General features: G+C 35.0%; 1 protein-coding gene and 1 pseudogene across 2 annotated transcripts; one reads left to right on the top strand and one right to left on the bottom strand.

The window, feature by feature from the left end:
* The first annotated feature begins 6,733 nt into the window (after window positions 1–6,733).
* LOC117707687 (selenoprotein K pseudogene) lies at window positions 6,734–7,020 on the top strand (annotated as a pseudogene).
* A 61,753-nt stretch (window positions 7,021–68,773) lies between these two features.
* On the bottom strand, window positions 68,774–244,309 carry Col11a1 (collagen type XI alpha 1 chain). 2 transcript variants are annotated; one of them, XM_076933160.1, is made up of 67 exons: window positions 243,864–244,309; window positions 221,249–221,416; window positions 216,456–216,669; window positions 210,988–211,150; window positions 187,092–187,217; window positions 181,765–181,917; window positions 181,482–181,574; window positions 179,566–179,820; window positions 178,894–178,956; window positions 177,428–177,469; window positions 176,681–176,743; window positions 174,576–174,650; window positions 173,735–173,818; window positions 171,690–171,746; window positions 168,849–168,902; window positions 165,174–165,227; window positions 165,006–165,059; window positions 164,793–164,846; window positions 163,664–163,717; window positions 163,504–163,548; window positions 162,345–162,398; window positions 161,828–161,872; window positions 161,654–161,707; window positions 161,001–161,045; window positions 155,880–155,933; window positions 153,496–153,540; window positions 153,068–153,121; window positions 152,943–152,987; window positions 147,113–147,166; window positions 144,939–145,046; window positions 142,207–142,260; window positions 137,476–137,529; window positions 137,306–137,350; window positions 137,140–137,193; window positions 136,971–137,015; window positions 132,505–132,558; window positions 129,700–129,753; window positions 125,115–125,168; window positions 123,821–123,928; window positions 123,347–123,436; window positions 123,026–123,079; window positions 116,706–116,813; window positions 111,992–112,099; window positions 111,146–111,199; window positions 109,304–109,357; window positions 108,740–108,847; window positions 103,628–103,681; window positions 101,696–101,749; window positions 100,404–100,457; window positions 98,328–98,381; window positions 97,605–97,712; window positions 97,277–97,330; window positions 96,649–96,702; window positions 95,467–95,520; window positions 91,523–91,576; window positions 91,291–91,398; window positions 90,713–90,766; window positions 82,579–82,632; window positions 81,604–81,711; window positions 81,052–81,105; window positions 80,916–80,951; window positions 80,769–80,822; window positions 79,092–79,341; window positions 75,035–75,147; window positions 73,905–73,973; window positions 71,882–72,115; window positions 68,774–70,432 (listed from the first exon to the last, which is right to left on the bottom strand). In XM_076933160.1, exons 1-67 carry the CDS (start codon window positions 243,964–243,966, stop codon window positions 70,286–70,288), a joined length of 5,451 nt encoding a protein of 1,816 aa, XP_076789275.1. In that variant the 5' UTR covers window positions 243,967–244,309; the 3' UTR covers window positions 68,774–70,285. The 2 variants fall into 2 exon arrangements, with proteins under 2 accessions (XP_076789275.1, XP_034355800.1); XM_034499909.2 differs by lacking the exon at window positions 181,765–181,917 and adding an exon at window positions 182,148–182,264 and having other exon boundaries at window positions 243,864–244,308.
* Window positions 244,310–288,358: the final 44,049 nt, after the last annotated feature.

The following is a 288,358-nucleotide window of genomic DNA, read 5'->3' as shown; positions in this document are numbered from 1 at the left end:
ACCAAAATTTTCCATGACAAATCCAAATTCACACAGTATCTCAACAGAAATCCAGGACTTCAAAGAATAATTGGTGGAAAAATCCAACACAAGGAGGGAAACTACAACCTAGAAAAAACAAGAAGGTAATCTTCCAAAAGCCTTAAAAAGAAGGTAGCTACACCAACATATCTCCACGGCCAATAACAAAAATAACAGGAAAAAACATTCATTTCTCCTTAATATCTCTTAATATCAATGGACTCAATTCTCCAATAAAAAGACATAGACTATCAGACTGGATACGTAAGCAGGACCCAACATTTTGCTGCATTCAGGAAACTCACCTTTGTGAAAAAGACAGGCACTACCTCAGAGTAAAAGGTTGGAAAACAATCTTCCAAGCAAATGGTCCCAAGAAACAAGCTGGAGTAGCAATTCTAATATCAAATAAAATCATTTTTCAACCAGAAGTAATCAAAAAAGATAAAGAAGGACACTTCATATTCATCAAAGGAAAAATGTACCAAGAGGAAGTAGCAATTCTGAACATCTATGCCCCAAATGCAAGGGCACCCACATACATAAAAGAAACTTTACTAAAGCTTAAAGAATACATTGCACCCTACACAATAATAGTGGGAGATTTCAACACCCCACTCTCAGCTATGGACAGATCATGGAAACAGAAAGTAAACCGAGACACAACAAAACTAACAGAAGTTATGAACCAATTGGACTTAACTGACATCTATAGAACATTTCATCCTAAAACAAAAGAATATACTTTCTTCTCAGCACCCCATGGTACCTTCTCGAAAATAGACCATATAATTGGTCACAAAACAGGCCTCAACAGATACAAAAAGATTGAAATAATCCCTAGTACTTTATCAGACCACCATGGACTAAGACTCATCTTTGACATGGACAAAAACAACAGAAAGCCCACATATACTTGGAAACTGAACAATGCTCTACTCAATGATAACTTGGTCAAGGAAGAAATAAAGAAAGAAATAAAAGACTTCTTAGATTTAAATGAAAATGAGGACACATCATATCAAAACTTGTGGGACTCACTGAAAGCAGTACTAAGAGGAAAAATCATAGCTCTAAGTGCTCACAAAAAGAAATTGTAAAGAGCATACATTAACAACTTGACAGCACACCTGACAGAGTTAGAACAAAAAGAAGCTAATATACCCAAGAGGAGTAGAAGGCAGGAAATAATCAAACTCAGGGTTGAAATCAACCAAGCTGAAACAAAAAGAACTATACAAAATATCAACAAAACCAGGAGCTGGTTCTTTGAGAAAATCAACAAGATAGACAAACCCTTAGCCAGACTAACCAAAGGTCGCAGAGACAGTATTCAAATTAATAGAATCAGGACTGAAAAGGGAGACATAACAACAGAAACAGAGGAAATTAAAAATATCATCAGATCATACTACAAAGGCCTATACTCAACAAAATTGGAAAATCTGGATGAAATGGACAATTTTCTAGATAGATACCAGGTACCAAAGTTAAACGAGGAGCAGATAAATCATCTAAACAGTCGCATAACCCCTAAAGAAATAGAAGCAGTCATTAAAAACCTCCCCACCAAAAAAAGTCCGGGACCAGATGGTTTTAGTGCAGAATTCTACCAGACCTTCCAGGAAGAACTAATACCAATTCTCTTCAAACTATTCCACAGAATAGAAACAGAAGGAAAAATACCCAATTCGTTCTATGAAGCTACAATTACGCTCATACCTAAACCTCACAAAGACCCAACAAAGAAGGAGAACTACAGACCAATCTCTCTTATGAATATCGATGCAAAAATACTCAATAAAATTCTTGCAAACCGAATCCAACAACACATCAAAGCAATCATCCATCATGATCAAGTAGGCTTTATCCCAGGAATGCAGGGATGGTTCAATATTCGGAAATCCATCAATGTAATCCACTACATAAATAAACTCAAAGAAAAAAACCACATGATCATCTCACTAGATGCTGAGAAATCATTTGACAAAATACAACATCCCTTCATGTTAAAAGTCTTGGAAAGATTAGGAATTCAAGGTCCATACCTAAACATAGTAAAAGCAATATACAGCAAGCCAGTAGCCAACATTAAACTAAATGGAGAGAAACTTGAAGCAATCCCACTAAGATCAGGGACCAGACAAGGCTGCCCACTCTCACCCTACCTATTCAATATAGTACTGGGAGTCCTAGCTAGAGCAATTAGACCACAAAAGGAAGTCAAAGAGATACAAATAGGAAAGGAAGAAGTCAAAATTTCACTATTTGCAGATGATATGATAGTATACTTAAGCGACCCTAAAACTTCCACCAGAGAACTCCTAAACCTGATAAACAACTTCAGTAAAGTGGCTGGATATAAAATCAACTCAAACAAATCAGTAGCCTTCCTATACTCAAAAGATAAACAGGCTGAGAAAGAAATTAGGGAAATGACACCCTTCACAATAGCCACAAATAATATAAAATATCTTGGAGTGAATCTAACTAAGCAAGTGAAAGATCTGTATGACAAGAACTTCAAGTCTCTGAAGAAAGAAATTGAAGAAGATCTCAGAAGATGGAAAGACCTCCCATGCTCCTGGATTGGCAGGATTAATATAGTAAAAATGGCCATCTTGCCAAAAGCAATCTATAGATTCAATGCAATCCCCATCAAAATTCCAAATCAATTCTTCATAGAGATAGAAAGAGCAATTTGCAAATTTATTTGGAACAACAAAAAACCCAGGATAGCGAGAACTATTCTCAACAACAAAAGAACTTCTGGGGGAATCACCATCCCTGACCTCAAACTATACTACAGGGCAATAGTAATAAAAACTGCATGGTATTGGTAGAGAGACAGACATGAAGATCAATGGAATAGAACTGAGGATCCAGAAATGAGCCCACATACCTATGGTCACTTGATCTTTGACAAAGGAGCTAAAACCATCCAGTGGAAAACGTACAGCATTTTCAGCAAATGGTGTTGGTTCATCTGGAGGTCAACATGTAAAAGGATGCAAATTGATCCATTCATATCTCCTTGTACAAAGCTCAAATCCAAGTGGATAAAAGACCTTCACTTAAAACCAGATACACTGAAACTAATAGAAGAGAAGGTGGGAAAGACCCTTGAGTACCTAGGCACAGGGGAAAAGTTCCTGAACAGAACACCAATGGCTTATGCTCTAAGATCAAGAATTGACAAATGGGACCTCATCAAATTGCAAAGCTTCTGTAGGGCAAAGGACATTGTCAATAAGACAAATCGGCAACCAACAGATTGGGAAAAGATCCTAACCAATCCTACATCCGATAGAGGACTAATATCCAAGATATACAAAGAACTCAAGAAATTATACTCCAGACAACCATATAACCCTATTAAAAATGGGGTATAGATCTAAACAAAGAATTCTCAACAGAGGAAACTCGAATGGCTGAGAAACACCTTAAGAAATGCTCCACATCCTTAGTCATCAGGGAAATGCAAATCAAAACAACCCCAAGATACCACCTCACACCAATCAGAATGGATAAGATCAAAAACTCAGGTGATAGTAGATGCTGGCGAGGATGCGGAGAAAGAGGAACACTCCTCCATTGTTGGTGGGATTGCAAACTGGTACAACCACTCTGGAAATCAGTCTGGCGGTTCCTCAGAAAGCTGGACATAGCATTACCTGAGGATCCAGCTATAGCACTCCTGGGCATATACCCAGAAGATGCTCCAACATGTAATAAAGACACATACTCCACTATGTTCATAGCAGCCTTATTTATAATAGCCAGAAGCTTGAAAGAACCAAGATGTCCCTCAACAGAGGAATGGATACAAAAAATGTGGTACATCTACACAATGGAGTATTACTCAGCTATTAAAAATAACGAATTCGAGAAATTTTTAGGTAAATGGATGGATCTAGAAATTATCATCTTGAGTGAGTTAACCCAATCCCAAAAGAACACACAGGGTATTAACTCACTGTTAAGCGGATGTTAGCCCCAAAGCTAGGATTAGCGAAGACCCAACCAGCAGACCACATGAATCTCATGAAGAAGGAAGACCAAGAGGGGATGCCTCAGTACTACTTAGAACGAGAACAAAAATGCTCAAGGGAGCAAATACGGAAACAAAACATGAGACAGAAACTGAAGGAGGGGCTATCAGGAGACCACTCCACCTCGGTATTCATCCCATGTACAGCCACCTAAGCTAAACACTGTTGTGGATGGCTGGAAGTGCATAATCTGAGGAACATGATATAGCTGTCTCCTTAGAGGTCTGCCAAAGACTAACACACTCAGAGGACGATGCTCACAGTTAACCACTGATATGATCAGGGGTTTCCCAATAGAGAACTTAGAGAGAGGACTGAAGGAGCGGAAAGTGTTCGAGACCCCAGGAGGAAAGCAACAATACCAAAAACCAGAGCCCCCCAGGGTCTAAACCACCTGCCAGGGAACACATAGGGAGGGACCCAAGACTCCAGAGGTATATGTAGGGGAGGATGGCCTTGTCGGGCATAGGTGGAAGAGGAGTTTCTTGGTCCCATTAAAAAAATAAACACAGAGTGAGGGGGAATGTGAGGGTGGGGAGGGGATAATTGGGGGGGTAGGTGTGGTCACTGCCTCATAGAAACATGAGGAGGGGGATGGGATGGGGGTTTCTGGGTGGTGGGAGGAAGGGGGGTTAGGGGATAAAACCTGAAATGTAAATATTACAACCAATTTTAAAAAGGAGGGGGGGAAGAAAAGTTGTTAGAACCAACATCTTTAAAAAAAATGTCAGCCCCGGGGGGGGGGATTTTTTTTTCTTTTTTTTCCCTGACACTAAAACTTGTTCTGAGAATTGTATATTGCAGAATACACAGCCTTGGTGTATCTACTCATCAAGTATACAGAGCAGACCTGTCCAAACCTCCGATGTCCTGCAATTCCATCTGGATTCAGTGAAGACACAGCATCAGAGGATTATCAACTTACTCTTCCCCCAACCCCTCTTCTAATATCTCAACGCCCGTAATCAGCCTGAAGAAGTTACAGAAGAGTCAGCGCCCCTATTCCCTGGGCTTGGAGACTAATGTGGTTAATAATGGTCTGTCTATCTAGGGAAAAGTAGTGGTTTTGTTGGAACAGGGAGGATTAGTTAGGACTTATTGCACAGCCATAACCTATTGGTAGAAATCTGTATAATTATTATCAAGATGAAGTTATAATTTCTTAAATGGTACAAAATTTACTTTGATTTCAAATGTAAGGTTTTCATTGGTACGAGCTCCTTATTAATATAAAAGTGAGATGAATATTGATACTCTCATGGGCAATGTGCTTGTATAACACATTTAGGAATACAAGCCCTAGACCCAGTCCTTCCTTAACTTTTTAACTGATTTGGGATGGTTAACCTATGAGTTAAGGGACTATAGCAAATTTATGGCTTTGAGTTAATTGTTAGGAGGTTAACCATATTTTATTTAGAAATAGCCAAGAGGAGTGAACAGACAACAGTCCAGGTGACCTTACATGGATAGTTGGTTTTCAAAACGTCAGAAGTCCATAGAATTGACGCAACAAAAATTTATATAAATGTCCATTCTGATTAGAGACCTGTCTGCTCCTGACAGCTTCCTGTTGTGGATTCTAAGAAGAAAGTGAGCATCCTTGGAGTTATGCCAGTTGTGTGGTGACAGCCACTAGGCAAGAATTGCCTCTTTCCATCTACAGACTAACTACTGTCCTGAAGAGGACACACATGCAGAATAGTCGACTGATTATATCTGCCCAGACAGAGTAATCAGCCCTTAATAATCCTGCATCACTAAGGTCTGTCAGATGACTCTGGGCCAGAAGGCTGAAGATTTGATGCTCGAACATTCGGTAGTATAGGGGCTTCTCAGGTATTCAGAGGTCTCTATAAATTGGCTAAGTTTTAGAAGCTATGTTTAGTGCTTCCTATAACTTCAGTTAACTCAGTCATTCTGGATTTCTGACGGGGTTGAAGACCCATAGTCTCATAGCCAATCCTGGCTATTTACTTTGAGAGAAAAGATCTGAGTAGATAGTTTTCAGCTGACATTCATTATAAAGCCAAAAAAAAAAAAAAAAAAAAAAAAGCCAGGATCAAAAGTAAATGTTTTAGTTAGAAGAGATGACAGAGGTTCTGGTTAGTCAATAAAATGATGTACTGGGTATTAGAACTATCTTATACCTCACTGGTACAATTAGGAATAAGTATGCTCTAACTGTATTTTGAGAGAAAAGTTTTACTTTAACAGGAAGAGTGATATGTAGGAGGAGCTAAGTGGGAAGGAGTACTGAGAGGAAGAGATGGAGTAAGGAGAGAAGATGAAGGAGAGGAGAAGCTAGGTGATGAGAGAGAGAAAGAGACAGGGGCCATGGAGGCAGATGTTCACAGGTCTCCACCAGTCAAAGATAGTCTTTATATCTAGGTTGGGTATTGGATTACCCTTCTGATTGAGCATTACCAAACTTATAAATCCTTTGATTAACATTTAAAAAAATTGTATAAAAGCAAAAAGGAAAGGGGGGCATGGGACAGGGGTTTTCTAGGGAAGGGAAATGGGGAAAAGGGATGGCATCTTAAATGTAAATAAAATAAAATGAAAAAAAAAAAGAGGGTACAGGTGGGAAGCTAGGTACAGCAACAACAGGGTGTCCGGTCTTCTCTGTCGCTAGGAAGTGGGCAACCAAAGGGAAGATGGTTTATATCTCGAATGGTCAACTGTTGGATAGCTGGAATCAGTCCCCATGGAGATTGTCTTTCATAATAGATTTCTTCTGGGGAATAGCAGAATTTGTGTTTTTTTTTTTTTTTCCCTAAATCTCTGCTTCAGCAAGATGTGAAGAAAAGAAGAGGTTACAGGAGCTCCTCTGATTCCAGATACGATGATGGAAGAAGGCCACCAGGAAACCCTCCACGAAGAATGGGTTGGATCAATCAATCACCTTTGTGGCTCCAGCCCTCCTCCAATGGCTGGTGGATGAGGAAATTAAATGTCTGTTCTGCGAAGCAGACAACCAGACATACACACTCTTAGAAGGAAGTCATCAGGATGTGAAGAGCGGCTCATGCAAGAGAAGATGGTGTACGTCCAAACCATGAATGAGGTCATGTGCCGGGAGCCAACCCCCTCGCCCCCGGCTTGGGGGTGAGAGAAGGGGAGAGAGAGAGATGCAGCTGGTTCTTCTTTCTTCTCCTCCTCCCACCGTCTGGTTCTTCTCCGAGGCAGCCCCTATGCTACTGTAGCTGACCTGCAGTCAGCATCCTGGCCCTAAGACCAGCAAGGTGTTAAGTAAATAGCCCTGTGCTATCCTAAAAACTTCTTCTGAGGGTAAATGGACTGCAGGCTAGGGTGATTAACACCTGTAGCCTAAGAGCAGAGGATTAGGCAACGTGGTCTTTGTTCTATCTCAGCAGGAACTTACAAGAAGAAAAGACACTTTAGAAAAGTTACTATAGAGTTTATTTAGTGTAAAAAGTATCCTATGAAAGCTATCTGAGGGGAAACGTGGAAAGGTCCTGAGTGGGGAAGAAGAAAAGATTCTAACAAAGTAAAATTCTAAGGGAGAAAAATTCTAAGCAGGGGGAAAGGAAAGGGCGATGGGGTCTAACTAACTGACTAGTCTAACTCACCATTCTAACTAACTCCTTCATCTCTTTGTCCTCAGAACTTATACATCTTTCAGAGTACATGGTCACATGTTACAAGGTTCATCACAAGTTCACACCAAATTTCAAGTCATAAATTGAAATAGAAGTTTACAACACAGAATGTTTACATGAATATCCATTAGGAGTAATTATCTAACTAGACATTCATCACCTGTCTAGCTCCACAGGTTCACAGAAAGTTTGAAACTATAACTTAAGAAATTAGTGAAGTTTTGTATAGATAAACCCAGGCAATATTTTCTCTTCTGTCCTGGTACCTATAATAAATTGTGGATTCCCTCTAGTAACCTAGGCTAATGGTTTTATGACCTCTTGGAATGTGCTCTGGGCAGGAGAAGGTCCAGTTACTATCTCTCTTGGGGCAATTAACTGATAACACTCAGGAGACTGGCAGAGTTCTCATTGTAGTTTGACTATGCCTAAGAGACTTGATAGCAGTCCCGATATAAAAGAGCTCAGTAATCACTGATATAATTTTAGGAATTCTTATAGGATCATCATTAAGACTTAAGAAGTCATCTATTTGTCTATATAGTATCACTACAAGACAGTACATCTTCGTGGATCTGCAGAGATCTGCTACAAAGGGGTGTGCTATTGCTTGGTGATAGTAGCATATGTCTAATAATAGTAATAATGGGGAAAGCATATTAATAGCAGGAATCTTTCCTAAAATCACGTCCACCACAGCCTTGCTAATGGGGCACACTCGTCGCAGATTATATAATAATCCGAGGCAAGCATTTCAGGATGATCATCTGCTCATTATTAGCTTGTCCCATTATGGCTCCTGACAGTCATGCTGGGAATTTCCTCTGCAGGATCTGGCCTGACTGATATGCAGTTCTGTAAATGTACATGTTTGTCTACTTTTCTTTTTTGTACAGTTTACTAAAGCATTAATATACTTTTAAGAAGTAAATATTTTTAGGTTGCAAAACTTGATTGTTCATCTTTATATGATTATACCCAAAATCTTTAATCTGGAAGAAAAAAAGGCATGTATTCTTAAAAAAAGGGGGGGGTATAGAGTATATACTAAATAACAAATTTGCTACTGATAGTATTTTTAATATCAAATTTTATATTTTATATTTTAATAAGAATATAATTTTAAATTTGTTAAGTGGATAGAATATTAAACATTTAACTTTACTAGTCATCCTGTGTTTTTCCTTACTAACAAATAGTCCTTTTAAAATATACAAATATACAAATCTCTATTTTAAATTATTTATTTATTTATTATTATTTATTAATTTATATATATATATATTTTACACTCCAGATATTATCCCCCCACCTTCCAACTGTTCCACATCCCATGCCACCAAACCACCCCTGTCTCCATGACTCTGTTCAATCCTCCACTCCAGCACTCTACCTGACCTCTAAACACCCTAGGGCCTCCAGTCTCTTGAGGGTTAGGTACATTATCTCTGATTGAACAAAGACCAGGCAGTCCTCTGCTGTATGTGTTAGGGGTCTAATATCAGCTGGTGTACGCTGCCTTTTTGGTGGTATAGTGTTTGAGATATCTCAGGGTTTCAGATTAATTGAGACTGCTGGTCCTCCTACAGGGTTGCCCTCCTCCTCAGCTTCTTTCAGCCTTTTCCTAATTGAACCACAGGGGTCAGCAGCTCTGTCCATTGGTTGGGTACAAATATCTGCATCTGACTCTTTCAGATGCTTGTTGCGTCTTCCAGAGGGCAGTCATGATAGGTCGCTTTTTGTGAGTGCTCCATAGCCTCAGTAATAGTGTCAGGCCTTGGGACCTCCCCTTGAGCTGGATCCCACTTTGGGCCTGTCACTGGACCTTCTTTTTCTCAGGCACCTCTCCATTTTCATCCCTGTAGTTCTTTCTAAAATATACAAATCTTTAAAATAAAAATAATATTGGATTATTTGGAAATTTTGGATATTAGCCCTCTGTCAGATGTAGGGTTGGTGAAGATCCTTCCCCAATCTAAAGGCTGCCAATTTGTCCTATTGACAGAGTTCTTTCCCTTACAGAAGCTTTGCAGTTTCCCGAGGTCTCACTTATCAATTGTTGATCATAGTCTTTGTTGTTCTGGTCAGGAAATTGTCTTCTGAACCAATGAATTCAAGGGTATTTCCCACTTTTTCTTCTATGAGGTTCAGTGTATCTGATTTTGTGTTGAGGATTTGACCCACTTGGACTTAAGTTTTGTGCAGGCTGATTAATATGGATCTATTTTCATTCTTTTACACATAGACATGAAGTTAGTTCAGCACCATTTGTTGAAGATGTTGTCATTTTTCCATTGTATGGCATTAGCTTCTTTAACAAAAATCACATGACCATAGTGTGTGGTTTATTTCTGGGTCTTCAATTTTATCATTATATTCCATTGATCAACATATCTGTTTCTGTACCAATAAATACTATGCAGTTTTTATCACTATTGCTCTGTGGTACAGCTTGAAGTCAGGGATCGTGATTCTTTCCAAAGTTCTTTTATTGTTCAAAATTGTTTTTGATATCCTGGTACCAACAACCCAAATAATCTAATTTAAAACTAGGGTACAGAACTAAACAGAATTCTCAACAGAGGAATCTCAATGGTAGAGAAACACTTAAAGAAATGTTCAAAGTCCTTAGTTATCAGCAAAATGCAAATCAAAATGACTCTGAGATTCCATTTTACACTCATGAGAATGGCTAAGATAAAAATTGTGAAGGCACAATGCCCCAGTGTAGGGAAATGCCAGGGCAGGGAGGCAGGAGTGGGTAGGTGGGTGAGGAAGCACCTTCATAGAGGGCAGGGGGACCAGGGATGGGATAGAGGGTTTCTGGAGGGGAAACTGGAAAAAAAGGATAACATTTGAAATGTAAATAAAGAAAATATACAATAAAAGAAGAAAAAAAAACTCTCAAGTGATAGCCCATTCTGGCAAGGATGTGGAGCAAAGGGAAGACATTTATTGCTGGAGGGAGTGCAAAATTATACAACCACTTTAGAAAACAATTTGGCAGTTTCACAGAAACTGGGAATAGTTCTACCTCAAGACCCAGCTATACCATGCCTTGGCATTTTCTCAAAAGATGCTCCAAGACCCCACAAAGACACTTGTTTAGCAATGTTCATAGCAGCTTTATTTGTAATAGTTAGAAACTTGAAATCAACTGAAGAATGGATAAAGAAAATGTGTTACATCTACACAGTGGATTACTACTCAGCTATTAAAAACCAAGACATCACAAATTTTGCAGACAAATGGATAGAACTTGAGAATATCATCCACAGTGAAATAACATAGTCCCTAAAGAACATGCATGATATGTACTCAGTTACAAGTGGATATTAGCCATAAATACAGATACAATACTATACTCCAAAGAGCCAAAGAAGCTAAACAAGAAGGAAGTCCCAAAAGAGGAACCCTGAATCTCATTTAGAAAGGGAAATAAAATAGTCATAAGAGGCATATGGAGGGAGGGAACTGGAAGAGAGGGGGAAGGTAGGGGAAAGAATGGGTGTGTTCTGTAACAGGTGTGGGGGCCTACAAGTGAGATGTCTTGATGACCATGAAAATGAATGGAAATCTGCAGCTGACAGGGGTGAGGAGTTGGGGGGGGTGGTATCTCCAGGACAAGACAGAGACCTAAGATAAGGCAGGCACCCAAGAATCAGTGAGAGTGATTTTAGCTGTGAAATCTAAAGTGTCCACTTCCTATAGCCAGGCAGGAAACCCAGTGGAGCAATTCAGACACTAATACACCCAAAAATCTTTCAACCTAAACTTTATCTTGTCTACAAGAAATGAAAGCATGATGGTTGGAGCAGAGACTGAGGGAATGACCAACCAATAACTGGCTCAACTTGAGATTTATCCCATGAGCAAGTACCAATCCCTAACACTGTTAATGATACTCTGTTTTGCTTGTAGACAGGAGCATGTTGTCCTCTGGGAGACTTCCTCAAGAGTTGAATCAGATAGGTACAGACACCCACAGCCAAGTAGTAGATGAAAGAGTAGGAGGAAGAATTGCAACCTAAGAAGATAGGAACTCCACAGGAAGTCCAACGGAGTCAAATAAAACTAGACTGTTGGGGATCTCAGAGTCTGCACAACCAATCAAAAAACCTAGGCCTCCCTGAACATACGTACCAGATAAGCAGCTTGGTCTTCATGTGGGTCAAGAACAATTGTAATGGGGACTATCCTGAAAGCTGTTGCCTGTATGTGAGATATGTTCTACTAGCTGGGCTGCCTTGTCTGGCCTCTGTGGTAGAGGAAGCACCTAGCCTAGCAGAGACTTGAAATGCCAAGATGGGGGGATATCCAGATGGGTCCTAGCCACTGAGACGAAAAAGAGATGTGGCTACTGGGAGGAGGGCAGTGAGTGAGATGTACAGTGAATAGGTAAAATAATAATAATAATAATAATAATAATAATAATAATAATAATAATAAAAAATTAAATTTAAAAAATCATATAGGAAAGTGGCAAAATTCAGATAAATCAGATTAAGATTTAAGAATAAATTTCTAAGCAAAATTTTCTTGTAACTTTATTTAAAATTATATCATGCAAAGGTTTCTTTGTTTGTTTCAATTTATAGTCTCTTTTTTTAGAAGCCTGCGGGCAAATACCTGTCTTTCTCTGTGCATAAAAAGATTTCACAACACTGCAGTGCCCCCTAGTTGCTGTATCACCTACTTTTGGGTAGCAGCTGAAGGATTGTGTGATCCTGTCTTCAGCAATTAGAATTACTCTCAATCCTGCATATCAAAGATACTTCCTGAACTCAAACAGTCTCCACTGGGTAATAAAAAGAGAGATGTTATAAATGTCTTTTTTTTAAAAAAAAAAAAAAAAAAGTATTTAATCTTTTTTTTTACACCCCAGATTTTATTCCCCTCTTGTTCTACTCTTTGACTCTTCCATATCCCATAGTTCCTCCTTCCCTCCATCCCTGCTGCTGTCTCCACAAGGATGTCCCCACCTCCCTTTGCCCCACCTCACCAGACTTCCCACTCCCTGGGGCCTCTGGTCTCTTGAGGGTTAGGTGCATATTCTCTGACTGAACTCAGTCCTCTCTTGTATATGTGTTAGGGGCCTCATATCAGCTGGTGTATGCTGCTTGGTTGGTGGTCCAGAGTCTGAGTGATCTTAGGGTCCAGGTTAATTGAGACTACTGGTCCCCCTACAGATTGGAATGACATAGATGAAGAGCTTAATGAGATTATATTTCAGGATATCTTCTTCTCCTATAATAGCTATTCCTTGTCTGTCTCTGTGTCTGATCTAACATACTGTGACTATCACATTAAATGGTTACTCATATTTGACTAGAGAATAAGACATGTCTCAACCCTGTAAGAGGTGATGTTATACCAACATTGAGTGTCCCTTAACACAGAATTGTTACCTTCTAGTCAAAAGAAAGTACTTCTACCAGGAGATGGAAATATAGCTTAACTCTGTTCCTTAAGAGTTAACTCAGCTGCCCAGCAGCAGATCTCTAGCACCTGTTTAAGGGACAGCCCCCCAAAATGTACGCTAATTTGCCTATAAATTTCATAAAGTTATTGTTTTTAATAGCTGAGTAGTACTCCATTGTATAAATGTACCACATTTTCTGTATCCATTCCTCTGTTAAATGACATCTGGGTTCTTTCCAGTTTCTGGCTATTAACAATAAGGCTGCTATGAACATGATGGAGCATGTGTCCTTGTTATATGTTGGAGCATCTTTTGGGTATATGCCCAGGAGTGGTATAATTGGGTCTTCAGGTAATAGTATTTCCAACTTTCTGAGGGACTGCCAGACTGCTTTCCAGAGTGGTTGTACCAACTTTCAATCCCACCAAAAATGGAGGAGTAGTCTTTCTCCCCATCCTCACCAGCATCTGCTGTCATCTGAGCTTTTGGTCTTAGCTATTCTGACTGGTGTGAGATGGAATCTCAGGGTTATTTTGATTTGCATTTTCCTGATGATTAAGGATATTGAGTATTTCATTAGGTGCTTCTCAGTCATTCAATACTCCTCATTGAAAATTTTTTGTTTAGCTCTTTATTCCAATTTTTAATATTGTTCTTTGGTTCTCTGGAGTATAACTTCTTAAGTCCTTTGTATAGATTGGATATTAGCCCTCTATCAGATGTAAGATTGGTAAAGATCTTTTTCCAATCTGAGGGTTGCCATGAGTGAGATAACCCAGTCACAAAAGAACAAACATGGTATGTACTCACTGATAAGTGGCTATTAGTCAGAAAGCTTGTAATACCCACGATACAACTTACAGACCTTATGAAGCTCAAGAAGAAGCAAGACCAAAGTGTGGATGTTTCATTTCTGCCTAGAAAGGGGAGCAAAATAATTACAGAAGGTAGAGGAAGGAAGAGACATGGGAGAGAGAGTGGGGAAGGAGAATGAAGGGCTGGATCAGGTGTGGGAGGAGATGGAGAAGTAGAGAGGGTCAGGAAATTGAAAAGAGGTTGTGTAGCAGTGGGGGATGGGGAACTGAAAGTAGCCACTAGAAAGTCCCAGATGCCAGGAAAGCAAGAGGTTCCAAGGACTCAATGGGGATGACATTAGCTGAAATACCCAACAAAGGGGAGAGAGAATCTCTAAAGACCATATCCAGCAGTTAGTCAACGCACCAGGTTGAGGAATGGGGTCACCCACTCATCTCCTAAATTTTAACCCAGATTTGCTCCTGTTTAAAGGAAATATAGAGACAAAGAGTGGGGCTGAGTCTGAAGGAAAGGCCATCCAGAGACTGCCTCACCTAAGAATCTATCCCATATACCGACACCTAACTCAGACACTATTACTGATGCAAGGAGTGCTCACTCAAAGGAGCCTGACACAGTTGTCTCCTGAGAGACCTGCCAGAGCCTTGCCAATACAGATGCAGATGTTTGCAGCCAACCATTATACTGAGCACGGGAACCTCAATGGAGGAGTGAGGGCAAGAACTTGAGGAGCTGAAGGTGTTTGCAACTCCATAGGAAGAACAATATCGACCAACCAGAACCCCCATAATTCCCAGGGACTAAACCACCAACCAAAGAGGGCCCATGGCTCCAGCTGCATATGTAGCAGAGGATGGCCTTATCTGGCATCAATGGGAGGGGAGGCCTTGGTCCTGTGAAAGCTTGATGCCCCAATGTCGGATAATGCTAGGGTAGTGTGGTGGGAGTGGATAGGTGCATGGGAGAGCACCTTCATAGAAGCAGGAGGAAGGGAAAACCAGGAAGTAGAAATGAGATAACAACTGAAATGTAAATAAATAAAATATCCAATAAAAATTTTAAAAAATGAATGCACATTAACCTATTGCTAAGCTAAGCAGATGGGAGGAAGATCTATTTCTGTTCCTGATATCAGGCACTTTTTTCTCCAACATTTTTGAGTGCTATGCAGTTGCTTATAGACCTACAACCTGGAAATGTGTTATAGCTGACAGCTTTCTCAATTCCTCAGAAAAACATAACTTTACCTTTTCTCTTTTTGGTTTATTCATCATCATCTTCCTCATATTTGGCTTCTTTACTCTCACTGAATCTCTCAGTTTTTGCCATGTGGCTACTTAACTACCAATTAACTGACCTGACTTCCACCATTGAAAATACTGGCTTAACTCTAATGGCATCACATGTCATAGTCTTATCTTTCTTCATCTTCTCCTCCACTTTCCGATTCTGGGAAATCGTTTTCATTTTAAACCATAATTAAATTTTCTACATGTATTATTCTTAATTTTTGTTTGTTAATAAGACTTTATTTCATGTGTATGTGTGTGTGTGTGTGTATGTACTAGAGTTGTGAAGACTGAATAAAAACCTTATTTAACATACTGCTCATGGAGGATTAATAACTTTTATATTAGTTATAAAATAAATTATACAAGTATATCATTGCTAACAATACCATATTTTAGTCAAAGAAGCAATTCAAAATCTCAGACTATGAGCTATATTCGAATAAAAACTTTTATAGTAGCAAAGTTTGTAAATATTTTAAGCCAAAACTTACCCTAGTTAGATTGATTGGAAATATTAATTTTAATAGCAAACACATAAAAACAGTCATTCATGTTTCTAGCAAACACCAAAGTAAAAGCTTTAAAATAAAAGCTTGAATTAAAAAAAAAAAAACTCATGAAGTTCTCAGACATAAAATGTCTGACTTGGAGATAATTTTGGTTATTTTTATAATTTTTTCAATTTTAAAAACATTTTTACTTTTGAAATATGGTGTATTTATATGATTTCTTCTTTCTCTTGCTTTTCTCCCAAACTTTGTGTATAACCCACCTTGTTCTTTTTCAAATTCATGTATCTTTTTCTTTTAATGTTTTTCATAAAATTTTACAAGTTTTACAAATATAAGTAATTTGAATGTGTGTGTGTCCCTAACTTCACAAATATAACCTGCTCAGACAGTACAATATTGATTTTTATAAACAAATTTCACTGTACACATTTAGTATATTAAGAAGGAAAATTGAAAACTTTAGGCATCTATTAATTAATATGCAAACCCTGTTCCTGAATGATATTATTTCCTCCAGGGTTTCCTTAGGATGAAAAGGCAGTTGTGCAAAGAACACTAACAACATGTTATGATAAATCCATCTGCAAGAATTTTTCCGTTGCTACTACAGGAACAATTAGAACAGCTCACGTGAGCAGCTCTGCATCATTTCTTGGCTTCAATGAGCATCAGTGCACGCAGCTTTTCAACAGTATCCTCAGAGGGACTCATTTCAGAAACCAGTGGGAAATGCTCAACAAAGATGAAAGTCTGGCAAGAAACTCTGCCAACTTAAGAACTTGAGCCTTTGGACCTTGAGGTATGGAACAGCTTTATGACTAGTTTAATAGCACAGCATCAATAAGCTCTGAAAAAAAATGAAAAAAGAAAAAATGCAAGTGGAAGAGTGCCTTCACTGTGTCAGTCCTTGTCAGTAATTAACATGGCAGTTTAAAGTCATAAATAATTTACTCAAAATGTGTATATAAATTTATATACACAGAATAAAATTTATATATAGAATAAGAGAAGAGATAGAGTTAGTTTTTCCTAAATGTCAAACATTACTCATACAATATAAATGCATTCTGATGCATTAATATGTGGATTAATTTTAAATATATTAAGGGGTATGAAATAAACAATATCCCAAACTTTTCGGTTTCACTCATTTGAATTAGTTATAGAAGCAAATCTGTAAAGAAACAAGGTTGTTACCCAGAATAGATGGAGCTGCTATTGGATGGGTACAGAGAGTGCCAAGTTTGTAAGAAGAAAAGTTCTGGAGATGGCTGTGAAATAATCTTTATACTGTTGGGTAAGAAATGTTTAACTTGTTAGAGTCATTAAAGTTTTGATTAATTAATTAAATACCCTTTGTTAAAATTACTGCACTTAATCATAACGTTCCTTTTTAATTGTTGAGATGTAGACAATGAAAGATTGTATGTTGCATTTTAACGTGAGCTTGAGCTTCTGCTTGTTTTAGTTAATAGTATCCAATATTTTTCCCTGTTGTTTCTGTCATAGTTACTTTTCTATTTTTTATTAAAATAATATGAACAAGCAACTCATCAAAGAAAATATTTACTTTGCATCTTATGGCTCCAGTAGGCAAGTGTTCATGATTATTATGGCAAAGAGAATGGTAGCTGGATAGCAGACACAGCATTGCACTAGCTGAGAGTGTGTATGTGGATATTCTGGCATAGGCACAGAGACACTGAGAATATGATGGGATTTTGACACCTCAAAGCCTGACCTCAGGGACACATCTACAACAAGGTCAAATGTCTTAATTCTTACCAGGAATTTCTACCAACAGGCAATCGAGCATTCAAACATATGGATATATGGGGCATATTTTACCACAGGTTCCAATAAAAATGTCATCAAGGATTACTCATATTTTAATAAGTGTCAGAACATCTTTCCTTGCAAGACTAAATAATATTCCATTGTGTGCACTGGGCATTTCTGTTTATCTACCACAGGAAGTTGAAAGTAAATGTCCTCCATGGCCATCTCAAGAAAAACAGGCTATATGTTTGAATACTGACTAACATATTAATAACAGTCATACCTAATATAGTGCTTCATTCATATTAATCACTCTTTGGTTGAATATATACATAAAAAGGACAATATAAAAATAGAACTCAATTTTGAAACATTGCAAATGGTAGTTGTAGTTAGGACAGTGAACAATAAAAGTGGAATGAAATAAATTTTGCCCTATCAATATAAATGAGGAAAATTCCATTGGACTCTACTCCTAACAAAAAAGAATAAGCATTTAACATTTTAAGAGATGGAGAATTAGCCATCCCCAGGGATGAGTCCTTTGATTTCTTATGCAATGCCAAATACGTGTGTGTGTGTGTGTGTGTGTGTGCGTGTGTGTGTGTGTGTGTGTGTGTGTGTGTATATATATATGTTCTAATATGTTCTAGGGAACATACACAGGCAAGCAACACTGAATGAACTCAGCAGTTATATTTATATATTTGTTCTTTAATAAATAAATCTAACAATAATATTCAAAGAAGAGAAGGTTTGAATTTGGGAAGGGAGCTGCATATGGGAGAGCTAGAGAAAGAAGAGAGAGTGAAGTAATGATGAAATTAGTTTAAAAAAATAAATGAACCAACGTGTGTGTGTTAATGTGGTCATGTATGTGTGTGCATCTACAATGTGTGACTTGATGCAATGTACTTTTGTGCTTAAATGTGAGTACATGCAAGCCATGACACATATGTGGAAAACAGGAGACAATTTCTGGTGTTAGCACCATATTTTGCCTTGATTGAAGCAGGATCTTTTCAATATTCTTCCTTGCTTATGCCAGGACAACTAGCCCTTAAACTTCCTGGAAGTCTCTTATCTTCACCTTCCTCTGCCCCCTCAACCCAGGTAAGCAATGAAATTGCAAACCCTAACCTTAACCATCCATTGTTGTTTGTTTTAATTTAAATTCTAAAGATTCAAACTTGAATCCTCATTAAAATCAATATTTGATTACTGTACCCCAAACCCTTTCACAAATATCCCTACCATGAAATTTACCACTAATATAGTATCAAAAATAGCACCAGAATTACAATATAAAAATATAATTCTATGCAATATTCTGTAATAATGTTTTTTATAGAGGATGGAGAACAAGGCTTTTTTGTTGTCCTATTTTAAAATCTGAAATTCATAGACATAGACTTTTTAGGCTGAAGGTCAAACTAAAGTTAATGAGTAATACACAGGAGATGCTAAAATGGTCTAGATAACTAAGAATATTTTACTTGCCAATTTTTTCTATCTGTTTATTGAAAAACAACCTGAAAATAAATCAGCCTGTCATAAATAGCAAACATACTTCAAGCTTACTTAGCAAATATGTTTATTTCACCCTAACTATTGGGGACAAGGTCATTCTACTTTCTCTTGATGTCTCAGAACTTGCAGTCAATAGTCCTTGTTACAGATAAGGAAATAGAAAATTTTAAATATTATTTACCTGTCTGTGGCAATTCTTGTATGGCTAACTCCCTGAAATGTTCTGTTTGAAATTGTGAGTTTGCCTCTCCTTTCAAAGTTCATTTGTCAGGTTGTATCTATTGCTTGCATGTTTAATTTCCACAAGAGCCTCTTCTGTGTTTATGCATTTTCTCCTCATCCTCATTACCATTTCCCCTGGATGTCTCCTGACAGTGGATTAAGATAGCCTCTATTCTCGTTAGCAGCAATAAGTGCTAAAGGCTCTTGAGTGAAGCTTTCAATGAAGATAGATCACCTGCAACAAATGCAGTATCTTGAAAACTCTGCAAAAGAAAAGGCTGTGCTGGAGCCTCAAATTGATCACAGAGAGAGACAGGTACAGACTCTACATAACAAACTAGGAGGCACTGACCATCTCACTCTTGTATTTTTGTTTGTTTGTTTGTGTATTTTTGAGGTTATAATTATGACATTTTCCCCTTCCCTTTCTCCCTCCAAACCTTCACATGTATTCTTTGCTGTGCTTCTTCAAATTTGTGGCCTCTTTTCTTAACTAATTGTTATTGCATGCATAAATACAGGTATCTGTTCAGTATTTAACATGTTACTTGTACGTATGCTTTCAGGGCAGACCGTTTGGCATCAGGCAACCTGTTGATATGCTCTTCTCTGAGGAAGATAACCTCCTAATCCCAGTGTCCCTCTGTTACCTCTGCTTCTTTGTGTAGGGATGAGTCCTTATGAGCTTTCCCTTCCATTTTGGCATGTCCATTGATGGGGTTCTTTTTCAACTCAAGTTTCAGCAGTTATGTTGGTAAAATTTTATGGAATCTGTTTACTAAGAGATATGTCTCTTGTGCTTTATGAAAGAGTTTATCAATATTGTTCTGCTTAAGGTGGCACTCTTAAATATTCCCTGAATCCATTATCTATAAATGGAACTCATGGCCATACCACATAAGTTTATCTCAGTATAAAACCTGAGTTCAAAAGGGCAATTATTAGCCTTCATTTCTTCTTTCTCGTCACCTTTTATGGGACTGTGTTAGTAGTAGTTTATAAATGTTTATTGCAGATTTCCTTGTAACCCAACTCCCAAATAGTTGGGACTATTTTATTTACTTAAGAAGCTTTAAAATCACAACTGAGCAGTATTACTCTATTTTAATCTCTGGCTATACACCAGTCAAAATCCTAATGATTATGCATTTTAGTACTGCTCTGGTTCTCTGAGCTCCAGGTAGTTTCTCAAGGTATCACCTGAACACTATTTCCAGGATATAGGAGATAGGTCCTGATACTCTTTTTCTAACTCTATTTGTTGTTTCAGAACAGATATTTTTTCCTGTAACTCCCTTATGGAATCTATATAACCACCATCTCCATCGGGGGAGCACTTGGAGGTGGAGGCACATAGGGAGGGGGTCTTTGGGAAGAGGGCCATTCAGGGTCATAATGTTCAGCTGCCTCTTCCACTAGGTCAGCACAATCTGGCTCTGACAAATCATCATCAACCTTTGGTTGTATTGTAGATTCTAATTTTGTATAAATATGTTTCCTTTTATTTTGAACATGAAAGATAGCATTCAAACAATAAAACGAAAGCAGACAATTAACACACGTGAGCAGCAAACAACAAAAGAAAAACAGAGAGTTGAGTTCAGGCTGACTTATTTCTTACCGCATATTCATTAACATGACTTACCTTTCTCAACGCAGCAGATTCCTGCGGTGATCACCTTTATTTCACATCTGAATTTTTGACAGATCCTTCTTTCAGTAAGGTCCTTCACTGGGTCTCTCGTTCTTGCTGCCCCACGTTGGGCACCAAAAATGTTGTGGCCCAAGCTGCCCCATGCTTGAGGGCCAAAATGTCATGGACCACTCTGTCAATGTTGAAACCCGCACTGCCAAAAGCCTTTGGGGCTAAATTGTTAGAGCTTGCACTGCCCCAAGCTGCTCCAGTCCTCGGGTCGGTGTTCAGCAAGAGAGTGAGGATGGACACGAGGATTGGAGACTAGACAGAGTGTGATTCAATCCCGTTTATTCTTCATACTCTCTTCCTAGTCCAAGTCCCAAGTCTTGAGTTCCTAGTACCTAGTTCCTAGTCCCTAGTGCCTACAAGTTTCAAGTTTCAAGTTCCAAGTTCTAGTCTCGAGTCTCAAGTGCCTACTCTAAGTGCCTAATACTTAATAATAATTTCTTCTGTGTGCCTCTCACCTTTTATATGTCTCACTTCTGAGCCACACCTCTAAGTCACACCCTTAAGTCACGCCCTTAGGTCTTATCTCTAAATCATACCTTTAAGTCTCACACACCCAAGGGAAGATCCTGGGTATCTAAAACAAGATGTTATCAGAGTATGCTAAGCTGTTGTAGGCTATTGTAATCAAGTCTCTTGTCAGGGTATATGGCTCAATATGGCTGCAAGGATGATAGCCGCCTTCTGTCAGCTCCCCATATTACAGAACTGGGTATTGAAAAACTATTTCTGTGGATGTCAAAGCAGAGGACTATAGACTTGAATGTAATACATAAAATAAAAACCAGCATATCAATGTAGGGGTCTATACATTTGGATATATACATAATATATAAGAAATGAAAGATTGTTTTACCTCATCCCTCAGTCTTATCACAGCATCTGCAAAACTCATTAATATTTCAGAGGCATCAAGGGTGAAAGTGAAGAAGCATCAGGTAAGTGTCTGCTAGATATTAGTTTGGGAAATAATAATGAACAAACTCAGCTGTCAGCCAGGATGCTAGGATGACCTAGGAGCAAATTATTCCTGTAACCTTTCCCATCAAATGGAGCTACCTATCTGTTCTGCATATTTTCTCTCACAGAGTGAAAGATGTTTGTAAAGGTCCTCAAAGAAGACTGGTAAATAGCAATATTTAGAAGCTTATGTGTGACCCATCTGGTTATGGGACCCTACTCATTAAACATCAAAATTGCACCTAAGCAAATAGAACATTAATTAGAACCATGTGTGGATCTTAATTACTGCCAAGCTCTGAAGCTGCTGAGATTCACATAGTTTGAACCCAATGAGTACATTAAACATTTTCTATCTTGGAGATGTCATTTCATCAGACTATTCAGCCCAAATATGAATTTCCACAACTTCTGTAAAGCCGAAGATGTGATCCTATGGCTTAAAAATTGGCAGTGGCTACAGACTGTTTTTCTGAAACTGACGGATAGATTGAACGATGGCTGAGTTTCAGTACTTTCAAGGCTTTGTAGACGCATTCAGTGGTGGAGATGATCAGGTATACATACCCAAGTACAGCACAAAAGAGACTCTGCAAAAGAATGCAGAGCTCTGCCCAATATAGCACTAATAATATCCCTACCTTTGTACCAACCCCCTTAAAGCAGAAACCTTTGCTCCAAGATATGCCTACTGGAAGTCATCACAAATCAGCAATCAGAAGAATTTCTCCATGGGCCTATTTGACCACTTCAAGTTCATATTACTTATTGTTCCCTATGTGTTTTCTTTTCCATTCAGACATGCCCATTTTAATAGCTGAAATCTATATTGAAAACCTATATGTATTATAAATAATTTATATGTAATGCTTATGTATGGAATCACTTGGCCATGTTTCTTGCCTGCCTACTACACTGTATGTTCAAGTTGCATGCAAGGAAATGCATATGTGCCTCCAAACTACCTGAGAACATACTGTATTTATTTTGAGCCACTACCAACCTATTCAAGTCTATTCTGTTCCAATATTCATTCACCAATCTATCTCCAAATGAACAGGAATCATAGAAGGTATTTTTGTAAGTTGTCACTTTGAGCCCATTATCTGTGAAAGTAAAGCAAAATTATTTTGTATCTTCTAAAATTACCGTGTTTTCCCCTTCTTTTATGTTTTCTTGTTGCCAAATTCAGTCATAGACTCAGATTCTCTACCTTCTTCTGATAAAGTGTGCAAAGGCTGTTATTTACTAACTGTCAACTTTGAAAGATCTAGAAACAACTAAGAGAAGTATCTTTGACCATGAAAGTGGACATTTTCTTGATTAGTTGAATTGAAGTAGTAAGACTATTTATTGTTGGTGACATCTTTCTCTGGGATGAGATTCTGCACTTTATATGAAAGGGAAGAGTGAGCTAATCATAATCATTCATCTCTCTGCTTCCTAGCTATGAACACAGTATGACCAGTTGCCTCAAACTCCCACCTCCACGTAACAGGAGGTATTAAAAATGAATGACCAGCAAGCTTCCTGCCTCTGTCACCAACCAAGTTCCTGTTCTAAGTCTGGCACAGGCTGGCCATTTTAGCCCTTCCTGCCCCAAGACATTGACATGGTCCCTGCCTGCCAACTTGAAGGCCTCCATAGTGCTAAGCCTAGCCCCATGCAGTAACCTCCAACCTCAAGGTTAGATATCACAATACCCAGTAACCCAGTAAAACAAAACATTAAGAGCTTATAGTTAACCAGTCAGATTTATATATCAATAAAATCTCAGTACACAAGATGCCCACAAAATTTAGACAAGTTATCCCAATTATCCTAACCCTTTGATATCCAGAACTACCTGAGGCTACTTAAAGCCATGCTGGTTTATAACCATTGCCTCTATTTTCCCTTCTTTTCTTTCCTCCTGCATCAGTCCTCCTCCCTCAGCAACTCTGAGCTCCACCCCCAATTTTCTCTGTCCAAGCACAGGCCTCCTGGTTAGAATAGATTGGACAGGGAAATTCCTGCCACACCTTCCATGACTTTCCTACCCTGATTTGCTATCCTTTAAATGTTGAACCATAATGAGCCTTTCTCCCTTAACTGACTTTAGTCACTTTATTTTATCACAGCAATGAAAAAGTACAACTCAAAAAGAAACATTTAAAGTTTGATAAAGTGATTTGTTGTGCCTGTTCAGCATTCACAAACCAAAATGACCACCCAAGAACAATCTCACTAGAGTCCTTTATTTACAAGCCCCAGCCAGGGCCATACCATCATCACTGACACAGCAAGAGAGAGGGTGAAGCCTTAAGCTCTCAGCAGGACAAGGCTTTATAGGAAGTATCTATCTAGGAAGTGAGGGGATTTCAGCCTGGCAAGCAACTAATTGTATGATTATTGTAACCAACAGGAGGGTGCTCTGACATAAGACCATGAACTATCACAAAGGGTCAGATGAAAGTACATCAGAAATAATCAGACTAATCTTTGATTGACTGCAGCTAGGAAGTAGCTAGGAAGTAACTCTGGGTTATGGCCGAAGAACAAGCAAGCCATGGGGTCCTTCCTAGTACTTGGGTGGAACTTTGATTCAGTTGTAGGTCAATTTCTCTGTTTTTGTTTGTTTGTTTGTTTTTGTTTTGTTTTTTAAAGATGGTGTCAGGTTCCCAAGATGGAGTGGGTTTGGACTTTAAGATTCTCCCAATTTTCCCTTGTTATGTTTCACCTGTGCAATTTATTAATAGAGGAGTAATGTGGGTCATTTTCTTAGAAATCCATTAGCACTTAGCACATTCATGCCCTTGTCCATAAACATGATTCAAAACACACATCGATGTGTAACGTGACACTTTGTTTACTTGTGTGTGACAATGGGGATACTTAGTGTATAATTAATATCACTCTAATCAAACATTCTTCTACTAAGAGCATACCAGATTCAAGATAGCATCAATATTTCTTTAAGATTCAATTCTCCTACTAAGCTTAAAGGCACTGAAAAGTTTTGACAGTACAAGGTTATATCCAGTTACAGCAATGGGGATGTAGCTGTTGATGCTGAAGGCATTTTCACTTTTTGAAAATTTAAAAACTAATGCCACTCACTGACCTGAAAACAGGGTTCAGTTTGCAAAAATATAATTTATTAAAATGTTTATATCTCAAGATATGAAACATATGTGTGTCTAGGAGCTAATAGAAAGAAGATGAATGTGCTTAAGAAAATTGTAAGCCCACCAAAAATATATCCAGGAAATGACATAAGTAAAATTAGGATAAAGAATAGTTATTTCTTGAATTGCGTAACAATATGTTCTTGTTTTCCTTGTAAATATAAGATAACATAGCACAGTTTATTCTTGGTTAAACTTTGCATACAAATATGCACAATGCCAACTGGATTCAATTTATTCTGTCTTAATTTGAATTAACTTGACGAGTCTTCTGACACATGCTGAACAGACTAATTGTTGCTTATTTGGGCTCACTGAATCAGCAAACATGGCAATCAGAATCCAGGCAGATGTTCATAGCTTCTTTGATTGCACAGAGCCTGAGGTTGGAAAATAAGAGAAAGTCATTCTCCTGATTTACTGTGGTTACTGCCTGTCTCAGTTCAGACTGCACTACCAATACAACTTTTAAAATAAGCAGATGCTGCAGAAGAATTGACAAGATCAGGTAAAAATCCTAATGATTATTATTTGTAACACATTTGGCTTGTATAGTTTCTATAAGCAGGATTGGAAATGATAAGGTTGTAGGAGCACAATTTTCCCCTTATTCTCTTATTTTTATATTACCATTACTACTATTGTTACAATAAATTCATTGTGACAAGTTTTTTAAAAAGATGACTATCAAGTATAAAATTAAAGGGGTACCTTTCAGGACAGGGAATTTGGCCAGCATCTACAGAGCTCTAAGTTTGATCTCTAGCAACACATATACCAAGTATGGTGGCAGATACCTGTAATTCCAACCCATATGAGGTGAAGGAGGGAGAATTAGGAGTTTGAGTTTATCCTTAACTAAACAGTGAGCTCAACTTTATGGATATGTGAGAACCATTCTCCAAAAAAAGTGATTTATTGGCTACTTTGCTAATTCATGTTTTAGGCATTTATAATTTTTTTTTAAGATCTAGGGTGTTATGCAACCCATTGAATTTGAAATGGAATCACTACTATGGGGAAATAAGAGAGATGAATGTAGGAGTTGGTATGATTGATCCTTTTAATTTCCTGTCATATTCCTCAAATGAAAGCTTTAATAATTTTAATAACATATTATGAACAAGTTTATGGTAATATTTTAAAATTAAAATGAAACAAATAGATTTCTTTTTTTTTTATTAGATCTTTCATTTACACTTCAGATACCATCCCGTTTCCCCATTCCCCCCCTTAGAAAACCCCTATCCCATACCCCCTTTTCCTTTTTGCATTTATACATTTTTTTAAGAAATGTTAATCATAGGCTTTATAAGCTTGGTATTGTTCAATCAGAGGTGTAACCCACTACCCAACCTAGATATATCAACTATCTTTGACTGGTGGAGATACATGAACATCTGCTTCCCTGTCTCCCCCCTCTATCTCTCTTTCATCACCTAGCTTCTCCTCTCCTTCTTCTTCTCCTCTTCTTACTCCTTTTCTTCCTCTCAGTACTCCTCCCACCTTAGCTCCTCCTACACATCACCCTTCCTGTTAAAAGGAAACTTTTCTCTCAAAATACAATTAGAGCATAATTATGCCTATTTGTACCAGTGAGGTACAAGATAGTCCTAATACCCAGTCCATCCTTTTGTTGACTAACCAGCACCTCTGTCATCTATCCTAACTAAAACACTTAGTTCTGAACCTGGCTTTTTCCTTGGCTTTAGGATGAATGTCAGCTGATGACCATACACTCAGATCTTTTCTCTCAAAGTAAATAGCTATAAGTTTTCAACCCCATCAGAAATCCAGAATGACTGAGTTGACTATAATTGTGGGAAGCACAAAGCATAGCTTCTAAAACTTAGCCAATTTATAGAGACCTCTGAACACCTGGACACTCGCTCTACTTCAAAACGTTGGAGCATCTGTTCTTCTGCCTTCTGGCCCAGGATCATCTGACAGACCTTAGTGCTGCAGAATTATTAAGGGCTGATTACTCTGTCTAGGCAGATATAATCAGTCGACTATTCTGCAAGTGTGTCCTTTTCTGGACAGTAATTTGTCTGTAGAAGGAAAGTGGCAATTCTTGCCTAGTGGCTGTCTCACCACAACTGGAGTAACTCCAAGGATGCTCAATTTCTTCTTAGAATTTAACATAGGAAGCTGTCCGGAGCAGACAGGTCTCTAATGAAAATGAACATTAATACTGAAATGTTTGTCATGTCAATTCTAAGGATTTCTGATGTTTTGAAAACCAGCTATCCATGTAAGGTAATCTGGACTGTTGCCTGTTAACTCCACTCAGCTATTTCTAAATAAAACATAGAGAACACCCTTATAATAAACTCCAAGTCATGAATTTGCTATAGTCCCTTAACTCACAGGCTGACCATCTCAAATCAGTTAAAAAAGTTAAAGAAGGACTGCGTCTAAGCTTTGTATTCCTAAGTGTGTTATACTGGTACAATGCCTATGAGAGTAACAATATTCATCTCACTCTTATATCACTAAGAAGCTCATGCCAATGAAAACCTTAAAATTTGTAAACAAAGTAAATTGGTGCCATTTAAGAATTCATATCTTCATCTTGATATTAATTATACAGATTTCTACTAATAGGTTATGGCTATGCAATAAACCCTAGCTAATCCTCTCTATTCCGACAAAACCACTACTTTTCCCTAGGGAGATAGCTCAACATTTACCACCTTAGTCCCCATGCCCAGGGAATAGGGGCGCTGACTCATCATTAGCTTCTTCAAGCTGATTATGGGCGTTGAGATATTAGAAGAGGAGTGGGGGGGGGGAGAGCAAGTTGACAATCCTCTGATGCTGTGTCTTCGCTGCCTCCAGATGGAATTCATGGACCTCAGAGGTTTGAGCAGGTCTGCCCAGCTTGCTTGTTGAGTAGATACACCAAGGCTGATCATTCTGCAATATACAATTCTCAAAACAAATTTTAGTATCAAGATAGTTTTTTTTTTTTAAAGAGGGCTGACATTTTATTAAGAATGTTGGTTCTAACCGCTTTTCTATTTTTCCCCTCTTTTATTGGATATAATATTTACATTTCAAATTTTATCCCCTTACCATATTTCCCCCACCACCCAGTAACCCCTTATCCCATCCCCCCTCCTCCTGCCTCTATGAAGGTGTTTACCCACCTACCCCCAGCCTCCCTCCCCACCCTCAGATTCCCCCCCCCTCAGTGCTCAGCCTTCAGGGTACCAATGATCTTGTCTCCCACCTATGCCCAACAGGGCCATCCTCCCCTACATATACAGCTGGAGTCATGTGTCTCTCCCTATGTGCTCCTGGGCTGGTGGTTTAGACCCTGGGGAGCTCTGGCTGGTCGGTATTCTTGCCCTCCTCACAGGGCCACCAGCCCTTATGGTTCACGGTTCCTTCAATTTACTCTCTAACTCCTCCATTGGGAACTTTGATCAGATTAATGGATAGCTGTGGGTATCTGTCTCTGGGTATGTCCGACTCTGAGAGACCTCTAAGGAGACAGCCTTATCAGGCTGCTGTCAGCTTTCCCATCCTGACATCCCTATCAGCATCTATTTTTGGTGACTGCCTATGGAATGAATACCCAGACACAATGGTCTCCCTACAACCCCCCCTTCAGATTCTGACCCACACTTTGTCTCCATATTTGCTCCCTTGGTTATTTAGTTACTCCTTCTAAGAAAGACCTAGGCATCCTCACTTGTTCTTTCTTCTTCATGAGCTTCGTGTCGTCTGGTAGTTGAATCTTTGTTGTTTCAAACTTTTGGGATAATCTCCGCTTATCAGTGAGTAAATACCATGTGTGTTCTTTTGTGATTGGGTTACCTCACTCAGGATGATATTTTCTAGATCCATCCATTTACCTAAGAATTTCTCGAATTCATTATTTTTAATAGCTGAGTAATATTCCATTGTGTAAATGTACCACATTTTTTGTATCCATTCCTCTGTTGAAGGGCATCTGGGTTCTTTCCAGCTTCTGGCTATTATAAATAAGGCTGCTATGAACATAGTGGAGCATATGACTTTGTTATTTGTTGAGGCATTTTCTGGGTATATACCCAGAAGTGGTATAGCTGGGTCCTCAGGTAGTGCTATGTCCAATTTTCTGAGGAACCGCCAGACTGACTTCCAAAGTGGTTGTACCAGCTTGCAACCCCACCAACAATGCAGGAGTGTTCCTCTTTCTTCACATCCTCGCCAGCATCTACTATCACCTGAGTTTTTGATCTTAGCCATTCTGACTGGTGTGAGGTGGTATCTCAGTGTTGTTTTGATTTGCATTTCCCTGATGACTAAGGATGTTGAGCATTTCTTAAGGTGCTTCTCGGCCATTCGAGTTTCCTCAGTTGAGAATTCTTTGTTTAGCTCTGTACCCCATTTTTTAATGGGGTTATTTTGTTGTTTGGCGTCTAATTTCTTGAGCTCTTTGTAAATATTAGATATTAGCCCCCTATCAGATGTAGGATTGGTAATGATCTTTTCCCAATCTGTTGGTTGCCGTTTTGTCTTGTTGACAGTGTCCTTTGCCTTACAGAAGCTTTGCAATTTGATGAGGTCCCATTTGTCGATTCTTGATCTTAGAGCATAAGCCATTGGTGTTCTGTTCAGGAACTTTTCCCCTGTGCCTAGGTATTCGAGGGTCTTCCCCAACTTCTCTTCTAATATTTTCAGTGTACCTGGCTTTATGTGAAGGTCCTTTATCCACTTGGAGTTGAGCTTTGTGCAAGGAGATAAGAATGGATTAATTTGCATTCTTCTACATGTTGACCTCCAGTTGAGCCAGCACCACTTGTTGAAAATGCTGTCCTTTTTCCACTGGATGAATTTAGCTCCCTTGTCAAATATCAAGTGACCATAGGTATGCAGGTTCATTTCTGGGTCTTCAATTCTGTTCCATTGATCGTCCTTTCTGTCTCTGTACCAATACCAAGCAGTTTTTATCACTACTGCTCTGTAGTACAGTTTGAGGTCCGGAATGGTGATTCCCCCAGAGGTTCTTTTATTGTTGAGAATAGTTCTCGCTATCCTAGGTTTTTTGTTATTCCAAATGAATTTGTAAATTGCTCTTTCTATCTCTATGAAGAATTGATTTGGAATTTTGATGGGTATTGCATTGAATCTGTAGATTGCTTTTGGCAGGATAGCCATTTTTACTAAATTAATCCTGCCAATCCAGGAGCATGGGAGATCTTTCCATCTTCTGAGATCTTCTTCAATTTCTTTCTTCAGAGACTTGAAGTTCTTGTCATACAGATCTTTCACTTGCTTTGTTAGATTCACTCCAAGATAATTTATTTTATTCGTGGCTATTGTGAAGGGTGTCATTTCCCTGATTTCTTTCTCTGCCTGTTTATCCTTTGAGTGGAGGAAGGCTACTGATTTGTTTGAGTTGATTTTATATCCAGCCACATTGCTAAAGTTGTTTATCAGGTTTAGGAGTTCTCTGGTGGAAGTTTTAGGTTCACTTAAGTATACTATCATATCATCTGCAAATAGTGAAATTTTGACTTCTTCCTTTCCTATCTGTATCCCTTTGACTTCCTTTTGTTGTCTAATTGCTCTAGCTAAGACTTCCAGTACTATATTGAATAGGTAAGGTGAGAGTGGGCAGCCTTGCCTAGTCCCTGATCTTAGTGGGATTGCTTCAAGTTTCTCTCCATTTAGTTTGATGTTGGCTACTGGCTTGCTGTATATTGCTTTTACTATGTTTAGATATGGGCCTTGTATTCCTGATCTTTCCAAGACTTTTAACATGAAGGGATGTTGAATTTTGTCAAATGCTTTCTCAGCATCTAGTGATATGACCATGTGTTTTTTCTCTTTGAGTTTATTTATGTAGTGGATTACATTGATGGATTTCCGAATACTGAACCATCCCTGCATTCCTGGGATAAAGCCTACTTGATCTTGATGGATAATTGTTTTGATGTGTTGTTGGATTCGGTTTGCGAGAATTTTATTGAGTATTTTTGCATCAATATTCATAAGAGAGATTGGTCTGTAGTTCTCTTTCTTTGTTGGGTCTTTCTATGGTTTAGGTATGAGTGTAATGGTAGCTTCATAGAATGAATTGGGTAGTGTTCCTTCTGTTTCTATTCGATGGAATAACTTGAAGAGGATTGGTATTAGGTCTTCCTTGAAGGTCTGAAAGAATTCTGCACTGAAACCATCTGGCCCTGGACATTTTTTGGTGGGAAGATTTTTAATGACTGTGTCTATTTCTTTAGGCGTTATGGGACTGTTTAGGTGGTTTATCTGCTCCTCGTTTAACTTTGGTACCTGGTATCTATCTAGAAAATTGTCCATTTCCTCCAGATTTTCCAATTTTGTTGAGTATAGGCCTTTGTAGTAGGATCTGATAATTTTTTTAATTTCCTCTGTTTCTGTTGTTATGTCTCCCTTTTCAGTTCTGATTTTATTAATTTGAATGCTGTCTCTGCGCCCTTTGGTTAGTCTGGCTAAGGGTTTGTCTATCTTGTTGATTTTCTCAAAGAACCAGCTCCTGGTTTTGTTGATATTTTGTATAGTTCTTTTTGTTTCGACTTGGTTGATTTCAGCTCTGAGTTTGACTATTTCCTGCTGTCTACTCCTCTTGGGTATACTAGCTTCTTTTTGTTCTAATGCTTTCAGGTTTGCTGTCAAGTTGTTGATGTATGCTCTTTCCACTTTCTTTTTGTGAGCACTTAGAGCTATGATTTTTCCTCTTAGTACTGCTTTCAATGAGTCCCACATGTTTTGATATGATGTGTCCTCATTTTCATTTAAATCTAAAAAGTCTTTAATTTCTTTCTTAATTTCTTCCTTGACCAAGTTATCATTGAGTAGAGCATTGTTCAGTTGCCAAGTGTATGTCGGTTTTCTGATGTTTTTGTCCATGTCAAAGACAAGTCTTAATCCATGGTGGTCTGATAAGGTGCTGGGGATTATTTGAATCTTTTTGTATCTGTTGAGGCCTGTTTTGTGACCAATTATATGGTCTATTTTCGAGAAGGTACCATGAGGTGCTGAGAAGAAGGTGTATTCTTTTGTTTTAGGATGAAATGTTCTATAGATGTCAGTTAAGTCCAATTGGTTCATAACTTCTGTTAGTTTCATTGTGTCTCGATTTAGTTTCTGTTTCCATGATCTGTCCATAGCTGAGAGTGGGGTGTTGAAATCTCCCACTATTATTGTGTAGGGTGCAATGTATGCTTTACGTTTTAGTAAAGTGTCTTTTATGTATGTGGGTGCCCTTACATTTGGGGCATAGATGTTGAGAATTGCAAGTTCCTCTTGGTACATTTTTCCTTTCATGAATATGAAGTGTCCTTCTTTATCTTTTTTGAGTTCTTCTGGTTGAAAACTGATTTTATTTGATATTAGAATCGCTACTCCAGCTTGTTTCTTGGGACCATTTGCTTGGTAGATTGTTTTCCAACCTTTTACTCTGAGGTAGTGTCTGTCCTTTCCACAGAGGTGTGTTTCCTGAATGCAGCAAAATGTTGGGTCCTGTTTACGTATCCAGTCTGATAGTCTATGTCTTTTTATTGGCGAATTGAGTCCATTGATATTAAGAGATATTAAGGAAAAATGAGTGTTGTTTCCTGTTATTTTTGTTATTGGAAGTGGAGATATGTTTGTGTAGCTACCTTCTTTTACGGTTTTTGGAAGATTACTTTCCTGCTTTTTCCAGGTTGTAGTTTCCCTCCTTGTGATGGAGTTTTCCACCAATTATCCTTTGAAGTGCTGGGTTTGTGTTGAGATACTGTGTAAATTTGGATTTGTCATGGAATATTTTGGTTTCTCCATCAATAATGATTGACAGTTTTGCTGGGTATAGTAGTCTGGGCTGACATTTATGTTCTTTTAGGGTCTGTATGATATCAGTCCAGGATCTTCTGGCTTTTATGGTCTCTGGTGAGAAGTCTGGTGTAATTCTTATAGGTCTGCCTTTATATGTTACTTTGCCTTTTTCCCTTACTGCTTTTAGTATTTTTTCTTTGTTTTGTACATTTGATGTTTTGACTATTATGTGGTGGGAAGTATTTCTTTTCTGGTCTAAACTATTTGGAGTTCTGTAGGCTTCTTGTATATTTATGGACATCTCTTTCTTTAGGTTAGGGAAGTTTTCCTCTATAATTTTGTTGAGAATATTTACTGGTCCTTTAAGTTGGGAGTCTTCCCCCTCATCTATTCCTATTATCCTTAGTTTTGGCCTTCTCATTGTGTCTTGGATTTCTTGTATATTTTGGGTTAGTAGCTTTTTGTATTTTGCATTTTCTTTGACAGTTGTGTCAATGTTTTCCATGGTATCTTCTGCACATGAGATTCTCTCTTCCATCTCTTGTATTCTGTTGGTAATACTTGTATCTATGACTCCTGATCGTTTTTTTAAGTTTTCTATCTCCAGGGTGTTCTCCCTTTGTGATTTCTTTATTGTTTCTACTTCCGTTTTTAGATCCTGCATGGTTTTGTTTAATTCCTTCTCCCGTTTGGTTGCATTTTCTTGTAATTCCTTAAGGGATTTTTGTGTTTCCTCTCTAAGGGTTTCTATCTGTTCTTTGAGAGTGTTATTTATGTCTTTCTTAAAGTCCTCTATCATCATCATGAGAAGTGATTTTAATTCTGAATCCTGCTTTTCTGGTGTGATGGGGTGTTCAGGGCTTGCTATGATGGGGGAACTGGGTTCTGATGATGCCATGTAACTTTGGTTTCTGTTGCTTACGTTCTTGCGCCTGCCTTTTGCCATCTGGTTAATTCTAGTGCTACCTGTACTTCTGTCTCTGATTGAAGCCTGTCTTTCCAGTTGTCTCGCTTTTGTTTGGTCTTCTAGGAGTCCAGATGTCTTTGTGATTTTTTCCAGCTGCCCTGATTACAGTGGTATCTCTAGGATGCCTCAGGATATGGTGCCTCCAAGGTAGCAGTCCAGCTAGATGTCTGCTGTTCTGGGTGCAGTGTCTCCTCTTGGATATCTCAGGGTATGTTGTCTGACACTCTGAGTTCAGTTGTTCCTCTGTGGCTCTGGGTTGAGTGGACCTTCCAGTATGTCTCAGGTGGAATCCGGGGTCCACACAACTGCAGACCTGGTAGAGGTCTGGTCTGGGACTCAGACCCTGCAGGCCTCAGACCGGAGGGGGGGGCGAGCAGCAGAAGGAGCGTGCTAGCACCGGCTATGGGTTCTATGGATCCCCCAGAATGTGTCTGGGGGACTCCTGGGTGCACTCACTCGCAGGCCTCAGACTGCAGGAGGGGCGAGCGGCGGAAGGGGCGTGCTAGCGCTACAAATAGATTTCTTAATAAATGTTTACTGACAAACTCACTTAAGAGGACCAAAATCTCAATAGTCATATTATTTATTTTCTTTCTTTCTTTCTTTCTTTCTTTCTTTCTTTCTTTCTTTCTTTCTTCCTTCCTCCCTCCCTCCCTCCCTCCCTCCCTTCCTTCCTTCCTTCCTTCCTTTCTTCCTTTTTTTCTATCTGAGGCAGGGTTTGTCTGTGTAGCCTTGGTTGTCCTGGAACTCACTCTGTACACCTATCTGGACTTGAACTCAGATATCTGCCTGCCTCTTCCTGCCAAGGGTATTCATACTATATTCAAGAAAACAAAAATTAAATTATATTACTTCCAAAAAAAAAGATTTTTGCTTAAATGGCTCAGGTAGACAATTGAGACTTTGGAATACCATTCCCAGCACTAAGATTGTCCTCATATGCAAATACTTTTAATTGAGTTTAATTTTTAAATTAGGCACTGAACAAAATTAATAAAAGTATCTCAAAATCTTATTGCATTGTACACATATGTTCTCTGTGAAGACAGAAGATGAAGCCTTGCAAGAAGACACAAAGTAGAATGAATAATCGCGGCTTTTTACTGTAGCTGTAGACTATTATGCAAGAGTATCATGCAAAGCACTCCAATTTTGTAGCTGTCAATTTAAGAATGCAGATGGCTGAACATTTCTTTAGATACTTTTTGGCCATTCAAGTTTCCTCAGTTGAGAATTCTTTGTTTAGCTCTGCACCCCATTTTTATACGGTTATTTGGTTGTCTAGAGTCTAATTTCTTGAGTTCTTTGTATATATTGGATATCAGCTCTCTATTGGATGTGGGATTGGTAAAGATCTTTTCCAAATCTGCTGGTTGCCATTTTGTCGTATTGACAGTGTCCTTTGCCTTACAGAAACTTTGTAATTTTATGAGGTCCCGTTTGTCAATTCTTGATCTTAGAGCAAAAGCCACTGGTGTTTTGTTCAGAAACTTTTCCCCTGTGCCTAAGTATTCAAGGTTCTTCCCCACCTTCTCTTCTATTAGTTTTAGTGTATCCGGTTTTTATCCACTTGGACTTGAGCTTTGTACAAGGAGGTAAGAATGGATCGATTTGCATTCTTCTACATGTTGTCCTCCAGTTGAACCAGCACCAATTGTTGAAAATACTGTTGTTAATACACTGGACAGTTTTAGCACCTTTGTCAAAGATCAAGTGACCATAGTTGTGTTGGGTTCATTTCTGGGTCTTCAATTCTATTCCATTGATCTTCCTGCCTGTCTCTGTATCAATGCCATGCAGTTTTTATAACTATTGCTCTGTAGTACAACTTGAGGTCAGGGATAATGATTCCTCCAGAAGTTCTTTTATTGTTGAGAATAGTTTTTGTTATACTGGTTTTTTTGTTATTCCAAATGAATTTGAGAATTTCTCTTTCTAACTCTGTGAAGATTTGAGTTGGGATTGTAATGGGGATTGTATTGAATCTGTAGATTGCTTTTGGCAAGATGGTCATTTTTACTATATTAATCCTGCCAATCCATGAGCATGGGAGACCTTTCCATCTTCTGAGATCTTCTTTGATTTCTTTCTTCAGAAAACACCAAGGAATTTTATATTATTTGTGACTATTGTGAAGGGTGTCATTTCCCTAATTTCTTTCTCAGCCTGTTTATCTTTAATCAGTAGAAGAAGGCTACTGATTTGTTTGAGTTGATTTTAAAACCAGCCACTTTGCTGAAGTTGTTTATCAGGTTTAGGAGTTCTCTAGTGGAATTTTTTGGGTCACTTAAGTATACTATCATATCATCTGCAAATAGTGGTATTAGTTATCAGGTAAATGCAAATCAAAACAACCCTGAGATTCCACCTCACACCAGTCAAAATGGCTAAGATCAAAAACTCAGGTGATAGTAGATGCTGGAGAGGATATGGAGAAAGAGGAACACTCCTCCATTGTTGGTGAGATTGCAAGATGGTGGGACCACTCTGGAAATCAGTCTGGTAATTCCTCAGAAAATTAGATATAGCATTATTTAAGTAACCAGCTATACCAGTCCTGGGCATATACCAGAATATGCTCCAACATATAACAAGGACACATGCTCCACTATGTTCACAGCAGCCTTATTTATAACAGCCAGAATCTGGAAAGAACCAAGATGTCCTTCAACAGAAGAATGGATACAAATAATGTGATACATTTACACAATGGAGTATTATTCAACTATTAAAAACAATGAATTCAAGAAATTCTAAGGTAAATGAATGGAACTAGAAAATATCATCCTGAGTGAGGTAACCCAATCACAAAAGAACACACGTGGTATTTACTCACTGATAAGTGGATATTAGCCCAGAAGCCTGCAATATCGAAGATTCAACTCACAGACCACATGAACCTCATGAAGAAGGAAGACCAAGTGTGGGTGCTTTGGTACTTTTTAGAAGGAGTAACAAAATACTCAAGGGAGAAAATATGGGGACAAAGTGTGGGACAGAAACTAAAGGAGGGGCTGTCTGGAGACCATTCCATCTGGGTATCCATCCCATGTGCAGTCACCAAAGGTAGATGCTGATGTTGATGTCAGGAATTACATGCTGACAGGAGCCTGATATAGCTGTCTCCTTAGAGGTCTGCCAGAGTTTGACATATTCAGAGGCAGATGCTCACAGCTAACCATTGAACTGATCAAGGGGTTCCCAATGGAGTAGTTAGAGAGAAGACTGAAGGAGCTCAAAGAGTTTGTGGTCCCATGAGGAGAGCAACAATACCAACCAACCAGAGCTCCCAGGGTCTAAACCAGTGGTCTGGGAGCACATAGGGAGGGACCCATGGCTCCAGTTGTATATGTAGGGGAGGATGGCCTTGTTGGGCATAGGTGGGAGAGGAGATCCTTGGTCTCATGAAGGTTGGACACCAGTGGTGGGGGGATTCGAGAGTGGGGAGGTTGGAGTGGGGGGGTAAGTGGGGGCACATCCTCATAGAAGCAGTAGGAGGGAGGATGGGATAGGGTGCTTCTGGGGGGGGGGTGAAATGGGGTAAGGGAATAACAACTTAAATGTAAGTAAAATATCCAATAAAAAAAAAAGAATGAAGATGGCTTTTAAATGAATTATAGGCCAGTAATATATATAGCATGGATATGCTGGAGAAAGGGATAATCCAGGATTTAAATAGTTTCTCATTGCTGTTCAGAACGGTGCTGAGTCAGGGCAAATAAGGTCAGGATTACCTTAAACACAACTTTGTTAAATTATCATGAAAAACTCTTTGGGGAAAAAATTCCAAAATCTGAAGACACTGGCACATGTGGAATGACACTTCAGTGTGTCAGAGTGACCTGTGTCTCATTATAATAAAAAATGCACAACCTTGGTGTAGAATAAAATGCTAATTGCTAATTGTAATATACATTATAATGTCAACTTGTCACATGCTACCTTTGGTCCTTGAGAAGCTAGTTTAGCACACCAGGGAGAAAACTTGCTTTATTGTACAAAATTTAAAGTGCCAGTGTTTTTTAAACTGTTGGACTACCTCCCAAATAATTGAGACAGAGACTATTAGATTTAGTCAACAAATTTTAAAGCATAATAACTGAGCAGATGTTAATCTATTCTAATCCTCTAAACTAATTTAAACTAGTCTAATCTAATCTAGTCACAGCCAAATATCCAAAGTACTTGCATTTTAGTATTGTTTTAGCTATCTCTATTCAATGTGTAGTCCCATGGTGTCTTTTGTTCCCTCATCTCTTGACAAATCCTTCTCCTCCTTGTTCTCTTCTTCCTCCTCCTCCTCCTCCTCCTCATCTTCCTTGTCCTCCTCTTCCTCCTCCTCCTCCTCCTCATCTTCCTTGTCCTCCTCTTCCTCTTCCTCTTCCTCTTCTTCCTCCTCCTCCTCCTCATCTTCCTTGTCCTCCTCTTCCTCTTCCTCTTCCTCTTCCTCTTCCTCCTCCTCCTCATCTTCCTTGTCCTCCTCTTCCTCTTCCTCTTCCTCCTCTTCCTTGTCCTCCTCTTCCTCTTCCTCTTCTTCCTCCTCCTCCTCATCTTTCTTGTCCTCTTCTTCCTCCTCCTCCTCCTCCTCCTCATCTTCCTTGTCCTCTTCTTCCTCTTCCTCTTCTTCCTCCTCCTCCTCCTCATCTTCCTTGTCCTCCTCTTCCTCTTCCTCTTCCTCCTCCTCCTCCTCCTCCTCCTCCTCCTACTCCTACTCCTATTCCATCCCCTCTTTTGGCTCAGATCAACCTACTATCACCTCTGCCCAGTCATTGGCTAATGAGCTTTTTATTGACCAATCCAAGATAATTGGGGAGCAATGTTTACACAAAATTGAGATAGGAGATTCTTAGAATAAGCAATACAATGCTGTGTCAAGATTGCAACTGGATATGGGGCAGAGAAAACAGCATTTGAATAATACAAGGATAATCTTTACACAGTACTGCAATAACATTATGTTGGCCTTTATGCAGGTGATTGACAGGCTCATCTGGATTAATTTTTATGTTTTGGATAGTTTGGAATGGTAGGACTATGCTTAGATCATACTTCATTTTTTTTTTTACTCCAAAATAAATAACTTTTATTAAGCTCATCAAATGCTGCTTAACAGTGTGAACTATACTGAAGGAGTAACTCATTAAACATATGCTTTAATCTTTAATTAGTAATCATTAATGAATTAATTAATAAGGAAAAGACATATGCATCTATGACTCTTCTTATAACTTATTTTGTCATAATTATTACAGTTAATTTGTAATTGTACTAGCTCTATCTAGATAGTCTACTTGTGTAGACAGTAATTATAGATTATACCAAACATGTTATGTGAGCACATAAAAAATTTACTCTGTACTTAATTTTAGTAATTCCACTTAGACATTTTTCTAAAAGTAAGGAATATCTGTTGCTAAGAAAAATCACTTAAACTAAAATACCCAGTAATACTTCCAATAAGAAGAATTTTCATTTGAGATAACCTAACAATTAAAAAATAATATGAAATAATTTATTCCTATGTTCTTTTATCCTGCATGTACAGGATATATCCAATTTTGTTCAATATATTTGCTTCATTTCTATCACATTGAAAATAAGAGATTATCCAGGCAGTGGTGGCACACGCCTTTAATCTCAGCACCTTGGAGGCGGAGGCAGGTGGATTTCTGAGTTCGAGGCCAGCCTGGTCTACAGAGTGAGTTCCAGGATAGCCAGGGCTATACAGAGAAAGCCTATCTCGAAAAACAAAAAACAAAACAAAACAAAAAAAGAAAGAAAGAAAATAAGAGATTATGCATTTATCATCTCATCAAGCTAGATTATAGTCCTTTAAAAGTTAATTATGTGTCAAAGTTGAACCCCCATGACTGCCATTGCTTAGACATAATGTTAGTGTTAAAGTCATTGTTAAGGACCTAATTATATTCCTCCAAAATTTATATGTTGGCTACTAAAGTACTTAAACCTCAAAATGTGAATGCACTTAAAAATATATTCTTAAAAGAGATTCAATTAAAATGAGGCCATAAGAATATGTACTGCTCCATTTACTCTACACTCCTTAAAAGAGAAAGCTTAAGTACATAAAGAGAAACCAAGATTCCTTTGAATGGAGGAAAAATCAAGTTATCCATCTACAAGTCATGATGAGAAGTCTCAGAAAAAATGAAAACTCCTGACGTATTTTTTCATATATATACTCATCATAACTAAGAAAAGAGAGATTTCTTTTGTTTAAACTATCTGTGTTGGTACTGTTTATCCTAATAAATTATACATAATAAGTAATTGATTGCCACAAATTCAAGGAAACAGAAGACATAGTGAAGAGTATCTTACATGAAAAGGATCCCACTACAAATAAAAACAGACAGAATATTTGAAAAAGAAAAAATGAGCTTTTTTAAAAAGAAAAGAGTATTTTACTTACATAGTTCACAAATATATAACCAGTTTATTATATGGTCTAGATTAGTGGTTTTCAACGTTCCTAATGCTGCAACCTTTTAATACTGTTCATCATGTTATGATGACCCCAAAACAAAAAATTTGTTTTTGTTGCTATTTCCTAATTGTAATTTTACTACTGTTATAAATTATAATGTAAATATCTGATCTTCAGATGGTTTTAGATGACTCCTGTGAAATGTTCCTTTGACCTGCAAAAAGATTGAGACCCACATGCTGAGAAACACCAGTCTAGACCATTGGGATGTAACCAAATTCGAAGTAACACAAGCCATTGATTCATATGCAGCTCACAACTTACAAGAATAGCATCTGTAAATAAATTTTTATAATATTTGTTCCTAGACATTAAAATATTGAATAAAACAAAAAAGTACATAATGTAGAAAATTAATAATTTATCCTGAACCATGTTGTTTTTAAAAAAAATTGCTTCATAACTTTAAATAATTTATTATTTATAATTTAAAAAAATACTAATATTTAAATAATAAGATTTAAAGTAAATATTTGAATTTACGAACATAGATCACTGTTAGAAATCAAATGAATTAAATGAATAATATAATATATAATATTATATCTTATGTTATAATATTATAAATTAGGTAATATTTGAAGAATAAATTGTAGTTTCCTAGGAAAACCGAGATATGACAAAAGTATGAGAAGAGCAAATATACTATATTGGTATATATTTATATTGGTCTATATATTTATATTGGTCTATATATATTTATTGGCTTTTAATATATCAATCATATTTTAACATTTTAATTGCAATAATATTATATCACTTCCCCCTTCCTTGTCTCCCTCCAACCCTTCCCATCTACATCCCTCAATAATCTCCCTTCCCCCAATTTGATATTCTCTTTTTCTTTCATTATATTTCTAAAATATATAATATACATGCTATTCATACATAAGTATATACTAAAATATTAATAAATACAATTTGCCAAGCTCATTTTTATTGTTCTTGTGTGTATGTTCTCAAGGCTAAGCATTCTGCTTTGTACAACCATTAAGTGGCCTCATCCCTGGGAACAGTCAATTCTCCTCCCAATATTTTATAGTACTTTTACTTCCTCATCAAGGGCAGGACCCCACAAAACATTTCCTCTTCCATGTTAAGATGTTCACTGATATTGCCATAGTTGTGGTCTTGCTTATGTACCCATCTCTAGTAAAGTCTATTTCAAAGAAGCTTAGATTGATTTTTAGCTCTTACAAACTTTCTGTCTTCTCTCTCATAATGTCTCATAGACACAGGGAGTGTGATGTCCAATGGGACTTATTTTCTTGGTTTTAATGTTTTCTTTCAAACAATATATTTTAATCATATTTATCCTCTTCCAATCAGTTCTTTCTCATATCTTTGTTACCTCCATATCTACCAAACTTCATGTTGTTCTCTCTCTAAATTTCTATCTCAACAACAAAACAAACAAAAACCAAATCAAAGCAAATGAATAATCAAAGAGACAACACATCAGAGTAATGATTTTTTTTAAAGCTTGGAATCTATTTTTTATTGGTCAACTACCTTTAAACTTTCATTCATCTGCCCTAAGTGTGGTTGATATACACAGTGTCACTCCTTGGGACAAACTGATTTTTCATCTCCCAGCATATATCAATTGCAAATAGTCTTTTGGTTAGAAATGGTACTTTGTGCTTACTTTCCCGTGTCTATGATGTAATTTTGTCTTGTTTGCTCTTGTGCAGGAATTGTGTATGTTCTCACAATAGCTGCTAGTTCATATTTATCGCAGCTCTGTTGTGTGTGAAGACGTCATTTACCAGGAGTCATCAGTTACTTCTGCTCTGGCTCTCTCAACCTTCCTCACTCCTCTTCCCCAAAGATCCCTATGTTCAGAGTTTTGATAAAGATAGCTCATTTAGAACTGAGTATTCCAAACTCTCTCACTTTCTGCACATTCTCCAATTGTGGACCTTATCCATTGTCTGTTGTAAGAACAGGTGTCTGTTCTTACACTGACCTATGAGTATGGAACTGTCATTCACAGTCATTTTTATCAGGGTGTTCCTTTAGTGGAACAATAGTAATAGGTCTTTCTCTAAGTCCTTGACCTATATAGTCTCATATTATTGGTCACTTCAGCAGTGTCAACTATAGATTGCATCTACTGAGTGAACCTCAAATGCAACCAGATCATCACTTGGCTACTCCTATATTATTTGTGCCACTATTGCACCAATATATCTAACAGGCAGGTCAGTATTGTCTGCCACAGAGTAGACAGGTGGGTGATATGAATGATTACTTTTCTATAGCAGCTATATAACATCTTCCAGTACCAAGAACACTAGTCATTAGAGGAGAAACTTTTACTTGTGCAGCAGCCCAATATCTCTATAGCACAAAATATTAAACAGAACAAAGTGAGCAAGATGTGTAGCTGAGTGTAAGTTATATAAAAAAAGTTGCAGGTTTCATTATGTCAATATCTTGTTTGTTTTTCTATTTATCAACAATTGGGATTCTTTGAAATATTGCATATGTTTGAAAGAAACAATGTTGTATTGAACTCTGAAACCCAGATCTAGAAAAATATTTTTGCTCTTTTTTGTTTGTTGTATGATGCAAATATACTAGGAAATTTAAAAGGAGGAACCCCCTCCCCAAAGTGTTTACCTTATACAATCCAGGTTTTTAAATATGACATGGAACCAAACTAAATTCAGCTCATTTCCAGGAAGTGCTTAGTTAAGCTCCAGAGGGCTATAAGAACTAATGACCCATGAGTATCCAGCGGACTGTCCTTACCCAATCCAGTTAGAGTCAGAATAAAGCATATGTTCCTGTGCTTTTCACTCCACACCTTAATTATTTCAGTTACAGTATCATTGCAGGTAGTTTCTACTTCAACATGTTCTAATGCCCTTTCATTATTTTCATCACTTGGGCAATGATAATGGTCTCCCTGTTATTTCTCTGTTGAATTCGTATATGGATATAATCCTCAGTGCTAGCCAGAAGAAGATCATTACTTTTAGTTCTATCAGCAAAATGGCAAATTAGTAAGAATACTTTGATGTACTCACTTTGATGAAGCAAAAAAGAGGAAGCCTCCACAGAGCTTTGGGAAGCAGGTGGAAACTTACTCATGTTTGGAGCTTGGTGATTGGGTAGAATAATAGGACAATAGTTGAACTGTTTGAAGAAGACTAGTTGGATTACTTCAGTAATTCAAGTAAAATAACATAAGACTATAAATAGGTCAATGTCAGTAGAAGTAAACAAAAGCAGGTAGATACCATTTGAAGGGTGACACATGGGGAGATTGGTGAGAGATACAGTGTGGCTCTCTCATAGGAATGGTATAAGTTTTGCTTTGGTTCTTTCCTGTTGTGAGTGCTGCTTATATGTACAGTGACACATAATCATATCTAATTTCCATTCTCTCCCTTCCAAATTTCCTCATTTTTTCCTCAATGTGTTCCCCATCCAACTTAGTGCCTTACCTAGAAAAAGATGTTATAACTAAGTTAAGTTATTCCTGTCTAGATGATCATGGGTTTATGACCATCTACTAGAACACGAAAATTTTACCTGTGGCCACATCTACCAAAAGAATGATCCTCCCTCACCAAATTTGCAGATTGTATCTCTTTATCTATGCAGGAATTTTGCCTGGCTTGATCTTGAATATTTACAGCTGTAAATATTCATGAATAAGATCAGCAAGTCTTGACTAGAATACTGCATTTTACAGTATGCTGCTTCAGCTTCTGCCTCATACACTCTGCTTCCTCAGCCATGATATTTCCTGAGTCACAGAAAGAAAATATTGTTATATTTGTCTGTCTCTCTTAGTGAACTATCTTGGTTTAATTTAAATCAATTGTGTAAAATGCTAATAAGTTCTGTATACTAGGATTTATATTCGCTATTTGAGCTAGACAAGAAACATCAATATGTTACAATCAATGATTTCAGAAACAAATAACCCAGTGTTATACATATAAAATTATGTATATTATTGGGCTCCAAGAATAATGCTAGCTACATGTCACTGAAATAAAAAAAATAGATGCTGGTTCAGAGACATTTGTAATAAGCAACTGAGAATGAACTTTCAGGGTAAATAATCTTTTCCTTAAGGGAAGTGGATGACAATATTTGCTGATAGACCATGTGTAAGGACACAAAGGCCATTTGTGTCCTCTCACCCAGCCTATCTCATCACAGTGGTTCTAGGCAACAGATCACACTTCTTTAAGAGACGGTAAATTTTTGGCACAAAGATAAAGCTTTTACAAGTATCTCAGGCCTAGCAGCTTAAGTATTACCAACTACTAAGTGGTCAGAGATAGTCCTGTTTGAATGTCTTTGCTCTAAAAAAAACAATGCTGTCATGGGTAAAATCTTATGCTCCAGGAAGAGAATAAGCAAATCAACATAGGTAAAATGCAAATCAGAATTTCTCTCTTTCTCTCTCTCTCTCTCTCTCTCTCTCTCTCTCTCTCTCTCTCTCTCTCTCTCTGTCTCTTTCTCTCTCTCTCTCTCTCTCTCTCTCTCTCTTTCTCTCTCTCTGTGTGTGTTTGCACGCTCGTGCCTGCATGTGTGTATCTTTTTTTTTTTTTTTCTGCAACAGAAACCCACCAGTAAATCTGTTTAGTGTGAGTCTTTCACCATCTTTTTCTTTAGGCTCCTTCCTCAATAGAACGCCAATTTTATCTTTCTGCCACTTGTTGATATGGAGTAACCATTACCTAATATGCTTTCTGTAGAAGATGGGAGCAGTTAGACACCAGCAGTACTTTTCAGTGAACCTTAGTGCATATACCAGTTCCTCCAGTCAATTTAGATTGTCCCATCCTCTCTGCTAAGTGTTTCTTTTCTTTTCAGTTTTGGAAGCATTTTGTGGTGGATACTTATATTCAGTGTCATGATTTTTACTCTAGCTGTCTTTTCCCTGTGCTAGACTGATTTTCTGTTACACATCTTATAACACTATACTCTGATATTAAATTCTACTTGTGTTTTAAAAGTCAAAAATAATATTCTTCATTTATTTATATTACTTTGGTGGGAAAAATTAAAAGGTCTATTTGTATAAGCCATGGATTCATATTAATTAATATACTGTCTTCATTCAAACTATTTTTTTAATCCTCTTTTAATATACATATGTAAAAACCAAAATTTGGTCAATAGATGACTACTTTTTCCTCAAGATTTTGAAACTGTTCCTTTATTAGAATGCACATCATCAGCCTTGCAATTGGCCACAGGGAGAGGCAGAGCATGATGTTATCCTAATACCTTAGAAATTAAAGGAAAATAAAACATGACTCTTTACTCAACAAGATTGTTTTTCTTAGTAATCAGAACATCTGTTGTACTAGAGTGCTAACGTACTCAATAAACTACACTCTCTTATTTTCATTCAGTTCTATTTTCTACATTTTATTTCCTTGGGGAACTTGGGTGATTTTGGAATACTTTGCACTACATAGTTTAATTATTTGACTGCCATTTCCTCATTCTCTAAGCCTATTCAAAATTATCTGGAAACATAAAACATTAAAATAGATGGTGATTGATGTTAATCCATCCATTATAACTACACTAACTCAAAAAGTTTGCATCACAACATTTATGGGACCAATATTACCCATGAACCCTGTCCTATGGCATCATACTCATGTAAGCATAAAAGCCTAAAAATGAGCACAATAACCGCTAAAATTCTAACATGATTGACTCTTGTCAAATTTTTAGATATTTGATTGAAATGGCAGTTTTAGCAACTTGATCATCCATGAGACAAAATCTGCATTTACTCATAAAACATTAGATATTAGAAAATGATTTTACATACTCAATTATTTTTCCATTACATTTTAGAACATATCTAAGTACTATGACTTTTGGTTATGCAATATATCTCCATTGTTTATTATTAAAACATTTTAAGAAAATTTTTTTCAATCAAAAACATGGCTAATTTCATTGTACATCTATAAAATATCTTTTTATTAGAAAAAGTACAAAATGATCTATCAGAACATGTTAATAAACCAGAAGGTTCAATAACTGAGATAAGGTGCTTAATGGAAAAAAAAGAAAAAACTTTTTCAGTTACTTCAGCTGTAGCTCAGTGTCAGAGCACATTTGCCTATAGTGTTGTGACTGCAGTACTTAACAAACAAACAAACAACAAGAAAATAAGTGTACTGTAGGACTCAGTAAGAACAACCAGTAATCACTGCTGGCATTCTATTGACATATCAATATTCTACACTCCTATAGTTTATTGGAATTCTACTCTTTTTCGAAAAAAAAAAATCATTAGACACTATTGATCTTAGGCTGAAAAGGAAATCAGTGATTTAACCCATTTTATAATTCCATGATTCAATTTTATTAAGACAGGTAGTTAAAGAGGTCTAATAAGCTTTTTTGTTGCTATAAATGCATAGTTTTATCAGGAATTTTGAATTTGAATTCTCAACAAGTATGGGTAATCCTAGAGACATATAATAACATACCTTTCTTGCAAAAAGGAAAAGGGGGTATGGTATAGGGGGTTTCCTAAGGGGGGGAATGGGGAAAGAGGATGGCATCTGAAGTGTAAATAAAATATCCAATAAAAAATGGAAAAAAAACATACCTTTCTTACAGCAAAATAACTAACTAAAATAATACACATATTTTGTTACATATATTTAGTGATGCAACAATCTAAGCATAGCCTGCGAAAACCTCAGCTCATATCATGCTCATGCCAAGATGGTGACTACCCTGCCTTCTCATCTGAAAGTTTTGGGAGAAAATCTATTTCCCACTTATTTTAACTCATAAGAATCAATTTCCTCACAATGTATCATTCAATGTGTTGGAATCAGGTCAGGGAGAGACTACTGTCATCCTCCTTTGTAGACTGGCCATCTCCATAAGCACTTCATTAAGTACTTCACAACCTTAATATTAAAGTTATAACTGAGCAGTCTACAGATTCATTGCAATCCCAATCAAAATTCCACCTCAATTTTTAATAGAGTTAGAAAGAGCAATTCTCAAATTCATTTGCAATAATCAAAGACCCAGGATAGGAAAAACTATTCTCAATAATAAAGGAACTTCTGGGGGAATCACCACCCCTGACCTAAAGCTGTATTACAGGGCAATATTGATTTAATAAAAATGCATGGTATTGTTACAGAGACAGATAAGTAGACCAATGGAATAGAATTGAAGACACAGAAATGGACCCATACACCTATGGTCACTTGATCTTTGGCAAAGAAGTTAAAACCATTCAGTAGAAAAAATACAGCATTTTCAACAAATGGTGCTGGCTCAACTAACAATCTGAATGTAGAAGAATGCAAATTGATCCATTCTTATCTCCTACAAAGCTCAAGTTCAAGTGTATCAAGGACATCCACATAAAATCATATACACTAAAAATAGAAGAGAAAGTGGAAAAGAGCCTCAAACACATTGGCACAGGGAAAATTTTCTTCAACAGAACACCACTGGCTTATGCGCTAAGATCAACTACTGAGAAATGGGACCTCATAAGCTTGAAAAGCTTCTGTAAGGCAAAGGACACTGTCTCTATGATAAAATGGCAACCAACAGACTGAAAAAAGATCTTTACCTCAATTCTACATCTTATAGAGGGCTTATATTCATTATATACAAAGATCTAAAGAAGTTAGACTCCAGAGGATCAAGTAACCGTATTAAAATGGGGTACAGGGCTAAACAAAGAATTCTCAAATGAAAATTTTCAAATGGCCAAAAAGCGCCTAAAGAAATGTTCAGCATCCTTAGTCATCAGAGAAATGCAAATCAAAACAACCCTGAGATTCCACCTCACACCAGTCAGAATGGCTAAGATCAAAAACTCAGGTGACAGCAGATGCTGGTGAGGATGTGGAGAAAGAGGAACACTCCTCCATTGTTCATGTGATTGTAAGCTGGTACAACTGCAGTGGAAGTCAGTCTGGTGATTCCTCAGAAAATTGGGCATAGCATTACCTGAGAACCCAGCTATACCACTCCTAGGCATATACCTAGAAGGTGTTCTAATATATAACAAGGACACATGCTCCACTATGTTCATAGCAGCTTTATTTATAATAGCCAGAAGCTGGAAAGAACCCAGATGTCATTCCACAGAGGAATAGATACAGAAAATGTAGTATATTTACAACATGGAGTACAACTCAGGTATTTAAAAAAAATGACTTTCTGAAATTCACAGGCAAATGGGTGGAACTAGAAAATATTATCCTGACTGAGGTACCCCAGTCACAAAAGAACACACATGGTATGTAGTCATTGATAAGTGGATATTAGGCAAAAAGCTCAGAATACCCAAGATACAACTCACAGATCATGTGAAGCTCAAGAAGGAAGACTTAAGTATGGGTGCTTCAGTCTTACTTAGAAGGGGGAACAAAGTAATCAAGGGAGATAGAGGATAAAAGAGACTTGGGTGGAAAGAGGAGGGAAGAAGGAAAAGGATGCCAGGGTCAGATATGGGAGAAGAAAGAAAAGAAGTACAGAGGGTCAGGAAATTGAACAGAGGTATGTGGCAATAAGGGATGGGAAACTGAGATAGCCATCATAAAGTCCCAAAAGCCAAGAAAGCAAGAGGTTTTCAGGATCAAATGGGGGTGACATTAGGTGAAAAACCCAACAAAGGGGAGAGAGAATTTGTAACGATTATATCCAGAGTTTAGGGACAGTTTCTAGATTGAGAGATGAGTCCACACACCCATCTTCAAAATTTTAACACAGAATTCTCTTTCCTAAAGGAAATACAGTGACAAAGAGTGGAACAGAGACTGAAAGAAAAGCCATCCAGAGATTGCCCCACCTGGGGATCCATTCTGTATGCAGCCACCAAACCCAGACAGTATTGCTGATTCCAAGGAGTGCTTGCTGACAAGAGTTTGATACAGCCATTTCCGGAGAGGCTTTTCCAGAGCCTGACCAATACCGATGTGGATGTTTGCAGCCATCCTTCCTACTGAGCACACAGACCACAATGGAGGAGTTAGAAGAAGAGCTGTAGGAGCTGTAGGGATTTGCAAAACCATATGAAGAACAACAATACTAACAAACCAGGCCCCTCCCCCAGAGTTCCCAGAGACTAAACCACCAACCAAAGAATATACATAGAGGAACTCAAAGCTCCAGCTGTATTTGTAGCAGAGGATGAACTTGTCAGGCATCAATGGGAGGGGAAGCCCTTGGTCCTATGATGGCTTGATGCCCCAGTGTAGGGGAATGCTAGAGCAGTGAGGTGGGAGTGGGTGTGTGGGTGGGGGAGCTCCCTCCTAGAACAGGGAAAAGGGGGTGTGATAGGGCATTTGTGGAGGGGACACCTGGAAAGGAGATGACATTTGAAATGTAAATAAAAAATCCAATTAAAAATACATAAATACATAAAAATAAAATGAAAATGAAAAAAGTTCAAAAAAGCACCAAGTGCACAAAACAAAGAAAGAATATGAAATGCAGTAAGGGAGAAAGGCCAAGTAACATATAAAGCCAGACCTATAAAAATTATACCAGACTTCTCATCAGATACTATAAAAGCTAGAAGATGCTGAACAGATGTCATACAGACCCTAAGAGAACACAAATGCCAGCCCAGGCTACTATACCCAGCAAAACTCTCAATTACCATAGATGGAGAAATAAGATATTCCATGACAAAACCAAATTTACACAATATCTTTCCACAAACCCAACATTACAAAGGATAATAGCAGGAAAGCTCCAGTACAAGGAGGGAAATTATACCCTAGAAAGAGCAAGAAAGTAACCCTCTTCCAACAAATCCAAAAGAAGATAGCCACACAAAGATAACTTCACCTCTAATAACAAAAATAACAGGAGACAACAATCACTGTTCCTTAATATCTCTTAACATCAATGGACTCAGTTCCCCAATTAAAAGACATAGGCTAATGGACTGGATACATAAACGGAACCCAGCATTTTGCTGCATACAGGAAACCCACCTCAAAAAGTTTTAACAGATAGTGCACATGATTAATCTCAGCACTGGAGAAGCAGAGGTCAGGCAGATCTTTTAATTCAAGGTCATCCTGGTCTATAGAGCAAGTTCCAGGACAGCCAAGGCTACACAGAGAAACCCTGTCTCAAAAAACAAATAAACAAGCATAGAGTTTTAATTATACAGAGAAATATGTTTACCATTGGAAAAGTGAAAACTCACAATATGAAATTTTAAGATACTAGGATACAGATTTCTTCTCCTTGCCTCTTGAAGCACACAGTCTCCATTACTAGAATACAGTCTTATCGTATTATGGAAGACTTATCTGACTAGCTTCCTGGCATAGAATATTGTAATAGATGCAGTAATCCTATTACTTTCATCATATTGCAACCTTTACAGGTAAGACAAATATTCTACCTATACTGTTGTTTGGGAATTTCAAGGCTTTATAAGTATGCCAGCAATTATGAAACAAATTAATATTCACACTGTCATGCTTATCAAAGAATATATCAATTTCCCCTAAATTGGTGAGATGCTTCTTTCTATTTAAAGGTGAAATGCTTTCATTGATTCTTTCTCTCATTTTTAAAATTTATTTTTTTAAGACAGGGTCTAGGTGTGTAACATGGTCTGGCTTTGCTGTAATTCTACTTCAGTATCTTGATATGGGCATTGCAAACATACATGATTATACTGAGCCACTGAAGATGAACTTTTGACTTGTATTTGATTGTAATTGTAGCAGTAAAATCCTAGATGACCACTTGAACCAAACTCTGAAGCTTAAGAAATAGTTTGATCCATCTTTTTGGATAGACCTATGAGTAATAAAAATGAAAGATCAGAGCCTCCCAGCAAGGACCCAGGGTATGTAGCCAAGGCTGTGTTACACAAACAACAGCCGGAAAACCTAAACATAAGGCAAGTGATGACTAACTCTTGCTTGAATAACTTACATGCTTGCATTTACCCAACTCTCCGTGCTTTGTGGTTAGAAAGGTAAGAGTTTCCAGTGGTTTCTTCAATTCAGACTGGCATAGCTATTTGCAGATATCCCACCTCCTTCTTATTTCCCCCTGTTATATATATATATATATATATATATATATATATATATATATATATATTATGTTATATATTATATATATTATATTATTATATATTATATTGTAATTATATTATACATATACATTATATTATACATATGTATAATATACATTTTATTATATATATTATATATGTGTATATATAATATACATATATGTATATATATAATATACATATATATGTGTACATATATATGTGTATATATATATATATATTATATATAATATATATATGTTTCATAAGATATCTGACCTGCTGCCATTTAATGTTTCTAATGTTGCCTCACCATTCATGTTACCATTCAGATTTCTTCATTGATTCTTTACAAACACTTATCTTTCCTCTGTTTCTATACTTTTTTGCTATTCAGTGCCATTATACAAATGGAAACATATATTATATGGTCTCCTCTGACTCCTTTCTATGGAATTTGATTCTCTGAAGATTCCTCCATGCTGTTCTGTGTATCAGTTATTTCCTTCCTTATGCTGTTGAACAGCATGCCACTATAAGGCTTTACCATATTCTTAAATCCTGTAGACTGAGGGGTGCCAGGGCTGTTGACAGTTCTAACCTGCTATGGAAACATCTGTTCAAACTTTAGTTTGCTGGATTTGTGTAAACACCTCTTAATTTCCATGTAATAAACATGTCAGGTAGGTAATAAAGACTTTTATTGAAGTTCAACATTTAATTTTGTTTGAAAATTGTCTTGTATTTTACAGAGATGCTGTGAAATGTCATAATCATATCTGCAGTGTGTGAGATTAGTTTGAATTTGTGCTGGTATGCAGTGTGGTATTACTTCCAATTTTTATTCCTTTTACAAGGTGAGTCATACTAACTCATTGTGGCTTATTTTGTATTACACCTAGGAGTAGAGAGATCAAACACAATTCAAATGCTGATTTCTACATGCATGTCTTCTGATGAAATACCTGTTTCTGCCTTTTGGTCCATTTTTTAATTGGATTATTTATTTAAAAATTGTTCACTTGGTGAGGACATACAATATTTCTGGCTCTGGTCTCCTGTTAAACATGCCCTGAATTATGGTTTCTTCTACTTTGTGGCTTGTGTTTTCTTTCTTTTGGGACTTACAGAGAACAAAATTATTTCATTTTATCAAGTTGCCCAAGTTCGTTTTGGATGCTGTTTTCTATATGATGATTAAGAGTCAGAACTTTGATGATTAAGTTGCCATGTTGTTTAAATATTTGGTATTTTAACTTGTCATTCATTTTGAGTTAATTTCATAGGAAATATGAGAAGTTAAGAAGGTCTTTAATTGTTTCAGTTTAATCCATCTGTATTTTCTTCACTGAATTCCTTTCCATGGACATCATTTATCATTTTAAGGTCTTTTTTCTTTCACCTTGCTCTATTTATGTCTTCTGCCATGGCACACATTATTTTTGTGAAAATATCTTTATAATAAGTCAAAATTGTTTTTGCTATTTTTGTGCTCAGGTTTTTAGTATACATTATAAAACAATGCCACACATTTTAATCTTCCTGATTTGGTGTGCATATCAGATATCCTGCATATCAGAATTTTACATTACTATTCATAAGGGTAACAAAATTACAGTTGTGAAGTGGCAACAAAATAATTGTGTGCTTGGTGGTTACCACCACTTGAGGAACTCTAGTAAAAGATTGCAGCATTAGAAGATTGAGGACTATTGGATTAGAATTTATCTGAATCCAGAATGAAGTCATTTATGATATTTGTGAAATTAACATTTAAAATAAGTGCACATTTTAAGGTTTAAAGTGGTCTTGCATTTTTGAGTCATTATTCAATCCATTGTTTTTTCCTACCACGCATTTCTCAGGTTTGAAGAAACTGGAAATCCAATAGTGTTAGCAAAGCCTCAAAGAAAGCTTGCTCTCTTTATTCAAAGGGTCAAGGCAGGAATATCCCAGCACAGCCAAAAGCTTAGTAAATAATTTCTCCACTCTTAACCCACTGACACCACTGAGACCAGGGAAAGCTCAGGAAGAATAAACCGCAAACTTGTGAAGTTTTAAAGAGCATTTCAACATTCATGCTGAAGTGTCAAAAAGTCCTACTGCTCTTGCACAGTAATTAGCTCTTCCTTCTGTTGCCTTCCTTCCTTGTTGCAACAAGGAACCTGAAGCATATCCCTAGTTGATGGGGAAGTAATAAAGGGCTTGCCTCTCTCTACTGGAGTGACATCAGAGGTGCAGTAAAGAAGTCAGGACTTTCACACTTGTTCAGCAGTAATGGAGTCACCCAAGCGAGTACCAGCAAAGACTTAAAGGTGGAAGCAGAATCTTCTATATTCACAACCAGAATTTGCTGCTTTTCTCTGATTGATCATTCAGAAATACTTCGTTGTTTGTTTCAAAACTGCAGGATTTTTTTTTTTTTTTTACTTAAATGAAGTAGAAGGTGTGGGGAAGATATATTATTGTTTCATCTTAATATAGTAACTAGAATTACTCTAAGTTTATTTATAATAGCTTAGAGAACTTTCTTAACTTCCTTCTCAAAAACCTCAAGAAAATTTTAAAGGGAAACAAATAAATAATTAAGCAAACAAACACATATACAAATATATATATATAGTGAAACCATAGCACATTGTTTCCATCTTTAATACAGGTAGTAAAGTGGATCATGGTTCCTATCTGGGGTCATAATCTTTCTGCAACAGTCAATTAAGTTCTCTGACTCTAGAAATTGTAATAGTATGCACTGTGGTTTTCTTTATTTTTTTTCTCTCAAAGAGATCAGCCATTGACGGTAATGGCCAGGCAAAACTTTCTCTCTAGATTACTTCAGTTTTGGCACAGAAACTGAGAGGACCTAACACATTATATTTTATTCTTTAAAACAGAAAACCAAGTTAGGCTGTACGTTTCACTTTCCCAAAGAAGCACCCAGGGCTCTGCGACAGAACCACAGACAATGGGTCTTTTTTTCCCCCATTTTCATTCCTTAACCCTTTTTTTTTTCAATCCAGGCTCTTCATTCACTTCCGGGTCTGCACCCCCCCCCCGACTCCTCCCCTTCCTATACTTTCCACTCCATACAACTTCTCCAAGAGGGTGTCCCCCTCACGTCTCTAAAAGGCTGTCCACACCCCTCCAGCCCCATCCCACCAGGCCACCACACTCCCTGCAGCCTCAAGTCTCTCCAGGGTTAGGTGCATCTTCTCTCACTGAGGCCAAACAAGGCAGCCCTCTGCTGTGTATGTGTCGGGGGAACTCATATCAGCTGGTGTATGCTGCCTGGCTGGTGGCTCAGTGTCTGAGAGATATCGGGAGTCCAGAGCATTGAGACTGCGGGTTTTCCCATGAGTCCCTCTCCTCCTCAGCTTCTTCCAGTTTTCCCCCAATTCAACCACAGGGGTGCTACTGTCAATTGGTTTGGTACTAGTATCTACATCTGACCTCCCAGGTCTCTAGTACATTCTAGAAGGTACCCACCTCCTACATTTCGAAGTTGCCTGTTTTCTTTCTGCTGGCCCTCGGGGTTTCAGTCCTGTGCCCCCTCAATACTTGATTATGTTCCCTCCTTCCCTCCCTATCCCCTATTTCACTCGGGTCCCTTTCTCACTCTGCCACATGTGACTGTTTTCTCCTCTCTCCCAAGTGGGATTGAGGCATCCTAACTTTAGTCCTGTGGGTTGTGTCCTGGGTATTCTGTATTTTTTGACTAATATCCACATATTATTGAGTGTATACCATACATAATTTTTTGGTCTGGTTTACCTCATTCAGGGTGATATGTTCTAGTTCCATTCATTTGCCTGCAAAACTCACGATGTCCTCCTTCTTAATAGCTGACTAGTAAGTATTTCATTGTGTAAGTGAACGGCATTTTCTGTATCCATTCTTCTGTTGGGAAACATCTGACTTATTTCCAGCATCTGGCTATCACAAATAAGGCCACTATGAACATAGTGGAGCACATGCCCCTGTGGCATGGTAGGCCATCTTCTGGGTATGTGCCTAAGAGTGGTGTGGCTGGGTCTCCAGATAGATCTATTTCCAATTTTCTGAGTAACGTCCAGTTTGATTTCCAGAGTCGTTGTTCCAGTTTCCAATCCCACCAGCAATAGAGTTTTCCTCTTTCTTCACATCTTCACCAGCATGTGCTGTCACCTGAGTTTTTTATCTTAGCCATTCTGATTGACATAAGGTGAAAGCTGTGGGGCCTTTTAATTTTCTTTTCCCTGAACACTAAAGACTTTGAACATTATTTTAAGTGCTTCTCAGCTGTTCGAGAATCCTCTGTTGTGGATTCTCTGTTTAGTTCTATACCCAATTTTTTGGTTGTGTTATTTGGGTTTTTGGGAGGTTAGCTTATATATATATATATATATATATATATATATATATATATCCTCTATCGGATGTGGGGTTAGTGATTATTATTTTTTTTCCAATCTGTAGGTTGCTGATTTGTCTTATTAACTATGCCCTTTGCTTTACAGAAGCTTTAAGCCCAGGGCCAGATGGCTTTACTGTAGAATTGTACCAAACCTTTAAAGAAGAGCTAATACCAACATTCCTTAAACTATTCCATAATATAGAAACAGAAGAAATACTACCGAATTCATTCTATGAAGCCACAATTACTTTGATACCTAAACCACACAATGACCCAACCAAAAAAAAAGAGAACTTCAGACCACAATCACTTATGAATATTGAAGCAAAAATACTCAATAAAATTTCCACAAAACAAATCCAAGAACACATCAAAATTTTCATCCACCATAATCAAGTAAGCTTCATCCTAGGGATGCAAGTTAGGTTCAGTACACAAAAATCCTTTAACAAAATCCACTATATAAACAAAATTAAAGAAAAAAATTACATGATCATCTCATTAGATGTTGAAAAAGCATTTGACAAAATACAACACCCCTTAATGTTAAAAGTTGTGGAGAGATCAGTAATTCAAGTCCCATACCTAACATAAAAACAATATACAGCAAACCAACAGCCAATATCAAATTAAATGGAGAGATACTTGAAGCAATCCCACTAAAATCAGGAAAAAGACAAGGATGTCTACTCTCCTCATATCTATTCAATATAGCACTTGAAGTTCTAGCTAGAACAATAAGACAACAAAAGGAGATCAACAGGATACAAATTGTCAAAGAAGAAATAAAGGTATCACTATTTGCTGATGATATGATAGTATACATAAGCAACCCAAAAATTCTACCAGAGAACTTCTCCAGCTGATAAACAATTTCAGCAAAGTGGTGGGATATAAAATTAACTTAAATAAATTATATAAATTTATATAATACTTTATATAAGTACTTTATATAAATGATAACATAAAAACTTTATATAAATGATAACATAAATAAATACTTTATATAAATGATAACAGGCTGAAAAAAATAGAGAAATGACACCCTTGATAATGGTCACAAATAATACAAAATATCTGGGGTAACTCTAACCAAACAAGTGAAAGATCTGTATGACAAGAACTTCAAGTCTCTCAAGAAAGAAATTTTTTAAAAATCTCAGAAAATGGAGAGATCTCCTATGCTCATGGGTTGCTAGTATTAACATAGTAAAAATGGCCATCCTATCAAAAGCAATCTACAGATTCAAAGCAATCTCCATCAAAATCCCAACACAATTCTCAGTGATTCCACAATTCTCTGTAAAAACAAAAATCCAGAATAGCAAAAACAATTTTTAACAATAAAAGAAGCTCTGGAGGAATCACCATCTCTGACCTCAAGTTGTACTGCAGACCAATAGTAATAAATAATGGCATGATATTGGTACAGAGACAGACATGTTCGTCAATAGAATAAAATTGAAGACCCAGAAATAAAACCACATACTTACAGACACTTGATCTTTGACAAAGAATCCAAAAATATGCAATGAAAAAAGGAAAGCATCTTTAATAAATGGTACTGGTCTAACTGGCAGTCTGTTTGCAGAAAAATGAAAATAAATACATATTTGTCACCTTGCACAAAGTTCAAGTCCAAATGGATCAAGAGCCTCAATATAAAGCCCAATACACTGACTCTAATAGAAGAGAAAGTGGGAAAGAGCCTCAAACTCATTGTCACGGGGGAAATTTCCTAAACAGAACTCCAATGGCTCAGGCTCTAAGATCAAGAATTGATAAATAGGACCTCATGAAACTGGAAAGCTTCTGTAAGACAATGGGTCTTTAATTAATAGCAGCCCTGACATTTGGCAGAAAGTGAGGTAGAGTTGAGTCAGTTCTTAGAACATCTGGCCCTGAGAGATAAAAAACTGTGGTTGGGGACAGTTCCTAAAATTTCTCTGAGGCCTGACCAAATATGGTAAAATTAATATATCAACTAATCTGAAATGGTATTAATGAATCTGTTGCATACCTAGCCAACCATGTTAGTGTCAGGAACCATAATGGGACAAGCTAATAATTAGCAGGTGATCATCCTGAAATGGCTTGCCTTGGATTATTATATAATCTGTGACAAGTGAACCCTTATCGGCAAGGCTGTAAGGGACTTATTTTAGGAAAGATTCCTGCTATTAATATGCTTTTTCCATTATTATTATTATTATTATTATTATTATTATTATTATTAAACATATGTAACAATCACTAAGCAATAGCACACTCCTTTGGAGCAGATCTCTGAAGATTGACTAAGATGTACTGTCTTGTGGTGATGCTATATAGACAAATAGATGACTTCTTAAGTTTTAATGATGATCCTATAAGAATTCCTAAAATTATATCAATGATTATTAAGCTCTTTTATAGTGGAACTGCTATTAGGTCCTTTTCTGATAGTCAAAACTGCAATGAGAACTCTGCCAGTCTCCCAAATGTCATCAGTTAATTACTCTTAGTCACCAGACTTTCTCCTACTCAGAGCACATTCCAAGAGGTTGTAACACAATTAACCACAGGTCATTAAAAGGGAATTCACGATTTATTATAGTTGCTGGGACAGAAGATAAAATATTGCCTGGGTTTATCTATACAAAACTTCACAAATTTCTTAGTTATAGTTTTAAACCTTCAGTGAACCTGTGGAGCTAGACAAGTGATAGATGTTTAGCCAGATGATCCTAATGGATGTGCATGTAAACATTTTCTGTTGTAAACTTCTATTTCAATTTATGATTTGATTTTTGGTGTGAACTTGTGATAAACTTTGTAACATGTGATCATGTACTCTGAAAGATGTATAAATACTAAGGACAAAGAGATGAGAGGGAGATAGAATAGAGAAAGAATAGATTATTTTTTTTTACCTTTCCCGATTTAAAGTAGTATATAGAATAGAATTTTTCCCTTTTCCCAGATAGAAGTTTTCCTTTTCCCCACTTATGACCTTTTCACTTTTCCCCTTAGATAGCTTTCATAGAAAACTTTTTACACTTAGTAATAAACTCTATAATAACTTCTCTAAGTGTTTTTTTTCCTGAGAACTCAGACTAGCAGGCATAAATTAGAGCCCATCAGTTCCTACTGAAATAGCACAAAGGCTATTTACTTAATCCTTTGCTGTTTTTAGGATCAAGTGCTAAGTGCTTCAGTTTCAGGATCACAGAAGGCAGGTTAACTACGATAGCATATTAACATAGATAAGTAAACTTTTATTATACAGCAACCCTAAATATTTTGGAAGACTAAAGTCTTGCCCTCCACCAACTAATTTCCCCCTCCGCTGCCTCAAGAAGAAGGGAGGAGAAAAAGACTTCCCCACCATGCAGCCCCCAGCCCTGGCATGTTAAAAATTACCTAGTCCTTGTAGATAATTTCTCATACCCTGAATAAAAAGGACCTGACTGGCTCCTCTTCTGATCATCATTTTGATGAATGGTTGACCCTGACATACTGGTTGTTTCTGAAGAATAAACACTCTTTGACTTTGCATATTATTTGAGTCTGGAGTCTTCCTTTAGAAATTCTCAGACCCTAACAGAACCCAAGAGGTGAATACTGTACCTTTACTTTAGGTGGGAATTTCAGATTCATCAGGTTTCCTTGAAAATGTGAAGGATGCTTTCAATGGCATTAACTTTTCCACACCCCGGAGGAGGAAATTATTCATCAGTAGTAGAACAGTGGTTCAGGTTACTACTGAAGCAAGTTAGTTATATTTCCTCCTTTGTGATGCTGTTCACAGTATCAGGAACAGTTCCCTTTCTGCATCCTTTCTCTGATAGTTAAAGAGAAACTAAGTGATGCAGGACAACACTCTTCAAGAGGCTGATCAGTTCCCCTTTCACATGTTTTATTGATTCTTTCACATCTCATAGATCATAAAGCATTAGACCACAAATGGAGGACTTTCACTTTGCTAGTATCTTCTTGAGTTTTTGGCTGCTTCCACTATTCTGATAATAAAGTAAAAGCCTTCCTATCATAGAGTCTATCTCATACCCTTATTTTCTCTTATTTGTGATGTAACACACTTTTCCAAGTAACTTGTCAATAATCTAATTTTTATTATATTTATTAATATATTGCTAATAAACTTGATTTTTCTGAACAAGTTCATTTTTTTGATCAGTAATCTGTAATTCTAATCAATTTTTGATCTTTTTGCTTCTCAATGTATTAATCCTCTACTCAGGAATAAAATGCCTTAGAAGAGCTAATCTAACAATGTAAGCCAACTACACAAAAAGCAGCAGGGAATGCTTGAAGACACAGCCAATTAGTGAATGTATGGCCCTGTCCAAGAATACACTGGATACTCATTTCCATTGCAGCAGGCTCTTCGAATTTTTAAGAGAAGCCTGGATTTGTGGTTTTTTAAAGGTTAACAACTAATTAAAGTGCGTATGCTACAGTATTATTCAGAGCAACTAACATAGTTCTGAAGGACAAACTTGTCTTTTTGGTCCTCAATTTAGAATTTCTATAACCTCTTTAATAATTTCTCCAGGAGTGTTAGGAAGTTATCCTCTAAATCCTACTCCTGTGGCTTATTACAATATTCCTTAGGTGGCATGGGGAAATCCAAGCAGTTTAAGAACTACCTGTGGAGGAATCATGTCTCATGTCTTTTTTCAGCTCCATCTGGCAAACAGTTCCCCTCTGATTCAAACAATTGTTGTCTAGCTGACTGCTGGCAATTGAGCTGGGCTCCCCCAAAGGACACAACATAGGTATCAGCCCAAATCACTCTGTCCTGGGGACAGGGCTGTCTACACTATAAAGTTTATGGTGCCACAAGCTGGTATATAGCTGTGCAGCTGCCTCTGCCGTAGCAGCCGAGTGCATCTGTCACGCAGGCCCTGCAGACATCAATACAATTGTTATCTTAGGTGCCGGGATTTTATTTTCCACCATACTTTATTTACTTCATTGAGCAGTATTGAATTTTCTTCTGCCCGAGTTGGGCAGTGAGACTAAATCATCAGCAGGTGTTTGAAATTGTGCTCTAGATGATTGCTTGCTTCTATTTCTGGTGTTTTTTTTTTCTCTCTGAAGTACCATTTTTGGATTTTCAATTTCGGTGGTCAGACCTCTGTTTCTCTTTACTGTGGAAGTTTAAGCAAGTTTCTGAGGCATGTCTTCCTATTTATTCTTTGTTTCTCATGTGTCAGAACAAGATGGTCCACAGACTTTAGAAGCTACAAACTATTTCCCAGGATGTTTCAACATCATCTCAGAGAATATTCTAGTGTTAAGAAGGAAAGAAATGGAGGACACTTCTTGGTCATATCAAAAAAATTGAGCAAGTTTTCATGATAAGTTTTGTCTTATGAGTTTTTTTTTCTACTAAATTCAAATAAAATGCTTCTTTAAATATACTACATTTCTCTCTCATTGTCAATGAAATGGAAACATTTCCACATTTTTAGTCCTTTACCACACATACTTTTTGGGTCAACAGTTAAGGGTACAGACATTGTCCAATTTAAGATTTATTATTCTTGTTAGTATTGTTATTAGCTGTTATTGTTATTAATGCTTCTGATGTTTAATGTTGATTATGAACTTGCAAGGATGTAGAATCACCCAAGAGGCAAGCCTTAGGTCACATCTGGGAGATTATCTAGATTATCTAGATGGATGTTCTTGTGAGGCATTTATCTCAGTTGCATTAAGTTCAAAGTCCCATTGTGAAGGTGGGTGGCAACTCACAGTGGTCCTCATGTAAGGAGGCGCAGAGGAAAGCTACTATTTGTGTTTATTCAATGTTCACTTATGGCATTGTTGCCTCTGCTTCAGCTGTACTTTGTTCATGTCAATGCCCAACTTCTTCAAAGTTCCAACATGGACTGAAGAATAGTGTTTCTTAGGAATCTTCGAGGCCTGCAGCAACTATTTGAACTATAAAGTTGCAGCCAGTCTTTTGTGCTGAGTAGGTACAAGTTTGCAGCCTCCGGTATTTGTACAGCAATTGTTGGACAACCCAAACAATATTCTGTAAGTCAATCTAATAAATTACATTTTAATACAATTTTATTCTACTGGTTCTGTTCCTCTAATAGCCTTTGATGGCCATGGGTTTTGTTAACTATATGATATACGTGTATTTGGTGGGTCAGCTTGTGTTATCATGTAGCTAAAGATCTAAATAGAAGGTAGAAAATTTTAGCTTGAATATAAACTATAGCAAATGCTAAGAGGGTTAATAGGACAATAATAAATATGACAACTGGTGGGATTAGACTTATTACTATTAATGTAGTACCCAGAAAGGGTATATTAATGAACCTTAGCTAGTATAAAAATTTTTGTTAGTGTCTATATTACCTTTAAATTCTGAAATGTAAGAACTCATTTCTGCCTCAACTGCTGTTATGTTCCCAGAAGAAGAAATAACTGCATGTGTGTCTTAGCTCAAACTATTGCTTTTTTATACATTCATGCACATCTTAATTCATACCTTCCATTTATATGTAAAGTCTATCTGCTAAATACGATCTGATAGCAGCACAGGTCAAAACACCCCATTGTCCTCTAAAGGAATGCTATTTGTTGACGAACTTCTGGTCATCCCTCCTGCAGGTGTTTCTTCTTTTCATATCTGAGGGCATGTGGTGAATATAACTTGTCTCATGAAATATACTTTGCTTTTGCATGACTAGACCTATAAGCAAAGTTTATTGTTTTCTAAACTGGAAATATGAAATCCATACATTTAGGCACAGTGCTACTCACTCTTTAGATGTTCACGTGTGAAGAGCACGTTATCATTTGGGAATACTCATGAGATTTTCATCTGTTTGTAATAATATAAATAATAATAAACGTCTATCTAGTACATCATATTATGATTGTTGTTGAAGTTTAGTCTTTTGCTATGTATTGTTAAATATGCTAAATACTGGCTGTTAAGGGCTAGTTAGTCCCAGGAATGAGAGAATCTGCCTGTAGACAAAGTAATGCTTTGTGACCTTGCTCCTTAGTTTAAAATTAATGGTTGAATGAAGATACATACAGCCTGCAGCTGGGTAGGAGAGAATTAGTTGGTATTTGGTTCCCAGTTTTGGAGTCTGAGGCAGAGATCAAGAAGAAAGAGAAGGCCGGGCGGTGGTGGCGCACGCCTTTAATCCCAGCACTTGGGAGGCAGAGGCAGGCAGATTTCTGAGTTCGAGGCCAGCCTGGTCTACAGAGTGAGTTCCAGGACAGCCCGGGCTATACAGAGAAACCCTGTCTCGAAAACAAAACAAAACAAAACAAAAAAGAGAGAGAGAAGGAAGAAGGTGAAGAGAGGGGAAGACACCATGGAGTAGGTGAATCTTGGAGACATGGCCATGAGGGCTGGCCAATTGGAGTTAAGAGCTGCTCAGATAAAATATTGCAAGTTAGACCTCAGGGCTACTGGACAGAGAGGTAAACAGAATAGTACAGAGGATACACACCCGTCCAGCTTCAGTGCTTTAAAGGCCTATCACAAACATGAAAGTTACATGTTTTTTATCTGGAAACTGAATGACAAACGGCAGTGTAAAAACCTCATATTAAGATTAAATATTTACTGCAATAGTTTGTAGGGCTGTACAAACAACAAACCACAAACTAAGAGCCTGTAAAAATAGAAGTTGAATTTACCATTCTTCCAAAGGTTAAGAACTGAGAAGTGCTGTCTTTTGTGAGCAATGGGGAAAACATAAATTCCTGAAATTGTTTGCCTCCTGCTTTTGCCTATCTGTCTCTAGTTCAAATTTCTCCTTTCTTTGAAGATTTATTAGTAATGGACGAAATTTCATTATTATAATAAACTTGATTACATCTGTAAATATCCTATCTTGAAGAACAGATTCCAACAGATGTTGGAATTTAACCTATAACAGGTTTATTATATAATCAGAGATAATTTTTGATTATGGATGTTAAACATGTTTACTCTAGTCATATAGGAAAAACTACCATGTAATGCAGAATGATTTAAAAGTGCTATGTAAACAAGGAATGATATTATGAAGAAATTAAATCCATATACAGGTTCAAAATTGAAAACAAGCATGTGCATTTGAGTGATCAGGAAATATTGCAGACTTTAATTGTAGCAAGGATTTTAAGAAGCAAATTTGGACATTAGTGCAAATGAAACTTATAAGTATTTAAAACAAGACTTTTAAGGTGTGAAGCATGCTTGAGGTCACTGAGAAACTATAAGTGAAAACACAAGGCGTGTTTATGTGGAACAAAGTAATGAGAACAATCATGTATGTGTTGTTGGCTTGTGTAGCAAGTACTCTTAGCCACTGGGTTTTTCTACTGGGTTTTTCTACTGGGTTTTTCTACTGGGTTTTTCCTTTGTTCTATAAAAAAAAAAATATGATTCTACATTTTGCATGGTTCAAATGAGAAAAATCTTTAAGTCACTTTAAAATCCTGAAGTTATTTTTAAATTATTTTATCAAAATATATATCCAGTTTTCTGACGCTTGCTTTCTAGAATGTCAAGTTCAAAGAAATCAGTCAGAAGGAACATAGCTGCATACAGAAAACAATAAAAGAACCAAAAAATATCTCCAAGATAATTACTATTTTAATTTAGTGGTTTGCAAAGCATTAAGACATGTTTTAAGTATATTAACATTAATAATAAAAACTATATGTTTGTTAAGAATAGAAAAAGGATGGTCATGGGTCATTTATAAGATCCCTCATTGCTAATCAGATAGTTTAGTGTTCTCTAGATCGATGTGCAAATCAGTTACCCAAAATTCTTGAGACAATTATGTATGGCTCCTCTCAAACAAAGCATTGAATAAAAGAAAAACTGTAGAAATGAGTGACTACAGAGAAATGGATATAGTATAAATGTTATCTTATTTCTCTCTTTAGTTGACTGGGTCTTATGATTCTCCAAAGACACCCACATCTGAACATGTGGTTCCTTTTGTTGAACAGATGTGCTACTTAAAGGCAACTTAGAGGCTTTGGAAATACTAATGTTTCTGATAACAATGAGTGTGATTCTGAAAGATTTGCATCATTGAAGATTTTGCTGAGAAGCTTACTAGCTGGCAAAGATTTGCAAGGCTGGCAATGAGCTTGCTTCCAGATGCTATGCTTGAATAAAGTTACCTATCTGCTTGAAGATCTGTTTAGAACTTTTTAAGTTTATTTGATGATTCATTTCTTCCTTTGTCTTAGATATGAAGATTTTATATAAAAAACTGATTTGAAGACATGACTTGGATATTCATGTGGCATGTTCTCAAAGATAAGTCATAATTGAGACACTATACTGCAATTTAGCACAAAATACATCACTTATCTTCAGCATATGCAAATCACCTATGAAGCATGATGTTTTCTAGAATTTTAGATTTTTTTTTTACACTTAGAAATGTGTCAGGAATCTTATTATTACAACTTATAAAATTGATTACAACAGCTTTAACAAACTACGGACAAATCATATTTTTAAAAAGTTAAGATCCACAGTAAAAATGTGATTTATTATTTATTTTTATTTCTCTCTCTGTGTGTCTGTTTCTGTTTCTCTCTGTGTCTGTCTGTCTGTCTCTCTGTCTGTCTGTCTGTCTCTCTGGTAGTGTGTGTGTGTGTGTGTGTGTTTGTGTGTGTTTGTGTGTGTGTGTGTGTGCAGTTGCCCATGTGGGCCAGATGAGGGCATAGCATTCTAGGAACTGGAGTTTTCTAAATTGTGTTCTGGGAACCAACTGAGGCTCTGAATGAGCAGAACTCATCCTTAACTGCTGAGTCATTTTTCCAGCTGTAAATTTATTTATTTTTAAATTTATATTGAATATTCCTTTGAGCGAAGTGTGCTTTTAGGTAAAATCTTCATTTATAGATGAAGATATGAGGTTAACTCTTATTTAGGAATTTATTATATAAGTTCTTATTTAACAACTTAAGTACATTTTGTTGTTTTCTTGAAACAGATGAGATATCCAAGTTTGCATTATTAACGGTTCAGTTATACACTTTTGCAAAAATGCTGGGTTGGTGGTTTCTACAAATAAAATTTTCCACTGTACTTCTTTGTTCTACTAAATTTAATGTTAAACATACATAGGTTTGATAAAAAAAAAAAATTGGTCATTTCAGATACATTTTTTTTTTTAGTGCTTCAGACTATTCCCTTCCAAGGAGACACGCAAATATTTTACTTAGGGCAGAGACTTTACATACTAGTGGATTTAGAGATTAGTCTCTGCTCAAAATGTGTGATAGAATGTCAGTGGGTAGAAGAGATATAAAAATTTAAGCTTTATTGATTATTTTATAAAATGTAAATCTTTCTATATGGACAGAAAAATATCTAACCCTTTAGTTAATTATAGACATATAAAGGTAGTAGAGATGTGTACTTGTGTCAGTCTTCCTGTCAATGGCTTCCCCAGGTGGTGTTGAAATGATGCTATTGAATAAATCTTAGGTATAATGAAAGAGAGTTCCAGAGATTACAGAAATTTGTAGTTTTTGAATAGAAAGATTAACCATGTCTCTGTAACTCTTTTATGTCACTCTCATCTTTGTTTTGCCCTAATCAAGTTTTTTCATAATTATGGACTACTAGATTTAGAGAGAAAATACCCAAGGATTCTACAGAGATTGATAGGTAGTAATTACTGAATGATAGTGTTGAATGCAGGAACTTTTCTGTCAGTTACTTCATGATAAATCACCCTGCAATCTTCATGGCTCTCTGGGCTGTTTGTGCATCAGGCTATGGCTAATCTTATAGCTAGTGCCAGAAGATAGGATGAACAAAGTAGAACTGGAGAGAGCTCTGAACATATTAAACTCATTCTTCTGTAAAGTAAAACATTCTGGTACAGCAAAAAGAGATGTGAGGAGCTTTGTATGATGACTTTGGACTTGCTGCGTATTAACATGGCTTTCACAGTTTGATATTGATTGTAAATTTTTCTAATCTGCCAGGTGAGAGCCTGCTAATGTGGGTCTGTGTAATGACATAATTGGTGTAAGGATTTACTTCTGAACAACCAAATACTTATGGAAATTCTGAACTATGTGTAGTGTGTATGTGTTTATGTGTGTGTGGTGTAGGTACATGTATGTATGTGTGTGTCTGTGTGTCTGTTGTGTGTTACTTCTAGGCTTCATGTCAAGAATTGAAGCTGTGTTGATGATAATAATAATGTATTAGCAGAAAATATACAACTGCTGCTGCTTAGATAAAATGGGGTAGATGCTTAGACAATACGTTGTAATTATTCTACATGCAGCAGACTATGTAATGAACTTAACAAAAGTTCCAGGACTCTTCTCATGTATTGTTTCATTTGAGAACATACATGATTCTGAAAAAAATCATATTTTACTCAGACATTTTAACCATGTGATTGGTTAGAAAACTACTTTTGCATCTTATATCTTTTTGCCATTTTTTCCTTTCATTTGTTGCAGAGGTACCAACTGGGAAGGTGTTCAATTAAAGGTTATTCATCTGGCATTTGTATAATAATTTCAAAGGGTGGTGTATAATTATTAAGATTCAGTAACTCATAAATATATTGATGCTTTAATCCTAATGAAGAGATGGTTTACTAAATAATCTTAAAACCAACCATGTCATGGTGACTAAAAGATATAGTGACAGAGTTTTAGCATAGTAGGCCCTTGACTCTGCATGTACTGAGCATGAATAATATCCATAACTATAGAGAAATAGACAGCAGAAACTCCTTTGTGAAAAATTCTGGTAAATCTAAGTGCACATATGGAAAAAATTTAATAGAACTTACCAGATTTTAAAAACAATCCTAATAGATTCTAATGCCAAAACATGACATAAAATAAAAGCATTTCTAAGCTATTAATTATTGAATAATTTATTTTCATATATATGCTGGATAAATCTAGTCTTTCATAAATTATATGGAGATTTCCTATGAAGAAACTCTTAAAGAGACTGTGGGGTGTGTATATGTGTTGGGTGGGGGGTTGCATGTGTGCACACATGTGAGCATGTGTTTTGTGTGTGTATATACATTCATGTGTGCACATTTGTGTATGTGTTTTGTACAAATGACCAAGGAAATCCCTGACATACATCCAAGAGTTAAGAGTCATCTTCCCAAAATTTCTGATTATTTTTGATGGTTTTCATTAAAACAATTATAATAAAATGTTGATTCACTCAAAATAATCCCTTTCACTTTATTTTGTGGACTTTGGGCTTATAATTTATTTTAAGAAAAAGAATAATACCAAAATTTTTTATACTATCATGTGACCCATTCTTCATGCATGATTGAATAAACATCTGTGCTTTTAATTCCAATAATTTTTATTTGTTCCATTATCATCTAATAAATGTACTTTTAATTTTCACTGAAGTTTTATTTATTTTCCAGATGAAATCATCCAAGGAAAGAGAAAAAAATCCTTGTGTCAGGTAAAAAATCATATCCATACAGGAAAAAAACAGAATATGTCTACATTTATTATCATAGGTACCAAATTTATTTCATTAAAAAGACAACTACTTTGGCATAAGTTAATATACAACATATTCTTTCCTTAATGCAGGTAAGTTAACTGATGTATAAAACTTGCTTTGTTATCTAATATTATTTCATGTGTGATTTAAAAACTTAAAAATTTGCTAGAAAATATTTTTAGTTCTGAAGTCATGACCCTGTATGAGACTTTGTAAAATATTTACCTGTAAAAACCATTTTGAAATACTAAATAAAAGTTGTAATTTTTTTGGAAATATTGTATGCCATCATTAACTACATTTTATGTTTGAAAACTTATCTTTGAAGGTTAACATGCAAGGGTTACAGACTTCTCATCTGGATGGTCAAGTATGACAATCAAAATTCTTTTTGTAGATGAGTGAATTGCAACCTGTTTAAGAAAGAAAATGACCAATCCAGGTAGACAAGACTTGATTTATTGATAAAATTCATATCTCCTTACTCCAAAGGACATTTACAAACTTGGTTTCAGAAATAAAGGAATTCCGAATTACAAATGTTCACTTTTAAATGTCAAGATTACAGATTATGTTCTTTGAGATAAATTATCAGCTGATAAATGTTCCAGTGGAATCTGGTATCAATTAATTTAACACTTCATATAAGAAATTATAATAAAACATTTATTTTCAAGTCTTACATATATTACTTAAAATAGATACAAAATTCAGTTGGTGATTTTAAAATTTTATTGCTAGTCCAAGGTATGTGAAAGAAAATACCTAAGTGGAAAAAGAGAGTGAGGTTGATTGTCTTGAGCAAATATGACTTTTGAAACAGCCCACCCTATGTATTTAGTTACTAGGTTGGTCAAATGTTGAAAATAATCATTTTAAAACACAGGAATTATATTTGTTGGGCAAGTAAAATAATATTTGGGACTATTATTATGCCACTTACATCAGATTTTAAAAGTTCATTGTTTAAAAACCTATCATTCCACAAATTCATAAATAATTTCTTATTTTTATCTTTAATATTAGTTGGCATTGCTGAAGCACACTGAAGACAATGAAAGACGATTAAGTAGAGAAATAATTGTACATAAAGTTATTTTCTGGGTGGATGTTAAAACAGTTTCTCATACATACTTTCCTGTCCAAAAATATAAATTTTCTTGTTTTCCATATATACAAGTATTAGGTGAAATCTGGGTTCTGAGAAGAAAATATTCGAGGTATAGCACTGAATTAATTTTTAAAATGCATGATATTTCTGGCTGAAATTCAACAAGTCACTGTTAGCAAAGAAGGGATAATTGAAGTGTGCTCTTGAAAGTTTGGGTTTGACCACTGTGAAATCTGTCAGTGACATCAAATAACTGGTCTTCAACATCAACAAATACAAAGGCATTTTATTATTAATCAAGGGAAAGCAATTAGAGTCAGCAGAAATACAACTTGAGTTTTTGTATCACAATATTTATTGTTGTCACAGTCCACAACTGTCATGAAATTAGAACTAGTTGGAATTCAGAGTCACGTGCAAGTTTTGGAAATGGACACAGGGAAGACAGTGTAGAACTGTACATAAAATAATTACAATTTATTAAACACACTTTAACTATATCTTTGATGGACAAGAATGAGCACCATTTTTTTTTTTTTTTTTTACGAATAGATATTTTCTCTCTTTTTTGTTTTCTACAGCACCAACAAAATCCAAATAGGAAAAGGAGAGATGAGGGTTGAGAATCAAGAATCAGCCCTGTTGCCATCTCAGCCACACTATCTTACATCATTATGACTACCAAAACTTCTTTCCTCTGACTGTGCCTCCAGCAGGCATCAGAGATTTCTAAACACATTTCTATACCGTCCTTATTCAAAACTTGCATGTGGCATAAAATGGGTTGGCGGCACCAAGGTATTTTTCCTGTTGGTTTCATATGGTCTTCGTTCTAGTCTTAGCCAAGAAAGCAAGCTGGACCAACTTCAAATCCAAACTTCTGATTCTGATCACCAAAATCATTGATCATTACATCAATGATGGGAACCTGATCAATTTTTGGAGTATTGATCTCAATCACTGTCTTTTCATAGCCTTTTCGGGACTGTAAAGTTAAACAGAAATTAAAAGTTACTTTAACACTTAATATTATTAAAATTCATGTTATTTCCTTTGTTAACTATCTGATATGAGCTATAAAAGTGAGAGAGAAGAGATCACCAGTGACTAGGTAAAAATTCTTCTTTTAAAATAATTATGTCACATGAAGATTTAAACTTTGTTGACAATTACACTTGCTGTATAATTTCAATTGCTTGATTATGCATGGTTAAAAGGAATCTAAGTTAAAACATATAATTCAATATGAAATGTACATATTTATCTAAGACTCAAGTCTTACATAAATAAGAAATTCTTACTAATTTAGGTATAAAGGTGTAAAACCAAAACTAAATTATTTTATGAAAAATCAGAATAAAGTATGTCAGAACACTTTCCACGAATGGATCTGTGTGACAAGAATTCTGACAGAATTTCCAAGAAAATAAGACAAGAGTCCTGTGACTTCTGATCTTCCAAAACACGGAATTTGCTTTCTTGCCCCTCCCAAGTGTAGTAAATATGAGTGGGTTTGCTTTTGATTACACATTGCCTTTTGCTTTTGCTATTCTAAAGATGTTTTCAAGCATGTCACATCATTGAATATCTATATAGTCTGACAAATGTGTTCTTTGCTCATTTGACCTTGCTTAACCTTCAGAATATAAATTGTCTGATTCTCTAAATAAATTTGGTTCTTTCATGAGACCTTAGTCTGCCTTGCTTTTAGGTTCCATTCTCCCAGATTCATACCACCATATTTGGTGGCAAAAGTGTAGGAATTGCAGTGAAATATACTGGAGAGTTTTCTATAGCTTTTTCTCATTCTCTTTTTCCCCTCTTTGTTTTTCTTATACCAAGCTCATATTGCTAAAATCACAAACTTTGTTACTTGTAATTGACATTACTTGAGTCATTAACTCTAAACTAAAGCAATAGCTATTATACAGAATTCCCACATGTTAAAAAAAATTTCAGAGAATAAAAAGGGGGAAATAGACAATTGGTCCAAAGCTGGTATGATGTTTCTTCCAAAAGACAGACAAAAAAAATCTGTGAACAATATAATAGCAATTCCTCTATCATTTTAAATTCTTGGATTCAGGGGTTTGTTAGTTTAAATTTTTTTTTAATTTGAGTGACTCTTGTTAATATTTTTTAAAATATCAGATATAGATATAACAACATATGATCTAATGTTACCTTCTGTTAGATCTTTCAAACTAGATAATTAAGTGTGTATTTCAGAGTATCATACGTGCATGTGCCGTGGTGGTTTTCTGATATGTGCGTGTGCCTTGGTGGTATCTGAATATGTTAGTGCTAAGCTCTAAGTCTTTATAATTGATATCCATTTTAAGACACACATCTAGCTTTGAACCCTAACAAAGCAGTCCACACTGCCTTTTAAGCCCAAAACCCTGGAAAGAGAGCACACTGAGACTGTACTCACCGCACAGCCATCATACAAAGCTTTGATGTGTGGGTTGTTCTCATAGGACATTTCCTCATCGTTAGATCCCAGAAACCGAAGGGCTTTGTCATAACTTCCTGATAATACGTCATACCATGCAGTTGACTGATGGCAATTGTACGTGAAATTTTGTCGGGCAGAGGCAGTCAGGAGCTTCAGGAATGTCATTTGTACCATATTGATGGAATTGCCTTCCACATCTAAATATGAAAGCTGGAAGAAAAAAGTAATAAGGCATATAAGGACTGATCTTTCTTGTCATAAAGAATTAAATACTGTCTGTGAATGGTGCTGCCAGGTCTTGGTGATCCTAAAGGGAACACTATCATTTTATGAAGAAATGTGACAAGAGTCAAAGGAGCCATAATTAGGGGCTTTGCTACCAGCACTGGAATTCCCCACACCTCAGTTACTACAATACTGCTCATATTTAAAGCAAATTTACTTTATCTCTCTGTTTTTATTTTGATCTAGTAAATACTCTAAGAAAGCAAATGTTCTTATCTCCAAGAAATATTTTAGTATAGTTGTGCATATTTTAACTGGTAAGATAGTAAACATTTTTTCATTGAAAATAATTGAGGAATCTTGCCACAAAGGTTGAAATGCTTTTATATTGTTTTGCTGTCTCAGAAATTTTGTGACATAACTTTACCTGAATCTTTAACTATATCCCACGGACCATAGTCTTCTAAGATGCTTTTGTTTCTTAGCATAGATGTGAATTTGCCTATTTCCAGAAAATGTACAGCTTGTTTTTTTTTTTAAATCAATATCATCAAGCATAGATCCTCAGAAAATTTTAGTCAGTATCTGTAAAAATTATAATGTTGTTTTTACAGAGTAAAATATTCTTAGTTGCAAATTATTAAGTTATAACACCTTCATCGACTATTTTGTTTGTCATGAATGGAAGATCTGTGTTCCAGAAAAGTATACAATACTTTAAATTTTAAATTTTAAAAATTAAATAAATTATAAAATGTATTTATATAAAATTTTAGAAATTATAAAAATTTAAATGAATTATTCAGATTGAGCCCATGGAAATCTGTAATCTCCCGTTTTACAATAGCATTTACTTAACCTTTCTTGTTAACAAATTATAATGATAATTCTTGTGAGGTTGAAGGTATATTTTAGATGTGCTTTGCACAAATTAATATAAATTAAAATAAAATTAATAAATATTTCTAAATATGTGTATTGTAACTCAAACAGATGACTATTTATTATGTATGTTCAGTATATAACTAGAAAATTTTAAGTCAGGTAAAAAAATTCTTTAGAAGTCATTGCTTAATACGAATGCATGTGTATGAGTAAGGAGATTAAATGTGTAATTTATTACCTGTGGAAACTAATACCACTTAAAATATTAAATAAGTAAATAATTACCAGGAGTATTGGGAAATTGTGAGAAATTCCTAATTAACTAAAAGAACCATTTTAACAATCTTTAATATAATTTAATTGGACTTTAAACTTACTTTATCTTTAGCAAACTATTACTGGAATTGGTATCTGCATTGAAAGATTTAAGTAAACATGGGCTTCATACAAAAAGTGATCTGTCATTTGTTTATTATAATCATGAAACTAACAAGGAGGGAAAAATTACACATTCTACAAGTTCCTATTGAAATTAGGAACAAAGAATAACTGGGTTTCAAGGAGACAAAAAGTAAAATAAATGGAGTTAGATATATTGAATAAATGTTGTGTTTTGATTCTTGCTACTTTTAGTTTAAAAAAAACTATAATGCTAAAGTGCATTTTTCATTTGATTATACCTTCTTTTTCAGAAATCCTTTCAGTTATTTTGATTCAGAGCTTTAAGCTTTAAAGTATTACCCATGTCTAATACCTAAAGGGCTGGGAACTGTGAAGGTGTATGGAACTCTTTGTAGCATTACTTATGATTCAGCTTCTGAGGACACTTAATTGAAGCGTCACCTAAGGAGTTTAAGAGATTTTGTTGTATGTGAAGGCAGCAACATACCAGTTTTCCTCTCTTAAATTCACTGTACCAACTTCCCGGCTTCTCCTTTGGCCACGATGAAATTCTTACCTGTTGGGAAAGAATGAGCAATTTTTAAAAATGGATAAAAGTTATGAATATCATTGTTTATATGCATATCATACAATTTTAGTATGATTAGGAGATCAAAAATTGTTCTGAGTTATCTGGGTCCTATATTATACAAAATGAGATATGAAAAAACTTCGAGCTAGATCCTGTGAATGTCATGTGAAGACTGAGTTTTTCATTCCTGAAAGATTTTCTGTCTAAAAATAAAGAAAAGGAAGAAACTAACTCAAACTCGTTACAGTTACAGGTTATCAGGAAGCAGAAATAGGAGTCTTATGTAAATGACTTCTTCCAGGGGAAAAATGCCTGACCCATTGAGTTTTAAATAATAGGCTTAACTTTTCTTCTCAAGACTTTCATAACCCACAGAGTTAGCTGACTTATTTCAAATAATTTCCATCCCTCTGTCTGTCACATTGCTTGATAGGAAAAGTAAGGTTTATTAACTGAATAGAACAAATAAATATTGTCCCACTTATAGAATATCAGAAAATATCATTATGTCAGTTGAATATGCTTCTTCATACAGAAGATCTACCTGGGGCTCTAGAGATAAACCTCAAGTATCCAAATACTGAAAGGTAAGAATCAGAGAACTTGTTTGGTGAGTTTAAAATATTCAAAATATATGTAAAGTTGGCATATGCTCATTTTTTAAAACAGAGATTAATACTTTATAAAATTTTCCACTCTCAACATAATATGCAGCTGCAAATTCTATCATGTGATAATGGGCAGAAAATACCATACACTCTCTAAGATCTGAGATTCAGCTGTGCTGTGTCACGTAAGCCATAGAATTTTTGAGAGCAAGCAGGTGCCTAAAAAATACATCTGGGTAACAAAATAAAGGAAGAAGTATGTGTAAACCATGAGCATCAGTTTGGTGACTTATTCATGTTTATGCAAATGAAATATTCTAATTGCCCAGTAAGAAAAGCAGATAAATGAAAATACGACAGTATAATTTTCCTGTTTAGTTCAATATTGCAAAAACATGGCAGGAAGTGTCAACATTCACCGCCAAATTTGGTACTTACTCCCTCAGATTTTTTGTCTGGATAGATGCACGTCTCACCACCAGCTGTGAAATTACAGTAAACTTTGAAGGAATCGCCAGAGCAACCTTGGTTGGGATCAATCCAATATTCACCTAGAAGTTAAGAAAGAAGACCCTCATATATGAAGCTAATGATAATATCATAATGAAATGCATTAGATATTAAATTTCCTGTGTTGTTTTTGTCATATATAGTATATATTTGAATAGAGCTACTTTATGTTTCTTTTGCTTCAAATCTTTGTAAATAGCCTAAATAATCACTTTGAAATAATCTCTTTAGTTCTTAGCATTCCAGTCAGACTTTGGTTCCAGTTTAACTGTAACATTTTCACCTATGAGCTCTGTTTATGTGTGATCACATCTTAGTAATCTCAGTGGTGTAATCAGCATGTTTTTATGTGTAACAAAGCAAGGTGATTCATATGTTACCTCCGTGGCTACAGCATTATTTCATAGCAAAACTTCTTGTAATAAGTTCCTTTTGAATGGGATTCTAAGATGACCTGCATTCTGCTATAAAAGCCATTACTAAAATGTTATAGAACAAACTTGATTATGTTAATGACTGATATTTGGTGTTCTGTGAGTGCAAGTGGTAAATAATGAGAATAACATAAGGTTATTCTTTAAACCACAATGCATTTTTACTCAGGGATATTAGAGGATAAATTACATATGTGACAATTCCTTTGCTCTTTTCCTGCCCATACATAAGTTTCTATTTCAACTATTGATTTGAATCAAATCAATGTACTGATTATAGAGTTAAATATTGTGTGGGAGAGTGTTTACAATTGCTTATAATATATGTTGTGCACTTGCATCTGCACATGTATGTGTAATTGTATGGAAGGCAATGGTCAATGTTTGATGTTTCTTTCTACCTCTCCACCTTTTGTTTTGAGAGAGTCTCTCAGTGGACCTGGAACTCATCCATTCAGACAGACTAGCTAGCTGCTGAGCTCCTGGATTCTTTTTGACACTTCTCTGGCAAAATTAGGACTTGGGATATGTACATCCATAACCAACTTTTGTGGGAGAGCAAGGGATCAAAACTCATGTCTCCATGGTTACTCAACAGACTTACTCACTGAGCCATTTCTCCAGTCCTATTTGAAACTTAAAAAGCTCAAATTAATTGATTTAGTACTTGAAAAATCGAAAATACAGTACCATCTAATTCTTTAATATCCAATACTGCATATAATCAGGAGAATTCTTTAAATTTCAATAGTTTCTATAATTGTTCATGTCATTTGAACATATTATGTAACAAAAATATTCTTATTTTTCATCAATTTCTTCACATATGAAACACGTTTCTTAGAAAAACCATATAAGTAAATAAAAGAATTCACAATTTCAGCGTTCCCACCATCACCATCTGTATTATTTTGTATGTTATAGGAATTTTTAGTTTTGAGTCCTATAGAAAATGAATTTGTATCAATTATTTCATTTTACAGTGCCCTTAAGTATCCTTCAGAATTAAATATTAATAGATAAGTTCTTAAGATAAATTTGTTCCCTAAAGTGGTACAGTATCAGGGGTGGAGAAGTGGCTCAGCACTTAAGAGCACTTCTCTTCTTGAGGCTCTTCTAGGTGATCTGGGTTTGATTCCCAGCACCCACCTGGAGGAACACAACTGTAACTGTATGCTTTCTTTCTTCCTTTTCTTTTCTATTTCCTTTTTTTCCTCTGTGGCATCATGTATGCATGATACCCCCCCCCCCCACACACACACATGGGGCCTTGAAATACTCAAGAACATAAAAAACTAAAAACATTAGAAAGCTAAAGAGGTCCCACATACCATAAATCCCATGTTTAATTTGTCTCTAATTTATTCAGCACTCAGCTAAGAGTATTTTAACTGTAAACTTGGCATCATCATTTCTTCTGCAGAATAGTCAATCAGCTCCTTACCCAGGTACTTTGACAAGGTTTTGTGTTCCATTAATTTACTAGACATTACTCTGCAGGTTGTTCATGACTGCTTACTCTAAGTGAGTTATTTTTTGATTTTACACAAACATTAGGGTCTTGCTTTATTATAATTTTGCAAATGTTTCCCATATTTTTCCTGGAATAATTCTTTGATTTATTACCATGGCTGATGATCTCTTTATCATTTCAGAAGAAATATAACTATCAAAGTTATTAACATTATGTTCATCAGAATAGACCCACTTTCTTATTGCATAAATTCATATAAGTTTCCTAACACATATAATATGCTATCATGGGATTTCCTATTTTTACAGTTAGGAAATTATCTCTAGGCTGTTATTTTCACATTAAACTATGAGGACCTGTTTGTAGAACCACTGCTCATAAATATATAACAAATAAAGATAATCTTATTTAATTAGTATTGTAAACAATTAACAAAGTGGATTACTATGTTGAGATTATTGGAAAGTACAGCCTACAGGTAGCTCACTTTTTTTTAAAGGGCATTTTTCATCTCAGCTCTTCTGCATCATACGTGGTATGTAATTCAATGCCTGATCTTATCTTTTACACCTGGTGATCAGTTCTGCCTGATTAAATCATTTATGGAGTTCCAAAGTGTATGAGTCACATGCCATAGTCACATTCATTCATATTCATTTAAGTGTCATATGAATCCAACAAGAATCTATTGATTGGCACTGATTTTAAACTTTGGAATAGGAACGACATTATCTCAATTGCTTGTATGACGCCAGTTAAAAATAAGAATCTATATATATGACACTGAACTAAATGTATCTTTTGACATAATACTTATTTAACAACTATAGATTCACATTTATGTAGGATCAAATTACATTTTGTTAGTGTTAATAGACTATGTTTAAGATAATATCATTTTTCTGATGTTTTTATTTTATAGTGCTACTTGTGAATTATGTTTGACTTTTCTACAAGTAGTGTTTGTGTATATATATGTGTGTGTGCATATATATGCATATATATGCACACACACACATATATATATACATATATATATGAATCATTACATTAATTTAAAATCAAATATAAATCATTATATTAATTTAAAATCAATCATACAAAACAATAGTTTCCTGGGGATAAAGGAGAGACAGGCATTCTTCAGAATAAAGTGGAAAACTGAGAGTTGTATAAGTACTTACTGTTCATGAAACAACTAATTCGATGATTTTACCACCTATTTATCAAATCTGAAAACTGCTACTTCCTCAGAAAATAAAAATACAAGGCATTTTTAGGCTGCAGGCACAGTAAAGTATAATTACCATTACATGAGCTGGTTCTAGTTTCTCTGGCTATGTGTGCATCAAAGGAAAATGATTTTCAAAAAAGGTTTAGTTTTATGTCTATGATTGTTATGTCTGACTCATGTATTTTGGTGCCTATAGAGGCTAGAAGCTCCAAAAATACTCTGAAACTGGGGTTACCAACACTGTAAGCTGTCAGGTGGATGCTGGAACTGAACCTAGGTCCTCTGTAAGGGCAGCCAGTGTTCTTAATGACCTCCAGCCCTGAAAACTACATTTTTCCCACAAGTCATCATTATTCTTAAATATTCTATTCACCAAACCCATGGATCAAATATTCAGCTGTTAATCTACTTACTGTTATACATAGTATTCAGATTAATATACTAAGCCATATTAACATATTCATATCAGTTAATATTAACATAATCATTTTACTATAAGCTTATTAACAGTAAGTCAGTAATAAATGTAGTGGTATGCATGTTTGTGCACATAAAATACTATGCTGTGAGACATTTGCATGGACAATATATCTGTGCTAATAAGTATCCAAAAATAGTCCTGTCGAAATTTAATAAAACATGATTTTGTAGGGAACTTTAGAAAACATTTCTTAGAATGCATGTAAATAATTGTTTTCCCCATCTATAAGGATAAAAGTAATACTAATTTGCTTTAATTTGATTTAGAGTCTATATTAACTATATTAAGAAAATTGGATGAAATGACAAGACACTTCAGTGGCCCAGCAGCTTAGCGTATTTGTTTAGTCACTATTGACATACCATCTGGGAAATCAGGATGGCTGAGTTGCAGGTCCTTGCATGTTCGTGCTGGGTTGGTCTGTGTACCCATGGGAAACTTCATGTGTTCAATGTCTTGTTTCAGAGAATTGAGGGAACCAAATATTTCCTCCATGCCATCTGAGTAGTCAAGAACATTATCACCTGCGTCGGCCTGGATGCTTTCAGTGTGTCTTCTTGTTTTCTTCGGTGACAAAATAGGTAATGGCTGTATGACTTCACCAGGAGGCCCCTGCAAGCAAATTGATTGTCATTATTTCAGAAAATAGGATATACTGTGAGTTTATTTACTACTTATATTCTTTTAAAAATTAATTGGCTTAGCTATCAGTTGCTAAATTAATGATATGTAATATAAGAAAAGACATGTTCTTTTAAAATAATATAGTAGAGATATTGAGGTTTCCAAAGCAGATAATTACTAGTACATTATCTGTAAATTAACAGAGTAAGAATTTTTGCTGACATATTACATAGGTTACTCCTGTTATTTATGCACTAGTCTTGACTTGTATAGTTATATCCATGACTAGATATTAGAATCTCTGGGGACTAGAACATTGTTACAATGCTCTCAGGCTATCCACATTTTATTTATTCAGTATTAGCTTACTTTCCTAAGGAGTAAAACATGTGTACCCCATTATCGTATTAAAGTATGCATAACTTATGTTATTCTATATTACTCTGGAAGTAAATGCCATGCATTGAATTTACTGATATGTAAGTATAGAACTATATCAAACGGTTAATCCATATCCACACTGGAAAATCATGCTCCACCTATATGGGCAGTTAGTATTTCTGACCCTCAGCACAATAATTCAGAATTCCATCTTTCTTATCATTGGGATGATAGAATATATGATACAGTAAGGTGAAGTCATTGGGATAGGCCTATTTAAGTATCACTGATGTTCTTATAAAAAGAAAATAATATGCTCCCATGAACACAGATCTAGGCAAGGTTGAGAATCTAAGAAAAGTATGTTATGTATAAGCTGAGAAGTTTAATATAGTTTCTTCTCCCACTCTTTCAGAAAAAACCAATCCTGTGACACTTTGATCTAGTATGTCCAGACTCCACAGTGACACTTTTGCTTGTATTTTGCCCTGTAGGTGGACTAAATGAACACACATACAGTTGGAAACAATTTAGCTAGGAAAAACTTGGTGTCCTTGAAAAGCAGAATACAATTTATATTATATACAATTTATAATATATATAAGTCTACATTTTATAAAAATACTACATTTTAAAAGAAAATCCAAACTCTTTGAAAAAATATCACTGCTAATAAATGACACTTACTTAGCTAAAGGATCTGAACTTTCATCTTTATTCAGGAATAAAGAATATTCATTCATATTATGTGGGCACATATTCTGTTAGTCTTATTACATGTGACCAAAGTGTACATAATTATCTTGAAATCTTAATAACTTTATTGTAGAATGCAATTAAGAAATATTTATATGTAAAAAAATAATATCAATTAAAAAACAAATCTTGACATGTAGGGACTAAGTTGGATTTTCTTACAAAATCAGTACTTTGGACAGAATATGCGTTCCTCTTGTTATATAAGCCCAGGGAAACATTTTCTAGCACTTTTTTCCGCTGTTAAAAGAGTATCTTTCTTGCTGATATACACTTACCGGAGGCCCAGGAGGCCCTGGCATACCACTGTCACCCTTCTGGCCAGTAGGTCCCTTTTAAGAAGAAAACAAGACGAACCATGAAGTGAGAAAGAAATGAAACAGGCTCCATTGAAGCATTACCACTCAAATGAGACAATCACTTACAGATGATCCTTTGTTACCCTTCGGGCCAGCAGGACCCTAGAAAACACAAGGAAACACGCACAGGTAAATGCACAGACAATAGTTTGCACTGACATGCTTCCTGTTTTACCTCATATTTCTTTTGTCTTGTACTTACTGGTAATCCTGGAGGACCAGGAGGACCTATGGGACCAGCAGGACCTGGGATGCCCTAGTGGGAGAAACAATATCCAATTAAAAAGAGTCTTAGTTGGTTTCATTTTCATGTTTTGCTACATGCATTGCAAAAATCTGAAAATTTATGGACAGCAAAGAATTGTTCATTATGAATTACTTTTTGTTTGGGAATCCAAGATTTTTACCATTCATTGCAATATATAACTTTTATATTACATCACTAACATGAGGACTATACAGACGTACATTATATGTAATGTATGGCATCGCATCCCTAAAGCTCTCAAAATAAGATCTGATTGTAATGTTGAATCAAGAATAACTTGTACAAATATCTACATCATTGTGTCTTTTATTATTTTAACTTAAATTATATTCTTTATTAACATAGTTTTGTAAAAGAGTATAAAGTAAAGCAGATAAGGATCTGGGGGCCCTAAAGCCACCCCAGTGATCAACATGAAAAACCATGTGAGTGTGCAACTTTATTATGCCAACATAATGACGTGACCATGCATCTAACTGTGCTCACCCCATCGCCTTTGGCTCCTGGAGAACCTTGAGTCCCAGGAAGTCCTCTGTCACCTTTTTCTCCTTGTTCTCCGGGAGGGCCAATTAATCCAATTAAACCAGGGTGTCCCTATAAAAATGAAAGAAAAAATTAGTAATATATGTTAGATCCATGATGAAATTCTAGTCATAAAATACTTGAATGTGGAATTCATGAAACATACTATCAAAGAAATGGGGGGATTTTTTATAAGATTTCTGCATAAATTTAGAGCTTAGAACCTTCATATAATTAAGTGGATCATTATTGCTTATAGGAAGAAGATTCATTACTGAGAATGGAGTATTACAAATAAAAGAACGTTCTACAAAAAATAATAATCATTAGTGCTTCATCTACAATAAACTTAAAAAAAAAACAATAATGTCCAAGTGGCACATTGGAAAAAAAAACTGGAGAGCTCATTATTTCAGTAACCATCTCATTTAATATGAAATCTTTAATATTCTTTAGGGACCGCGTAGTCTTTAACAGAGTTCTGGAGACATAAAAACCTTTCAAATCATTGTAATTCCATTATACAAATGGCTCATTTTCTTTATGTGGTAAAACACAATATAAATTCTGGGAAAATGTACTATTATTTCAAAAACATTTCTGATTTAAAACTTTTTCTTTCATGTTGAACACAGAAAAATAATCATTTTTGCTATTCAGTCTATTTTGGGGGAGAGTTATTTAGCATAACCATATGCTTTCTCCATAAGGTGTCTAAAAGGGATCATTAAGAAATAGCTCTCCTGCTGAAACACTTTTACTACTATCTGCATACTTTTTTTTCCTCTAAATACATTTGAGAATCTAAAAAATGTTATCTTTTCCTATAATCAGAAAGATAGTAGTATAGTTTAAATTGCTTTTTAAGTGGCCATGAGAAAGTCATCACATTTGCTCTTTGTTCTATAAAATCCTAGTAAAATATTCTTTTGCTATTACCTTTTCACCCTTGGAGCCAGGGTCACCTTTGAGACCAGGTAAACCAGGAGGTCCCTAAACAAAAATAAAGGAAATAAATATATTAAGAAAAAGCAATATGGTTTGAATGTGTACTCATTTGGTAGTGATCATCTAGAAAGCTGTAGAACTCTGAGCTCTAGACCAAGTGGCTACACCGAATGGTACGGGTGAAGCAGGATGGCTGGGTGCAACAAAGGTAGGACTTCCTCTTTGCTTCCTGCTCAACCTTCTTCATATGAGCACACAGTCTGAAGTTCTCCACCAGGGACAGTGACTGGTCCCAGTCACCACATCTTCTTTGTCATGCACCTTACAACCAAAATAAATCCTTTTCTCTCTAAGTCGCTTTTGGCAATTACATTGTCCAAATATTGAGAAAAGTAACTTAAAAAATGGCTCTGCATTAAAAATTCACATTTGAGTTATAGAGGCAGTTTTTTTTTTTTTTTTTTTTTGAATGTGAAGTCCTGTCAAGGTTAACAATGATGAGTGTTATTGCATTTGCTGGGACTGTGGAGAAATTCATGGTCTTAAAATGTCATGAAGTTGATGAGGAATCACAGTATTGATAATTTTAGTTAAATAAATGTGCATGAAACCTGAAATAAGATAGAAGATATATGGATTCACATTTGAGAAGAAAGCATAAGCTATTAATTATAATAATTAAAGAAGAATAGATTTGCCAATTATACATCCAGTTCATAAGTACTTCAATGATAAGCTCTAATTTCAAAGGTTACAATATTTTCAGCAACAGTAAAAAAAAAATAACCTAAAGCTTGTAATAATCAAATGATATTTAAAAACCTCAGAAAAGTCATATAAATGTGATGTTGTTGTGTTTAAGTAAAACCATATTGGGACAGCTTGGAATGATATCTAATTCTGTAGAGAATGAGATGAGTCTGTGATATGAACTTGAAGCCACAAGAGGCAATGTCTAACACTCTGAATTCTGACGTCAATTTTATTTATATTCACTTGAATATAAACATATTTCACTGTGGTCTCTGGAGAGAAAGGTATATTAAGATATCCAATGATCCTACTATGATTTAATCGTGTGTTTTCAATATTCACAGCAATACTGATGATGAAAATTTGTGTCCAGTTAACTTATTAAAACATTCATTTGTCATATAAGAACTGACCTGGAATTCAAATCCAAGAGTTGGACTGATAGCCCTACATTCTTTTAGAATATCACACTGAGCTTCTCAGAATGATGACAACAACCAGGGACAATGCAATCTGTTTTAAAGAACAGCAAGCCAATTTGACAAACCCTTGAAGGTGAGTTTCAAAGGAAGTGCACTGAACTAGATTCCAAAAATTTAAAGATAAAAAAAACCTCCTGCATAGCAGGAAGGAAAATGAATGAAAATCTCATTCATTATAAGAATTAGAATTAAGAAATAAAAAGAAATGTTTGAACTTCTTCTTGTGAGCCAGAAATGTTTTTAGCAAATTGTAATGCAGGACTTTGTCTGCAGCTCTATTTTAGAATATATGATACTTGACTGTTTTGTTTTTTTTTTTTTTGCCTTAAAAGTTTATTGTGATTTAAATGCTTTCAGACTAAGGACTCTGGGAAGATCAAGTGAATTCACTTGGCTGATTACAGACCCAATGTATTCATTAGGTTTCTAGATGACAAAGTCAAGAGATATCAGCATGCTTCAGTTTAGATATGCATTTTTCTAAGCCATAGGTACTGGCACAGTTTTAGCAAAGATCAATTTAATATAATTTCATTTTAGTAGCAAAAAAGCAGACATGAGCTTTCAAACCTGCTTGCAAAACATAAGATCTTGACCTAAAGTCTGTAGATTCAATTCAACATTATTTTCTTCTTCAATTACATGGCAAAAGCAAACATAACTTGTATGGTTTTCTTCCCAAGTTAAGTAATTGGAGTTCATTCCTAGTTGTCTATTGGAGACTTGAACAAAAATTCTTTAATTGTTGAAACTGGTTTACAATGGATACGGTGAGACTTTTTCTTTTCTTTTGTCTATGTCCCTAACTTTATTTTGTTTTCTTTTCTTCTTTTGTTATTCTTCTTTTGTATGTTATAACTGGACTATATTTTCCCTTCTTTGCACTCTTGTCACTCCCTCTCTCACAGATCCACTCCTCTTCTGTTTCCCTTCAGAAAAACAGGCCTCCTAGGGATCCCTACTAAACAAGGCATATCAAGTTGTAATAAGACTAGGCACCTCTCTTTATATTATTACTCAGGTATTAAAAAAAACAAAATAAAAAAATTATACAGGAGAGAAGCCCAGAGGGCCAGGAGAACGAATAGAAATGTGCAGCAGTATGGGATGGGGAACAGGGGAATCATTAGAATGTCACAGCATCAAGAGAAGCAGCAGCAACAACAACAAACAAACAAACAAAAGAAAGAAAGAAAAGCATCTGTGTGTAATCAGGTTCCAAATTCAATCACGTGGTGTAGCCCAGGGAACATAATGAAGGTGATGCACATTAAACATAAATAAAATATATTTAATTTAGCCATTTAAGACTAATAATTAATCAAATATTGGTGTTATACACATTCTTTTGCTTTACTCAGAAATGCCTTATAAATGTCTTAGGGCAATTGAGAGGTTGAGTCATATGGATCAAAAGAAGTTCATGCTCATCCCCAGTGAAATAGCAAGTTCAAGGCCATTATTTGTGCATTATTTGTCACAAAACAACCAAAGAAATAAGACCAAAAAAAGAGTAGTAAAAGAAATATTATTAGAAGTGTAGCTTTGCGGTAGAATGCCTGCACAGCATGCATCTATATATGCATTAAAGGCCATAGATTTATCCCCAACCCCACAGGAAAAAAATACTTTTCCCTAGTAACATTCTTAAAATGGCTTTAGATGACCCTCCACTACCACATGTTAAAGTACATAATATAAATGGGTAAGAGAAACAATCAAATAATGATGTATTGACCTTATAGCATCATCGGCATAGATGACATACTCTGCATTTGAACTAATATGTATGGACGCATGAGGAAATAGTTCTAATAAAACATAACTGTACCCTTTGATCTGCTCTTGGGACCCCTTTACTCCTACTGGGTTGCCTCATCCATCCTTGATAGGATGGTCTGTGCCTAATCTTATTGTTATATCATGTTTGGTTGATATCCCTGGGATGCTTGCTCTTTCCTGAAGGAAAATTGAGGAGAAACAGATCTAGAAGAAAGGGGAGTTGCAGGGTATATAATTGAGAGGAGTGAGGAAGGGCAAACTATTGTCAGGATGTATTGTGTGAGAGAAGAATACATACATGCATACATACATATGTACATACATATATACATAGATAAAATAAAGAGCTGTGGACTTATACAAGAAGCAGAAACCATTAGGAATCCTTGGTTGCAGGGTGGGAGGGATATCCAAGGGGCCCCCACCAGCTCAGAAGATAAGGAGAAGGGAGTATAGGGGAGGATTCAGGAAGGGGGTGACTAGGAGAGGGGCAGTGAGTGAGAGGTAAAGCAAATAAGCAAAGAATTAAAAAATTAAAAGACTCCTGGTTGAATCTGATGAATGACAGTCAAAAAATAGTATATTCTCTCTATATTGAAAATACGAAAAGGGACCACATTTCTTGTGTTTTCCTATTATCGTTAGTCTATCAGGCACATGAGACAGTTTATAAAAGTTTTTCTATCAGAGAAAGAATTGGCACATAACACTCAGCAAGTATCCACATCTTAATCATTAAAGCCACACATATTCATCTCAAACACCTAACAGCCCTGAGTCTATCCACAGTATTTAACAACCACATTATGCTAATGTTAAGATAATGATAAGGGAACCTATCTTAAAATCTGTCCAAATAAATAACAAAGCACACTGCAAATGCTATTAGTACTTGTAGATATGTCCCTGATGAATGGGTCATAACAGCTTTTTTACTCCACCATAACTGTACAAGATAAAGATGACAAAAGGAGAAATGCCCATGATCCTAACTGCTCAGGAATAAGAAGATATATACTAGACATTATTTGTGTGACAAATCTATTTTTGAGGTATTTTTCTATAAATAATACTCATGAAGGAATGGAAATTATGGTGTTAATCCAAGTCAGTCTTATGTTTCATTGTCTGAAATCAAAAATTGGTAATTTCATGACAGGGAAGACAGTTATAATCTCTCTGTTTTTGTATGGAAGATATTAAAAACTTCAGGTCTGCATATAAAAATGTGATTCCAAGGGTTCATGTTTGGTATTTGCTCTTCGGGATATTGTAAAATGGAAAATCTTTAGGGAAATACATAATTCATAAGTAATAAAAAGAAAAGGAAAACGGGAACCAGGCATTTATAAGTGTTCAAAATACAGATGCAAACACTCCTCCCTGCACCCTTTTGCCTTATAAAGTATCTGCCTTGACCTGTAACTCAAAACTGTATAGCACAGGGTTTTTAAGAAAAACTGTATACCCTACACTTGACTCAGAAGATTCAAAAGAGCATATACCTTAAAAATTAAACCCACTTAACCACTGTAAAATATTTTATATTAAAACTCTGTTACAGACTTTATGTGGAATGTCAAAAAAAATACTCAATCTACAATTCAGTAACCCTTCTCTTCTTTTATTTATGTTTGTATGTTTAAAAATGGATGCTGTCAAATATATATATATATATATTTATTTTCTGCAAAGAAGGTATTTATAAATTGATGAAAATTATCTGATCAGTTTTCCAGAATCATTGAAATGACTGGGTACTTGATATAAAAGAATATGAAAGCAAAATGCTTGAAACCACTACAGTATTATAACTACAGATATCAAGTGTATGTTTTTTTAAATCATTCAACAATATTAACTGTGTTTTTATAGCTAAATTTATTCAACTGTATGCCTTGAGACATGCCCGTTAAAATGTTGATTATTCAAGAAATAAGTCATTCTACTCACAAAATAAGTGTTATCACTGTCTCTTCAGTTTCTGATTAATATTTGTTACATATTTTTACTTAATTCTGTGGAGTGATTGTGTGTGTGTGTATGTGAGTGTTTGTGTGTGTGTGTGTGCATGTATGTGTGTGTATGTGTCTCTGTGTGTGTGATGTGCTAATACAAATATAAATGTATAGATAGAATATACAGATGCTTAAGTTGCATATTATTGCAAAGATATACTTTTATAGCTGAGCATGATGGGTCACTTCTGAGATCCAATACTTGAGGTCTGAGGTAAGATCTCAAACAGTGAAATCAAGGCCAACCTGGATTATATAAAGATATTTATTACATATTTCAAAATGAATTTAAAACACAAACACTTTAAGAAAACAAAATGAGAAGGCTTTGTTAAGTACTGTGGTTGACATGGTTGAATATTTCTGTGTTGGGAACTATAGGCAACTTCAAGAAGAAGCACAAATACCTTCCCGCAAGGAGTACTTGCAGACATCTTCCTGAACAGTATTAGATGTGAGTGTAAACGTATGTGTAAATATGAGCAAAGCATATTATGAATAAGGAATTCGTCATATAAATTTCAAGTGGATTAATTTTTAACTCCAACACAAACTTGTCTGAACTTTCAAATATTTTAGCATCATCTCCCACGTTTATCTTCACTTAATCCTCTTCCCTCCCTTAGTAACTGGATCACACTTCTAAATCAGGGAAGCAAACACACAGGTGACCTGGAAATGAGATTCTGAGTCACTGAGTTATGTTCTAGCTGCTCTAAATTTAACTCTGCTTGCCTTGCAGTGACTTCTAATCCAGAGTATTGGTTATACGTGGATATAACCAATATCCATATATATGGATTTAAGTGTCATTTACATACACTCACCAAAAAATATAAAAGTGAATATTTAGAAATATAATTTGTTCTTGTATTTCACAATTCTTTATTCAGTGGCACTGCTGTCCATTAGTTGTGTGCGTTACAAAGAATCCATTTGATAAATACAAGAATGGATCAGGAATATGTTTCAATTATCTTTAATTAAACTTAATATCCCTTTATAGGACAGGATTAGATCCCTCCCTATTCTCTCTTTAAGAATATAGAGCTGGAGATGGCACAGGGTTCCTATTGTCATTATTCAAGCCCAGGAAGTAGCTACTTTCTTTCAAAAATGTGGTTTGCCTCGAGAGTGGGTGAATTTAACCTGTACCAATAAGATATCTCTCACTCCATTTAAAACATGTTACTCCTAAAACAAATCATTCTCAGCTGAGCTAGAAAGCTCATTTTATGCCGTCCCTACCTCCTCTCATTTCTCAAGGACTAAGAAACACTTTCCAGCACTAAATTCATTGAAAAGGCTAAATGTAATATACTCTCATAGTGTTATTCCCCAATGAATCCAGCATCTATAGAATGAGTAGACCCATGTTGGGCCCTCCTTATGCTTACAGTTGAAATTTTCTAAATAGAAGTTGAATTGTTCAATGTTCTTATACTGTAAATTTGCTTAAGCATTAGAAATACAAATTTTGCAGACTTTAATCAGCTGGTGTGTCTGATGGTTTTATTTTTAACATTAGCCAAAGGAAAGCTCTAATAATGGTCTTCTATTTTATTTGCTAAAAGGTCAGAATACTTATCAGAAAATCTAACACAAAAAGAAAAAATAACTCCGGTAAATTTTAGGGAGATATTTAGGGAAAGCATTTTGCTACCAGACTTTGAATCTGCAGTTAGGAGTTCACGACATCAAAGGGGAATATTTCCTAAATACTAGTGGAGACCTGGAATTGACCCAGATTCTCCCAGGGCTCAATTTTTACGAGAATGAGATTATGTAGAGTAGATAAATAGTAATCTCCTGCTTCAAGTCAATTAAAGATCTGATACCATTTATCCAGTTTCCAACAAATGGAGACAGTAGGTTTTGTATTTTTACCTTTCTCCCCATTCCTTCTATGTTGCTAAAAAGTTACATCATATTCCTAAAGCTAGCCACTAAAGTCTATTTACTTATTTGGCCACTTTCTCTTGAGACTGACAACCAAGATCCAGCTATCAAACTATTAAATTCAAGCATTAAAGACCCTTGTATACATTAATTAACATGCCCAATCAAAATTAAACACCTCATCCCAATACAGAGATTCTTCTTTTCCAATGCATCTTCCTGTCATTTGCCATAGCGCCAATCTGTCTCCTCTCTATGGAGAGACAGCCTGTCCCTCCAGGGCAATTATCTCTTCCCTGTCTCCTTTACCACTTTCCTCTTCTTCCTTGTCCTCTATCTCCTGTCTTTCTCTCTTAGGCCCTGCCCTGTCCCTCTGGGACAAATAAATCACTTCTGTGATGAGAACTTGGTCTCAGTGTGTCCTGGGCTGTCTATATTTTGGATAAGAGAAATGTAAAGAAAATTCAAATTATTTCAAGAAAGGATGTGGTTATTTAAGGTAAATTCACTATACTCCCTCTTTGCTATGAGTATTGTTTACTTTTTGGATTATTCTTTTAAACGTGGTTATGTAAAATAAATTTACCACATTGAATCAATTTGTAAAGCAAAGTGACTGGTAAATAATGATTTTAAAGGACATGTTTGCATTCTCACTTCATGCCCATATTAGAAAGAGCGACTTTGGACCCTAAGATGTTTGCGAGCCAGTGCTTTGTTGCATTTATCAAGCATGCTTTTTAAATGTGGAGGTCATTGTATTGTTCAACTTCAACATAAAAACAATAACACGCTTTTATCGAGCATAATATAATATGTCCTATTTATTTTACAAAGAGAACCATCTACTTGGGCAGCTGCCAACTTCATGTGCCAACATGACCAGGAAACAAAGTTTAATCACATGAATTTTGTAGAACTGTCTGCACTGAGACAATGACAAGCTGTATCATTAGTAGCACTTTATTCTGATGGAAAAAATATTTTTCATCAAAAGTGTATGAAAAAGGAATATTCTCTGGTCCAACTGGCAATCTTTCCATGCTATTATCAGGACTACTTTTCTCCTTGAATGTGTAATAGTCTTTCTAAACAGAAGAAAACCACTTTATAAGATAAACACAAATTCTAGCTTACAAAAAGTTTATTTTGGGAGATCTTTATAAATAATAAAAAAAAAATGCTACTCACCAGAGGACCAGGAGGTCCATCTTGCCCAGCAGCACCTGGGAGACCTTGTTCTCCCTATACAAAAGAAAATGAAAGTTTATTTGCCAAACAAAACAATACCTATTACTTTTAAATGTTGGACATAGAGAAAGAAAACAATTAGCATCTGTAAGTTTTACTACCTTAAGACATAAAAATAGTATAATTTTTTAAAATTTTTTATTCTTTGATCCTGTGTATGTATGCACATGTATATCTACAGACGTATTCTGAGATATGTCTGAAGCCTTTCATTGCTTCTCATATTAGAACTTAGTGTTCTCTTCTGAATTAATAAAGGAGACTTTCCCACAAGATTATAAAATAAATTGTAAAATTTTAAAATTTATAACATTTTATAAATAAAATAAATGAGACAAATATTTTAAATACATTATTAAGGTATTTAAACTAAGTTACTTAATAAGTTTAATAGAAATAATTGGGTGCTCATGAGCATACTATAAGTTAGGAAGCAACAACCTTACAGGCATTTTAACTCATAGGTTTTAAAACTTAAAATTATTTTCATAGGGGTGCCTTTTAGCAGAAATCCTTACCACAGGACCAGGGATGCCTCGAAGACCTTCTGGACCAGGCTTTCCAGAAGGACCCTGAGGTCCGACGGGGCCAGTTTTCCCAGGAGGTCCTTCAGCACCAGCTTCTCCCTGTTTGAAAAGGAAACATGTGAGTACATTATTAACAATAAAGGTCATATTATTTAATGTGTTGAAATACATGCCTTTTGATGCATGCATAAACTGCCTAGCACATCTCCTCCACATGATTTACCTTAGCACCTTTTTCTCCTTGTCTTCCTTCTGAACCTGAAGCTCCAGGAGGACCCTGTAAATATAAAATTGTATTTAGGTATGTACCACCTTAGAAACAACACTGCTGAGGAGCAGTATTCAAATTTGGGAACTATCGATAGACCACTAACTTGTACTTTCATATTACATTTCTGTTTAAAACAATGCTGAAGTTGAACATTAATTAAATCCCATTTAGATAATTTAGGATAAATCATCAACTAAGTAAGCTGAAGATCATTATATAACATCAATGCAGACAGTAAAAAGACAGCTTTTACAAATGCTGCTGAATAGTTGGGTACAGTGGTGACGATTTTGAAGCCACCACACAGGAAGCAGAGGCAGGTGGATTGCTGTGACTTTGAGGCCAGCGCTAACTACACAGTGAGTTCCAGGCTAGTTAGATCCACATAGTGAAAGTAAGTCTCAAAAATGTTAATGAATAAAATATGGAGAATGAGTGGAAATGCAAGAGATTATTTGTTATTTAGAAGTCCTTAGAGTTCCTGGAATATATCAAAAAATTTGCACCTTTATCTTTAGAAATGTTTCAGAAGTGGCTCATTCTAAGTACAATCAAGTACTCATGCAATCTAGGATTATGCATCAGCTAAAAAATGACACAATGATAAAGGTCAACAGAGGAATCTCATTCTTATGGAAAGATTTAATTCACAAATATGTAAGATTAAAAATAATGTCATTTTTACAACTGTAGGATTAGAGACAAAAAGATTATGCTCAAAAATGTCATAGAAAGTGTATATAAAAAATTGAATAAGGAACTACTAATCTCTAAGTAATTTCTTTTATTTTTCTCTAGGTCCTCTTGCTTTTCATCTATTCAACTTTCTCGGTGCTCATACTTAAAAATATTGACAGAGGGTACTGATGAGATGGCTCAGTGGTTTAGAGCACTGACTCCTCTCCCAGAGGTCCTGAGTTCAATTCCCAACCACCACATGCTGGCTTACAACCATCTGGAATGGGATCCCATGCCCTCTTCTGGTGTATCTGAAGACATCAACAGTGTACTCATATACATAAAATAAATAAATAATTTTTAAAAATATATTGACTGAGCTTAGATATTGAGGTGAATGGTATAGATACAGTGGTAATATTTAATGAGAAATGAGATTATATTTTTGTATCAGATGTTTCAGTATTCTACTTGGATTAAAGGCTCATTTTCCATGTTATCTCTCCATACCATCTTTATCAAATGAAGTAAATATCAATCACTTCATCAAACTATAGTTCTGGGAACTCATTTTAGATGTGTGAATCAGTGAAGCCATCTTTGGTCAGTTTTTTCAATATAACTACTGTAAGCTCACTTATGAGATCTCAAAAAGAAACCACACATCTACAGATAACCAGTGTTAAACAAGGGGTAAGAAATTAGGTATTTTAGAAAGAATAGCCTCTCTTAAACAGTACAAAAAAGAATATTGAGTACTGATCCTTACGTATCATTTTTTTTAAAAATCTCAGGCTGGATTACAGACCTACTATAAAACCAAACATATGGAACTACTTGAAGAAAGCATAGAGAGAACACTATTAGACATCTGCATGAACAATAATTTTTGATGATTGCTAAAACACAGGAAAGCAGAAGTAGACAAATGGCATAATATCAAATAATAATAATAAAAAAAAAGCTTCTACAGAGAAAAAAATCAATAGTCAGGGAAAAAGTTCTGCTAACTATTGGACAAAAGATTAAAGTACAGAACATAAAAGGAACTGGATAGATCAGTAGCAACACCTACCAAATGAGGGCTTTGATTAAAAACGGGCCAATGATACAAGTGGACATTTGTCAAAAGAAGTAAAAATGAACAACAGATACTTTTGAAATGCGCACGGGGTAATGGCTATTATCAAAAAAGCAAATGTTGAAAAGATACAGAAAAGGATACTGCCAGGCATCATTTCAGTAATTAGAAACAGTACATCTATGGAAAACAGTGTGGACGGTCCTCAAAAAAGAGTACAGGTAGATCAAACATATGGTCTACCTCTGCCCTTACTGATTATATTTCCAAAGGGAATTAAATCCACCAAGTAAAGAGCTCCCAGCACGCTGATGCCCATTGCTGGACCAGTAGTGACTGCTAAAATATGGAATCAACAGATAAATGTCTACAGAAAATGTAGAAATTTTATCTAATCAAATATTAGTCAGTCATTGTTTTATTGGATATTTTATTTACATTTCAGATGTTATCCCCTTTCCCCATCTTCCCCCATCCAGAAACCCCCTATACCATGCCCCCTCTTTTTGCTTCTATGAGGATGTGCCCCCTCCCATTAGTCAGTCATAAAGAAAGGTGAAATCCTGGCATTTGTGAGAGATTGGATGCAATCAGAAGACATTATGCCATATGAAATAAGGCAGACAAGGTCGCTCTAAAAAAATGGCTCCTATCCTCACTTATATGTAAAATACAACTGAATATAGGATAGTTATTACTCAGGAGAGTGGAGGAAGAAGGCTAAAACATTACTAGTTAGCAGGTGCAAATACACAGATAGAATAAAAACCTTAGTTTTTATAGAGCTCACTATACTTGTGGAATGACTACAGTTCATAATAATCTAATATACAGTCTATGAGTATCTCAAAAGTAGAACCTTCAAGCATAAGAAGTACAAAGAAAACAAAAGGTTATTAACTAGTTTTGTCAATGTGTATTATAGATATGCATTAAAATATGAAACTCCTGTCCATTGATACACAAAATTATTCGTAGTTAAAGTAAATCTTTAAATCTCTTTGGTTCTTCTATAGTCAAAATTTGTTTTTTGTAATATTTTACTTTGTTTATTTATGTATTTACTTACTTGTTTCTTATTTCTTCTTTTTTTATTTCTTTCTTTATTTAGTGTTTGTGTGCATATCTGCCAAGGCATGTGTATGGAGGTCAAAGGAACACTACAGAAGTCAGTTCTCTCCTTTTGGCATGTGGACTTAGAGAACTGAACATAGGACATCAGCCTTGCTGGCAATCACTTTTATGCACTGAGAAATCTCACCGGACCAACAACAATTACTGTTAATGTAGCTATTAATCTGATGTTATAGTTCTTTATAAAAATTCTGCATCATTAAAAATCTTGTTTCCAAATGTGGTTGTTTGATTATTCTTGGCCGATGCAAAGGGGCACTATTAAGGGATACGTCCTTATTGAAGGAGGCATAGCCTTGTTAGAGGAAGTATGCCACTGTGGAGGCGGGGCTTTGAGGTCTCATATATATGTTCAAATGTGGCCAGCATGATTCAGAGCCTCCTCCTGCTTGCATGCAGAAGATAATCTCCTCTTGACTGCTTTCAGACCAAGATGTAGAACTCTTGGCTCCTTCAGCAAGCAGTTTGTCTGCCCCACACTACCACACTTCCTGCCATGATGCTAATGAGCTGAACCTCTGAAAATGTAAGCCATCCTCAATTAAATGTTTGCCTTTGTAAGAGTTGCCTTGGCTATAGTGTCTCTGCACATCAGTACAACCCCAGCAAGACAAGTCGACGGAGTTTGACAACATAAAACAATCTACAATATATAGATGCACATCTGTGCTCCATCTACTGATAAGCATTCACAGTTTCATAATGTGAGCACTAAGCTTTAAACATTTACCCCTTGAAGAACACTATGTAACCCATGGTTTAACAGCAGTTAACACTGTTCAGAGAAACAGGTAACTCCCAATGGAGGAGCTGTTTGATCCATTCAAACCTTGACAGTAAAATGGTTAAAGTGTATTTTTAGTTAGTGATGATTCTGACACACTGAGGGAAGTGGTTATTTTTCCAGCCTCCTTGGAAGCTCCCTACAACTTTTATGGGCAACACCAATCTAAACACATAGTGAATAATTCAAATGGATTAAAAAAAAAAAAAAAAAACTTACTCTTTTTCCGGGAGGACCAGGAGGGCCAGCTTCACCAGATGGTCCAGGGGGACCCTATAAAGGTAAAAATGCACTGTTTATAAAGCTAGGTATTTTTCATAACCAACATAATTCTTCCCTATATGAACTGAAACTGACACTTGTCTCATGTATACACATCAATCATTACTAAAAGCCTCATCTACCACTCAGATACATGAATTGCCTCTAGATACACACAAAGTGAGCTGGTATATTTATTCAGCAAACTTCTTCATGGATACAAGAAAGCAGTTCATTTTTTTTTAAAGTGGTAATAGGTATTTAGTAAACACCTTACAGACACATGTACAGATTTTATATTACAAACCACGAGCATATCTACCTATTGCTTCTAAATTTATCACACAATATGAGCACTCGTAGTGTCACTCTGAAGGGAATTATGAAGGATATGTGCATAAGTATACTTTAGACTACAGACACCTAAGGAATAGGTCCTTGAAAGAAGGACAGCTCTATTAGAACCTATTAAAGTTAATGCCCTCCATATTTTTTGCTTTTCTAAGTAACCCATCTAGCTAAACATGCTGTATCATTCCAAAAAAAAAATAATAAAATGTCTATATTATGCTTTTATTTAGTGTCTTGGCTAAAATAGGTTGTGAACATCAGCAAGCTACTAGTCTGTCTTTCCTTTCTACTATTTGTTTATATTTTAAAGGTAATTTTTATATACAAGTGAAAGTGAGGGTGTCTCTGTCTCTTTTGCCTGCTTGTCCTACTGGGCTGCCCCATCCAGCCTCGATGTGAAGGTTTGTGCATGGTCTTACTGTATCTTGTTGTGTCATGTTCAGCTGGTGTTCTTGGAAGGCCTATTTTTTTTTCTGAGAGAAGAGGGAAAGTTGGGCAGGGGGCAAATAGGAGGACTTGTGGGGAAGCTATAGTCTAGTTATACTGTATAAGACAAGAATAAGAATAGACAAAAGTTTTATAAAACGAACAATTGCTAAGTAAAAGAATTTGATATCATAAGGCAAGCTCATAAGCCTATAAATACATACTTTTGGAAATGCATACACAATATATTAAATGAAATGTTGCATTTAACTGAATTTGACTTAATTTGATCTCTTTGAATCACCTCTTTTTAAATGCATGCGGCTATGTAAGATTAGAAAAAAAGTAAGTTTTCTTGCTTACTGGTTGTCCTGGGTCTCCATCTTCACCCTTGTCACCCCCGACACCATCTTGCCCCTGTAATCGACAGTGAAAATTAACCCAGAATTTTTTTGTTCTATTTTATTAATATAAAGGTACATAACTTCTACAGACTGTCTTGGTATACTGTTGAAATAAGCTGTGATCATATGGACAAACAATACTATGATATATTTTTTAGATTACAGTGTCTCTTGCTCTTTCTCTACCTAACTGAATATAAAGTATTCCTTCAATATAAGGAACCTATGAAGTCACAACTAGTGTAGAACATCAGTGCTTCCTTTCATAGGGAGCAGACATGAGGCAATTCCAGGTAGGATTTATATAGTGAATGAGATTAAGAAAGTCTTGAACTTTGTAAATAAAAGTATAGATGCGCCTTCTCTATTGTCTTTGGACAATCCAAAAACGTCTCCATAGTTGTCCAAATGAAGAGGAGAGTTATATAACCAAGGTGCAAGAGTCATCAGTTAGATAGATTACTGTTTTCTTCATTTAGCTTTCTGTCTGTAGAAGTTCACTTTTAATATACTTAAAAAAAAATTGTTGCTAAAGACTGAGGGAAGAGCCCCAGCAAAACATCTTTACATTTCTTCATGGCACTTACTGCAGGACCAGGTTCTCCAGGTGGGCCAGGATCTCCAGGAAACCCAACAGGTCCCTAGAGAGATGTTATTAAAGGAAAACAAACAGATTAAAAAGGAAGTTTCAGCATGCTGTATTTTTAACAGGCTAAAGTTATGTCAAAGGCTGGTTAGATACATGCTGTAGAAAGAAGAATAAATGAGTAAAACTGAAAGAAACTATGAATGCATGTGAAAATATAAAATGACATGATGACATTGGTTTCACCAGAACCCCACATTTCTAGTCTATCTATGAAAAGCTAAGCAATAAATCAGATACAAATTTCACTTTAATGGGGACAAACTCACCGGGTTCCCCTTGGGCCCATCATCACCTGGTGGCCCCTTAATACCAGCAGGACCTGCAGCACCAGGGGGCCCAGCTTCTCCTTTCTCCCCTCTCTCTCCTTTGGGACCCTTCAAAACACAAACAAAAGAGAAAGTTACTTTACAGGCTCAGTTTTAAGGTTTTTCACATTAGAACAGTGGGCTGGAAAGTTCTCTGCTATTTGAGTCTATATTCTTCATTGCAAAACATCTATCAGAATCTGAACTATAGTAACTATACATTTGAACTATAGTAACTTACAGGGTTCAGTAGTCATGAACCCTGTAAGTTAGATAGTAATTATACTTACAGATTGCAAAGGAAATGTAGTATTTTATAGCAGCTTAATTTATGTTAGAATAATCAATTTTAATTAATATGTTTATTTAATGCAGCAAGATTTGTTGGTTTGTTTTGCTTATGGTCAGTTCAACAAACACAATGTATATAATGAACACCTCATAGTTTTAATGACTTCACTCATGCAAATGCAATCTTATAAAACTTATATATTAATTAAAGTGTCTGGAGGATTTTCAGTTGTTAAACATATTGCCTTTGAGTTATGTTTGTGTTTATTGGGGATGAAAGGGAGAGTAAAAAGAAAATACTGTTACGAATCAAGTTCAATGTTCAAATACTCTAAAAAGAATTTCTCAAGGTCTAATGAAGCCCAGTCATGGCTTTGGTACTAAAGGACTTACACCTGAGCCAGCTTCCCCAGGCGGCCCTGGGTTCCCTGATTCTCCAGGTTCACCCTACAAAGAAAACATCACATGAGGATTAAAACACAGAAATGGTGTTTTCTACCTGCAGTAATAACTTTATCATGGCCTTCTTATTTGAGACTACCCTCTACATTTAGGTATGACTGAAAACATTGAAAATCTAACAACTGGAAGGAGAATTAGGATTACAAATCTCAGTAACTCAAGTGAGGAAACAGATTAAATGCTGGTGTAGTTTTGATAGATTCAATTGAGCCCATGAACCCATATCACCACCAAGCCATAACAAAAATCAGAACATTTTCCAACAGTTTGCATTTGTGTGGCATCAAAATCACACTATAATCAAGATCGTTGATGTAAAATTCCAAGTTGATTTTTACTAAACTATAAATTCACTCTCTTGCTAGCAAAATACATAGGCCTATATTGAAATCTATTTAAATGAAGATACAAACATTATCCAGTTTATAACATTTATATAAAAAAAATTTCCCAGGAAATTGTTTTAACATACATTGCATACATTACAGTGGTTATGAGACTTCCCCCAAACTCCTAATATCTGGGAAAAGGTCCCTATTTTATGAGTTTCATAGAAGATATGTTTAAAAAAAGAAAGTACTTAAAACTTTCACCTAGCATTTATTATCTTCTGGACATAGGTGAAGCGTGATGAATTGTTGAATGAAACTACAGAATATTCCTAATTCTCTCGGAAGCATCAGACACCTTAGGACATGTACTCAAGAAAGAAGGCATAGGGGTAAATAAAGCTTGAGGAATTTTTCCAACAGTGATGTCTTGGATGCTGGCTTGACATGCTTTTTATGCGAGAACAATTAGACTCGATGAGCCTTTTTTCTTCCAATAATTGCATCCTTCTCAACATACAGCTTTCACTCTGAGATTATAAACAAAGCCCTTAAAAACAATTGTCAAAGAAATTGCCTTCTTTATCCATAAAGAACTAAAAAGTGTAATCTGTTTCTAATTTAGTAATTAATGAACTATTTGAATAGTAAGTCATATGCAGTTAATTATAAATACAAGAGCCAGAATGTGAAGCAGAAGTAAACACCAATATAACACAGTCTAATCTCATTACACTGCATTTTGAAGAGTCAACTCATTTAATGAAAACAAATGTATTTAACTATAAAGTAAGATATGTCAAAAAAGAATTTAAGGCAAAATAATCACGTTTCAAGACTGGGATAAAAATACAGCAGCTAAAATATTTTACATAGTTTTTCCTGTATAGTATTTTATGGAATGAATCTTTTTCTTTCTTTTCTTTTTTTTTGGTTCCTTCAAAACTGGCAAAAAATTTTCTGAAATGAAGCAAATATCTATGACGATTTTCTTTAAAATTCTATTAAGATGTGAGAATGAACACATAAATAAGAAATCAAAGAACCATTCTGACATTAAAAAAAAAAAAAGGAAGAAAAGATTTTTAAGATAAAATAATGTTTACCAGAAAAAGGAGCAGTTCTGAGCACAGATGTTATGGCACATGCCAACTGCTTTGAAAAGTGCCAGAGACAGGCTGAAGTGTTAGTAATGAAAAGGTGACAAAAATCAGTGATTAATTGTTTTCTGATGTGAAAGACTCCTTTCTTCCCGGGATCAGCTGTAGAAAAGTGTTTCCTCTGCTTTAAGTACCAAGTGTCACTAATGAAAGACACTGTAGTCTCATCAGACATTCAAAGGTTGAAGTGGAGATTGGCTTTGTCACTTTCTAATGAAGAAACATTCACCAAATCACTGTAATTAACCAAGCCTCAGCTTTCTAGTTCACAAAAGCAGATAATGGTAACTCCAATACAGCACTGAAACAGGAAATAATCCACACCCAGCATTCATCGCCACCACAGGTGTCAATACAAAACACACAAAAAGCAATACTTAATTTCAATCTGTGTAGGTTCTAGAATAGATAATACTGAATTTGTTAATATACATACAACACTTATAACCAAACTCACGTTATAGTCTACATAATACATTCCACAATTGTCAAAGCTATTTAAGCCAGCATGCCCGTACCTTATCTCCCACACCACCAACTGAACCAACAGAGCCTGGGGGTCCTTGTGGTCCCTGCAGTGTAGAAAAAGAAATAGAGTTTCTTTTAGCTTTTAGTTAAATGCTCAGCTCATAAACACATATCTTGAGCTTTCAAAGAAAGCATTATGTGCAGGGGTACTAAGTTGAGGGTTGGGAAAAAATTAACAATCCCTTCAGTTGCCACATTTACTAACAACAAACAATTTATGATATTAAACATCAGCTTTCAACTTCAAGTAGATTCTATCATGTATTTGGTAGTTGAACAACAATTTCAATGTCTGTACCTTTAGAAAAATCAGGAGTCTTGTGGTATGATTTTATATTGAATCAAAGGCATGACCCTATGTAAGATTGACTTAATTCATGGGAAAAACAAACCCTTTATAAACTGTTAGGCATTAAATTCCTACAAGGCAATAAAAGCCCCATATGCTTTTCCAGTTTACCAACTACTGATCTTTTATTAGTTCTGAGCTGATAAAACTAAAGGCAGGCATTAAAAACAAAATAAATGCTACGCAAAAGAATGTGGAGGGCAGGTGGCTGCATTTGTAAAACATGAAGTCAGAAGTAGCTTACACAAGACTAGAAACCTATTGAAGGTAATTCTGGCATGGAGACATTATTACATTTCCAAATTCTATAATATTCCTTCCAAATGCTGGACCAGATTTTCACAGGAATGTCCTCTTTAAAGGACTGAGAAGAAATCTTTTCCTTTCAAAGAGACAGGGAGCACAGATGCGCATATTTCCTTGAATGCTTTATAGACTGAAAATGCATGAGGCAAAGCTTTTTGGAAAGGCTTTTATGTGGATGCATATGTAACAGGTATTCAGAGTACACACCTAGACTGGTACATTCAAAACCAATTACAATCCTTTCACATCATTGCCAGAGAGAAAGCTTAAACTGAAGACTTCAATAATCATTTCCATACCATTTATCATATCACAGATGCAGTGTAAGTACACCATTCTGAACATGTTTTTTTATCATGAAACAAATGATATTTTTCACCAGTAAGTAGTTATTAAGTGTGAACTGGGAGTCTATTTTATATTAGTGGTGACACATTCATGAGAAAAGCCATTTGTTTCTTTCTATAATAAAGTGGCCAAAGTAGACAATTGTTAAGTTTCTGTTCACTTCTAAGAATAAACCATGATGCGATTTTCTCCATTGTGACTTATAAACCATTTGCCAGAACACAATGCAGTCCCAGAGTGTCCTTCAGAATAAACTAGCATGTAATTCACAGTGCTTACATCAGCTCCATTGGGACCTTGAGGACCTCGTGGGCCAGGAGGACCTGGTGGACCCTAGAAAAGACAAATAACAAAGTTTGACTACATCACATACAAATGCAGTTAACACTTATATTTTAAGAAAACTAAGTTAGGCTTGTGTTTATAAAATCAGTAATGGAGCATATCAGGGTTATCAACATGCTGGATGAAGACAATATTACACTAGCAAATGACCCTTTACACATTGACAGGAGATTAGCACTCCGAAAAAAATGAACAGGAGAACAACTCAGGAAGTACAAATTAATCACAACATACATAATGATGTTTTATGAAAAAATATGCCACAGCATAAAATTTAGTTGGAACAACAACAACAAAACGTAGTACAGGACCAGTTTTAGAATTAGGAAATTAAATGAAAGGACCCTGTTTGTAATTTGTATGTATTATGTGTATGGAGTCTTAGTTTTGACATTCTAAAACTGAAAGTTACAATTGGGTTGAATTTCCAAAATGAACCACCTATGATCTGGATATATACTGAACTTAAATAACAAACACATTTGTTAAAACACTGTTGGCCAACATCCCTTATGTCTTGGTCACAATTAAGACTATTCAACGTAAAATAAATAAATAAAGTAATATGATGTAATATTAAATAAAGAAAGTAGACAGTTGTGAATACCCATTCATTATTATTAAAAAAATACGTTAAATCTCAGGCCAAAATTGAAGTTATTTTTTCTAATGTGACCTAGTACCACATAATATATATGCTCAAGGTGAATGCATGAGCAAATCATGGAACCATACCAGTAGAACTAAGAACATGGACTCCAATGTGTCCTCTGCTGCTCAGGCGTATGGCTTAGTCAGTCCTATGTATTGTGTACTCCTTGTAGTCAGATTTGCTGATGATAGCAATAATTTTAAAATTTTTTGAAAAAATAAATCTGAGTATTGTTATTAAAGTGAATGAGATATAAGTAACAACTATGAAAATTTCAAAATACGAGAGTAGACCTACATGCACAGGTGTAGGTGGCCAACACAAAACAAACGCAAATGCATTCTCATAGAATATTTTTTTTGCCTCATTTTGTGCAATTTTTTCTTTTTGTCTTATTGGTTTCTTTGTATATTTTTGCTTCTGATTTTGTGGGATTTTATGAGTTTTTTGGTTTTTGTTATTGTTTATGTTTGCTTTGTTTAAAGATTGAGAGAAACCATGAAGCGGGTGGATAGGGCGGAGGAAAGGACAAAGCATGTTCAGAATATAGTGTATAAAAATTTTCAGTATAAAAATGTTAGAATGTGTATTTTGATGTAAATTGAAATTGTCAGCAATCTTGGATGGAGAGCAATTAATAAATATATTTATCCAATATCATTCAGTTTCATATACTTTCAAAAATAATTTCCTTGCCATATATATTTGAAAGATTAGGTTGAAATCTTGAAGTACAAAAATATCATAATAAATACAAAAAATTTGTTACAATACTATAGTTAAGAATACATTTTCATTAAAACTATAATTTGTAACAAAGTATAATAAATTTTAATCTCCTTCCATAGTTAACTATAGAAATTCTACATGAATGCTACATATTCTTTACCTATTCCACACCAATGTCCAAAGAAAAAGACTCATAAAACACTGGTGTGGCATTGTGTCACTTAAGTTATTTGGATTCATTAAATATTTGAACCACTGAATGTTGTATGTGCATACAACATTATTCTAAAGTGGATTAAGAAAAATGACTTATGTATTTGAAATAGTGTCAGCATGTTCTTATTATTGATGAAGCATGAATTATAAATATTAGTATTTAAGAGGGAAAGTTACACAATTTTAAAAAGGTTTTGTTAAAAGTAGCTAATTGTAGTGGACTGTGAGCATGCACAGTATCACTGAATCCCTGGAGAATACAAACCTACCATGGGGCCGACGTCTCCATTTTCCCCCTTTTCACCTGGTGGGCCTGGCAACCCCTAAAAAAAACATAATTAAAAGTAGTTATCCATGCATTTTATGAGATACATTTGAAAGATGGAGTGAAGATGTCTAAGATGTTAATGGGCTTGCTGACAAACGTGAGGACCTGGGTTGTCATGATCAGAACTTATGTAACATCAGACACATCTGTAATCTTAGGGAATGTACAGAGATGGAAACTAAGACAGGACCATGCTTTGGAACTTGTTGGCCTATTAGGCCATAGCAACACAGCAATAAACATTGAGATACTGTGTCAAACAGTGAAAGGCAAGAACAAACCAATAGCTACCTCTAACCTACACTCATGCACCATGAATGATGCTCATTTTTGCTCACACATCCACACACTCAACACAAAGACAAAAACAGAAATGAAAGATATGCTTTAGCTTATTTATAATAACAGTAAGTAAATATAAAGTTAAATAAGCATGGGGAAATTAAGACTCAAACAAGCATACATTGAACTACTTATATTCAACTGTTTCCTACATGATATAGAATCTATGGCAATATTTACAAGTAGAATCCATGCTTTGTACAATATATTAACTTGCATGTTTTAGTTTCATAATAAATAAATAAATAAATAAATAAATAAATAGTTTTATCTTACAACTAGCTGTCCCTTTATGCTGTTTTGATCTAGCATAGAATTTTTACATTTTTATATCTATATTTTATATTTTGTATAGTTACAAGCTATTTTCAAAAGCCCTAGTGAAGTGACACTTTCAGTTATGTAACAGGTTGGTAAAACTGTATTTTAATATATTTCCAAGTTTATAAGTACATTCTGAACCTCAGTCCCAAAATTGAAAATCCATAAGTTACAAAACCCATTATATTTGCCATGTCCTCTCTTTTCCCCAGTATCGCTCTTTTGTAATAACAACATTGTAGTAAATGGACATTAGAAACCCCATGTTAGAGAAAACACTGCCAGTCAGGGCAGGTGGTTCTGGAGTTCATCCTGTCTACATCTCCCTAAGGAAACTGCATTTCTGCTCCATCTCTTGACATCTTCCAAACAGAATTGTGTGTGTTTATTCTTTTGGCCATAGCAATATTTTTGATTCTTTCTTCATAAAATATAAATCACAACCTTCTTTGAAGCAATAATTTTTGCTTATCGATTCTTTTAATATTCTGTAAGTAGTGAGATTATCAAGTAAAACCTACAGTCTCAGAAACTATTTGTCAAATGGAAAAGTGAACTAATACTAAGTAAAACGAACCAAAGAGTTACTCGATAAAAAAGATTCAATATTTGCTATGATACTCAAAAAACTCAATTACTACAAAATTTTGTGGAATATTAATGCTCTAGTGAAGAACAAAGTGTGTAAAACCAATTACTGTCAAATGAGCACACATAGCGTAAACTTAATGTGAATGTGAATGTGAATGGCTAATACTGTGATTCTTATTGGGCAGAAATCATACACGTGGTAGCTGAATTTTAATGATATTAATGATATAATTATCTATATACATGCTATTAACTATACAAAATTTTTAATTTTGAGATTATAAATTCATATGAGTTTCTTTTTTTAATTGGATATTTTATTTCTTTACATTTCAAATGTTATTCCGTTTCCAAGTTTCCCCTTTGCACACCCTCTATCCTATCCCCCCTACCCCTGCTTCTACGAGAGTGCTCCCCGACCCATCCACCCAACTCCTACCACAGTGCCTTGGCATTTCCCTACACTGGGGCATCAAGCCTTCACAGGATCAACGGCCTCTCCTCCCATTGATGTTCTAATACAGCAATAAACATGGCAACAAGTGCTAAAAGCTAACATTCTAGTGAAATTATTGAGTTTGAGACTTCAATGTAAGAGCTGCAAGTTATTCCATTAGCTCATAGCAAAGCATCTATACTCTGTCTTCCCACAGTGTTCCAGTGTAAGGAGTAGAAATGGGGTTCACAGAGCAGTGCTCACTCATTTACCAAGATGACCTTTGATAAATTCATTCTACTTAACTTACACTGTCCTGTTCTTAACCCAGGAAACAGTTTCTGCATTCTACTAATTGTACCTGACTCAAAGGAAAGAAATTGCTCTAGTGGACATATTTGTAAGTATTTCCAATGTGACATACTTACACTTTTTCAAAAAGATGCTTTAATGTGAATTTTATCGTTTTTTTCTTTCTCAAATGTCAGTATGATATTTAAGCTATCTGTTTATACATCACCCAAATTATTATCATTTTCTGATGGCCGCTTCTAGAATTTTAATTATATTTAAAAAAAAACTAATCAAACTAAGTATGAAAAGCATCACTCTACCTAAAATTTGCCAGGGGTAAATAACTAAAAGATTAGATCCACGTGCTCTAACTTCAGAAACTTTTCAGATTAGCAAGTACAGGACTTAAACACTTCAATATGCAATTTAACACAGAGTAAACTCTTCACATGAGACCATTTTCTTTAGAGTGCATCGAAACTTAAACTTAATGAAGTCTTAAATCCCTACACAAAATGATAAATATATCTTTCATCTTTGCCTAGATGTTCATATTTTTTTTAGTTTTGAGTTCATATCTAGAAGAACTATAGTTAATATTGGAACATAGTTTTCTTTTATTCATATTACAAGCATAATTTGAAATGGTCTCTTCTATTTATGAATATGATCATTCCTATCAGTTCAGCAGAGTAGATTAGAACAAGAAATATTTTACGTTATGCTTGACTGTATTTGAGCCAATTAAGGAAGAATGTTCTTTCTATTAGAGTTAATAGAGACATAATGAATAAAATTCTCTTGTTGCAAAGAATAAAAGAGCTAATAATACCTTACTGTTACTCAGTCTTCACATGACCTAGCTGTTCTGTGATACATGGATAAAGTGGATTTGTTTTAATATTTTTAATTTAAAATCACTTGACACATGAGTGATGAACACAAAAAGAATTTACATCAAGAATTACATTTGTCATATAAATATATTTAATATATGTCATATATTCAAAAAGACCTAAATGTTTTATAAAAATAAATAATAAATTCCAAGTCCAAGTTCATCTGAGTTAGAGGTTAGTATTTGATATTTATATTTACTAAAATTACTAATATTTAATCATTCATAAATAAACAATACAGATGCATTTTTAATATGCCAGTTATATTATCTGCTTTTAAATTTGTTTTTAAAGTATTTATGAGCAAATGTAGTATTTTTTACAGTTTTTATATTGTTTTTTGATACCTCATCAAATAATTTTATTTCATATTTTCTGTAAATTTCATTGATTTTAATTTCATCAATTATTTTATTGATTCTATGAATACAAAGTACAAGACAAAATCTTCAAGCATGAGATTTATGATTTAAAGTTCACTTTTTAAATGATTGAGAAGGATCAGTTAAATTAATGGAAAAAAGGGAAATTAAAACAGTTACAAATTTATTGGCAGTTTGACTTTCATTCCTACTTGTTATTTTTAAAAATGTGTTACTTCTCACACATGTTAATAAGCAGTATTCACGGCTCTATTTATAACTACCTAATAACTTTAAAAGAGTTAAATAGAAAGTAAAGATTTTCTGATTTTTTACTATACATTTAGAATAATTGTCTTATCATTTTAACAAGTAACCATTCACTGGTTATTTTACCATAATACTAATATTGTAATTTATAATATTGTATCACAATGTAACTGGAACAATTTCATCCAGAGATATTTTATATAAACAATAATACATATTTGATTCATTTTGTAAAAATAATTGCATATATATTTACCCCACTTTCATATAATATTCTATAACTGCACAAAATTGTAGGTGCTGTGATTTTAATGGTTCTACTTTTGCAAAATGACTAGTGTGACAAAATTAACATCCATATAGTACATGAATGTCATTGAAAACCGAGCTATCATCACGCAAAGAAGGAATAGGCAGGTATGTCACAATCAGGTGGAAGAACATAGACAGGTGGTTCAAAAGTTTGCAGAAACCACTAATCATCCAGCAAAAAGGGAAAAACAACAGGGAGGATAAGCAAAATACCATGCAGTGTTCTGTATAAGAAGTTTATAATAAAATTCATATAAAAGTTTTGTGTCCTGTTTTACAATTTAATATTTGGTTGGGTTTTTTATTATTTCTCTAATTTTATATTATATCTTTTATTTTATTTTTTACAGTCCAGACGTTATCTCTCAAGTCTGCACTCTCACAGTTCCACATCCCAGTCCTCCTCCCCTCTGTCTCCAAGATGATATCCCCACCCCTGCCATACCTCCCTACTCCCTAAGGCCTTAAGTCTCTCAAGGGTTAGGTGCTTCTTCTCTCTGAGGCCAGACCATGACAGTTGTCTACCTTGTATGTGTCAGGGCCCCGGACTAGCTAGTGTATGCTGCGTGGTTGGTGGCTTAATGTCTAAGATATCTCAGGGGTTCTGGTTAGTTGAGACTTGCTAGTCTTCCTTGCCCTCCTCCTCATAGTATGTGAAATGTATTTAAAAAACAAATATTTATTAAACAATAAATATAGTTCACAAACTATAGAATCATAACTTTGCTGTTTTCATTTTTCAATTATCTATTTACATTGTTATTAAGACACTATTGCAGTTACTGTGCCACTACAAATTCTTTTAAATTTTGTTATTTGTCTGAAATACTAATTCCTCTAGAGGCCTCTTTCAAATGTTTTGTTTTTTAACTATTTGAGCTACAAGACTGTGGTTCACTTTTTAAAACAAAATGGTAGCCTGATGTGTCTGAAACAGAAACAAAGTAAATGCAAACTCAAGTGTATGTTCAAAATAAGTAATTCCTAATGAAATTCCTAATGAAAAAACAATAATGTTTTCATCCTCTCCCTCTCCCATTTCCCCTCCCTCTCTACCTCCACATACCTATTCCCCTCCTCCTTACCCCTCTTTCTCTCATACACACATACACACCATCACCACCACCCTCACCATCACCACAGGCACCCATACACAGATTCTTTGTTTCTCTGCCCCTGAACATCTAGAGTAAGAAGTCAGTGAAAAGCATTCAGAGGCTTCTTACCTGAAGACCTATGGGTCCAGGAGGTCCTGGAAAACCTCGTGCGCCCTCATCACCTTTTTGTCCAAACATTCCCTGCTGTCCTCGGGGTCCTGCCTCACCATCTCCTCCCTAGAGATTAGCAAGATACTGGTCAGTATTGGAGAAAACATTTTAATACCTTATTATAAAAAATGAAGCCATTGTTAATTTATTCAAAGCAGATCTACCAAATAATTACAAAACAGACTCAACTCCCATTTTTTTTCCTGAAAATATGCCATTGTTTGCTTCACAAGCATTCTTTTTTTCTGGAGTTTAGTTGGTTTTATTTGGTCACACCATATAAAGTAAATACAGCCAAGAAAACAAATAATGTTCAAACTTATTACATATTAAATGATGTTTCTCTGATTCTTATTTAAACGGTGCCATTTAAATAAATACAGCTAGTTATATTGGGTCACTGTTTAGCATATAAATAAACTTATTACACAACATCATCTAAATATATGACTAAAAGTTCATGAATTTAATCAGGAAACTAAAAGTACCTAAGTTTTTTAATAAAGAGGTAAAAATACTTACAGCAATTCCAGGAGCACCAACAGGTCCTTGAAGACCTGGGGGACCAGGAGGACCCTGAAGTGACATACAAGTCAAAAATCTTAAAAGCAAAGCTTTAAAGTCATCAGCTAAATTAAAACAAAAACAGAAAAACAAATAAAAAAACACCCCAAACAAAAACACAGTGGCTGACCAAGACCTATTAAGTATCCCAACATTCCTTTGGAAATAAAGTGGTATTATTTAGATGCCATTATTTAGATGGTTACTATGGCAACCATCAAGTATTTTATTTCCTTGCAGACATATACTTTCCAATGTATGTCATGTTTATGTATGTCAAGTTTAAATTGTTATTTATTAAAACATGAAAACACTCTGCATCTGGATGCTACAAATATCTAAGAATAGATGCTCCTACTAACATAAACAAATTTCAAGACTTATATTTTAAAATGTTTTAAAAATGAGATTTCTCTAGTGTATATCAGGAGTACATGAAAAACTTTAAATTTTCAACAGGATTCTAAGATACTGTTCATAGAATATATTGATATATGAAAATCAAGAATTCTCTGCATACACACATGTTACATATTTAAGTGCTTAAAACTATTTCAAATAATTCATTTCAATAGGTATTATGTGCCATCCATACATAAACATTTCTTTTTATCTTTTCTTGTATTAACTAATCAAGTGTTCCATAAATAAACTTAGGGATTATTCTTTTTACTTTTTGGTCCACTTCCCAGGAGCTAAAGTCATGTGTAAAAGAAAACCCCAGTTGAGAAAATGTATCCATAGGAGTGAACAGTGTGCATGTCTGTGAAACATTTTCTTGAGAAGTGATTGACGTGCGAAGCTTCAGCCCATGGGAGTGGGATTACTAGCACTGGGCCTCTGCTACTGAATGGTATAAAAAAGCAGGATGAGGAAGCCAGGAGAAGCAAGCCAGTAAGCTGCACTTCCCCATGGCCTCTGCATCAACTCCCTCTTCCAGGTACCTGCCTTAAACTCCTACCCTGACATCCATTGAAAAGGGACTATGATTCTGAAGTGTAAGATGTCAAAATTTCAAAATTTTTCTCTTTTCTACTTACATGTCTGTGTGATTCTAGAACTTAACTAATATTCACCATTACAGAATGATATAAAATTAAGTTTTGTGAATACAGGTTGTCTTAATAAGACTACCTGTAAATATAAGAGAATTGTAACCTTTGTGTATATGCATATACACATAAATATGTTTTATTTGATTTATCTCACACATTCTGATACATGTGTATGTGTGTGTGTTTGCTCTATGTGTGCTCTATGTGTAGGTGAAAGACAAAGGTGTCTGAGTGTGTTGTACATGTGCTGTATGTATGTATGTATGTATGTATGTATGTATATATGTATGCACAGAAACAGGACAGAGTAAGATGCCCATGTTGTATATGTATTGTATCTACATATGCACAGGAAAAAAAAACAGAGTAAGATGTCCTATGAATTTGATTTATTTCACCAAGTAATGGTCTCTCACAGAACCCAAACCTAGACTGACTGACAGATACTCTTGCATTGTCAGTGTGGTCAGGGATCTCAACATTGGTCTGCACGCTAAAGCAACAAGTACCCTTGCTTTCTAAGGCATCTCCCAAACCCTTTTACTATGTATTTTTATTAGGATAAAAGTTCCTTGGTTACTACTTCAGATAAATCAAAAGATGCATACTGAAGTTATTTCTACTTAAATTCACAGTAAAACAACTACCATAACAAAAATGTGCTACTGCTAGGCGTTACTATAGAAACATCTCCACATAAATGAATCAGGAATGGTGCTCCCTCACCACAGCGTAAGGAACTCACATTTTCGCCTTTGTCACCTTTACTGCCCTTTTGTCCTGGATCTCCAATTTCACCCTGTGTTTAAAAGATGCATGTTAAAGCTAATTTCCAAGTTATCATGACAGCAATCCCATCATTATCATTAAACTGTAACATTGTCCTTTAATGCAATTACATACTAGAATTTAAAAACCATTATTTTAATATAAATGCTCTCTCTGACTCTGTTATTCTGTAACTGATCAATTCATAGAAAGACCAAGTCTGCATGAGGCTGAAAGCTCCAACCAGAAATGCAGCTTAAAAACCGACTTTGTCCTGAATATCACCACCATAAATTGACAGTGGAATTACATCGATCTCAATACCTACAAGGAAATGGTAATCAAATGTACTTTTTATCTTTTCTCCAAGTTCTCAAAGTAGCAAGACTACAAAAATATTATTTTGCATTTTTTACATCTTACAATAAAATTAAAAACTAAGATGAAACACAATGAAATCCCACATTTTGTATAAAATGCTGGGAACATTTACTTATATGTTGATGAAAAGGATTAATAAATAATGCAACTACAGACTGTTTTTATTCTTGTGGCACAAATTATCAGGACCAAACACAGACCAATAATTATTTTCAATTTATACTTCTTTAAGAAATGTATTTTTTAAAAATATGAAACTATTGTTCTCTTATTACACCTTATGTATCTATATGTTTTTGATTATACAAAAAAAATCAAAGTTAAAAAAAGATAAAATCACAAATCTTCTACTTTAGACTTAATTTTTGATTCATTGTAGAGGTCCTGAGTAAACACTTAATATTCTTTGATAGGATACACTAAGGGGGACAATAACACCAACCTTGTCTCCATCTTCTCCAGGAGAGCCAGCAGGACCAGCAGGCCCTGGGAGACCCACAGGACCTTGAACCCCATCTCTACCTGCAGGACCCTGGGGACCCTTTTCTCCCTGCATTGAAAATAAAAGATATCATTAAATTTCTCTGAGAAACCCATGAAGGCTGCACGTGTTTAAAAAATAATGCATACGTATATAAAATTAAAAACACCTGCACATGCATACCTGCGACTGTGCAAACACAAATACACAAATACACACAACTACAAATCTCAAAAGAAATTATTTAATCTTTCTGGGAAACAAATTTCAAGCTGCAACCAGCAAGCAGAAACAATGAAGTTTCCTCTGTTGGTAACTAATAATGCCAGAAAAACTTAGGTCCCTTTTAATAATTTATCAGTCTCTGGCTGCACTATATAAAATTTATTAGATGCAACTGAGAAAATACTTTTAACAACTATTTTTACCAAGCAAATATTTGCAAATCAGATGTCTATTGTCTCTCGGAACACTCTAAACCTATAACTTGTCTTCCCAGCACTAATGATGTTAGACTCAAACATAAATAAATTTTTATGATAGGGTTTATATGCGCCCAGTTCCCATTTTTACAAGTGTTTTGTAAATTCTATGAGATGAGATATGTTAATTCATATCTGCTTTTTCTGACAGCAAACAACATGTGTTGGGTCTCTGTTTGTTTGTTTACCTCTTTGAGACTAGCATTATTTTTTTCTAACTCTAAACTTTTGTACAATGAAAAGGTAGAGATTGGCTGATAAAAACAACCTCTCCAATCATGAAAAGTATGCTTTGGGTTTTAAAATAATGTATTTCCCAATTCTAGTATTTCTATCAGTTTGGAAGAAGGCAATGTTTTTGATTGTATTTAGTAGATTTTCTCTTGTTGCATTAACTGAGAAGCTACAAGTACTTGTCCTACCTCTGTGTGGCACACTCATCTCCCAGTCTCCTGACCCCTTATACTAATGTGTGTTTATCTATGTTGTCTCCAGTTACCTCCTTAAAACAATAGTTTGGTAGAGGTAGGTATCAAACCAGGGCCACAGAACTGCTACGAAAGCCATTAGCTCCAGGTTCCTTCTGATCATCTCCTAACTTATTTCCTAATTTAAAAGCATTTCCATTTTCTTTTTCACTGAAACTTGTCAAATATTTGTATTCTTTCTCAGAGCTACTGAAATCAGTTACTGTCTTCCTATATTCAGGTCTTGTCCTTCCTTTCCACTTCATTTATGCACTACAAGCGAAGAGCCAGTCAGGCCATATCACTTACATCATTAGGTGAATTTATTTGCTTATCACTCTTCGGAGTGATCATATGCCTCACTATGATGGTTAGTGTTAACTGTCTGCTTACAGAAGTCAGAATTACCTAGGAGAAGACTCTGGGAATGGTTGTAGGAATTGTCTTGATTACATTAATTGAGGGAAAAAGTCTTGGCCACCATGGTGGACACCATTCCTGGGCTGGTGTATTCTAGACCACCATAAGTTAGAAAATGGTAATGAAGAAGTAAGCAGGCATTCGTCTTTCATTCTCTGCTTCTGATAGACATGCAAAGTGATCAGATGCCTCAAACTCTTGCAACCTTGATTTTTCACACTATGATTGTGGGTACCTTGAACTGTGTGTTAAAATAAACCCTTTCTCCTAAAAGTTACTTTTGTCTGAGTATTTTATGACACAAATAGGAAAAATATTAAGATATTCCCTTGACCTAGTTCCTACTGGGACCTGAAGGCATTTAATGATAAGAGGAACAAAATACATCTGCCACAAACCTAGTTAGAGCTTTATTGTTAACTTTACACAACTCAAGTAATATTACAATTCTTAGAATTCGTCTCTCCTCACTCAAGAGCTCTCCTGTATAATTCAATGGTCATGGCTTCATCTCTTTTCATCACAGTCTGCTTCACATAATGATGACAACTGCAGCGATGGTAATTCAGTGAAAATATCACAATTCCCTATGATGCTTCAGAACTGTAACTGCACACAATCCTCAAATTCCTATGACTGTCATATTTTCAGACATGGAGAAATAGGCTCTGATGTTAAGAACTTAATTATCATCATGAACTAAATAAATGAGAGAACAGAGCTCTAAGTTCTGCTTGGCTGGAAGTCAGATTATTCAACTTCAAATTTTGCAGTTTTTGTGCATTCTTTTCTTTAATATATTCACTTCTCATTTATTTTATTTTTATTGGAAAATAAAGAAATATATAAGTATGATAAGACAGTATGGCAGTATGAGAGGAATTCCATTCACTCCTATCTGTGCCTTTAGATAGAGCCTTTTTTGAGCCTCATGGCTAACCTGAGGTAAGCCACATGCACAGACTATATACCTTGATAGTCCACTTTTCTCCATTCAGGGGTATAACTGTCTATGAAAATCATAGTTTTCTTTACTAATAAGTTTCCTAATCAAAATATTTTTCCTCATTGATAAGTTGAAAGAGGTTTTATCTTCCCTTTCCAATCCTACCTCCCAAGAATTCTAATTGTACTGATAAGTTGGAGGTCCCATTTTAGCCATAATTGTTATCATCAGGAGGTATTCTGTGCAGTTTTATATTTTGTTTTCCAGTTTATTTTTCTTTCAGGATGTGGTTGGGGGGTGAACTATGAGCTTGACTTCCACACAGTCTCTCCAGTCTCTCTCATCTTTTACTCCATGGAAACCTGTATCTTCAGAGAACTAACCGCTTTTTTTTTTTTTTTTTTACTCAGGCCAAAACTGATATTTGAATCTAGGAAAACAGAAAATGTAGTTAACATTTTGGCCAGCATTTTCATATGATCTTGCAAGTCTTTTCCACAGGTATTTGTGGATAGTCTAACACCACCAGAGTTACATTCTGATAAGGTATATAAGCTGATAATCTTCATTAAAATACTACTTAATTCAGTAGCCACCAGTTAGATTTTCTCAGTGCTAAAGTAAAATACTGTAGCTCTAGGTGTGGAAAAATGAGAGAGAATAATTGGGCAAGGATTCCATGGTCTGCCATCCAGGATATCACCAACTGTCAAGACTTGTAGTACTCTAGTCTAGTTAAATATTTTTCATCAGTCTCTCTAAATCAATTTTTAAAATAACTGACAGTGCTTTTGACTTTGGTATTCAGTATTTTAGTTTATAAATCAAATATGTATTCAATTTAAATGAAAGGATTGAATATATTATCATCATAGAACTTATAATTTCAATTTGTATGAAATGTAACACAGTCCCTTTTATCTGTATTCATACATCATTGTACAAGTCATGTATGGCCTACATTTTCTAATTAAGTAAACTCAAAGACATTGAGGCCATTTCCCTCCATTTCTTCCCAGTGACCTATATAGTGTAAAACATATGGCCTTAGAAAATTTCTCAGCAAAAAGTCTACAATATCCTTTACTTCAAAGCAAAAATTATATCCAATAGTGTAAAGGTACCATTCTAACTTTCTGAATAAATTACAAATAAAATAAATTAGCAGGACTATCATGGTTTGAAAATGTTCCTCCAAAAACATATTGAATATGTCATTCTCAATGCAATGATTAGAAGGTGAAGCCTAATGAAGGTGATCATTCCATGAGAACAAAGATAAATGAATGGTATTAGGAATCAATTGGGTTCATTATTATAGATTTAAAAAGATATAAAAGGAGTTTTCCCACTCTCTCTTAGTCTTTCGTTGTCATAGTGAGTATGAAACAAGGGCTTAGTAAGAGCCGTCATCTGGATTTTTTTAGATATGATATATGATATATGAGCGCTCAATATATTACTGTTTGTATTAAAATTATTCAGGGTAGAATTCTATCTCAGGTCTTAAAAAACTGAAGCACTTACATATCAGGGCAAGGGTAATAAAAGAAAATGTATAAACAATGAGTATAATTCTATTTCTAAAACCGAAGACAGTAATTAAAGGGCAGTAATATTTTGAATTACAAGTTTAAACTCAAGTGTGTATCTCACACTTTACAAGAAAAAGTATCAAACTGTATTTATGAGCATCTTCACACATTAATGTGTTTAATCTATATTGATTTAATTAGTTGGTGTATTCATCTTGAACGATGAGAGCATGCTTAATAAAATTCAATATTATTGAAGCAAAGACAGAAATGAAAGAGACAAAACTAGTGAACTGACTAAAGTCCACAGTAGTTGAGATACAAAATTTTTAAATTCAATAACTATAACATGTAATAATCAGATGTTTCCCATCTCAGTTACTACAGAGCAAAACTCAACCTCCAGGAGAAGTTCAAACATGTCCTGAGGGGAACATTTATGAGCTATAGAAACACTGGAGATGAAGTTCACATTCCAAGAGGCATAAAAAGTTCACATTTTTCTAATTTAAAGCAGCAAGGTATATAAAATTTAATCAAAACTCCCATTTTACTTTTTAAATGAGCAAAATTAGAAGCCTTTTACATTAATAACATTCCACTCCCTCACAGATATCAGGACTTCATAACTTGTGGGGAAATGCCATCTTGCCTAATTGAATTTCAAAGTTTCTCTATTGTCAGAATACAAGGAGCTGTCTTGCTATGCCAGGCACATCTGCAGGAAAAACGCAGTGAGGTGTGAAGAGCTAATATCCTCGAATAAAAAAGTAATCATGTGTGCAGGTTGGCAGTATCCTATATTTTCCCCTCAGCATTACTTACAGGAGCACCTTTTTCTCCAGCTGGACCAGGAGGGCCCTGGGGGCCTGGACGTCCTGGCAAACCAATTGGGCCTGCTGTGCCCGCTGAGCCTCGCTCTCCAGGAGAGCCCTAGAACAGGAGAACAAGGATATCCTGTTACTCACAGTGGAAACAAATACTGCCATGAGAATCACTTCCTTAACAATAAAAGTACAATCTACTAAAAATTATCAAGCTAAATTTGAAATATTTTAAGAGCTCACAAGTAGATACCACATAAAGGGCTAAACCCCAATTCCTATACTAAGAAGAGATGTTGATATTTTAAAAATTCAGTGAATTGAAAGATACCCTAAAGTTCTAGTTTTTGAGATGGTAGCTTTGAAAACCTATGTTCATAACTATACACAATGTTGGGTAAGATTTGTATTGAACCTTGCATAATTTTCTTTTTTTTTTTTTGTTTTTTTGTTTGTTTGTTTGTTTGTTTTTTCGAGGCAGGATTTCTCTGTGTAGTCCTGGCTGTCCTGGAACTCACTCTGTAGACCAGGTTGGCGTCAAACTTAGAAATCCCCCTGCCTCTGCCTTCCAAGTGCTGGGATTAAAGGCGTGCGCCACCACTGCCCAGCATAATTTTCTTTTTATATCACAAAGGATTAACAGATCTGCTCATCACACCATTACTGCCTTCTGGTCTTAATTCAAATTTGCTAAATATTTTCTTTTCTTTAAATCCAAAAGTTGAGCTAACCATTAGCACAGACTTAGGAATTTTTGCTCAGAAAGAACCTGTAAATTTATCTTGGTCTTACTGATGACTGACCTTGTTTTAAGAGTATGGGACAATTCACATCTGATTAGTTTTGCATAATTGACTTTAAAGAATCACACCATATATCCATTAACTAATTTGCTTTAAAATCTATGATAAATATTTAAAATATAATCTTGAAGACACTGTCTTCTTATTTATTATGTGAGGAAACAATTAAAGAAAATATTGAATGCAGGAAATGCATAGCTCAAATGCGATCTAGTACTGGGTTGTCTTTGAGTTGAATTCCTAGATAGATCATTGAGTTACGATTTATTCTGTTATTTCATATATTATTCGAATTACTCTATATAAAGAATATTTCAAAACTTATAATAGTGGTTTATTTGGTCAACATATATTTTACATCGGTAGTGATTTGCTGACAGAATTTCTATATATTGGTGTTCTTATTATTAAACAAATACAAGTTGGTTAAATTGTTGTAGTTTATATTTTCATGATGTAAGGAATTAATTATACAGACTAGAAGAACAATGATAACACCAGCAACAAAAGTGTCTTGCAATTTACTAATTTTCTTTTTGTTCATTTATATTTTGGTTTAAAAAATTAAAATGAGTGACTCTAATCTTGAAACCACCTCAACACTATGTGACACTTCCCCCTACTTCTCTCTGAGGACATCAATACATCAATGGTTATGCTCTGGAAAATGCTTTGAATTTAATACCCACTCAGTATCCCTAAGGTGCTCATTGAATATAGATAACAGATAAATTTGATACTTAAATTTTCTTGACATGAATTTCTGTCAAAATTCTTTTGTGACAAAGTACTTCTCATTCAAGTATTTTTAAAGTTATTAAATAAATTGAAAAGTTTCAAATTTGATATTATAAAAGGAAAAAGTAAGATGAAACATATCTTTTCTCTTGGAAATTATATAAATCAATGTGGCATTTAATAATTTCAAACAATGGGCTATAAAAAGAAATAATTTTGAAAATCTTTGTCAAAGCTGTATTTAAAGTAAGAGTATAATATATGAGATAGAATTATATAAAAAATTACAGAAAATGTCATTATATAATAATTAGTGAAGAGCTGTGTGAAAATTATCTGCTTATTAATCAAATATTACAAATCATAACTATGAGGGCCTAGTTGCAAAAAAAATTGCATTTAGTATTTTGTTATATATATATATATGTTTTTAAAAATATGTATATATTATATATGTGTGCACTTGTGAGTGTATCTTTATGCCCCTATATTATATATATATATATATATATATATATATATATATACACATATATTTTATATTTATATATATGTGTATGTATATATAACTCTATATGTACAAATATGTGCATATTTATGCATATAAAACATACACCTAAAAGTCTATATATACATACACAAATAACATAAATGACAATAGAAATAATTGAATGTATTTATATTAATGATGTGCATTTGTCCTTTTATAAATTAGGTATAACACTGGACATCATTGAATACTCAATCAAATGTAGTCAATAGAAATTTGCATTTGTAAGTTAACTGAACATGTAGGTTCCTTATGAGATGGGGTAGTATAATGAAAGTAAGCATGCTTTACTCTACTTGGATGTATTATGATTGACATGAGTTTGTGGCTTTTATTTTGGAAAAATGTTTGTTGAAAGTAAAGTGTGCTTAATATTTAAAATTAACCCAAATGCTGTACATAATTTTCATGTATCTCAAGGAAGGACAGAACACTGGTTTGAATCTAAGGATATGTACAGAGTGTGTAGAAGTTATATATTATTATTAGAAAGCAAACTATTTTACTTTCTGCCTTAAAGCATTCTTAAGATTAAATTTCAGATTATTCTCTTCATTTCGGAGGCCGCATTAAAATTAATAACAAAATATATTGCTTTTCTATAGTTAAAATATTTATCATGATCTTGTCAGATCCCATCAGCATTAAAACAAATATTGGGAAGACAAGACAAAGGGGCTTTTCAGTATATACCTGTGCCATAATGTACAACACCAATCCATTTTTTCTACTAGTTATTATGGAAAATTTCTGAGCCTAGCTATTTGTAACAATTATATGGTCAACACTGATTTTATTTTATCTACAAATAAGTGCAAAGTGATAATCTCTGATGGTGTCTATTTATTAAACAAATGATGGATAGCAAAGTTGAAAATACTAAATAGTCTCAGACAGCCTTCAACAAATAAAACTTTCTAATTTAACAACATTTAAGTACTCTCTCTTTTCTTTAGTTTCATCCCAATTTCAGAAGAAGGTTCTATTTATAAATTCATCACATGTACAAAGGGAGTCTGCGCTCACAGGACACTACATAACAGCTTTGCCAAACTCATTTTCAAGCTTAATATTTTTCATAAAGCTTAGATATTTGTATTGATAAAAACTTTTGATTTTGTACATAGTAAATATAATTATTCTGTGTAGTAAGCTAAATAGTTATATGAACAAAACCTGTGTGAGTGTGAGTGTGTGTGTGTGTATGTGTGTGTGTGTGTGTGTGTGTGTGTGTGTGTGTGTGTGTGTGTGTGTGCAGGTTAAACTTTTAGTGCTCATTTTTTTTTTTTTTACAATGATCAAACACTTTTGGTAGCTACTAGCACAACAAAGCTTTCCATAGATAAATGTGTCAATTGATAGTGTGATCCTTCTCTTTCCAGACTTTGAACCAATACTTTTCTGATCTTGACTAAATTGTTTTAGGCTCATTTTCTCACCAACAAAACAGGAACAGAAATCACCTGTGATCCAGCTCATGAAATATTTAGTATTGTGATGTACCTAATGATCTTTTGGAAATGATTATCTGACAACAGGAATACAATTCATTTTAGATAATTATGCCCAGGCAGCTCTATACTTAAAGACATATATAATATTTAGTAGTAACAAAACTGAAAGTTGATACAAGTCATTAAAGATGAGGAGGTTCTATTGTGCCACTAAGGTCATGCTGTTAGGTAGAAGACGGCATATTCCACAAAGCATTATTGTATCCTTGAGTTTTGACAGAAATGGCAATTTATAAAAAATAAAAAATAAATAAAAAATAAACCCATTGAACTATCATTTTTGTACTTTGTGATTTAGATAGCAATGGATCATGCAGTTTAAAAAGTTTGCAAAAGTTATTTCTGCTTTTTATTCTTATGAACAAAGCTCTATATTAGATATTATCCACTATAGAAAAGGTATTTTCATGTTTTTTAATTTCGAAAGAGACTATGCTTTAACACACTCTGATCTTTAAACCTTCTACCAAGTTTCTTATTTTCATGTTATCTTTACCCTGTTTGTACAACCTGTCCTTTTTAAAAACTGCTACATTCTCTTATAGTCCTTGTAATGGTAACAAAACAAGAAGCTCTGGCACTGATGTGTACCCTTGGACTAGTGAGAGTGGGGCTGTTTCTCTAACCTTTGCACAAAGAAGATACTAAAGAACCTATATTACCAGTTACTTTCATTGTTTGTTTCAAATTCAAGAAAAGCTTTGTAAATCATATAAAAGTAGAAATCAGACAAGTCATCTCATCAGCATTCAGTGTAAATAAGGCCCACTGAGGAAAAGCAAACACCAGCAAGTTCTTATGATCCAAAGCTATGTATACAGAAAAGAAAACTGTATTTCCATCTTTTGACGGTGAACAAGGTGACCTTCGTTACAATACTATGAAGTCATTATACCCTCCTAATGACATACTTTAAATCACATAAAATAAAAGCCTAGATGAAATATCAAATATTATTAGAATTTATAGTTTAAACATGAGTGATCAGCTCAACGTTTTGTACTATTTGATGCAATATTTTGCTCTGACCACCATGTCTGTACACAGATCGGCACTCCTTGGGTCTTAACACCATGGAACACATGGCTCAAGTGTCATCAGGGCCATTATTCTAAAATCTCTTATCTCATCGAAAAATAAAGAAAATGCAGCAGAATAAAGAGGGGAAAATGAGACAAGAAAGTGTTCTGACAGAGACATGTAAGCTATTGACGATATGACAAGGAGAAATAATTCACAACGGAGAAGTAAGAATCCAAAACACTGAGGTTTAGTAACGAAAGAGAAATCAACAATGTTGTCGTAAAGACCTGCACTACAAGTCGGAAAATGTTGGAAACGCACTTCAGGAACTTCTTCTCTGCTTCCTCTCATATGTTTGCTTTCTACATATAAAGAAAATTCTATCATTTCCATAATAACAACATGCCCTGAGTTAGTAAATAAGATAACATATAATTATTAAATTAATTAAAAGCACAGGGAAAAGGCTTTTAGATTTATACATTTAATTGTGCGTGAGTATGTGTGTGTGTATGCACGTGCTATGGGTTTGTGAATGTGAGTTCAATGATGACTTCAACAGTCACAAGAAGGTGGTAGATCCCGTGGAGCTGAGTAAGAGATTGTATAATACTCTCAAAGAGTATACTGATTAGAAAAATGTGAGGATGTCAATATATCACATGGCTGAGAACCAAAGGGCAATACAAATAAGGGTATAGGCATGTCATTGTTCTTAGGATCACATTATGAAGAAGATTTGTTGACCATGATTGTTAAGTGGATTCCGAAGGCTGTATAAACCCACAAGGGTGGTTCAGTAAGATAATGGCATAGTTAAGGAAGTATGTTAAAATCTACGGCTATTGGGAAATGAACTGATAGAGGATGGGTAGCAAAATGAATGGAGTCAAGGAGAAGAGTGAAAACATGGTTAGGAAGAGAACGAATGGACTCAACAAAGGACATGGTGGGAGAAATGAAGACGAACTACTGTGGAGATGATTAACATGGCTTCAGTAGGAGAAAGAAGATAAAATGAAAGCAGGCTTCTAAATGTGGCATCTTGTGTGCTATGGTGATGCCTCACAGCATTGCAGAGAACAATGATGGCTTTAAAAAATGTGATCTCAGCACCCTGCTTCTCTGCAGTTTACACACACCTTCAGGAATAAAAGGGAAGCTAAACTGGCCCTTGCTCACAGCCTATTATTTCATGATGTGACAGAGCTGGGTAAAGTCACTACTGGCCCATGAAATGACACCTTTTCATTTTTATTTGACATTTTTATATCACTGAAAAATTCAAGACTCATCAAGCACTTATATCAGACAGAATATAATGTATATGAAAATTGAAGCTTTTTATGATTAATTATTAAATGAAAGACTGAAAAAGAAGACAAACTCAAACCATATCCTCTCCAGCTTATTTTTCTGTTGATGATTTTCTTTTGCTTACAGTTCTGATTTATGTTGTTGAAAACGTTAAGATGGTTCCTTATCTCCTGCCAGAGAAAATCCCTCCAAACTCCTAAACACTTCTGCTCCTGCCCTCATCAGTGGCCACAATTAGCAGAAAACAGGTATTGAGTGCTTTGATTGACACCTGTTTCTCTCCCCAACACCATGGGATTACAGCATGTGAGTAACGACAGAGGAGCTGTAATTTGTGACTATGGACAGCATGGCTATCAATTATCATCATACTTACAACTGGACCCTGTGGGCCCTGGGGACCTTCTCCTCCTTTCAGACCAGGTGCACCCTGAAAACGGGAAAACAGAACTCAACTGAATCCTTATGAATTCACAAGAAGTAGGAGATATATGACTGATAAAATGGAAATTACATATTTTCTGAAATAAACAAATGTGGGTATATGCATGCATATTAAGATTCTGAAATATATGTGTATGTACATATATATATTTACTCATGACTTATTTACTCATGACTCTCAGGCTAAGCTCAGAGAATAAAAGCTTCTGAGCAAAAATTTTATCTACATGCTGGACATATATGTTGACTCTACCTGGGCTCCAGGAAGGCCTCTTTCACCCGGGAAACCACGTATTCCTGCTGGTCCATCTTTCCCTGAGATACCTTGAGGACCGGGATCTCCCTGAGAGATATAATACATGTCATCTGCAAAGTGTAATTTCTACACAGGTTTCTAGGAACAAAACAGTATCTTTTACAGTTAATTAAAGAAAATATGAAAGTAGAACTTGAATGTAATTTAATTAAAAGGCTGTCACTAGGAGTTCCATGCATACCAAAATAAAGAGTAATACCCATATGTAACAGTTTATATAAACTGATGATATTATGTTCAATAAAATGATTCTTGTGTTATTATTTAATAATGACTTTAAATAACAATAACTTCACATGAAATTTCTCCACGGAATTTTGTTCTGATGTTGAGTATTATAGAAAAGCATAGAACTCCCATGAGGAATACACTGAAACTTTGAGTCAGAGACTGTCCGTGGGCTTGTGGTACCTTTGCGCCTTCTTTCCCTGCCGCACCAGGAAGTCCTTGCTCGCCAGGAGGACCAGGAGGGCCAGGATGCCCACGTTCACCTATTGGACCAGTCTCGCCAGTTGGTCCCTAAATCAGACAAGAAAAACCGTATTAGAGTAACCTTTCATTTGGGTAAATAAATAGAAAGCAAACACAAAGATTACTCTCCCTCATGGGATCATTTTCCTTTATTTTTGTGATGGGCAACAGAACGCCTCCAAGAACATAAGGAAAGGAGTGTATCTGTCAAGTGTTTGAAAAGCTTACTGTAATCTTGGTGAAAATAGCCAGATGTGCCAGGAACTATATGAAGTATGCAAGGATAATTTCTTTTTTGAATATTAGAGTCACTTGAGAACTAGCCCAATTGCTCTTTAAAACTTCATGTTATAAATGACAGTTTCATCTTATTCCTCTTTTTATATGAGGTGTCAAATGAGCTTTACAATACAGAGGCATTGATGCCACTCCAGAGAGTACTAAAGGGATCACTCACTGCTTGATAATAACTCAGAGTCCTTGGGAATTCCAAAGAAATGAAGCAGTTGTCTTTGAAATTTCCTTGACACAGGCACCCCCCCTACAAATAATTAGTTTATATTCATTTGCCCAAGTCTAAGATGGGACAGTAAGGGATCCTCAAGTCCAGTCCACGTGTTTGCACTGAAAACTGTACTGAAAAGCCAGATGCCTGAAGTTACAGCAAATGCTGAGGAGAAATTCCAGCTCATCTATTTGTCCTTTAAGACTGGGGTAAGAAAAGATTTCAGTATAAAGAGGAAATGGTGTCCAGCTGTCCTCTGTTGCCACAGCAAAACGACCACTTTAAACATTTAAACATAATTAAATAATTAAAAACATAATGAGAAAAATTCTAGCAGCTGAGACTGTTAAAAATCAAAACGCATATTGTAGTTGCTTGTGGGATAACATCCCTAAAATATGAAATATGGTATCTTTTTTTTTGGTTGGTTGGTTTGATGTGGGAAAAGAACACATGTCTCCACTTTTGCATACACTTCCATGTTTAAATTCCCTTATCTGTAATTACTGAAACTCTTTAACTTATTAATATGGAAACACATTTCCACAGTCACTCTTAGCTATATAATGAGTTCAAAGCCGGTTTGTATGTCTTGCAGAGTTGTTTTAAGCAAAACCAAAATGATAGTAATAACAATAATAAATTGCTTTGTCAAAATTTTAAACATTTAAGTCATCTTACTAAAAAATTAAAAAGATAAAAAATTGCTAGAAAAACAAAGAGACATACCTGTGGTCCTACCACACCTCCTGGCCCAGGGGGACCGGTCTTGCCTTGAAATCCCTAAGAAAGTAAAGTACAAAGTTAAAATGCTAAAGTTATAATAAAGCAAAAATTAAAATTCTGCAAAATAATTGAATAACATGATAAACAAATGTTTCATTTTGACTAAAAATTATTCATTTCAAATGTCATGAGACACTATTTATTTTTATAAATCACCAATACACTCGATTTTCATTTTTTTTACATCATAGTGCAATTAGCATTTTCAGTAAAATAAAACATTAGGCCATACAAGGGAGATGGAAGAAAACTGTATTTTTCTCACTACTGTACCACACAAAGCAATATATGAAAATTTAAATATGCAATGTTTATATATAATATGTAAAACATATTTATGAAGACAATAGTTTACATGATTAATAATCATTTTAGCTTTAACAGTACTATTCCTTACACTTTTCAAATATTCCAATCAATAAATATGAGGTGGTTGATATCACTGGTGAACAGTGTTTAATATATCAGGTTTTGGGAATATGTTATAGGATATACATTTCTCCAGGACCATGGATTACCTTTTCCATGTGATTTTATTATGACATATTTCTTTCTAAAGCCATATAATCTACATTTGAAAGTTGGAGATATACATGTGGAAAAAGAAAAGAAAAAGGAAAAAAAAAAAAACAAAAACTGGAGGGAAAAGTCTTCCAAATAAAAGGAAATAGTGTTTACAATGCTATCAATCAGTAAAATATAAAAAGAGTATAAACAAAGTAGACACAAATAGAAACTTGTCATTTTTCTTTTGTATCACAACTTAAAAAAGGTTACAATTCAATTATTTATAGCAAAAATATTGGTAAGTAAATAAGTCTGTACTTTTATTATTGAAGTTCATATTACAGGGAAAGGAAATACAATTCTCCTATTTTAAAATTTGACTTAAGACCATGAGACTTTTATTTTGCTACTGTCTCAATAGCAAGACCAAGTTATTCTGAAGAATATTATCAGAGAATGTATTTAATATTTTCTAGTTATAACATTGAAACAACTGGTGAGTTTGAAAATCAATGATCAGACTACATGCTATGTACATGCACATAAAATACACATTTACACATTTGTACACCACATGTATGAATATGGATATAGTATACACATATAAATGAATACATACATGCACATATACATAATACTCACTGAATTATGTCAACAACCTCTTTTACTGAAATTATATACACCATACTGGCAAACTTTAGCATTTGCTCCATGCTGTAAATTGGTGACATGTGCAGGGTTCAGCAGTCCTATCCTTATTGGGAAGTCTCAATTGGACATTAACAATAATGTATAGTGCCATTTCATCTCAGCATGGAGGCAGATTTGTGGCTGTGATTCTCCAGCAATTTTTCTGTATGATACACAGAGGCTTGGATAATATTTTTAAAAACAAAGCTCCTTCAGTCCCCAGGCTTCCCTCAGTCCTCACAAGAAGAATTTGCTTAGTCATGTGAGAAGTATTTAACATGCAACCTTCTCTATATTGCCCTACTAGACATCCAAGCTATAGCCAATTTTTTTCTTAACAATTTCAGAATTTAAATCAGGTTCACACAGTTGTTCGCATTGTCTAGAACAACCACCAACACAGTATCAGAAATCCACCTGCCTTTGCCTCCTAAGTGCTGGGATTAAAAGCGTGTGCTACCACTGCCCAGTGCTCACTGTTCTCTTACAAGTGGAAATCCTGATACAATTTTCTAAAAATAATTTTGTCTGTGAGAGCATACCAGATAGAAACTTCCTGGAAGCCTTAACTAATGTGCTGTTTTATTTTTCTTGTTTCACTTTTTAATGTTTTATATGATACGGCTTCTTTGCAGGAAGCAAGTATTTTTAAAATTTTTTTCTTATGAGAATTGCATACAATTTCATCATGCTCAAACTACCACTTTTGATTAAATTTAGAAATGGGGGATATTTAATTATTAATTATCTAGCTACTGATTCTTCAAAAGACACTTTAGAAGTACTTTGGAGTTGTTCTCTGGAGATCAACGACTTTGGTAAAACTGTTGGCTGCGAGATTTGAATAAGAGTGCCTTGACAGATTTCAGTGAGTGTTATTTTTAGAGATTAATTTTATAACTCAGGAGATAGCCTTTCCAAGAGTAAATTTTCATCTTTGGTCCCAATATCTATTTTTTTATATGCTTTTGGAAATTTTAGACTAAACATTCTGGGTAAAAACTAAGACTCCTTAAATCAACAATTATGAGGTGGTGACCAAGACAAGAATTACATTTCTCCTGATGGAAAACTTTTCCCACTGCAGGAAAACAGTTCAACATTATTATGATACACTGGCATCCAATTGTAAAATATCTTTTAATGTTAGCAAAATGCAGTAATAGGGTGCTTTACAAAATAGTCAAAGGTAGTCTGAGTCCTGGTTTCCACATGAAAAGTAAATAAAATTAACTAATTGTGAGATCCAATGTCTGATTCCAAGAAATCATGGGCAACAGGGAAGATTTCTGATTAGAATAACAACCTACTGAGCTAGATAGACATGGAGTTTAAGAGTAAGAAAATAAAGAAATAAACTAACACAGCAGCCCACCAGGGGACCTTTGTCTGCCCAAGAATTTCAACATAAGGAAAGCTGCTCAGTTAGGTGACAGTTGTATTTCCCACAGACTATACAAATCAAGTTATAATGTTTTACCTACATTTTCCTATTAGACATGAGGCATATTTTCAAGTCAATTATTTCCTTACAATTCCCATTTCAGAAAATACCTCATTCTCTAACTCCAATAGACTCATGCTGCTTCATGTATGGGACTTATGATAGTATGGCTTTTTTTTTTTTAGATAAATGAGTCTTGAAAGGTTTTGATGGGATGGATCTATGAACAGACTTTAGTGGGAGGGCTCAGATGGCTATCTTGTGGAGGTATTTCAGATAGGAGATCATCTGTATTATCTCATTCTTATAATGCTAATAGTAACAATAAAAATCATACCAACAAGCATCCTAGTTTTCCAAGTGAACTTGATAAGGTCAACCCTTTGTCTATTTATGCATTTGCTAAACTATTTTAATAAAAGTCTCAGTGGCTGCCGATGAGAACAGATATAGAAACTCACAGCCAAACATGTAGACTCAAACTGGGAGGTCTCTTATCAAATCCCTATTTTGAGAGCTCAGGGAATTCCATGGAGATTGCAAAAACCATACAAAAGGGAGGACACCAGGAGAACAAGTATTGAGGAATTTTAATCCAGTAACATGGCTGCTCTGACAAGTGATCACACCTATAAATCTTCTAAGTCTCTGTGATCTGGCTGGAATGACATATCTTTAATCCCTCTGGCTGAAATTTAGAAATATCCTTAGTACACACCTTTAATCCTAAACAATGAAGGTAAATATAAAAGCCATGTTTGATAGTGACATCTAATTGAGAGGCAACATGTTGAATCAGAGATAGATTAAACAGAATGAGCAGAGACAGGATATGGCCAACACTCAGGAGAAGAAACAGTAGACAGCCTACAGTAGATCAGCAAGATAGATAGATAGATAGATAGATAGATAGATAGATAGATAGATAGATAGATAGCGATAGTAATATGAGGCCAGGAAAAGCTATTCAGTCAGAAGCTGCAGCCAGCCAGATTGAACCAGTTAGCTTGGAAGATTAGATTGTACTGAGGCTAGAAGCTTCCAGGCTTAGACATAGGTAGAACACAAAAGGAAAAGTTCCATGTATTCACATAGCTTGGGCACAGCTATCATCTCATCACTTCATCTGGGGCAACAAAAGTTATTTTACAAACAATGCCCTATAAATCAACTAAGCAAGACACTTAAGATCACAGAGCTGAAGCAATAAGCAGAGGGACTGCACAGGTCTACAGCAGCTGCTGTGTGCATAGATTATAGCTTTCAGTCTAGTATTTTTATTGGACTTTTGAGTATGTAAACCAGTGGGTCTCTGATTCTTTTGCCTGCTCTTGGGTCTCCTTTTTTCTGTGACGTTTTCTTGTCCAGGCTCCGTAGGATGATTTTTATTTTATCTCATTATATTTCATTGTCAGGTTTCATTGTTATGGCTTACATGTCTGTACTTTTCTAAGGAGAAATAGAAAAGAAGTAGATTTGGAGGGGAGAGGAGGTGGGAAGAAACAAGTAGGAACCTATCATCAGGATATATTGTATGAGAAAAATTCTTTTTCCAATAAAAGGCAAAAGGAAAGTTAAAAAAGAAAGGAGTTAACTACACTGTCGATAAATAGAACACAATAAAATTGAGTGGGATAGTACATCACAAATTATGTCACAGTACAGTAAAAAATAAGGAAAAGAAAAGAGAAAAGAAAGAAAGCAATCCATTCCACCAGTTTTCAACTAACAATTTAACTGTTAATCATAAAACAGATTTTTTTGAAACTGTATAATCTGAGACATAGAACATTTCAATCCAATAGTAGTAGTAGTAGTAATAATGATAATAATAATAATAATAATAATAATAATAATAATAATAATAATATACTTGGGGTCACTTACAGTCTCTCCACGCTGTCCAGGGTGTCCTGGTAGCCCATCTTTCCCAGCGGGGCCCTGGAATAACAAACATTAAATAACCAGGTCTCATGAATACTGCTCTGTGTTATAGCCCAAGGGTAACAAGATAACCATCTTGTATTTTATAGAAAACTATATTTTGATGGTTTTATCTTTATATCAAGTGATATTTAGTTGACTTTTATATACACTCATTTGTGAATTGCCTCTGTAATTAAAAACAGGAAATGGGAAATCTGGAGAACTGTATACAGGGCACTTTACATTTCAATGAAATTTTTTTCATATGCATCTGCATTTTAAGAACATATATGCATAAGTTTGTAGTTTTACTTCAGCAAAAACAATAGTTATTCAGTGCTTGACAATATTGCCTGTTTTCTGTTTTAAAGGTGCATTCACAATTGAATGTGGATAAGAGATGAAGCTAGTGACCTGTAGTGACCTCTAGTGGTCATCGAGTTTCTGACAAAAATGAAGAAGAAATGCTAACTTGCAAAACTATTGTCATTTTACCTGTCAAACTTTTCCAAGTATACACACACACACACACACACACACACACACAAAGCAAACAAACAAAAACCAAACACAAAATAAACCACCAATGTTCAGTTCTAAAAGTCATCAGGAATAAATGTATTTTAAGTATTTTTGACATTCTCTCTAAGAAGTAAAATACTTATGAAAGCTAGAGAAAATTTTACTATATGACTGCCTTCTGCAAAGGGGACTGTTTGCCATATCTGAAGAAAGAAACAAGCAATTAACTAAGTGGTTAAAAAATTGCAGACTCAATAAAAAGATTTTTTTTTTCTAAAAGCCGCTTTGTAAGGACATTCTAAACATTTAATAGTGACTGACTGCTTCTTTCAATAGCCTTATAGACTACACTCTCAGAAGCCATTTAGTATCAGTTTGCCTTTCAAAATACATTTAGTAGGTGTGTAAAAACAGTCTCTGTATTCTGAATAAATTGAGGTATGTAGCCATTTTAATCAAGATATTTTTAATGTCTAGCATACCACCCCTTGCTACTGTTAATTATTTAAATGATGTTATCTTCAAAGGTCTATTTTTATACACCTAATATCTAGCCAGTTTGAACAAAAGTCTTTGACTCAAAAAGGAACACATATTTGGTCCTCTTTTTTTTATTTTTTTCCAGTTTGAATTGACTACTAGAATGGCTGGCATGCTTCAGGGCTGCCTCTGGCAGTGTTCCAAACAGTTTCTGCTCCCTGATCACTTCCATCTTGACACTTAAGATGTGTTGTGAGTTAGCACCTTTACTTTAAAATAGCAGTTCATATGATCAATGCTTGCTGACAGTTTTTATTGTATTCAAGATCAGCAAGATGATTCGACTGCCAACCTTACCCACAAAGCATGAATGAGGAGCTGTTAAGGACCCATTTTGTAAAATAACTTTTATTGTCTTTTAAATGAATATATCAATTAACTCTTCACTAGCCATTAGGTGTATAGTAATGAAGTGTGCAGCTTTAGCCATAGCTTAGAGAGCTCAGAAACACATAGTTAATTGCTGGTAGATTGATCTAGTTACAGCTTTGCAAAAAAAGCATATTAAAGCACTTCTCTATCACCACTGTTTTAACACAGATGGAGAAATGTTTTATCAATCTGAGAACATTATAAAGTTTTCAGACTAATACAATGTTACATGAAGAATAATACATGTACCTGGCTTCTTCCCCAAGACACTAAAATGTCATCAAATATGGGCACAGTAATAAGTGAGAGACCTTTACATGTTTCTTGATGAACTTAGGAGTGTAAGCAAGCATTGAGGAATACCTTGCTCCTTACTGGCACTAATTATTTTTAAATTAGCAAAATGATCATCTTTTGAGATAGTGATCTTAGAATTAAATGATTATATCTTGGAATGAACACATTATGGCCTTTAATGGAGTTCCTAGAGAGTTGGAGGAATAGAGTTAATGGGCCAAAAAGCAATATCATCAAGCTTTGGCTTGAAGTAAGTACACATTTCAAAATTATGCAATATATCTGAAATAACTGTTTTGACTCTACATTACTAATCAATAAAATAAAACCAACTAATTTCTCAGCAGGTTCATGACACTGACTTTAAAATCTACATGAAAATTTGCATATTCATCATGGTCCTCTGTGATAACACTAGTAATTGCTTAAAGATGTCTCCTTCCTTCTAATTGATGATGAATTTGGATTCTTTTAAAAGTAGAATTACATGCAACATGATAGTAAAGTTACAAATCTTAATACTGGTTCTTAAATTATATAACTATATATTACTAAAATGTGGTAATAATGACATTAGACAGCTGTATTCAGTTGATTCTTAGCCTGGAGTTTCAATATTTGGGAGACAGAGACAGAAGGAAAGAAAGGAGTAGAGAAAAGCCTACATTATAGTGTTGAGACCACATCTTAAAGGAAAGAACTAACAAAAACTGGAGAGAGACAGTAAAGGAGGGATGAAGGGAGGGAAGGAAAGACGGAGGAGGGAAGAAAGGAAATAAGAAGAAAGAGAGGGAGAGGAAGGAAGAGAGGGTAATTCTGCTTAAAGTGACATCTTGTCAATCAAACTGTACACTTAAGTGTAAGATCATTACTGTATTTCTAATGCATCCTGGTAAAGAATATGAGTGAATGATCAATTATGCAAAGCTTACTGAAGACACAGTTCAGAAAAGGCTGAAAGATCTGGAGAAAAATGAGTCCAATGCTTTGTTAAAGTATTATTGAGTGAAGCAAAAGAAAATCTGTCACACTTACAGGAGGGCCTTTTGGTCCAGGGAATCCAACTGGACCCTGAGGTCCTTGAGGGCCCTGAAAACAAAAAGCATTAGAGAAAATTTAACAATAAATCTTCAAGGATATGTCTGTATGCTTTGTGGTTCATTCTGTCAAACAAAACACTAGAGGAATGAATTTCCCCATCTTACTCATTAAAATATGCAATAGTATGACTAGTCTAACCTAGAACTGTAATGATTTCTAACTATGAGAAACTGCACATCACACCAATATCCTTATCTCAAGAGAACTGTGAATATTTACAGTTTATACGAAATGCTAATATTCCTACACAAGATGTATACATCTGGTTCATGACTTAGAAAATAATAATAAAGGACAGGAGGGAGACTTATAAGTATTATCAAGCAAGTGTGGTCAGCTGGGATACACAATACTGGCCTTGACAACAGTCAGTCATGAAAGACAGATGGGTTCATGGGGTGGCTCCTGACTGAACTATGGGCTATTGAGAGAATCTGGGAGATTGAGATTCACACTCTTTACACTGTATCCCCTGCTGAGCCCAGCAGGTGCTAAGAGACAGCTCCAAATCAAAATTCACATATATAAGCTAGTTCCTCACAGTGGGTGACAAAGGAAACACAGACAGGAAAATGGGGGCAGGGGGAATTTGTGTGAAGGATGGGGTGATAAACAGAGGTGGGATGAAGCTGGGAGGACAACTTTGGGAGAGTGGCCAGTATGCCTTATGCCATTATATGAAACTTGTTGAAGAACAAATTTAAGTAAATAAAAATAATTAACAAAAGCAATAAAGCATATCTATCTGTATGAGAAGTTTCACAGTATATATTCTTTTAATATTGGTTTCAAGCATTTATAAAGAGAGATATTAAACGAAGTCTCAATCAATCTCCAAAGTGAAAACTCCAATTTACTCCAAAAGAGTTCTATCTCTAGTAATACACAGATAAAAGGAAGCATATATGATTATTACTAAAGAATTCTTGGCCCTACCAATCACGCTGGGGCAAGAATTCTATTGTTCATCAGAATTATAAGTTGTTCTCCACGTTACACTCTTTAATACACAAAATAAGATGAACTTTGTGATGATTCCTATTAACAATCTACCCCAACAGGCATTTATAATAGCACTCCTAGCTTGATACGAATTTAGTTATTCAGGTTCTTATTTGCACATCTCTAAAATACATAAAGTCCATCCAGTTATAGAAATTGTTTTGGTATCAAGAAAATAGATTGGTAAAAGTTAAGCCTAGACTTGCCAAGCACGTAATTATATCTACTAAATGAAGACATATAAAATGGGATATATATATATATATATATATATATATATATATATATTCTTGTATAATAAGATGAATATTAAGCTTACTGTTTGCAAAGCAAAAACACAGCTTACTGAAGTAGGTATTCAAAATACTTTACTTTTTATGTTATTAGTTGTGTCTTCACAAGAAATTTTTCAATAGCATTTTAATCCAATGCTACATCACAAATAAATATAAGCTTTTGCTATTTACAGCATTTATATTATAATTGAAAGCAATTGATGAGGAACTGTGGGAGGAAGACTGGGAAGAGGGGAAGCTCATGGAATGTAAATTAAATAAATAAATAAATAAATATGGAAGAAAAATAAAGGTATAAAATCTCCACTGAGTGAATATTAAGAATTAATAATTTATCCTCTTAAAACATGAAACAGTTATTCAAAATCTACATGCGGACTTAAATTTTTGTTAAAAATTCATTTAAGACTAAGATCTTTATGTAGTTTATAATTATTTGTGAATCAAACATGATTAATGTGTTTACAATATTTTGCCCTTCCTTTTGTTTTTAAAGATTTATTTATTTATTTTATAATTTTATATGAGTACACTGTCACTCCTTTTAGATACACCAGAGAAGGGTATCAGATCCCATTACAGGTGGTTATGAGCCACCATGTGGTTGCTGGGAATTGAACTCAGGATCTCTGGAAGAGCAGTCAACTGCTCTTAAATGCTGAGCCATCTCTTCAGCCCTATTTTGCTCTTCCTATTCCTCCTCCAACTTTTCACATTTCCCACGCTCCATTTCAAGCTTATGACCTCTTTTATAATGACTAATGCACAGATGCACACCCACAAACACACATGTGCACACAATCTATTTACTTGTTAGAGTCCATTTAGTGTTACTTTTCTGTACATGTATGCAGGACTGGCCACTTGGGACTATACCAGGTGACAAACAGGACCTGAGGAATGGGTTACATGATACTTGTGACAAAAAAAAAAACCACATAAGATATTATTGTGTAAGGAAAGGTACAAGGTAGGAAGAGGGAGGTGTGGAAAAAAAGGCTAGATCAACAAAAACAAACTATGTTTTAAAATGTCATAAATAGATCTAATACTTTACATGCTAATTAAAAATTAATCTCAAAAACACATACATAAGTAAATAATATTTAAATTTCCTGCCAGCCAGTAAATGGAAAGAAAATATGCATATATGTGCTGTTTACCACATACAAAAGCAGCAATATTTTCTCCCTATGTAGACACTGAATAATTTGATAACTTTATTAGAAAGCAGTCATTCTAGGTTACAAATAGAGAGAAAATCAAAGTAAAACAAACTAACAAACAAAAAACCCTTCATTCTTTTTTTTTTTTACTTTTTATTGGACATTATATTTACATTTCAGATTTTATCCCCTAACCTCCCTTCCCCCCACCACCCAGGAACCTCCTATCCCTTCTCCTCTCCTCATGCTTCTATGAGGATGTGCCCCCATCTACCCCCCCACTCCCACCTCCCCACCCTCGAATCCCCCACACACACTTGGTGTTCATCCTTCATGGGACCAAGAATCTCCTCTCCCACCTATGCCAGACAAGGCCATCCTCCCCTTCATGTACAGGTGGAGTCATGGGTCCCTCCCTATGTGCTCCCAGGCTGATGAAAACCCTTCATTCTTATCTTCAAAATATACACTGTCTCCACTGATGTCTTTTCCCAAGTACTCAGGTTGTTTAGTCACACTATTTTGCAAACCAAGATGTACTTTCACTGGTGCTTTAAAGCATAATAAAACACAGTTGTTACATGACTTGTTAAACTGTTCTATTAATTTAATGATTCATTCAACCATCAACTATATCAAATGCATACATTATTTATGAATTCAAAATGTGTGAGAAAAATGCACTTAATTTGAAAATAATTCTTGTGGAGAGAAAAACATGTATTGAGTAATTTAAATAAATATGAACTAGACCATAAAGAAACTTTAATTAAATGCTAATCCTTTTCTGTTAATGTTGTTACAAATAGAACCTAAATTTCACTTCACCTTTTGTTTAGAAATTCAAATTCTCATGATCAGTTCCCAGCTATCCATCACAGGTGTTTCCGTTTTCTGTTTGTGACACATCAACGTCCATGTAACAAATGAAAATGTAGAAAACATGGGCTGGGAAGACAGCCCAAACACAAAGACTTCCGTTTGAGCCATACAACCCCTAATAAAAAAGCTTGATACCAAAGTCTGCATCTGTAACCTCACTATTCCCATGGGGAGATGGAAAGCTCAGGAAAGGAATCCTAGGACTTGCCTGGGCCAAATAATCCAGCACACAGAGCAGAAAAACAATAAAGAGAACTTGACTCAAAAAAAAAAAAAATGTGGAAAGTCAGAAACCATCTCAGAGGCTGTCCCCTAACATCCACAAATATTTTACATTCTCATTTACACACTCACACTCATCCAGAATTGTACATCTTACACCTAAAAGATCTACAAAATGACAAAAACTGAATTTAATAATACATAAAGTCCTATATAAAACTAAGACTGATTAAAATCCTTTTTGATGTGATATAAACTTTTAAATTCAAAATTCTTACAAGATGATGGCTTTCAAATAAATCTTGCTCTAATAATGCTTGTTTTCTCTTGCCAAAGCAGTCAAACCAAGCTTCTGGTTGTTCATCTGTATTTGGCATTGCTTCATATCAACTAAAAATTAATTTACTAAATAGTTTTTTTTTAATTTACTAGAATAGATGTTTTATCTTACCTTGAATGCATATTGATCGTGACTTAATGGCTACTGGTACTTGGATTTTGCCAACATAATGTTATTGCCAGCTCCATAGACAAATTGACCACTAACACAGTAAGTAGGGGAAGCACAGGCATCAAAGTATATTTCAAATATCATCTCCATGTTTGTTGGAATGTTATACCTCTCGCCAATTATACACATTATTTTTCTCATTTCTATAAAATTGTTTGCACCTCACCTAGCAAGATTTTAAATTGGCAGGGGAAAGGAATTATAAAGACTAAGAACCTGTAGGTGAATGTATCCTGTATACTTATGTACCCTTTTGCAAAATTTAAATGCTTACTAACATATTTGTTTACATTGCACATTATATGGCTGTGCTATACGTACCCTTTCACCTGGAGGGCCAGGAGGGCCATCACCACCTGAAGTACCCTGGCAACAAAACAAGAAAGAAGGAAAAGTGTGAAAAGAGAGCCTAAAATGATTCTAGCACTCAGCCATCTTTCCTCTACAAAGATTTACAACACAATTCAGAATAAGTTCAGATGATAGATACCTTTGGCCCAGGTTTTCCCGTTGGACCTCTGGCGCCTCTGGAACCTCGAGGACCCTACATAAGAGAAGAGAAGTGAAAACAAACTGACCCAGTGCCAAGTAAATCCAAAAAATGTGAGAAACTAACACCAAACTGTAAAATCACTATGGTAAAACAAAGTACCCACCGTTGGACCACGCTGTCCCCTGGGGCCTGGTTTGCCAGCAATTCCCTGACAAAGACAGTTCAAAGAATTTCAGTGTGTAGTGTGTCACAGTAAAATTGGGATGAAAAACAGGGACTCAAGTAGGGTCATGTGCACTAGTCATCTTGGGACAATATACTTATGTTCCATACCCGGGCACCTTTCTCCCCGTTGGCACCTGGAAATCCAGGAAATCCAGTGGATCCCTGAAAGAAGAAAAATAAGCATCAACGAATATGGTAATTCCCTTCTCCATGCCATGAGAACCATTTATTTTGGGAAACACCGATTTGGTCATAGATGGTAGTATTTAAGTAAACAGCATGTGCTTGCTTTGGAAGCTTATAATAAAAAAAAATTAAGATCTTTAAAAACAATTGTAGCTTAGTCAATGGTCCCTTCTTAAATTTGAAAGTGAACTTACAGTGACATCTGAAAGCCTGCAAGCATGAATTGATAAAAAATATTTTAGTATTAAATTTAAAATTAAAATATGAAACTGCAGTTCTTATTATTAAATAAAAGTTAAAGGATATTTTCCAAAAAAATAGATTATGTTTTAATATAATAGTTCATACATATTTTCCAACTCTAAAAGAAAGTCATATTTGTATAAATTACAGGAACAACCTAAAATACATGTCTTTAATTAATGTTAATACACTTGTACAAATACTTCTTCAATAGAGCTATTTTTATTTTAAATTTCTTATATTATATATAGTATATATATCATATATATTTTGAATATCGGCACATTTGCTTGCTAACATAAGGAAGACATAAACCTCTGTTTGGCATCCCAAAGACCTTAATTCATATCTTATGCTTCCCAACAGCATCCAAGTAAAGCAAGGTAATGTCTTGTACTCTGAGGCTATTTTGTTGTTGCAAGAAGAGCAATGATCAATTAATACATCTTAATACTTTGAAGTTTGTAGAAGACGAGAAAAAGGAAGTTCAGCATTCATCAATAAAGAAATGTGGAATGTAAAGTGATAATATTAGATAATAAACAATGATCTCCTAGAAATGTAACAAGCCCATAAGTGCACTTAACATAAATGACTATATTTTACTAGTGAAATATAACTTAATCCCAATAATAAAATTCCTATATTTCATATTGCACATATGCCCAAACTTATCTCAGAGATTTTTCACCATTATCAAAGCAAGTTTATGTTCTTATTAAATAAATAAATAAATAAGCTAGATTTTCAAACCTTTTTCCAAAATTTTTTAAATATTACCCTAAAAATGTTTTGTGTGTTTCCAAAAACCTGTGTTTCTTATTTAAACCATTGCATGGATGAAATTTAGTATTGTGTAAGATGCCTAGCTGCCTAGCTGAGAGAACAGCAGACTTTTACAATTTACACACATCTCCATGGATTAAGGGGCATAGCACCATTCTTTGATTTCTTTGTTTTTATATTTTTAAATCAACTTCTTTACATTGGATTTCTCCTCAAAATAATGTTTCTGAAGTGATAAATAGCCTAAATTGAAATCTACTGTAATGCTTTTAAAAATTAGAAGTATCACTCCAGACTTTCTGAAACTGTAAAACTCTCAGACAGGGACTTAGAAATATATCACTGGGCTCTACAGATGACCCACATTTAATGATGGAGAAAAATTAGAAGCTGGAAGTTTGAATGAACAAAAGCACATTCACCTGTATACCTATAAAGAAGGTGGTGAACTCTGCTGCAACTTTATTGTAGCAAATATTTTATATCTAGCAAACTAGCTAGTCAAGAAGATTGTGATGTTCCATTTCAATACTGGGCCAAATAATGATGTAAAAGGTACAGAGTATTGATTGTATGATTTGATTTTCAATATGTGTTGTGTTTACTAGAGGTATCTTATGATTCACTTGAGAGCTAAGAATAAATAAGTTTTAAATGGAGAAGAAAATTCTGCATATTACAATTTATAAGGATTTGAAACCTTCACTTTCTTTGTCTTCATAAGTACTGTAAGTCATATCTCTTAGTTATTGTATGACTAAAAATTTGACATATGATCTAGTATATAAATGACATACATTACTGAAAATTTATATATAAACAAATGTCAGTGCTCTGATCAAAATAGATAACTATGCTATTTACAAATAAACTATTAGAATTTTTCTTAACATTAATTTTTGTCTATATTATTTTTTACATAGTATGTGGGAAAACACTGAAAAATGCTCAATCAATCCATTTTTTCATATAAAGTGTCATCAACAAAGTACATAATGCACATTAATTGCCTTTAAAATATCAAAACAGTGAATAAAAGACAAGACCCAAGTTAGTGCTGAAATTATTCTGTCAATAAATAAGAAAATTGCAAAACTATTTAGTATACTGTTTAAGAATAAAAGTATTTTACTTTATAATAAGCCTTAGGTTCGGAAACAATTATCATCTATTGTTGCATTGGTGGTTTGTCTTTCCACTGATTTTACTTCTAAGACATTGGACTGTTTAACTAAAGGCCTTAAAGTACTTACATGTAGCAGCCAATGTTGTTTTTTTTTTCATGAAATATTAATGTCTATTAAAACTTCACAACTTCCATGTAGGAAAAAATAGTTAATGCTCTCTTTCATCTGTCATGTGACCATCACTAATTTTTGTTTTAAATTTGATGTCAAATATTCTTATCACTGTCAAACAACTGAAGTTGTGAGGAAAACTGGTATGAGATGGAGAGGCTGAAAGTGCAGGCATTGAGGTTACAGCATCATCTCACTGTGAGAACAAGCATTTTCCTTTTGTCAGCTCTTGCATTTTAATAGTAAGAATTCAGAGAATACTGATAAAAGAACTGATACCAGCAAAATGGAATACATCATAGCTCCATATAAATTCACAAGATACAATTATTCTCATTTAAATGACATTATGACTGTTTCCTATCGTTTTAAAATCAAAATGAAAGAATATCATGATTGCTGTGCATCTTAGTAAACAGATGAAGAATTCACAACATAAAACAGAAATAGTTTATGGATTTGGGTTGTGCAACAAATGGACCTCTACAGATATAATTGTGGTGAATTCCTAATATTTGAAAAGAGTGTAATTGGGACTCAGAGCAATATATTAGAAAAAAGATGGAAAAGAAATGACTCACATTTAAAATCTGAAAATTGTTTTAATGACTCTTGTATCATTTTAAAAGTACATCTTATTGAATAAAAAATAAATGACTTTTTGGAAACATGATAACCAAATCACATGGCAAGCCTAATATACTCTGTATCTGAAAATGGGTGAAAACTGATATTCAGTGGACAAGTTGCAGAAGTTTTACCATCCACAGTGGTTATCTATGAAGTTTATTAACACTTGCTTGAGGCTGTAGCATAATTAGAATTTCCTGTATCTCTTATACTTGCTATGCTTAGCGGATAAAGTAGAAAAGGTAAGAAAACATATTAATATAGAGATACATCTCATATACATATACTTAAAATAATGTGCTAAGTATGATGATACATGCCTGTAATTCAAGCACACTGGGACTGAGTTAGGAGGACTGGGAGTTCTATGCTACCATGGACTGTATTGCAAGGTACCATCTTTTAAAAGAGAATAACTATCCGAAAATTAAAGTTTACATATAAATTCTATAGCTGTCAAAATAATTAGACAATATATCAAGGCTAGTCAATAACTGTTTTTTATAACCTGAAAAAAATTCATGTTTCAAAATAAGCAGACAATCATAAAGTTAATTTATTCTTCAAAGGTTTATAAATATTTTAATATCACAAACTAAAATTTGAGCAGTACAGTTGACTTAACTATGCACCTCAAAAAATAAAAGCAAGTAAAAACTTCTGAAGTCATCACTTTTATTACTGAAAAGCATCTAATAAGATGTAAAAATATTAAAAATCTTTAAAAAAAAATCCTGGATTACACAAACATTTCTTAAATCCAAAGACAAGTGAGCATCTTTAGTAGACACAGATGGGAAGGGATGAACAAAAGGAACATGCAGAAATGAAAGGCTTGGATGGGTGAATACTCAAGCCCAAGAATCCCAGAGGTAGCATAAGCAGCAAGTGGCCAGGACACATTCTCTCCTAGAGTTTTTTTAGAGAGTATATGATCCTAACAGCACCTTAATCACAGACTTCTGGTCTTTGGAAAGGCAATTGTGAAAAGTTCTATTTGTTACAAAACTCTTAGGAAATGAATGTTGGTATAACTGAGAGTCAATATTTTTAAAATAATGGAGAAAAGCAAGCTGTACAGCTCCCTGGTTCCCGGGTTCCAGGCACTTTCCACCAAGCCTGAGAGGCAGAGTATGATGCCTGGAGCCTACATCTGGAAAGAAAGAACTGATCCCTGAGAACTGTCCCCTTGTGCCTTGGGATGTGAGCACACATGTATATACATACTTAAGAAAATAAATAAATACAAATTAAATAGTTCAAATGACAAGGGTAAAAGAAATAAAATAAAATATCTTCCATATAATATCTACTATATAACTAAAATATTTTAGTTTTCTTCCCTCATATAACCTTATTCTGACTATATCAGATGTATCTAACTAAACTTTTTTTTCATAATGACCCTGTGTCCAGAATTTCTCCAAGACATAATATAATCAAGGCTCTACAAAGCACACTCAGACCAGGTGAGATTTTGTGTGTGTGTGTGTGTGTGTGTGTATGTGTGTGTGTGTGTGTGTGTGCGTGTGTTTATTATACATGTAAGTAGGTTTTTTATGTAGTGATAAGTATTAAACTGAAGAAAATTGTATTTTTTCTTTCTTTTCTCCATGTTTAAAAATGAGTTTCTAAGTTTAGATTGTTAATTTAACTCTGTATCACATACACGTAAAATGTTGAGATTATTTTTTACCTTTGGACCTTGTCTTCCTGGGTATCCTGGCAATCCTGGAACTCCAAGTTTCCCCTAAAATTATTAAAAACACAAGAATAAAAATAAACAGCCTATTTAAAATTGTTCTAGTGACATTTTCTGAATTCTTGAACAAAGAATTTGAATACTTGAAATAATGCAAATATTCACCTCACATTATTTTTATGAAAAAATAAAGTTGTTACAACGTATATATTTTAATTGATTTACAAATACTTAAGAACTATTGTATAAATTATTGCATCTTCTTTGAAGAGACAGTAACTTGGGGAAGAAAATTCTCATGTACTTGTGAATCTTAAAACATAACCAGTGACTAGCTTTTTAATTATGCATTAAGTTCAAGTTTGTTAATATAGTTGGGAATACATTCAGAACTTACTACACTAAATAAATAAATCTTTATGATAATTTATTTCTCATATCATATTCTAAGTGTAAATCAAGTTATTAGGTAATCGTTTTGACTAAAATCTAAATAATTGTGTTTGGTAACTCCTATTAAATCCTATCAAAACAATTAATTTCTATAAATACTGGGCAAATCTGGGTTAATATATTCAGAATGTATTAAGAACTACAGTGAATGATGACAATTTCCACGGAATGTGATTCCTCTAAATGGTTACTTGAAGATGTAACTATACTTTTCAGTCCAATGAATTTATCCCTCAATCTGAAATTGTTAAAACAAATTTATATTATAACTAATTCCAAATATGTGTAACTAATATTGTGGCTTAAGAAGTTTTTCTGATAAATTAGTCCCCAAATAATTCTTCCTTTAGAAAACAAAAAAAGAAAGGCAAAAAACACAAGTACAAACTAAATAAATGAATTGACTAAAATATTTGTGGCGTTCTGGACATCACTTTTTATAACAAAATTGTAAATAAATAATATAACAGCTTTTAGCATTATTTTTTTAAAACTTTAGCACAATCAATACCATAATTTAAAATGCCCATTTTCAAATAAATTTAGAAGCAAATGCAAGCCAAAAGTTATATGTTCAATGTAAAATTTAAAACATTTAAAAGAAAAACAAAAGTTTTGTTGGAAAAAAATCAGACAAGAACAAGGCATGTGACCTTGTCATTACAGATTGAAGTAAAAGTTGTATGAGTTACAACTGAACCTGCATAGATAAGCAATTCCCACATGGAGAATATGCAAACGAACCCTACAAAGCTTGCTTTTAATGATGTCCCCTTGGATATATTAAGCTACCATAGCTTATTTCATGATTTTATGCCACCAATTTCAGGGCAAATGAAAGTCTCTAGTGATCACAAAGCGATCTGTATTCTGCATTAATTGCTATATCAGACTCTATAACCTTATTCACTTTAGAATTCTTTTAAAATAAATCCAGATAGATAACTTGAATTCTTTTAGTTGATGATGATGTTATAAATGCCAGAAAATTAGCATGTAACAATGAGATGCTACACGTGGAAAAATATAGGACAATGCTTGCTTTAGAGTAATATCTGGGACCATTTCACATAATGTGAGAGCTGAGAAGAGAAGAATGTCATCAAAAAAACTTGATCAAGTGACAGTGAACATCAAAAAATGGAGGAGAAGAGGGAGGGGGAAGAAGAGGAGATGAGAGGAGGAGGAGGAGGAATCATCATTGTCATCAGGCAATCACACCTTGGTCTTCTAGAATTTCTTCCCCCAATGACTAAATACCACAGTGCAGTTTAGTAAAGGCAATGCTTTCCAAAGCATGAGCCCTGAAAAACTGGCACATTAATGATTACAGGTGGGACAGACTGTCATTATTGTCCTCACAGTTTCGACACAATAGCAACAAATCTTCCTTCTAAGACAGAAAGTTGTGCAGGTGGAAATATTACAATTTTATGATGAAGAATAGAATTTCTTTATTTCCCTGAAAATAAGTTATTGCTGGAGAAATATTTTTAGACAGAGATAAGAAATTATATATGAATTATATCGACAGGATAGAAAAGCTATTTATACTTTCTTAGTATATATCTATAGCTATCTATAAACTTTAATTATTACCCCATGTAAATACATTATATACAAAAAGAAAAACACCCACTTTGTTTGTGGTACAAACATGATTTGGTTTGGTCTGACACAACAAGTAAGCCATCATTCACTGTTTCCTTAATAATTAGGACATTTATACTCTAAGATGAATATGGGTAAGTTTTAAAACTGTCTGTCCCTGGTTAGCCCATGTGAGGTGTGATAGATTTTACATGCTTGGCCTAAGGAGTGGCACGATTAGGAGGTGTAGCCTTGTTGGAATATTTGTGTCACTGTGAGTGTGGGCTTTGATACCCTTGCCCTAGCTGCTTGGAAGTCAGTCTTCTGCTAGCTGCCTATGGAAAAAAAGGTGGAACTCCTCTTAGCTCCTCCAGGCTCATGTCTGCCTGGATGCTGCCATGCTCCTGCCTTGATGATAATGGACTGAACTTCTAAACCTGTAACCAATTCCCAATTAAATGTCCTTATAAGACTTGCCTTGGTCATGGTGTCTGTTCATAACAGTAAAACCCTAACTAAAACAGGAGGATAAAGACAAACATGGCCAACTCAGGAGTAAGTGTCCTGTCATTACTCTTAAGAGATATACAGACTGAATACAAACACTTTGTATTAGTAATGTCCATTTATAATGACACATAGCACTCTATAGTGTATAACATGCAAGACAAATGACCACCAACCTTCTCTCCTGCTTGGCCAGAGGGACCTGGGTCTCCAGTTGGGCCTGCACGGCCTTTGGGGCCCTCAGGACCATCTTCTCCTCTTGGGCCAACTTGACCCACCTCACCCTGAAATGCAAAGTAACATTGTGTATTTATTTACAACACCTGCAGATATGTATAGGCAGAGATTCTAGTCTGTTAGAAAATAAGGGTTTTTGATTCTTTTTTGTTACATCATGTTTTGTTTACTTGTTTGCCTGCTTTTGAAAAAGGGGTTGAAATAGTTTAACATCAACAAACATTTCATAAATGAATAAATAACTGAATGTGTCCTAATATTTAAAAAGTTGTAAAAGCTTGGTGGTAACATATGTACTACCATATTGCTTCATATATGTGGGATGAAAGAGAGAGGAGAAAGGAGAAAGAATTGAGGGAAGGAGGGAGGGAGGGAGGGAGGGAGGGAGGGAGGGAGGGAGGGAAGGAAGGAGGGAGGGAGGGACGGAGGGAGGAAGGGAGGGAGGGAGAGAGGAAAGAGGGTGGGAGAGAAAAGGAGGGAGAGAGAGACAGAGAAAGAATGAAGAACAGAGATTAAAAAGCAGTTTTGGAAACTATCATTTAGAACACAAAAGTCTTCATTTTGGACGTTATAAAATTGTAATGAACACATTAGGAGCTGAATTTCAAACCAATTGTCTCCCATCCTGCATGGCCTTCACATGATCTTCAAAGAATCTCAACGACTCTGAGGTTTGTTTCTTTGGTCAGATAGATTGTGTATTTATATGAGTTACAAAATAAATCTTCCCTGTAATATATTTACCATGTTCCAAGTCAATCTATTTCAAAAATAAATTATTACTAGATATAATATAAAAACACTATCTTTACACACTGCAATTCTGAGAATCACAAAAATTAAGATGCATAAAACTTGCACATTATGGCGGTCAAGCATCAGAGTTCATAACATATACACAAAATTTAAAATAAAACCACATTCACTCTTCTACTAATTTGACTATACTACTCTGAAACTGCCATAAACAATGATACTCAATTTTATATAGATATTCAGGTTAGAGCTTAATGAATCCATTGTTGAGCTGAGACTATCAAAAATGTATTTGGCTGTATAACTCAGAAAGAGAATGCTTATTGAGTATTTTCAAAATACATAATTACATCTTCAACACTACAACAAATGCATTTAGTACACATATCCTGAAATCTTTGTTAAGTATAGCTTTTCATAAAAGCACATCAAACATGCTGGGTGGTTCATGTTTTTAATCTCAGCACTCAGAAGGCAGAAGCAAGTGGTCTTCGTGAGTTTGATGCCAACCAGAGCAGCATGGTGAGTGCAAGTCTACCTCTGACTACAAAGTAAGTCCTGTCTCCAAACAAATCTAAAGCCAAGTTGAAGGAAAAGAATGTATAAAGAATATTTATTATGTATAGTTGAGTAAAAACATCTAGCATCTAACACAAAGCTGTCAAATTACTGAAAGTCGGATGTTTTAAGTTCTTTCTCCATTAAATCTATGCTTTTAACATGGTGGATTTATTAGACAGTAACCCAATAGGTATCTTGATACATTTATGAGCTCCTATAAAATCTCACATAATATATAAAAAAACACTGGCACTATACTGTCTCTACACACATTATAATGTCCAGTCTTTACATAAGAACTGAAGTGAACTGTCTCTGACATTTCATTTAACCTTTGCTTTCTGTATTTAATGCTAAGAAAATATATATGTGTAAATTGTGCTATCTTGTGTTTATATTGATTTGAAACAAGCTAGAGTCATTCTGGAAAAAGAACTTCAATTGAGGATATGCCCCCACCAGATTGGTCTGTGTATTTTTAGGTGTGTATTTTCTTTATTGAAGATCGATGTGGAAGGTTTGTGGGACGACTGGGACAATGGTGCAGTAAGAAAGGAAACTGACCACACTATTAAGAGAAAGGCAGTGAGCAGCAGTCTTTCATGGCCTCTGTATCAGCTCCTGCCTCCAAGTTTCATTCTTGCTTTGATTCTACCCCAAATTCTATCAGTGACAGACTTTTCTCTGTAATTGTTAGGAAAATAAAACCTTTTTCTATTTTAAGTTTCTTTTGACTGTGGTGTTTTGTCACAGCAGTAGAATCCATAACAAAAACATACAGTGTTTTTTCACTCACTCTGTCCCCTTTAAGACCCATGTCCCCTTTGAATCCTGGAAAGCCATCTTCACCCTAAAAAAATGTCACAAATAAAGAAAACATTAATTAATAATTTGTATCACTCAAAACAAACTTATATAAACATGAATATTAATAATTAGAAGAAGCTCCTGAGAAATATAAATTCCAGTCTCGAAACCATGCCACCTCTGTTCTATCCCTGACCTACTTTCATTTTTCCAGAGATTTTCCATCCTTCTGCAATGATTGGGTAAAAGTCTTGGAAGTTTGCACAAATATATTCATTATGTCTTCCCTGTCTCTTAGAGAAAATAGTTCTTTTTAACATTAGCATTTCTTTTAAATATTTAAAGAAAAAGTAAATATTTAAATACTTTTCATTAACATAAATTAATGAACTTGAGAAAATATTTTTACACAAAGTCACATATCTGTACATAAGAATATTCATGATGTTCACTTTTTTCCAGTAGAGTGACACTGGGAAGGTCAAACACTCCAGGAAATGTCTCATGTTCAGGAAGATTTGACTAACATATAATGGGACTCTATAATGTTTTGTGTGTCTTTATTACTTACAATTTGGTTCCAATTTCCTTGTTTTATTTTCTGTTTGGGTATTGTTTTATTTAGTTTTCTTGATTTTGAGAGGATTTTTTTTTTTTTTGAGAAATAAATTAAAGTTGGAAGCATACAGAGGAGAAGAGGATCTGAAGGAAAGTGGGTGAGCAGTAGGATATGATCAAAGTGATTTAAATTCAAAAAATATTTTAAATAATGATATAATGAAAGAAGAAAAATATTCATGGTTTAATGTAATTTGTATCCAATAAATACCTTGTATGTCAAATTGGTCTCTAATCTATTGGATTATCTGGTGAGGAATAAGCAAATTCATAGTTCCCCTTACAGATAGAGACTGACAATTTTGCCATCCCTTGCTCAGAAAGATGACATTCAATGTGGGGCATTTTTTTTTGCAGATGAAAAAGACAGTTTGACTATAGAAATATTTTCTGCTACTCTCCCAGAAATTTGAAAGTCTCAGAGATGACTTGCTGGTTTTTTAATTTCAATGAACTCAAAGGGATTTACATTTTCATAATATTTTAAATAGAAATTTCAAAGTGTTCAAAGTCATGTAAAGCATTTTGAGGATTTATTTTTTTTTGGTACCTACAATAGATAAAGGTAGACCACCACACAGTTTTATTAGTTCTCTGAGAATACATTTTGTACAATGTATTTTGGTCATATCTATGGCCTCTCCCACACCTCCCAGACCTAGAACCCCCCCTTTCATTCAATGTTATATCTTCTCCTTTTTGAATATTTTTTGAGATCATAGCATTATTATTTATTTCCTTTTTCCATTTCCTCCCTCTAAATCTTCACATATACCAATCCATGGTTTCTTTCAAGTTCTTGGTCTCTTTTTCATTAGTTATTATATACATGAATATATATATATATATATATATATATATATATATATATATATATATATATATATATATATTTACATATACAGAGAATGACCATTTAAACACATACAAAAAATGATTGCTCTATTTTAATTTGAAAGTACTCCCTAACAGTGGGATTAGGGGTGTCTCTAGATCTTTTGCCTGCTTTTGGGACCCTTTCACTCCTTTTGGGTTGCCTCAGCCAGACCTGCTATAAGGGTTTTGTTGCCTAGTCTTATTGTAACTTGTTATGTCATGTTCAGATGATATCCATGACAGATCTACTCTTTTCCAAAGGGAAAAGGAGGAGTGAATTTGGGGAAAACTACAGGTAGGAAAAGAACTGAGAGAAATGGTGAAAGATGAAAATGTGGTCAGGGTGTAATGTATAAGAGAAAAAATAAAACAAAATTCAGAGCAAAAGAAAACAAAGAGACTTCTAAAAGATAATAATAAAACAAAAAATAAGATAAAAGTATTTTAATGAATGTAAGTTAGCCGTGATTTAACCCTTAATCATTTCTTCTGCCCTTAAACTTAACCAGCTTTCCATTGCCATCCAAGTTGTGGGATTAAGTTCCAAAGACTGGGGTTAGAGTTTCTGTACTATATACCCCTTCATACCACACCTGGGGCTAACTCCTTTGTGTTATAACCTAGTTACTTTTAACTGAAGCCTCAACTCATAATTCTGCTTTCATAGTCTCCTTGAGTTGTGTGTGTACCAAACCAGATATCTCTTATGATAAAAATATGGTCCCTTTTAAATCTCATTGACAACTTAGGATCCAAGATATCCATTAAGCACTAAGTGAACAAATGGAAAAATATTCAAGCTTCATTTGGCAATTTGTAAATTACACAAAGACTACAAAAATGTCAAAACTTCAACTATAAAAACTACAAAAAATATGAGCCCAGGGCTCATACGTTGAGTATTTATTCTTTTTGTTTTGAAGACTGTGGGCATTCAGAAGCTGTGGCCACTTTGACAGCAGGAGTTCACTAAAGCAGCATTTGAGCATTGTAATCAGCCTCGAGGTCCTGCCATGTCCCTGGTGCACAGATAGAGTCCTGTCTCCTACCATGATTGACTGATACTAATGAAATCATGGCCTCAAACAAAACCTTTTCCTTATTTCATCCTTGGTTTTTGTCATTGTTGTAGTTTTTAATGTTTCCCAAAAAGAATTGAAGACAGAATAAAGAGCCAACTCACAAAACATGAGAAAACAAATATAAAAGACCCATATGTACATTAAAGAATCATCATCATCATCAATACTCAGCATCACTAATCATTAGGATAATGCTAATAAAACCTGCTGGGATGATTGCCACTAAGAATAAAAAAAAAAGAATGTATGTGTTGATGAGAGTATAAAGCTATCTGAAATTCTGTGTGCTGTAAGGGAAAACATAAAATGGATGGACTACAAAATTATAAATTAAAGTGAAAATTTTAGTTTTGGAAATGTACAAGAGAAATTGATACAGAATCTAGAAGATGTATCTATTCACCCATAGTTGTGGGCACAATAGCAAAAATATAGTAGCAATCAAAGCATCCATTGGTATACTAATAAACAGGCAAAAATAGCTGATATATGTAACAAAATGCTATTTAGCTTTCGCCGGAAAGAAGACTTAGCTACTGTACCAATTTGAGGATCTTGAAAGGTTGCATCAAAAATTTTGATGCAGGGAAATTCAAAGACTAAATCTGGAAATGGTGACAAAAACCCACAACAGGTCTAAATTAAGTGTCTGCAGACTTTTTTTCCCTCAGGAGTAAACCATGATGTTCTCAAGACTCTAGTGACAACATGGCCTTTTAAAGAGCAGGCTGTTCAGTGTACTGAATGCCTCGAGAGCAATGGAAGAGGCTTTAGAGCTGAAATTGGCCATTCACTGCCTATCCATTACTGTCATTGCTGTCTCCCCTGAGACAAAGGTAATTACAGAGTTGCCAAGTTCAGTTTAAAGAAAGCTGTGTGCTGTGTCTAAGAATCAGCAAAAGTTGTGAGGATTGTTTTCGACAATCCTAGTTAGTTGGTTTAGTTTTATTTTGTTTTTCTTCAATGTATGTATTTACTCAATATTTTTAGAACAATTTTGGCAGCCTTCTACATATTTCTAATTAATGGAAAGTTATGACACAGTTTCTTTAGGCATATCATGAATCACCATTACTAAACAAATAACATGCCAAGTTATGAGATTTCAAGTTCTAAAACTAACAAATCTTAATTTAAGGATTATGAAAAAGTGATGTTAAAGTTGGTTAGAGCAGCAAAATAATTCACCTATATAATTTTTTGTTTTGTATTTTTTTTTAGCTGTGACAGGAAAGAATGGGGCAGATATGAAATAAAAAGTATAGAGAATTATAATCTCTGTGTACTAATTCCCTCTTTCACTATCTGATAACCATGAATATCTTTACAGAGTACAGAGAATATTTTTTATTTAATTGGGGTTGTTGAAGTTTTGGTGATTCAGTTTCAGTTGAAGTTTTGGTGATTCAGTCCTAGGGAAGCTTCTACCATAGCAGCTACACTGTCCTGACATTCTTTTTAATCTATTATGGACTATGAAACCTACTATTCTTATATTTAAAAAACATGATATTAAAATTCATTGTAATATAATGCAAATATGAATGATTCTATTTTAAAAACTTTCATTCATTTACCTAGAATCCTCAAACTTACGATAAAGAATAAATCATTTGCTTGTCATCCTCGGTAAGATTAATGGTAGAACATTTACAAATTTAGATTTAAAGATAAAGCATAAAAATTTAAAGCCTCACTTTTTGACATTTATTCTAGATGACATTAGAGTCAGAGTCCAGAATGTTGATTCTAATTTAAACTTTCAATTATTGGCAAGTCAGTGTATTGTTTCCTCTGAAACCAACACAATTCAAGGTAACCAGTAATTTCTTGGTGCTTTGATGTGGAAGTGTGTGCTGTTTACTATTTACACAGATGTTCACTTATTTGCTTCTTCCATAATTTATTTAATTTGCACCTTACAACTGATCATCCCTCCAGAAATATACCACACTCCACCTAAATAAAACACCTTTCTTTTAAGCATGGACCACTAAAATTTTTTTGGTGGGTACTAAGCCAAGGAGGCCAATTGAATTGATATTTAACAGAAACAAGTACATATGTCAAAGCACAGAAAACATACAATACAGAAATTTCAAGTTCAGCATTGTCAGACCATCACCGCTGCCCTGAAACCACAGAGGGGCTTTAAGCCATGTTCATCTATGATAATCAAGATGAACCAGGATTGCTGTCAAAGTGGCAGACTTAGTTGAAATGCACCAAATTTTTACAAGAATAAAATTAACAATATATGGCATACATTTACTACTTTCTAGGAGTATTTTCTGCACAAAATAACTTTTGGGAATATATTAAATTTATGTTTAGTTATCTATCCCCTATTAAAACCACATATATTCAATGAACACTCATATTATGATTCAAAAATAAATTATTTCCTTGAAATCAATGCAGTTACTCTTAAATATCTACATTTATTTAAAAAAAACTACTATTAAGCCATACTTTGAGCTATAATTTATGTTTGAATATTTATACAATTTTAATAAGAATTAGACCTGATCCTGATTGTTAAAAATAACTCCTTGTCATTGAAAACTTATCTTTAAAGAATTTAGGAATGTGCCAATATATTTACTTTCATGAATCTAAATGCAATTTTCTTGAAGAAAATTAGGATATCTCCTTAGACTAATCTATGTGTGGGTTTTTTTAAAAGAAAAACAGGAAGTGTCCTAAGCCCTATTAACATGTCATAACCTTTCTTAGCCTTAGACACCTACATTCATCTACTTCTTCTTGGATGTAATTTTATTTCCTTCCAATAATAATGTTCCTTCAATCCAGCATCAAGTAAGAAGACTTGGTTTTTTTTCCAGACACACACACACAAAGTTTATATTTTTTATTTATTTCAGCTTTTGAGTTTGGGGGGGGTCTAGTAGAGACAAATGAATAAGCCCTATTAATATAAAACTGGAAAATATCCTTAGCCAATGCATGCAGACTGACAAACTTGAGATTTAATCAAGTCAAACACATAATTAAAAAGGGATTTGGGGCACACTTATGAATGACATTTTGTGGCATTTGTGCATTTAGTGTTTTACACTGGGACATCAAAATTTTTTTTTGATAAAATTATACTCACATTATATGGCTTGTGAGTAATTGCTCTATGTGTTTTAAGCAACAAACAAAAATCCCACTGATTATACTCTAATATTTTTTACACTAGATGCTTAGAAATCAAAATCACCCAAAATCATATTTTACCTTTTCGCCTTTAGAGCCCTTGAGACCTCTGACACCGTCTGCTCCCTATGGGACAAAAAGAATCATTAAAGGATAACAACACTTCACCATGAAATGAAATAGTGTGAAAATAATTTAGCATTTACCTTTACTCCACGGGGACCGGGATAGCCAATAGGCCCCTGAGGACCAGGAGGACCCTGTAAAGGATTCATTGTGACTTAAATGTCTGTAACATAACATACATTGGCAAGACTACTCATGCATATACTGCAGGTTTGTCAAATAAAGTTTTCAGAAAATGCTAGGTAAAACTTAATATTTACATAACAAGCACAGACATTCGGTAATTTTTATTAGAATCATCATAACTATGATAGTTTATTCTATGTACACTAAATATGTAGACTACAGATCTGCCACCATGAAAATTCTTTATACAAAAATGATAACACAGTCAATTTTCTAAATTTGTTATCATAAAATTAAAATTAGCTATTATAGGTATACTTGCTTATTATATCAAAAGCATTTATCATTTGACAGGACTTTCAGTAGTCGCTCTGTAACCTACCACAGCACCCTTTTCTCCAGACTGGCCTTCTTTCCCAGGGTGACCCTGTAAGGAACAAATATACACTGGTAAAGACATGATATTAATGATAAATGTTAACCTTGATAACACCTCCCTTTTAAAAAGAATCAGACCATTCGTATACCTTAGATGGAATGTTAAGGCCTAAGTAAAATTTTAAGGCCTATGTAATTGTTACCTGAGTAGCCTGTCATTATAAAGAGACTTTATCATACGTTTCTGCTGTCATTAGTAAACTTTCTAATGCCAAGACTGATTATATATTCTTTTATGTTCTGTAATCTTGGGAACAAATCATGATGGAAGTCAGTAGAATTTTTGTGTGTAGTTACCCACAATAAGCTTAGACCCCCCACCCCCAAAAATCCAACAAATCTTAATGCACCTATGTATAAACTTCTATGGTACTAGCTGACCCTGGGGTAGACCCTAACAAAAAAGAGATACCTACACCAATATAAGAAACTATTTGGAATAAGACTTCCATTTTGAGTAGTGGTCTAGTAAAGTTTAAGTTCCCAAAACCTCCCTGGAAACTGATATCCTACTTAGCAAAAAGAGACATTTACTGGGTAACTGACATCCTGGTTCACATGGTAAGACATGAATCTGAAACAAGTCCCTTCCTCTAGACAAATTGGAGCAAGAATATAAGACAAGGCAAGTCCTCTGCCACAGTAGAATACCACAAGCAATGGAAACAGAACAAATGTGCAACAAAAACATGTTCCTAAGGAAACCTTCTATCCCTAAATCCTGATTGGTGAAATTAACTTGACAGAGATATTTGTGGATTTGGGCTTTAAAACCCTGTAGGATCTTCACTCAATGTCAAAATTCAGTTCATGAATCTAGACCTGTCATCCTTGGTTACCCAGTCTTGTGGCATATGCTCAATAAACTATCCCTGTCTGACTGAGATCAATTTTCATGTGGTTTGTGAGGTGATTCCTGAATCCCAAGACTCATATGCTTTATTTGAAAAGATTATTAAAAAATTGTACAAGTGTCATGGCTTTTAAAAACATTGAAAACTGGTAGTTAGAGAAAAACATATTTGATGAGTTTGTGTTTCATTAAATATGAAATCTTTTTCAAATACTTCAGAGAAAGCACATAAAGTAATACATCCTGTTATTAACAATTCAATCTCAAAATCTTACTCAAAGCAAATTACATTTGGTTGATATTCTTTAGCAAACAAAAGCAACCTCAAAAGTCAGTTAGAACATCTGATAGAAATCCATAGAGAAACCAAAGATGCTGATCATGTTATCATGCTATTGAGATGTCATAAATAAAACATCTACAGTTATATAAAAATATACTCTATATCCACAGGTAGGAACAGAATAAGGAATCTTGTGTCTTGTTTGTTACTAGACTAAGTAGTTTGAAGAAAAAACATAAATAATACTTTTAAAATGAAGGCAGAAATTATATGTATCTGTGAAAAGAGTAAATAACAGATGTGTCTATATTTCCAGAGGAAGAGGAACGTCCCCTATAGCCTGAAGAATTTTCACAGACAGTAGAGGAAGAAGGTAATGACTGCTGTGTACCTTACCTAGCCTCTCTGCTGTCTATGTTTATATTTACTTATACAAGTTAGACTCATTTGATAAGAGGGGAATCTCAATTGATAAAATTGCCCAACCAGACATGTCTACAGACAATCAATCATATAAAACATCTTCTTGTTTGGTCATAGAGAGGACCTAGCTCATTTTGTGTGGTACCCAGCTGGGACAAGTGGTGCTGGGGGCTATAAGGAAGCAGGCTGAGCAAGCCAAGAGGGACAAGACTAAATCAGCACTCCTCCATGGCCTCTGCATCAGTTCTTCCCCTATGTTCCTACCCTGCCTGATTTCTCGCAGTGATGGATGATTACCTGGAACTAAACAAGCCCTTTCCTCCCCAGGTTGTTGTTGATGGGGTTTTATTAGTCGAAATCTTAGGCTAAAAGACTCTGAGAGGCAAGTTAAAAAGTGAATGAATGCATATTTTCTATGAGAAAAAAACAGGCACTAACAATTAATAGCCAATGAAAATACAACCAGCGAAATAGATGTCAGAGAGGAACATGTGGAATTAGGATGAAGAGATTTTGGCAGGTTCTGCTGTGCAGCCTATGGGTTACTTTATATAGAGACTACGATGACCTTACTGAAGCTTCTCAAGAAATAGAGCCTATAATTCTTTATAGAATTGGTATTTTATTCTAAAGAAACCAATGTTTAGTTACTGAATCAATTCACTTATATTACTGCCTATACATAATTATTTATATGATACATGCAAAAATTATTTTTTTAAGATTGCTTATGGAAATGTCAGTGATGACACAGACAGCTTTGACTTACAGGCGGTCCGTCAGCACCAGGAAGTCCAGCAAGCCCTGGTTTTCCTTGTGGTCCCTAATCAAAAAAAAAAAAAAAAAAAAGAGGATAATATGATTTAAAAGAAAGAAAAAAATATAAAAAGCTCTAAATGGTGGCTATCGGTACAGCACTAATAACAGCATGAACTTGAGAGGGTGTCTTCTATCACTAAGTGCTCAACAGTGTCATAAATACTTAATAACCAAAAACACAGTACATAAAGACAAAGGAAATTGAACTCAACAGATGTCAAAATGTTATATTAGTCAGCTTGGTTGTTTCAAATGTTTCATTATTAAAATTGACAAGTTAGTTTTTAAGTGATACAATAAACTGTCACTAACTGAACAAAAAATGCAAATAATACAGGTCAGAAAAGCATTCACTCATAACACCGAGTAAAGTCTCAGAGCGAAGCTTTGGATATCCACACTGACAGTGTTCTATTAGGACCTACCCAAAGATGCAGTGATGAGCTCTACTGAATGCTTTGGAAACAATAGACCAAATACATAATGGTGGCACCATAAGATTAAAATAGAGACAAAATATTCCTAATGTTAGCCTCTTAATGTCAGAGAAGACAATTATTACCAGGTTATTTGTGGTAATGTAACCAAATGAATGTGTTGATGGTTGTGTAAAAGCATAACATACATAACTATATATACTATGTGACTTGATTATCATGATAAATGAATACATTAACAATATATTTACTACACTACACTTCTACTTAACGAAGAATAAGTTTACTGTAAAACAGTTTTTATTTTGCCAGCCCATACACATCTTATTTACATCTCTTGATTTTGACAAGAGGCTACATCAACTTACTGACTTACTACGCTGTCTAGATTTGCACATATGCTTGTTATATTGATTACATATTTCTTAGACTGTCCTATTATTAACAAACACGAAGACAGTCTGAGTGGTAGATAACTATGTTCTTAAACTCTTCTAGTAAAGGTAAGTTCCTGGATGACTTATTAGGACCTGTTAAATGTACATCTATTTTTATATTAAAAGTGTATAAACTAATATATATGTAACACAAGAGTATAATGTAACTGACCAGTGGATCACTCTGGTTCGTTCTTAACTGAGTGTTTCTAATTCTATGTCACCTCATCATTCCTAAATGTAGAACACTGTAAAGAAAAACACTGCAAGAAAACCCTTTCTTAAGAGAAATATGTAGGTGTGCTAATGGGAATATTAAATTTATGAGGTTCAGGGCAGTGTTGCTGCAGTCCATTTCACCTGGTAGGACTTGAGAAGAGTTGATAGAGAAGAAGGGATGTCAGCAGCAAGTCTAAATCTCCAAGACAGTTCAGAGCCTTTCCATTGGTTAGGGTATTTAACATAAGCATTGCACCCACTGCTGAGCATCACAGAAAAGCACCAATTAAATCATGTGTAACAAAAAGCAGGGGACATTTACCTTTTGAAAATGGCTTTCATATACTAAGTTACTTGTATCCTTTTGAAAGGGTTTAAAGTTTTCAATTCTTTCCAACAATATGCAGTCCTATTACATTCCACAGTCATTACTTTAAGCCATCAAATATTTAATTGCAGTATTTTGCCTGTCTCTTAAATTTCTCTTTATTTTCAAGACACTGGTCTTGTTTCTTAAAAAAAAAATGAAGTACACCAACATAGAATGAGTCCTTGCATTATTGTCACAAGTAGAGGTGCCGATGGTTTGGCACACAGTGTTACAGGGACCTTTGTCGTTGATATATATTTGAAAAAGACAAGAAATATTAAAGCTCTGCCAAAATAAGATGATTTTTAAATGAAATTGAATTCAATTCATCTCCTTTGGAATGGAGGTTTTGTGACAACAAATTGTTTTATCTGAATTTTTAACTCCCCATGCTTTTCCTAGTGAGGTGGGAAAAAAGATGAATGAATGTCATATGTTCCATATTTTAATAAAAAGTTAAAATTTATGAAGTGTTTCTATGCACTATGTTAAGCAATTTATATGCATGATCCACTCTGTCTCCATGAGTACCAGGAAATATCAACATCTGTTATTATGTGACATGTGACATACTCATCGCCTGTATGCATATAGATAGCCACTCAAGTTTTCTAAGTCACTGTCTTTAATACACATTTACTTTGTGTCCTGGTATGTCTCACTGAGCTCACAGAGTCACATCATTTGTTTTCTGTAAATCAATTAACATGTGAGTAATATGAACCCTGAACTCACATATTAAATCACAGGAAATGCTCTTGTCAAAAATGTCAGAATACATAACAGAGGTAGTTTATTATTGCAAACTACTCGTAACCTTTATTAGAAATATAATAAAAATAAGCTGAAATAACTTTATATGAAAGTTCTTAGATATTAAAATCTTATTTCAATATGAAAATAAACATTAAATTAAATTCATTAAATTAATGAAATAATTACTATTTACAAAGTTTAAACTAAATAAAACATTCACTACCTGATATAGAGAAGATATTAAGTACAGACCATATATGCAATCTTTAAATATCTGCCTTTTTAAGTTTTTTTATCCTTTTGATGAGACAAGATTGTTTTTGAATTTAGAAACTGGATATGATTGGAACAGAGAAAATACTGGAGTACAATGTGACCTAAGCTGCAATGAGCCAAACCATGTATTTTACTTTTGGCTCTAAAAGAGGAATTAAATAGGCCCATTTTCTTAGACAAAAGATTCCTCTTAACAATCCAAGGAATACAAAATAAGAGCCTGTTGGAAATTTAAAAGGTACATATTTCAAATGTAATTTATAATATAAATGTGATGTTTATGAAGGACTAGTCAGAAGATAAGAATAGTCAAGTTTACTGATCTAAGACAGAGACTCAAGGCACAGGTGCTGCCTAATGATATACTGCTTGCCGAAATTAATGGCTTAAAATAATCTTTAGAACATATCTAAATGTCATGCTGTGGTTTTTAATACCACCAATATATTGCATGATATAATCATCCCCATAAATAATGAAATTTAATAGTCCCCAAAGAAAGGAAGTAGGGGATTAGTGAAGTGTGATGGTGCACATCTTTAATACCAATTCTAAGGAGTGGGAAGAAGACAGGCCCCAGTGAGCTAGAAGCCAACCTCAACCACATAGAGTTTCAAGTCAGACAAGTTGACATGGTGAAACCCTGCCAAAATGTAAAAAAGAAAAAAAGAGAGAATTGTGAAAATGACCAATAAACAATCAAAAATAAAAGAAGCCAAGTTCAGGAAATGCTAACTAAGAGAATGATGAAAAGAACTTAGAACATCAATGGGAGTGATCAAAAAGCAAAAGAGAGGAGTATTAATGAGGATGTGGAAAAACTAGTATTTCTATGTATTGTATCACTGATGGAAACAAACATAAATTGTTCAACCACTTGATAGTTTTAGAAAGTTCAAAAACCAGTATATCTATGCTTACTATATAATCTAATACTTTTAACTATGCACAGAAATGAGTAAATCTATGTCTATGCAAACATTTTCCTGCAAATATTCATGGCACCACATTTATGGAAAATGGCTAAAATGTAGAAGCTACTCAAATGACCATCAACTGGTAAGTAAGTAGACAGAATTCGGAAAGTAAGACTAATTGCAAAACAGGATTAGATTATAGATACATGCTCTCACTTGGATAAGTCCCCAAAACATTATCAAAAGAAAAAAATTAGCACATAGACCATGTACTCACTGCTATGATGAAATTCATGCTTTAAAAAATCAACATTTCATTATTATAAAATATTCAGGTAGACTGAAAGTGTACAGACAGAAAGCCAAGAGATTTTTGCTTAACATTGTAGGATGGAAAGCCTTCCTAGGGTGGTATAAATATTCTAAAAATTAAGTTTTGTACAACTCTGTAAATTTACAAGTGAACTTTATTATATGCAAATTATACATGAGTAAATGTGTTGATTTTTTTCTCAGAAGAACCAGTTAGTTTCACTGAAATTCACAAATATAAAAGAAAAAATCACTACAAAGAGCCAGCTAATGATTGTACTGTAATCAAGGTGGAAAGGAAGTACTACTTTGGGAATCTCTCAAAGGAAGCCAGAGGAAAGTCATCCCTTTAATACACCACTTATTCTTGCTGTCATCCAGACACTGAGTTAGTAGCAAGAATATTATTTGTCACCTACACCAAAATGGGACAGTGGAAAGTTAAAAGTACTCTTTAAGTAGATCATGCAATGAGTTTTATTGAAAGCAAATGTAATTGCAACTAACAAAGTATAGATTATATGTGCTGGAGAGATGACTCGGTGGTTAAGAGCATTGGTTGCGCTTCAGGATGACCTGGTTTCAATTCCCAGCACCCACGTAGCAACACACAATCTGTAACTGCACTTTCAGAGGATCTTATGGTCTCCACAGGCTTGCTCACATAAAATGAATAGACAATTATACAAGAAAAACACTCATACATAGAATAAAATTTATTATTTGCAAATAATACAGTTTAAGTTATATTTTATAAACATCTGTACTTAAAAAAAATCTTCGAAATAAATTAAACTGTCGCACACCATAATGAATCAGACACAAAGATTATACTAACTGTTTTTTAGTTATAAGTCTGTCATGGATAACTTGTTTTAGATGATAAGTGCATAAACCATATTGGATATGGAAAGTATAAACTGTAATGTGCAATTCCACAGCTTCCATTCTGAATTCCTAATTCTAACAGTAAAGAAGTCCAAAGTTTAGTGACGTTGAGTCAGTTACAGTTTTTAAATAATGAGAAAGTAAAGATGAACCAAAATGAAGAGAAAATCAGTCATCCCAATTAGTTACTGAAATTATCATTATTGATGTTACTGGCAATCTAAGTCAAAACCCTATACTTCTTAAATTACACCTTAAACATGTTGAAATAAATTCTATCCAACCTTTAAATAAATTATATTTAACTTTTTTTATTACCATGGTTTTAACTCAGGTTACTATATGACCTTGATAATATAGAGGGAAAGTATGGAGATACCTTATCCAAAAGACAAGGCTTTACCCCTGCTATTAAATAGCTAGCTTACTAGTGATTATGAGAACACAAGAACAACTTACTTTTTCTCCTGGAGGACCAATTGGGCCTTGTGGACCAGGAAGTCCCTGTTATAAAAGAATTTATTTAATGTCAGGAATCATTTCACAAGGACACATCTTCACAATAGATAATTAAATCTATAGCAGTTGTATTGAACTTTGATCTCTCTCTCTCTCTCTCTCTCTCTCTCTCTCTCTCTCTCTCTCTCTCTTTCTCTCTCTCCCTGTCTCTCTCTGTCTCTCTCTCTCATCTCTCATCTCTCCCTCTCCCTTCCCCTACCTCTTCCCTCTCCTTTTTGCTGTTCTGTTCTTCTTTCTAAAACACACACACACACACACACACACACACACACACACACACACACACACACACTCCCTTCTCCCTCCTTCGCTTCACAGAGAGTTCTGGAGCAGTTTTAGGAGTTTTCATAAACTCCTCTTAGCAAGAGCTTATAATGTGATTCTATGCAGAACCTTCTGCAGGTGTGGCTTTTTTACCCTGGCACCCTGTGAATTTTGAGTAAGTCCTTTTTCTGTTGAACATGTAAAACAGAATTATTTTTTTACATTCAAAGTTGAAATATATTTGGTGTTACACATATTCTGACATTATGGAATTTATTTTAAATAAAGCAATCTTAACCCCTTATCTCCTAGGAAAAATAGTGGCTTACTTGAGGTCCTGGATTTCCTTGTTGACCTGGTGGTCCAGGCTCCCCTTGGGGACCCTGCATAAAAAGAAATAAAGTAATTAATAAGGCTTTTGTACCATAGTTTTTTCTCAAATTGTTGAAAATTAACTCCAGTGCTCTGAATTTGACACGAGTTTATAGATATTAACTACATACCATATTTCCTTTCGGTCCTTGGGGGCCATCTATACCTCCAATACCCTTTAGTGAAGAACAAAATAGATTTAAAATTTTAGATATTAAAAGAGAAAATAAAAAGAATCCTTTAATAATATGCTAGCCAGAAGCCTGTGCTAATTGAAGATTTTACTAAAATGAACAGAAATGAGAATTTTGTTTTTAACAAAAATTAGGGAAGTCTTGTATAGTGCCTCCCATCCGTATCTACACTGAAGATAATCTAGCATCATTTTCCATTGAATGCTATGACTAATCATGAAAAGTAAAAGACCTGCCTAAACAGACAGAAAGAGCAAGTATAAAGAGAGAGATCAATTAACATGAAAGACAGCATCCATAGAACTCAGAATATAGCAGGCCAGTAAAGTAGTTTTTCTACAGTTATATACATATACGTACACATATACACATACACATGCACATACAAATATACATATACACATATACATTTGGAAACAAGCTTTGTTCTAGAAAACCCAGAATGTTCACATACAGGCTGCCCAGGAGGTCCTGGAGTGCCCCTTGGTCCCAGCAAGCCTCGTGGACCCTGAGTAGAATATAAGAAAAAGAGAATGCTTCCATAAGAAATGTCCTCAAAACAGGCTTCTTTGACTGAAAGTTAAAAATATTTATTCACCTTCTATCAGTGCACTGAAAGGAATTAGTGAAAGTACCATTTTGTGGAATACAAATATTAAATATTTCTACAGACACAAAAGGAAAAAATAGAAAACGGTGTTGGGTATAGAAACTTTCTTAGATTCAATTTATTCACACATGCATCCCTTGTAATGTTTTCTTAAAAAAGCAAAATAGTCTAATGTTCTTAATAAGGTAACTTTGTTTCATTTTCTAACTTGATTTGGCACACTTAATTTTGCTATGATGACACAGATTGAACAAACAGAGAAGCCCAGACTGTAATTCATTTTCCTTTTAGATAAGTTACATCTTGGGAGAGCAGTCATGTAAGAACAAACAGCTGGGTATTTATCTATGCAGATTATAGAACCATCTTCTACATTGAAAGGTTTTAAATTATTAGCAGTTACATTCAAATCCCCTTTCCGTCTCCTTCTCCTCAAAGTTCTTTCCCAGCTTTAAAAAAGTAAGGGTAATAATAATTTACTCGATTTTTCTTTACTGTAATTGACTTGGCTGACTTAATAATGAAGCAAATGAAAGATAAAGTTAGGAAGCCTCTTCAAGTCTGGTTCTTTTCCTGAGCTAGCTTTGGGTAAATATCCTCCATTGACCATCCTTATTATCAACAGTTAGTGGAGAGGAGTCATATAACCTTTTGGGTAGTATGTAACATCTTTGTATCTTGCTTCTGAAAACAAGGTTAATTTACATATAAAAAACAATTGTAGAACTAGTGGTGGTATTAGAAAATAAATTTATTTATATAAAAACTGCAACATAACCTAAATAATAACAATTTTAACCAGCAAGATGATACAGTCCACAAAGCTTTTTCTCAAGTCATGAAGGCTTTCTTCACAAGGAAAAGCAATTGTGTACACCCTGATTTTTTAATATGAAAATTCCTTGGCTAATTTGTGTAAAATGCAAAGTTTCCTGAGATTAGCAATGCCACTATTCCTCATAAAAGATATTGGTATTTAAAAATAAAGAAAATAATTGCTTACAGCTTCACCTGGAAGTCCCCTGGGTCCAATCTCCCCATCTTCTCCCTATGGGTGACAAAAGTAGAGAGAGTGCTATTAGAGGGGTGTAGCTTCAAAAAAAACTATGTTCCTTGGTGATTTAATTATAAACAAGTCTAAAACAAGTAAAATCTTAGTATACCCTCATTCCATCATCACCAGGGAGGCCAGGTGGACCTTGTGGTCCTCTTTCCCCCTAAGGAATAAACAGAAACTAGATAAATACAGGAATCAAGGTGATTGTTTCCGAGTACATAAGACAGTCAACACAACCACATACAACAGGACACTTGTCCTGCAAACTTACCTCAGCTGAACCTTTCTTAGAGTAGTTCCAGTAGTACAAGTTTAGCCTAACATGTTTTACAAATTAGTATGCTAGAAAAAATTCCCCTCAATTTTTAATGAAAAATGATTTAAAGAAAATATATGTAAAATATTTTCAGGCAGTTATTTAGAAATGAATCATTCAGAAAATTAGGAGTGTCATAAGAATGGATACACTTGGACATCATTTTGTTTCTTTATTTCTGGATAATTCATATTAAATCAGCAAAACTCATGAAAGCTAAAGCTTAAAGTGATTTAGGATTTATTTCACAAAACAAAATTGTATGAGCATTCTACTATGTGTTAGGTGAACACAGTTACTTTGTTAGGTGACTATAAGATGAAATTTTCCTTTCTCCAATTTACCTAAATACAGTCCTAGGATTGCTCTTCATTCTGGTGAAGAAAGATACAAATAACCAATTCTTATTGTTTTTAAAACTGTCTCCCAATGTTCCACTAACAACCTAACAGTTGTTACAATTCAGCACACTGATTTCTGTTTCAGTAAAATGAATAAGTTCTTGCATTGAAGTGTGCATCACAAAGAAACAATATGTCGACAGGATGTCTGCAGGTGTCCTCATCTGAGTTATTTCCACAGGTAAGATATAAAGAATATGGCAATGCTCAAAAATAATATTCTCATTTAAGTTCTCTGACTCTTCTATCAGAGTATCTTCCTCACATCTGTGAGCACAGAGTTTCTGCCTCTATCTTTTTGCACATAAGAAATATTTGAATGTCTATAAGTAGTGAAAAAACATACTGGCACTATTTACAAAGTTGTTTCTACATTTTTTCAGTTTTCAATAAATATAAAAATGTATTCACTGTTTGTGTTAATTTTGTCTTCTGATTTCCAAAAGTATACCAAACCCCACCTAATCTCCTAAGATTACTATTACATCTTGGATAAAAATGAGGTAAAGGTATCTTACCCTGTGACCTTTGTCACCTGGCAGACCTGGTAGTCCATCAAACCCTCGGTCTCCCTGTAAAATTGTAATCATATTACAAACATATTCACATTCTGGGTAGGGACTCTAATGTCAGTGTAAAGTGTAAATTTCAAAATATTTTATCTTAAATTATAATACTCTCAAGGATAAATTGCCAAACATGGTCCGAATACAAAATTATAAAGTTCAGACCTTAGACCCAGGTTCTCCTGGCATGCCTCTTCCTCCATCAGCACCTGGACGACCCTAAAAACACAAAATGAGAGATTAATCAAAGGGGGTCACATAACAGTAAATACAAATAAATAAAACCAATGGCTGAACTTTCATCTCAAAATGCACAAGTAAAAATAGCCATACCCTCTTTCCAGGCTTTCCTGTGGGACCAGGAGGACCTTGGACACCTCGAGGACCCTACATGAAAACATTAGAATCACAACACAGAAATCTTAGTCAATAAAAGTCAAAAGAAGTGGTTTGAGAAACCAATATTCTCTGTGTTCTTCTGCAATTATTTAATCACAAGATTGTTTCACCATAAAAATTCTGACCAAGCAGAAGTCAGAAAAGCAATCATCTTAAGGGGCTTCTCATATAACAACTATATTGTGAAGTATTTTATGTGGATGTGAACACAGTCAAACAAAAGAAATATAATGATATAATTTTTAGCCTTTATGATCAATTGTGCATCCAGTTGTCAAAAAGATGGCTTCCGCATTGCAGTCGGTCATCGAGCTATGTCAATGCCATCATTCTGTTCTCATTTCAAGCACTTGAGCCTTTTTATTTTCATTGTTTAAATGTCCTCTCCTAGATGATTCATCTCCCAAACCACTAATCACATTGGACTTAATCACCTTTGATGCACAGTGGAATCTCCTATAACGTGATTATCTGTTAAAGTTTTCAACTAAATCTCGGTGACAGTTTTCAATGATCCACAAAGTCATGATGCTCATGTTCTAACTGGAAACATGCTCTCACTGAAGGCTAAAAATATTTGTTCTGGAAATATAAGGATGACAATGTCTAATCATTGGAAGTCAGAAAGTATAGTTTAAAAAAATACTGGAGAGCAGTCTATCGTGAATCTAACCTGAAGGGAAGAGAAATACTAACTCAACAAATGATGCTAGGGTTTTTTTTAATACTTAATGAACTAATTTTATTTTACATACATGTCCCTGGATATATGTAAGTGCACTGTGCATGTGTATGAGCCTGTGGACATTAGAAGAGGACATCAGGAGCTCTAGAACTGAACTTAAAGATTGTTGGTAGCATCCATGTAGGTGATAAGAACTAAACCTGGAACTTCTGAACATAATACACTTAGCTGACGAACAATCTATCCAGCTGTGCAGTATGGACAGATTTTAATGAAAAAGATACTTCTTTGATATCACCTAATTTTTGGACTTAAAGCCTCTACAAAGACTATATGTCCTAAAACACATAACATGTTCTCAGATTCACCAGTTCTGTATACAGATGAGTATATATGTCGCTTTGCAAATTTTAATAAGCAATGATCGTTCAATATTCTTATGTAAATTTTAATATTTTTCTGAAATTCCCAGTGAACCAGTCCGTGTTTTCCATCTTTTTTACATCAATGTTAATTATACAATGAAAGCAAGGCTAATACACCTTGGGCTGGTTAAATATTATTATCAATGTTCTAAGTGTTTTGTCACAAGAAGTTGTGGTGTCTACACAATGGAATATTTATCACCAAAAAAAAAAAAAAAAAAAAAAAAAAAAGAAAAGAAAAGAAAGGACTGAAGGAGCTGAAGGGGTTTGCAATCCAATGGGAAGAACAACAATGTCAACCAAACAGACTCCCCAAAGCTACCAGGGACTAAACCACCAACCAAAGAGTAGACATGGAGGGACCCATGGCTCCAGCCACATATGTAGCAGAAAATGGCCTTATCTGTCATCAATGGAAGGTGAGGCCATTGGTTCTGTGAAAGCTCAATGCTCCAGAGTGTAGGGGAATGCCAGGGTGGTAAGGTGGGAGTAGGGGGTTGGGTGGAGAAGCAGTCTCATAAAATCAGGGGGAGGGGGATAAGACCGGCAATGTTCAGAGGGGAAACTGGGAAAGGGGATAACATTTGAAATGTAAATAAATAAAATATCCAATAAAAAAAGGAAAAGAGTGTAGTATTGATACACTCAAATACTGTGAGTCTGAAGACCTTATAAGCCTTATGTAAAAAAGCCAGTAATAGTACAATTTCATTTACATTCTTTCCTTAAAAATGCAAAATTTCATGATAAAGAATAAAAGAAGGGTAACCAGATGTTTGTGGGTCAAACAAGGTTGTTTTTGTAAAGGGGAAATACTAAGAAATTGTTTGTGTGACTTCTGGATAAGACAGGACTGTTGCACTCATGAACTCCCAGCAGCTGTGGTTGACTGCACATGATCAAGTCATTCAACATTCTAGCATGGAGTGATTGTCATTTAAAATTGAGGTGTTTGTGGGAGTTAGTATCAGTTTTCTTTAAAAGTACAGCTTCATACAGGTCCCCCAACAAGAGCAGGGGCTGTCCCTGAAGCTGTTGACTGCATGCCTGTTGATTCCATTCCCATAACTGGGCTGCATTGTCTGGCCTCAGTGGGAGAGGATGTCCTTAGCCCTGCAGTGATTCTATGTGTGGAGGACAGGGGTAGTCGGGGGTTGAGGAGGGAGAAATTGGTGGAATGCATGATGTGGTACTGGGAGGAGAATGAGGCTGATATTGGGATGTAAAGTGAATAAATAAATAGTTTTTTCAAAAAGAAGTACAGCTTCTAGTACCATAATCATGTTTCAGTAGAAGGCCCAACACCCTTGAGTATATGGGCAGCACAAACTGGAGTCACTGGGTCCTTTAAAAGAACACAGCTGGAAATTTAAGGGTTCTTTGGATAGTCAGTTGTGTTTTAAAAAAGAAAAGAAAGAAAAAAGAAAACAGGAAAATCATGAACAGAAAGAGGACATCAGGTTGGGGAGGTCAGAGAGTGAGAGTGGGGATATATCATGTTAGGAGTTGGCAGTAAAGATGATTGAAATACCTCATTCGGGGGGGGGGGGGGAATGGGGAAAGGGGATGGCATCTGAAATGAAAATAAAATATCCAATAAAAAAATAAAAAGAAAAAAGAAAAAAGAAAAAAAAGAAATAATGAAACATTATAAAAAAGATTTAATAAAATAATTGTGATTTATAGAGCATTTTTATCTTAATCATAGTTACAAAAGTATATAATGGGCTCTGATTCTATTATTTCTTATCATTTTTAAATAAATCTAATTATAGTAAAGAAAATGGTATCATTAGGAAAGACTAAAGAGAGAGCAATGGTGGGTGAGTGAATATAACCAAAATATACGCAGGCATAAAAATTGCATAGAAATATATTATTAGGTATAATTAAAATGTGATTACAAAACCATGAAGAAAAAAGGAAACAACTAGAATGAATACAACAAATACAAAACTCCAGAGTCAACGTAAATTTATATTCTAATTTTAACAGATGGTATTCTCATTTAAAAATGAGTATTTTGAATTCACATTGTTATTATTTATGTTTTCTTGTTTCTACCATAAATATAATGACAATGTAACATCTCTCTCAAGTTATTATCTAATACACCAAGGTCTGACATTAGCTTTCATCAAGTGCACTAAGCAATTGTCATGAAGAAATATGCTAAGTTTATTGTCTTGCAAAGGTTTGGGCTCAAGAAAGGAGGAGAGAACCTGGTAACAGGTGCCATCTCTTCTCTAGCCGATAGCATCATGTAAAGGCCATCTGCTCTCAAACCTGCAATGTCCACTATTCAAATTAGTTGGTTGTGTAATTAACCAACTAATGGAAAATAAATGGTCTACTCAGATTTTTTTTTCAGCTAAAGTCATGGAATTCGCTTAAATGTGTTGTAAACGCATTCGTTACTCCTAATATTTCAGTTGTTTTATTGTTTCTACATAAGAAGAAACAATAAAAATAAATAGAGAACAGATTATTGGTTCTTACCTGAGGACCTGGATCCCCACTCTCACCTTTGGCTCCAGCTGAACCAGGACCCCCCTGAGGAGAAAAACAAAACAGACCACCAATTAATGTTAAGTTACCAATGGTCTTTAATTCACTCAAAATAAATTTATTTCTTGAAAATAAATAATATTTTCTTAATTAGTTTGATTTTTTTCATGCAATGAGCTATTCAAGTCCTATGTCTAAAGTGTGGCACTTCTAGGCATATCAAGTCCATACTGATATATGCACCATGTATAAAACCTATATTCCACTTACAACTGAACAGAAGCCAATATTGCAATCATACTGAAATTTTCTTTAAAATTTTTACTGTAACAAACATTGTCTGGTAAACAAGGCCTGAGTAACTACTGCATTGTGACTTACTACTAGGGCAGTAAATTTTCACAAAGTCAAGCACACACTGAGTTTATTCACACAGTAAGTGTTGTGCCAAACCAACTCTATAAAATATAATTCTCAGGTAATGCATTTTATAGTAGTCAACTGTTTTAGAAAGATGCTATTTGTAACATTATTATTATTATTGTGAAATAGTATCAAAGCATTTTTCTCAGACTGTTTTCATTTTTTCTATAAAAATAAATCATTATAACAATTATAGCTTACAAATGTTTATATAATTTAAACAGTACAATGATGCCAAGCAGATTAAGTGCAAAAGAAAATTAATTGCTTTAGAAAAGATTTACGGAATTTAAGAATATATACTATGCATCCATACTGTCTAAAGTTTATAATATTAAAAATTAATATGGTTGTTACAGATTACTTTGGGTGTTGACTGAGTTATAACAAAACAGGAATCAAAACTTGAGAAATCTGAAAGAAGCTTTCTAGAGCCTCCTAGTGGCAACAAAGTAAAATAACTCCTATTCTGTCTCCCAACAAAGATGAGAAGTCAAGTAGAATTTAATTTTAAATTTTCAAAATTATAATGATAACTTCCAAGCTTCTAATAAAGAATTCTTGCAACTAATTTCCTATAAAAATGGGGGCAATGTATTAAATTAAATTATTAATCACTGAAATGAATGCAACTATAGAATAGTCAGGTTGTTTTTAATTTATTGGCTGGGTTTCATTCTCTGTACATATGCATTACTTGCTCTGTAGAGTTGTAGTTACATTATTTTACATATAATCAAAATTATCACATAATTGATAGGAAAGAAGATGAACAAGAATATCATTTCTAACTTCTGTCTATCCTACAATTTTGTAAAATATTTCTGTATTCCTTTCATATGTGTATACTTTATTTGTATCACTAATGTGAATAAAATGTATTTCTTTGTTAAGTGACTTAATATATATTTCTTTCTTGTATTTTGAAAAGCAGAAGATTAAGAATAAATAATAAACATTTGATAATCTGTTCAAAAGTGTATATAATTGAAGTCCTAATAAATATGTTATCTGAAAATTTCACACAGGAGTATATATATCAAAATTATATATATGCATATATATAATGAAAATTTACGACTTAACTTAAGGAACTATACATTTGAAGAAACAATATTTTTAATTTTATTGTATTATATTAATGTATTGATCAGTTTATTTACAGTCTTTACAGTACCAGGGATTAACATATTATCAGCGATTAAATTAACCAAGCTATTTTTATTACTATAGCTATGTAGTACAACGTAAAATTGGGGAAGGTGAGCCTTTCAGAAATTCTTTTATTATTCAGGACTATTTTAGCTATCATGAGATTTTTGTGTTTCCATATGAGCCTAAAACTGCCTTTTTAAGATCTGTGAAGAATTGTATTGGAATTTTGATAAGGATTGAATTTAACTGCATATTGCTTTAGATAGGCTGGCCATTTCTATTATTTTAATCCTCCAGATCCATGAACAATGGAGATCTTTGCATCTTTGGATGTCTATGCATTCATACTGTCTAAAAGTTTATAATATTAAAAATTAATATGGTTGTTCCAGATTACTTTGTGTGTTCACTGAGTTACAACAAAACAAAACAGAGTCAATACAATTTCTTTCTTCAAAGACTTGATATTTTTATCATACAAATATTTTACTGCTTGCTTAGAGGCAAGCAGTAAAATACTTGCATTATTTGAGACTATTGTTTTGTTCTCCTGGTTTTTTTCTCAGTCATTTCTCATTTGTATATAGAAGACCAACTGTGTTTTATGAACTAGTATTTTATTGAACTACTTGGCTGAAACTGATGAGTTTTCTCTGATGGAAATTTTCTGGGTCATTTATGTGTACTATTTTATCATCTGTGAGTAAAGATTGACTTCTTTCTTTCCAACTTATGGGAAGAGAAGAATATGAAAAAATATAATTGAATTTAAAAATTGGTTTAAATAATGAAAAAAATATCAAGAAAGAAAACATTGAGAAGAGAGACACAGGAAGGGAAAGTAATCAAAATATCTTGTATAAAATTATTTTCAATAAAATAAAATGAAAAAATTACAAAATAATTATCAAAGATTTCACAGCAATTTAATGAGAACTCAAGTATATAATTAACTTTCAAGGATTCAATGTAAAGTTACATTTGTTAACTAAATAGAATTCAAATAAATTGTAATTATGGTTTAAGTAACAAATATATGACATTATTACATTCATTAAATTTTCCTTTAATTTGATGATAGCTTCTCTAAAAACTTATGATCAGAATTATTAAAAATGAAACTGAAAACTCTTTAAATGTGTGAGTATCAGTCATGAACAATAGTTTTACTAGCCTGAGGAATGAACAGTCTGGAAGATGATGTGGGAAAACATATTAATAAGAAAGTTTTAACATCTAATTTATGTAACATACCACAGGACCTGGTCTTCCTGTAAGACCCATTGGGCCAGGAGGGCCTCTCAGAGCAATCTAGAAGATAAAAACCATCCAGTTTAGGAACACTTGGCTAGTAGTATGTTGTAGCACAAGTCATTTGAACATGATGCCCTTGGGTAGTATATAACTAACAAAGGTATAATAGCAACACACTTGGAAAAAGTTTAGTCAGTGGTGAAGTGCACATAGCTAGAATGTTCTACTTAATGACCAGTCATGTCTCAAACTGTTATGTAAACTTGTACAATACATTGCCAAAACTTAGTAAGTTAAATAATAGATTTCAGAAAAAAATAGATTATCTAATAGTTTTCTACTATGAAGTACACTCAAACAATAGAGCATTCTTGGTCTGCATTTTGCAGGCATGATCTTAGCTGGAGATCTTTTATTAAAGTGAATGACTAAAGTGAAATATTTTCTAGTAGTGCTTTTAGGAAAAATTGTGGTAATCATAGTGAGGCAGTACAATACATACTTGGACACAATAGACCAATAGAAAGGATATTAGGATTTCTCAATATCAAGTTTCGTCAGAGCCTACCTGACTGACCCAGGCTCAAGGAGATGGATGGTCTTATCATTCCTTCTAGACTCTGCTCCACAGTTACCCGGCAACAGCCAGGTAATGCCTAACTTACTATAAAAGGGGCTGAATGCTCCCTCCTTGCTCTCTTCCTCTCTTACTTTCTTACTCTTTTACTCTCTTACCCTCTTATTCTCTTGCCTCTCTGTCCCTTCTCTTCCCATTCCCCTCCACCTCTCGCTCCAAGTGTTCATGGCTGGCTTATTCCCAGATCCTAAATAAACTCTATTCTATACTATACATTTCATGTGGCTGGTACCTCAGGGGGAAGGGATGCCTCAGCATGAGCCCACAGAGGCATCCCCTCCCAAGCTACCATACCTATCAAAAATGTCCCTGGCTTCCTTTTCATTTTATAAAACACAACACTATAGCCATCCACGTACTAGCAGTAATAAACGAACTCAGTGGGTTTACTAAACTAATTAATTAATTAATTAAAATCAACAACAACAAAAAAGAAAAAAACTTAAAAATCAAGAGAAAATGGAATTTGAAGGAGGGAACTGGGAGATGACTTGATTAAAACACATTAATAATATCCTTTAGGGAGATGATCAATCAGTAAAGAATAAAAAAGGGACTAATCAAACAATGAATTCTGCAGCCTCAAAATATTTTAACTTCAACTAATTCAAAACAATGACATTTCTAAGAAAAATATAGTGATAATTAGCTATTATAAGCAGTTTTAGTTATAGTATGAATTTATATAATAAGCACATATACTCATTATCATACAATATCACATAATCAAATAATCATTTTTCAGATAAATAATTGATTCATTCATAATAAATAAATATTGAAGATGAATTAATACTTTCCTTTACATATTCCATATTTTGCAGATATATAAATTATGATTGTGAATAAAAGTTATTTTAGACATGATACAGATACAGTTATTATAACGATACTAATCCTAAATCCTACTTACTTTCTTCCTTAATGACTATAAAATTTTGAACAAAAGTATTATGTGAATTCCGATTCCTTCCTTCTTTGTTGTCTGGATTTTCATATGTACATCTTAACTGCTATAAAGCTAACTAAAAATGAAAGTCATTATCTGGTTTGTGATTAGAGGAACATATTCCTTTCATTGTGTGTTTTCACAATTCCTGTCATAATCATAGGTTCACAAGTTAGCAGAGAAAAGTCAGGATGTGAAAGACAAGGAATGCTAGATATAATCTCTCAATATTCTGTTAAAAAAAGAAGCTTTGTATGACATGGTGGGAAAATATCATCATTCCATGTGGCAATACAAGGGTCATTTATTTAATATTAAGTTAGTAACTATTATTACTGGAAATATAAATATGCTTTTAGAATTTTTCCATGTGATGCATAGAAACATTCTTCCATGAGCCTACACACTGTTATTTGATACAGAATCAGGTTGTGTGAACATGACTTTATGTTTTCTTACCCGAGCCTGCTGAAGAATCGCCTGAGCTTGGGCTTCCTGCGCAGAGATTGTAGGGCCTTTGGAGCCGTCACCCCCATAGCGGAACTAAGAAAAGATAATATGAGTCCCAAACTGGCCTTTGACAGACTTATGGGATTAGGTCTTTTGATCATTAGTTTAAAAATTAAATGAAAGTTTGATATTTACAAAAGTTCAAGGTCACTTCATAATGAGGTTTCTGTTTGAGAGAGCAATTCTGTCTCAATCTCATAAAAGAGGGCTTGCTGCACAGCCCCCTCTACCAGTTTCAAAGCAACTATAAATACACTTTTTCATTTCAAATTTTATTGCTGATATTCTTTTTTTTTTTTAAAGTCATGCCTCTTTTAAATTGCAGAATGCTACCCACTCTGGCAATTCATTCATAGCACTTGCAAGTATATTAGTTTGAGCAAAAGATACATATGCAGTTCTGCTCTGGTAACCAAAACCTTTGAAATCTCTAAGTCTATAAGGAAAAATAAATGTCTCTCTCATCCACCGTTAAGCAGCTGCTTGCTATTACTACTCTGTAAAATTCTCAACACCTGTCTCAATTTTTGACTTGAGCTATCATATGAGTTAATTTTTCACTCCACATCAGTATGTCTTTGAATTTCATTACACTAAAACTGATAAATGTGTTTTCCTAGGTGTGTGGCAGCTAAGTGATTTTATCAGAGACTCAACATTAAAATAAATAATTTTTGATCATTGATGACACTAAAGACTGAATGTTTCAGTGATACTCAATATTAGTGTAAATGGTATAATAATGTGGTAAATATCAAATTTATCATTATAAAACATTTTTAAAACCTACTGGTAACATCAACATGGTGCCAGGAGGACCAGGTAAGCCATCAGCTCCTGGTAAGCCAGGACGTCCTGGTGGACCCTAGGGAAAGAAATACAACGAACAAGATCAATTAATATAATCTATAATATCAGTGAACCTGTAATTGCTGAGAATTCACCTGACCTCTCCAATTGGCTAATCTCATAGAAAGGATTAGATTGCACTATACTTGTTGCAAAGACCTGAAAAAATGCACACATACTGATGCACCATCAAACTATAATGCTAATTATGTTTGAAGTTGATATACAGCTTAAAATTGCATATCATGAAGATATACTACATATTCTGGAGGGAAAATGAGTATGAAGAAAAAGTGAAAATTTGGGTTTCCACAATTAAAGAAGGATTTAATTTCACAAAATTTGGTCAAGTATTGCTTAATAGATATTTAGGTAATATCTATTTAACATATAAGTAGATATTTAAAGAATATTGTCTACCTATGTTAAACCATCAACAAAATGGCACTTTATTAGTATAAGCACTAAAGTTAATTACAAAACTGTCTTAGAATTGTTTTTTAAAATATACTGAATGTGTATATGCATGCATACACACATATAGAAATTTACCTATGTATACAACATACATATACATGATAATAAAGTATCAAATTTATACAAACCCCTGTAAAAACTTATGTGTGAATGGATGATATATGTGTGTGTGTGTGTGTGTGTGTGTGAATGGATTATATATATATATATATATATATATATATATATATATATATGTTTCCAGTAAAATGAGACTTACTTTTATACACTCAAATCACATTTAGTAAAAAATAAAGGATCAAATTCTAAACATTAATAATAGATAGATAGATAGATAGATAGATAGATAGATAGATAGATAGATAGAATTCAAACTATCAACTGAAGTGTTATTAAAAATGGAAACCATGTGAAGGGCTATGGGAAATGCATCATTGGGTAAAGTGCTTGCCATGGAAGCATGAGGAGTTGAGTTCAAATATCCAGCTCCCACACAAATGCTTGGACTTGCAATGTCAGTGATAGTTTATAATTCTAGATCTCTGGAAATGCCAAAGACAGAGAATCTCTTAGACAACCTGTCTAGCAGGCTCTCTGTTCAACTAGAAACACTAGTTCAAAATATAAAATGGAGTAAGATTGATAAATAGACCTGATATCAACACCTGTCTGACTATATACTCACTGACAAACATGTGCATGCACACACACACACATAAACACTAGAACTCTGGAGGAGGCAAAGACAGAATCACTTGGGCAATCTGACTAACAGACTCTCAGTTCAACTAGAAACACTAGTTCAAAATGTAAGATGGAGTAAGTAATAAATACAACTAACATCAACACCTGTCTACCTGCATACTCACTGACACATATGTGTATGCACACCACACACACACAAACACAACACACACATACACCGAGACACACACACTTGCAGACATACATATACGTGCACACACACAGACTCACAAGCAGAAACAAACACACATTCCCCCACACACTTGTCTACTTGCATACTCACTGACACATATGTGTATGCACACCACACACACACACACTGAGACACACACATGTGCACATACACACATATACAAGCACACACACACTGAGACACACACACACACCCACAGGCAGAACAAACACATTCCCCACACATGTAAATACAGATATGTACACACATTGTTCATATATACATTAAATAAAAAATCAAGCAAAGATTTCCATCAAACTCAATATCTGAAATTATGCAGATGAGATTAGAAAAATGGAGTACATCAACATCAAACTTCTTGTGTTCATATCTGAAAAACTGAGTCTACTCTAATTGCCCATGTGCATAGGGGACTTGACAACAAAATTGGCTCACTAATCATGTAGATAAAATCTTTATCCCCACTCAAACATGTCTGAAAAGTTAAGTAAAATGTCGAACAATGCTAAATTTGTAGAACTCTCTTCCCACTCTCCCAACAGAAAAAAAGGTGCCATGTTAATTTGAGGAAGACAGTAATTTTAAGGCCATGTGCTGCACAGATGACATGGGACATCCCCCTTTTCACTTACCCTATCACCAGGGTCGCCGGGGAGCCCAGAAGGACCTTGTAACCCTGGAGGACCCATAATACCCTGCAGAGAAAGAAAACATGATCAGAAGCAACTTCCTGCCTCATTAGTATTCAAGTAAAAGCATGCCTCTAACACTCAAAAGGTGCCTTATTTATATTTTATTAATATACCCTAGACTACCAAACAACTGCTCTATTTAGATTCCTGTGAAAAGACAACATATAGGAAACGGTCCTGCATCCAGCACAACTGCTCCTCTATGAGTCTGTGCTCAGCGTGGAGGCAGACGCCAAGGGAAAACAGGAAGAAAAGCATGCCAATGAAAAGTGGCTGTGGTGGAGGTTGGTTCCTTTCCTCCTGAAGAAATGGCTATTCATAAGACTAGACCTCAAAAATGTGGTAGTGAAGCTGAGCAAGAAATCATTTAGCTTGTCAGCATTTTAACATTTTTGTTCTTACCACTACTTAGAAGCATTAATGCCACATATTTTTTATGACAAAAAAATTTCTTATCTTCCACAGGCGCAAACGCATATGCACAAATATACTAAATAAAGAAGAAAATATTCAAAATTTACTTTAAGTCCTGTCAATAGAGTCATTCTTTCAAGCAAATAGAAAAAACGACAGCTTAACTGTTTTCGTCTATAAATCAAATCAGCCTAAAATATGAACAATTCGATTATATGGCAGAAATCATATATTAAATACTTTAAAAAATCAAGCAAAAAATTATTTACATACCGCTGGTCCTGCAGGCCCAGGTGGTCCTTCAACAAGCATCCCCTGTAACCAAAAAAAATAAATAAATAAATAAAAATATATAGCCATTTAACTTTCAGCTTTCCTATTAACTGTAATAGTTTTAAAGTAAATTCTAAATTCATAAGATATAAACACTTAAAATATATTTCTATGGAAAAAGAAAATAATCTAAAATAATAAAGACATAACTTTTGCTATTAGTGAATGAATGAACTAATTGAAAGTAAAATAAATACTCAGACAAATAATATTAAGAAGGAGAAAGAATAGGCTAAGTGCTTCTATAGAGAGTAGAGCAGAAACGTCTTACCAATCTCTCCCCTAGCACTTAATTACTTAATTTATAACAAAAAATCAAACAAACAAACAAAAAAAACCAGGAGCATGATAAATATTTGTTATGTTAACGGATGAATTGATGAATGAACCAATGAAAGTAAATAATACCTAAACATTTTAATTCTAGAAAACTGTATTTCTTTCTGGTTATTGAAAGAATTGCATGTGTCTGCAGTGAACGGTTAAATAAACAACCTACAGGGTTTTTTTTGTTTTTTTGGTTTTTTTTGGTTTTTTTTTTTTTTTTGGTTTTTCGAGACAGGGTTTCTCTGTGTAGCCCTGGCTGTCCTGGAACTCACTCTGTAGACCAGGCTGGCCTCAAACTCAGAAATCTGCCTGCCTCTGCCTCCCAAGTGCTGGGATTAAAGGCGTGCGCCACCACTGCCCGGCACAACCTACAGTTCTAATGCACTGCTTTCCCCAAGTTGTTGGTTAATGAAAATTGTGTGTTTTAAAATCGCTTTTAGAGAATATATACCCCTAAACAGTACCTTAAGCGTTAGCATTAATACAAATCACAGTTCCATCTAATCATGCAAGTAAACAAAATGAAGTTTTAGAGAATAAAGTCTTAAAAGGTTTCACACAAGACTGTCATACATACTGACCACAGCCACTACTCCCTCTCCTTAACTCTTTTCTCTCCACAATTCTCTCTCTCACGTTCATGCCTCTTCATTTCATTTTGCTATTATATAATGTACTTTGGATAATATTTCTAATAAGGTAATTAAGTAAATTATCAATAAAATTACAGACTGAAGATCTAAAGTGATTATATCTCATCCATCAAACATTTGAAATCACAGAATAACATAAGTGTAAATTTAGATTTGTAAACAAAGAATCGGACCAGAAAAAGGCCAGCCAGTTTCAAAATTCCAAATTTCACAAATGTGTGATCATTTTATTTTACTGAAATTTTGCTATTTTATTGAAAGTTTGCTTTCCAGCAAGGTCATTATTACCCACACACCTGTTAGTGATAAATTACAAACATCAGAATTTTCATTGAAAATGCATGGAATACATGTAGACTTAACGAAATGGCAATTCATAAATTCAACAACGGTAACAGTCTTTAAAACATATTCCAAAGCACTTACGGGTTCAACCACGGCTGGTTCCCCCTTCTGCCCTTTCTCTCCATATGCACCATGGCCGTTTATCTATTGAGCAAAAGTTAAAAACAGGCTAAACATTTTTCAATAAGTGAAGTGGTATTTCAATTTTTAACAAAAATAATTTAACCATCTATATACATTTAAAGCAACATTTTAGGATGTGCTCCTTTCACAAAAGACACGCTAAGGATTTCAATAATCCCAAATAAGCAAGAGGGCTATTGAAATACCAACAGACATTTTGCTTCTTTTACATTTGCGTTACAGCAAGTTAAATGCATTTGTAGCCTCAAAACGGTCTCGAAGACGTAAGAAATATCGCCAAATCAAATGTAGAAAACAGTCTAGAATGAAAAACTAGAGCTAGTAGTCAGAAAAACAATGACAAGATTATTTAAATTTATCAGTGATGAGAAATTTGGGGTACAATTTTATTTACAATACTTTAAAAGGAAGACTGCAGAGAGAGCCCAAGACACAACCGTTGTCAACTCCCACTGGAAAGAAACTATCATGGTTCTCTAGGGTTTGGTCAGTGTCCACAACGAACTTAAAACCTCAGCTTCATTTTAAGCCTGAAAACACATCAGAATGAACACAGAAACATTCCCAAGATAAGACATGCGCAGGGCACAGAGCGTAGTGCTGACTTACGCTTGTTTCTGTGAAATCAGTTTCTGCTGGGACACCTGGGCCAAATTCTTCATTAGGGGAGGTCGTAGTCCTTTCTTCATATTCTTTGTATTCATAAAAATCATATTCACCTAAATCTCCATCTACCAGCAGATCAGAATCCCTGCCGTCTATTCCTTTGTTTCCATACAGAATATCCTCGGAAATGTTTCTCTGGACATCATAATCCTCTCCGGTTAGATATTCTTCAGTAAAACCTTCTTCAACTGGATTTGGCTATTCATTTAAATTGTAGGGAATTGGAGAACATGAAGTTTACTGTTAGTAAAGCAAGTTGAGCATCTGTAACTACATCTCAATGGCATGAGATAGGAAGGGGGTTTATTACTCAAGCAAGAAACTGTGAAGAGGCTGTTTGTTCAGTATCACTGAAAGAAATACACTTGTACATACACTGGTATGTACAAAGAAATATTGCTTTCAAAGCACCTTTCTGCGTCAACTACAAATGTTCACAAGGATTCAACAGGTGTGTTTATTCTCTCATTAGAAAAAATTTGCTCATCAAAGAGGAGTTACTTTATAACATAAGATCTAAACAAATAAAATATGCACAGTTTAATATGGATATTTTATGAATATTATTATTCATAAAAATTTATCATGAATAGTTGCTTAGTTCTCAAGTCTTATTGGACAATAGAGCAAAATATAATTGCTAGAAAGATAAGTCTTATAATCTGATATTCAGTTTTGTCAGCCAACTATTAGTACCAATATCTGAAAACTATTCTCTGTGGTGTCTGTTCAGAGTGTGTTGTGCAATAAGGAAATGCCATTATGTTTGCAATCAAGTTAAAATTAAATAATCTTCCTTGTCATCCCTTGAATTACATTTAAAAATTTGTTCTCAAGGACAAACTGAATATAAATAGTAGAGAAATATGAGCTACCTAGGCAGCATTATAAAAAATTATGTGAATGAAAACACATGGTTCAGTCATTATAACATGACAGTATTGGGTATTTTTAAAAAGTCAACAATTTTAAAATTTTAGTCTTAAATATGGAACATGTACTTCTACAATGAAGTTATACATTGCCTATGATGTAATTTATATTCTTAGCACTGAATGAATTTATACATGAAAGTCAACATCCTGAGCTGTTGTAACTTTTCATAAGAAAGAACTCAGACTAGAAAAAGTTATAATCTAGTCACACCTTAAATACTTATAACTCTAAAAGATGTGTTTGAATTATAGTTATACTTTATTGGAACATATATAAGTTTCAAATAATTATATTGTTTGCAGTTACCTAATACTAAATTACTGACGATAATAATATAAATAATAGGCATGAGATATTTAACAATATTAAACTGAATTTTTGGCTGGTTGTTATTTCAAAGCATATATGAATTATAAAATTTAGGAGGACCTACTCAGACCTACCTATCTTGGAACACCTACATGGATAATAATTGAACATTTAAACTACATTATTTTAATCATGACTAACATTCTAAAAAATTTTAAAATGCAAATGTTTGTTGTCATTAAAATGAGTATTCCCATGCAATAAATGAGAATTGTATCAGTTGATGATACAATTATCACATCAGAGGATACTTCCCCAGGAAGAATCATCCCATGAATACTCTTGGTAACATGTTAAAAAGCTTGCTTGGCTGTAAGAGCAATAAAGAAATGATAGCAACCAATTCCATTTGAAAAGTGTGGAATTTGCATGAAGCAGTGTCATGCAAATTCTGAACCGACATCAACTGTAATTGCAAGAGTTTTGTAATTATGAACCAAGGCTTCCGTTTATCAGTGGATCAAAGGATTCAGTGACTGAGATGCTTCCTCAAGGAAATCTAACAAAATTTTGTATGCATTTTGAAAGCTGCACTGAGATCACTGCTGGATTACCTCATTTGATCCTGATACCCGCCTAGGAGATTCAGTCTGGTAAGTTTCCATTGTTCCGTAATTGTAGTCTTGAAAATCATCCACAATATTTGCCTGATGATAAATTCAGAAGAAAGAGGGTTAAGAAATCTGTAATGTAACCTCAAGTGAGTGAAAAAAAAAATCATGATTTAATTGCATTAGTGTTAGCCAAATTGTAATTGATCTAATTGGGTTAAGACTAAGACTCATCAGAGATCTTCCATCTCATCTAGGAGAGATCTTGATTGCTTTTTCTCGCTACCTGGACCCCTAGTTTGGCTTTGGCTGTGGCTTCATTACGTTTCTTCTTCTTGGATGCAAATTTTTCAGATTTAGGGGATGTGAACTTTTTAGTTTTTTTCTTTGGGTTAGTGGCCAATGTCTTCTTCTTCTTTGTGTAATTGGATTTCTTTTTCTGTAAAACGTCATGAAAGATGGAATGGAAAACACGCAGTGAGAAAGAAAATAAAATGTATGGATAAAGGAAAGGAAACGAAAAATGTAAAAATGGTCAGCCTTCCTTAAGGTGTTTCTGTCAAATCAAACAAGGTATTAATTCCCAGAAGTGAGTGATAGAAGTGTGGTACGTCTGAAGGACAACGAGGAGTGGACACCACATACACAACAGACAGTTCTTGGTTTTACCTCTGTTTGTGCTACTGCTTCTTCTGTGACAGTAGGCATCTCTGTTACACTCTCAGCCTCTTTATAGTCTGCCTCCCCATATTCATAGTCATACTCGATTATATCCTCAGGTGCATACTACGTTGCAAAGGAACAAATATTGGGCAATTTGGTTAGTGGCAAGTAATATTATTAACAGAGTGAAAATCATCCGCTTAACCTTTACACAAAGTAAATGTTAAGAGAGATCATACATGAAGCAGAAATATCATTCTAGTGTATACAGAAGCTAATAACATCAGCGTTATCAAGCAAGCTTTCTAAGAAGAGACCAGGTGATTAGGGTTGTAAGAAAAATAAAAGTTTGAATAATGAGTCAAACTTTTATTAAATTTTAAACGTTAATTCTGAGGTAGGATTTGTGATTTTGGAAATAGTTATTAAATATTGACTATAATTTTGATTTGTAAAAATCTGCTGTAAAATAGCTTCCTATGAAAATATTAATTTTCCCAGGGCTGGAGCTTAGTGGACAAACACTCAGATAATACATACCAGCACTGGCTTTAATCACAAGCATAGAAAAAAATAAAACTAACAAGGGTAGCATTTAAATAGGTATTATTTTTCAATACACAAAATAGAAAGAATGGTCTTATGAAAATATAGAAATGTTTACATCTATGGGAAAAGGGGGAAATAAAAATAATGTGAATAAATATGACTGTATTTGGAAAATACTAAATTAAAATGTATTAATTCACTCATTTTCTCTGAACAAAACCTAGGAAAAGCTAAAGTTGCATACCTAGTATTTAGTGACTTTTTTTGAAATGAGTAAATGTTTCTAGATGGTGTAGCCAATAACAAATTTGAAATATAAACACGAAAATTTCTTTAGTGTTTTTTGAGTGTCAAAGTACCAATTTACTGAGAGACTATTCTGAACTTGGTAAAATATAAAGCTGTAAATAGACAACATATTAAATTCTTTGGTAACTGTATAAGTTTAATTAAATATATCTACTAGAAAACTCTCTTTGTATATACATGTATGCATATATAATTTATATATAGTCTTTCCATATATGTATATAAGTATATAGGCCATATATATGTATATATATGTATATGGAGGGGGGGGAGAGACTGAGGCAGAGAGACAGAGAGAGTATGTGTGTGTCCTTTTGACAAACCTGACCTCTACCTTGTTATTACCAAAATATGGCCATGAACACTTCCTGCATCCACCAAGCAAGTGCTGAGTTATAGGCATGAAACCACCAGTTTGGTCTTTATTCTAAGAATTAAGAACAATGCACCAAAAAGTTGTTTCTGAGCTACCATCAATCATGTGGGAATGAGAAATATTAAATATCTGTAGCTACTCATGAATGGCTAGAAATAAAATATGGAAAATAAAAAATATTCACAGATTTTTTTTACAGTTTTAAATTTAATCAAATTGTAAACTATAAACTACTAAAAAAAAATCAGTAAAACAATGACAGGCCTATTTAAACATAAGCAATAAAAATAGCATTCAGACGAAGTTCAAAGATTTGGAGATGCCATTGTAAATGTGTCAAAATAATTAATTTTATGTGACATTTCTTCTAGTAGAAGAACATGTCTTTCAATCTTCATAATTTTATTCACTGCTGAATGTTTCTGCAAATGAAGAACTGTCAGAGTGCTCACAGAGGAAGTGAAGAAATCTTGCTGAGGCACTGGACCACATCTTTCTCAGGGAATTACTCAGAGTCAATCAAAAGGACAGCTTCTCGTAGTCTCCTTATTGCACTATCTGCCTGGTCTTTCCAAAACAAAGAATAAGTAAATAATAAATAAATAAAACCCAACCCCCAAAACAAAACAAACAAAACAAATAAAACCCCCTATACTTTGTAGTACATTTTTTACTTCTCACTAAAGAATTTAGAAAATATTCTGAAAGTCATTCTGAAAGGGAAGAACAAGTTGTAATCAATGAAATAAAGCTTGAAAGGCCTGGGATGGAAAAATAAAACTAGGTTTTAGGTGGACCAGGGGCAGGTTTGATAGGAGCAGAGCATCAGGTATGTGGGGGGAATGAGATGGAGTGAGAGATTGAGGGAGCAGTGGCTAGAATTGGGACACAGAAATCTACTGCAGTGGGTGGTGGGGACATCCTCATAGAGATGGGAGCAGGGGGAGGTAGGTGGAAGGTGGAATGGGGAGGGAATAAAATCTGCAATGTAAAAAGCTAAATAAATAAATACATAAATAAAGGTTAAATTAAAAAATAATAAAATTAAAAGGAGAGTTTTTGCTTCATGTGTGTATGTAATTATATGTATATATATATACATATATACATATATATGTGTGTATATATACACATATACTCTATATATACACACATATATATATGTGTATATATATGTATTTATGTGTTTATGTATATATGTGTATATATGTATATATATATATATATATATATATATATATATATATATATATAGAGAGAGAGAGAGAGAGAGAGAGAGAGAGAGAGGAGAGTCAGTTTTGGTTGTTATCTTGTAAAGGCTTTTTCTAGTGGTGAATTTAGAGCAGAAGTGAGGGAAGAAGAAGAGGAGAGGAACTAGAATGAGTACCAGGAGAAGAAACTATAATCAGGATGTATTTATGAGGAAAGAATCCATATTCAATAAAAGAAAACAAATGAAAAAGTATGATGTGACAGACAAATTAATCTTTTCTCCGTGAGCACACCAGCAGAAATTTGGAACGAGGTGAAGATGAGTCTTTCATGAAAATGAAAATCCTCATTCTTCACTTGTTTATTTAAAAAACAAAACAGTACAAAACAAAACAAAATGGTGCCTTGATGAGACCCTCCATTGACAACAAGGACCGACAACAGTAGTGGAAGACATGCATGGTAAGAAGCCAGGTTTCTCTTATATTCTTTCCTTGGTTTTACCTTCCACTTCAGTCATTAAAAAACAAGTGTCAGTTGGCTCTTCTTGACAGGTAAATAGAGTATGCATGAGACATTAGAAGAGTCTCATACAGAACTTTAATATCTAATTTCTCATAAATCAAGAAGATAATTTAACATGTTACAAATAGGCCAGGGACATAATTTCAATATTACTTATGATGCTATATTAGATACATTAAGTCTATTAATGTATGCAGTTGTTAGAACTGAACAAAAATCTATCTATATAGTACATCTTTTATTTCGTGATAAGGCTGTAACTGTGGCATGTATACACATCTGAATTTAGAGTGGATTAGATGTGTTACAAAAAGAAGAATGGAGTTAAAAAACAATAAATAGTTGAGTAAGTTTACCTATATAAGTTATTAATAGAATATTAAGCAATGTGCCTTGCCCATGCTCCTCATTATAGTTTACACTTATACTTGAGAAGATAACATTGCTTTGTTCTTTTTAGTCATATTACCTAAAAATTAACTAGAAAAATACACATTCAGTATGTGATTAAACATTTGATGGCTACCATCTAAAATTATTTTTAAAAACCATGCTTATTCTTTTTTATTATTTTAGTACCAATATAAAATGTTTATTGTTTTAAACTATCAATGTAGCTAGAGTCAATTCTTCTTGAAAAATTAAAAATAAAACCTCTTGTGATACACTAGTTTAACAGTGATTAAAAGCTTTCAGTCATACTCCACAGAACACCTCCTTCTCTTCTTCCACCAAACAGAGGCATATATTTACTATAGAAAAGAGATTTTATTTTTCTTATAAAATGGCAAATGCAAAATAAATATCATTAGTTTTAACAAAGAACTAGTGACATACATTTGAGTTGTTAGCTATAGAAACCTACACTTAACCCAATGGTTCTTCTCCATAGAAACCATCACAGGGTGAAGAACTTGAAAACTACAAACAAAACATCCAAGCAAATTTTCTTAATTCTTTCATATTGGCTTCAAAAGACCTTTACTCTGTTTCAAAAGAAGATACTACTGTTAAATTGTGGGGCATGTTAGGACAACAGAATCCAATGGGATGCATACATTACAAGCTAACATAGTATCAAAATTGGTAATTTTGAATTATAAAAACCAACATGAATTTGTATCAATTATAAAAATGAAACAGATAAAAAGTCCATTTATTCAAAGTACCTGAAACTCAATGGTAGTATCTAATAGTATATATTTTTAAAAAGAACATATATATTATTTGACTTGTTTAGAAAATAGAATTTTGTTCTCAGAATTCAAATACTCTTTTACAATTTGAAACTCTTAGTTTTAAGAAAATTAATCTTAAAATACAGTTTTATCAGAAAAATACACAGCAATTAGAATCTATGACCAAATGTTCAACCCTGAAAATGTATTTGTGCAAATAACATAAAGAGTAATCAGGTTGTCTATGTGTCTGAAAGAGAGTGAGGGGCGTACAGCAGTGGGTTTGGAAGGAGAAAAAGGAAGGCAAGAAATGATGTAGTTGGATAACTTCAAAAATGCTTTACATTATAATTAAGACGAAAACATCATTTTATTACAAATTAAATCACAAACTATTTTCTGTTGAAATTGCTTACTTTCCTATGAGAAAATATATTTTTGAAAATTAAAACTGAGGAAAGACTTGATTCCATTAACAGAGCCTAAAATCTTTAAGACAAATTTCAATACTTTTTTTGTCTTCAATAAATAATGTCCAAAATTTGGAAACTGCTACTATACCATAAGACATATTCTGCCCATATTCAAGTGGTTTTAACTGTTTAAAGCAAAGAGCAAAACTACAGCTTTGATTAATTAATCCTGAAAAAGAGAAAAAATATACCAAATTACCTTTCAGCAAATTCTTCCTCAAAGACTCTTAATTAAAAGTATATTTTAACTAAAACTGAGTTAGTATGCCATAAATGGAGACACGGGCAAACATCTGGACCTCCAGGCCTCCTGTGCTTTGCATCCTACCTCATCTATGTGTGGCTCCTGAGCCTGGGCAGCCTTGGATGTTAAGTCACAATCTGGACTGTAATGGTCACAGTAGTCATATGCTGCCTTGGGGTCACCAGTTATCAGGAACTGCTGAATATCGCCCTGCAAAGAGTCAGGAGTAGAGAAAGTCAGCATGTGAATGAAAATGCATGCAGACTGTTTGGAAGGTTAAATGGCCTGCATTTATATGTATGCAGAAGAAAAATAAATAAACACATATGATTATCAAGATGAGTCTTATAGGACTGAGAAAGTAATAATCAATTACACTGCTCTGATCTACTTTCTGGTATAGAAGATATACTATATATTAATCAACCTATTAATATTCAGTTTAAAAGATTTCACAATTGAATATACACAAAAGAAAAATGAAGTATGTGCAAATAATATCTACTTCCATGGCAAAAAGTAAATTAGTTTACACTGATATGCTATTATTAGGGAAATCTGTAAGGGAATATCTAAGTAGAATCATGTTCAGAAGAAAAATAATGCTCACTTACAAAGATGAACAAGAAACAAAATAAATAATAAAGTAGAGCAAAAATAAAAATAATATTTATAAATACAAGATCATGAATTTGTTACATTGTTCAGAAAAACATTTTGCAAACATTTAAAACCATTTATATAAAAACTGGTCTATATTTATAAAGAGACAAATTTTATAGATACTTAACAAGATTATCTAAAAAGTTTTAATTTCAGGAATTTCAGAAACAGCACAATAGAGAAACATTTATCAAGAAAATACTGTAAAATGAATGTATCATCTCTCTAGCAATCTTAGAAATATAAGTATGACCACAAGTCATTTATCCTGACAATGCCCTGTAAACTTGAAGACTGAAGTCCTTTTATATTTGAGAGTTTGGTCTGACTGAACATCTTAAGTCAACTTTGAATCATTTCAAAATTAATCCAAAATTAATTCAAAATGTTGCTGAAATTTTATCACCTAGAATCACTTAGGGCTGAATGAAATCATGAGATTAGATGTAAAAATCTTGAAAATTAAGAATTAGAAAAGAATTGATAGCATAATTATAGCACAATACTCATTTATTCATGAATGTATGTTTATTGACGAAGTATTATATACAAAATATTGAATACAGCATTAGAGACACTTGAAATCTTGGATCTTTAATCACCTAGGAGATGAAAATCTGAAACCATCTTCCAGAAAGTTTCTACTCATTTATTAAGTTGGAAAGAGTCACCATAAATGGGGATAGGACCATTCAGTGTTTGGGCCCTGAACTAAATAAAAAGAGGAAGCCATGCTGAGTACCTTCACTCCCACGACTCTTCTCCCTGTGTATGATCAAAATGAACCAATACCACAACCTCCCACTCCTGTAAAAGTAGCCCAATGGTGGCTGACTCGAACATGGAACTGGGAGCTGAGTTAAATTATTTTCTCTTAAGTCTTTCCTGCCAAGTACTTGTGAGAGTCTAACTAGCACAGAACAAAAAACATAAACTCACAATATTTCCATTTTTAAGCATTTCTAAACAGGCCATAACATTTGACAAAATAACTAGGCTGATTTACATTCTTACTAGTAGTATTTGAGTGTTCTCCATATTCTCCTGGCATTTGTTATTTTATGTATTTGTGTATTTATTTATTTATTTAGGGTGCAAGGATTGTATGCATGTGGGAAGCTCTTGGGAACTTTCAATCCTGAGGACTGAAATCAGGTTATGAAACTTGGCAACAAACACCTTTGCCCATTGTGCCACTCAAGGATCTAATAACAGCAATTTGTGTTCAATGACTATGAGCGCTTTTAAAATATACTTAGTTGACTATGTGTTCTATTAGTGAATCTGACTCCTGTTATTTCAGAAATTTTATAAATTAACTTCCTTTTAAAAACTGTGTGAATGACATATACAAATATATATGTATACATGTGATATGTAAGGAAGAAGTAAGAGTGAATATAATAAAAGTATGTTACATGAAATTCTCTAAAAGATTATATTATTTTAAAAAAATAACTATGTACTTGAAAACGGACTCATATACAGCATCACAAGTGTTGATTCAATGTCCTTGTTCTGAGAGGTCAAGAAAATTTTCTGTTTGTGTTTGCATGAGTGTGTGTGTGTGTGTGTGTGTGTGTGTGTGTTTCTTTGCTTATGTAATAATTTTCTAGAGATTTTGCTTATTGTTTGAAGTTCAGTACCTTCGAGAAAAACTATGTGTCAGGGCCTATTGTGTAGTAGTTGCTGGTGTTTCTGCTTGTTTGTAGCTCTGTATTTTTTTTTCTTGATTTTGGACACAGAAAGGTCTGTTCCATTACATGGTGATGAATGAAGATTTGCCATTTCCCATGTTAAAGGTTGGAATCTTCAAGTGTGTCAGGAGGCTGTCTATATTTTGGAGCACATCTATGAATTTAAACTTTACTGCTTGGTGAGTAGGCTCACCAATACAAGAGCTATGCAGATCTTTCTTAGGTCTTTCCTGAATGTATACACAGTTCTCTATAACCACAGAAATGCAAAATTCTGTATCTGTTAGATGTATTTAAGTTATCTAGTAATTTCATTTTGTTATTAATTTATTAACAACAAAATGAAGTTCTCTTAAAAATCCTTTGAACATACATATGTATGTATGTATGTATGTATGTATGTACCTATTTATATATGAATGAACAGGTAGTATCCCAATAAGAAGAAAAAAGAAAAGTTATTTTCTACTGAAACATGAAATACAACAAGAGCAGTTAATACCCAATTAAAAATACTATAGGACATTTAACTGTCAGACTATTATTTTTTCAATCTAAAATATTTAGTTGACTATATCATATAGCAATATAGGAAGTTGACCAAATAAACATTTTTGAGTGATTTTTCAACATTTTGTGGATAAATAGGTGAATTATGGCATTAATTTTTGGAGGCTCAAAAATGCATACAAGGAGCTAAATATATTGTTAGCATTTCATGAATCAAAAATTCTTCAATCAAGCATACAGTAGCCATAACTAGACTGTCAGAGATGAAGACTCACCCAAAAGAGGAGAATACTGAATGTGTAGTTATTTATTCTGGTGCCTCATAAAATAATAATTGGGTATCACTGGGCAGTGAAATGTCACCAGTGGTTTTAATTGGAACCTCTAACGCCAAATTTTCCTGCCCAAATATCTGGGATGGTGAGCCCGTTTAATTGAATGAAAATGAACAAATGGAGAAATCCTGTTTTGCCCTGATTCCAGGCGTACAAATTATCAAGTTCCATATTTAATTGCTGAAACACGTGAAATATAGTATCTTATATATGAATTCTATTTTGTAAAATAGATTTTGAGAGGAATATTGTTTTTCCAAACACTTACTACTCTGTTTTTTGAACTTTACATCACTAATGGGTGTTGCTAATATTTCCACTATAAATTCTTATTTCAGTATTTAATAGTTATAAAATATAATATTGGAAAATTTGGAAGTTTCCGTAAAAATATAATTTTCCCAGAAAGCATCACATACTGTTTTGTATTAATTATATGCTGTGTTGTGAGCACAGTCTATAAATAAACCTGAGTATCATAACAGGTGTGATGAGCTGTAAATATATTTTTGATGCTATAACATTTTCCAGAGCTGGAAAGGGGTGAAATTACCAACTAAAATTGGCATCTGCACTACTGTGGCACTGTAGGCATGAAAAAGACATCTTCATTCTCGAATGGTCTAAAAGCCAAGGTACAGGAAGAACTCATGGAATTACCTCATGATCTACAGCTGTGTCAACTAGCTACACAATATAGTATTTTTACATAGAATGAAGGGACTTACCAGAGGAGAGAAAAATGATTGTAGGTGAAAAAAATGCTTTGCGAACAAATCAATGAATGGCACTATGCATTGCACAAGAACTTCACCAGAACTTTCATCACTGCCCATTATAGATATAATGATGTAAGCTTATTCCAGGCCAAAATTTAATGCACACATTAACACACTCATTATTTTTTGATCTCTCTCTCTCTCACACACACACACACACACACACATACACACACACAAACACACATACACACACACAAACACACATATGTGGGCACACATGCCTCATTTATTGAATAAATAAATAAATAAAATGAGGGACAGGATATTTTTGCTTTGAAAGTTTTACACAATATTCTATATGGTGATTTTTTTAAATTGAAGTTAATCACATAAATTCAGTCTAATATATGTACATGTTAAGAGTCTGGTTTCGGTTCCAACTGGCCTGTTTGTGTGAGCCCAGCCAGTGTTTGGTTGACTTCAACTTCAAGTCTGACCACCCACTGACTGTGACACACAACACTGATCCTCACAGAATAAGCAATGAAAATGTAGGCTCAGCTAAGCTGAAATAGCAGTACATGACTAGTTGAATGATATGACCTGTAGATGGAGTACTGCTTTCAAAAAGAACTACAGGAATGGCATCACACATTCAGATATAAGCAGATAGCTACCTGGGATGCCCAACTGTTCTTCCATTACGACTGACATATGATGACCTCCAGAATGTCAAGCAATGAGCACCTGCACTTTCCATAAGGTCTTCTGTTTGCTCTAAGTCTTAAATCTAAGTTCTCTTATTAAAACTTGGAAGTATCTTTCATTCTAAAATTTCCATCTCCTTTTGTTAAAAATCTTAAAGGGAAGAAGAAGCAATACAACCATTGACTGTGCATCTCAAGAATTTTTGGAAATTTCTGGAATTAAATAGTATATATACTTTCATAGTATAAGGAATCACTCTGCTGCAATTTGGTTTCACAAAATTATCTAGCATCTGTATTTCCCATAGCACATCCTTGTCTCTCTAAATGTGCAACCTATACCAAGGTATCTCACTAAAGGAAAACTTCATAAAAATTTTATACAATATAACTAACAAATAAGAGTTAGCTACTTGGGAAATCTAGTGGAAGAGGTGAAGGAAAGATTAAAGGATCAAGACAGGTCAGGATCATCACAAGAAAACTTACAGAATCAATTAATCTTGGGGCATGGAGGCTTATAGAGACTGAACTAGATAGGATGCTTGGGATGAACCTAGGCCCCCTACACATATGTTTCAGATGTACAACTTGGTCCTCATGTGAATCTCCTAACAGCAGGAGCAGTGGCTGTCTGTGACTTTGTTGTTTGCCTTTGGATCCCTTTATCCAACCTGGAATGCTTTGTCTAACCTTAATAAAAGATGCACCTAGTCCTACTGCAACTTGATATGCCACTGGGGGTTGATATCTTTGGGAGGCCTCACCTTCTTTGAGGAAAAAGGGAGGGTGGATGCAGGGAAGGGGGAAGAGGGTGGGATTCATAGGAGAGGAAGAGGAAGCTGCAATTGGGGTGTATAGTTAATTAATTAAGTAATGAAAAAGGAACATATGATACCCCAACCTCCCCCCCAAACCAAACTTTTACTTTTTTGATACTAGCACAATAGATAGTAGAAATATATTCTAAAAAAAAATAATTATTTTATCTAATAATTTTAAATAAACTTATACAGGATTTTTAACAGGCAAGTACCCTGATTGTGAGTTTGGGATGTTTACAGAACAATCATGAATCCATTCAACAATGAATGCCTCTGAAGGGTAAGCATCATGCTGATCCACATCATGGTACAGATGTGTAACAAATGATGGAAGGGGAAAAGATAGTCACTGCTCTCACAAAACTTCTCCATCTTGCTCTTGATATTACTATGCACCAAAATAATTACAGGAAATATATTTATTTATTGTTTTATATTTCCAACTATAAAGAAGATAGAAATATGAAGGAAAAGAGAAAGAAACTTTCACATCAGAGGAAATTATGCAGGAAATCAGAGGAATTATGCAGTGGTATGCCACATAAACAAAATAATTATGGGGAGATACTTTTCTTTTAACGTAATAATACTTAGTGTTGAGAAAAGAAAGAGTAAGAAAAATGAGGAGAAGGAAGAAAAGAACAAAAAGAAAAAGAAGAAGAAAAAGAAGGAGAAGGTTATTGTCTGCTGTCTCTCTAAACCACATTGTTAGTAATTCTTTCTCTTATGGACAAAAGGATTTTCCTTAGACTGTCTTTCACCAGACTCTTACAGGCACATAAAATAGAAAATACCACCAAGGGCTGGAAAGGTGGAAATGCTCCCCTCCACCACACCTTTTGGCTTAACACAGGAGTCTCTCTTCTTTACCATTAAAATCACTGTTGGGAACTATCCAGTTCTCACTGAACTCTGATCATAGTTTAGATGTTCAATGTTATCCAAGACCTTATGCCAAAATTTTGTCCCTACAGGGAGTGGGAGATATTGGAGAATGGTAGAATTTTAGAAGGTGAAGAAGTGTTTGATACTTTAGAAATGAGGTAGGTGGAATCTCAAAGTGGATTTGTGACTCTGGGTACTCTTCTTGACTTGTTCCATTGTCACTATTCACACCTTCAATATATAGTTTTAGCATGATGTGTACTCATCTGTACTCTTCAAAGGCCTAACCAGCGATGTCCACTGATTGTGGAATTTGAACTTTCCAAGGAGTGAGTTACTTAAACTTTTCCTAAGGTAGCTGCCTCCGTAATTTTAAATAATCCAAATCATTTAATTTAAAAGTTGCTACCCACTAATGAAATCATTACAATAATTTTGTCTAAATGTGTCAAGGAGCATTTAGATTATCTGAACATTGAAGAGTTTGAAGAAAGAACAGCCTCATCAACAAATGGTGCTCTGACACCTAGCTATCCAGATGTAGAATAACAAAGTAAAAGCCTGTGCCTCATTTTGTAAAATAATAAATTATAAATTAATCAAAGAGCCTAATATGATTCTGAAACTACTCGAGAAACTTTTTCAAAATATCATCTTAGGAAGCTATTTCCAATATAGGTCTCACAGAACTCCAAATATAATTCTAAGATTTTATAAATAAGATTTCATCAAGCTAAATTCTTTGACCCAGCAAAGCAAACAACAGAGAAAAGAGTCAGCCTACAGAATTAGATGGATTTTATGTCACTGTTTACCAAATAGATAATTATTCAGTATATATGAAAAACTCGACTTGTATCCCCCCCCCCAAATAAATAACCCAACCAATAAAAGGTCAAGTGAATTGAACAGATGTCTCTCAAAAATATAAATGACCAAAAAAAAGCATGAAAAAATCCTTAACATTCTTAGTCATAAGGCAAATGTAAAACCAAAAACTGCGCTGAAATTCACTCTGGTAAGAATCACCAAGAGGACAAATGTGTGGTAGGGGATGGATCCTTACGCAGTCATTGGGAGTGTTGTTACTATTCCAATTGGAGAGTTTTCTCAAAATCCAAGAGGGGGATTATTTTACCTTGTTCTTCCTACCCCTTGAGATGTATATGGAGATGTAATTAAGTCAGCAAACAATATATGTACCTGCACATCTAGTTTTCTTGCCACTACTGACAACAACCAAGTTACATTTTTTCTCCTCTGTGGATGAATGGATAAAGAAAACGAGACAAAAAACACCATAGCTGTATACAGTGAAGGTCTAGCAGGTTAGATTTCATATGAAAATAAGAGTTCTCCTAGGCATTGGAATGAAGTCACCCTTAGTACTCCTTTCCAAGGAATTTAGAGGCATTGTAAGTGTGCTCTAAGGTTAAATTGAGAAACAACAGACTTTACTGGACGCTGCAAGCATCCCGATAATAGCACAGGGACAATGGGCTAGTTTAAGTCACCTGTAGAATGACAAACAAGAAGCATGGAAAATATATTAGGAAACATTAGAGCCTGGACAGAGCAGGAGAACAGAGAAATCTTATTAGGATAGCACATGGGTAGGAAAGCAGGGTGTGGTGAAACTGTCTCTTGCCAAAGAAAGTATTAGGGATGTTAACCATTAGCAATGGAAGGAATCGCAAAGATTTCCAAGACCCATATACCCATCATAAGACAAGAGCCTAGAAGAACAAATTTATTTCAGAGAGCTTCCACTATTCACTGGGTAGTTCAGTACACTGTGACTGTTATTGCTGGGCCAGGTGCTATTGGTGGCAAGCCTCAGTATACAGAATGTAATCTGTTTTTTGTTTGTTTGTTTGTCTGTTGGAAATACAAGAGTTGGAGTGATAGAAGCGTCTCCTGAGTTTTTCTTTCTTTTTTATTTCTTGGAATACAGTAGAATTATGCAAGGTTAGAATCCACACTGAAAATTCTTGATGGGTCGTGCACAGGAGAGCTCTGTGAATGCACATGAAGCTAAAGGAAGAGCAGAGATTCCAGCAGTTTGCAATGGCTGCGAGGGAAAGCTGCAAACACCAATAGAAAACAGCCCAGACGATCATGTGCACTGGACTCAGCAATATAGAGAGAGCTCTACAAATCCCTGGGTACACACCTCATGCCACAGTGTCTCCAGTGTGCAATAGGTGTAAAATTCAGTCTTGCTTTGGGCCACTTACCCACTTCTGGAATAGGGATACTTAGCCCATAGAGGTGCCATTGTCATATCTTAAAACAATGTAACTTAATTTACCTTAACAGTGGCTTACAGCAGGAAATTTGTCCATGTCTCAGACACGTTTGTTTTGAGTTTTGAGCAATGCTGGAAGACACTTTGAGACTTATGTGAATAAATTCATTTTGATTATTAAAAGAATATCACTATTTAAGGAAAGCGGGGATGGTATATCATGCTTTGAGTATTAAAATTTCTTTCAACAGGCTTAACATTAGAAGTTCATCTGGCCCTTCTGATGAGAACTAGTGTTATTACTTGCGTTATTATGAACACTCCAAGAGAGATGGTGGGGCCGTGGTCAATTTCCTTTCCTCTGCTTCGGTTTGAAATACCACTCATGAGCTGCTACTTACATTCTTGTCAGGGTGTGCTGTCATCCACTGTCCTCTCTAGAGGTCTGACAAATGAGGCCCTGAGGTGCATAAGCCTTTTCTGTTTGTGTGAGGTATCTAGGGTGTTTTACCCCTATAATACAAAGCTGGCATTATTAAACATATCTCCATTCTGCTCTTTCTTCTCTTTTCCTTTAAGCCCCCAAGAAGGTAATGATACTCAGGAGATTCTCACCTTCGTGATCTGCATCTCTGCAAGCATGAATTTTGTTTCCTAATAAAGTTGGAGTGCCATGTTTTTAAAGGCTCTAAGATGGCAATTTCATGTTTAAACTATGCATACACACAACAAAAATGCTAAAGATAAAAACTAGATGTGTTGTATGCCAGCAAATACCCAGGATTATACTATAAGAGAATCTGTTTCACAGGAATATAAACAATAGGAAAACAGGAGTCTTATTCCCTGTGGTCTTCACAGTGTCCACACTTAGCATGCATGGTCTGAGTTTTTAGTAATCACCAAATATATGGACCTATTAGTCAAATATTTTTCACCATAAAAAGATTCCTTCTCAATATTTGTAAACTAAGAATCACTAGAACAAGTTTCTCATCTTCTGGACCTTGCCATAGACATCTCTTTCTGGTGGTGATGTTAAAGATTTTACTTTTATATGGATGTATGTTTTGTGTGCATAAACATATGTATACCATAAGCATCCCTGGAGGTCACAGAGATCAAAGGGGGGTGTTGGATTCCCCAGAACTAGAATTACAATCAGATTTGAGAAGCTATATGGATGCTGAGATCTAAACTAAGGCCTTCTAGAAGAATACTAAGCTCTCTTAACCACAAAGCCACCTCTCCAGCCTCCCTGATTCCGGTGTTAATCTGTAATCATTTTTCTATAATAAATAACAACTATAAATATTTAGAAAGTAGCATTACTTTTCTTGAATTTTCCAAGGAACTCTGAAACTCATTGGTAAAATTTGTTTGTAAATTTAAAATTGTACATGGTAAAAGGCATTTTGTTCTTCAAAATTTTGGAGGCAACTGAAATATTAGTATAAAGTTTAAGGGACTTGGCTATAGATTTCACTTGTAATTTCTCAAAAAATAAGTTCCACGAAAATAAGTTTCATGAATCTGAAAGTAATTATCCGTAAACCAAGCACACCAGGAAAAAAAAAAACAGACAAGAAAACCAAAACAAACAAAAAACGTATAATATAAAAGAAAGAAAAATCAACACAGCTGAACAGTCTGGCAGTCAGTGTAGAGAATTCAGCAGTGTAACACAATGTTACAAATTGTCCAATAGATGTTCCTTTCATCCTCAAATACCTATTCACATTTGACATTGGAAATTCCTGTAAAAACAGAGTAGGTCTTAGTAAAGTTTCTGATTACATAGCCAGGAAGAAGCCTAACACCAAATCCTACTTGGGTTTAAAACTCTTAAGGACTGCATATCAGAGTCACATCAGTTGAACAGTGTGCTTCTGGTCTACTGAGACTTCTGAGTTTTTCAAGACAGTAAGTCTCATAACAGTGTTGTTTTGCTGTTGTTGCTGCTGTTGCTGTTGTTCCTGTTGTTTCTTTTCCAAACATTTTGTACAGTTAATGATACTTTCTCAAATATTTTGTGGAGTGAAGGAAAGCTGCCAAAATGTTTAGAGTTTTTAGTATGATTGAAATATACACCAGCAATTGGATCTGGACTATAATTCAAAGAAAAGAAAGAGAGACGCCACATAATCACTGTCATAATTGCAGCCCACACAGTTCTGATAGTGCAGCAAAGCCAACTTAAGTACCCAATTTTATGAAAATGAACTGTGTCCTACATTATTCAAATGTACTTCTAATTCAAGGAACATTTACCAGACTCTGTACAACAGTCTTCTCAAAAGTATATTTATCTTATAATTTCTATACTCTCAATGGTTTAAAAAAGGATTATTACATTGAAGTATAAGTGCTAATAAGAAACCACTCTACACAGTGAATAAGTAAAATTAATACAACAATTAGTAAAAGGCTAACAGGACTCACCCATACCTTTCTTATCCACAGGTCATCAATGTTTCTTAAATTAATAATTTCTGGATAGTATATTTAGTTGTTAAATGTTATTAATGAAATAATTTGTATGACAGGCATGACTCTCTGCTTTCTAATACAACAGAAAACATCTATCCTCACAAAGGTTGTATTCTAGAGGCAGAAAGGAAATAAGTAAATGCTAGAATGCCAGGAACAGTTCCAAAGAATAGAACAACAAAGAATAAGAGTGATAATTAGAAAAAAAATAGGCTGTTAGATAGCAAGTTCAAGAAGTAAAAAAAAAAAATTACTGACTAAAGAACACCAAGAATGAACTGAGAGAGGAGAAAATTGAACTAAGGCAGAACCCTTGAAACACAGGGGCTGGTGGATTTATAGGTAGAAACTATGCTGTGAATAGTGTATTTGATGAAATAAACACTCTGTGTATATGAAGGAGCATGGAGAAAAGGAATTATCAATGAAGTCAGAAAGAACTGCAGAGGATGAGGATGCAACCTGCAGACATGTAAAATTAGGCTCTGAATGAAAGGAAAAGTCCTGGGATATTATAAGTAAAGATGTGACATCAGCCACTCCCTTATTCTATCTCTCACTCAGGAGCTACTTGCCAAGAACAGTGATTAGCAGTCACAGAGATCTGAACAGAGGAAAGTAGAAGACAGGACTTCGTTGGATTTGCTGAATACTTTTTAGTCATATCAGAACTATATATAACCACTTATAGAACTTGAACTAGACTATGCCTTTAAAAGATCACATTCTAAAAGTAAGTCAACAATAATGTGAGTGATTGCCTTCCTTGGAGTTAGAGATAATTTCACATTAATGCTATGTTTGCTATAAAATGTAGGACAGAAAACATGATGAAATACAATTTTGTCCAGGATAATCCTATGGGTTTTAATCCTTTAAAGAGTTCTTATAAACTTTGCAAATGTAGCTTTAAATTATAAAAAGAAAGTTAAGGCCCTTTCTGTTTAGCTAGCATTTCAAGAATTTACATCTGTAAACTCATATTTACTATCAGAGTAGCACTGTTAGAAACATAAATTAATGAGTTCCATTTGCATTTGCCACACATATTCAACTAGTCCTACAAAGTGTTGGCCTATTTTGCTTTCTGTTGTTGTAATGTACAAAGGCCAAAATCAACAGGGGGAGGAACGTTGTTTAGCTTACACTTCACTTCCATAATACAGCCCAACAGAAGTCAGGGCAGAAACTCAAGAAGGAACTTGGAGGAAAAACTAATGGCTTGGTTCCAACTATCATTTTTTTAATGCTTAAGACAACCTGTGCAAAGGTGGTACCAACCCCACTAGGCTGAGCACTCCTCCATCAGTCAGCAATTAAGAAAATGCCTCACAGACCAGTCTAATGGAGCTACTCCATCAATTGAGGGTACCTTTTTCCCAGGTATCCTGAGTTGTCCTCAAGTTGACCAAAAACCATCACAAGTGCCAAGCTCTCTTGGACAGCTATATCATACCTCCTTCTTTCTCCTTAAAGCTAAAATATTATTGCAGAAGAGAAAAGAGAAAAGCTTTAAGAGACAAAGGTATGGGGTAGTAGATATCTGCAGTGGACCAGTTATTTATGGTGTGATAGTACCATTGTTCATCTGAAATCACAGAGGCTGTAATTACATGCACAAGACCACCATGAGATCAAACTTGGCAAAATTCCAACAAGAGTGACAGGCACATGAAGTTCTATTCTAACTGAGGGATATATTGGCAACTGGTGACTGCTGAGTGAGGGAAAGTCAGTTTTCCACATGGATATAGCACCTGAGAGGCAACCTACAAGAGATGGCGCTACTACACCCACACACATACATACAACATAAAGTGGGTTGGTGTGATTTTTAAAAAGCAGAGGACATAAAGTCAGGAAAGAATGGTAGTGAGGAGCCATTGACAAGATAATGGGATAGAGGGAAGGGGAGGTAGATTTAATAAAAACATATTATATACATGGTATAAAATTCTTCAACAATTTTTAAAAGTTTTTAGCAAAATGCTGAATCATAATAACATAACCTTTAAAATAAAAAAGAGAAAAGGCACTGTATATTTTAAGGGTAAGCTATACATTACAGATGGAGAAATGTGTAAAAGGGGAGAGCTGACACATTAGGTATTTTACTATACCAATAGCAAGAGACAATTGAGCTTCTCTTAGAGCAATGAGTACTGTGCACATGGTGGTTACTTCTATATCTGTACAGGGTCCTGGAATCTAACTCTACTCAAATGCTTCATTTTTCTCCTACAAGCATTCTCAGTCAAAATGTATACTAAATTGAAATTTTCAATATGAAGTCAATAGAGCCCTAAAATATAAAACGCATACCCCCATCTAGTAATCAAAATGCATTGAGGCATCAGTGATTCTACTTGCAGGTGGGCGATGGGACATGACACAGCTTTCTTATGAAGTACAGGCACATTTCAAGGGAAAGCTGCAGGGAGCTCCCACCCTTTCCCACAAGGCTGGTTGTAACTCATGTAGTACATTTTTCTGTGTTGTTCTTCACCACACATGTCATATGAACTCAGTCTACAGTACTCAGGAATGTGATTACACATTCAAAAGCCAAAACCAGATGCCCCTTCCAGCCACGATGAAAGAAAACTTTCAAGAATTGATAAAAGCAGTGTTGTGTACATGTGACCAGAGCATGGCTAAGGGTCTCCTAAAAGAGAAAATCCAAGGGAATGTGTCAAAACTTAGCTTAGTAAAGAATTGGCCATACCAATTCTAAATAAAATCTGACAAGCTAAACTAGTAGCTAACAAGATTGAGTGGCCAAGAAGTGATGGCTCTGTTGATTAGTTGCTTGTGGTATGGGCATGAAGATCTGAATTCCATTCCCAGAACCCACTTTAAAAACAAACAAGCATGGTGTGGAGGCATCTGCCTTGTAAACCTAGTACCAGTAAGTGGAAACAGAAGGATCTCTGGAACTGACTGGCCAGCCCGTCTAACCAAGCAGTGACAGTAAGTTCTGTCAGAGAGTCCGTCGTCTCAAAAACTAAACCATAAAAACACTGAATAGTACACCTGATTTCCACCTCACACATTCATATGAATGCACTCACAAGTGCACAGGTGTATGCACACACACCCATAACACAAGACAAGTTTGGCCACACATCCACATGAAAGGAGTAAAACTGTTTTATAAAAACTGCTATAGGACACTATTGTCTGCTACCTTTCACTATTTCTACACAAAAGCTTTTCTCCACAAAGGAAAAAAATCATTTATTTTTCAATGTTAGAAAAAAATAAGTGTCTATGAACTCACTGAGTCCTTACAGCAGAATATCCAAAAGATTCTAAAATTTTCTGGGTTGGGTGATGGGATTTTAACATTAATTTTTATAGAAATTCAGTTATAATGCTGTTTTGACTTTAACTGTAAATATCAAATTTAACAAATTTTCTCCTCATAGTTTTCAACTATAGTTTGTTATTTCTCTTGCAATTATATATTTCTTTGCATTTATAAAAAAAATTTTAGCCTTAGAGTACATTATACCAAACAAGAATCATAAAGCTGATTTTAGATAATAATTTCAACATTGTTTTCAAAGCCACAGCTATATTCTAAAATGCAGCTGACCAAATATTTGCATGCAAGAATAAATAAACAACCATATATCACTGCAAAGATGTTTTGCCTTTCTTATGTGCATAATCTAAGTTGCTTAAAGAGAATAAATAATAAATCTCAGTCAAAAATAACATTTGTTTTTGTTTTTAGGTGTTGGGACATTTCCTTAAAAGAATAAATTATAAATCTGTACATCACACAAAATGATACAGACTTCCCACATTAACTGCAATCCCAATAAAATCCACAAGTAATCAACAACTTTTAGAACGAAGTCAATTCTCACAAAATTCTCTCTGACAGGACACGTGGATGCCTCTTTACAAATGGTAATTCACTTCGTCTTCATACACTAATACATATAAGACTTCTAATTTTGTAGCTGAGAGGGAAAAAAAAGCTCATGTTCCCAACTCTGGTTCTCATTTGGGTTGTTGCACCAGAGCTTCGTGACTCCAGAGTGAAAATGCTCCTACTCCATAACTGTAATTTTGCCACAGCTATGAATCTTAATGCAAACATCTGTGCTTTCTCATGGTCTTAGGCAACCCCTGTAAAAGGATCATTCAACAACCTCTCCCATTCCCAAAGTAGTCATGACTCACAGGTTGAGAACCATTTCTCTACTACTTGTTAAAACTTTTGTGATATCTCTGGAGCTAGAAAAGAATAAATGCAGACTGATAAGAAAAATATAAGATATAAATTTGCATATACATGGAGAGCATCACAAAAAATATTATGCTTTTCAATCTCATAATTCACTTTTATTTGTAATTCGTGAATTGAAAAGCACCTCTTCTAATAATAGGTAAGTGATATGCTAGACTCAATAATAGAAAAATGAATTTTGATAAAGTAGCTTGATTAAGAACAAGGAAATAGCAAAATCAAAGAAGAGATTGGGTAAAATGCTATTTCCCATATTTTCCTTATTTTTGAGAATTTCACATGTATATGAAATTTGATAACACATGCCTCCCTCAATACTTCCTGGCCTCATCTTCATAATCCCCCCTCAAACTTTTCAATGTTCTGTTTCAATTTCATCTTTGTTTTTGTTTGTTTGTTTTAATAACCCACTAAATTCAGTTAGTGGCCCCTTAGCACAGAGTAAGGGCCATCCATTGGAGCACACGAAGCCTACCAGTTTTGAGAAAAAACATAGAATCATTTTTTTATTCATTTTACACTTCTCAAGAAAAACTGAAGCAAAAGTTTACAAGGAATGGTAAAGAAATGGTCTTTGTACCAGGGTGAACATTATATATTTCATAAGACATGTGGGAGGGTGTAAAACTTATCTGAAGACAAAGATTTATTTATTTCAGTTCATCAAAGCCACAATTATACAACTCTGGTGATTAAAGCTACTTTGTATGTTAACCTGGGAAAGATACAATGCTCAATGGTCCTCAGTTAAGTAAGTTTCTCCAATGATTTCAGTATGAAATAACATATCAGCTTGGAATACTAAGGAGGAAACAGCTTTGATCTCTTCAAATTACAGCACTTAGTTATAAAATTACAACACTTGGTTATCCTCATCATGACTCCTTTCCCTAAACAGTTATTATACTGCTTAGATACCGAATGATGTCTGTAGCTTCATTTTTAATTTCCCAAGTGAAATATATGAAATGGTTATCGTCCGTACTCATTCACTTCCACCCTCCTAAGAGTCATATTCTATGAAAGACTTCCTCAGTGCAGATGGAACACAGATAAGATTTTGTAAAATACAATTTACATTTGTATTTTGTAACCTGAGACATTTTGCAGAGAACTCAGAACAATATTGTTTTTGAAATAAATTCTAAGATCATGAAATTATACCAATTTTGGAGGTCAAGAAATGAGACAAAGACAGAATGTGCAGTTTCCATAGTGTCTGGTTTTTAGCATAAAGAATCACACCTCCAAATTTCATCATTAGCCTTATGGCAGTGGGATCCCACTACACCCCAAGTAGGTTGATCATTTTCTGGAAGAAGTAAAGTCTGAAAAGGTAGGCTCATTGTGGAGGAGCGTCAGACTTAGAGACTCAGATCTATAGGTGCTGTGTTAACTGCTCTGAGGGTTTTTGTTTGTTTGTTTGTTTTTGCTGTTTAGTTTAGTTTAGTTTTGTTGTATCCTGATTTTATCCTGAATAGAATCCAGAATCTGAACCTGTTAAAAGGCAGGCAGTACTGGGGCTAAAACTATGGAAAATAATTCTGAGTCTGTACATAGAACAAGAGGAAAGGTTAAACACTGTAAACAGAAATGTGATTTGAGAAAAATGAACAAGAGAATCACCTAATTTTTTTGGAATAACACAAACTTTAATTTATCTCTAAAACTGGAACCAATTTAAGGAATACGTAAAAAGAATGAAATAAAAATAAAACTGTCTCTACATGCCTCCTGCACCTTCCTTTTGTGGAACAGACAAAAAGTACCTGAGCCTCCAAGGGTGGCATGCACCATTGAAACTCACTAAAGGGTACTCTTTTGTAAGCTCTCTTTAAGAGTTCTATAAGACCTACACAGTAACAACCAGAGAGATAATTCTCACAGATATCTGGAAAAGAGAGTGCATAAGAATCATTTTTAAGTCTATTAAAATATTTAGAAATGGCAATCAAAATTCAGCCTTCTAAATAGAAGGAGAAAAATGTGTAGTTTCCAGCCCACCCGAGTCTTCCTATCCACTTCAGGAAACAAAACTGAGAATCATTGAAAACTCAGACATTTCACAAGCACAGACTACCCCAGAAGGCTCACCTATACTATGACTGCTGATTGATGTCTCTTCTCAACACTTACCCAGAGATCATTTTACTTAGTCTACCATGTTTGCCTTTCAAAAGAAAAATTACAAGACACATTGTTCAGAAAGGCACACACAATATATATGAAATAACATCAAAACTGGAATCAGATACAGCAATGTCAGAATTAACATAACAGGAATTTTTTTATATGTCTGATTACCCTGCTTAAAATTTTAACTAAAAAGTACAGTATGGAAGCACAGATGAATAATGAATAACAAATATAAAATAGTCACTGAAAAAAAAAACATGTTATAGACCAATAACCCTAACAGAGATATGGTGTAACTTTATAAAGATGTCAAATGCATAAATATAGCAAGGGAAAGAATCTCAGCTGAAGCAATGATAATAAAAGCTACCCAGACTAAAAAGCAAAGAGTACAAAAGAACTTAACAAAAAGGGAAAACCTTGAATTTGGTGCAGTGGTATAGAATTTGTATAGTAGCATGCAGTAGGCTCAAGGTTGGGAGGTCCAATGCACCCCAGAAACCACCAGGTAACACAAAAAATAGAAAAGAATATTTAAGAACTATGGGAAAGATTGTGTTTAGGTAGTTATGTTGGTGAGACTTCATAAGTTTAGCTTCTGACATTCCCACAAGACATAATAACATAGCAACAACCTGTTCCTCTGGCTCTGACATTCTTTCCTGCCCCATGTTGCCGACATCAACTAAATATTAAATACAAATAAATTGGGGAATAATGTGACCAAAAATCTCTAATTCATGATCCTAACTAATAAGTGTAAAATACACAAGGCAATAGCACTGTAACTTCAAGAATGAATTGATGAGTCACTAATGCTTTTGGGTACTTAATCAATAAAACCTCCATCAAAACTAGTCACATACAGCAAGTATATATGTTATATAATTTCCACCTAAGAAAATGGAACAAGATGAGCAACATAAATTCAAGTGAGAAAAACAAAGCAAAGAAAAAGGCAACAAAATAATAATAAAAACAAGAAATAATAAACAAGAAATAAAGAAGTTAAAACAGATTATCACTGTAGATGAAATTAGGTTCTCTGTAAACCTCAAGAAGAATTATAAGCTTCTAGGTAAGAGGATAAAGAATATTTTCAAATTACGAAAATTACTCATAGTAATGAAAGGAGATCTATTATGGCAGCCATGGGCATCAATACCAAGGAAGTATTCTAAAACTCTCTGAACTGGAACCTAGCTGAAATAGGCTGATTTCCTGAGAAACACGAACCTCACATGGAAGAACTAATGGGGCTGAGAAAACAAATATCCAACATAAGAAAACTGATAATTTCCCAAATGTCTGTAAGTTCTCTGAGAAATGAGAACAAAGAGAATACTTTTTACCTCATTATGTGAAACTACATCACTACAGCACCCAAACTAGAGAAAAAAATTAAAGACTATAGACTATTGTTCTTCATAAAATGTCAAAAAGATCAAAAAAGTAGCTGTAGATCAAACCACATGATTTATGAAAATAACTGTGCACTATCATTAAATATAATATTTCCCAAATTTCTTTCAAGAATTAAATGCCAATAAACATAATCACTCCAATTTGCTCAAAGAAAACAGAAAGGGGAAGGTTATAGTAGTGCACACATTTCAACCCAAGCCCTGGAAATGGAGGGTCAGAAAGATCTCTGTATCAAAACTAGCCTAGTCTACAAGGAGAATCATGACCAGCTAGAGTGACACAGTCGAAAGTCATTTGTCATTTAAGAAATATTTCAGCATAATAAATACAAGAAATATTCCTCAAATTGACAAAAGAGTATTTAGAAAATCTGTAGCAGATATCATACTTCACAGTGACACACTCATAGATTTCCAACTACAATTAGAAGTAAAGCAATGGGATTCTTTTTCAGCACTGTTTTTCTAGTCCTAGATAACGTAATAAAGATGAAAAGAGAAAGTATAGAGACCTGCAGGTTCTACTGTTTAACCATAACTGATATGATCATCTAGGTCTTTTTTTCTTCTTTTATTGAATATTTTCTTTATTTAAATTTCAAATGTTATCCCCTTTACAGGTCTCCCCTCCGGAACCCCCTATCCCATACCTTGCCTCTATGAGGGTGCTCCCCCATTCACTCACCGACTCCTGCCTTCCACCCTGGCATTCCCCTACACTGGATCATGAAACCCCCCCAGGCCCAAAGGCCGCTCCTCCCACATATGTCCAACAAGGCCATTCTCTGCCACATACGCGGCTAGAGCCATGGGTCCCTCCATGTGTACTCTTTGGTTGGTGGTCCAGTCCCTTGGAGCTCTGGGTCATCTGGCCAGTTGACACTGTTGCTCCCCCCCACCCCCCAGGGATTGCAACCCCCCTCAGCTCTTCAGTCCCTTCTCCAACTCCTCCATCTGTGACCACACACTCAGTTCAATGGTTGGCTGCGAGGTCTCAATCAAAGAAAACAGAAAACAAAACTTGGAAGTCAGAAGGGATTAATGCATATTCCAAGATACAAACTTTACATAAAAAGTCAATCAATTTCCTAAAAATAAACAGTAATCTTTTTAAAACTATGAATATCTAAAGAACTATAAAAAATAATTTCCCTAAATGAAAAAAGGCATCCAGGTTTATGGAGGGCAAGCACACTCAACATTGTCCAGATGTTAGTCATCTCAACTCACTCTATAAAGCTTATACAGTCTCAGGGAAGTGCTCTGTGCATGCTGAGAGAGAGTTCCAACAGAGACAAACAAGTGTTTCAATTCAAAATGTACTATAATGATTTAGTGATTTATATCTAAACTCAACTAAACAAGAGAAGGTGGATAAATACAAATACTACCTTCATTTTATGGCATTGCTGCATAGGAAAATTTTGTCTACTCCTGTACAGCTCCTTAAAGGTGTACCTCGAAAATTATCACAAAGCAAGCATAAAGTTCTTGACCTATTTAAACCTTAACAGCTTTAAGGTAATTTAATCATTTGTTATTATTTAACATTTGAGGGGCTTACCAAAACGACCAAAATAGTATAACTTTCAAATTTGTCATCCATTGATTTCTCCACAGAAAATCTGAAATGTTTTGCAAGGAGATACAAAAGTGGCTTTGCAGTTAAGAGTGTTTACAGAGGGCTGAGTTCAAACCCCAACACCTATGCCTGTCAGCTCAGAAAGCTAGCACCAGCCACAAGGTATCTCATAGCTGGCCCCTTCTAGCTTCTGTGATTACCCTCACACACAGGTGAGAATTATATAACAATGGTAATAATTAATAATAATAGAAGTAACAAAAACAACGTAAATCTTTCATAATGTTTCCTGAGAATTTTTCTGAATGGTTTTGCAAATGCTATCATGACTGACTCATAGCTCATGGGACAGCCACCCCCAAAACAGTTTTTCTTAGAAGGAAAAGAGCCTTTTGACTGACAAAGTTTAAAGTACTGAAGATTAGATTGATAGTGCTTTGAAAACTTAAGAATCTATGGCTCTAAGCTCTGATTTAATGATGGATTTTTTCCTAATAAGTTATCTTTGAAGCATATGGTCAGGAAACCATGGATTTCTGTTGAATGGACACTGTGTGCTGTGTGTCTACATCCACTCAAAGCAGTCTCCTCTTAATATGGCCTGAGTTTACCTGCTGTTACAGCCAGAGGGAACAGACAAGTTTTAACTCTCCAAAGTGCTTGATATATGAGCAATAGGCCAGAAATGAACTCTTTTTTAGGACAAACAAAAAGACCCACTAGAAATTTCCATTAAGACATAGAACACTGCAGGTTATGCCAATGAAAAAATGTGCAAAAATTATAGAAATTCCATGTTATCAAATGACAGGAAATCATAATGAAAGACACTTTGGTATATTACTTCAAAAGTACATTAACAACCATAATTATTTACAAATTACAAATGCACACATGTATATAAATTCATACGGTGCTATGCCAGGATGTTATTTGCACCTGCTCCATGATTTTTTTTCAGTTACTGTCAATGACTGTCTTTTATGCTTCTCAAGTGAAAAATGGGGAACTGAAACATAGAGAGAGCTTCATAAGAAGCCAGATCCTGGGGGTAAAAATCAGAATGTCCTCATTCCAGAACACACCTGCAGAATTACTCTACTGTCAAAGCTATACCATGTAGACTGTAAATACATATGTCCCATTGACTATTCATGGAAACTATTCCAGAAAAGCTTAAATCATTTTCAATCCTGTATGCTTTGAATTCTTTAAAGAATCTTACTCTGATGCAAATATAGGCACAAACGATATCTATTGTACCATAATAGTACCATTCCAGAAGTGTGGAGCAGTGTATCTATGAAATTATATACACTAAGTAAATTCCAGTTAAATATGGGTCGCAATATTTCTGACAAAGTGACAACGTGACCTGACAGTATTCAGGCCAACGAATGTCTAATGCTATCACAGCTGCAGCATCATTGTAATTATTTATCAAACATTAAATTAATACATATTCTACTATATATGGTTCACAAAAAAATCCAAAGGTCTAGAAATTCTACATAAGTACCAAAGTATAAGCAAAAATGAAAGCAAAAGAATTTTGAATAAACTTTTAGAAAAAAAATTACATCAATGTCCACATATTTAGATATGGTAGACTAAGTACATGGTGTTGAAGAAGTGTATTTATTTGACTCATTTATTTTCTTCATGACTTATTTTCACTCAAGAAGAGTCCAGTTTGAAGTTTTATATAGTCAGACTACAACAATATTTGGCAAGAAAAGAAAATATGAGTCTCACAGATGATAGCTGTGGATATTTGGGTTAGATAAATATGAAATTTAATTCAATTCACTTTTTTCTCCCCAAGTTGCTCAACAACTTTACTAAGTAAAAATAACAGCCTTTTCTTTCTGAATGGACTTTTTAAAAATGGTACAACACAAGTGTACAATGCAAAAGCTTTAAGTTCATTTACATCTTAAAAGCTAACAGTAAATAAGGGACCTATTTAAAGTTTCATGTGGCACCATGATATGCTCAAAATACAAAAGAGATTTGAGGAGTAATTTCTCACAGCTCGTTGTCATATTAGCTAGAATTTCACAGAAGAATCTCTTCTACACTATTGTTCTTAATATTTAATAGATTCTTCAGATTAACAGTTGTGGTTATTTCAGACTTGAAGTGTTATGTTGTAAAATCAGTCATTGGAAGCAGGGAGTAGAAACAGGAAGGGCAGAAGAGAAGGATGGGAGAATTCTATTGATGTTCTTATATGACACCCTTCACAAAACTAGAAAATCAAATTTGGGTTACAAAAGTAAATTAGCTTAGAAAACTGTTCATGAACTTACGAAGCAAGATTCTGCAAAAAATAGAAGTTAATGAAACTTTTCTATGACATCCATACATCCAATAAGTAAATATTTATCTTTGCATAGTTAATTAATACATGGCAATGTACAAAAACTGTATTGTCATTATGTAGTCTCACAATTCACTCTTCAAATAACAAATCATAATAACACAAATTAAAATATTTATATAGCCAAAGGGTTAAGACTACAGTAATTGAAAAAGTCACAAATGAGTATTTATCCCAAATATAAAACCTGGAAATATCATGAGATTGCATTGTATTTAGTACTGTGTCACAGATGATTCGAATAAACACATGTGCAGCAGTCCAGCATCTTTAAATATATCTGTATAAAATATCTGTATTTGTAGACATATGTGCTCATTAACACATGGGCATGGGTATCACACATAAACAAAATACATAAAATCACATTGTATAACTCTATGCTGTTATATCCCAAAAATTAAGTTAGAATTTGTGTCAATAACAGTTCTGTACATCCCTTAATAGTCAGAAATCAGTTCTGTTTATACTATACAAAGACAGAGAAACAAAATATAAGTTACCAAATACGATGACTGACAGATCAAGAATCAGAGTGATAATTAGCAAAATACAATTGGAAAAGCTTCTACAATGACTTTCACTTTTAAAACTCGAAGTTCCAGATGTGATAGGGGGTTTCTAGAGGGGAAACCGGGAAAAGTTATAACATTTGAAATGTAAATAAATAAAATATCCAATTAAAAACCCTAAAGTTCATCTATTAGATACATAACACAACATAATCTCTATTAGAAAACACTCTAACAAAAAAAGTCAGTCAGGCAGAGTATATGACTGGGATATTTCTCTGAATTAATTTTCTTGAACAGGAAGTCAAGGGTTTTTTTCTCTAAGCTAAAGTACTAACCATAAAGTTTAGGACTGAAATGGATTGTCCTTGCCAGGAGAATTGGATGTTTCTGCTCAAATAAAGCTTCCCATTCCCTGCAGTCACTATTGTCTAATCATCCTTTGACCCAACAATAGAAAACATTGCCACTCCATTCACAGAGGAAGAAAGTAGGTCACCCTTTAGAGTTTGAACTTTGTTTTACAACATAGCGATTGCTAGAATTCTTAACCCAGTTGATCTAACAACAGTCTGCTTAAATAAACTTGGTTTATTTTTACCTGGAAAACATCTGTTTCTAAAATTCTTGTTCCAAATACCACGATTCCATTGGTATCGACTATCGACCTCTCACTTCTATCGAGGGGTTTTGTGATTTTCTTCTTACAATCAACAATCATTGTCACAGTTTTCTTCTCCACGCTGATTGCAACCCGGTGCCACCTGTAAAAAAAAAAAAAAAAAAAAAAAAAAAAAAAAACGGAGCAATTCTTTTGTAAGCTTCAAAGGCTCTGGCTGCCAAATCGACAGACCTATTAGAACATGAGCCTTAAATGTCAACGGTGAGCTGAAACGGTACAAAAACAGAGACACGCTTGTGCCTCAGTAGTTTAGCTAGTGACAATTTACTGTTTACCCAGGACAGCATCAGATACTCAAAAGGACACAGTTTCCTAAGATGAGAGGAAGGATTAGGCACCTGTGCTGATGAGCATGGCCCATCCTCTGCTTCACTTTGTGCCGCAGAAACAAAAGATTAATCTCACTGTTTTCTGATGAGCACATTTGACAGAGATTGCGATGGATATGGGTAAGCAATAGTTTCTCTGTGAGTAAACGCTGTCTTCCAAAGTGGAATTCCACGAGAAAAACTTCTGCTCCGGTGATCCCCTGAGAGTGGATATAAAAGGGTCTGTCTCCTGAATGGCTGCTCCATCTGGAGCAGCTGAATGTTCTAATTGTAAAACACAATGTGCTACTCTGTCCTGAGCTCCATTTATTTCAAGTGTTTTCATGTTCTTTTTCCACTTTAATTTCAAGACAGTTATAGATCACCACCATGGGCAGGATCCAAAACTGAGACATAATATCTTTCCTTCTTTTCCAAGGCTGGCAAGAGGAGGAAACACTGAGAGAAAGCAGAGTCAGTGCATGTGTGGAGTGGGAGGCTCAGTTCACTCTGCAGCTACTGCCCCAGCTAATTCAGGGTGGTGATGACAGGCTTAGAAAGAGGAACGTGGCCAGCCCTTGGAAGCATGCATACTCTCCCTGAATCCTACAAAGGGTTTTATTAACAATGTCTGGTGCTAACAGAAACCACTAAGTGAAATTCACTTGGATTTTTTAAGCAACTGTGGTTTATATTTTCTTCCAAATCAAAGTGCTAGATTAATATTCCAGAAGTGTCTAAGAGTAGATCCATAAAATAAAATACCAAGAAACTTGCCTGAGCATTCCCAAATGTCTGTTTCATGATATTTGGCATGGCTAGTGGTGACAACCAAGTACATTTCCATACATACTTTATCTTTGGTATTTCCACTAGCACATTCAACTAGCAAAAGCTTGAATTGAGCAAAGACTTATATAAGGAGCCTTGGAGCAACATCATACACTGGGAATAAAATTTACACATATTTTATGCCAAGAAGGCTGTGTGCTAACTTAAACCATTCCTTGTCTTGAGGGATGTGCTTCTCATTAGCAGGATATAAAAATAATTTTAATTGATAAAAATCTCATCTGAACACTAAACTTGATTGGTTTTAATTATTTTCAATTGTCCTAATAATAAGATGACAAAAATCATACAATTAGGTAAAGCATGCAAAATAATAATAGTTTAAATAACACTAGATTAAGCAAGTTTTGCATGCTTACTTGCTCCTTTTCTCTCATGGAATTTTACCATCAATAAAACATCACAAAATTTTATGGTGAAACAAAAGTTGGTGATTCTTGGTTTAGGAGAAGCCATCATCTCTCTAGCTATACTACTAGTTGGTCTGTACTTCTGTGCATTTGTGACCATAGCAACCATCAAAACATGAATGAAGGGGTTGGGACGATAGCCTAGTCAATAAGATGTCTGCTACACAATCAAGATTCGACTCCAGTTGCTAGCTACTTGTAAACAAGTGGACATGGAAGCATGCACCTATAATTCCAGTGTTAAGATGGCAGAGAAAGGTGTCTGTCTGGTATTTTATGGCTAGCCAGTCTAGCCTAATCTTCAAGATAAAACTCTATACCACTCTGAGACCCTGACTCAAAAAAAAAAATGCAGACAAATGGCTGGAACTAGAAAATATCATCCAGAGTGACCCAAAAGGACACACATGGCATTTACTCACTGATAAGTGGATAGTAGCCATAAAGTACAGAATACCCAAGATACACCCCCACAAGCCCATAAAAGTTAAACAAGAAGAAATGCCCAAGCAGGAATGCTTGAATCTCACTTAGAAGGGGAAACAAAGTAGTCATGGGAGAGGGAAAGAAGGACCTGGGTAGGAGAAGGGAGGTGGAGTGTAACAAGGCAAGGCCAAGATCAGGTGTGGAGAAAGATAGGAGAGGGGTCCAGAGAGCCAGGAGAAAAAAATGCAAATCTGCAACTCTTGGGCATTGGGGGGAGTCTCTAGGAAATGCCAGAAACCTGGTATGAGACATCCAGGAATCAATGCAGGTGACCTTAGCTGAGATGCCTAACAGCAGGGATATGGATCCTGAAGAGGTCATCCCTTGTAGCCAGGCAGGACCTCCAGTGAAGGGATAAGGGCATAAGGGCAACAGCCCAACCACAAAACTTTTAACCCAGAATTCGTCCTGACTACAAGAAATGCAGGGACAAAGATGGAGCAGAGATTGAGGGGATGGCTAACTAATAAGATAGCCGGATTTGAGACCCATCACATGGGCAAGAACCAATCCCTGACACTATTAATGATACTCTGTTATGCTTACAGTCAGGAGTCTAACATAACTATCCTGGGAGAGGTTCTACTCAGTAGCCATCTGAAACAGATGCAGATACCCACAGCCAAACATTGAACAGAGATCAGGGATCCTTATGGAAGAGTTGGGGGGAGGATTAAAAGCCCTGAAAAGGATAAGAATCCCACAGGAAGACCAACAGAGTCAACTAACCTTTACCCCTGAAAGCTCTCAGAGATTGAGCCACCAATCAAAGAGCATTTGAGGGTTGGATGTGAGGGTCAGCACATACGTAGCAGACATACAGCTCAGTCTCCATGTGGATGTGCCAATAACTGGAAAAGAGGCTCTCCTCTAAAGCTATAACCTTACTGTGGAACCTGTTCTGCAACAGAGCTGCCATGTAGAGCCTCAGTGGGAGAGGATATGCCTAATCTTGGGCCAGAGTGGGCAGATACTCAGGGGGGTCACTGAAGGGAAAGTGTGAGAGGAAAGAGACTTTGTGAGAGGCGACCAGGAGAGGGGAACAATGTTTGGAATGTCATTCATAAATCAATCAGTCAATCAATCAATCGATCGATCAATCAATCAATAAAGCAGATGGCTACTGAGGACCAATACCCAAGTTTGTCCTAGTTATCTTATGACCTCCACATGCACATGCCTTCAAGTGCATACTCACACATGCACCATCCCACTCACATCAACATGCACAAAGGTCCGTCATTTCTGTCCCCCATATTTCTCTCTCTCTCTCTCTCTCTCTCTCTCTCTCTCTCTCTCTCTCTCTCTCTCTCTCTCTCTGCACACACCACACACACACACACACACAGAGAGAGAGACACACGCAGACACACACACCACATGAATAAGTAAAATATAAGTAAGATCAAAACCTAGCAACTACCCTCAGAGCGGCTAATCTCTACTCTGTCTCCTAGAAACCTTCTGGTGCTCTCGCACCCCAACTCCTGGAAGTTTTGCTTTGTGACACCCTGTAGCTGATCACATCCTTTCTTCCTGCAAACACACTCTCTAGGAAGACTCTTCTCTTCACATTCTCACTCAAACAGGCACTTGTTCCTTTACTTTTCTCCTAGAAATCTCTTCATAAGACACTTACACTCTGAAATACCACACCACACAGTGCAGTTCTTCCATTGATGCAGAAGGGGTTGGAGGAGTGAGGAGGTGGGCAGAAATGATGTAAATATAGTACTTCAGTACCTATGCATGAAGTTCTTAAAAAATAGCAACACATACACCTTCCTGAAAGTTAAGAAAAAATGAGAACTACATTTTATATTTGTTTGTTTGAGCTACTTATGTTCCTAGGATCCTAACACAACTTTCTGGAGAAGCTTAGTTTTCCCTAAGACTGACACACTGAGAGTTTTGTCATCCTACCAAAGACAAAATGAATGTTTATTTTTATATCTATACTGCCTTCAACCCCTATAACCAGATGCCATATATCTAGTAAGGCTGACTTTAGAGTTCTACATTCAATATTAAAACATCATCTAATATTACACATATTTGCTTGGAGTTAATGAGTCTCTAAGTAAAAGGAAATGATTACAACATGAACTATGGTTCAGAATCTCCAGGAGTGAGAAGAGCACAGTAGGAGCTTCATTTCAAATGCCACCTCTGTCACTTTCAAGTCATTTGAACTTCTCGTGCTTCAGCTCCAATAATCTATAAGCTTATTTACACGAGTTAGCAGTGTATTAAGTGCTTAAAGCAGTACACAGCATATGCCAAATGTATAGCTCTCTTATAATACACAATATTAGTACTACTGTCACAAATACTTAAGTCCACGGGCTGGAGAAATGAGTCAGTGATTAAGAAAACTTGCTGCTCTTGCAAAAAACACAAGTTCTAGAACCCTCAATGAGAAGCTCATTATTCTAATTTCAAGGTCCCCAGTGCCCTCTTATGACTTCCATATATACTCTACTGGTATACATACAGAAAACCAGGCACACACAGCTACACATAAATAAAAATAAAATATGTATTTCCTATCAGGCCATTTATTTGCTTAGAATGGTTAAATGAGGTCACACCTCACCCAGAATTGAACCCCAAGTTGTTCTAAACACTACAATGTGATCTGCCTCTGGGCCCCCTGACAGTTTGTACCCTCCTCATGCTCTGCTCCAGCCTTGCTTTTCACAATGTCTGGATCAGGATCATTGCCTTTGCTTCCTTTCTAGCTAAAGCAGTATGCATGCAAGTCTCAGCACAATGTGCCTTCCATCCCCCCACCCCCATGCTAATTCAGTGTTGTTGTTTAGTTGGCTGATTTTCAATTTTTGAAACACTTATTCATCTATTGATTGAGGAAAACACACATTTTGGGTGCATGGTGAGGTAAGGAAACAACATGTGGGAGTTGGTTCTCTCCTTCCACCATGTCGGCCCAAGGGATTGAACCCAGATGGACATGCATGGCTCAAGCGCCTTTAACCCACTGGACCATGAGAAGACTTGACCTCGAATTCTGTTCTGAAAATGGACTTCTCTCTTCTCATTTTTTTTAAAATTCACCACCAATTAGTTTCCTCTTCTCGTTACTGTCCTGCTTTTCTGTCTCATTCATACAGGTTTGTTCGTTTCTTACAATTTTCCCCACTTAATTTCCCAGACTGTGACGTAGACTACATCAACGTTGGGGGTGTTGGGGTGTTTTCTTTTGGTGTTTTCCGTCCATAGCCACTAGAAAAGATGCTTCACAAAGACTGTCGAATGAGTAATAGAAATCATTTTCAGCATGGTTTCCATATTTGGTCACTGTGTGACTTACTTGCCATCAGCGATGTTAACTGTTGAGAAGAGAGGATAGTTTTCCGGAGTGGGTTTCCCAGTGTGGTCTTCAAATAGGAAAACGGGTGATCTCCCAACCTCAACGCCAAGTTGCTGAATGCCATGCTCATTATAGAGAGACAAGAGGAAAGCTTGAGTTCCTTTTTTGGGTTTTATTGTAAATAGTATTGAAAAATCTTGTGGAAAAATTCCTCCTGAAAAGACAAAAATGAGTTAAAAATTACAGATTTCCAAACTGTTCCTATATCACTTTATCTGAACCATCTATGGGGCCCTGATAACTAAATTCAAGTGGAAAACAGTTAAATGAGTAGTGTGATTATAGAGGGAGCCATATGACTATCAAGATTGCTCTTATGTTAATCCAAGTTAACCCTGAAAGCTGTTTATTTAAAGCGAAATGATTTTGAGAAACTGAGCCCACAGTCAGAAAAGACTATCACGATAGCAGTACAATTTTCAATACCACAGAGCACTTTTTAAAACTTGTTTCAATTCTCATTTTAGATGTATTTTATTTTTTAATTATGTGTACATGAGCAGACAGGAAATGTGGGGTATGTGAGTGCAGGTACCTAAGGAGGGTAGAGGTGTCAGATAACCCTGAAGATGGAATTACAGGTGGCTGTGAATTGCCCAATGAAGATGCCAGGTACAGAGTTTGAGTCCTTAAGAACAGTGTGAACTCTTAACCACTGAGTCAACCTGAAGGTGTTATTTCATTCTTTAAAATATGTGTAGCTGTGTGTGTGTATGTGTGTGGAGCCATGACAGCAGGTGTCTGTGGAGGCCAGTGCAGTCACATTATCTGGAACTATAGATTCTTGCATTATGGCCCACCTGACATGGGCATTGGGAGCTAAACTCCATTCCCTTGCAGGAGCAGTCAGTCCTGCAAGTCCTAACTGCAGAGGAATCTCTCAAGCCCCTGAAACCATCTTATTTAACCAACCTATTGATATCAGTGTTGCATTTCACAACATGGTCTACACTGTTCCTGTACATGTTCATTGTGAAAAGGCACTATAATAAGGTAATACAAAAATCATTATTTTTAACATCCCTCTAAATACTTAGAAGATTTTGATCACATAATTCAGTTTCATTATTAAAAAGCATGCCACTGAAAAATCAGAGTTATTAGGTATGAATGCATACTGTCATGTTTGTTTTCTCTTTCTATGATGTTATCTCAAGTACCTAGAGCATCACCTGCTCTACATGTGTGCTTACTAAGCATTTGCTAAATTACTATGGAAACATTATATACTAAGTTATAGATCTTACTTTTTAAAGTAGCAATATATATGATATATAACCACTAATTATATAAGATATTATATATATATGTATATATTTATACATATACTATGATATCATGTAGGAGAATTTTATTACTTCAGTTAAAATATGGTCTGTTCACAAAAAGAAGATGCCTTTATTATAGATTATATTGGGGCCAATATCAAGAGCTTTCATATTTAATCCATTCATTCTTAATTCAATTACAAGTTGTAATGTAAAGTGATTTTTAAAAAGGCATTATAAATATGACTATCACAGGTACAAATTCCAAAGATGACACAGATAGGCAGTTCCATTGCTGTTAATTATGAGAAGATGCTTCTTTGTGAAGATACTACATTTAAAGTTCATTAAAGCACTATTTACTATGGCAAAAACCTTTTTAAAATACATTGGAATGACTGCAGCTGGCTCAGTGAACATCATTCAAAAGGGAACTCTGAATCTGCTGAGAATAATAGTGAAAGGAAGACGTTTCCTGGGTGGGAAGCCTTTAAATTTATTCAAAAAGGAACACTGACAGGCAGTATGGCTGTGTTTTTGTTGTTGTTGTTGTTGTTGTTGTTTGCTTGCTTGTTTGTTTACCCTGCACATATATGCACAAACTAGGTGAGTGAGAACTAATACAGTCTCTCAGTTAACTTGAGGTCTAGGGCAGCTGGGATGACACAATAGGTTAGAGACTTACTGCCAACCATGATAGTCAGAGTTCAATACCAAGGGCTCAGATGGTGAAAAAAGAGAACCAACACTTACAAATTGTCCTCTGTCTCACAAACAGAGGGGGAGGGAGGGAGGGAGGGAGGGAGGGAGGGAGGGAGGGAGGGAGGAAGGGAGGGAGGGAAGGAGGCACACACAGAGATACACAAATACACATACACACACACAATTCTGCAACACTATACTAGTCTTTCTTCCTGATAATGATGGCTGTTATCATGATGCCTGTTGAAGTATCTGATCCTCTGGCTGTGTTCAACGCACCACTTTTTAAATAATGCTCACTAATTTGATATTTATAGTGATATATTATTGCTATTTTAAATTACCATGTATACAATAGCTGCAGAAAGTTTTCTCCAAGAAGAAATTTCTGTGAATTACCTAGCATAAGATTTTTTTATCTGAAATAAAACCCTTATCATAGGAGTCTCTTATCTGAAATATCATTGCAAGAACCATTGGCAGAGTACAATAATGCTAACTGGAGTAAAAACATTCACACAGATAAATTCTGTTAACTGGAGTGGAAGAACATTCCACAAGCATACATTATACTAATTCTCTATGAAGAAAATATCAAACAACAAATTAATTAAATTAACTATTATGACCTTGAGATAATGAGCCAATTATAAAATACTATAAACTATATCTTATTTACTATTTCTAAAATATTCACATATTTGTTTTATTTTCTATGCAATTTTTTTCTGATTAGATATAGAAGCTATACATGTAAATGATAAGTAAAAGTAACTTTACTATTATTTAAGTTTTTTTAAATTAAATTTCAAAGTATGGCATGGACTTAATATGTTAAAGACTTTCAACCATTAACTTTTCAGTACAAAAAATATGCATTATAATGTTTTGTGTTGATAGATTGCTTTTCTTCAGCAAAAATTAATGCAAATCAGAAAATACAACAGAAATTTTAATGAATCCCAAGTTAAACATGTTTTGAAAATACTTCAGAACAGGGTGCGGTGGTTTTATCAGGTGGCTCTGACAGAAAGGTCATTAGTTTGAGAACTAGCCTAAACTACAGAGGGAGACCTGCATAACAAGAAAGAAGGAAGGGGGTGTTGCTAGGGACACACAGACAGAGTGAGGAAGAGAAAGAAGTAGAGAGAAAGAAAGAAAGATTAAATAAATAAAACAAAGAAGGCAAAGAAAGAAGAGAGAGAGAGAGAGAGAGAGAGAGAGAGAGAGGGAAAAGAAGGAAGAAGGTAAGGAGGTAATATCTTATGAATATAATATTTTCCTTTTTATATTGAATTCCTTTATCATATTTTCTGACTTTTAAAAACTGAAGCATAGAGTCAGAAGTGAGCTCTTCAGATAGTGAAAGAACAGACAATATGGAACACTGAAATGTTAACTTTTGGGGACGATTATAAAATATAAAAATGAAGTCTGATCATATATGAAATATTGATATTGCACCACTTTGCATCACCATAATTAAACATAATTGGTTATGCTAAATAACATCTATGAAGCTCAGTTTACCTCTCTGTTAAATAGGAACAAAAGCACAAGTTAAAGAAAGGCTAAATAACTGGCATATATCAAGCCCATGCATGTGTGATGGGCTACCTGCTTAGTCAATGTGATATCAGGAATTTTCATTTCTGCCCTCAATGATCTTTTTGTATATTATTATTATTTCAAAAGATTTTATATCATTGGAGCAAATTGTCTCTCATAGGAAAAAAAAAAAAACTCCCAGAAATTCATCAAGATCACATGAAAATTTTCCAGGCAAAGTCTTAAAAAATCTCTAATACAAGAATTCTGAGTATGTGTGAGATATGACTAGCTGTACGTTTCAGTTATTATTTTACTACTGAGAAGAGACACCATGAGCAAGGGAACTTACAATGAAAAGTAATTAGTTGCTTACAGTTTCAGTTAGCCCGTGAACATTCTGGAAATTAGCATAGTGTCAGATAGTGTCAGATAGACAGGACACTGGAACAGTAGTTAAAAGCTCACATCTGATCCATAACTTGGAAGGAGAGAGAGGGAAACTAGGGCTGGTGTGGGCTTTTAAACTTTAAAGTCTACTCCCAGTAACACACGTCTTCTAGCAAGGCCACACCTGCTCCAACAAGGCCATACTTCCCAAGCCTTCCTAAACACACCTTCATTAATTGGGAAACAACCATTCAGATATTTATAGAGGCCATTTATATGCAAATTACCACACTGTATTCAATTTTATATAAGAATAATGTGTAAAAAATTCAAAACAGACTTTTACCAATAAAACATGTATCTTTGAAAGTAAGTAGTTCTAGTAATGGTAGGACAGCGTGCACTGTTTGTCTTAATCTACATGACTGTTAAATTATCAATCATTAATTGTAACAGTTTCCTTCAATCCCCACACCATGAATATGGAATAGTCATAAAATACTGCATTCTATTTATTCTATTTATTTATTTATTTATTTATTCTATTTATTTATTCTATTTATTCTATTGAATACATGATGAATTGTTTAATTTCTAAAAACAAGCATATTACTGTTATCAGATTAAATCAGACTGGCAGTTAGATATTTTCATCAAATCATTGGTGATTTCAATTTCTTTGGGTTTTGTTATATGAAAAATTATATCTCATACTGTAACTTGATATTATATAGCACAGTGGAAACAGTATTAAGCAAATAAAGAATAGAAGTTGTATTAACCACAGCATCAATAGCAACAGGGGCAAAGAGAATATGAACTTACCTGGAAATAGCTGCTTTGTTGGGGCACTGATTTGTGCTTCCTCTCTAACTCTATAAGCAATATCTGGATCTTTAGAATTCTTTCTGCTTGTGCAAAATCCTGTTGTTTTAGATATTCCCACTGGAGAATTGTGAAAATCTAATGCTTTTAGTATATCAACTGGAGCAGCTGAAAAACAAGCAAAAAAATTAAAATAATTGACAGTTTAACTTTTTTTTAGTTTCAGTATTTTAATTATTAAATTTTCTTGACAATTCTATATATTGTATTAAGCAATGCATTCTGATTAACATTTCCTCATACTTCTTTTATCCCCTATTCCTATCAAGCCGCCTTCATCCCTACCAGTCTCTTTCTCCAATTTTGTGACCTGTTTAGTTTAACCAGAGACAATTCTATGACTACAAGTTTGAACTATATCCATTGTAGCTAGTTTAGTCATTGGTGAATACACTATTACAGGCAACATTCTTCTCATCCTGAATCTATCAGTAATAAATATTCCATAATGTGCATTTTAAATCTGTCATATTATGAAGTTCCTTATTCTAAGAATTTTAAGTAACATCACGAGTTTTCTCAAAATAACAAAGTAGCATATAACTACAAAATTCCAAAAGCTACATATCCAAAGAATTCAAAGTGTGCCCACTCTGGCATTATTCATTGTAGCAAAATTCTGAAACAAAGTAAGAATTAAATGAATGAAGAGCATGTGATATATATGATAAGAATTTTATTCAGTCATTAAAAGTAGTGAAGTTCCAATCTGTGAAATCATCTAACTACTTCTATTGTGGGTTACCAAATACAATGACTGCAAACAAACATTTTGAAGGTTCATTACATGGAACAAACCACAAAGACAAAGACATATATGATTGCTTTGGACTTTAAAAAAAATTTCTGGTCCAAGACAACGCATTCATGTCTCTGAGTCAATACATGAACCAAGGTGGAGTAGCACTTATTACAAATGAAGGTTAGAGCCCAGCATGTCAATATACTTATGATAAATTGACTTCTTTCTGTCGTCAAAATAAATGTTCCAATTAGCCTATTTCCTGGCCAATGTTATTCATCATGCCTGAGATATATAGTCCTTAAAATGCTTAGATTCTAACCGGGTCAGTGCTAAAATGTTTTGGTAACTAAGTAAAAAGTCATGTCTACTTTCACGTGTCTACAAAACTGCTGTTTCGTTCATTTATGACTGAAAATTATCTCTAATATGGTGGGTTAACAGGAACTGCCACCATAGTGCACTTCATAGTATATTATTTATGCAAGGACTTGGTGCGAAGGAAATTGGGATTGATTCTAGAAACAAGAAGCCAGCATCATAATATCATTTCTCAAAAAGAGACCCACCAGCTTCTGGCTCCTTGAGAATTATAATTTCAATAAATATTTACTTATAATGATACTCCAATTCTCACAGAATTTATCAATGAGTAACTGAATGAGAATTGTGGGAAATATGCACATGATTCATTCCTTAGTTTATTAACTCAAGGAAAACTGAATTCTACATCTGCAGATATATATAGGTAGAGTTTTACTGACCATGCCTTTTATATAATTTCCTAATAACAAATACATTTCCTCTAACAACAAACTTTTGTGCACCTATGGAATGTAGTTAATAAATGAAAATCCGTATACTATTCAATATAACATATAGTGCTTGTAATTGTTGAAAATAATGATTGTGGAAATCAGAAAGGGTGAAGGGATTATAGATCAAAGTTCAGTCTTTGAATATTTGTTTCAAAATCTGTAAATTTGAAAACTTGGTTTTCACTAATCCTGCTTCAAAAGACTATTTCTATACAGTTCTTGCTATCTTACTTTCTCATTCCATAAAACTAAAAAAATAATACACTAACAGCCATATGCAAAGATTCTAATATGTGGCCTGTCACCAGGCTCAGTACTTTAAGGCACAAACCTTCCAAAATAACATGTTCTTTGTCTGCTATGCAGAGGAAAGAACTGAGCATCAAAGAATAAGTTAAGGGTACTTTTAGGGTCTGTGTAAATACTGAGCCTGTTTTTTGCGCCCCCACTGTTGCTGTAATAACCCACAGATGAAAACCACAAAAGGAAACTTAAAACGTATTGAAAATAGTCTGAAATTATCTTAAGCCAGTTAATTGATTCCTGATGCTGATATTTATTTTAAATTAAGTTCAATTCACATTTCAGGATATAAATTACACAGAGGAAGAATGTGACTGAAAACCAAAACATATTATCTACTTATTTTATTTTATTTTCTTGCTGTAAGCTGAACAAGACCCCAGAGTAGACATAAACAGGGCCTCAGAGACTATAATTCATAGATAAAAAGATAAAGCACAGGTTGTGTTCAAAGCTTAGCATCCATCACCAATGCCCAGGATGGAGCAGAGCTTCCCTTTCATAGCAGTGACTTCTAACATAAGACAGCTACAAGAACAAAACAGCTATCTCCTTCCAATTTGAAATGAATGTGATAAGAGCATCCTCCCTTTGAGGGATTCAGTGTAGAGGCTCTACCCTTGAAGTCTGACAAATTTCTTTGAAGGGACAGTGTGTGATACTACCACTCAATCCCTAATTCACAGCTGTTGGTGGGTTGCTGTTGTTTTAAGTTTCAATTTAAATTAATTTTTTAAAAAGGAAGGTCATCTTATAAAAAAATTGTAAAATTCAGCCAACAAATTCTATTTTCTCGTCTTTCTTTCTACAGAACTTATAAATTCATTTTGAAATTCTGCATGTTGCTTCATCCTATCGTCCCCATAGCCACAGCATTTATTAAACTCTCATAATACATTTTCTGTTTCTTTCCACATATATATACAAGTATGTGCAAAAAAAAAAAATTTCTGGCTTTTGTAGGTCCAATTGTTTAAAACTTAAAAAGCAATGGTTTAATGTGCCTGGTTACAGAAAATCTGAAAAAATAAAATTTCTAAATTTCAAAGCTAGTCTGGTATGCTTTGGTGTTTATTTCTATTTCCATTCCCATCATGAAGCGTTTTCATGCATATCTAACTCAGTACAGTATTGTTTTCAGTAGTTTTTCTTGGTTTCTACTGTGTACTATGCGTTCATCAAACAGAAGAACAAGACACAGGATTTCAACCATTACTACAGAAGCCCTTTAAGATCCTTCCTGACTGTCCCCATCCTACATTCCACGGCTTGATTGAACTTCCTAAATTCCATGATTCAAGCAACTCTGCTGCTTAAATTCCTTCAGCGAACCCCACTGACTTCCAGATCGCATCCACATTCCACATTCCATGCATAGAAAATCTTGATGGTTTGCTCATGCCCAATTTTCCTCCTAGTCTCAACCCCCACCCAACCCCAGTGCATGTCTATTCTCATGTTCACTCCTCCAGAAATACTACCACAGTCAGTGCTATAGAAATACTTACTAGTTGGGACTTGAAAAAAATACATCAAACACATGTGTCTACTTGGGGGATACATACACACACACATACACACACATACACACACATACACACACATACACATATAATATATATATATATATATATATATATATATATATATATATATATATACCTTTGCCCACTATCTGAAATAATTAACACATTTTCTGAGTAGGAAGTAGAATATACCCAAGATGGAATCTTTAAAAATTGTTGTCTCTCTCTTGAACCTTCATCTGGTGTGCTGCTTATACTCGCATTGCACCATTCACATATTTCAAGTTATTTGTCTATTCTTTGACTTGTATTTTCAAAGCAGAAGACAATAGATGTATACACAGAAATGTACACCACATTCATATACTCACATACATAAATAAAATTGTACACAACTAGTAAAGAAACACATAGACACGAACACATACACACATACATACACATATGTATATACATACATACATACATACATACATACATACATACATACAAACACATCACACAGACACTAAATGGTAGAGGTGAAACTCAGATGCAGTCAGAATTTCCAACCCTGTGTTAAACAGGCTTATACAGCATATAAAGAAACCTGCAATAAAAATATCAATTTTGTGTGTGTGTGTGTGTGTGTGTGTGTGTGTGTGTGTGTCCAAATGAGCAAAATACAAGTGAAAATGTGTGGAAGTAACTTTCCCTGAATGCAATCTACTTTCTCATCAAGAAACAAGGCTTCTGAAGGCCTTAATGGTCTTTCTGTGTGTTCAAGTACCTCTTCGATATCCACAGCAGTTCAGAAGTTTGGTCCTAGATTTTTGATCATTTTGTTCTGTTGAATCTTTCTGAAGAATTCAAAATGGATCACCTAAAATCACTCAGAATTTTGATTCCTGTGTTCTCTTGGTATTTTTCCCCTAACTTCTCCATATGCTATGGAAAGCCTGTGTTACAGGGTTGAAAATTCTAACTGCATCTGAGTTTCATCTCTACCATTTAGTGTCTGTGTGGTATGAACATGGAGAAATATATCAACTTGTCTGGGTCACAATTTCAAAACTACCAAAATGGCACTAATAGAACTCTTGACATCAAAGACCTTTTTCCCAGCTGAATTTGTTACCACACCTTAGAGAACAAGTCTTGGAACACAGTTCTAATGAAGCAGCCCTGCTTCCCTACCTGGCTTTTTATTGCTATAAAAGTAGTTTTGCATTTTTAAATAGTAGAAGGCTTTCTCAGACATGAGAACTGTATGCAACATAAACTTAGTATCCACCTGTGAAATCTGGGAAACAGTTACATACATTTATTGGTTACCTATGGCTCTTTTTCACACACTTAAGCCAGTTCTCCAAGGCGTCAACAATGTCTACACAGATCATAAAAATGAATATAAGTGTAGGCTGTTGCTATGGTTTTTGGTGGTTTTGTTTATTTGTTTGGCTCTGCTTTTTGTTGTTTTGTTTTGGGGGGTTGGCGTGAGATTGGATTTAGGGCCGCATACGTGCAAAGCCCCCTTCATCTGACCTATAATGACCTAGAAGTCTATCACTCCTTCTTTACATTTTGTTTTCTGGACAAAAACTTACTAATTTGAGTAGACTGGCTTTGAAACGACTTTGTCGCACAGAATGGCATTCAATTCACACTCCTGCTTCTTCCTACTGCATACCTGGGATTACAGGCATATACCACCAGGGCAACCTAAAATCCCTTTCTTCTAGACCTTAAACACACACACACACACACACACACACACACATACACACACACACACACACACACACACTTTTTTTTCCTCAGAGGAATCTAACATACAGCAGTGATGAAATGCAATAAATTCAGATCTAGTAAACATCTAGTAAACATTAAAATGTACACCACAGAATCCTTGAGGAAATCTTCATTCCTTCATGTAAGTTATATGACACTCTTGTCCTGCCTCCTGCTGCCCTAGGTAACACACTCTATTGTATCTGTATAATTATCTCATTATGACTCTGTATTACATGTTACATTATCATTTTCCTCAGCATACCACTAAATCTTTTCTCTTTCTTTTCCCTCCTCATTCCCCCACATATCCCAAGTAAATAAAATCTAATAAATAAAAATAATTTTCAAAAAACTATAATTCTAATGAGTGTAACATATAATACTGAACTACAAGAGACAATGACCACATATTATTATTTACTAACTACCAATATACTGACAATTAGTGAGAGTCCTTAACAAAATTTGTCTGTCAGCTAACTGTACTACAGACATTAACTGTAGGTGACAAGCTAAGTCAAGGTCAGAAGCTATCATCTTTTTGTGCAAACATATGTGTATGTTAGTGTGCATCCCTGTGTTTGTGGCTGCATGTACATATGTGTATGTTAGTTTGCATTCCTGTGTTTGTGGCTGCATGTACATATGTGTGTGTGTGACAGAGGTTAGCTAACACAGCATGACTTTCTCTAACACTCTCACTATGCTTACAGACAAGATATTCCACTAAACCCAGAGCTCATCAATTCAGAGCTAGGCTGGCTAGCAGTTCAGCTCCTAGAACCCACCTGACTCTGCACACCCTGACCCAATGCAGGAGTTAATGATATACTCCACCATACCCACACTGCACATGTCTGCTGGGGATCTGAACACTTCATGCTTGAATGGCAAGCATACTCTTCACCAAGTCTACCGACCACAACAATCAAATGACTTTGTATAAATCACTTAAACCCTTCATGGACCACTTGTCCAGCTTAGCCTCACTCTTGATAATTTAACATGATAAAAATTCTTAATCCCAGAGGAAAAAAGCCAAAATATATAAATACTGCCCAAAAAACTTTTATAAATGATTACTTGCTGAAAGGTCCAAAGTTTCTGAACACTTCTAACAACTCCATTAAATACAATCCATGTTTCCTAAGCCATGATCAAGCTGCCTCTTGTTATCTCCTTTTACTGACTGCATTAGGAAGTCCTTTAGCAGCACAATAGAATAACAAATGGTGTGATATTTCTAAATATTTACAACAAACCGCCATAACAAAATTATGCCCTCAGTTTCCTCCTAGAACTTGAAGGTAGAACTCTACCAGAGAAGACACCACACACTTTAGACACAGGACATGGAGGAATGAACCTGAAACTGACCTTAAGACCTAGCTCTCATAGTAGTCAATGGTGGTACACAAGCTGCCAAGGTTAAAAAGCAATCAGCCATCCTACCCAGCTGTAAAGCCTATGACCATAAAAATGATCCAGCAGCAAGTCTCCCATTAGTGTAACAGTCTCACTTATTTTATCTTGGGGGAAACCAATTGAACTTAATGTCTGCTCCATATGAAGGAATCCATACCTGGTACTTTAAACCTGACTAACTGGCCATTGCTGGTGAGGTCACAGACCCACAGAAAAGAGTACCTTTCACAGGTCATCAAGGAAACTTCTCTTTGCAGCATACAGAGCACAGATGTAAACTAGAAATGATCATCCTGAGTGAGGTAACGCATACTAAAAAAGACAAATATTTCACGTTTTGTTTTACATATAAATGCTAGCTTTTAATTTTAACATATGTGTGTTAAATGACCATGGATGTTAGGTATCTGGTAAGGGACGAGGGCAGAAGAAAAGATCTTCGAAGAAAGGGGACATAGAATGTTACAAAGAGAAAGAGGGGGAATTAGAATAGAAGGACATAATTGGAAAGCAGATGGGATGTCAACGTAATGGAAGGACCAAAAGGAGAAACAACTAACACTAAAGAACATTTGAAAACCCATAATAAAACCTAACAATGCATTATGAAATAATTTAAGTGGAATCACCATATAATGACAGAAATAAAGCTCCAACTAAACATTCTATATACCAAGTAAAACCTCCAGTGCCACGAATGAGTTACATTTTGCTGAGTAAAACACCCCCTTCACAGGCTATTGTCAAGGCTACTTGTTGTTCCCCATAACCTGGTGGTAAGGCCTTATTGCTGAAGTCAACACTTACTTATGTCATAGAACATGGAGAAGTTATGCTGTTGCCTGACTAGAAATTTCACCCCTTCTGAGTAGTCTTCATGGTGCTGGAAGGCACTTGGCATGCATATACCAGAGGACGGTGATGTTTAATATCACACAACTACAAACCCCACAATTTATATCACCAACCTGAATGCAGAACATACTGCTGTGATAGTAGCACAAATGTTACAGGAGTAACTAAACACTTCTTTTTTTTTTTTTTGGAGGTAAGGACCACTCCATGAGATGCAAGCCATATTCAGCTTTGCTAAGGTGGTCAAAACCCAACACTAGATATGTCATAACCGTAGGAGAAAACAATGTTCAGAAAGAACAGGAAGCCTGGAGCACTCATTTCTAGAATACCAGTGTGTGCTTTTGGTTTTGCTGTGTTTTTATAATTTAAATATAATTTTCTTCTGAGAATTTTATATAAGAATAAAATACTTATACATTTTCATGCCTTCCTTCTTTCTCTTGCCTCCAACCCCTCCTGTTTTTCTCAAAATTCCCTCACGCTTATGAATGCTTTTTCTTTAAATAATAAATATCAATATTTCATATTTATTTTAAAAGAAATAAATATCAATATTTCATATTTATTTTAAAAGAAATATATAAATATTATATTAAAAATATAGAAATATTGCATACATGCATGCACATGTAGCGGGATATTTTTCCCGCAAGTTGGGAGGAGCTAAGGTGAAAGGAGTAAGGAGAGGAAGAGGAGGAGTAAGGAGAGGAAGAGAAGGAAGAGGAGGAGCTTGTGGAGAGAGAACCAGAGAGAGGGGAACATGGAAGGGACATGTGCCTGTCTCTAGCAGTCAAAGGTAGTTGATATATCTAGGTTTGGTTACACCTCTGATTGTGTGGCCATCTTGTTATTGAGCATTACCACATATATAAAGCCTTTGGATAATCTAAGCATTAGAGTCTCATTCCTACTGGGCCCGTATGAATGCTGGGATGGTCCGGGCACTGTCCAGCCTTGTAAAGACAGCATAGAAGATTGGCAGAGCCATCTTCCACACTGGCATCTCATGGGTGGCAGGGCTAGTGTTTCTAGCTGGCCATTTCTAGCTGTGGCATGCGTGTGGCCTCTGGCCGTGGAACATGAGGGCAGCTCCCCTCCCTCCCCCTTCCCCCCATCCCCCGCAGCTTAGTTAGTTGTCCTGACCAGTGGCCATTTTAAATAATTACTTCTACATGCTCACATACACACACACACACACACACACACACATACACACATGGAACATTCTATCATAAATTGAATGACTTTATCAAACCCCTCCCCTCAAAATACAGGTATCTATGCAGAAGAAGAGATGGAAAGCTGGTTAGAGCCATAGGTAATGAATGACTTCAAAAAAAAAACAATGTCTTCCAGACACTGCAGGACAAATACATATATAAACTCACAGAGACTGCCATAGCATTCAAACCAGACAAAATGCCAGTACCATGAAGAGGAAATGGACACAGAGTCTTATCCCTAAACAAAAGACTATTTCAAACTATACCTGCTGGGACAGAAAAAAATCAGTTTTCTCTAATGAAGTGCCTCTGAGTACATCAATCACTATGAGAAGTATTTAGCCAACATGAAACAGACTCTGTGTGTTTGTGTGTGTGTGTGTGTGTGCATGAATTATTTCTATATTTCTTTAATATTGTATTTATATATTTAATGAAATATATATTAATATTTATTATTTAAAGAGAAACAGTTCATGAGTCTGAGGGAGATCGTGAGATACAGGAAAAGTTATAGGGTTGACAAGGAAGGAAGGTACGAAAATGTATATTTCATTCATACATAAAATTCTCAGAAGAAAATTAAATTTAAATTACAAATATTAAGCAAAACAAAAAGTATATACTGATATTCTAAAAATATACAATGCCCTGAGGGACTTTTTTTGTTTTTATTTTCTTTTGGTTTTGCGACTGTCTTATTTGCTATTAATTAGTTAATACAGCAATGATTATAGAACCTACATTTTCATGTGCATATTGGCCACCCACAGCACAATATGAAGGTAAAATACTAATATTAGCCTTTTTATTGTTTTTCTTACATGTAACATTAATATTTAATATAACGTATTTTATTACACATAACATATTTAATATTGTAACAGCTCTCCATGCCTGTAATCTCAGCACGTAAGAAGCTGAAAAGAAGGAGTCCCTCGAGTTTGAGGCCAGTCTAAATTATGTAATGAATTCCAGACAGCCTGGGTTACAAAGTGAGATTCTGTCTCAAAAAAAGGAGGAGGATTCAGCTAGAGAGAATCTCAGAGGTTAAAAGCACCTGCTGCTCTTGAAGAGAACTAGATTTGGTTCCCAACACCCATATGAAGGATCTCAATAATCTATTACTCTGGTTCCTGGTGATTGACCTTTCAATATCAACTTCAACTGCCAAGACTAGCCATTCCTACAGCTAATCTGTTTGATGTGCTCTGTATATGCAAGAATGAGCAGCTTATAAAAACTAGTATATTATAATACATATTTTGAAAAAAAACATTAGAGTTATGGGCTAGAGAGATGGATCAGCAGTTAAGACCACTGGCTGCTCTTTCACAAGTTTCAAGTTAAAAATTCCCAGAATCCACGCAGCAGTTCACAATTGTCTTTAATTCCTGTTCCAGGGAAACTAACAATCACACAAACACATATACATAAATTCAAAATGCCAATGTGCATAAAATAAAATAAATAATTTAAAAAAAAATTAGTTATTCAGTTTGTATTAATTATTCTTGAGCATAGTAATCGGTCAATAATATATTAAATCCAGTTTTCCATAAACAATTATATTATCAACTTAAGTATATCATTAATAACACTGTGTTTGAATGTTTACTTATATACACAATTAATATAAATAGAAAATTGTAAGTATCTTAAAACTACAGTTTATAATAGCCATCCTGGGAAAACATGAATATTTGATAATCAAACAATGACAAACATCAAGTTGAGAATGGCACAGACAAAAAAATTAAGTGGATTACCTAGATTTTTCTGAAATTTATAACTAATTTTATCAGTTAAAAAATATAATCCTATTTTGACAATCTTTTCAGAAAAAATATATCATATGATCAAATGCAAATATGACCTCTTAAAATGTTTTGAAAATATTTGTAATCAATTTTACAGCAAACATTTTCATTTAAATGCCAAGAAAAACTAAACACACACACACACACACACATATATGCTTGAAAAATAACAAAACAAAGTACTTCTCATCAAAATAAAATGTGTGCGTACTCCCTTAGTAACTGTTTAATATTCTAATTATGGACTCTAGAGGTAGAAAAAAGAGCACAAAACACAAAATCTTAGGGTTGAATCCTGATTAAGAGTAATGTTCTGTGGCTTTATATCCTTGAAAGTACTTAATTTGATTTCTAATTCTTTAACTAGGAATATTTGAAGTTAGCTGACATCACAGCTCAAAGCCCTGAGGTGGAAAAGTAGAGCTAATGTGGCAATTTTAACACAATATGACCACTCTAAACACATGAATAGATGGCTATTGTACTTCTTAGATCAGGAAAGCTGTATTTTGTTTGACATCTGACTGTTTATTGTAACTATGTGAACATATATCAAGCTGAAGTGGTATGAAGAATGGGAATTGTTGGCTATGTGACACCTGGATTCTATTAACACTCAAAAGCACAAATAATTTATAATAACATTTATAAGTCAAAATTATCAGCTCTACATTTCATGGAAAAGAAAATAACTTCCCCATCTTTAATTATTGTACTTAATTTGTTACATACGACAGGTTTCAGACTCCTAGGGAGAAAGCGAGTAAATATGGAAAAGTGCTCATGAAAGTTTGCTGTAGCATGAATTGTAGCACTAAATAAGAAACTCCTCTATGAGTAAATGATATTTCAGTTAATTTGGAAAAGTCAGAGAAAACACCCTGCCTGATTTTTTTTTTTTTTTTTTTTTTTTTTTTCTTAAATGGATTAGTAGCAATAGGATTTTAATGCATATAAAGAACCTAATGGGAAAACCAACTCAGAATTGTGGAGCAATGGGGTAAAACAAAGCCTCCTGCTAAGAGAATAGGAGGGCTGTAAGAGGAGAAGTCAGAGACATAAGAGTGATGTGTAACTTTTATGACGTGTCCATGGAAGCTGAATTTTATTGGAAATGATTTGTAAAACCGTTGGAAGGTTACAGTAGAGAGAAGTGATAGGATCCAATATTTTTATGAATATTTTTCCAGTCAGTTTTAATTTCACAGAAAACTAAGGTGAAATAAAGACCTCTCATTCAAATTACTTTCAAACTACTGAGACTTCAGGGTTGAGAAACTCTTGAGAAAATTCAGAGCCCTGAATTCCAACCAGATGGACATAAAGAAGCATTTGCAATCTTGCAGGTATGTGATGGTTTAATCTGGAGATGAAAGCTGCATTACTGTGTCAGATTCTGGACACCCTGGAAAGACGGAGCAAACGGAAGTAGGACTGGACTCTTTCTATGTGAGCTAGGAGGGAAAGGGATCAAAATTCAAAAGGCAAATTCTGAGAGTTTGCTTTTTGTTTGAACATCACAATTAATTACATTGCCATTCCTAAGATTCAGAAAATTAAAGAGAGGAACAGGTTAGGAAAACAGCAATTCAGTTTAGAGAATACAAATGTTGAACAGCTTCAATGCACTACAAATCGACAAGCATACAATGAAGTTTATAAACTTTTAACTAAGGACAGAGATTTAGGTTAGAAGAAAACTTTAGGAGTTGAGAGTCAACCAGTATTACTCAAAGCCATATTAATTAATAAATTGTTATTTTTAACAATACTAATATAACTTCAACTACAGGAAATCATTAGAAAGTATCAAAATTTTATAATCAATACTTTGTCCTTTAAGTCAAAGTGGGTCTAAAGGTACAATTTTTCAGAAATTTTTTAAAAATCATATTGTAATTGTATACTCCAATGGGTGCTATGAGTGATTGAAAAAAATCTCACAAGATTTAGAAATTTAAGTTGTTACTTGTCTTACAAAGAGGTTTTATAAATGTCTAGGCACATTTGTTTAAACTTTTCCTTATAAAATAAGATTATTAATTCATATGTCTACAGGTCCATTGTGAACACAACTGTATATGAGATGCGATTTCAAACGTAGACCTACTACTCTTGAGCACCCTGGGTGGCTCTTTAGTAGCCCGGCTATTAAAAAGAAATCAATGACCCCCCAACACTGTTGTGCTTGTTTGACCCAATGGTAACAAGCAACTGGCTCACTTCCATGTGCTGATATCCACTGTTCACTGGCCCTGCAAAAATTAGCACAAGTTAAAGGGTTCTTTTTAGTTACATGGTTCTACGCAGCACAGGATTATCAAGGAAACATTAAGGAAAGTATATCATAAAGATCTTGTGTCCATACACAAGTAGATACTTCCTCAACCCTGTCTCACTTCACTTCCTCCCCGTGCTATTTCATCTTCTTTACACACAATGCCTGGTTTCAAGGGCTTCCTTGGAAGTCGTTTGTAGCGTCTGCTTTGGGCTTTCATGTCATATCTCAAAATTGCTTCACTTGGTTGTTCAATGCTCAATTGTTGTTTCTTAACTGTCTTTCTTTGGCCTTTCTGTGTTTCTATGCTCTTTTTTTTCAACATCTCTTCACAAGTCTCCCACTCCATACCATTACTACTGGTATATATTTACATATGTGATGCAGGTAGTGATGTTTTCTCAGCCGAGGCCTGAGCATTTATCAATCATAGAAGACGAGCTTATTAAATTTATGATCAAATGAATCAGCTTAGAGCCTAACATAGCATGGGTATATAATAGAAAGTTACATTGTATTTGTTAAGTGAACAAATTGAAGAAGTATATTTAGCTTTTCACCCTAACTATTGGAGTTACACACATACCCCATGGCAACATATGCTGGCATAGTGCCTATAACTGTAGCTTTTATCATCTATACACATCAGTTATACATAGAAATGGAAATAAGTTGAATTCTTGACATTTTGAGGTAGATAAAATCCTCCACCTTCTCATACCATACAAGTTTACAAAGACTGAATTGAATGTAGGGTGAAGAAATGAATGAAAAACACAATCTGAGAATGTATAACAACTATAAAATATAGCATTTCTGATTTATAAATTATAAAGATTATTTATTTCTATAAATTTCTATAGCTATCTATAGATGTGAACATCTGAGTTTCCAGATTAGTTTCAGATTATTGAGTTGTAGCCAACACCCCCACTTCATTCAACTACCCTTTCTCAAATGTCCCTTTCTCCTGTTCCAGGCTCTGTCACCATGCTTAGTAAAACTGACTGATGGTCAATTTACTGCATTTAGTACAACTACTATGTACAACAGATAGAAATATGTGAATATATATCTGTATTCAAATATGTGTGTATGTGTGTCTTTTAAAATTATGACTGCCTAAATATCAACCTTTAATATCTTCTTTTTATTTATTATTATCTTTAATCTTCTGGGTGTCTTGCTTGAATATGACACTTCATAGTAGAATAGCTATAAGTATAACATATAAATTATTTTTATAATCCAAAGAAAAATTTATTTTATTAAATTGATTACATAGAGACAAACCACTGTTTCTAATTGCTAAGGCAATTAATTGAAAAGGCAATTAAACCCCAATAATATTCAAAACAGAGGGCAGGAATATTTATAACATAATAAACATTTTATAGACTGGTACATTTTATTGAAGTTTCCTTTTTTTATACTCAAGGAGAAAATTTATTTATGACCACCAATAGAGCAAACACATTACTTCCGGTATCCAAGCCAGCTATAGTCACAAAGACAATAGATATTCATAATAGCTGAAGATATTAAGAGACATCTTTGGAGAGAATGTGGGGAGAAAGCAAGATCTGACTTATCTGTTACTGTAGAGTGAGTATGTGAATAATGGAGGCCATGTAGACAGCCAGGATGATGAAGTCCATGTTTGTAGCACAGGGACCTGTATTCAATCCTCAGAATCCCATAAAAAAAATCAAGAAATGGTGATATGTGCTTATAATCCTAGCCCATAGGGAAGAGGTGAAGAAAGTGGATCCCTTGTAGTTCCTGGCTATCCTAGGCTACTTGGAAAGAGATCCTTGGGTCCCTACCCAAGGATGAGATGGCTGCAGTCTTGGCAATAATAGCTTAGGATGTTCCCCCATGCACAGAAAAACACAAGCAATGAAAAGAAAAGAAAATTTGACATGGTCATGCACACCTTTAATCACAGCAATTGTTAGACAAAGCCAAGTGGGCTGTGAGTTGGAGGCCAGCCCTATCTACATTGTGAGTTTCAAGTCAGTAGGGATATATAGCAAGACCTTGTCTCCTAATAGAAGGAAAGAAGAAAGGAAGGGAAGGAGGGAGGGATGGGGGAAAGAGGGGATGGGAGGAACAAAGGGATGAAAATGAAGAGATGAGAGAGGATGAGGAATAAAGAAAGAAGAAGGCAGGGGAAGAGGAGAAAGAGGAGGAAGACAAGGAGGAATATAGTCATTACTGATACCATTACCTGAGAAAATCCTCAAACTTTGACTTCATGTGACTAATTAACTAAAATTTTATCTTGTTCCAGTCTTCTGGATGATGGACAAAGATAACTACAAACCAAATTATGATTATATACATACTATCTGTCATCATGATACCATCGTTAGCTGAGTAAACCAATCAAATCATGAGTCTACGAGATATAGTTTATTAAATTAATGAGAGCCAAAATAACACTCAACAGCTTCCAATAGCAATTGTTTTAGGTTTTCCAAAACGTTGTGACATAGGTGTGTACAAAAAGTAAGAGCACTAGACTTTTATCATTAAACTGAAATGTAGGTCGAGGATTTATTTGAATTGTAAGACTGAAGTTTAGCAAGACCTCTGTTTAATTCCCTTTAGGGGCACTCAGGGCATTCATACAGTTGACGTGTTAGAAGATTTTCACATTAATTTTAGGCATCAATGCACCACAATCATAAGATAAACCAAGGGTTTATGAAAAACAGAAAATATCCATTGAAGAAGGCAAGACAAATGCTAAGACTCTGATACAAGACCATGTTGGACGCTCAAGTAGACAATTTATAATTATTTTCTGTTTTCCAGTTACCTCACAGGTAATCTGGGTCTTTTATGTCAGTTTACTCCTAGGAAATGGATGACATGGAAGAAATATTCTGCATAAAGTACACAACACAGCCTGGTATATACCAAGCAAGTATGCAGTGCTAATTCTCACCATTATATGTACCAGAAGATATGAAGAAAAGTTTTATGGGTCTGTGATATTTGAGTTGAAGCTTGAAACATACAGTATGAGTGTATCTATGATGAGTAAGAAGAAAACAAATAACTTAGAGAACCAGATCCACAACATGGAGAATAAAGGCAAGAACCTTACCATAGCACAAATGCAGGGTCAGTGAGGGTGTGACTGGAAGAATGAGAAAAGATCTATCATAGGCTGGACACACGGGGCTACTCTATACCCCACTAAGTTATTTCGACAGTAATTTTAGTTCTCAATGAAAATAAATCACCAACATTTTAAAGGAATTATGACAGCAGGCAGTGGGCTATGCTCATTCATCTGTTAGACTCCAGTCTAAGGAGAAACGGCAAACACCAGTTTTATTGTTTTCCTGCAGAGGTTAAGACCACCAGGTATAAAAATGCAGTAGAGTTCCTAGCAGCCTTGTCCAAGATTGCAACTAGGGCTCTTTTTGGCAGTCACTCTTTCAGGAAGTTGTATGTGAAACCACAGTGAGGAAGCAGAGCCAACCAGCACATGCCGTCTAGGGTTCACTCTCTGAAGCCCGGATGTCAGTTTACCAGTGAGACAGAGGAAGGAAGCCTCTCCTGATATTCTATGAGCTCGGGTTCTGTGAATAGGGACCTTCATTTGCTGAACAGTCCCAGGGCCATTCAAGAGCAATTAAATTTGGTTAAAATAAGAAAGAAATGCTTTTTAAGGGGGCTGGGGGGGAGAAAAGAAAAGAGGGAGGTTTGAGGGGATTGCATAAGTAGATTGTGCTAGGGCACTTTTACACAGGTTTGTTTAGTTCTCATTTGTCAAGCTGTATTTAAGCTACTCTCTTACTCTGAAATCCGATAACCTTTCTTTTCTCCGAGTTCTTTCTGCTAAACTAATAGCACTGTCTCTAATTCCACACGCAGCAAGCAATGAGTTTGTTTTACCAGATAACAGTAGGTCTGGTGATCAGCCAATGTCTAAAGAACCATTAGCCAAGTCAGTAGTAAGCCAGAGACTGCAACTGATCGATAGATATTACTCTCTAAATCACTTTAAAATTGTTTTTTCATCTTCTCTGCAAGCTACCATTATTCATGTTATCCTGAAACAACTGAAAATTAGAGAATAATTTTAAAAAGAAACCTCTTATCTCTACAAATCAAACCATACTACAGTTCTGAAAGGAAAAGTGAATGTACTAGATGCATTCTAATAATATAGACATGATTTTAAATTAAAATGAAAGACATACATTCTTTAAATTAAATTGCAAGGAAAATTAAAAGTGTCAGTTAGGGACAAGACAAGAAGTGAGCCTGAATCTCACTTAAATAGACTGAAGTAAGAGAGTTTAAGGAAAGTTGTAATATTCATAACCTCTCTCTCTCTCTCTCTCTCTCTCTCTCTCTCTCTCTCTCTCTGTCTGTCTCTCTCTCTCTCTTTACTAGAAAATAAAATTACACTAATTTGAAAATACTGAGAAATATAAAGCCAGAGGAGGGAAGGAGGGAAGAAGAGAGAGAGGGAGGGATAAAGTTGTCTCTTTCCACGTAAGCCTAGGTCACATTTCTCCAGTATTAACGAGGGAAGTAAAGGCAGCCCTCAGCTTGAATTCTTAATTCTTATATCAGCTGCCCTTAATTACTTCTCCATAGGTGGAAGAAAAGTGAGCTTTTGAGACAATAAAATTCTGCCTTTGAAGTACCTAAAAAACAAATCATTCACAATTATTTAGAGTTAGGAGTAAGACTCATTAGACACAACCCTCATATACCTAAGTACTGTTAAATATTATTACAAGAACTCCTGATGAACCCTTCCACAGTAGCAGCCTGTGGTCTCTAGGAACATTGATTCCTGAAAGAAAAAATGACCCTTCACTCAGAAGGCATGCTAGCTCTTGAAATTAATGAGGCAATACAAAAAGAAATAGTCTTTTCTTACTTGCTAACAATGTGTCTCTAGAAGTATACAGTACAGTAGACATCATGGCCACCCATTCAAGCTGAGTCCTTCCTTAAAGAACTGCATAGTTATTCCCAATGTAAAGGCTTTTTCTGTAGTTTCAAATATTTTAGCAATCTAGAATAAAAACTTTCACTTGAATCTTAGCTACTATATTCTCTCATTTTTAAAAAGTCAACTATATATTTACAAAATTATTAACGTGTTTAAAAGTAAAACATAATGATTCAGACACATAAATAAAATCCTTAAAATATATATGATATATATCATATGATTAGAATTGGTAGGAAAAGAGCAAAAAATGACATTCTCATTTGAAATATATATATATATGTATGTATATATACACATATATATGTATATATACACTACACATACTTAAACATGCATATAAATATGCATATAGAATATTCTTGGATAATTAAAAATTTGAATTGTGCCTTATATTACTATTACTTTTATTACTATCGATAAACACTATGTCTTCAACAAGCAATAAATGTACACAAAAAATTTTTGGAAACACCTATCCTTTCTACTCCAATGCTGATAATCTGATGTTCACTTCACTGGGTGTTCAACCATATGTGCACGATCAAATGTTGAGACTTTTCCCAAGTTTGGAACCTTTCTCCAAACTTAAAATATTGAAATTTTAAAACGAATGCATTCTATCTGATTTTCTTATACTATCATACCAAGTACCTTGTTGCTAATCAAAACCCCAGCACATCACACTAACTTGGCCATGTCATCAAGTCTGAGATGTGTATAAAAGAAACGCATATCAATATTATATAGTCTCATCCTTTACACTCAAAAAGTCTTTTACAATATTTAATGTTCCTTATGAGGAGGATTATTTAAAATGCTCCATTTTGTGCCTCCATTTCCTCTTGAGTAAAATGCAGGAGGACGACTGATTAGCATTTACTGCAAATTCGAACCCTAGAATTCTCAGGAGAGAAATTTTATCTGAGCACTTTTTACTCCTTTAAATAAGTTAGCCTGTTAAAAATACTCTTGAATTCTTTTTTAAATTCACTATGATAAACAAACTGAAGCCTTAAGAAATTAATGTGAGTAAAATCTGTCTCAGAAAAAAAAAAAACAGAGAATAAATTCTCCCTGCCCAAAACAAAACTCTGTGGTGTTTACTTTGCTGTGTTTTAAGAATAATTTAAACAATGTTGCCCTTCGAATTTAGTCATGAGTTCCGGAAAATAAGAAATCAAAAAATTAAACAATAAGCAATTATGTTGCCTCTTTACATCTATTTCTCATTTCTACTTAACCTTGTTTCAAGCTGTTGTAAATTACACATTATGATACTAAACTAAATAGGCAGTACATGAAAGAATCCTTGTTAACTAAATAAATACACAGCACTCCAACCAATCCTTGATATATAACCCACACATAAAAAGGTTCCACTTGTGGGCTCATACATTTTATTATTAATAGACACAATATTAATTATCCTACCAAATACTGCACTTATTAGCAAGAACATACTTGCTATTTTAACTATTCTAATTAAAGAGCTACAGAGACAAGCCTCAGTTCCTCACAGGTTGAATTAGCACACTCAGGAGCCAGCACCATTTCACCTGCTGATCCCGGGCACTCAAAACCAGCACTTCTGCAGCACTGGCTACTCACTTCTGGACAGCCATTCCAATGCCTCTTAGAACTTATCAACAGTGTATAAGATACATTTGGCTTAACGGGTAAAGGCAGAAGGCCATTATAAGTAGGTATTATTGGTCACAGTAGTAAGCTTTAGCCAGCTTTTTTTGAGACTGAGATTTCAAACTCACACAATAAAGTATGTATTTTACCACAGGCACACCCCAGTCACTGTAAATTTCACATACATCCCAGACCCTGTTTATAGTAAGTTATGGACTAATTCTGCACACAATTAACCCCGGAATTCCTGAGGCAAAGCATAGGCATATATATCAAATATAAAACAAAAGTTAATGTCAATGGATACCCATTAAATAACAGAATTTCTCAGCCCCCTCCTTCTCGTTCTTTCTCTCTATCTCTGTCTCTCTCTCTCCCTCTCTCTCTCCATCTTTCTCTCTCTCTCTCTCTCTCTCTCTCTCTCTCTCTCTCTCTCTCTCTCTCTCTCTCTCCGTGTGTGTGTGTGTGTGTGTATGTGTGTGTGTGTGTGTGTGTGTATGTGTGTGTGTGTGTGTGTGTGTATGAAATCATAGTAGACACAGGGTATTGAAGACTTTCAAGTTACTTTAGATTCTCAGAGTAAAATAATATGTGAAATCAACTTCATTAATCCATTTTCTTCCAAAAAACACAAAACCTTCCTGTATGTATTGTTTTTGAGAGTCTAAACTTCATTATAAAAATTATGAAATATTTTATAAATTTGATAAAAGTGTTTCAATTTTATATAAAAACCAGCCCATTTTAAATTTTCTTCTGTTTAAGCCACTGAAGTATATGCACACACTTTTGAGAAACCCATTAAGCCAGTATAATACTAGAATAAGATACCTGCATTTAGAAAGCCATGTTAAATTTCACTCAGCCCTTTAGCTACAATCTTAAGTGTTAGAGACAAAGTTAGTTTCTCCTTCAGTGGTGACTGGGGATTTGAAAGATGTTTCCCTTTTCAGCATTTATTCACTATTATTTCTTTTATGAATTTTAATAAGTTTAAAGAATGAACGTGTACAAGATGGAATTAATTAAAAAAAAAAGTAGTTTTCTACTACATAGTGAGTACCTGCCAACTTCATAAGAATAAACACCCAGATCTTGCCATGAAGTTATCTAATGGCTTACACTACTTCCAAAATATTTCCTTAGAAATGGCGTGACGCTGTGCTTCACTTTCTCTCACACTCTTTAGTTTTATACAATAGGAAACATTATTTTGTGCAATGTATGTGATGTGGTACTGAGCTACTTGCTAAAAGTGTTTCGGGTGTGTTGTTAAGAATGCACATAGAAAATTAGAGCCTAAAAACACAGAAATTCGATCGACTTGAAACCCCAGTATGGAAAAGAAAAGAAAATATCTCCAGGCCAAAAAGGCATTCAGGTACCCTATATATGGGTTATCATTGCAGAATGTCTCGGATTCTGTACTTTTAAACAACTCTCACTAGAATATTCGTGTCTACACGTGTATGTGGACAAGCTGGGATGAAACAGCAATCTATTCTTCCTTAGGCAAGTGACATTTTTCAGTATCACTAAGTAATAAACTTTCATTTGCTGTATAAAACCAGCAGAGGGCAGAACTGCTGACCAAAGTGCCCAAATGCAACAGGGATAGAATACCAGAAAGTAAACTGACAATTCTTGAGGTAGTCTGCTTCCAAAGATGCTTAAATTTATCCTTGAAGAAGTTGAAAATGAATCAACGTAGCCTAAATCACTGCAAAATTCAAATGGAGCACCACTGGGGCATAGGGTAACCAGAGCTCATCACAGGATGAATGAGACGCTGCCTGCCTGTTCATGGGCAGTGTGAAGTCCCCAATCATCAGAACCAAAGTTGGGGCTAGGCCTCCTGATGTGCTGACTCTGTTTAGGGAGCGCTCAGATACTGACCAAAGGCCAGTCTCAGGTTTCTACTAAACCTGTGCTTTCAGAGTTGGGTTGGTATTTCCAGCCCCCATTCTCTCCTCTCCTCCCTAGTCCCCGGCTTCTCTCTACAGTCCTGACAAAGCTTGTTTTCTACTGTGAATTGCTCCGGCTCACCAACTCAAAGGGCTTTCTCCTGCCAGCCGAGTCTACAGCACCTAAGGGACCGCTGCAGCCAGATGCCTTTTCGGGAAAGGGCGGGGGCAGGGGAGGGAGGAGGCAGGCGGAGGGAGGAGTGAAGTCGCTCTCCCTCCTCCGGTACTGACAGGGCTAGAGTCAGCTCCACAGGTCTGGCCATTCAATATTTGGTAGTGCCACGTAGGAACTTTTCCTTACCTTCCTCCTCCCATCCCAGGCCCCTTCCTCTTCCTCCCAATCCCTAGTCGTCCGCCCCCCACCCCATTTGCTTGGAGACTTTCATCACACTCCAAGAGAGTTGTATGTCCAACCTGCAAGAAGAAGCTGTTTGAGGGGGACAAGGGACAACTGAGGATGAAGGGGTCATGGAGAGGAGAAGGGGGCTTATCATCAGCGGAAACTGCACATCCCCTCCGGCCTGGAGCAGTCTTGAACTCCACTTTATCGTCTGTGAAATGTGTTCCACTGAGAAGCATTCCAAAATGCCACACACAAAGTGCTCTCGGTCTTCCAGCTTCGTCCTCCTGATTTCTCTTATATTCCCCCAAAGTAAAAACAGCCCGTTTCTCACTTCCTTGCAGACAAAGAAGTTTATCACAGTTCACTTTACACTCTTTCTCTGTATTTTCTCCTCAGTTCACCCTTCAAAAGATATCCCCTTTAGATCCCGAAGAAACCCAAAGAATGGTTCAAAGGACAGAGGACTCTGAGTAAAGACTATTCTCGAAACAAAAGCTTTGTATCACTGTCTTCATGTTCAAGGTAATTTTATTTTTTATTTATTTATTTATTTATTTATTTATTTATTTATTGCCTTTTGCCTTTTGCAAAGAAAATGAAAAGGGACGACCTGCTCTCTCTGCCTGCCTGCTGGGTGCCTGACAGATCTTTTAATCCTGCCACCTACCTCCTCACCCACTACTGTTCCGCCTACATCCATCTCGCTGTCTCTCCAGTTCCCACTCTTAACCTAGTAGAAGCTACAATCTGGATTTTATTTAAAAGAAGTGGGGAGAAGACAAGGGGGAAGGGTACAAAAAGAAGAAAGCCTGGTGACAATGTCCCACCTCCCCAAACTTTTTTTTTCTCCTTACCTCCTCTGACCTCTCTGGCTTGGAAGAGAAAAGTCAAGGCGAGGGTTGAGATGGTGAGATCCCAGATCCACCGTTTCGTTTTCCACCTGGACCAGGGCTCCATCTCCAAGCCCGGCGCTCACAACTGTGAACCCACGAAATTCCCACTGCAGACCAACTTCGTCCCTTCCAAGGTGTCGCCTACGTTTGCTACACAGCCATCCGGAAGGGAGAGGGAGTAAAAAAAAAAAGCCAAAGGGCTCTAATTTTTTTTTTTTTTTTCAATTTGGTGGTTTGCTTCCTTCCTGTCTCTCGCCCCCTCCTCTCCCTCTGGGGTGGCCCGCAGAAGACTGCGACCCTGAGACCCGTCCTACGCCTGACCCTGCCTTCAGACTGAGAGCAGATGAAGGGTTTCAAGAAAAAAAGCCGAAAGCACTGAGCACCCCTAAAGGCTTCATGCTGTGGGTGGGCTGGACAAGAGGCTCGCGCAGCCCCCTCCTCCGCCCACTCCCCCCACCCCTCCCCCGTGTGCCCGCGAAACTGACAAGCCGACTGAAGCCCATACCCAATCACAGGCCTCCCCGCAGCCTTGAGCCCGCCCAGTCTCTCCCAGGAGGATCCAGACTTCTGGAGGCCCAGCCCACCAGCCACCCCGCATCTTCCCCCCCCCCCCCCCTCCCCAAATCCCCGAAAAGAAGTGGGAGGGAGTTAGGCGGGACCAGAGCTGGGCTCCTGCACTTTGGGAATGAAAGGAATTGTAGGACAGCCCTGGAGCACTCGGGATGTTCGAGTAGCTTCTGTATTCAATAAAAACCAAGTACTCTACTTGCACCGGTCTGGGATCCCCTCTTTCTTCGGAAGGGGGAGGGGAAAGAGGGGAGAAGGCCAGCGTTTCACTGGCCCCACGGCAGGAGTCCTGGACTGGCAGCGGTAACCTTATCCCTCTCCAAAAACCTTGCTTCCTAAGGCAGCCATGGAACCAGGAACCAGGGGGCTCTATGCAGCCTCCACCCAAAAGTATTTTACTAATATTTTTAACCAGAGACTAATGAAAGTAGCATGAAAGAACTCTAAAGACCAAAATCCTCAAAGTGTAGGTAAAATTTAGCTGGCGAGCTGAGAGTTAAATATCTCAAATGTTCAAAGGCTGCTCAGAGCTCACTGAGGGGCTTGCCTGTGAGAAAGGGGGAGAAAGCAAGAACCCATAGCAGCGGAAACTAAGGGATCACTCATTTGCTTTTCCAGCAAATCCTGGTACTGGATGAAACGGGAAAGCAGGAAATAGAGGACAGGAAAGCTGCCTACAGAGCTCCCCAACCAGTAGAGCCCAGTTTCTTTATGGCCCTGAGCCTTAGGGCTGAAAACTTGGTCACTCCACAAGGAAAGCCTAAGAAGAGGGACATGGTTCTAAGAAACTCATTTCCTCCTCAGTGTATCTCTCTTAAATCTACAAATTAGAGTCCTCGGTCAATTTTCCCGTGTTTGAATTACTCCATCCTCTTGATTGGTCTTTTCTGTTTTTAATCATTTCTGAAGCACGTCTTTTCAACAGTGAGTGCCATGTCCGATGTCCATGTCCAGAAGTAGGAAGTGTTCATCAGGGTACCAACATACATTAGCCACTCGATAGAGATGTTTTAAATGAATGCTTTTTTTTTTTTTCTATTTACACAGAAACTGGAAGCCAGGACCTATTGTGACTATTTAAGTCATATCAACGCTTAAGGGCCTTCAATTGAGCTTATCAAAATGCATATTCAACTCTCTATTTGACGCTAAGCTTTAAACCACAGGGTCTTTCTTAAATGATCCGTTAAAATATGACTAACTGGACTATATAAAATGTTTTCATATGGTTTAATAGTTGACAAATTAGCTGGAATTGATAAACTCAAAAGTATAATATATTAAAAGCAATTAGAAATATTTCTGTATGAATGCCATTCTCAGCACCAAAGAACCATTTTCTAATCATGAAGTGTTTTTGCAATCACATTTGAAACACAAACAAACAAACAAAAAGAGCTACTTATTTGTTGTAAGGCCAGTAGAGTGGGATGCCATTTATAAGAGAAATGGGGCCAACTAGCTGTTCAAATCAACCTCATCTATTAACATATTTTACCAATATAGTTTACCAACATGTTGTATTTGAACCTGAAATGTTTAAACACAAATTAAAGATTTTGTGTTGGAAATATAAGTAATTCAACACATTTGTTATGCCTCATACTTTCAGATGGAAATTGTGTATATATTTGTGGTTTCGTTTATACTTGCCTTTTCTGCCCAATTCTCCTTTCCTGTAAAAATCATTTTCTAGGTCTTCACTTAAACATGAAACAGTGAAATGAATACATATTAATTTAGGAATACTTACCAGTGAGCTGGCCAGTTACAGAGCTCACAGCAACATATCTATTGTTCTAAATTCTTTCCCCCTCATTCTCCCGTGTATTGAGAGCTCAGTGGCATGGTCCTATTCTAGGTGAGAAGGATTCAGGCAACTGCCTTCTGCTCACATCTCAGACCTCATAGCTTGTGAAAGGGTTCTTTCAGGCAAAATGTTTTGAGTGAATAGAGTTATTGCTGTCTTATGAGTCTGTACTCTGTGGTCAAAATTCCTCTGGCCTTTACCCAACTAGGCATAACCTGGGGCTGAATTAATGCCTCTGGAAGGAGGCATACTGGAATCACAGTGAGGTGTAATTATGTCTAACCTCTCTAGCCTGTAGCTGACCGCCAGATGGTGTGTCTCCCAGAAACCTGCCCATGGGCTTTCAGATAAACTGAATGAAAAAATGGATAAAAGGAGCAAACAGGGAGAAACCAAAGAGAGTGATCTGTCCAAACTGCCTTCAGCTTCACTCTGGGGAATGTCCAGTAGAGTTATTTCCTGTGTGACCTTTCAGCCTGACATTGCTAATTGTTTATGCAAACATTCAAAATGTAATAAAATGTGATAGTTTCACTGATGCAAGTTCTTTAGTTTGAAGCATAGTTAGCAATATACTTTTATATTGTCACACTGAAAAATGTTGAAGTTATGTTGTCAACTTTGTGCAGTAAATTCTGACATGTAAGTCTGATAAAAAAACATATAAAGCCAGATAAAGAATAACTATCCACAATGATACTTAAATAATTTATTTGTATTGCCTTAGGAGAGAACCAAGATAGCAATTTTAATTACTGATCAACAAGTCAAATAAAGAATTTGAATATTTTAGATACTCTTTAGAATCCATGGATCTTTGTTAAATATTGGGAGAAAACCAGCTCTTCCTTAATGTCCTCAAAAATTCTTGGAATCAAGGAACCCCTATTTCAGAGCCAAGGTTTCATGTACTGAGACCTCAATAACGACACAGACACTAAAGATACATTATCCAAGATCAGTGTCCTAATGCAAACAGTCTTAGATCATAAGTAGAGAGAGCTGTTCAATGATCCTTAAATTACAATAGGTAGAATTAAGGGAAAGAAGTAGATGCTACAAAAAAAAAGTCATCTTTTAAAATATGGCATTCATTCTTCTTTTCCCATGGTCCTATGATAACCTTCCTCCTTTTCCTTCCTGTGGTGTTAGGGACAGAACTACCTTGTGTACGGTATAAAGACTGTACTCCCAACCTATATTTCTATATTTGTTCTACCTTCCTAGTTAGATAACTAAGTACACACACACACACACACACACACACACACACACACACACACACACACATCTAGATAGTAATAAAATTTTTGCAGTTTTACTATATTTTGATATACTAATTACTAACAGAAGACTAGAACTTTTAAGAAATATTTTAAAAGTGTTTTTAATCTAGCCTTTTCCTTACAAAATCTCATGGTTAGACTTTATATTCTTTTCTGAACTTCAGGTCATTTATTTTGAGAAAAGACAGAAAAGCAGTTTGACATTCTTCCTATTACATGAGTGGAAGAAATTAGTCTCTCTAAACGTGTAGTTAGTTTCTCTTCCCTCACAGACGGGTCATTGTCTTGTAGAAAGTGAGGGCTGACAGAGGCCAATGGTGATTATTTCTATAGCATAGCCACACTCACAAGAACTCACAATGACAACTGAGTATTGTGTTTATAATTTTACTATAAAATCATTCACAAAACTTCAAAGGAACTCAAATCTAGGCCAATTTTCATCAGAATTTTCAGATAAACACTTCACATTTGCAACATTGAATGAGCCAATTGTGAGAGATTGCAGGTCCACACTGTCAGAAGGGGCCTAATGTAAAATTGAGGGTTAGTGAAATCTCAGAAAGCAAAAAGTCTAATTGTGTACATTTACACATTTCAACTCCTTAATATTTTTATTATTTAAGTCCCTTTAGTGGAGCTGAACATATGCTTCAACACTTGCTGCTCTTCCAATGAACCCAAGTTCAGCTCTCAACATCATTATGAGGTGACCAAAACCAGCTGTAACTCCTGCTACAGATCTCATGCCCTCTTGTGGCCTTTGTGTCACACACACACACACACACACACACACACACACCATATACACACCATATACACACTGTATTCACTGAAAGGTAAGAAGAGTTCTGTTTCCTAGTTTTTCAATCAACAATAAAAGGATAGGAAAAAACAGAACTGTCTCAGGCTAAAACTTTACTACTTGACATTTTGTAAACATTTTACAGAATAATCTTTGTTGTTTGTGAGTGGGTTTGGGATTTATGATGATCTTTGGGTATCATGGGAATTTGTGAGTGCTCAAACATACAATAAAACTTCTTGCAAAATGACAGAACAGAATCAATACCTCCATCATCAGAAGGAAAATACAGCATTTTAAATTTTCTGTTGACCTTTTAAAGTGTAATACCATACTAATGACCTACAATGATATTTTTCTACTTAAGGGTGGTCTGATTAAACTTGAGTATTGTTAGCTTTATTTCAGGAGCTTTTTCTAATAAGGCTGATTAATGAAAGAATTTTAGCTTCATTAAATGGGATTGTTTACCAGGTGTTTTGGATGAAGCAAACGCACCATAGTATATTACATATGCATATGGAACTCTGAAAGAATAAAAATAAAACTTTAGGTGAAAATTTTATTCAAAAAAAAATAGACATTTTAAAATCTTCATTTGGTAGGCAGTGATAACATGGGCTATTTTTCTTTACCAGTATTTAATAACATAAACAAAAATGGCAGAAAATGTCAAATATATCAGTGAACTTTATAAAATTGGAAAGAAAGTAATCCCCTCCTTCTGCCTCTGTTTTATTTTCACACTTTGCCCAACAATGTCACTGGGCAGCACTCCTAACTTTTATAAAAAAATGTATTTTCAGACTAATATGTATAATTTGTTTCATCACTACTACATAAATAAAACCACTTATCAATACTTCTTAAACCTTAAAAATATTCTCAAAAACCTGAAGAATCACATGAAATGGTTTGTGAATAATATTCAAGGGGTCTATTATGCTTATATGCCCTTCTTATATGTTTACCAACAGATGCCACATATGAGATTTAAGACAGGTAAATAAAGTGAAAATTTAAAATTAATCTGATTCTTAAAACATCTGTATTGAATAACTTCAACTTAATTTGTTTTACAGCTCCTCTGTGCTTCAAAGTTCTCCCAATAATATATCTTCTACCAGTTCCAGTATGGTCAAATTAGTGCACATTCAAAGACTGGACAAACAATAGGGACTATTTCAAAAGATTTTACAATCTAATCTGCAAAGACTGGGAACCACATATGGACATAAATATTTGCAAAATAACATGTAATCTGAAAGATTTCTTTTATTAAAAGTGAAACACATTTGTTCATATAAGAATAATATTTCTTTTAAAATCCTTGATGTTTTCTTTAGTCTTCATAACATCTTCATGAGGTAAGAAGATGGCAACTTAAGTGCTTTCATTTTTAGGGTTAAGATCCGGGGCATTTAAAGTTCAAATTACAAAGAGAGAAGCAGATGAAGTATGTGAAACTCATTTGAATTTGCTCAATTCTGCTCTTGTTATTAATTCTGTCTTTTTAAAAGATGCATTTCGGGATATAGTTTATGTGTTACAGGTTAAACATTAAAATAAATGATAGTTTAATACTATCATTACTATACTAAAGGGGATATAATGTCAGAATCATGTAAAGCTTTAGTATTATGTATAAATATAATTGAACACTTATATATTGGGACTGATTGAGTGTTAGGTGTAACAGCAGGTAAAGGTACATGGTATCAAGTCTGACAACCTGAGTGTGATCCTCAGCAGAGAACTTCTATACCTTGTTCTTTGGTCTCCCCACATGCTCCATAGCAGGCTTATGCCCACATAACATACACACCAATAGCTATACACAATCAGTCAATCAATTGTTATATCAAGTATATTCATATTAATTAAAAAGACCATGAAGTTTTAAAGGCATCAATGAGAAGAAAAATTTTGTGAGAACCTATCTTCTATTTTCACTCATTTACAGGATTATAAAATTATTGCATGTGAGTTGATTAAAAAAATCACTGAAGTCAACTCTAGTTATTTAATATATTTTAAGGAAGATTTCATATGTTAAAAAGAAATATGATAATAATTAGTGAAACTAAAAACATTATCAAAGTCAAAAGTACTGTGAACTCAGCTAAGCCACTGAATTTGAAGGTAGATATGACAACAAATGTTTCTAAACTATTTTCTTACATATTACAAACTCCATGAACAAACCCCTCACTTTATCTCCAATGTCATCTCCATTTCTCATTTTTTGTCCTAAGATTTTGCTGACATATAAATAATTGTCCCTTTTGAAGATGCTCCATAATACACAAAAGAGCTCCTTTGATTTATTTTTCACTATTGTTCAAGAGAATCCTATCGTCTTATATAATAATCACTGCCTTGCTCTGTCTGAGGCTTGGCTTTGAACAATGGTACCCCAATACCTAAGTACTAAGGGGATCCTGCCAACCCAGAGAGAAGACTAAACAGTTTAACTATCCATCTATGAAACAAAATTTGTTTTCTTGATTTTTCCTCACACAAACCTTTATTTTCTGTCTTCGGATTTTACAAATCCTCTGAAAACTACAACTTGAGAGTTGGCTATGCATACTCTAACAGGATACCTATACCAATGTAAAACACTCAGTGTTAACATGAATCATCTTGTTTGCAAATTCTTGGTATACTAATTTTTACAGTCTGTGTCAGTCAAAAACATGACAGGTGGCATTGTGTTTCATGCTACACTTGAATAAAGTAATCTACATAAGCACAGTAAGAAATCTCATTACCCAGCAACACGTGTGGACACATCATTTATTTCAGGATGCCATATGCTTCTAAGGCACATATAAAATGATTAGCACAGCTAGTCCCAGATAGAGTCATATGGAAACAGTACTTTTCAAAGGAGGACAATTGAGACAGTTTGACAGTTGGACATTGCATTGGTCAAAGCTTACTGGGATATTTAAGTGTCAGAGCAGAAAAAGAATCAGAAATATTTGTTCTGCCCATAAAGATCCCCTAAAATCCCAATGTCCTCCTACCCAACATAAAGATTCTGTGTAGGTTATGTATATGCTCACATGGATACCACCAGTAACCACTGCCACTTGCATTGGCCAGGTTCCTCTTTGTTATTTGTACTCGAAATATTGTAACTGCATTTCTGTAAACATTTTAATTTTAGGTTTAGAATGGATTCCTATTAAGATTTCAAGCATTGAGTTACAAGTATAAAAGGCTTACTCTGTTAACACAATATGTTTAAGGCAACATAGGAAATAGTCCCATGAGCTATCTGGGTAGTACGCCCTATAGAAATGTTTATATTGGCCTAAATCCTACAACTTTACTTATATTCAAGGGAGTAAGAGTTTAATACTGAATTAATTAACTACCAGGAAACAATTTCTTTCTGTAAGAAATCACAGTTGGAAGCAAATTTACAAGATTTTCTTTTTTAGTGTGGTCTTAAATGGAACTTTATTTGGAATTATAAGAAATGAATTATAATGACCTGATAACCAAAAACATTTTAAATATAATACACACCACACACACACACACACACACACACACACACACACTGTTTGGAAACAGTTAGCAAGTTCAAATAAATACCCAAATTAAAATAAATACAATTCAAATATTTGGTAATGGATATATGGGGTTGGAATGAATATATAGAATGTGAATTTTATTCTGACTGCAGAATAGCAAAGATATATATTTTTAAGCTTGATTAATTTTCTACTAAACACGAGCTTTGAGTTCACAGAGACGTTCACAGGGAATGTCTCTTAGTCCTTACTCTATATAGTATTAACATATGGGCATTTTAAACTTGCATTCCAGCTGTATTACTAAGACATTCTCCTGTGTCTTGACTTGAGAGATTGTATTCCTCACAATCTCAGTGGTTAGGACAAGGATAAAAGGGTATTTTTCAAGAAAAGCAATCAGCATGAGAGAAAATTGCAGCTCTCCAGGGAAAATGCTAGGGCACATTCAGAGCAATGGAAGAGAAGAGAGTGTGTGAGATCAGGAAGAAGACCCTGGCAGCAGCATGTGCAAATAAGTTCTGGAAGAAGAGAAACCCAAAGAGTGCCTAGGAAACACTGCTTGTTGGCATTCATTTCTAAGTCTATCATCCCCACTTTCAGGAGAAATACTTAGTTTTTGAAAAGTTTGTGGCCAAAGAAATTGTGGGATTTTTGTGGGAAAGAAGGAGCTGACAAAGGTGTCTGAGAATGTACAAAAACTAAGTTAACTGTCCATTGGCATTCAGCAAGATAGGAATGACCCACTGTGTAAGGAAATTACAGATGAGGAAATACCAGTGTCTCCAACTATAAGTGAAACACCATTAGCATCTTATGTCAATTATCTAAGAAACAAGACAAACCAACTTATAATTAAGTACTTCAACCCCTTAAGCTAAGTTCTCATGATGCTATATGTCTGTTGGGTCTGTTAAACTGTGAAGGAACTGAAAACTCAGTCTGGATCATTCTTACAACAGGAACTGAGAGCTGGCTAGAGCCAACATATAAAAGATAATTTCATTCATGACTAGTGCTTCAGCTGAGGAGGCTAAAAATGCTGAATTCTGACTGGAATTTCTATAGCCAGCTAGCCAGTCATCCTAAGTGTTTGTTAAGGGCTTCAAGACAATAGACTTAGAAACATGAGGCATCTTAGAGACAGACTCACATGGTACAATTTCACCTCTGTTACATTATTCAGCCCAAAACCAATAATAAGGCAAGCTGTAGTTCACTGGAAGGAAAATATTAATGTATGCATGCAGGTGTAGGGGGAATCACCAGTAGTTCTCTTGGGAAGTGATTTAGCACAGGCATCCTTCTGGCTACCTGTGCAAACTTTACCCACCCTGAGTCCTTCCCTTCCAACACTATTTAATTGTGTCTTTTATTCAATATAATATCACAAAGTTTGAGAATGTACACAGATGGGGTTTGAAATGAACCTCTTTCTTTTAGTTAGGGTTTTACTGCTGTGAACAGACACCATGACCATAGCAATTCTTATAAAGGACATTTAATTGGGACTGGCTTACAGTTCAGAGATTTAGTTCATTATTCTCATGACAGAAAGCATGGTGTCATGAAGGCAGACATGGTGCTGGAGAGGTAGCTAAGAGTTCTACATCTTGATCTACAGGTAGCAGAAAGTGACAGACACAGTAGCCAGGCTTTACAAGTCACTGAGATCTCTAAGTCCATCCCTTAGTGACATACTTTCTTCAACAAGGCCACATTTATTCCAAAACAAATGCTATAATCCTTATAATCCTTATAAGCCACTCCCTGTAACCCTATGGGGACCATTTACTTTCGAAGCACCATTACACTTTTGTTCATCCAGAAAAGTATAAACTCAAAAAGCAAGCTATCTGTCCTCCACAGGACAATCTCATTCAAATAGAGAAATCGCTAAATCATAGACATGTTGACGTTCAGCCCCACTGGTATGCTTAGATTTTTCAACACCTACTTTTAATAAGGGTTCTCAAATGCTTTGACCCCCTTCTAGATAGGTTGTGCAGGCACTGTAATAAACTAAACTAAAACTGACTAAAACTGATTTAAAGAGTAGTGTTTCACTAGCTTATAGGTCACAGGTGATGATAGAGAAAATCATGGCATGATCCTTGAGGCAGGAACTGAAGCAGAGACTATATAGGAATGCTGCTTATTGGTTTCCTTTTTTAAGCTCATCTACCTTTATTATACCTGCTCAGGGATGGTGCTACCACAGTAGGCTTGGCCCTTCCACATTAATCATTAATCAAGAAAATTCAGACTAGCCTACAAGCCAATCCGATATAGACAATTTCTCAATTGACAGTCCCTCTTTCCAGGTGACCTGGTTTGTCTCAAATTAACAACCACAACAAAACACACTAAGTAGAGAAAGGAATTATATAACATAAAGGATGTCCTAAATTTTCCTGGTATCAAGAAGAATGTTCTAAGTACAATGAAAATTGCTTTTTGACCCAAACTGATGTGCACTTTATACTGGCTGTATTATTTCTTTTATTTTTCTAATGTCATTTATTTTACATATCATCCTTTCAGGAAGGCAAGTTGAGGCAGAAGACAGGAGCTCCACAACGCTTCCCCCTATATATTGTCCTATAATTATGCCCTACTTTGCCATCTGTTGCTGTGTTAAAACACTGACAAAACCAACAGGGAAGGAAAAGTGTTTACTTGTCTTAAATTCACTCCATCAAAATCTACCATTGAGGGAAGTCAGAACAGGAGCTCAAGTAGGATCCAGGAGGCACAGACAAAGCAGAGGCCATGGTGGAATATTACTTACTGGCTTATTCCCGTGGCATCCTTAGTGTGATTTTGTACTCATTCAAGGGCTACCTGCCCAGAAATGGTACTACCCACAATGGTTTGGGTTCTCCTACATCAAGCATTAATCTAGAAACTGTCCCAGTAGACTTGCCTGCAGGCCAATCTGTTGGAGACAATTCTCAGGCTGAGTTTCTGTCTTCTGATATGACTAACTTTTTGTTCAAATGTCAAAAAAAAAAAAAAGGAAGGAAGAAAAGAATAAAGGAAAGAAAGAGAAAAACTATTAGCAAAATATCTCCTCCTGTTGAGAGCTTGGCATTCACACTTCTGATGTTACATGTGCTCACTCCAGTGTGTAAATAGATGACACTGTAGATTTACCTATATTGTTTATCATTACACATAATGGTCTCTCTATTTTCCACTTCACAACATAAGGTAGTCTTTCTCCACCTTCCCCAACAATTTTCTTTCCATTGTTCCAAGTTTCATAATGCCTTGCTTTCCTTCCATCTCAGCTCAAGTGAATGTCAGATACATTAGGTTTGTGTTACACAGCATCCCACTGTGAGGTTATATATAATTGGCCAATTATAATAAGCCAATTACTGATCACAAAGGCAAGGGTGAAAACTTTAAATTCTATACAATATTTCCAGCCTCTTTTCTCCCCTTAATTTTTATCTTTGAAACCAGAAAGTAACAACTACTAGGTAGGATAGCAGTAGAATAGTAGAACCCAGATGCCTTTCTCCTACTGTAGATTTCATATTAGGCTTGAGATGAATTCTCATTCAATTTTTAAAGCGGATAAGAGTCTATAGGTTTAATATTGCACTGGGCTAGGGTAATGAATACTGAAAAAAATGTGACATAAAATTATCAATACTTCTGAGACCTGTGAGTTGACAGTAGAGTCTTCGATTTCAGAGGTAGGAAAAAATAAATCTCACTTTATTGTTCTACATGTAAAGTTTTATTTGTATTTGTTATTTACACATATATTAGATTTATATCAAAGTCATTTTGAAAAACAAAACCAAAAAAATGGTAGTATGAAGAAAGAACAACATAACATTGGTCTGAAAGCTTTAAGATTCTTTTAGTAGAACAAAACTTTAAAAATGTAATCAGAAAACGTAAATCAATGAATTTGTAGGCCCAACAGGAAGGCCCATTAAGTGCAGGTGTTTATAGTACAAGTGTAATGACCCCAGTTCAATCCCTACAACTTATTCAGACACAGAAGAAGAAAACTCTACAAAGTTGTGTGCTGATCTCCACCCATGTTGTGTTGTGGCATGTGTGTGCCATCACATATATTAATAATAGTAATTTTAATATCAATATTTTAAAAGAGTGTAAAATGGATTTATACATATGTCTGCAGCACAGACCCACATAAAACACAACAAATTAAATAGACTTATTTAAAATAGTAGAATGTAAAAAGGTTAAGCTAAATAATTTCAGGTATTAGATTCATGAAAAGTTTTATAACAATTTGCTTTTATCATTTATGTTAATTTTAGATAAGTTTTAATATAGTTGATCTTAAGTAATTATATAGCCTTTTATGTATCAATGTATTGTATGTAAAGAGATGACCATGCAAACATTACTAGATCCTATATATTAATATATATTGATATATCATTTATTATATCTACATATTAATATATGTTAATGGTGTAGCAGAGGTCCGAGGTATTATCTTTATAAAATCACTATCACTGTCTCAAAATAAAAGCTTTTCATATATTATGTGATAGAACAATAGATTCCATACCATGTTCTTATTGCTAAATCAATTTTATTTACTCTACTAAAGTGTATTTCTTGGTCAGATTTAATGTGCTCCAAGTGATCTCATAGACCAAGCACACCACAAACAGATGGAAGCCATCTAGGTAGCAAGACAAAGTCATACCTATGGAGGTTATGGACCAGAGTCAAGAAAAATATTTGGCAGTTTGAAAGATAGCTAGCTATACAATGTCATGAGTTTGTCAAAAAAGGCTGTTGGGTTTCTTAGAAAGATGATATTATGCTATCAGTCAGCATTGATCAGGACTCGGTTCGACATCCTGAATATTGATAACTTTATATTCTGCCTCCATATACAGCCTCCTTTGCAGTCACCATACTGCTTACATTATGTCCACTGCATTAACCCTAGGGTAGCTAATTGCAGGTGCTAGACTTAGTCTCATTTTTTTCTATACTTAAAAAAATGTATAAAAAGTTTATACATTTTTCTTCATAATAGATCCTCTCTTGCCCACAAAACAGATTTAAACTTCATTTTTATTTCAGTGGTTCCAGAATCTTTGAGGAGAATTTCATAAAATTCTCAAGAATTGTTTTCACCCCACTGTTACCATAATAAATAAGAACTTCTAGATTGCAGATCTTTGATCCACTACAGAACCTTTTCTTGTCTCCTATTCAAAACTAAGGGAGTCTTTCAAATTGCCAATAAACTAGAACAGTATTCATACTATGGAAGACACCCCCTTTAATATGTGTAACTTTTTTCTTACTCTTAAATGTATTTCACCATATTGTTGACATTCTGTAACATACTAATATGTAGTATCTCAATTTTTACATTTTGATTCTTTATCTTGAGCATCATATGCATTTGTACCTTATCAAAACCTTCAGTATAATTAACTCTATAGTTATTTAGCTTGATATGATATTATCACTATTATGAGCCAGTGTAGTATTATGCAGAATATCCAGATAACATAGAATCCTCTTTTTGTTAAACTAGAAAAGGAGGTACAGAAACGTTTAAATACATACTCACTTATGAATGAATGGATAGTATTCTTAGCTCTCTTCCCAATAAGATGTAAAGGAAGGTCTCAGGAGATGAATGGCTGCACCCACGTACCCAAGGCCAAATACATATGCAAACACATATCTGGAGTAACAGATGGAGCAGGAAGTGTGTGTGCAAACTTTTCTCAAATCTAATTGTATGCTTTGCCTTTAATGATAGTGTAGTATTGACCACCTCCTAATGAAATATTGGTTTGATTTCAAATATTTAGAAGGTTTTAGTTCTGGTCCTTAAACTATGTAGCTTAGTTAACCTACAGTAGCTAGTATACTTCAGCATGGAACATATAAATGAGTTGTGTTAAATACCTGCTATATTCATTACAATTCTATATTCAAGGACAAAGTAAATGACTATGGGTAAGGCCCAAAGAAGGCAAGACCAGGATGAGAGATGTATGTGCACTCTCTTGTCCCTTCATATTCCTACTCTTAAAGTTAAGAGAAAGGAGCCAGTCTTGGCTTTCCAAGATATTCCTCTTCTATCACTATTTCTTGATATCTACTTTCCCTGTATGGTTTTCCATGGTCTTTCTTTCTGGGTACATGGCCTAGTTCATTAATCAATTCAAATAAAATGAATGGGAACTGGCTCAATTCTGTAAACTGGCCAATTAGTTACTGAGAAAAGTTTGGCTAGTTTTTATATCACATTCCCATCCATCTTTAGTTTTTATTATAATTATAGATTAATAATAATCAAAATACAATTCTCTAAGATTCAAGATGTGGCTATTCATTATTCAGTCATTTGGGGAATTAAAATGTTAATAATTTTATCATGTTCTTTATAGTTTTTCTATAGAAATAACCCACTAAGTGCAATTAGTGCCACTTGTATGTGCATGTGGATACAGACATTCAGTGGTGTGAGGCAGCCTATCATAGGCCAAATCCCCGTAGAGAAACTATTTCCCATCTCTTACCCACAGCATCTGTAATTCCATAAATCAGACCTTCTGTACTTTTTAATAGTAGTTTTAAATGTGTCTAAAGATGAAAATCATATGACTACTCTATTTTTGGCTAACTAATGAGAAAAATTTGCATGGAAATGTTATTAGTAGTAAGCATTCCTTTGACTAAATTTTCTGGTTATAACTTTTAGTGTAGTTCACAACTTATTTTTAAAAGGTGGTCAGTATCTATTGAACATGTAATGTGTTTGTGGTGACTATTCTGCATGTTTAGAATAAACAAACCACTTTTGATTTGGAGATCAGAAGAAAACAGAAAACACTTCTTTCTTATCTCTTCTCCTTAATACAGAAATACATACATAATGTACAGAGTTTTGAACCTGAAAGGTGCAGATTGAAAAAAAAAACAAAGTTTCTAATCACATTAATGATTATATATTTCATTCACCTTTCCCAAAGACTACTGTTATAACTGATACTTTTTGCAAAAGCATAGATGATTCATTCATGAATATTTTAGTTATATATTTTAGTTATAACGTTTTGTAGCAGGTGAAAAGAATCCCCACTGCCTTTTTATAAATAAATAAAATGACCTATGCTCTAACCTGATCAGATGCTACTAAGCCAAGCTTTTTGGGAGCTGATGTGGAAGTTCAGAAGTCAAGCTGAAATCATTAAGAAACACTTTTGTATGGAATGGAGAGCTTTGGTCTTTCTATCTACACAAGATTTGTTAGCATTCAAGTACATAGTAGCTAGGCTTACAGCTATATTAATTTATTTACTATATAACGCATATATGTTTAATATATAATGCATGCGCCTTTTTCCCTTTGTTCCTTTCTTCTTCCAATGATAAGTGTTCCCCAATTATAGGACCAACACATATTACAAAAAGAAAAATATGGTTACTAAACACCATTGTCTGCAAAAGTGATGAATATATACGTATGTGTGTGTGTGTGTGTGTGTGTGTGTGTGTGTGTGTGTGTGTGTATTACTTTTTAGAATTATAGGACAGACACATAACTGAATTTGGTCTCCAGACTAGTATTACTTAAGAAATAGCTGTATCAAGTGTCAGTGTGCCTTCTGCTTAGAAAATTGCACAGTGGAAAAGGTCTGAATTACTAGTTTTCTCCTTGGAAGGGATTTGAAAGATTAAAAAGAAACAAAAGTACAATTTAGTCAGGATTTTAGCAACTGATCATCTATGTTGAGCAAGGTGTTCATTTCTTTTCAACTTACAGATCTAAATAATGAGACTTGTTTTATGCCACAATTCACTGAAATTCATGCAAAAATTCTTAAAGTGTGTTTAAAGTCAAAATGTTTCTCATTTCCCTAAGTTTTAATGATTCAAAAGCAGCAAGGCTAATGAGTCTTTTCTAATAATCAACTACAGTGTTACAGTATGGATTTTTTCCTTGTGATCAAGTCACACAACAAAGTAACCTTTTCTCCTGTGTAAAACATTCAGAGCCATTGCTCTATGATGAATAAAATGAGTTGCTTCCTAACACCCACCTTCTCACTCTCAGAATCCCTATGGACTAGTGATGCTATTTTTCATTAACTGTCTTTGCATTTGTCCTATTGCTCATCTGAAATATTTTACCATAGAAAATACACAAGAGGAAAATAGGTAGATAAAACTGGCCTATAATTCCGTATTTTCTGGTAACTTTTTAGTTTGATCCTTAGAGACCTGTTTCTATGCCTTTATACATTACTCTCTAAGGTAAACAAATGTTGAAAGATGCTCTGAAATTTGTTCTGACCTGTTTCTTTTGTTTTTCTACTAATCAACATAGTTTTTCCATTCTTTCAATTTTCCTCAATAATATTTCAATTATTGTACATTATTTTACTATTTCTATGTATCAGAACTAATTTTACAATACATTCTTATTTGTTATTTTCCCCTGTAAATTTTATGTAAATGAAACATGCTTATAAAACTAAAAGTCATAGGTCTAAGGGCAAGATTATTAAACATTTTATCTTACCACAACTTCCCAGACATGAAAAAAATAGGTTCTATTTTATTTATGTAAGCAAGGTCTGTTTATTCTATTCACAATAAAAGTAGATATGCCACATGTCTATTGGGACTGTTGAGAGAAAAATTCTCTATTGTTTTAATTTACAAATGATAATTATCAGTGAATTTATAAACACTCGAGCTTTGTATATTCACTTTGAGTATTTTCAGTTATAAAATTGCTTCTTCTTTGTAACTACTGCTCAGCTGTTTTTCTGAAGTACTTATCCTATTTAGTCACAATATTTGTTAGAGATGGGTTGGTTATTCATAGTCGCGAAGTCGGTATAGAATTCACTGAGTAGTCAAAGATGTCCTTGAATTCTGCATCTTCCTTTATTTAGTTCCCTAGACCTGGAGTTACAGGTATACATGACCATGCCTGGCTTCTAAATCTTTATAAATAAAGGTTTGTGTATTCTTTCATAAAATTTACAGTTTTTCTCTGACTTGTCTGTTTTATTAATATTCTCTATAATATTCCTCCTATATAATGATTAAGAAGATTAGTCAATCATATTTATCCATTATTTTCTCTCTACCTTTATAACTTGTGTCCATTAGTCTTGATTTCTTTATTATATTGATGGGCTATACTGTATCATTTCTAATTTCTACCTATAAGATTTCAAGTTGACTCAACTGTGTCTGTTTTATGCAAAAAATAATTTTATTAAGTGGCTTATAGAATAATTTTATCAATATTAATAATAAACTGTCTCTTTTATTATAAACTATAAACTGAGAAAATTCTATTTACAAATAGTTTTATGGGTGGTGGGGGTGCATGCTTTTAATCTAAGAACTCTAGAGACAGAGTCAATAAGTAGAAGGCCACCTGGTCTACAGAATGAGATCCAGAGTAACTAGAACCACACCGAAAAACTCTGTTTCAAAAACCCAACCAAACAAAGAGATAGAAATAGTTTTATATAAAAGTAGTTAAATGTGAGGTCAAAAAATTATATCAGATATTTATTATAAATCAGTAAATAACCATTTAGTAAATATACATCTAAAATAACTTAATATAATGTGAAAAACTTTTAAACTAAGGACTTGCATGTTCTTTCAACATACCATGTCATGAGTTCAACTGCTTTTAATGTTTTTTGACATTAATCAAATTAATCACTGATGAATGTTATAAACAGCAATGAATCTCTAATCAGCACTTAACTATTTGTATGCACTGTCTAATAAGAAATATTCAAATTATCAAGTTTATAGGGTTTAGGGGGGCTTAGGTAACTTTACTTTGAAAAGAAGAATCAATGTAGATATATGCACATTGATATAATTAAGACCAAAGAGCAGATAGAATCTTAATTTAATGTACATAATGTATAGATAGATGGCTGTGGGCTTCCTGCATGGCCATTGGATAGAAACTGAGATTGAATGACACCTGAAAGTAGAAGCATAGGATCTTCCACAATGGTGTGACAGCCAACAACTGGATAATGTCAGGCAATATGATATTTCTGTGGATAAAAGTAGCCTAAAAGTTCAACAAACACAATGGTGACTCATATAAAACTTTGACTACATAGCACCCTTGCTGATCATAGCGGATAATGAGGGAGGGCTTGTTGGGAAAAAGTGAACTCCATCAGAGGACAAGCCACAATGTAGGTATACCAATGAGACTCCAGAGAATGTCAAGAGAGCGGGAGAATTGGCAAAATGAGAAAATAGGTACACCAGACACATTCTACCGTGTCTATTCCACATACTTCAAAATGTCTCTCCATTATGTGTCCAAGGAATGGGGGTTATTTGTGTTTAAAAATATATTAACTATACATGGTCAGTAAGATTTGGTGACTTTCTATTATCAAAGTATCCCATTCTGTGTTGAAACCTGTTCTAAAACATAATAAGACATTATGGTATACTTCCAACTGTTTACAATCTTATATTCTATCATAACTATTTACACATCTTTGTCACTTAGATATAGAAATAGTGTTAGAATACATCAAAAAATTGTACTCCTGTGGATAAATCAATCATGTCAAATACCCTTTAAATACTAGTCGTGTAAATTACAAATATCCTTAAATCACACACACAACTACTTACTAAAAATATTATAAACTTTATGTTAAATACTTAGCATTTTCTAAGAGAATTACTAATTTACATAATTGGATCTCAGCTGACCCTAGAAGAAGACCTAAACAAAATAATCTTTGTAAATCCACAAAAATCTCATTGAAAACTAAGTTTGTCTCTAAATTCAGGCTAAAAGAAGTTTGGTTATAAAATCAAATGTGGTGAGATTTCAATTATTTATATTTTAATTATACATTAGTATTTCTTTTATAAATACACTTAAAGATCTATGACATTCTTACAGTGTGAATGAAGCTCACCTCTTTTGTTGGGGTTAGAATATATCCAAGTTAATCACTGAAGTTAGCAATTACTAATTACAGAGATAGAAATTCTGAAGTTAACTTAACTACAGTGACACCATGGCCTTCTGTCACATATTTTACTATGGGTTTTTTGATGGAGAAATGGAAAAATGCCATAGACTATGGTGGAAACTTATGGGGATGGACATGGGGTGTGATGCTGAGTTAACAATACACTTATTTCCGGAGCTTCCAAACTCATATTCACTTTTAATATGATGCAGTAATAAAATTGTGCTCTGGGATCACACACACACACTACTTACCCTACCAACAAGACACACTGTACCAACAATAAGTGAGACTCGTAGGGCTCACTCTTTACCTCTGATATACTGGCTATTAGTAGACTCTAGAAAAGAAGAAACCATTGTCTTCCCTTATGTCCCCCTACTGAGCCCATCAGGTTCCAACACATACTCCAAGTCAATGACCACACAGACAGCCCTGCTTAATCTCAGTGGATCAAAAAAACAACATGAATCATCATTATAAAAGTAACTTTTATTCACCTGATGTAATTGTTGTCTCAGAGATTTGCTGATGAATAAGTTCATCCTTTCTAGTTCTTTCTGACCTTTGCCTGGCTGGTTCAACTCAGCCGGTCTAGCTTAAACTCTTCTCCAAGCTGACTGATTCATTCTGGCTTCTCTCATCTTATCACTGAATTGCTCTGCTTGACCTCAAACTAGCTCTGGCAATTTGTTCTAGCTTCTTCTTATTCTTTGGCTTCAACTGCCTCTGTTGACCAGTACTATAGTGCATGAATTCATAAATAATCACAAATCTGTCTCAGTGAACTGAACTGACTGAACAGAACTGACTGACTCTGTCTCCCTGACTATCTCCATGTGCTCATAAATAGAGTCTCTTCCCTCTGTTCTCATGACAGTTGGGTGTAATAACTCATTCTGTCAAATCTTTCTCTAACTCATCACACTTTGCCTGTGTCTTGATTAAATGTCTGCTTCCTTCTGCCAACTAACCTTACCTAAGTTATTTGGGATTAAAAGTGAGTACTAAGGATGTGTCTGTATTCTAGCCAAAGCATTCATGTTGCTGGCCTAGAATTCCTCTACAACTCACAAATGTGTGAGACAGATTTGTGAGCAAGAAGTGGTAATAGTGTAGTGTAGGGTATGAGTTGTTGGTGAAGCTTGTATATATTTGAGAAATATAATAATTAATTATATTTAATATAATTAATAATTATTCAATAATTACCAATAATTATCTAAGCCAAGTTTAATTAATAAACATGAAAATTGTTCTATCTAATTTGGCTTAGCAACTTCATGGATAAAAAACTTGGACTGAAATCCTCAAAGAAAAAATATGAGAAAAATAGGACATACAGCAACAATATTTTTTAAGGTTTTCATTCAAGTGCAGTCACTGGATAAGATAGGTTTTAAAAAGAAAGTAATTCCTTTAACTTCTCATGTACTAAAGTGTACAGAAAAGTGTGTGTGAGGAATTAAGTTTGTATTTTTTCCAAGCATCTAAAATATGAAATAGAAACATTTTACCATGATAGAAGCTATGAAAACATGGCTTCCAGAGATTAGAAATCTAATTCAATTCAATAATAAATGTTATAGAAGTGAATTTGTTTGACATCAGTAACTGATCAGTAACTCATTATTTAAAAATGACATCAGTAGCTCATTACTCAAAAATTAAGTTAATTGAATTTTCAAAACTTTTCATATTCTTGTTAACAATATTCTGTGTGAAAACTCTGTCCCCAAAAGCCAGCAGAGTTACATTCTTCAAGTGTCTACTTCAGAAAGTCAGAAAAATGTTTGCTGATTACTTTTCTGGAATAGTAAACAAATATTCCCTGCAAATTGAATATGTGAAACACCTTACATTACCTCTGGGAATGGTTTTTTAAGGGGGAGAGAAAAGCACTACCATTACCAAGTTCTTATTTTCATGACACTCCACTTGTCAAATGTCTTTGACCATGTTCAGAAAACATTTGTCAACATGTCATAAAATATACCAAAAAAATTAAAATGCAATTGAAAATTATTTAATCTCAGAATAAAATGTTTCCTTTCATCTCTTACAATTAAGAAAGTAGAGTAGTTACTAAAAACTAAAACCTGAGCAGGTAAGTGATGTGGAAAATTCCAGCCAGCCTGCAAATTTGATCTTACTTCTTTAAAGATCAGTTATTATGGAAGAAACTGAAATGAAAGGGGGGGACAGTTCTGATGATGAAAGCAAACTGACTTCCTTCTTTGTACTAATATGCTATTTCTGGAAACATTGAATTTCAAAGAGACACAGAGACTAAAATTATGAAAGAAGAATTCAAAGTCTTGAGAGCTCGAAGTCTGAGGTGAGGAAAAGAATGTGGGGTTTGAAATACCAAAGTAAATTAGTCTAGGCGTGAACTCTGGGAAAGCCAGGGTACCCTAAAACAACCCTTTCTAGACTCGTGGTGTTCTGAATACTTCTATTCATGACTCTTTGGTTTAATATGCCTTATTTTAATCACAACTTTACTCCATTAAAATCACTTTAACAAATATATTTATTCCGAAAAGGCTCATTGTTTAAAAAAAGAAATTTCATTAGAGTCTACTACTAATTTACTACATACATATTTGAGAAAATGTAATATATGTTTTAAGAAGATAGTCATCCTATAACATCAGAACCACTTTACAATTTCAGTCTTTGTGAACAACAAAACGAATTCTTATGGAATATACTAAATGGCACAATACTAAAGTTCAAAAACGAATATTTAATCACGTGGCTCCAGCCAAATGTATGATAAATATATGGCCATGAAAATTCTTGTTTTGAATGTTCGTGCTTCAGGAGTCAAATCTCCTGTGTCACTGAAATTAGTATCATTAAACTATCATTTGTGTCAGAGAAGAGAAATTGAACTGAGCACATCTGCAAGGCAGTACCACTAGCCAAACTTCACTGTCTCCAGGCAGGCCACCCAAAAAAGACAAAAAGTAAATAAATACAATAATTAATGTCTCTTTCAGCTATTTGTGCTACAGCACAGTGTTACTCTGAGCCTGACTGGTGCTAGGGGAAGGAATAGGAAAACAGGAAATGGAAGGGGAAAAAGAGGCCCTTTCATGAACTACTAGGTCTCTGGACTCCAGGCTCCTTTCACCTCTGAATTCTCTGCATGAAAATATGCTAATAAACCTTTACACTGGAAAAATTAAAGCATGTAGCCAATTAATAGTCTAATATAATTAAAGCAGCAAGAGTAGCTTCATCTTTTTGAATAATTTGCTGTCAAGGTTTGTCTGAAGAAATAAAATTCATTATTGATAACTCTCTATGAAAAATAGCACTTCTCAGGAATAGAGAGCTGTATGGTTCTCTTTCAGCAGAACAGTCTCTTAGCTTATATTTAGGAGTTGTAGTGTGTCTTCAAAAAAAAATATCTTTTAGAATAAAACTACATTTTTGGTCTCTAATTTCTATGAAATCTTTGAAATTATTTCTGTTTTAGATTCAAGGTCCTTAAATGGAAAGGAAAAATGAATTTGTAGTGCAAAGTCTGTTTTTAATTTTTCCACCCTAGTTCAGTTGCCTACAAGCATGAACGGAAACCTAAAAACTATTTCACACTAAATGCACTGTAGGAAGGGTGTGGTATTAGTGGTTAGAGAGGGGGATTTGTAACTTAATTTTTTGACTTCTATTTCTGTCTTAAGCTCTGGCAATCCTGTGGTTGAGAATAGTTACTTTTACACTTATAGACTGTTTTGTCTACCCAAGAACTGGCTGTTGTCAGTGACTGTTCTGTATTTCTCAAAAAATACTATGCATTTTGTTACCTATACAACTGAAACTAAAGTTTTATCTCAAATGTGTCTCCTGATACAACCTTTAGTGATATAACCATTATAATGCCTTATTTCCATGACTTTCCTTACTTCACTCACATGCACCTATAATGTGCAATAATCACAAGTGACTGTAATGATGTTCATCCTTCTATATTCATCCCATATTTCCTTGAAGCCTAAGGTTTACTTTGCTGTGGATAACTGAAACTCCTTGGGCAAACTTAGACCACTAAGGAATGTATTTGAAATAGTTCATCAGTTCCTTTTATAATAGTAAAATGAACTGTGCAAACACACAAGAAAAACATGAGAAATGGAGTGAATCTTGGTCTTTAGCAGCAAAACTTCTTGACTTACTCCACTGGTGTATTACTTGGTGAGTTGACTTTGAGGAGTCCATATGGCCTCTCTCTAAGTTCTACATTCCAAATTCTCAGTGAAATAGTACAGTAATAGGTACTGTCCTATTCATGTCAGTTGTGTCTCCCCCTCCCACTCATTATTTAGCAGCCTGACCATGACAGTAGCTAGAAGTGAGTCATGTATATAAATTTCTTAATTCCCCTACTTTGCTTATCATTTATCATTTATTCAAAACACCTGTTTCCTTCCTGTTATGTACTACATACACTGTCACTGCTCTAGAGATGGTGGGACCCGGGAGAGTGGCGGTGATAAATGAGGCACAATAAAGTCTCATGCAATAGCCAACTTTATTCCGAGCCTCAGACAATTTATACTTTTAAGGTTGAAAAGGGGTCATGAGTAAAATTCTCATGAGTTTGAGCAGTTAACATTCAACAGGATGTATACATATATACAAGCAGTATATGGCCAAAAGATGTGTTTACATGGAATAACAACAGAAAATAATAATGAGTGATCTTAAGTTAGCTCACTCCTCTCCACTATGCCTGGGCAGAACACCAAAGCACATTCCAAATATGACTCCCTGGATGGAGGAAAACACAGTCAAAGGACTCATGTTTTCTTTAGGTGTTCTCACAAACAGAATGCTCCTCACATGACTACTTTCCTAGACCATGTTACATCACTACATACTATGGTAAAGACTTACAATACAAATGGAATATTAGGGTCTCCCTACTATCAGAAAATGCATGGGTTATTTTGGAAGTAAGATAAATATCAAAATAGCATTGTATTTTACACTTACTAGAAGTAAATAAAAAAGAAATTATATAAGGATAAAATTAATTCTTTCTAAGAAAAAATCATGAAGGCTTTATAATAGCATGGATAACTTCAATTCACAAATATCAACCAAAACAATAGAACAGGCAAAAGTCACTTAAATAAAAATAGGTTTTAAAAGTAATATAAGAATTCTGAAGCATGTACTTTTGATATTAGGCTAGTAATGTGAGAGAATGTGATCATAGTTTCACTTTGAAAATCACAATATGGCTGAAGAAACTTACTATAGAACTCAACCAAATCTGTCTCATTTTGTCAATAAAACCAAAAGTTTTGTTGATACCTCAGATTTATGTTTGTTGCTTTCTGGTGACATGATAAACCACTCCAAAAAAATGGTTTAAAAACATATTTCCTTAGACCATTGAACAACATACCACTGAAAGAATATGTCAAAGGAATGGTAACAATAGTCTATCTAAAATCTTGCAGCAGTTTGATGACCCAAGCTTCCTTTTTCAGTGCTAGCTGTTCTTTAGTTAGTATCAGTGAAGCACTAGCTCCTGGCATTGCTTGCATGACCACTAGTGCCTTCTCTTCTTCATAGCCTTTATATTACGTTCTTATGAACCTATATTGTGATTTCTTTTTCTGTGACAAAAACACTTGACAGAAATACCTTAAGAGAAAAAAGACTTATTCTGGGCCACAGTTTCTGGGGATTCTAGTGCATCATAGTGGAGGATTTTATCCATTTTTGTAGAAGTGTGAAATACCTGGTTACATCATGATTTCAATCTAGCCCAGAGATATTAATGGAGTGTTTAGTGGTCTCACCTTTGTGTTGCCTAACCTTATGTAATAGCAGCCTCTTGCTCTGAGCCACATATGCACAGATCTTTGTTTCATCTTAAAAGGGCAACAGAGAGCAAATAAGATGGCTCAGTCAGCACAGTGCTTGTGTAAGCATGAGGTCCTGAATTCAATCCAGTCAAACCCATCTGAAAGTATCAGGGCATCATGTTGCACACTTATTCTACTCTAGCATTGGTCTTGCTGACCTAGCCTATGCTAATTGTAAAAGTTTCTCTTCTGTTAAGATTTGCTTGCTTGCAAAAGTCATGAAATACCTAACAAGAGTCTCCCTGTTGCAACTGGGGGAGTCACTTGCTTGCTCCTGATTTTGAGGAGAGCAGGTGGCCTGGCCATTAATTAAAATTTTTGCCTTGCACACTGTGGTCTCTGCAAATGCTTTAATTTTGATTCCACAACAGCACTGAAGTTTAGGTCCGGGGTGCTCCTCCCCCAAAAGGATGATCCATTAAGTCTTGGTTCTCAGCTAGGTAGTATTCTGAGCCAAGTGGAAGACCTTATGTCATTAGGTTCTTAAAGTGATTGGATTATGAGACTTCATTCTCTTGTCTCTTTCTAAGATTCCAGGCTCAAAGGAAACACGTTTTGCTCTCCCAAGTCACTATTGTGACATATTAGGTTGGTTGCCCTAGACATAAAGAACAAATACTATAAAGCTTACAAGCCAAAATAAACCTATTTTCTTTATAACTTGATTATCTTATGTGTTTGTTACTGTAATAGAAAGATGGAAAAACACAGAAGGGAGTTTTGTCGTATTTTTTTTACAATTATACAGTATGGTAAAGAAGATGTATACAACTGCCACTGTTGTGTTATATTGTATGGTAACACTGATCTGACCAGTGCCATGACATTTTTCAAGCAAATTTCTACTTGTTTTTTTGCTGACCCTGGAAAAGTTGGCAACATGTTGTGAACAGCCTAGGAAGAAGGCTGTGTGACTAAGACAATTGATGTCTTTCAGGAGCCAAGAACAATCTCCAAACAAGTGCTATAAAACCTGAGCATTCAAATCCTTTAAACTAAAGCAAATGAATCCCAGCCTAAACCCAAAATATCCTTCTCCATTTGTTATTCCAGATGAAGCTGTGGCTAACTGACAACTTACAGTGTGGTGAGATCCTCAAGAAGAAATCTCATGTAACTATATAAAATAAAGTAAGTTGCTTTAAGTCCTTAGATAAATTCTAATTTCTTATGTAGAGATAGGAAATAGAATAGATTTCGGGAGTTCTTTTCAACTATTTTGGTTGGATCTTATTTCCTTTCAAGAAATATCCACCATTATCACCATCATCACCGTCACTACCATCACTACAACCACCATCGCCAGTAACTTTACCATAATCATCTTCTATGAAGAATGGTTTCAAAATTCATAACTCCAGTCAAGAGTGTTCTCATTTTATTCACATACATTAAGTCAACTTTTTATACTGTATAATTGGTTTCAATATCATACAAAGTAGCTCTAAAATAATAAAATATTCTGTTTTACCTAATCAGATCTGCAGATCATTGTCAGTAACTGTTCTGTTTGTAATTACTCTGGTCTCATTATTAAATATAATAATATTAAAGATTTATTGAAAACCTCTTTGGTGTGCATTTTTTCCATTTATCATGATATATTTGACAGACTTCCATATTTTAGATGGAACTTGATAAATTATTTCTGTTATGAATAAAATTTTACTGAAGATGTGTATCATACTTTATTCAATGTATCATACTTCATTCACTTTTTGAAGGATATCTTTGTTGTTTTCATGACTTGGAAACTATGGCTAAAGCCTGTTTGAATTCTTTTGGGCAAGATTTTGTGTAGTTCAAAGTTCAAATCATTTTGATAGAACATAACTTTTGAAGTTTTTTTCAAGCTTACCTTTATCTTTGAAAAAAAGCTAAAATGTATTTCCATGTGTATATCACTGCATTTCTACTAATGAGAAATAAGAGTTTCTGTTACTCTCTCTCCTTGCTAGTAACAGTATTATGTTTTCTTTTTTATTTAATATTTTATTTATTTACATTTTAAATGTTATCCTTTTTCCAGGTTTCCCCTCTGCCAACACCCTATCCCATCTCCCCTCTTCCTGCTTCTATGAGGGTTCTCCCCCCCTCCCCCCAAACCCATCCACTCCTACCTCGCTGCCCTGGCATTCCCCTACACTGGACATCCAGCCTTCACAGGACCAAGGGATTCTCCTTCATTATTGCCCGACAAAGCCATCCTCTGTTACACGCTACATATGCAGCTGGAGTCATGGGTCCCTCTTTGGTTGGTGGTTTAGTCCCTGGAAGTTCTGGGAGGTCTGGTTGGTTGATATTGTTGTTCTTCCTATGGGATTGAAAACCCCTTCAGCTCCTTCAGTCTTTCCCCTAGCTCCTCCACTGGGGACCATGTGCTCAGTCCAGTGTTTGGCTGCAAGCATCTGCCTCTGTCAGGCTCTGGCAGAGCTTATCAGGAGACAGCTATATTAGGCTCCTTTCAGCATGCACTTCTTGGCATCAGCAATAGTGTCTGTGTTTGATCTCTGTATGTGGGATGGATCCCCAGGTGGAAGAGACTCTGGATGGCCTTTCCTTCAGTCTCTGCTCCACACTTTGTCCCTGTATTTTTAGACTGGAGCAATTCTGGGTTAAAAATTTGGAGATGAGTGGGTGGCCCCATCCCTCAACCAGGGGGATTGCCTAACTTCTGGATATGGTGTTTACAGGTTCTACCTCCCCTTTGTTGAGTATTTCAGCTAATGTCATCCCTGTTGAGTCTTGGGAGCCTCTTGCTTTCCTGGCATCTAGGACTTTCTGGTGGCTACTCCAAGTTCCCCATCCCCCATTGCTACACACCTCTGTACAATGTCCTGACCCTCTGTCTATTATACATGTGTCTTCCCATAATATCTTGTTTTCTTCTTTTTGCAATGGGTTGTATTTGTCTTTGGTTGGTGGGTGTATGGTGGAAAAGGCAAGTGAAACATTGACAGAGAGACAGAGAGTCATAATTGTCACTAATATTCTCTACATTGTTAGGACTGTGGGAATAATGAAAAATTGTATGAGGCACAGTTTAGACTCAACACTGGAGAAACTAGGATCGTCAACCCCGGGGGCCTATTTTCATCAATGGGATAAAATGAATGATGCCTGATTATCTAGACTGGAATGCTTGTGGCCAAAGAAACTGATCATCTTTTGTTATTATATTAGGAGCCTCCATCTGATTTCTCTATATCCTGAACATTGTTTAGGCCCTAATTCTGCAGGGAATTGAACACAGCACTGTAAGAGGCCCCATGTACTTTGCATCCTCTGCCAATAAAATCTTTTCTTATGCCTTACCACCATAGATCTTTCCTCTAGGCTGTAGCTCTGTTTGACAGATATCACAAATTCTACTATGTTTAAACAGGTAAGAAAAGCAAATTGTGAGGTCTGTCTCTTGAAGGTTACAACCCAGAGCCCTCAAATGTGACACTGTTCAAGTCTTATTCTTTACCTCTCACTTTGAGACCTTGAGGCTAGGCAGGGCAGGTGAGAGGGTATCCCCAACAGTAAACGGGTTAATTGTATTGTTGAATTGTGAGATGGAAACAAACTTTTAGCAAGTCATAGGTAAGAATGCTCTGGGTTAGATACAAAATGTTCTCATGGGGTACTAGCTGTTGGTACTACTAGGAGTAGATGGAACTTTAAAGTGGAAAGACTCAATTTGAGAACATTAGGTCTCCAGAAAAAGGATATTAGGACCTCCACCCTTGTTTCTCTTCTTCTTTCTGGCTAACATGATTCCTCTTGTTAACATTCCTTCTAGATCCGAACTACAGTTACCTGGCAACAGCCAGATATGCCTAACCCAGTATAAAAGGGACTGTTTGCCTCTGCCTCACATTCCTACTCTTTTACCCTCTCTGTCCCTTCTCTCCCCATTCCCCATGGAGACTCCCCCTGGCTTCAGTTCTTGAGGCCAGTGAACTCACCTGCCTTTAATATAATCTAGTCTGTCTTGAATTGGAAGAATAACCTATCAGTTTATTTGTTAGTTTTGACTGTAGATAAGCACATAAATATATAGGCCATAGGAAAGTAGAAAATTTACTGTGAGGCTCCACTGTTTCAGAATGGCTTCTCTAAATTTATAAGAACTTATATATAGGGATATATAGACTTTGAGTCTGGTAAATTTTGTTGAATGATTTTTATTTTTATTTTTCAAGTTCTGTTTTAAAAAGCTTAAATAGTGAAGTTGGCCATACCTGGAAGGTAAGCTAGATAGAAGACAGAAATAAGCTGTGGACAAGTTGTCCAGACTATATTTACATTTCAAGCACTTTTGCCTGCTGGGTGTAAAAGAAAAGATTAGACACAGACCACTCGCAGTATCTGGAGATATTGAAAGAGCAGCAGAAGAATGCATATAAGAGGGAATCTGAGCTTAGGGGTAAATGGTTGCAAAACATAAAGATAAATTATTAGATTCAAGAGATGCTTTGAAGGGAAAATTGACAGTGTTAACTCACTTTATATTCATGAACATGTAATTTATCTTCCACAGAGTAAACATTTTTAGGATCCAAATTCCCTACACCTACCTTTCAGATACTTATTACAAGCATAAGAATTTAGGTCTATAGTATGGGTGAAAACAAGAAATGTATCAAAAACTATGCTCATAGGAAATTTGGGAAGCCAATATAAAATACAGGGAATGAGATAGAATAATGAAGAAAGGATATCTCATAGCATTGTTTTACAAACAAATATAAAAGGAGAAAGATTTAAATGAAAGAAACTTGAGAGCAACCAAGAGCAATGACAATAGCCCCTAATGACTGAGAGGGTAGCGTCTACAACATTAATGATCAACATCATATCTTTCTGAAGAAAAAAATCTCTGCTGGTAAAGACAGTGTATGCTTTACTCATAGAACATGGGAAAATTAAGCTGGTATTTCTTTGCAGTTTTATTTCCAGTGGCTAGCGTTCATAGTGATAGGAAGCTTTAGGCTCACTACAAGTGGAAAAAAAGTAATTATCAGTCTCATCTAGCTGTGAACAGTATGACTCACAATAACTGAGCCTCACAAAATATACTCATTTGTGAAAGAATGGCACTATTGTTACGTGAATAACCAGCCACTTTTCAATTAAAACTCATACCTGCCATCATTAATGGGACCAAAATTCTGAGGCTTGGCAGACTATGGGCTCCAAGGATACTGCTATTATTGAGCTAAATGGATATAGTATTAAACTAACTCCGTAAAAACTTATCAGATCCATAGATATGTACAACTCTAAACTCTTATTAGATAACTTCTTTTTACAGTGGATTGTGATTAGCATTCTAACCCACAACCGATCAACATGTGGAGAACACCAGATTAAGGAAAGCTCCTAAATTTGACATCTATATCACATCCTGTCCTAACAAGATTCAGTTATTATTTCAAAACAGCAGGTGACATACTTTAATGGTAAGAGGTAGTGGCTGACTGAAACCAAACCATGGTTTGAGTATTTAAGAGGGCAGTTGCACACATGATTGATAGTAACAGTGACTCTGCCTCCCCGAAGAATACCTACATAAGCTACAGCACCCCCCTAAAAATATCCTAGCTAAGAACCAAGAGATAATCAAGAAATTGTATTTTTTTTTCTGACAAGCTTTTGGCAATTGATATCTACTTGAGAGATAGCAAATTTCTTCAAGAATGTGGCCTTTGAGAGGCTATTTATGCTTTAGTAGATGGCCCCACACTCACATGCTTATTGATATCACTGAATGAACTCAATAGGTTCAAATAAAGAGGTAAAATACAAAAAATTAGAAGAGAAAAGTTGTAGTATGAATGGGGATTATTAGAGCAGAAAGGATGGGCATGAACTCAGTCAATGCATATTATATACATGTATGAAATTCTCAATCAGTCAAAACTTAGTAATGTTAATGTAAAATCAAGCTGTTTTTACCTTGCATTCTGGCTTAAGCTCACAGGCAGTTAGCTTATACCTAGATTATAACTCAGATGACCAGAAGTACAAGTGCAGAACACAGGTTCCTTGAAGTCAGTGAATCTGAATTTATATCCTTGTTCCTCAAGTGGGTAGCTCACAGGACATACTTAAGGAGAAGATACTTAGATTTCTGAACATAGTAAAGACACAGAAAATTTGAATGAACATACACTGCTGTACCCAGTTAGTGAAAATAGCATTTGAACCTTCAGACCTCTTTTTCATGTTTTGGGAAGTGGATATGGCCAGGTTTTTGAAGAATTGGGTAACTGCACATTGTCTAAATAATCTGATTTTTTAAAGAACATTGCTTAATCCCCTCTCACAGTTCTCCCTTGGGTCTTAGGGTGAAAATATGACCCTACTTGGGCTTTTCATGTTCTAGTGCCACACATGGTACAGTAGAAAACAATGGCATTTGTTAAAATGGAATTACTGACATATTTTATTTTATTAGATATTTTCTTTATTTACATTTTAAATGTTATCTTTTTTGCCAGTTCCCTCCTCACCCCCAGAAGCCCCCCCCCCAATCCTATTCCCCCTTCTCCCTGCTTTGATGAGAGTGTTCCCCCATCCACCCACCCATTTCTGCCTCCATGCCCTGGCATTCCTCTATACTGGGGCATCAAGCCTTCTCAAGATCAGGGGCCTCTCCTCCCATTGATGCCTGACAAACCATCCTCTGCTACATATGTGTCTGGAGCCATGGTTAGCTCCATGTGCACTCTTCGGTTAGTGGTTTAGTCCCTGGGAGCTTGGAAGGGTCTACTTGGTTAATATGGTTGATCTTCCTATGGGGTTGCAAACTCCTTCAGCTCCTTCAGTCCTTTCTCTAACTCCTCCACTGGGGACCCTGTGCTCAGTCCAATGATTGGCTGTGAGCATCTGTCTCTGTGTGTGTCAGGCTCTGGCAGAGCCTCTCAGGAGACACCTATATCAGTTCACTATTAATGAAATGCAGTAGAAGAGACAGCACTTTGCTTAGCACTGGTAATTTTTTTTTAAATGTGTTTCAGATGAAATTAGTTATACCTCTCTTAAAAAGGAAACATGTCCAGTAACTGGATATTATAAAACTAAAAGCACTAAACAAACCAAAAGAAGAAAAAACCAAAAAGAAAAAAACCCCACAAATTTATAATTTGTAAAACAAAAAAAACCAAAAAAAAAAAAAAAAAAAAACCAAAACCATTATTAAGAAGCTTGTAAGCACATTCAGTGTTATCTTGTTGATAATCACTTGTTTGAGTTTGTTCTGTATTCAGATCATCTAAATGTATATAATGCCTCATTCGGTGTTCAGGAAAGCATTGATCTTGCATAAGATGAAAACAATTTCTACAGCAGACAGAACAAACTAGCCAAAGGGTTATGATAAGAATTAACATGTCACCATATGATACTAAATTTACTCTGGAAATCAAATAATTGCCATTTTTTAAAGAGTTAGCGAATAGAATTTGTGTTTTGAGGGCTTCACTGTAATTGCTAAAGGAGAAAAGATTAAATTAGATGATTAAATTATATAGAACCATTTATTTTAGGTTTGTATTTACAAACTAGTAACTTTGTACTTATACTAATGTAAAACAAGCAAACAAAATCAATCACACAAACAACAGCACTAGCAACATGCAGAAACACAATATTCTGTAAAAATGGTTGTCAGTCTTTGTCCATAAGCTGTGCTTTCTTCTCCATATTGATTTCAGTGGGAACCAGGGAAGTATATATACAGGTAGCCAAGAAAGGCTAAAAGAGAGAATCAAGAAAGAACCCTGTCCTGTCAGTAAGATCCTAGAAGTCAGAAAGTAGATGGAAAATAAAACCCAGTTCTACAGGGAGGTAGCCAGAAAGTAAACCTTTTATATCAAATAATCCAGGAGATCTTGGAATTCCAAGATTCCAAAACATTGGGTACCTCTGAGAAAGAACTATTAACAAATATCAATTTCACAAGATATACTTAGGCTCTATGGGCCCTAGTTCTGTTTGAAAATATAGTTAAGTTGCTCCTCTATGCCTGTCATGAAAAGCTTGAGTAAGGTTATCTTTTCACCCTAAGACAGAAGTGAGAACTGAGAGTGGGCATTAAGCAATGTTCTTTTAAAAGATCAGAAGATTATTTAGATAACGTGCAGAAACTGAAAGATTTGGGGACAGTCAGTCTTAAATGGGGTGTCTTCATCAAACTCTCCCCTCCCCTCTGAGCCCATGGAACTACAGAAGAGGAGGCAAAGACATTGCACAAACGAATGGAGATGAAGGACTCCAAGGAAGCCGTGTTTTCTGGACACAGCAGCAGTGATACACATCACAGAGGCTGTGCAGTATACATAGGCCTGCAGCAGTTCAAGCTAGATATGTTCCAGGACTAACAGGGGAAAGTGGACATGGGCTCCCATCCCTCACCAAGAAGTTATCTCCAATGAACATCCTATTGAAAAGAAAAAATATTGTTTCTTCCAATGGAGTCTCACTGGGTATATTAACCACACTTAAGACCAGGGCCTATGCTCAGCACTATTTGGTAAACATGAACCCAATCAATTTTTTTTTTTTTTTGTAGATCTTTTTTTTTGCCACATATTGCTTTGTTAGGGCAGTTTGTTTGTTTGTTTGTTTGTTTGTTTGTTTTATTGATCTTCTGCTTGTATAGTGTGGTTTCTTATTTTGTGGTTTCTTATTTTTCATATCTAGCTTGTTTCTTATGTTTTAATTTATGTGGTTTTTGTGTGTTTTCCTTTTATCTTCTGAGTTTCGCTTGTTTGCCCATTTGTCTGATGAGAGAGAGAGAGACAGAGAGAGAGAGAGAGACAGAGACAGAGAGACAGAGAAAGGAGAAAGTGTATGGTAAAAGAGTGGGAGGGATCTGGGAAAGAAAAACCATGATCAGAAAATACTTTGAAAATTTTTTGTACATGCAAAATAATCAGATGATTAAGTCAATGTCAACATAAAAGTCTCCTCTATTTATGGCTCTCAAAACCACAGACAAAATTTCTCAGTGGAAAATCAGACTTAGGTTCTAGCACAAGAAAATAATAATTTCCAGGTATTAGAGCTGGGACGCACCAATTTCCTTTTCTTTCTGCACATTTGCTTTATATATTTGACCAGCATCTATGGCAAGGAGGTATGCCATGTTGGCCAGAAATTAAGACAAAATATTAGGCTCTAGACAATAGTGTCTCCTATCAATCACATGGCACCCTCAGGATGAAACAAACAGTCTTTAGCCCACAGGGCAATAAGGGAGGAGGATGATTATGAGTTTGAGGGTAGCCTGGGCTACATAATGCGGTAGCACAAATCGGCCTTGGTTACAGAGTGAAGTCTGGTCTCATGTTAAAAAACAAACAAACAAACAAACAGACAGACAAACAAACAAACACAAGAAAAGATGAGGACAGAAGAAAGAAAAGAACAGAAAACTGATAGAGGAAGAGAGAGTAGAAGAGAATTCCACAGGAGCTGTGATGTTTTCCTAAGCTTCATCACACACAATGTGTTCCTTCATGAGAAAACCAGTTAGATATCACTCACCAAGGCAGTGCAATAGTAAAGCTGTTTGATGCTAAGAAAAACTGCTTCACAACAAAAGTGGCAAGTTTGTAGTCCAAGCAGACAATAAAAATCAAGCAGAAAAAAACCACAACATGATTTCAAACATGTGAAACTGCTGTTGCTCACTGCTGGTTAGTGCCGCCTAGCATCTGTCTTCCCTACTTCTGATTGCCTGCCAACTATGGGAACCACAGGAATTGACTGCAGGCAAACAAAGCTCTGGACTCGGGATGGTAATCTCTGCTACAAAATTAATGAGCTGTCCTGGAAAACCTCACCTTCAGGAGACTTTCACTCTTCCTTAATGTGTTCTGATTTTTTTCCTGAGATGCCTGGTCAGCAGAATCCCATGAAGTTGTATAGCAGGTACCAGAGAACATGTGATTATCACATTGAAAGTATAGGAAACAAACTGTCCAATACGATTTCACATAATTTCCTTAGAGGCTCTTATAAATAGTATTCTCATAGTATCCTTTTCAAAGAAAATATCTTAGTTCTCAACTCAATTTTTTAGACATTTACTATAAAGATAATATCTGGTTGTTAAGATTTAACCATAAAAAAAATGGCTATCCTCCCATACTCTGATTTTGATGTGTCCTGTTATTTGATTACTTAAATATATGAATTTACCTCTGCTCTTTGAATTTCTAAACAACCAAGTTTTTCCTGGCTTCATTATCAAATAGAAACACAAAGTTAAATGATAGATAAGAGGTTGATATATGATGGACAATAGATAATAGAAATATAGAAGATAAGTGATGGATAGAGAAAACTTGATGAAGATGTATTCAATACAGAGCCATGTTTCAATCAAATTAAAACACAGACATACAAAGACACACACACACACACACACACACATACGAGCATCAGTCAATAAGAAGCATTCAATTCATGAAAGCATGCCCAACTAAAACAAAGACCCTAACTGCAGGCAATCCAGTGCTGCCTATACTTTGCTTGTATTTGTCTTATCATTCTCACTTCTCACATTTCTGGGTTGAGTTTCCAGAACATCTCTTTACAAAAACCCCTACATTCAAGAATCACTCTGAGTTCAAATAATTTTGGTAACATTGATAAAAATTTTAATTTTAACAATATTACATGAGAGTATATGAATGCTTATCCACTGGGAAAATACCTTATGAGAAGTGAAATTAAAAAACAAAGCCCTCAACGAGACCCAACTTATTTTAGGAGCACAGATGATCATGTGTGGATCCCAGATACTGGAACAAGAAGCTGTAATTTTGAAGTTACTTTGGAGACCCCAAGAGTTTTAAATTCCCGAGCTATAAGATACCTTCTCAGAAAAACTACTTTTAGGAAATAAAATCAGCCAAAGAGAAAGAATTGTGCTGCAGTGAGCAGGGCAGGAAGAAGTTGGAGATCTGAAGAACTCTTTGACATCAGACATGGAGATGCAGAGTTTGGAGATTTCCTTGCTGGCTTTTTGTCTTCCTTTGGCCCAGTATTTCCTCACAATGGTGATTAGGAATGGTGACCTATATCCTGTTAATTTGGATAAATATTATATGCTATTTTTTAAAGTATAGGGTATTATAGTCACATGATTGGAATGATCTCAGAAGAGACTTTGCACTTTGGACTTTTAATATTTATGAGACTTCTATAGATGGTGAGGACTTTTTAATTTGAACCTCACATACATTTTATTATGCTATTTTAAAATATGGTCCCCATACAATCATGTGTTTGCACAATCACATGGGGCCCAGGCAGTGGAATGTGGTAGTATAAATATGCTTGACTCATGGAGTGAGAAGAAGTTATTATGAGATGTGGCCTTGGAGGAAGTGCATCACTGAAGGCTTTGAAGTTCCACCCAGTGCTGAATGGACCCTCTTACTAGCTCCCTGACTGACAGTCTCTTCCTGGCTGCCTTTGGATCAAGATGCAGAACTCTCAGCCTCTTCACCAGCATCATATTTTCTTTCATACCTGCCATGCTTCCTGCTATGATGAAAAAGGACTAAATCTTTGAAACTGTAAGCCAGTCCCAATTAAACTGTTGCTTTTATAGAAAACAAAACAAAACAAAACAAAACAAAAAAAAACCTCTAAATAGTAATAAAACACTCAAACCCCAAGTATTATGTACTTTGGGGTTTTTTTCAAATGTAGCCACATTGATTATCCAAAATTCAATAAAAAAATAAAGTATGGATAAAACTTCCAATTATTTAAGAACAAATTATACAAAACAAAAACTTTTAGTATGAAAATTCTAGTTGAGGTTTCTTTCTGTTTTTTTTTTTCTAATGAGAATGGCCCTGTGTAGAATATTGAAGAATTGCATCCATTAATATGTATATGATATTCACTTAAACTATTTATTTTATTTACTGATATATTCTCAACATTTGGAAAGGGGGTTGGTTACCTAGAAAATTACTAATACCTATTAAGTTCAATATAATTTACTAGTTACATTTATTTGTTTACCTTCAACTGCAACTTCAATACATCCAAACTGCTCGCAGGATACTTTATAGACTAACCCAGACACACTCGACACAATGTTAGACACGCCATCTTTGCTAAGTCTAAATCATCTGGCTGAGTCTAAATTATCTTGTGATATTGTCTAACTTCTTTCTGATAGCAGGATGCATCCTCAAGCTCTTTTGAGTCTCTCTTGCGGTCTTACTCTCCATCTGTCCTTTGTCCCTTCCCTCTTTCTCCCCATTCCCCTCCCCCTCTTTCTCCATGTGCTCATGGCTGGCCTCTACTTTCTCTCTCTCTCTCTCTCTCTCTCTCTCTCTCTCTCTCTCTCTCTCTCTCTCTCTCTCTCTCTCTCTCTCTTTCTCCCTCCCTCCCTCTTTCTCTGTTTTTCTCTGTCTCTACCACCCTCTCAATTCCCTTCACCATTCTCTGAATGAACTCTTATTCTATATAAAACAACAACAAAAGCTCTTTTGAGTCACTTGTGCTACACAATTGCACTTGATCCTCCATTGTACAGATAGATACCTGCTAAGTTACAAGATCTCTTTTACTGAGTATTGTTTTGGCTTTCATTCCAATACCATCTTTTTCATAGAGACTGGATTTGAATACTGTGTTGAAACATGGACTGATTTGCTGTCTTGCTAGAGATATCAGTTATCTTACTCTCCAGAAACAAACAAGAGCAACAACAAAACGAACAAACAATCAAACAACAAAAAGAAAAAACAGTTCATACAGAGTTTCTCTGAACCACACTGTTTTCAAAATCAGCAAGTTTTACTTTACTTAAGTCACACATTGAGCATAGTACTATGGACTGTAATAATATTAATCAAATGCTGCTAGAGTATAAAATATTGATTATTTTAACAAATTCACTGTGTGGATTATGACACAATACAGAAGTTGGTATTTTAGTTCAGCGTGTAAAAAAGGGGAAAAAACAACCATGAGAAATTTGAAATTAGTATTTATAATTCAAATAAAGAAAACTATTACAAATTCATGTTAGCCTAGCCACAGGTCAAATTGCCATGTTTCTTAGATTGCATGCATATAGGAACAATCTTATAGAATTCAGCAAGTAATTTTAGTTCATACAAGTAGACTCAATATCTGAATAAAGTAATCCATCTGATCCAATGCTCTCATAAGTGAATATATACTGAAATGTTTAGCAGGGTTAGTCCGAAGAAAATAAGTGAATGCAAGCAGTTCTTTATGTTTCTTTGTACTGCAGACATTGTGTGAGTAGCATGGGTACTTTCAGAAGGTTAGCTGTGATAAACCATGCTGTCACACCTCTGGTTTTGATAACTACAAAAGTTGATGCTCAGCCTAACCATTCAGTCACTCCAGCCCTGAAATATTGACTTTACACCCTCAGAAAAAGCTTCCCCAGCTCCTCAATTGTGGTTTGGCAAGTGTGAATGGAAACTTTTTGAAGCACTTGTGACTACGCAATTTAGGTGCGAAAGAATAGCTATTATGGCCACAGACACTTATCATTACACTGCATTTCCTGTGATTATATTACAGTAACAGGATCACTACCTTTTATAAAACTACCTCTCATCAAAATAAAGCCTTGAGAGGTATCAATCGCAAAACCAAGCAGTTTGTCTTTGTGTGTGAAGACCTTAGAGGTTAGTTTGTAAGTCATGGTCTTTTGCTGGTAGTATACAAGGGTAGCCTTTCCTGCAATCATTAATTAGAGAGATGATGTCTTCAGTGTTTTCCAGTTTTAGAATGACAGCTCATTACCCATTCTACCTTCAAGGTGAAATAGCTTTGATTACATATGTTCTTAAGAAATTTTGCAAAAGCTCTGGACCATTTGTTAAATTTTAAGATGAAATGCTATTAAAAACTGGAAAGCAATGAAGGATATACATTCATATATTCCTAGAGTAACATATTTAACTTGTTTTCTACACAACACACTTCTACAATATTATTCAATTCACAAAGTCTTTCAGTCCTCATTGTCAAACCAATGATGTTGTTTTTTGTTAGAAATAGCAGATGTTATTTATTTTAATTCTATGTTATGGTAAATATTATTTTAATTAAAATGCATGCACCAACAAACATGTGCATATGAAAATCTTGGTCTAATCCTAAAATAGGTAGTTATGGAAGAAAGTGAGACAAAAACAGATAATAGCAGAGAACCACATCAAAGTAGAAAGAGTGATAATTCTTGTCTTCATGAAACAAACCTTGCCTTGTTTTGACTAGCAACCACATCTTTGTTTGGTATCCTGGAGAAGTTTGTACTTAGTGGTGTTAAAGATTCTGAATGAATAGGAAGTATGCCTTCTTTTATGACATAGAGAAAGTGAAATTTTATAATGAGAATTTTTTAAAGACTAGAGTGAAAGTGTTTTTTTCAGAAGGAACACTATGAAATGCCCTACAGTGGGGAGAGGGAACTTGTAGAGTCCACCTCCAATGGAGGGACAGGACATCAAGTGGAGAGATGGGATAGCCATTTCACAGTCAAAACTCTGACCTAAAATTGTTCCTGTCTAAAGGAACTACAGGGATAAAAATGGAGAAGATCCTGAGGAAAAGGAGGTCCAGTGACAGGCCCAAATTGGAAACCATCTCAAGGGGAGGCCCCAAGGCCTGATACTATTACTGATGTTATGGTGTACTTACAGACAGGAGTCTAGCATGACTCCCCTCTGAAAGGCCCAACAAGCAGCTGAGTCAGAATCAGATATTTATACCCAACTAATGGACAGAAGCTGCTGATCCTTGTGCCTGAATTAGGAAAAAGCTGAAAGAAACTATGGAGGGAAATTACCCTAAAGGAAGATCAGCAGTCTCAACTAACCTGGACCCCCTGGAGACCTCTCAGCCACCAACCAGGCAGCATACACAAGCTGATATTAGGCCCTGAATATATATACAGCAGAGGACTGCTGGGTCTGGACTCAGTCAGAGAAGATGCACCTCACCTTCAAGAGACTTGAGGCCCCAGGGAGTGGAAAAGTTTGATGGAGTGGAGGTGGGAATTGGAGACATTCTCTTGGAGATAGAGGGAGGAGGTATGGGATGTGGAACAGTCAGAGGGTAGACCAGGAGGGGGTTAAAGTGTGGACTGTAAAAAAAAATTAAAGAATAAATAAAAATGAAAGAAAGAATTGCCCAAAATGGAGGATTTGAATGTGGGACTCCCTAAAAACTACTGGTATCCTGAGAGTTTACTGAAAAGGTTTTATGGATGCTAAAATGAATATATACTCTTATTTTGTATATTATGCATTTCCATGCTTAGATCAATTTGTAGGAATATTCATTGAGTATGTACTTACTTGACAAACCTCATTCCAAATGCTTGAATTGAGTTGGTGTAGTAGATGGTGTTATGTCTATTTGCACATTCTTTCTGTAAAACAGAATTGTTCCTGCTCAGATGAACCTGCGGCATAAGGGGTTTACTCTCTTGCCTGACTTTTCCACATGACTTGGATAATAATAGTGAGCGATTGAACTATGTATCTCATCAGAGAGATGCATTGAAAGCTTTACTCAATAAGCTATTCCTGGCCTCTGCATTTCAAACCTAGAGAATGTTCATGTATCTTTCAAACCTAGATCAAGGAGCTACAGCCCAGCAGAGTTCAGCATTGCTTAGAAATAACCCATAATCCTCATGTAATATAAACAAAAGTACATATGTATGCAAGCACAAGACAGTATTCACTGAGTCACAAATTTACTTATAGAACTGGTGAACCATGTAGGTGGCACTTCATTATCATGGAGGTAATGATCTACATATAATTAAATGCAGCCCAGCATCTTGAATCTGAAAATTCCAAATTAAAAATTCTTTAATACCCAACATTTTTTTTGTGGACTTACATATTATCTAATGTAAAAGTGCTCTTCTGAACTCCAGTAGTGGCAAGCAATATAAATACACGTAAGTACACTAAAATAATTGGGCAAAACTGCCTCCAAGATATAAATATAAGTAACAACAAAATATACATGAAGCATAAATCATGTGTATCATGTCTTAGGATCAATTCCCACAAGTCCTCATTTCACATATGCAAATGTTTCATGGTCTGCAAATATAAAAATTCAAAAAAAGTTTCCAAGCATTATAGATAGAAAGACTGAACTGTATGTCTAAGAAAATAATTATACTTGATAAGTATATAATCAGCAATGACACTTATAAACCTATCCTGACATTTTTAAACCTAAATTTAAATAAGAAAATCTCTTTGTTACAGAAAACAAGAGTGGTGTGTGCTTAAAAGCATCAAACCTTTGACTGACAGGTACTTTGCATCCATCCTAATTCTGCTTGTGGCAATAGCACTTAAGTTGCTCTCAATGAACTAGTTATTTCACTTTCCATAGAAGAAAATAATCTGTCTCTGGGAAAACAAAAAACTGTTTGAACTTAACAGAACTCTTACATATACCTAAATTATGTAAAAAAAAAAAAAAAATGAATTAAATGACAGATGTACTTGCTGTTTGTGGGTCCCTGTGGCTGGAACACAGGGATGTCCTTCACGATGGCCGCAAGACGACAGGCCCCAATAACCCAAGAAAGGCCATGGGTTTCCAGAATGGCTTTATTGGCATGATAGATGATGGTTGAATCTGGATGTGCACCCCTGTGAAACTCAGGGTAGACCTGAGTTAAATAGGGAGGGTGAAAGGGAAGAGGGTCTGGGGAAGAATGCTTAATTGGCTATGTCCTCTGGCCTTCCTTCATTAGTATGTAAATCTCTTCAAGCTGAGGCCTGTAGTTATGCTCTCTACCTGTGCCCTTGGGGAGGGGCTGCATCCTACCTGACTGAACTATGCAGGTTAATGGAGCCTGGATTCTGGGAGCACGGTGGAATAGATGCCCATCCCTTGCAGGGTCTCTGGGCTACTTCAAGCCGCTGCTTCTACCAAAAACCAAGACCCCTTTCAGGGCCCTACATCTGTTCTTATTTGTTTTAGATATACTATTTTTATTAATTCTTTCAGGCTATTATAAATGCTTATAACAGGTTTTTATCACATTTACCTCATACTATTCTCCACAACTCCTCTTAGACTAGATCCTATCTAACTCCCATCTTTGTGAACCCTTTTCTTAAAAAGTCATACTTGATCAAACCTGTGCTGCCCGTCAGCCTAAAGGTATGGAAATACTCAGTGAAGCATAACTGATTTAACAGGAATCACACCCCTCAAAACAACTGATTCATACTCCTATTACAGCAGCCAACTATCTACACTTCCTCATCTGGATGTTAATGGACTGGAATCCCATCCCCCTTTGATCAATGAGTCCTAACTGTCATGATCTTATGAAGGCAGTTGTGAATTCCGGAATGCAGAGGTCTTGTCATGTCTAGGAGACAATTTTTTTTGTCCCAGTTTCTCCTGACCTCTGCCTTTTGCAATCTTTCCATTCACACTTCCAGAATGGTCTCTGAACTTTGTGTGGAGAAGGTACATACAGATGTCCCAGTTAGTACTGAGTTCTACTCAATCTTAGTCTGTATACATTGACCAGTTTTGGGTTTCTCAACTAACCACCATCTCATGTGCAATGGAACTTCTTTTCTAAGAGCTGCACTAATCTATTGGTAGAGACATAAAATTAGAGGGCAATTCAATACTATTCATCTTTACCAAAATAATAGTATGTTCACTTATGTGGCCTACAGGGTCTTAAGCATCAGTTCTTGGACAGATTACAGCATCACACATGCATTTGTATTTTCTCTATTTTCCCTTGTGGAATAGACCTTAAAGCCAAGTAAAATAGTTGGTTATACCCATAATGTTTGTGCCACTATTGTACCTGTGGGCATATGTTCCCAAGCTGGTCATTAATTACTATATCTCTTAAAGTTAATAACTAAGACTGTTGACTTTTCTCTCATAGCACCTTCTACTACTATGAAAACAAGCCATTCGGCAAGACACTTCTTGGTCAGAATTACTTTAATTTTTTCATGTCTTGTGACCAAAGTATATGACCTTCAGTAACAATATTCTGCCATCAAGAACAATGGCAATAGACTATATTGTTTGAAGTACCTCTGGAATACTGACCAGTAACTCAAGTAGAGGAAGCCCAAACCTGGCCTTGTACTTTTTATTTGGCCACCTGTGGCTTCTTGAAGGGACATTTATATAAACTTGTTTATTTGCATATGTGTGTGTGTGTGTGTGTGTGAGAGAGAGAGAGAGAGAGAGAGAGAGAGAGAGAGAGAGAGAGAAAATTCAGAAAGTAGAAAGTTCATATAGAGATTCTTCAGACATCATTGTTGTAAGATCCCTTCTTTCAACTCCTCTTCTTCCTTGCCCTCCCATCCTTTCCCCCTTGGATCTATGTCCCATGATTTCCTCTTTTCCCGTAACATCCCTTGTGTTTTACTATTCCCTTCAATTAAGATATTTATTTTCTTAACCATCAAATGGACTTCTTTTAGTCTCCTGACTTCCAAACTAAACACACAAATCTAAATATCCTAGAGTAAGATCCACATATCATTGAAAACATGCAATGCTTTTGTCTTGTATCAGGTTATCTCATACAGTATAATGTTTCCATTTAAACTATTTATCTGCAAATTTCATTTCATTTTGCTTTACAGTTAAATAAAATTTCATTGTATACAGGTATCACATTTTTATTTTCCGTTTATCTGTTGATGAACACCTAAGCTATTTTTTATCTTAGCAATTGTGACGTGTAGCCATGAACACAAATGAACATCTGTCTCTGTAATAAAGCATAGTTCTTTTGGGTATATGACCAGAATTAGTATATGTGGATCAAAACTTAAAATAGGTCTACCATAAGTAAACTCTTTTTTTAATTTATTTTTATTGGATATTTTATTTACATTTCAGATGCCATCCCCTTTCCCAACTTCCCCTCCCTAGAAAACCCCTATCCCATACCCCCTTCTCCTTTTTGCTTTTATACAATTTTTTTTTAATGTTAACCAAAGGCTTTATAAATTTGGTAATGCTCAATACCAATCAGAAGTGTAACCTAATACCCAACCTAGATATATCAACAATCTTTGACTGGCGGAGACATGTGAACATCTGCCTCCATGTCTGGCCCCCCTCTCTCTTTCTTTCTTATCACCTAGCTCCTCCTCTCCTTCTCCTCCTCCTCTCCTTACTCCTCCTCTCCGTACTCCTCCCACCTTAGCTCCTCTTACATATCATCCTTCCTGTTAAAATAAAACTTTTCTCTCAAAATACAGTTAGAGCATAACTATATCAATTTATATCAGTAAGGTGCAAGATAGACCTAATATCCAGTCCATCATTTTATTGACTAAGCAGATGTGCCCCTTAAATTATAGGCTTGTTAAAGCTTACTTTAGAATTTTCTTTTCTTTTATGCTATAATCCCTTCATTGAACACATGCATATTATATGACTTTAATATACTGTCATTATACCCAAAATATGTTATTCTGTT

Source organism: Arvicanthis niloticus, chromosome 4, assembly GCF_011762505.2.
Source record: "Arvicanthis niloticus isolate mArvNil1 chromosome 4, mArvNil1.pat.X, whole genome shotgun sequence".
In the NCBI taxonomy this organism is placed as follows: domain Eukaryota; kingdom Metazoa; phylum Chordata; class Mammalia; order Rodentia; family Muridae; genus Arvicanthis; species Arvicanthis niloticus.
The sequence above is the reverse complement of the archived record's forward strand: the minus strand, read 5'-3'. Positions and strand labels throughout refer to the sequence as shown.

Coding starts and splice junctions, on each gene's coding strand:
- Col11a1 (XM_076933160.1), bottom strand. CDS start 243,966: ATGGAGCCCTGGTCCAGGTGGAAAACGAAACGGTGGATCTGGGATCTC. Junction 171,747..173,734: donor CGATTCTTCAGCAGGCTCGG/GTAAGAAAACAT, acceptor TTTATCTTCTAG/ATTGCTCTGAGAGGCCCTCC. Junction 129,754..132,504: donor CTGGACCAAAAGGCCCTCCT/GTAAGTGTGACA, acceptor TTGTTATTCCAG/GGCCCCGCTGGGAAAGATGG.